A 248,506-nucleotide genomic window follows, 5' to 3' on the forward strand; every position below is an offset into this window, starting at 1 on the left:
CCCCATTTGGCTCAATGGATAGAGCGTCGGCCTGTGGACTGAAAGGTCCCGGGTTCGATTCCAGTCAAGGGCATGTACCTTGGTTGCGGGCACATCTCCAGTAGGGGCTGTGCAAGAGGCAGCTGATCGATGATTCTCTTTCATTGATGTTTCTAACTCTCTATCCCTCTCTCTTCCTCTCTGTAAAAAATCAATAAAAAAATATATTATAAAAAAAAAAAAAGAGTGACACATGATTGGTTTCTGGCCAATAAAACAGGTGGGAAGGTCTGCTGAGAGGCTGCATAGAAGGGGTTCTTGACTCCCCAGAGAGACAGACACTAGAAGAAATAGCCCCTTTCTGCCTCTGGATATTGTCTAGTTGCATTGTGATTCCCAGAACTTGTACAGCGACTTGTGACCATGAGGGAAACTGGCCTGAGCACAATGACAGGTCATTGGTCACACCTAAACCATTGGTCACACCATGCCGGATACCCACCCTGCCTCTGGACTTCTTTCCCTGGAAGATAATGAATATTCGTATTTGTTAAGCCAATTAGAGTTGGGGTTTTGTTATTTGAAGTTGAATGTATTCTACATAATCTTCTCCCCAGACCTCACTTGCATCACTCCCCATCACCAGTCAGCAGAACCCCCACTCATATGCCCAACCCTGGGCTGTGTTCTTAGGACCCCAAGATTACCCAGGCACTGTATCTGTCCTGGGAAACCTCATAGTTTTGAAGGAAGGGACTGGCAGGTAATTAGACGGCTACGAGCTTGTGAATGGAGCCTGAGGGTGTCTGGGGAAGGACACACTAACTGTCCTGGGCGATTTGAGAAGGGTTCTGGGAGTTGGCATTTGTGGTAGGAATCTTATAGGCAGACAAAAAGAATGTGTTTCAGGCAGAGCTATCAGGGTAAATGAAAATGTGCAGTTTGCTTAAAGGACATTTAGGCCCATTGGGGAGGAGGAGAGTGGTGAGCAACAAGGTACATTTTAGATCAGAAGAAGCTAAATGTTCAGGAGAGAAGTGACAAGGATCTCACCTGCGTAGGGCCAGTAGTGAGAACTAGTGACAGAGGCATTGTAGAAGCCCAATACTAGGCCTCAGAGACCGAGGGAGACAGTGAGCATGAAGGGCTTAGGGTAGAAGAAGCAACAGAAGAGAGACTAGATGAATCTCTGCTTTGGCTCCCTAGAGATGTTATAGGAAAGAAGTGAGCCATGGTGGGGCTGCTGTCAGCTCACTGGAAAGTCAGAGAAAAGGGACCTTAAAGTCAGGTTTAGGGGGTTAGTCCAGGATGAGCTGCTGCTGCCCACTGCTCTCATGGTTACAAATTTCATGGGGACCCTTAGAGTTTAAGAGAGAAAAACAAAGATGCAAGCCTGACAGGGAAGAAAAATGTGGACTTGCTCCAGAGAGAGCCTCTGTTGACATCCTTTGTTTTTATTTTTTATTTTTTACTTTATTTATCATTTATTTATTTATTTATTTTATTAAATTATTATCTGTGTACATATCTTACCATCCCCCTCCCCATACATATCCTCCCTCCCCAGAGTTTTGTGTCCATTGGTTGTACTTATATGCATGTATACCAGTCCTTCGGTTGATCTATTATCTCCCCCAGATCTCCCTACCCTCCCCGCTATAATTTGACAGTCTGCTTGTTGCTTTACTGTCTCTATATCTATCTTTTAGTTCATCAGTTTATAATTTTCTTTATTATCCATAAATGAGTGAGGTCATGTGGTGTTTCTCTTTCATTGTCTGGCTTATTTCACTCAGCATGATGTTCTCCAATTCCATCCAGGTTGCTGCAAATGATGAGAATTCCTTCTTTTTTATGGCAGCATAGTATTCCATTGTGTAGATGTACCATAGTTTTTGGATTCAATCATCTGCTGACAGGCACCTAGGCTGTTTCCAAATTCTAGCTATTGTAAATTGTGCTGCTATGAACATAGGGGTGCATATATCCTTTCTGATTGGTGTTTCTAGTTTCTTGGGATATATTCCTAGGAGTGGGATTACTGGGTCAAATGGGAGTTCCATTTTCAGTTTTTTGAGGAAACTCCATACTGTTCTCCACAGTGACTGTATCAGTCTGCATTCCCACCAGCAGTGCATGAGGGTTCCTTTTTCTCTGCAACCTCGCCAACACTTGTCGTTTGTTGATTTGTTGATATTGGCCATTCTGACAGGTGTGAGATGGTACCACATTGTTGTTTTGATTTGCATCTCTTGGGTAATTAGTGACTTTAAACATGTTTTCATTTGCCTTTTGGCCTTCATTCTGTCTTCTTTTTAAAATATTCTATTTAAGTCCATTGCCCATTTTTTAATTGGATCATTCATCTTCCTTTTATTTATTTTTAAAAAATATATTTTATTGATTTTTTACAGAGAGGAAGAGAGAGAGAGAGAGAGTGAGAGAGAGAGAGAGAGAGTTAGAAACATCGATGAGAGAGAAACATCGATCAGCTGCCTCTTGCACACTCCCTACTGAATATGTGCCCTCAACCAAGGTACATGCCCTTGATCGGAATCAAACCCGGGACCTTTCAGTCCACAGGCCAATGCTCTATCTACTGAGCCAAACCGGTCGGCTCATCTTTCTTTTATTTAGTTGTATAAGCTATCTGTAGATGTTGGAGATTAAACCTTTATCAGGCCAACACCGGTTTGGCTCAGTAGATAGAGCATTGGTCTGCGGACTGAAAGGTCCCAGGTTCGATTCCGGTCAAGGGCATGTACATTGGTTGCGGGCACATCCCCGGTAGGGAGTATGCAAGAGGCTGCTGGTCGATGTTTCTCTCTCATCAACGTTTCTAGCTCTCTATCCCTCTCTCCTCCTCTCTGTAAAAAATCAATAAAATATATTTAAAAAAATAAAAAATAAACCTTTATCAGTGATAACATTTGCAAATATGTTCTCCCATACAGTGGGCTTTCTTGTTGTTTTGTTGATGGTTTCTTTTGCTGTAAAAAAGCTTTTTATTTTGATGTAGTCCCATTTGTTTATTTTCTCTTTAACTTCCATTGCCCTAGGGGCAGTATCAGTGAAGAAGTTCTTTTGGCATATGTCTGAGATTTTGCTACCTGTGGATGCCTCTAGTATTTTTATGATTTCCTGTCTTATGTTTAAGTCCTGTATCCATTTTGAGTTTATTTTTGTGTATGGTGTAAGTTGATGATCTAGTTTCATTCTTTTGCATATATCTGTCCAATTTTCCCAACACCATATACTGAGGAGACTGTCTTGACTCCATTGTATATTCATGCCTCCTTTGTCAAATATTAATTGAGCATAGTAATTTGGGTTGATATCTGGGTTCTCGATTCGATTCCATTGATCTATATGTCTGTTCTTGTGCCAGTACCAGGCTGTTTTGAGAACAGTGGCTTTGTAATACAGCATGAAGTCTGGTATTGAGATCCCTCCTATTACTTTACTCTTCTTTCTCAGGATTGCTGTGGCTATTCCGGGGTCTTCTGTTGTTCTGTTTTGATTTTTTTATCTCTCTTCTTCAGGGGCTGGAATCTTAGGGCAGGGTTTCAGCTGAATGTTCATCAGTTTCCCAGGTGTGTTTTATTTATTTGTTTCATTTTGTTATTAAGGTATTATATGTGTACATATCTTACCATTGCCCCTCCCCCCCCCCCCCCCCCCCCTATCCCCGCAAAGTGTTTTTTTTTTTTTTTAATATGCTGATGGATCAAAATGAGGGCATAGGGGAGTTTGGGATCATTCTCTGGTCAGTTTCACTGCTTTACTTTTATCTTGGGTCTGCTTTGTGGCTGTAATTGTTTTTTGTGTTTTTAGTTCCCCTGACTTTACCTGTCCTAGGATTTGGCTGATACAAATGGCACTAATTGGGGCTCTGTTATCTATCAATATTTGCCTGACAAGGTGATTTAAGCTATTTATTCTCTCGTTAGGGAGGAGAGGTATAAACCATTTGCTCTCAAGTGTCCTTGGTTAGGGAAGATAAGGTCTTGCGATTCACTAGCTTAGCAATTTTCAATCTTTTTGATCTCTTAGCATACATCAACTAACTACTAAAATTCTGTGGCACACCAAAAAATATACTTTTTGTGAATCTAACAAAAAAAAAGGTATAATGTTGATTCATTCACACCAGATGGCTATTGTTGTGTTCACTGTTGTCATTTTTTTTGTTTGACCAACTAAGGCAAAAGAGGTCAGTGCCCCTGACTAAATATTATAGTCAGGTATCGCATGTTTTAAAAATTCTTGCAGCACACCAGTTGAAAATCACTGCATTAGCTATCTGTGAATTAAATTGTTTGGCCTTATTTAATTCTTATTCTTGGGGGAGGGGTAGAGAGAAAGAGGAAGGGAGAAAGAGAAACATCAATTTGTTGTTCCAACTATTTATGCATTCATTGGTTGCTTTTTGTAGGGTGAGACCCAGATATGATTTGGGACATGCTTATACTGACGAGGGATCGAATGTGCAACCTTGGCATATCGGGACAATGCTCTTCCTAAAACAGCTGTTTGGCCAGGGCCAGTTTAATTACTTTGTCTTAGGTTTCCCATTTCACTTGCCAAGAAATTGCCTTTCTTCTCACTATCCTGCCCCACGCCCACAAATTGTGTTCCCAGCTGATCATGACACTTCATCACACTGTTGTAATAAAATGGACCCTGGCTGTACCCCTTCAGCCTGGCACAGTGGTCAAAGCCAGAGCTGGGGTGTTCTGCCACCTGGCTTCAATCCTCGCTAAATCATATCACCTTCGATAATAGATTTTGCTTCTCTGTTTTGCTCTATAAATATGCCAATGATAGTAGTTCCTACTTCACAGGATTGTTGCAATGACTAAATGAGTCATTTACCCAGCAAATAGTTATTGAGTGCCTGCTATGTGCCAGAACAGGGAGAACCAGAACTGTTCTAGACACTGGGATTAAAGCTCTGATCTTATGGGACTCCAATTCGGTCAAAGTATACTGATGGCCTGCTGAGTGCCAGAAGCCAGACATCTGGTGACATCTGGCCATGGTCTACAGCCTTTGGATGCCACCAGCCAACAAAGGGGTGCATTTGGAGCAAGACAGGTGGGCCAAAGTGAAGTCTGGGTCTTTCCTACATGCCTCAGTGACTCTTTCATCAACGCTCATCTGCCAGGGAGAACAAAGCCAGATCTCACCCCTCCTTTTCTCAGGCTTTCCTAGCTCTGGACCTTGCCTTTTAGGACTGGCAAAGAGGACAGGCCAGGCTTCCTAAGGCTGGGGAGCTTGAACTGTTACCTAATGCCACTGGGCTCCTCCCAGGGCCAGCAGCAACCTGAGCTCCAGCCGCTTTCTCCCTTTGTCCCCCACCGCCTTCCTGCAACCTGACTCCAGCCAGACCTCAGTTCTCAGGAAAGCAGAACCTTTCCCAGGTACAGAAGGCACCAGGAAGGCCTGAATCCTTGGAAAGGGAGGGCCCAGGGCCTGCAGGGAGGCCCAGGCGTCTCCCATCACCACTAGCATTGACTCCAGAGACAAATTCAGCCTAAACATTCCAGGGGGCTTGTGGGACACCGAGAGGGACTGAGCCACATTGGCTGGAGAGGTGGGGGTGGAGGCCAACACAGGCAGGGCAGGCCAGAGCAGCCTGCACCCCAGCAAAAAAGTCTCTGGGGGAATGGGATGCTGCTGGTGTGTGGGATTTGCCTTCACTCCCTGTGCAGCCTCAGGAAAGGCTTCTTTCCCTTCACAGGGCCTTTCCAGCACATTCATTAGTGACTCTAGGCCAAACCAGCTTGTGAAGGTCTTTTCCACGAGAAAAACTTCCAATATGCAGTCCCTGAAACATGCTGTCTGCTTCTTCAAGCTTATCCACCTGCTCTCATGTAAAACCCACACACAGCGATGCATCCACCGCAACCTCCCCAGGCTGCTACTCTCGTATACACTCTCAAAACTCCTTCATCCAATCCAGGGCTACTGCAGGGAGGAAGACTGGTGGGGATGCTGTTATTGGAACCTCCTGCCCTCTCCCCCAGGTCCCAGGAGAGGTTCTGCTCCTCCTCCCCTCCCTCTTTGCATTTCAGGTAAGGAGAAGGGAAACCAAATTAGCAGGATTTGGCACCCGCAGTTCAGGCCAGCTGTCTTCTCTTATAGCTCGGGGAGGGACATGGGCTCACTGCTGTCCCGGTACCCTGGCCAAGGTGGCAGGGAGCTTTCCTTCCCCTGATAGAGCCCTCGGAAGTCAGGGCTGAGACAGCCTTCTTCTCTCTCTCTATCTGCCTGCTTCCTCAGACAGCAGAAAGGGGAAGAGTGTGGAGCAGGTGAGATCTGGGAGAGTAGGATATCTGAGCTCTATCCTTCCATCTGGGGAAATGGTCTACGCCCTAGCTTACCTCTAATGCCAGGTAACTTTTCCATGCACCTGGAGCCCTGAGAGTAATAGAAGAGGAACCACACATGGGAATGTAGAACAACAAAAACAACAGAGGGCTCAGGGCTTTAGATTCACTTCCTGCCAACTCAGGAATGCCCCTGGCCGAAAGCCCGTGGCCATAAGCCAGTCCATCGCATGACATTCCTGGAGACCTGCGGAGAGCCAGTTCACCCTGTGGTAGAGATTTCAGGCCCCAGAAGGGCCAGCTCTGCTTGTCCCTAATCATCCAACCTCCTTGAGACCCTTGAGCCCTGGGCTCACAGGAGCAGCTCCAGGAGAGAGCTCAGTTTCAGCCTGGCTCTGTCACTAGGCATTTGTGTGGCTCCCTTCAGACCTCCGCACCAAACAAGCAGGAACTTCGGTCTCTGCCGCCCACAGGATCAAGACCAAGTTCCTTAGGCTTGGGACCTCCACCATGGCGCCTGTGGCCTCTCCACGTTCATGTCTTTGCCGGCCCTGTGGACCCTCCCACACCTAAGTTCCTGGCTAGACAGACAGAACACATTTGTCCTGAAATAAGCTGTTCTTTCCTTCTCTACATTCCACTCCGCGAGGGCTGCTCAGCGCTCCAGGCCAGGTTCAGGGATCAACTCCTCTGGGACACCATCCCTGGGCCCCGAAGGGCTGACTGCTCCCTCTTCTGTGCTCTGCAGTGGGGAGCAGATGTCTCTTCTGGATCTGGTAATCCTTTGGGTTTCATCTGCCTCACCATATGGCACTGGGACCAGGCTTTGTTCGTTTGTATGTCCCCAGGCCCTGGAATGAAGCCCAGGATGCAGCAGGCGCTCAGTGATTATTTGATGAGAAGTGAATTAATGAATAAATTAGTAAGTAAAAGGGTGAGGGTGGACATTGTCAGGGGTTAGGCTCCCAGGATCTATGTATGGCCCTTGCCTCTGTGTTCCCTGTGGGCCAGGTGGATAGGTCACTGGGCTTAGAGCACTGAACTGAGCATGAGTATGCTCTCCCTCCCACACCCAAGTTGCCCAATGCAGTTTCCCAGGGTGATAAGTACTGATTGAGCAACTACGGTGTGCAACACCACGTGCCATCTATCTCCCACCCTCCAACTATTCTGTCCTGTCCCTTGAGCCTGCCCAGCCCATTCCCACTGGGCCCTCTACTCTTATTCCTCTGTCTTCATGGAGTGCTCTTTGTTCTGATCCTCTCATGGCTGCTCCTTGGATTCTTTCAGGTCTCAGCAAAAAAACTCATCTCCTCAGGGAGGCCTTCCCTGATCTCAAGTTGCTGCTCTCTGTTCTCATTAGCCTGTTTAATTAGTATGTTCAGTGAATGCGCTGTTCCATGCTAACTCATATTTTTCTTGTTTATTTGTTTGTCTGTTTACCAATTGTCTTTCCCTCCCCCACTCCTCCCACAACACATTGTTAAGAAGGTGGCATTTGGCCATCCTGTTCACTGCTGCATCCCAGCACTGGAATAGCTCCTGGCACACAATAGCTGCTCAGTAGATGTTTAGTGGATGTTCAGTGAATGAGTACAAGTGAATGCCAGGCTTCTTGGAAAAGGGTCCAAGCCAGACAGTCTAGTCCTCAAGGACTTCACGGTGCAGCAGTCAGACAGGTACCCAGAAAAGGCTAAAGGAAATTAATACAATTTGCCACCATTGATAAAATCTTTCACTACCCACAGAAGCCGCATTGATTGCACATCACGCCAGGTGCTTCTGTTCTTTAATGTTCACAACCTCCCTAAAGGTAGGAATTACTATTTCCACTTGCCGGTGAGGGAGCAAAAGCTTGGGAGATATGCCTGCCTCCAGGTCAAATAAGAGAAAGAAGCATGGTTTTAAGCCCTCCCCTCTTTAACATACACTGAGTGGCCAGATTATATTATGACCACCCCATTAGTATTTCGTTGGGCCACCTTTTGCCTTCAATGCTGCGGCGATTCTTCTAGGCATTGACTCCATGAGATGTTGAAAGGTGATGTGAGGAACCTGACACCATGCCTGATGAATAGCACTGTCCAGTTCTGTGAGATTCGATGGTTGTGGAACCAGCTGCCTGATGGCTCTTTTAACTTCGTCCCACAAATGCCCAATTGGATTGCGATCTAGTGATGTTAGGGCTACCTAAGCAAGGTAAAGCCTCCCTTATGTTCTTGAAACCACTCCTGCACAATACGAGCACCATGGCATGGCGCATTGTCTTGTTGGAAGAAGCCATCTCCATTGGGATACGCCATCAACATGATAGGATGAACTTGATCAACAATGATACTTAGATATGTTGTGCTATTCAGACGTTGTTCCACATGAATTAAAGGGCCCAAATCATGCCAGGAAAACATGCCCCAAACCATAACACTGCCCCCACCAGCTTGAAAGGTTGTACTCATGCATGTAGGGTGCATGCTTTCATGCTGTTTCCGCCAAATTCTCACTCTGCCATCTGCATGATGCAACAGGAAATGTAATTTATCGGACCACATGACTTTTTTCCAGTGCTCGGCTGTCCAATCCTTGTGTTCCTGTGCGAATTGGAGACGTTTTATCTTGGTAACTGCAGACAGCAAAGGTGTTCCAACAGGCCTTTGGCTTCCATATCCCATATGATGCAGTGTACGGCTAATTTGCCTAAAAACATCAGGTGTTCATAATAATCTAGCCACTCAGTGAGTGTGTCTGTGTGGGGATGGATTGCAGGAAGGGTAGAGGTCTAACCCATCCAGCCTGGGGTAGGGGACTCCTTTCTGCTCTCCTCTGCCCAGGGAGATCCCAGGGTGCAGATGGGGTTGGTTCTGTGTGTCCTGCCTACAGAGCCTGATGGGAAAGGTCTCACCTGCTCTTACCCAAGCTCCCGGTCTCTCTTCCAGAGTTCCCAGCCATCCTGGAAATGTTTGGAGTGCTCCCACATGCCAACCCCCCGCCCCCGGACCCCCACAGAAGAGTCTGTTAGCAGAGGGCCTCAGGATAACTCCTGAACACTGGGACCCAGTGTCTATACCTGACCTCCTGGAGTCAGCACCCCCAAGTGAGCTCAGCTGGCTCACATGAGAGTCCCTACCTGCTTGCAATCTTAGCTGTTCATCAGCTCACTCCTCCATCTAATGACCAGAGCGGTGGAGGGAGCAAAAACAAGTCAGGAGACCTGAGTTCTCTGCTGGCTCTGTTACAGATTCACTGTGCGTCCTTAGCCAATAACTTCCTCTCTCTGGGCCTCCCTATCCTGAATGCAGTGTGAGGGCTGGACTCAGGATCTTTTACAGAGTTCCCTCAATGTTTGATGAGCCTAATTCATAGCAATGGCTCCTGATGATGCAATTCCAGGAAGGGTATGATGGGCAAATGGAATGGGAGGTTTAGAGGACTTTCCAGTTGTCCTGCTCATTATGGGCCACAAATGGTCACACCTGCTCGTGAAGTGAGCCTTTCCAGAGGTGTCCTGTCAGCTGTCTGGTTATCTCACACAGTGCCTGTAGCATGGTGTGTTTGGGGAAAGACAGGAAGGTGGTGGGGACAAGATTGGGGAGGTAGACTAAAATCATGCTGGACAAGGTGGAGGGAGAGGGAGTGCTTGCTTTGCTCTGTGAAGTAACATGTATACATGCATGCAGGTACAGCGTGTACTTGTGCACAGATCAACTTATGCATGATTTTGTGCATGGATAGGTATGAATACGTGTAGGTATGTGCCTTAACCACATACATGTGCATTTTTGTGGGTGCATATCTACCTGTTTGAACTTAATATATGGATGAGGCCCCAGATTTGTGAGCTCAAAATGTGTGTTTATGCCTGTGTAGGGTGTGTGTCAGCGTCAGCGGGGGGGGGGGGGGGGGGGGGGTTTGGGGGGCCTGGGGACTGCATGGTTCCAACTGCCTTGGACATTGGGAAGGCCCGAGCTGTCCAGAGCCACCTCAGTGGGCAGCCTGCCTGGCCATTGGTGCCTGGGGGCTGCAGCTAGGCCCCCAGGAGGAGGAGTTCCATTAAGCTGGCAGCTTTAGGATGTGAGTTGGTCATGGCTCAGGGGCACAGTTGGGCAGGCAACTCTTTGGAGATTTTTCTGGGGGAGCAGATCTAGGTACAAACCGGAACCATGGAGCAGGGTTCCAGACGACTTGTGATCTGAAGATGGCCCCAAGCTTCAGGTCCAGATTAGGGTGCTGCTCTTACAGCTAACAACTGTCTAGGCATGGAGGTTAGAGCCCAGGAAGCAACCTGGGATAGAGGTTGGGGTGGTCCCCCTGTGAGATTCAGGAGCCCAAGGGTCCAGCACCTACTCTGATGGTCAGCTCCCCTTCTCTTCCCTCCCCCATTCTGTGCTTGGGGAAACTTCATCTTACTGGATTGTCCTACTTCCAACCCTACTCTGGATGCTACACACACACACACACACACACACACACACACACACACACCGTGAACAAGCAGGCACCTTCAGGCAGGACAGGAGCACTGAACTTCAAGTGGGAACGCTATGTGTATGTACACTGGTACACTCTCAGCTTGGCCACACTCTCCTTGTGGCTCCAGAAAGTCATTTGTGCTCTATCTAGGCTTTGTTTCTGTCTATCCAACCCCACTGGCCAGGGCCTCAGGCCAGGTTCTCCTCATTTCCATCTTGGGCTACTGCAACCGTCAATTTCCTGTCGGCCCCTCAGCCTCTGTGCTCCAGTTCTCTGCCTCACCTACTGGACCGCACCTTCCTGTCTTTGCTCACAGGGTCACCCTCTGTCCTCCTGGTCCCTCCCTTGCCTGGTTAACTCTCCTCCTCCCAGAAGTCTCTTCTCTGACTCTCCCAGGTAGGCTCCTCTCAGATTAACTCCCCACAGCATGTCTCCCTTAATGAACTAGGAGTGCATGGAAGGCAAGGCTGAATCTTTTCCATCTTTATGTTCCCAAAGCTCAAGACAGGCCTGGAACTCGGTAGTTGCTCACAAAGTATGTGTTAAAAGAAAAAAGATAGAGGGGAGAAAGGAAGGAACCCTTGCAGAATGCTCATTACGTGCCCTTTCACTGTCCTAGGAGCCAGCTGTTTTCCTCCCTTACCTCCAGGGCTGAGGAGCATAGCAGGCCCCAGGGGAGGTTCATGGAGGGCTGTCATAGTGCAATCCCGCTTCTCTGCTGCCTCCTGCTGCTGAAGAAAAGAAACTGCTACAAGTTTCTCTGGCTGCGGTGTCCTGCCCTGCCTTGGGGATAGGAAAGACATTTTTCGGAGTGCAGGGAATAATGGCTCTCCTTTATGCTGAATGTGCTGTATTCTTCATTCTCCTAACAACAGCCAGAGGACATGGTTGGTGCTGTCCTTCCCTCCCTCCAAAGCCCACTCTCCATGGAAGGGTGTGAGCTGCAAATCTGATTCCCAGCTTTCCAGGCTGGTCAGGGGGCCTTCTGAGCATCTGGAAAGTATGGCTGGATTACAATTCTTTGTTTATCCATTCCCTGTCCCTCCCCTCACACCTGGCCTGAGTTACCCCCAAAGGCAGGGATCACCTGTTCATTTGTTCAACAAATATTTATTGAGCATCAGCCTCGTGTTGGGGGTTCTATGATCTCTGACCTGGGTGGATTTGGACTTTCATCTCAATCTTTAGCTCTGACTTGAGGATTGGCAGACACTCTGTTTTCAGACATGGGACACACTGGAAAATGGGGAGGGGCTTTGGATCCCCTCTGAGTCCTCTAAAATGTATGTTGAGGGGAGAAATGGCCCCTCTGACCTCGGTCCAGGCTTCCTGCTGTTAGCTGTGGCCAGACCAATGGAAGCCCAGAGGAACAGACTAAGAACCAGTCTCACAGCAGTGTGGCAGGGGCCCAAGTCAGGGGCTGCTGCTGGCTGCACTGCCAGCACCAGCCTGCCTCCTTGGAACTCCACTAGTAAAACCAGGGCAGAGGAGACGGTTGGACTCTAGGACCTCTGAGGACCCTCACAAGTCTGTTACTTGGGGACCTGTGAGAAGGCCCCAGCCAGACCAGGAAATGGAATTAACCACTGGTGATCCCAAGGCCCATGGCTTCCGCAGTTCCACAGCACAGTCCACACAGGAAGGCAGACACGAGGGATGCCACCCTGCCGCACTGGGAGCAGGTGCCCTCTCATCTACTTCTGGGTCCAGGCCTGGGACTGGGGTGGAGGGAGAATGTTTAAGGAACACATAGCAGCCTGTGTTCACTGAATGACACCATGGGAAAGGTGCCAGATCCGGTTGGAGACAGGTCCCAGCCAGGCCCTGCCAGACCTGCTCTGTGACTGCAGACAAATCCCAGCTGTAGTCTGGGCACCCAATTTCTCGGCTAGCGTCCCTACTTCACAATCCCCCTGGGGAGTCATCCTCTGCGCTTCATCCCCCACCCCCTTGTCTAGAGTAGGTGCCTGTCACTGTCTGCTCTCATCTGGACTGGGTGGATCTATAGGTGTCTTATTGCCTCTAATACCAAGAATGTGTCAAGGAGCCAGCCCAGAGTAGGCCATCTGGCTCCTGGAATTAACAAGTCATGTGTTAGGATATTCGTGAAAACACCTGCAACTTGGCATGCGTTCTCAATGTGAGCCCGCTGCGAGGAGCTCCGGCTGATGGCTTATAGAAGCCATGCGCTCCCCTCAGGCTCACAACCTGTCCTGTTCTGCTTCAAAGGAGCCCCTCCACCCAAAACTACATTTCCTGGGCTCACTTGCCAAAAGGTTCCTGGTTAATTTGGCCCATGGGAGACCCTGATGCTAGAGGACAGGTGGAGAAGTGAGGGCTCTTGCTTCAGATGCCATCACTGCCAGTGCCCGTATCACCCACTCCTTAGTATAAGGTCTTGCCAGGGAGTCCTTCTTGTGGTCCCACTTCTGGCTCTGGTAACACCCTCTCCTCCCTTAGAGTAATGGCTTCCTGCTGTCGCCAATCTCAAGGTTGCCAAACCTTCCTGTCTGCCCTTTTAGTTCTCCAAGCACCTTTGCAGCTCATTTCCCATATCAGATCCCCATCGGGTGGGAGGCCATTTGCCTGACTTGACCTCTGCTAGATCTTTCCACTTCACTGTCACACCCCACCATCATCCCTGCCCAAATCCTGCTCTCCATATTCCCCAGCCAGATCACACAGACCACAAACCAGGTTAGAGGCTGTTTATTTACACAAAGGTAATCCACACTACGTATCCACCAGCATGCTGCTGCGGTTCACACTGGTCCTTCTCACCACTTCTAGGGCAGAAGTCTTAAGGAGCGGGGAGTGAGCAGTCACTGCAGGGGAAAAACACTACATATGCCTGCGGATTGCCGAGCACACCAGCTGGGAGGTCCCAAAGGACAAACACAGACACTATACAGTCAAGAGTACTATACACAGTGACAAGAAGGAATTGCAAAATTGGAACTGACCACTGGTGGCTACTGACAACCAAGGAGCCCAGTTGTGCCACTACAGAGCTAGGTGTCGTCATGTAATCAGTCTTGCTTCTGCAGCTACAAAATGGGGACAATAAACTATGCTTCACAAAGTTGTCATGAAAATGAAATAAGGGCCTAACTTGTTTGGTTCAGTGGATAGAGCATTGGCCTGCGGACTGAAGGGTCCCAGGCTCAATTTTAGTCAAGGGCACATGCCTGGGTTGTGGGTTTGATCCCCAGAAGGGGGTGTGCAGGAGGCAGCCAATCAATGATTCTCTCTCATCATTGATGTTTCTCTCTCTCTTTCTCCCCCCCCCCCCCGTCACCCTTCTTCTCTGAAATAAATAAAAATATATTTAAAAAAATGAAATAAGGACATATAGCAAAGTACTCACAACACAGAGCCTGGCACAGAGGTGCTTAATAAATATTTTTTTTTTTGTCAAGAAAACCTTAGTTCAGGAGGATCTTCTTCAGAAGATCAGATGTAAGATAATTTCCCTAAAATTTCCCATCAAGCAATCAGAACCCTTGAGCATTCCTTGGACTTTGTAGGCTCTGGAGTGGGCAGGGCCCTGGGATATTTAGTGGCAGGGCAGTTGAGGGGAATGAGGGGCTGGACCCCTAAGGAGACTGCTACAGAACCTGGGTAGACACAGGAGTTAGGGGCTGTGCCAAAATGGTTCTGCACGTAACACAGGCCGGAGGCAGGCTGGTAGGGAGGCAGCCTGGGTATGTGCCCACGAGCACAGGCTGGCCAGGAAGCTAGTTTCTGGCCATTGGCACGCTGCAAATGGGCAACAAGGGGGACTGGGAACATGTGAGGGCAGCTTCTTTGTGTTGGGTAGGAGCCGGGCACAGGGTTCAGCCTGGAATGGAACAAGAGAAAAAATGGTCATTCAGCTAGAAATGCCAAGGCACACAGCATCCTCAGCTGTCACTCCACAAGAGAAAAGCTTGGGGTCACTGTGCTACTTCATATTACAATGTGCTTTGGACACTGCTGTAACGGATTCTTAAGTACTAACCAGGGAGAAAGATTAAACTCAACCAAACAGAAAACAGATGCCCAGAGAGGGAAGGTCCCACTCATGGTCCTGCAGCAAGCCAGCAGGAGGAAGGGCTATTGGGCTCATGAGTGAGACCACCCGAGTGTAACCTACTTGCAACAATTTGCAAACTGGGTGGAGATGGGGACCAGATCACAGTAATCAGCGGCTGGCTCAGCAATTCTACCCAAAGAGAAAGGATCCATTCCTGTGGGAAGAAGGGTAGAAGGCTCTAATGGGGTAACAAAGGGCTTGGGCGCAGGCCTGGTCTGCTGTGAGATTTTCTACCTGCGATTTCAGGAACACTCACTCACTCACAGCTCAGTACTGGCTGGCTGAAACCAAAGCGACAGGTGTGGGGAGCTTATCTGTGCTGAGGCTTAAGACCCCAAAATAAACACTGTGGCTGAGCCTGCGAATGGAGGCACAGCCTAAGTTTTATCCTCTGAACTTTTGTGTGAAGTTCCAAATATGGAGAACGAATGCCAATACCATTGATGTCTGTTAGGTAATGGGACTAAACCTGTGTAGATTGTAATTAAAACCTGACCTTACAAATCAAACCTACAAGTACTTAATAGGACTTCCAGGACATTTTAAAATGTAGAGGTTTTGGCCTACCAGAAAAGAGCCTCTAGGGAGGCAAAGCTGTCTAGACAGCCATGTCAACTGTCCAAACACATAGTGTAATATTGCCCGTGTGCCTTATCAGACCATCTCACACTGTGTCCTGTTCTGGGTACCTATAGCAGGCCAGGATAATGAGGGACCAAACATGGAAGGAACTGAAAAAGTTACCATGTCCCCACCCAGATCTGAATGTCACGGTGAAGCAGGATCACAACTGGCACAGTGAGTTACAGTTATAGAGAGGTGACTGCAATTCAACATGAAGAACTTTCTCATCAGGGGCTGCCTTGGAGTGAGCTCCCAGCCACTAGGGGGTGTGCGTTAAGATTGGGTGACCTTGACCACAGCCAGCTGTTTCAGAGGGGACTCTTTCACAGAGTGGGAAATTGTATTCCAGGACCCTTAAGTCCTCTCTAGACTCCATGAGAACAATTAAAAGTCCAAAAGCCACAATTCACCTCATTTTATATTAAGCAGTCTCCCACACAGTTCGGCCTCAGGAATTACTTGTCTGGAGCAAAGTCGGTGAATGCGCAGTTTTTATTTTTGCAATTATCCACCTCCCCAAATATGTGCTTTTGAAAAAATGGCCAAAGGGCTCTGAGCCTGTGAAGGCTGAGAATGTCCACCTCCTGAAATAAAAGCAGCCTCCCATTTATCCCAAACCCCATATCCAGGCAGTCACAGAGGACAAAATCTACCTCACAGATGGCCGAAGGCAAAAAGGGGCCACTGGCATCCTGACTTCACAGTGGGCACTTACTTTTGGAGGAACCATGTCATCTGAGGATGGACAGGAACCCGAGGAGGACAAGAGGCTGACAGAGTGGCACAGCGGAAAGGGAGTAAGGAAGACCTGGAAGCAGGGGACCCTAGCTCTAGACTGAGCTCTCCTGCCTGTTACATGGAGAAAGACTCTCCCTCTTCGGGCCTCCTCTCTAAAAGGGAGCAATGAGGCTACGAGAGCTCTGCCGGTTCGCTTCCACCATTCACTGAGTTAATGAGTCTGGACTAGAAAGAGTAAACTTCACCTTCTCTTGCTGGGTGGCCAAGAATACCTGATCTCTCATGTCTTGGGGGGTGCTACCTACTAAGCCCCCAAGTGAGCTGTGTGGCCTGTCTGTGCTTCTTACCAGTATGCCATGCTAGAGCCCAATCCAATCTGTAGAGTGCTTGTCAGTGCTGAGGGCTGGTAATAACACTGTGTAGGACCACTCCCTCAAGCTGGCTGTCACTCACTCACAAGTGCTTCGAATGCCTTCCCCCTTCCCATTCCTGCTCACTTCCTACTTCAGATGCAGATGGCCAGAATCAAGAGTGCTCAGAAGACATCTGTGCATAGATTTTCTGGGCCCAGGGCGACTCACATCCTGTTCCTTTTTTCCTGTGACACTGAACTAGTCACACCATCTACAGGCCCTGGAATTGCTTTAATAAGATTTAAGAATTCTGTAACTTACTTCCGGTTCTGGGCTGCCCTTCTTTCGGCCGACGAACTTGAGATGTATTTGAATGTCGTAATTTTCCTCATAAGGTAGAAAGGGAACTCCTTGTCAAGCTTCAATGCCTTTCTCTCTGAGATGTCAACGGGACAGCAGTATGTGAGGCTATCTGATGTTGGCATATTAAGGAAAATTGGAGGCAGCTAAAGAGAGGAGTGCCGAACATTCCCCAGAGAAGAATACAGATTCCCACATTTAATATACAGGGGCATTAGTCCACCATAAACTCTGATTGGTTTTTCAAGCTCAGGGGAAAACAAAATTTAAGTTTCCATCCCCTATACCTCAGAGGGAACAAGGTCCAGCAAAAGGAGAGGGCAGAGCCCTGGCCGGTGTGGGTCAGTTTGTTGGGCATCATCCTAGGCATGGAGGGGTTGCAGGTTCAATTCCCAGTCAAGGCACATGCCCAGGATGCGGACTCAATCCCCAGTGGAAATTGTGCAGGAGGTAGTCAATCAATGTTTTGCTCTCACATTGATGTTTCTATCTCTCTCTTCTTCTCTAAAATCAATAAAAATGTATTAAAAAATAAAAATAAAAAATAAAAGCAAGGATTGGAGAAGCAATATATGCTATCCACAGGAAACAAGCTTTGCATATAAAAACATTAAAAATATAAGGACGAGCCCTAACTGGCTTGGCTCAGTGGATAGAACATCAGCCTGCACACTGAAAGGTCCCATGCTCAATTCTGGTCAAGGGCATGTACCTTGGTTACAGGCACATTCCCAGAAGGAAGCGTGCAGAGGCAGCTAATTGATGTTTCTCTCTTATTGATGTTTCTAACTCTCTATCCCTCTCTGTAAAAATCAATAAAATATATTAAATATGTGTGTGTATATATATACTTCTGGTCAAGCTTCAATGCAAATTGATTTGCTTCATGTAAATCCCAATTTTAAGAAAGTAGAAAGTTGGAATAATGATTAGTATCAGACAACGAAGATTTTAGGGCAAGGATATTTTTTCAATTGATTTTTTAGGGAGAGTGGAAGGGAAGGAGAGAAAGGGAGAGTGAAACATCAATGAGAGAGACACATTGATTAGTTGCCTCCTGCACTTGGCCACAACCAGAGCGGAACTGAACCTGCAACTTAGGTACGTGCCCTTGACCGAACTCAAACCCAAGACCCTTTGGTACATGGGCCAATGTTCTAACCATGGAGCCACACCGGCCAGGGCTAAATCAATATTTTACTAACTGGAAACACTAAGCTGGCATGAAAAGAGAGCTATATTGATATTTTCCAGAGGAAATTCCAGCTTAGAAGAGGGAAGCAACAGATCTACCCAAGACCGTGAGGTTTTCAAAGCTGAAAGCTTTAACCCAGGTTACCTATATCTGACGCCATGGCTCTACCTACATGACCCTTCTAGACTCTTCAACTTGGTTTACTGTTTGGGATGTCAACGTTCTATCATTCCCTTCTAGGAAGGATACATGCTAGCCCAACTGCAAGTCCACAGACGTTAATGAGAAAAGAGGTCTGAGGAATGAGCCAGGAGGCACACACCAGGAGCCATGGCACCAGTATTGAGGGTACAACCACGCCGAATACCAGGGCCCTCCTCAGCCGGGAGTGGACAACACTGACTCCCAGCATGGCAAAGGCCACTGGGGTGAAACCTCTGGCAGGCTCCAATTCCCCCAACCTCAACAGCGATGACATGGTCTCAAATGACAAGTAGATCATAGCAGAGATGAAGGCGAAGAGCACGGTGAAGAAGCAGTGGCGGACGGTGCCCACGGTTCTCTCAAAGTTGCCAGCAAAGCGCCAGATGATGACAGCACCACAGAGCAGGGAAACTGGATTCTCATAGACAAAGATGTAGGTCACCAGCCTGTAAACTGTAGAGGGAGTTGAGTTAGAGGCCTGACAATGGGTTGCTCCAAGGTGGGAAAGACAGGTTACAACCCACCTAGAAAAGGGGGAATAGCTCCTAAAATAGAGCACCGAGAACCAGTGAAAATCCGCCAGGAGCCAAGATAAGCAATAGGAAGCAACAATGATCAGAACCCAAAATAGAGGCATAAATGTCTAAATCCCTGTTCTTTCCCACAACTGGAATAAGTCTTATCAGTGACTGATTTCCATGTGGGAAAAAAAAACAAAAACACTTTTAGCACAAAATGGTCTTTGAATTTGTAATTTGCTTTATGCCCCTTTTTAGGTTTTAATACTGACCTATCTCACCAGGCAGTTTGAGGGTTAATTAATTGTAACAGCTTCAGGGTGGATTGAGTGGGTGTCCCTTAACACTCTGTATGCCAGTCTCCTCGGCTGTAATCCTGACCTCTCCTTCCATAGTGGCTGTTCAGAGGAAGAAAAAAGGGACCATGAATTATTTTGTATCTATAAAGATCACTATAATCATATATAGTAAAAGGCTAATATGCAAATTAACCATCACTCTGTCACAAAGATGGCAGCGCCCATAGTGGCTGGTGGTGTTGCCCGGACCATGAGCCCCAGCATCCTGTGTACCCTGGCCCACAGAAGGAGGGTGGGCGGGCCTCTGGTGAGGCCAGCCGGGGTGTGGGATGCTGGCATCATTGCAGGCCGGGCTGAGGGACCTCCCCTCCCCACCCCCGTTCATGAATTTTGTGCACTGGGCCTCTAGTCTAAATATAAAATTATCACTAATAATATAGGTGTAAAACTGAGAAGTCTTGCTTACCCAATCCTACAGGTAGAGTGATACTTTATGTGCAATAAGACAACAAATTATTTAACTTTTCTAAAAGCAGACATGTCTTACGTACTTTTATCCTTGTAGGCCAAAACATTAAACTGAAGAAGGGGGACTGGTGAAGTGACAGTACTACTGGCCTTGGAGCCTAAAGACCTGGAGTGGAATCTTGGTTCTATTATGTAAGGGAAGGCTGAACTTAGTCAAGTCCCTGGGCCTCCCTCTTGGCTTATTTCCTCATTGTGAAGTAACAGATTATACTTGAGGCCTTCAGAGGTCTTTTATGTGTCTAATACTCATATACCCACGAACTCCACACTCAGGGAAGCTGTAAATTAAAGAAAAAGGGGAGCTCAGTCTAGGCTGACATTTTGCATCTGTCTATGACCTCTCTGTATCCCAGCAGTAGGGGAAAGCTTTAGATTTGAACAGGGAGGCAGGTTGTAATCCTCAGCCAGGCCATCTCTTTGTTGGGCTTCATTATCTGAAGGGTACATTATTATTTGTCAAATACTTCCACAGCTAAAACTTCAAGTATAATGTGAAGCTTCTAGAAGCAACTCTATATGATTTGGGGATTATATACCCCAAAGCTCCATTTCCAAAACATCACACGATGAAAAGAAAAACCTGGGTTCAACTGACTTATCATTCTGTTTCTCTGCATTAGGCCTCAGTCTCATCTAAAGAGCAATAATAAAGCCTAAATAATGGGATAATTGAGAGGATTAAATCATGTGAAATTGCTTTGCAAAACAGCAAGTCATATACATTCCCCACCTTCTACCCAGAAAAGAATAAAATTTTTACGAGCAAATGTTTATACGCCATTGCTCTGGAAATTTCTCTCCCCCAAAGAAATCTAGCCCCTCCCCCCATGAGCTGGGAATCGTGAGTCAGGATTTAGATACAAACGCAGAATCAGAAGAAATTCCAACCTCAACAGGCCAGTTCGCTTATACAGGGGTAGCCACAGATAAAGATGTAATGTCTTGATGAAGACATGAGGAGAAAAAAGACATTCCAGTGGGAGGGAGGTAGGCCCTAAAGCAGACCTGAGTGTGTGTGCGTATGACAAGGGAGGGGGTGGGGAAAAATCCTCGGATCGTGCGCATGGGTGAAGGAAACCTGCTTCCTAGCGAATGAATGGTGGGGGCCTCCGTCAGTCCAGCGGAGACAGGGAAGGGAACACATGAAAATAGGGAAAGATTGCAATGACGGTGGAGGGGGGCTCCGGAGAGACAAAGGCGTGGAATGTGGGAATGGTCCTCCGGGTGGAAAAGATGATGATGATGCGGATGGAGTGCTGGAGGGAAGGCCTGATGGCGCGGGTGCGGGGAGGCCAAAGCCCAGGGCCTTGCGAGGGCGGAGGAAAAGGGCTGACACCAGGCTCTCGAGCCCGCCCCCGCTCACCTTGCCAGCCGTGCAGGTAATCGGACCGCAGAGCCAGGCCGGAGGGCGGCAGGGTCGGCTGCTCCAGGAGCAGGAGCATGCGGGGCCCGGACACCAGGAACGAGATCAGCACCGTGAAGAAGGTGGCGGACGGCATCTCCATGCGCAAGCACCAGCTTCGACGTCCGGCTTCCGAGGCCGCCATGGCCACCGCGGCTCCCGCGTCTGCAGTGCGCCACCGCTGGCTCTTTCCGCCCCCGGTGGCTGTCACCCCGGCAACCGCGGGGCAGGCGGCCGGAAGCTCCGCCTCCCCCAGGCCCCGCCCGCTTCGAGCTGCCCAATCCGGTTACGTGGACCAGCCTCCCACACGCATACGCAGTGGGGAGTCCTGCCTGCACCTTCTTCCTCCGAATGGTGATTTGTGTTTCATCTCCGCTCTAGGTACCAAATGACTATTGTCCCTGGTGCTTTACAGAACACTTCTCTCCCTCCCCCCTCTCCCTCTTTCCCTTCCTCCCTCCCTCCCACTTCTCCCTCATTCCCTTCCTTCCTCCCTCCTCTCCCTCTTTCCTTTCCTCCCTCCCTCCCTCCGTCCGCCCTCTCCCTCTTTCCCTTCCTCCCTCCCTCCCCTTCTCCCTCTTTCCCTTCCTACCTTCCTTCCCCCCTTTCCCTTCCTCCCTTCCTCCTTTCCTCCTTCCCTCCATCTCTCTCTCTCTCTCTCTCTCTCTCTCTCTCTCTCTCTCTCTCTCTCTCTCTCTCCCCCCCCTCCTCCCTCCCTCCTTTCCTCCTTCCCTCCATCTCTCTCTCTCTCTCTCTCTCTCTCTCTCTCTCTCTCTCTCTCTCTCTCTCTCTCTCTCTCTCTCCCCCCCCCCCCCCTCTCCATACACCCCCTTACATGTGTTTATCCCGGTTATAGGGATGAGGAAACTGAGGTCTGGGGAGGTCCTGGGTCATTCAGTTAAATGGCAAAGACGGGATTAGAACTCAGGTCCTCCCACTGCTAAGGAGCAGGTTGGGGACCGGAACACCTATGCTATGGCCCGGATTTGGCCAAATGTACAGCTGGGGTAGCCTTCCGTGGCTGGTTGGCTGGTATGAGAGGCAGGAACGGGAAACTAAAGAGGGGTTCTATGAAGGCACTGAAGTGTTAGGAATGTAATATGCCACCTTAATAATCAAGCACTTGAAATTAGAAACGCAAATTTGCCACAGAACAGCTGTTTTTAAGGTAGAACACTGGAATATTGTTTCCCTGATTACAGATGCTCTAGAAGTTGAGGCAACTTGCCCAAGATCCCAAGTGGGACATGGTAGTACTGGGATTTGAACCGGGCTTGCTAGGCTCTCAAGTTCTGCCCTTTTCCCTCTATTCCCTCTCATGTCCTGCCTCCGACTGTAAATTTGACTTGAGGCCACACAGACTACTGAAAAAAAATAAATGCTTCGCAGTCTGTGCTGGATATTCAGATTCATTCTCAGGCCCTACTCTGCCCCTTCTCTATAGCTTTATCAGTGTCTGTGTTCCTTAAACATCAGAAAGAGAACCAGAGAGTCTTTTGTGTTTAGTACTAAAATATAAGCATAATTTTCCAAACATAAATATAAAGCAGTGGGGCATATTTAAATGAATACTATGTACATGTAAACTGATGCTGCTCATGACATGGGCATAAAAATTAAGGTTTTACGCAACAGGATGCAAGATATAAATCAGGATTGTGGTGGAGCAGCTAAAAAATAGTGTGCGGGAACTGAGGCTTCTGGAACTGAAGTCTGAGCCTTAGAAAGAGTAAGGAGGTGGTGGTCCCATTCCTCTGTGCCAGTCAGGCCATTCCAGGAGTTCTGGGTCTACTTCTAGACCCACATTCTGAAAAAAGACGTGGGAAAACTATAGCGTGTCCAACAAACAGTGACCAGGATTGGGGGGAGGGGGGTTGGGGGGAGGGGAGAAAAAGGGAACAAAGAGACTCCTTTCAGAATGGGCTTTGCTAGAGAAGAGGGAATAGATTGACTCTGTGTTTCTCTGGAGTGGAGCCCTGAGGCAGAATGGTGGAAATGGCACAATGGAACACACGCTTAGGAAAGAACTGTCTGACAGTTTGGGTTGGCCATCCATGGAATGAGGTGCTTTGATTCATACTGGTCTTCCCTGGATGTGCAAGCAGAGGCCCTCCGGTGATTTTGAAGAGTGGTTAAAGGTGGAACTATATGCCTTTTAAAATCTTTTTGGATCTTCAGTTCTAAGACTGTTAAACAAACACAGATGCATATGGAGGGGTGATACACTTACCAGAGGGTTGAGGATAATCTCATTTGGTTTGGCAGAATGTGTTGTGATGACTACACATATCCCACAGCCAAAGGCTGTGAAGTCGAATGCAGAGGTCTCCTGTCTCTGATTTTGTCTTCTCTTTGATTCTGCCTTCCTCTCCTCATTTTTTTCCAGTTATGCCTCTAGAAAACTCAAAGACCTTCCTTAGACTCTTAGGGATGAAGAACTGGAATGAAAAAACAGAAGCTCCTTCAGCAGGAGGGCCTGGGGATGGGCACCACGGGACTATGAGGTCATTTTTATCCTATCTGCTTTGCCCTTGGTCCACAAAGAGACTTCCAGCCTCAAAGGAGCCACCCAGAGACACCTCTGTTTACAGTCCTGCTGAGCATCCTCCTCCTGTGTGGAGAGTGCCTGGTTCTCCACATGCCAGACTTTGAGGCTGGGGTGCAGGTGACTTCTCGGGGAGCGCGCACACCAGTGTGGACATTTCTAGCTCAAATCTGTCAGCAAATGCTGTCATCTCTACCTGCAACCTGTTCCTCACCCAGCAGCTGGATACTTTATTAAAAAGTAAATTAGATTCCGGTTGGCGTGGCTCAGTGGTTGAGTGCCGACCTGTGAGCCAGGAGGTCATGGCTAGATTCCTGATCAGGATTCCTGCGTTGTGAGCTTGATTCCCAGTGTGGGGCATGCAGGAGGCAGCCTATTAATTATTCTCTGTCATCATTGATATTTCTCTCCCTCTCTAGAAACAATAAAATATATATTTTAAAGGATGCTTATTTTATAAAAGTAAATTAGAAGGTACTCTTGTTTTACAATTTAGAATTAATAGGAAACCCCAAATGTCCAATTCCTTGCTAACCTTCTTCAGCTCATCTTCCACCACTCTACACACCCTATGGGAGACGAAATAATCACACACACACACACACACACACACACACTCACCCCGTACTCCCAAAGATGTCCATGTCCTAATCCCCAGAACCTCAATGTAGCAAAAAGGGTCTTTGCAGATGTGATTAACTTAGAAATCTTGAAATGGGAAGATTATCCTGGATTATTTGAGTGGGCCCAATGGAATCCTGAGTGTCTGTTGAAGGAGACAGGAGGGTCAGAGGGCCAGAAGGTGATAACGATAGAAGCAGAGGTTGGAGCTATTGGGCTATGTGCTTTGAAGATGGAGGCAGGGGCTGTGAGCCAAAGAATGAGGCAACCATGAGAATCTGGAAAAGGTTTCAAGGAACCTGATGTAGCAGGGGTGGGGAACCTTTTTTTTGCTAAGGGCCATTTGGATATTTCTAGCATCATTTGTTGGCCATACAAAATTATCAATTTAAAAATTAGCCTGCTATATTTGGTCAAACAATTAACTCGTCCCTAATGCCTTTGCAGGGCCGGGCCAGATAATTTTGTGGACCTTATACAGCCCAAGGGCCGGGCGCTCCCACCCCTGCCCTGCCCTAGAGCTCCAGAAGGAACAGGTCTGCTGACACCTACATTTTAGCTCGTTCTGGACTTCTGACCCCAGAACCGAAAGATTATAAAGTTGTTTTTTTTCCTCCAGTCCTTTTTATTATAGTAAAATACATATAACATTTACCACCTTAACCATTTTAAATGTGCAGTTAAGTGCTGTTAATTACATTAATTTTGTGCAACTGTCGCCACCACCCATTTCTGTAACTTTTCATCTTATAAAACTGGAACTCTATGCCCATTAAACAATAACTTCCAGTTCCACACTCCCCAGCCCTTGGAAACCGCCGTTCTACTTTCTGTCCATAGACTTTGACTAGGTGCCTCACATAAGAAGAATCATGCAACCTTTGTCTTTTTGTGACTGGCTTATTTCACGTAGCATAATGTCCTCAGGGCTCATCTATGTTGTAGCATGTCTCTTCCTTTTTAAGGCTGTGTAGTTCTTCATCATATGGATATATTACATTTTGTTTATCCATGCATCTGCCGATGGATACTTGGGCTGCTTCTACCCCTTAGCTATTGTGCATAATGCTGCTGAGAACATAGGGGCACAAATATCCCTTTAAGACTTAGTTTTCAATTCTTTTGGGTATATATCCAGAAGTGAAGTTGCTATATCATATGATATTTTATTTATTTATTTATTTATTTATTTTAATTTTTAAAAAATCAACATATTTTATTGATTTTTTACAGAGAGGAAGAGAGAGGGATAGAGAGTTAGAAACATTGATGAGAGAGAATCATCCATCAGCTGCCTCTTGCACACCCCCCACCGGGGATGTGCCTGCACAACCAAGGTACTTGCCCTTGATTGGAATCGAACCAGGGACCTTTCAGTCTGTAGGCTGATGCTCTATCCATGGAGCCAAACTGGTTTCAGCGTATGATATTTTTATTTTTAATATTTTGAGCAGCTGTATCATTTTACATTCTCACCAACAATGCACAATTCCAATTTAACTAGATCCTTTTAAAATATATATATATATATATATATATATATATATATATATATATATATATATATATTTTATTGATTGTTTTACAGAGGAAGTGAAAGGGATAGAGAGTTAGAAACATCAATGAGAAAGAATCATCAATCAGCTGCCTCCTGCACACCCCCCACTGGGGATGTGCCCGCAACCAAGGTACATGCCCTTGATCGGAATCGAACCTGGGACCCTTCAGTCCACAGGCCGACGCTCTATCCACTGAGCCAAACCGGTTTCGGCCAATTTCACTATATCCTTATCAACACTTTTTTTTTTTCATAGTAGACATCCTAATGGGTGTGAAGTGGTAATTTGTGGGGTTTTAAAAAAATATGTTTTTATTGATTTCAGAGAGAAAATGAGAGGGAGAGGGAGAAAGAGAGAGAGAGAGACATCAGTGATGAGAGAGAATCATTGATCTGCTGCCTCCTGCAAGCCCCCTGCTGGGGATCGAGCCTGCAACCTGGGCATGTGCCCTTGACTAGAATTGAACCCAGGACCTTTCAATCTGTAGGCTGACGCTCTGTCCACAGAGCCAAACCAGCTAGGGCAACTTGTCTTGTTTTAAGCCACTAAATTTGTAGTAATGTGTTACTGTAGCAATAGGAAGTGAATATATTCCCTCACTACACTGGTGTCCTTTCTGTTTTCAAAACAGCCAAAATCTTTCTCACTTCAGGGCCTTCGAATGTGCTCTTCCTTCTGTTGAAACGTTCTTCTGGATCTTAGTGTGATGGCCTCCTTCTTAGCCATCAGGTCTCCAGCTCAGACGCTGCTTCCTCAGAAGGGCCTTCCCAGATCGCCCTCCTGTTATTTCTTCTTTCAGTGCCACTTGCCGTACTTCCATATCATCTCGACTCGTGTCTCTGCTTATCTGTCTGTCACTATTACTAAACTGAGCTCCCGAACGGCAGAGCCCTGCTGTATCCTTCTCCAGCACCTAGACCAGAACCTGGCACATAGTCAGTGCTCAGAAATATTTGTGAGCCCCTCCTCTGCCGAGCTGGCATCTGGAGGGCAGAAGAAAAGGCCGCAGTGGGTCAGAGAGCTTGCGGAGGTGATGAGCACCAAATGTCTCACTTTGCATCGCCAAGACAGCTCTTGGATCAGTGCCACCCTGGACAGCGAGGGTGTCCCTAGATTTACACCCCCAAACTCCCACCTGCACCCCAGGACGAGTCTGGGGAAGGAATTGAATGCCCTGGAGGGGCGGGGGTAGGGTGAGGACTGCAGTGTGGCTCCCTGTAGCTCTTCCCTCTTTGTTTTTCCTGTCCTGTGAGGATGGCAGTGGTGCAAAATTACTTTTGTTATCAGTTTCCTACTCAAGCTTTCTTTAGCGGCACTCAAACATCAGAACCATGTCCTCACTGCCCCCTGGTGGACAGTTAGGTGCAGGGCTCCTTGAATCTGGTGGAGAAATGGTACCCTCTCAAGGCAAATGCTGCCCCCTCCTGGTTGTCTTGGGAGGCTGCTAGCAGTTACATGGAAGGCTTTAATTTGGGGACAGCTGAACTTTAGATCCAAAATCCTGATAGCAAACCCTCAAGGTAATGTGACTGCAACCTTATGTGGCATTCATTTGCCAAGCCATCTTTTTCCAGTTCTCTTTTTCCACACTCACAGGATGGAGTACAGAGCAGTAAGCCTTCTGCCTAAGCACATTATCCCCCCTTTCCCCTATGGAAGCAATGCCAGTTCCTCCCACCTCTTCTGGTTGGCATCTGGTTTCTACAGTGATCCTTTTGGGTTGTTCAAAAATTATCTCTATACCTGGCTGGGTGGCTAAGTTGGGGTGTTGTCCCAATGCACCAAGATTGTGGGTTCGATCTCCATATAAAAGCAACCAATGAATGCGTAAATAAGTGGGACAACAAATCTCTCTCTTTCTCAAATCAATTTTAAAAAACAAAAATTATCTTCACTGTTAGTAAAATGGTTGTGTGTTTACAGTGTAGTATGATATAGCTACATTCAATATTGTGCTGCAATTTAAAATTATATTTATCAACCCAAGAGAAGTGAAAAGGTATTTCCACACAAAAACTTGTTGTTCCCAAGTGTCATCAACCCCAAAGACTACCAGGGAGCCGAATCTGATGCAATTGCAGAAAGCCTGTATTTATTTCGGACTAGTCCGAGCCCAGTCTCACCTACACCAACGAGGGCATGGGCGAGAAAGAGGAAGAACTTAACATATCAATGGGTTTTATAGGGAGGGTGGTGCCGCTACCTTGGCTGACCTGATTGGTTGGGTTAGGCCTAGGGTCCAGTTACCTGGAGCTGGACCCGCCCCACCCTGCCCTCTCACCCCACCTGCCCTCTCGCCCCGCCTGCTCTCTTACCCCGCCCTGCCCTCTTAAACTTGCACCAGAGCATTTATAGCAGCGTTATTCATAATAGTTCCAAAGTCAAAACAATGTCCATCAACTTGTGAACAGATAAAGGTGGTGTATACATATGAGAATGAAATGCTGAACATGCTATAATATGGATGAACTTGGAAATATGCTAAGTGAAACAAATCCGAAAGGAGCACATATTGTATGATTCCATTTATATGAAATGTCTACAGTAGGCAAATCCATAGAGACAGAACATATATTAGTGGTTTCTACAGGCTGGAGGAAAAGGGGAATAGGGAATGAGTGCTAACAGGTATGGTATCTTTTTATTGGGGTGATAAAAATGTTTTATAGTAGTAGTGAGGGTTGCATATACTGAAGATACTGAAAACTTAAAATAGTGAATTTTTTGGTATGTGAATTATATCTCAATAAAAATATTGCAAAACCCCACAAATTTAAAAAACTAAGTACCTGGTAGAAATGTGTACCAAAAAAGAATGAACTTTATTGTGCATTAGTTTAAAAATAAATTTTAAATATGAGGAAATTTCAAGTATCTTGAGGGTGACCCTACACCTGAATCAAATTTGTACCTCCCAGAAGTCTAGTACATTGCCTTATGCAGTGATATATTAAAGTCAATGATAATGAAATCAAATTATTTCCTTCGGGCAAGCATTAGCACCTTTACGGTAATTACTCCTCCATTTCCATGGCTCAGTGCTGACAAGAGGATGCTATTTCTTGGTGACTGACAAGCCTTCCGTTACAGTGAGTGCACACTGACCTGGAAAGTCACTTTCTGTGGTGTTGCCAGCTGCCAACCTAGGCCTTCCAGAACAAAAAGACACCTCAGTCTGACTGGACAGACTGCCTTCCACCCATAATTTCTCTTCTGCACATCCTGACACTTCTTCCTCTGCCTCCTCCCTGGAGTTTGTAAACATGTGTGTATACACACACACACATACTGGATTATGACATGAGCAAAAAATAACTTTTCATTGGGTTAAGCCTCTGACATTTGCAGCAAGGCCCTGGAGCAAACAGATGGCATACACACTCAAAATGGGGCCCTTGAGGGGAACTTAATTAAAGGGACTATTTATAAAGGTGTGGGTGAGGTAGGGATGGTGCAGTACCTCAGGGCTGGGAATGGCTGAAGTCATTACGGCTCCTAGGCCTGAAGAGGAAAGGAGAGGGCATTGTTCCTGAGCCTGATGAGAGCATCTGTATCAATAGAGGGATGAGTCACCTTCCTGTACCTTCCATTGGCCAACTTCCCCTGAAGCTAAGAGCTGGGGAGCTCCAGGTGGGGAAAGGTCAGCATCCTCTGCAAAGAAGAATGTAGAAGGATGGAGAGTGTCTGAAGGATGTAAAACATCCTGTCCACCCTATTAGAGCTGCCACTGCTATTACCCTAAATTATACTGCAACTGAGAGTCAAACCTCCTTTACAGGAATTTATTCTCTACAATTTGTGGGTGGGGTGGGGCAGGGATAGTGAGGAGGGGCTAGAGGGAAGGGATACATCAGCTTTGAGTCAGAATGTCTGAATTTAAAGGGATAATAAGATTTACTTCCCAGCCCTGACCGGTTTGGCTCGGTGGATAGATCATCGGCCTACAGACTGAAGGGTCTCGGGTTTGATTTTGGTCAAGGGCATGTACCTTGGTTGTAAGCACATCCCCAGTAGGAAGTGTGCAGGAGGCAGCTGATTGATGTTTCTAACTCTCCCTCTCCCTTCCTTAAAAAATATATATTTTAAAAAAGACTTACTTCCCAAACCTGTGAAAAGGGACAAATAAGTTAATATGTGTGGAAGTTTTATAAAGTACTATACTATACAAAAATAAGTTTCTGTAATACACCCCACTAGGAACCCTCTCCGGGATCACAGGCTAACCCAGACTCTCCATTCCTGAAGACTTACAGCTGCCCCACACAAGGGATTAATTTACAAGTATTGAATTTTCCACTCTGATTTCATGAAACTATTTTTTCAAATTTTACCCTAAACCTCTGATACCAGTGTCTTTATTATCACCAAACCCTCCTGAACACACACACACACACACACCCCTTTCTGTTATGGAACATTTATATTTTTATTGATTTCAGAGATAATGCCAGTGGTCTTGATCTGGCATCCAGAAGGGTTTAGGAATCTGTGTGTAAATTCGAGTTCAGAGACATAATTTTGAAAGGCATTATGGGGAGTCAGAGAAGACTTAGCTAAAAGGAACTAAGTTCTTTTTATCTCAAGACCCCTTGCTTTTTATTAACACAATTTGTCCTTAGGCAAGGTGGAGATATACACTTCAAAGACCAGGGTTTCCTATACAAATCCATTGTCAGATTGGCTGTTCAGGTGTTTAGCCAGGAGGAGGCAATAACATGTAGATTAAGGTGCTCTGAGCTGTCTGGCAGCAAGCAGTCATCCTTTTCAGGTTTGGGGAAATGCCTTTCAGCCTCCCAGATGATTCAGGATGACATGCTGGAATTGGCATCTGGCACAAAGAGGGAGAGGGAAAGAGACATAGAAACCAATGATGAGAGAAAATCCTGGATTGGCTGCCTCCTGCATGCCCCACACTGGGATCAAGTCCACACCCGGACATGTGCCCTGACCAGGAATCAAACCGTGGCCTCCTTCCTGTTCACAGTTTCAAGCTCAACCACTGAGCCATTCCAGCCGGGCTGTTAAGGAACATTTTAAACAGATATGCAAGTCAAGAAAAGAGAATAGTGAAACCCAAGTACCCATCACCAGCTTTAATAATTACTATTTTTAAAAAATATGTTTTCATTTATTTCAGAGAGCAGAAGGAAGAGGGAGAGAAGAATAGAAACATTACTGATGAGAGAGAATAATTGATCTACTGCCTTCTTTATGTTCCCTACTGAGGATCGAACCCACAACCCCAGCATGTGCCCCCACTGGGAATTAAACCATGACCTGATTTATGGGTCCACTTTAAGCCACTGAGCAATGGCTTTAATAATTATTAATGCCTGGCCAATCCTGTTTCCTCTACACCTCACCCACTTCTATATTACTATTTTTTTTTAATTTTTTAAAAACATATTTTATTGATTTTCCACAGAGAGGAAGGAAGAGGGATAGAGAGCTTAGAAACTTCGATGAGAGAGAAACATTGACCAGCTATCTCCTGCACACCCCCTGCTGGGGATGTGCCCGCAATCAATGTACATGCCCTTGACCGGAATCAAACCTCGTACCCTTCAGTCCGCAGACTGACGCTCTATCCACTGAGCCAAACCGGTTTTGGCTACTATTTTCTTTTTTAAACAAATTGAGGTAATAGTCACATAACATAAAATTAAGCATTTTAAAGCATACAATTCAGCAACATTTAGTACATTCACAATGTTGTACAACCACCACCTCTGTCTAGTTTCAAAACATTTCCATCTCCCCAAAGTAAAACTGTACACACATTAACAGTCACTCCCATCCCCAGCCCCTGGCAACCACTAATCTGCTTGCTGTCTCTATGGATTTTGTTTTCTGGGTATTTCATAGGTGTGTCATTTTGAGTCTGCTTTCACTTGGCACAATGTTTTCAAGGTTCAGCCATGTCATTGCTTCATATAATTCATTTTGCCAATATATTGTAATTTTTCTATCTAGACTTTTGCCATCAACAGATTGTTTTGGATTGTTTACACATTTTTTGCTATTGTAAATAGTTCTGCTATGAACATGAATGTATGTGGATTAGTTTAAGTGCCTGCTCTCAATTCTTTGTGGTATATTCCTAGAATTGCTGGGTGTTTTAAAGGTATCCAGAATTTGTTATAATCAGGCATGCAGACGTGAAAACCCCTGTTATGAAGGAAGACGTTTATAATCATAAATCCCTAGAAACGGGGTACAGCACGTTATACAGGGCCACATGAGGAAGCACCAGAGTTGGTCAGGAGGCACAGGGATTTGAGGAAAGTGTGGGCCAGAGCCTTTATTAGGCTTTCTGTGGAATAGGAAAGGCAGCATATTCGGTGTTAGAATTGGCAAGGTTGTCCTAGTTGGGTGGCATCTGGCCATGGGGTGATTAGGGCAGCGGAATAGTGGCTTGGAATTGAGAGCCCATAATGGAGGTGGTTGTTATGTGGGTCCTGGGTTGATTTGTTTGCATGTGAAAGGCCCAGTGAGTTGTTATTTTTAGGAATTAGCTAACCCTGGGGCGCGGGTGAGGGGGGTGGGGTGAGGAGGTCTCACAAATGTCAGCAAGGTCCCAGTGTTAAATCATCAAAATACAAAAAATAAAAAGACGTGCTTAATTGGAGAAAGATAAATACCACATGTTCTCACTCATTTGTGGAATATAGTGAACAACATAAAAATAGATCCAGAGGCAGAGAAGCATTGAACTGACAAACCTCAGAGGGAAGGCTGGGGAGAGTGGGGTAGTGGGGGTGGGGAATAAAAGATCGACCAAAGGACTTGTATACATGCATGTAAGCATTACCAATGAAGACAGTCACTAGGGGGTGAAGGCATGTGCTGGGGGTGGGGAGTGGGGGGAGTGACCAGAGAGGTCAATGGAGGGAAAAACATAATATTGTAGTAGCTATGTATGGGCCAGGGGGGTCCTTGAAATATTAGGGGGACCACTCTGTAAAGCAAGCATGTCAAACTTGTGGCCCAATGAATATTTTTGCGGCCCAGCCAATACAATGGTATATAAGAAACGTTTTAATAAAAATTTTATAACTTAATTTTTACAATATCCTGTTATACATAATTATTACAACGTTCAGTAATAACTGATTACTATAATTGTATTGCATTCATTTCCCTTATGCACCTTACACACAGGTGCACCATTTCTCCCCACTAATACACTAGCAGTGAATATTTTAGTTGCTAAAATTTGTCCAGGCCTGCAGGGAAGGGCAGTTAGGATGACCAGGCCTGCAAGACAGGGCAGTTGGGGGTGATCAGACCTGCAGGGGAGGGCAGTTAGGAGTGACCAGGCTGGTAAAGGAGGGAAGTTAGGGGCAACTGGGCCAGCAGGGCAGGGCAGTTGGGGGTGACTAGGGCTGCAGGGGAGGGAAGTTAGGGGCAGTTGGACCCACAGGGGAGGGCAGTTGGGGGCAACTAGGCCAACAGGGGAGGACGGTTAGAGGCAATCAGGCTGGGGAGATCAGGCTGGCAGGGGAGGGCAGTTAGGAGTGACCAGGCCAGCAGGAGAGGGAAGTTAGGGGCAATCAGGCTGGCAGGGGAGCAGTTAGGCACCAATCAGGCTGGCAAGGGAATGGTTAGGGGCTGATCAGGCTGGCAGGCAGAAGCGATTAGGAGCAATCAGGCAGGTAGGCAGGCAGGCAGTTGGGAGCCAGCATTCCTGGACATTTAGGCTGTCAGACATCCCTCGAGGGGTCCCAAATTGGAGAGGGTGCAGGCTGGGCTGAGGGACACCTTTTTCGCCCCCTGCACAAATTTGGTGCACTGGGCCTGAATTATAGTTCACATTCAGAATAATACTGAATGTGAACTATAATGGGGGGAAAAGATGGAAAATTATATGTTATATGTTTTTCATCATCATAATCATAAAAAAATTAAAAAGTAAAAAAAAAAGGAGACATGCTTAACTGGACCATATAGTAATTCTATGCTTAACATTTTGAGGAACTGTCAAACTGTTTTCTATAGCAGCTGCATCATTTGCCCTTTCAATTCTCTTTTCAGTGAGGGCCTTAGCCACCAGACTTTGTGGATCAGCAGAATCTGATCCTTCCTTGGCTTTCAAGCAGGAACTATTTCTATAAGGAGAAGAACGGAACCTAGCTACAGGCAATCAGGAAAACCAGCTGGTTAGGGCTTCTTGTCCCCTTCTGCTCTGGGACTTCTTGCTTTCTTAGGGCTCAGCGCCTCAGCTATGGCCCATTAGAAGGACTCTTGTCCACATGCTCAGAGGCCTTCCCTCCTCCTGCACCCACCTGCTTTTCAGGTTAGTAAATATCTTCGAACCTCCCTCTCAACACCACTGTGTTCCCTTCTTGTGTCTCCCAAAACTTACGGACCTAGAGACCCCTATTTTTTTCACCCAGGGGTTTGCCAAAACTGGCTTGCACTGACCTAGGAGGACATCTCTCCCCAACTCCACTTTCAGTAACATCAGGCCATAAGCTTGAAATTGGCCATGTTAGGAGTATTTACACCACAGGAATTAGCAAACCCTACGAATCAGAGCTTTCTCCACAGAACCAGTTGTTAAACATTTACCAGCACATCACTGGTCCCATCTTACCTGTCTGTCAACCAAGACCTACTAAAGTGTTTGCTGATAACTGGTGGTTGGTATCAGCTGTTTTTATGTAGAGTTCCTGAGTCCCCTCCCCAGCAGGTCAGCCTGGCCCCAGGGGGGCAAAGCCAGCCAGGTGGTAGCAGATATAAGCTAGGCCATCATGGCCTGAATTGTTAAGGACAAGGGGATATGGGCAGAGCATAGTCAATTTCTGCTACACACACATACACACACACACACACACGCTCCTGGTTTCATTTAATACTAGTGAGTTTATTTCAGTGTACATTGGAAAAATACAGCCAGTACACTAAAGCTATGATTTCATGGATATTTTTGGGTAAAGTCAATTTAAAAAGATTAAGTGTATAATTGGGTGAAGAGCAGAAAGATAAAAATTACAGAGATGATAGGAGAATGAGGTTTGATTATTGGTGATGGGGTCCTAGTGAAGACTTTTAGGCAAGGGGGTGACCTGGACTGGATTGCACTGTAAGACAAGCTTTCTTGTATTTGTGTGCAGAAAAATTGGAAGGAGATAAGTTGGGAGGCAGTGTAATGGAGTTGAGAAGGAACAGACAGATCCAGGAGATGTTAAATAGGGAGAATCAACAAAAGTAGAGATATTATTAGATATGGAGAAGGGTACAGTGGTGCCTTCTCTGAACAGTAAGGTACAAACATACTCTCCACCTCCTCTCATCATTTTCTGGAATTCAGCCACATTCTGCTGCTCACCAGACTCATGTTCTCCCCCTTGGCCAGGAATGCTCTTGACCCTTGATCCCCTTGGAGCTTTCGCCTGTCCTCTGATGCTTCCCTGATCTCTCACACAGAGTCTTCCCTTCCACTTCCAGAGCCCTTTGCACCTGCCAGTTGCCTGGCACCAGCAATGAGTCCCCCTCTTAACATTTATTTTAGGCCATTCACTGTGCACGGAACTTAATGTACACAGTTCACTTTCCCCATGAAACACCACTGGGAAGCAGAGGGTTTCACTCCACTTCACAAGTGACAAAACTGAGGCTGATACAGTTGGACCTGAACCCAGGCCTAAGCCTCTAAAGGCCATGATCTTAATCACTGTGATCCCGATGCCTTATTGTCCTATATTGAAATCATTTGTTTATGTTTGTCTTTCCAGTGGACTCTGAGCCCTAATGGCCTTGAGTCTGAAATGGGCCCTTCCCTAGATTCCTGAATCTCAGGGCTGGCTAGGACTTCTTTATTTGAAGCTTGAATTTCCTACTCGGAGCTCCGCCAACAAGTGCTTACATGCCCCTGCTTGATAGGGATCTAACTATCATCTAAATGGTCAGACCTATCTCTGGATGGCTTCACCCACCGTGAATGTCTTCCTCCTTTGAGCTTTACCTCTTGACCTCTGTTTCTGCTTCATTTGGAGCTCCTTCTCTCCCCTGGACCACACTCCTCTCAGGACAATGCTTACGGGGTGTGGTAAAGTTTATCTTGACAATAGACTTACTGTGCTCTCCCACAGAGGACAGCTGCCACCCCTGCATCTGCATCTGTCAAGGTCTGCCAATTGCCGTGAAGCCAACTTCTCAGAAGTCTTTATGAACCTCTGGCTCCTGAATTTCCAAGCCAAACAAAGTGAAGCCAACTTCTCAGAAGTCTTTATGAACCTCTGGCTCCTGAATTTCCAAGCCAAACAAAGATGAGATGTATGGGAGGCCCCCTCCTCTGCCTGGGAGCCCCCTCCCACTCTTCCTGCCACCTAGATCTGGTAAGTGAAGGGAAACATTTCTGCACTTGGTGTTGGGGCTGCCCCTTTGGAACCACCAGGGAAATGGTTCCCAGGACCATCTCCTGTTCCCAGTCTTCTGGGACTGTGTGTTGTATGTGTTTGATAGCAAAGAGGGACAGTACCATGGATAGCAGAGATACCCTCAGCCTGCTCTCCTGAGTCCTCTAAGCTCCCATCCCAGTGCCTACCCATATTTATGGTGCCCTCCTGCCGTCCTCCCTGCTTTAAATCCCAGATACTACATCTCCAGCCACCTTTACTTAGGAGGCGGGGGCAGGAATCCTGGAGGGCGCTAATGGAGCCTGAGTAAAGGTGGCAGTGAGGGTCAACAGGAAGGGGTGGACTTGAGAACTATTGAGGAAGGCCTCCAATATGCTGGAATTGACACTACACAACAGAGTAGGCCTGCCTGGTGTCATGGCAAGGGTACAAATTCTTTACCAGGAAGATGCTGGACCAGCCATCTTGCATTGTGGCTTTGAGGTCTTGGACAAGTCATTTAATGTCTCTGATTCCCAGTTTCATCACCTGTGAAGTAGGGATAATAAGAAGATCAAATAAGAGTTTAGAGGGGCCAAATGGGGCTTTAAGGGAATAGCTGGAGGGATACAGGTCTGATCTGGTGATGATTTGTCAGTTCATTAAAGGCAGGTCTTGAATGGAGTCCTCATTGAAGATCAAGACCCCCCTCCCACACAAACACACACCGTCCTGGGATTGGCCTTTCACACCCGCATCTTACAGCAAGTGGGCTGGGATTCAGAGAAGCTAAACACCTGGCCTGTCTCCATCAAGTGAACAAATAGAGGCAGAGCTCAAACTCTGGACAGTCTTTAGGGGTTTTGTTCTAACATTTGGATCCTCAGAACTTTCTCTACAGACCTGTCTGCTACATACTAGAAAGCTCTGTAAGAATCCCCCCCTATTCTGAATTCAACAGTCCCAAATAGCTTTCACCCAGACCTGCTTTCCCTAGTGGATTTTTCTCTTCTTTGAATGGTCCCACCTGCACATACACAACCAAGTTTGAAACCTGAGTGTGATCCTGGTCACCTCCCGCAGCTTCCTCGGCCAACAAGGCATTAACTCTTGGCAAATTCACTTCCTGAGTAGTTCTCAAATCATCCTCTCTTTCCAATTCTTACTCCCTCCACTTCTTCTTCCTAGAATCCTATCACAGCCTTCACACAGTCCCTCCACCCTGGTTATCCACAGCCAGAATGACTTCTGTAAAATTCCAGAGCTGACCCAAGTTATTCCCAAAGCTCCACTTGGCCCCTTGAATTCATACTGTGGCTTTCAGAACCTGGAACATGCTTCTCTATGAGGTCTCCATTCCTACCCCTCAGACCTCCCTACCTCCATCAATCTTGCTCAGCTCAGGAGTCACCTCTTCCAAGAAGTTTTCACTGGCTTATTCAGCTCTCCAGTGTGACACCTAAGCTGTATCATAATTGCCTAACCTGTGTCCTAACAGCTCAATGTGAGTTCCCAAAGGCAGGAGTGATATAAGTAATAGTACTTCTCCCTGGGCACCTGATGGGAGTGGGCAGGGAGATGAGCCTCCAGGATTTACTAAGGAGTGAAGTCAGGAGGAGCTGGCCCTGTGATACTGAAGAAATCATCTCAACTTCCTCACCCATAAAACTAGGAAGAAAATTCAGAATCAACAATCATTTATTGAGCACCAAATGTATAGTAGGTACCATTGAGGGCATACAGCATGGGCAAAAGTAGGTATTCAGTTGTTTATATGGAAAATACAAAAATCCTATATAATAAAGGCCCAATATGCTAAGTGTCCATTCATCCAGTCAGACGTTCCACCAATCAAAGTGTAAGCCTATCCAATAAAAGAATAACATGCAAATTGACCATACCTCTGCTACACACACCAGCCAATAGGAGCAAGTATGCAAATTAACCCAACCAAGATAGCTGTGGCTATGGAGCAAGCAGGAGGCTTGGATTTCCCTGGCAATGAAGAAAGCCAAGCTTCCTCACACACTCTGGTGGGCCCTGGACTCCACTTAAGGCTACAAAGTTTCAATTATAGAAGATAAATAAATCCCAACAAATATGGCTGTGAACAGGAGGCTTGGGTTTCCCTAGTGATGGAGGAAACCAAGCTTTCTGCACACTCTGGCCGGCCAAAGCCTCTGCTCAAGGCTACAAAGTTTCAATTATAGAAGATAAATAAATCCCAACAAAAATGGCTGTGGCCATGGAGTGAGCAGAAGGCTTGGGTTTCTCCAGTGATGGAGGAAGCCAAGTTCCTGGCCTTCCCTGGTCTCTGCTGAAGGCTACAAAGTTTCAACTATAGAAGATAAATAAATCCCAGATACCAGGCCTCCACTTGGGTTTCTGGAGGGCATAGTCAGCCTGCAAACCACCACAGGCCCCTCTCCCAGGCTGTCCCATGCCCCAAGGGAACTCCAACCTGGTTCAGGACACCCTTCAAGGCAAACCAGCTGGTCCCCTCCTGTGCACCAGGCCTCTGTTCTATCTAATAAAAGAGTAATATGCAAATTGACTGTAACTCCAACACACAAGATGACTGCCCCCGTGTGTTCAAAGATGGCTGCCACAAGATGACCAGCAGGGGAGGGCAGTTGGGAAGGACTAGGCCTACAAGGGAGGGCAGTTGGGGGCAATCAAGTCTGCAGGGGAGGGTAGTTAGGGGTGACCAGGCCAGCAGAGGAGGGAAGTTGGGGGCAATCGGGCCTGTAGGGAAGGGCAGTTGTGGGGGACCCAGGCCTGCAGGGGAGAGCAGTTAGAGGCAATCAGATTGGCAGGGGAGCAGCTAGTCATCAATCAGGCTGGCAGGGGAGTGGTTAGGGGGTAATCAGGCTGGCAGGCAGAAGCGGTTAGGGGCAATCAGAAAGACAGGCAGGTGAGCTGTTGGGAGCTAGCACTACTGGATTGTGAGAGGGATGTCTGACTGCCCGTTTAGGCCCTATCCTACTGGTATCGAGCAGTCAGACATCCCTCAAGGGACCCCAGATTGGAGAGGGTGCAGTCTGGGCTGCGGGACACCCCTCCCATGCACGAATTTTGTGCACCAGGCCTCTAGTATGCTAATGATAAGCTAAGGTTGCTCAACTGCCTGCTCTGACATGCACTGACCACAAGGGGGCAGACAATTGATCGGTCGACCAGCCACTATGACATGCACTGACCAGTAGGTTAGCTTGCTGCTGGGGTCTGGCCAATTGGGACTGAGCGAGAAGGGTCAGACATGCCCTGGAGCCTTCCTGTGGTCCTTCCCTAGCCCCGATCGTACACTGGTGAGATCCCTAGGCTTGGCTTGTGCCCTCTCGAAATCTGGGACCCCTTGTGGGATATCAGAGAGCTGGTTTTGGCCAGATCCCACAGGCCAGGCCAAAGGACCCCACTCGTGCACAAATTCATGCACCTGGCCTCTAGTAAATCTATATAAATAAAAATGTATGTGTTCGTTTGTTCAAAATCTTAAATCTCTGAAAGTTCTTCACCGATTGCTTTGAAATTTTGACACAACGTTGCATTCAAATATGCATGTGTTTTTATATCCCTTATACCTACTATTATATAGATGTCACACCTGAGACAGGTAAAAACATGCTTTTTTTTTTTAAAACAGCGCCATCAGTTGGACATAAAAGCAACATACGCTATACTAAATATTTTATGATTCCATTTCAATGTTGATAATGATTGAAGATTTGTGCTTAGAAATCTCGAACAAAGTTCTCAATCAATTGGGAATGCCATCACTGAATCGATTTGCTGCTGCTTCGTTCGATGTAGAATTGTGTCGTGAACAAAATTACAACACGGGTGATCTTTTGTCGTATGTGCAATCAAATATTCTTGAGCAAAAAGGCATTTACAATCAAATAATAATGCAAATAATAATATAAACTGTCAATAAAGGGATTGGAGAAATCTTCTTCTTTGATGTGCCAGGAGGAACTGGTAAAATGTTCCTAATTAGATTGATTCTGGCAGCAATTGGATCCCAAAATGACAGAGCCTTAGCTCTTGCATCGTCTGCAATAGCTGCGTCATTGCTACCAGGTGGAAGAACTGCTCATTCCTCTTTCAAATGGCCATTGAACATGCAATTCATTGAAACTCCCCCATGCAACATTTCCACAGCATCCAGCATGGCAAAAATATTGCAGAAATGCAAACTTATTGTTTGGGATGAATGCACAATGGCGCACAAAAAATCGCTTGAGGCTCTTGATTGATCATTGCAAGATTTGTGTAGAAACATCAGACCATTTGGGAATGCATTAATATTGCTTGCAGGAGATTTCAGGTAAACATTATCTGTAATTTCTTGATCGACACCAGCGGACGAAATAAATGCTTACCTGAAATACTCTACTTTGTGGCGACACATAAAGACGTTAAAATTAAAGACGTCCAGCTGCAAAATGATCGATCAGCTGAGGTATTCTCACATCAATTGCTGGAAATTGGGAATGGAAAGGTGCCAATTGATCTGACCTCAGAATGAATTTCATTGCCTCATAACTTCTGCAATTTAGTGACATCAAAAGAAGAATTGGTTGAAAAAGTATTTCCTAATATTCAAACCAATTATAAGATTCATGATTGACTGAGTGAATGAGCTATTCTTACAGCCAAGAACAAAGACGTCTACGAACTTAACAATATTATTCAGTCTAACATTCAAAGTGAGGCAGTCACATACAAGTCTGTCGACACTGTTGTGGAAGCAGATGAAGTGGTTACTTACCCAATAGAATTTTTGAATTCACTCCATCTGCCAGGAATGCCACCACATGTACTGCAATTGAAAATTGGCGTGCAGCCGAAGCCTGTTTGGCTCAGTGGTAGAGCGTCGGTCTGCAGACTGAAGGGTCCCAGGTTTGATTCCGATCAAGGGCATGTACATTGGTTGCGGGCACATCCCCAGTGGGGGTGTGCAGGAGGCGGCTGGTCGATGTTTCTCTCTCATTGGCGTTTCTAGCTCTCTCCCTTCCTCTCTGTAAAAAAATCAATAAAATATATATTAAAAAAAGAAAAGAAAATTGGTGTGCAAATTATCATGTTGTGAAATATCAAGCAGCCAAAGCTTTGTAAGGCACACTGCTTGCAGTAAAAAAATTAATGAGCAACAGTCTTCACAGGACCTTTCAAAGATGAAGATGTCCTCATTCCTCACATTCCTATGATTCCAACGGATATGCCATTTCAGTTAAAGAGATTGCAATTCCCAATTCAACTGGAGTTTGCAATCACCATCAACAAAGCTCAGGGCCAGTCTCTAGAATTGTGTGGTTTAGATCTATATATGGATTGCTTCTCACATGGACAGTTATATGTTGCGTGTTCTAGAGTTGGCAAACTAGATAATCTCTATATCTGCACAGACAATGGAACATCAAAAAATATTGTATACCCACAAGCATTGTGAAATTAAACATATGTGCGCTTTCTCTTTTCTTTCTTTCCCATTTAACCAGACTGAGCCACAGCAATGCATGGCCGGGTACAGCTAGTAATAATATAAGAATAAACTCTGTGTTTCTTGTACTCACAACTATAAACCTATTTTTTGTCCCATCCTAGATAGTAATGATATCTTAACTAACCCTCTGGACTATTGTATGAGGCAGATAGAATTATCTCCATTTTACAGTGGACAACTAAGGTTCAGAATGCTGACCTAGGACTCCAGATACTTCCTTCATAGCTGCCTCTCACACAAGGCAGGAAATGTGAACTCACTGTATAAACAGTGGCATGCCGTAGAAATGTGACATTCGTGATAAAATATAAAAACAGGAGGATCCAAGATGGCTGCTCAGGTAAACACCTAACTGCAGCCGTGCACAACAATTTCAATGGAATACAACTAAAATATAAAATGGGCATTGCCCAGAGCTACAGTTGGTCGACTGAAAATTATACAACAAGAAGGAAAGAGAAAACCAGAAGGAAAATCAGAGGAGCTGAAAAAGCCTAAGGTACAGAGACATGCTGCGCGCACGCACGCATGCACGAAGAGGACGGAGCCGGAGAGGAGGGGAAGGCTGGGTGCTGCCTGGCGTTCTCTAGCAGGAAGGAAATAAAAGCCCCGGCCTGGGCTGAACCCCAGAACCGGCAGCGCTGAGCCCCAGTTATGGGCCAGACCCTGGGGACCCAGGCTCCGGCAGGGGGAGACGGGGCTGTGAGGCGGAATCCCAGGGGAGCGGCGAAAAGCAGAGCCTCCAGAGTCGAGCACATTGTGCGCAAAGGATGGAATGTTGACTCTGATGCTGGATTCCCCTGGCCGGAAGGAGAAAAAAAGCTCCAGATTGGAGGAACGCGACGAGGAGCAGGAGCCTCTGCCTGACACCGGCCAGCCAGGTGTGAAGAAATCAAGTGAGAACAAAAGACAGTAAAATTACTTAAGAAAGAATACAAAGAAGATCTTGAAAATTCGAAGACTAAGTCAGAACTCAACTCAGCAGCCAACATTACAACATAAATGCATTAAAAAAAAAAAAAGGACAGAATGTTGGAATGGCGGCGGCCAGGCCCAGAGTGGCCAGGCAAAGCAGTGGCAGCCGGGCCCAGAGCAGCAGCAGCCAGAACCAGAGCAGCAACAGCCAGGCCCGGAGCAGCCAGGCCTGGGGCAGTGGCAGCCAGGCCTGGGGCGGAGGCGGCCAAGCCCAGGGTGGCCAGGCCAGCGGCACCCAGGCCCGGAGTGGCCGGGCCCAGAGCAGCCAGGTCGGGAGCAGCCAGGCCCAGAACAGCAGCAGCCAAGCCTGGAACATCCAGGTCAGGAGCGGCCAGACCCGGAGCAGCCAGACCCAGAGCAGCCGGGTCGGGAGCAGCCAGGCCCAGAGCAGCAGCAACCAAGCCCAGAGCAGCCAGATTGGGAGTGGCCGGGCCCAGAGCAGCTGGGTCAGGAGCAGCCGGGTTGGGAGCAGCCAGGCCCGGAGCAGCAGCAGCCAGGCCGGAAGTGACAGTGGCCAGACCCCGGGCAGCTGGTTGTGGAACGGACCAGAGCAACAGAGGCCAGGCCCGAAGCAGCCAGGCCCGAAACAGCTCGCTCCTCGCCCGCCCCCGCCCCAGGGCTTCCTCTCAGACATGGCTGGAGACTTTTGGGGGAACTTGAGGGACTGCTGAATCAAGTGATGAAGGCTTAGATCTGGATGTGTTGAGTTAGTATAGTGCTGGGGTGTTGATCTGTGAGTGCCTTGTGTGGGGCCTGGATTTGGTTGGTTGATCTATTTGGAAATGTTTTTTGTGTGAAGTGTATCCTTGGGCATGTGGAGGTATTATTGATTTGAGAAAATGCTAAGTAACTGATTTACTATCTGAAAAATTTTAAGTTCTGAAAGTTAAGGTCTCTTGCCAAAAAGAGGTTTTAAAGCTAACACCTTAATTTTAATGGAGAAAGGGGAGGACAAGCCATTCCCACCCAGAACAGGTAATCCAATTCCAACCAGCAACAATCTTTAAACAATGTGTCCATTTACACTTGAATGGCTACACCTTTTGATAGCCTAAGGGCAAGTTTACATGTAAACAAGTTTGCTTCTCAATTCCCAGGGCAGAAAAAAACAAGGTTTAAAATTATTAGATTTTAAAATTTATTCTTAGAAGTGTAAAGTTTATTAATTAAACAAACAAACAAACAAAAACAACAACAACAAAAAAAAAAGGAGATTGAAAAACCTGATGAACAATATTAGCTGTTGATTGTAGTAGAGTCGGGGGAGTGGACTGACAGTTCTCGGGGAAAGGGGGAGTGGTGGATGTGGGAAGAGACTGAACATACACTGTGCACCTATGCATGAGGACAATGGGGGGTGGGGAGGGGGTGGAGGGTGGGGTGGGAACCTGGTGGAGGGGGGAAGAAATGAGGAACCTTTGTAATAATATGAACAATAAAGATTGATTAAAAAAAAAAAAAGAAAGAAATGTGACATTCATATTGTTTGGAAATTTTCCCACTGGCACTAGGCCCAGATTAATAGCCTGGCGCACCCAGCTCAGAGTTGACCTGGAAAAGGACATCTTGCTGTCCCCTCCCAATCCTGGCATCCTTATCAGCTGTACTTCCTTGTGAGTGAACTGGAGGCATCCACCTTCTTTCTTGAGGGTTTTCAATGCATTTTCTTATTCCTCCCTGTGGGTAGACATCCAGCATTAGTAAAGGTAGGACTTGGCCTTCCCTGTCTGACAGGACTGTGACTAAACATGAGTACTGAAACAGAGACATGGTAGTAACTTGCTAGGAGGCTGGACAGCAAGCTAATCCTCCAGGTGCTGCCACACCCACCTCCTCCTAAAGTGCTCCAGGCTCCTGCCAGGCCTCAGGGTGACCCATCATTCCCCCCAACCTCACCATCAAGCAGGGCCTGATGTTCTGTTTTAACCCTAAGAAGCAGTGGGTCCAGAGGTGCATGAAGAACCTGAATGCTTAGTGGAAGAAGATCTCCATTGAAGCTAAGCCAGTGGGCACCAAAGTCCCTCTTCAAGACAGCCTACCAGCAGCCCCATCTAACTACTGTCCCAGCCCCTGTCGTGAGGTTTAGTCTGGCCTTGGCTTCTTGCCAGGTGCTTAGGGCCCGGTGAGCCAATGGTGATAAGAGAAGCGCTAGTGTCCCTGTTTCTCAGCCTCATTCGCAGGGGATGTGTCTAGTGTAGTGATTTTCAACTGGTGTGCTGCAACAATTTTTACGACATGCGACGTCTAACTATTTAGTCAGGGGCACTGACCTCTTTTCCTTAAGATTGCCAAATAAAAAAATGACAGCCAACACAACAATAGCCATCTGGTTTGAATGAATCAAAATCATACTTTTTTTTTTTTTTTTTTTTTTTGTCAGATTGGCAAAAAATGTATTTTCTGGTGTGCCACAGAATTTTAGTAATTAGTTTATATGTGCCATGAGATGAAAAAAAGTTGAAAAATCATTGGTCCACTGAGTAGAAAACCAACAAAAGCAGAGGGCCCATTGGCGGTATTCACTACTAGATCCTGACCCTCCTTGCACACTTCTCATGGATATGATTAATAAGTTTTCAGGAGCTTGTTGGTTGTTTTTGTAAATTAAATTTATTGGGGGTGACATTGGATAATATGATCATACAGGTCTCAGGTGTGGGTTTCTATGTTACAAGACTTGTATATTTCAGTGTGCCCACCACCCAAAGTCAAATCTCCTGCTCTTTGGTATTTGTAATGAAGTGGGCATAGAGAATCAGGATGATTGGCCAGCATGGGTAGTTTAATTCTTTTTGTGAAGATATGGCTTCAAGGAGATGTCCATGCTTTGCCCCATGCTGCTTTCCCCAAAGATCTGCTCTGACCTGAAAGCTGGTTTCCCCCCACAAGATGGTATTGAGGTTCCAGGGGGATAAAGATCCCAGCTATTTTTTCCTATGAATAAGATACATGTGATCTATACATCAAGAGTGTGGGTATACTTGCCCTTCTCAAGTAACAATCCAAGTAAAATGTTATTTTTATTTTATTTATTTATTTTTATATTTTATTGATTTTTTACAGAGTGGAAGTGAGAGAGAGATAGAGAGCTAGAAACGTCGATGAGAGAGAAACATCGACCAGCTGCCTCCTGCACACCCCCTACCGGGGATGTGCCTGCAACCAACGCACATGCCCCGACCAGAATGGAATCTGGGACCCTTCAGTCTGCAGACTGAAGCTCCACCACTGAGCCAAACTGGTTTCGGCAAAATGTTATTTCTTTTTGAAGGTAGTTGTATCCTGGGGACAGGGTTGAGTGTGAACAGATAGTATCCTGAATTGCCCAGTGAGGCCTGAAGGGGATGAAGGCAGCCTGATTCCAGGGCATTATTCCAGGAGTGGTCTTAGCTAGTTCTTGGGAGTCCTGCTATGAACTTTAAAGAATACACATGCACAATTGGATTCAATTAATTTTTTTAAAATGTCAACATGATACATTATTGTACAAGGAGCTGTTATAGGCACGCTAGAAGGCTATAAAACTATAAAATACTAGAGGCCTGATGCACGAAATTCGTGCATGGTGGAGGTGTGGGGGGGCTGTACCTCAGCCAAGCCTGCACTCTTTTCAATCTGGGACCCCTTGAGGGATGTCCAACTGCCAGTTTAAGCCTGATCCAGTACTGCTAGCTCCCAACTGCTCGCCTACCTGCCTGCCTGATTCCCCCCAACTGCTTCTGCCTGCCAGCCTGATCACCCCGTAACCACTCCCCTGCTAGCCTGGTCAACACCTAACTGATCCCCTGCCTGCTGGATTGCCCCTAACTGCCCTCCCCTGCTGGCCTTGTCACTCCTAACTGCCCTCCCCTGCCAGCCTGGTCACCCCCAACTGCCCTCCCCTTCAGGTCTGATCACCCCCAATTGCCCTCCCCTACAGGCCTGGGTCTCCCTACTTGTCCTACTCTGCAGGCCTAGTCACCCCTAACTGCCTTTCCCTGCAGGCTTGGTCTCTCCCAGCTGCCCTCCCTTGCAGGCCTGGTCCCTCCCAACTGTCCTCCCCTCCTGGTCTGATCACCCACAACTGCCCTCCTCTGCCAGCCATCTTGTGGTGGCCATCTTTTGTGTTTGGTTGATGGTCAATTTGCATATTACTCTTTTATTAGATAGATGATCTCTGGCTTCAAATAATTAGGGAGAAAAAGAACATATTTGCAAATCAAGAGCAATGTGGGTTTAATACTTTAGTACTTTACAAGCTGCATGATTTTGAAAAATGCACTCTCTGACCCTCAGTTTCCCGAATCTGTAAAATGGGGATAATAAGATCTTTCTACTTTGTTTGCGTTTCCCCCAGAAGCAGACCCTGAAACAGATTTGAGTTCAAATATTATGCCTTGGGGAGGGACAGGAAACATTGCTTGGAGGATGGGGAGATAATACACAGCAAGGAAGGCAAATAATATGAGTTCATTTCAAGCAGAGGGGAGTTAGAATTTAGTCCACTGTGAAGTGGTGTGAGACCTACCCAATACACCAGTCACTGCCAGGTGTGGGGAGGGGTGTCTTTCGCAGGTGGGGACAGAGCAACTTCTGTGGTTTGAAACAAGCCTTCAGGTGCAGAGTTTGCAGAGCACAGAAAGGTCTTGCAGTACACAGTCAATATACAGCAGCTATTAAAGTTCTTTCAACTCCAATAGGAAGCAGGATAGAGTGGTGCCACACAATACAAAGGAGGAGGCATTCTTTTTTGTTGTTGTTGTTCCTTTTTTTTTTAAAATCAATCTTTATTGTTCATATTATTACAAAGGTTCCTCATTTCTTCCCCCTTCCACCAGGTTCCCACCCCACCCTCCGCCCCCTCCCCACCCCCCATTGTCCTCATCCGTAGGTGCACAGTTTATGTTCAGTCTCTTCTTCCCTCCCTCCCACCCCCCCCAGAACAGTCAGTCCACTCCCCGCCCATATCACCGACTCTACTACAATGAACCGCTATTATTGTTCATCAGGTTTTTCAATCTCCTTTTGCTGTTGTTGTTGTTGTTGTTTTTAATTAATAAACTTTTACACTTCTAAGAATACATTTTAAAATCTAATAATTTTAAACCTTGTTTTTTTTCTGCCCTGGGAATTGAGAAGCAAACTTGTTTACATGTAAACTTGCCCTTAGCTATCAAAAGGTGTAGCCATTCAAGTGTAAATGGACACATTGTTTAAAGATAGCTGCTGGCTGGAATTGGATTACCTGTTCTGGGTGGGAATGGCTTGTCCTCCCCTTTCTCCATTAAAATTAAGGTGTTAGCTTTAAAACCTCTTTTTGGCAAGAGACCTTAGACTTTCAGAACTTAAAATTTTCAGATAGTAAATCAGTTACTTAGCATTTTCTCAAATCAATAATACCTCCACATGCCCAAGGATACACTTCACACAAAAGACATCTCCAAATATTATAGATCAACCAACCGCATCCAGGCCCCACACAAGGCACTCACAGATCAACACCCCAGCGCTATACTAACTCAACACATCCAGATCTAAGCCTTCATCACTTGATTCAGCAGACCCTCAAGTTCCCCCAAAAGTTTCCAGCCATGTCTGAGAGGCAGTCTTGGGGCGGAGGCAGGTGAGGAGCGAGCTGTTTCGGGCCTGGCTGCTCCGGGCCTGGCCTCTGTTGCTCTGGTCCATTCCACAACCAGATGCTCTGGGTCTGGCCACTGCCGCTCCCAACCTGGCTGCTCTGGGCGTGGCTGCTGCTGCTCCGGGCCTGGCCGCAACCGACCCGGCTGCTCTGGACCCGGCTGCTCTGGGCCTGGCTGCTCCAGGCCCGGCCGCTCTGGGCCTGGCAGCTCCCGACCTGGCTGCTCCAAGCATGGTTGCTGCTGCTCTGTGCCTGGCTGCTCCCAACCCGGCTGCTCTGGGCCTGGCTGCCCCAGGCCCGGCCACTCCGAGCCTGGCCGCTCCTGGCCTGGATGCTCAAGGCTTGGCTGCTGATGTTCTGGGTCTGGCTGCTCCCAACCCGGCTGCTCTGGGCCCGGCTTCTCTGGGCCCGGCCACTCCAGGCCTGGGTGTTCCTGGACTGGCCACCCTGGGCTTGGCCACCTCCGCCTAAGGCCTGGCTGCCACTGCCCCAGGTCTGGCTGCTCCAGGCCTGGCTGTTGCTGCTCTGGTTCTGACTGCTGCTGCTCTGGGGCCTGGCTGCTGCTGCTCCGGGCCCGGCTGCCACTGCCTTGTGCCTGGCCACTCTAGGCCTGGCCACCGCCGTTCCAACATTCTGTCCTTTTTTTTTTTAAACGCATTTATGTTGGCTGCTGAGTTGAGTTCTAACTTAGTCTTCGATTTTTCAAGATCTTCTTTATATTCTTTCTTAAGTAATTTTACTATCTTTTGCTCTCACTTGATTTCTTCACATTGAAAACTTCTTCGATTTCTTCCTCCTTGTCCTGGAAGCTCAGCAGGTTGGCCTGTGGCGCCCCTTTGTTCTCCATGGGCTCCTGTGCTGCTTCAGCCTATTGCAGGGGTCGGCGCCGCCCAGGAAGCAGCCCCCAGCCTCGGCTCCGTGGCCCGTGCTCAGCGGTCGAAGGCCCAGGGGCACCCCCCCCCGCTGGGGGCCCAGTTGCCCGGCTGGCCGGTGTCTGGCAGGGGCTCCTGCTCCTCGTCGCGTTCCTCCCAGTCTGGAGCTTTTTTTCTCCTTCCCGCTAGGGGAGTCTAGCATCAGAGTCAACAGACTGTCCTCTGCGCGCAATGTGCGCGACTCTGGGGGCTCGCTTTTCGCCGCTCCCCAAGGACTCCACCTCACAGCTCTGTCTCCCTCTGCTTGAGCCTGGGTCCCCAGGGATTGGCCTAGAACTGGGGTTCAGAGCAGTCAGGAGTGGGGCTCAGTACCGCCGGAGGGTTTTTTTATTTTATTTTATTGATTTTTTACAGAGAGGAAGGGAGAGGGATAGAGAGCTAGAAACGTCGATGAGAGAGAAACATCAACCAGCTGCCTCTGCACACCCCCTACTGGGGATGTGCTCGCAACCAATGTACATGCCCCTGACCGGAATCGAACCTGAGACCTTTCAGTCTGCAGACTGATGCTCTACCACTGAGCCAAACTGGTTTCGGCACCGCCGGAGGTTTTGTTTCTTCCCGCCAGGGCTATCCAGCATCAGGGTCAACATTCCATCCTCTGCGAGCAATGTACGCGACTCTGGGGGCTCTGCTTTTCGCCGCTCCCCTGGGATTCCGCCTCACAGCCCCGTCTCCCCCTGCCTGTGCCTGGATCCCCAGGGTCTGGCCTAGAACTGGGGTTCAGAGCAGTCGAAATTGGTGCACAGTACGGCCTGAGCTCCTGTTTCCTTCCCTTCAGGGCAATCCCGCATCAGAGTCAACATTCCTTCCCTTGCTCACAAAGTGCGCCACTCCGGGGGCTCGGCCTTTCGCCGCTCTCCCAGGACTTCACCTCACAGCCCCGTCTCCCTCTGCTTGAGCCTGAGTCCCCAGGGATTGGCCTAGAACTGGGGTTCAGAGCAGTCGGCACTGGGGCTCAGCACCGCCGGAGGTTTTGTTTCTTCCCGCCAGGGGAATCCAGCATCAGAGTCAACATTCCGTCCTCTGCGCACAATGTGCACGACTCCGGGGGCTCTGCTTTTCACCACTCCCCTGGGATTCTGCCTCACAGCCCCGTCTCCCCCTGCCCGAGCCTGTGTCCCCAGGGTCTGGCCCATAACTGGGGCTCAGCGCTGCCGGTTCGGGGGTTCAGCCCAGGCTGGAGGTTTTATTTCCTTTCTGCTAGAGAACGCCAGGCAGCACCCAGCCTTCTCTTCCTCTCCGGCCGCGTCCTCTCCGCACATGTGTGCGTGTGAGTGTGCAGCATGTCTCTGTACCTTAGGATTTTTCAGCTCCTCTGATTTTCCTTCTGGTTTTCTCTTTCCTTCTTGTTGTAGAATTTTCAGTCAGTCGATTACCTGTAGCTCTGGGCGATGTCCACTTTACATTTTAGTTGTATTCCATTGAAATTGTTGTGTGCTGCTGCGGTTAGGTGTCTACCTGAGCAGCCATCTTGGATCCTCTCTCAGGAGGGGGCATTCTGATGGAGGGTGGGGGGAAGAGGGAGCCTGCAGAAATCCTCAGCAGACTTGACATCTGAATGGTGACCGAGGCTTCTCTCTGGAAAGAAGAGTGTGTTTCTGGGTATAAAAAACAAGCTGGAGTGTTCAGGCATGAAGAGACCCAACTATAATGGTTGGACCAGTTTTCGGCAAACTCATTAGTCAACTGAGCCAAATATCAACAGTGCAACTACTGAAATTTCTTTTGAGAGCCAAATTTTTTAAACTTAAACTTCTTCTAACGCCACTTCTTCAAAATAGACTCGCCCGGGCCGTGATAGTTTGTGGAAGAGCCACACTCGAGGGGCCAAAGAGCCACATGTGGCTCGCGAGCCCAGTTGGCTGACCACGGGGCTAGACCATCCACGACAACAGAACTCTGACCTACAGCCTCGGAAACAACCAGGCAGAACCAGCACAACTTGGTCAGCGACTGCCAGCTTCCTATTGAACCCCCGTTTTCCAGCTCAGAACCAACCAAAGTAAGCCAAACACACTCCCAAATCAGTCACGTAAGATGTTTGTGCTCATTAACTCACCTCCAGCTTCTTTGTGCCAACTACCTCCAATCACAGCTGGCCTGGGCCTTCCCTGTGGACCACTCCGAGGTTCTCCCACCCCACCTGCCTGTGAGTCTCTGTCAAACGCTAGTGATCGTGGCTGAGAGAGGCTGCCAGCAGGCTTGTTCAGGGGAGGAAGATGTTTTCCTGTCAGGACTGCTGACATCCTATTCTAACTCCAGGTCTCAACACCGACGCCCCTTTCTCAGGAGAGGGAGAACAGGGGACAGGACCCTAAGACACTCCCCTCCCGTCTCAACCCTGGCGAAGCTGTCTGTTCCAAAGAATTCCACGGCTTTGTTTGTACAGGTTGAACCTTATTATTTAAAAGGTTCTCTAATTCTCCAGAATTACAGGACTGTCAATTTCTAGGAAACCTCTTCAGAACAAACAAAGCTTTGTTTCCACCTCACGAAGCTGTGGTCTTTTAATCCAGCGTTTCCTCTGAGACATAGGCAGCTTCTATGTCTGTTATTATTCTGTTGTTGACCACACATGGGGAAGGGAAGACACGTAGGACAGAGAGGGAACCCCAGGCACTCTCCTCACACCCCAAATTCCCTTCCCACCTTAACTCCTGCGCAACCCAACATTCAGTCTTTCTGCTTTTTTGCCAATGGTAATTACCACTTTTATTTATTTATTTATTTATTTATTTATTTATTTATTTAATATGTTTTATTGATTTTTTTTACAGAGAGGAAGGAAGAGAGATAGAGAGCTAGAAATGTCGATGAGAGAGAAACATCTACCAGTTGCCTCTTGCACACCTCCTACCGGGGATGTGCCCGCAATCAAGGTACATGCCCTTGACCAGAATCGAACCTGGGACCTTTCAGTCCGTAGACCGACGCTCTACCACTGAGCCAAACCGGTTTCGGTGATAATTACCACTTTTAGATAAGGTGTTGGCTTCTATTGAATACATTTTCTGATTTCAGGGAACAATATTCTGTGACTGGCTTTCCTTGGAACTATCACATTCTCCTCCTGACTTTCTAATTTCCAGGCAATGATAAGCCCAATGGAATGTACACTTCTGGCAGGATGCGGCAGGGTGTGACCCGGGCACAGTGACCCTTTGAGACTCACTTGGACTTCTCTGGGAACTCAGAATTGGGAAGAGCTGTAACTTCTCCCAGGCAACCAGCTATTTGTTCCATGTTCTGGATGCTGTGAGTCATGGGACGAATAGCATTTCTCTTTTTGTTTCGGCTCATTGAAAGTTTACAGCCTCTGCCATCTCTACAAGTATGGCACCTTACTACTTTGATCCTCACTTAAGTACAGAGTAGTTTTTGCTACTGGGGCAAGCAAACATTGAGGCCCCTTTCTCAGGATAAGGAGAACAGGGGACAGGACCCTGAGACACTCACCTCACCTCACCTCACTCTCTGAGCCTCAGTTTCCTTGGATAGAAGTGGGGATAATGGAGTAACTGATTACAAACAAAAGGGATTTACCTTTTTCTAATTCCAGGAAACATGTTTTTCTTTTCTAGGTTCTACCCTGCTTCTATTAGACCTGTAGACCTTAACAAACAAAAAGAGCCAGTTAGTTTACCAGCAAAACGTATTTATTTGGGAATAGCAAAAGAATTGCAATTCGGGATAAAGCAAACTGTTATGGGCAGGTTGGGAGAACAGAGGGGAGGGGTTTTTATTTTATTTTTTAGAGATGTGTTTTTATTTATTTCAGAGAGAGGAAGGGAGAAGAAAAGAGACAGAAACACCAGTGAGAAGAGAATCATCTGTAGGCAGCTTCCTGCCCTCCACACTGGGGGTCAAGCCTGCACTCCTGGTTCACAGGTCAACGCTTAACACCAGCCCATGTCAGCCGGGCCAGAAATTCATTTTTACACAGTTCCCGAGCTGAAAGTTCAAGATCCAGGTGCCCATGGCTGGTTTCTCCTGAGGCCTCTCTCCTGGCCTTGCAGACGGCCCCCTTCTTGCTGTGTCCTCACATGGCCTTTTCTCTGTTTGTGTGGATCCTGGTATCTCTTCTTCTGCTTTTTGTTGTTGTTGTTGTTGTTACTCCTCACCCGAGGATATTTTTTCCATTAATTATTAAGAGAGTAAAAGGAAAGGAGGGAAGCAGGGAGGGAAGGAGGAGAGAAATATCAACGTGAGAGAGACACATCAATTGGTTGCCTCCCACACCACTCTGACCAGTGCTGGGGACCAAACCTGCAACCTGTGCCCTAGGATGGGAATGGAACCCGAGAGCCTAAAGCTTAGGCTGTGCTTCCTCTAAAGGCCCTCAGGAGGAATCCTCCCTTCTTCTTTTTACCTTCTGGTGGCTCCCAGCCATCCCTGACGCTCCTTAGCTTATGTAAATGCATCACTCCCACCTCTGCCTCTGCCCTTGCTTGGACTTCTTCCCTGAGTCTCTGTCTCTTCAAATGAACTTCTTATAAGGATACTCTTCTGTGGTTTTTTTTCTGTCTACTCACTACAATGCTACTCTCAATACTTCACTTCTAACCCCAGATGTGGGAGGGGTTTTCTCACACCCACCAATTCTCACACACCAGATGAGTATCCTACAATTTAACTCAATTCTGACACTGTCTGCCTGAAGATAATATCAGATGCTATGGACTAAGGGCTGGGTCCCACAAGGCTGCCCCAACTTCAGATGCCAATTAGGTCAGAGGTTCCCAGGGTCAATAATTTTCTACAGTGACTCACAGGATTCGGGAAAACAGAATTATTTACTAGACACCAGTTTCTTATAAGGTCTATAACTCAGGAACAGACAGGTGAAAAACATGCACAGGATAAAGGCTGGGAAAGGGGCATACCACCCTCCTAGGACTTCCATATGTTCACCAAACCAAGAAGATCTTTGAATTCTGTTCTTTAGGGATTTTTATGGAGGCTTCATATGTAGGCAAGATTGATTAAATCATAGGCCACTAGAGATTAATTCAACCTCCAGCCCTTCTCCCCTCTCTGGAGATTGGGGGGTGGGCTGGAAAATGTCAACTTTCTAATCACAAGATTGGTTTCCCTGGCAACCACTCCTCATCCTGTGGTCACCTGGGTCTTTCCAAAGCTTAGATGATTAATACTATAGACGGGTGTGGTTGAAAGGGGTTTGTTACAAAAAAGAAGACACCCCTCTTGCCTTTATCACTTTGGTGCTATTTCAAGACTGAGGTTAAAAGACCAAATAGTATCACAAAAGATGCTCCCCATTCAGAAAATTACGAGGGTTTAGGAGCTGTGTGCCATGGAAATGCAGACCAAACATATATTTATTACAAATTGCAGTATCTCAAGAGCCCACCCTAATCCAATATAGCCTCCTCAACTAATTATAGCAAGTTCCAATTTTCCAAATAAGTTCATATCTGAAGTTCTGGGTATTTGGGAATTTGGGGGGTAGGGAGGTTGGGGATGGGGGAACACACGATTCAACCCAGTACATACGAATTGCAAAAATCTTCCAACCTGCAGATTACCTTTCATTCTTATTTAAAATTATCACCTGAGGATATTTTTTCCATTTATACTGAAAGAGAGAGTGGAGCGAGGGAAGCAAGGGGAGGGAGGGGGGGAGAGAAAGAGAAACATTGATGTGAGAGAGCCACATGAAATGGTTGCCTCCTGCATGCCACGTGCCCCAATTGGGGCCAGGGATCAAACCTGCAACCGAGGTACATGCCCTTGACAGGGAATTGAACCTGGGAGCCTTTGGCCTGCAGGCAGATGCTCTAACCCCTGAGCAACCAGCCAGGGCACCTTTTACTCTTATTGGTGTCTTCTAAGGGATTAAAGTTCCAAATTATATATAGTCCAATTTATCAACTACTGTCAGCCCTTTATACATAGTGTTTATGTATCCCATTTATGAAACACTAGGGTTCCCAGCACACTATACCTGTTCATTAAAGTTGAAACTGGTGTGCAAAGGTGACCAGTAGGATGGTTGCAGATAAATCGAAGGCATTAAGGGAGTTTAGCCTAAAGAAGAGAATATTCAGGGGCAAACAGGAAAATGGTTGTAGCAGTTGTTGCTATCCCACCCATATCCCCTCATCATTCCCAAAGACTGCTCATTGAGGACCCCCTGGACTCAGCATAAAAGACATTTTCCTAATCACAGATCAGTCTGCTCAGAGGACAAGGAATATGGGACACAGCCTTCAATCAATGCCAACCAGAGAGCTGGGGGTGAATATCTCTGTTACCTCAGCCAACTATTGAGCTGACTCAGATTCTGACCCTCTTCCAGCCCCCCATGCGGAACTGAGCCTGAGCTAGCTGCTGCCCGCTGCATAACACACCTCATGTTGGCACTGGCTCTTCCCACCGTGGCATTCCCCTCCTCTAATGGCGTCTTCAGGAATCACCTCCCTCTGAATGACTTACACCGGAATCCTTGTCTCAGGGCCTGTTCTAGGGGAACTCAAACTAAAACAACCATCTTCAAATCTGCTGAAATCTCAATTTCCTCATCTTCCACAAGAAGAAAAGAGAAATTAGGCATTTTTGTATAGAGTTAGACCAATACGTAGAAGCAATGGGAATATAGATTTCAGCTAAATTTATTTTTAAAAATATATTTGTTTATTGATTTTAGAGGAGCTGTTCGCCACCCCCCTCCCTCCTTATTGGGGATGCAGCCCAAAACCTAGGCATGTGCAGTGACCTCTTGGTACATGGGTCAGCCACTGGACCACACCAGCTTGGTCAAATTTTGAAAAGAATGTAAGAAAACTTTTTGACACACCTTCAGATCTGTCCTAGGTTGAGCTGAGTTCAAAGGTGAATTCTCTGTCACTCAGAATAGTTAAAACTGTCTGGGATGTGTTTGAAAAATGCCAGGTAGCCTGGAAAAAGTCTATGGTTCAAAATTGCCGGGAGCCAATTCCAACATGTCATAATTACAAGAGTTTTATCAGAAGGTTGATGAAACTTGGGGGCTCAATAAGGTCTGAGCCACATATGTAATTACCTATTGGCGTGTCTAAAGGACACTTCCTCCAAACCTGAATAGGATGGTTGTCTGCTGCCAGACAGCTCAGGGCATCTTAATCTACATGTTATTGCCTCCTGTTGGCCAAACACCTGAATAGCTGTAGGATAGTCCCCAATTTGTCAATGCTTCTGTAACCTACCCTTTGAAGTGTATTATCTACACCTTGCCTTAGGAAAAATTGTGTGAATAAAAAACAAGGGTTCTGAGTCAAGGGGAATCTTTAGCTCCTTTAGCTGAAGTTCCTCTGACCCCCAATGCCTTTCAAAACTATTATTTCTGGACTCCTATGTATTATAATCTATGCAGATTTCTCCAGATTGCTGAACCTCTTCTTAATGCTGGGACAAGAATAAGATGAGTAGCGAGTGGCCTTTTTTTTTTCCCCCCTTTTTTCTTTTTCCTCTTCTTTTTTTAAATCTCAATTTCAGAATTTTAAAGCCTTGGATCATATCAGGACTTAAAATAATTGAGCATAGATAATCATAAAACACGGATCTGAAAACCCCATCAACCCCTCCCTAAGACTTTTTTGGCAAAAGTCCCTTCCCCTTTTGAGAATTCATTTTCTCTGTGTCAGCCACCTCTGGCTAAAGTATAGATTCCTGGTCCCTGCCCATTCACAGTCTCCATCAAGAGCCTGACTCATCTCATTTGTTTTTAGAGGAGAAAATGGTGACATAAAACTGGGTCAAGCTCTCACTTGCATGCCGGCTCCTCCCATGATATTGTCTCACTTTTCAATCTTCTCAAGGATATCAGATTACTCGTTTTATCTGGAATTATCTTTAGGGACCACTGGGCCGCATAAAAGGGCACCTGTTAGGACAGGAGGCATTGGGAGAAGGCTGTGAAGGGCTTGCAGCACCATGAAGAGCTTCCCCACGGCTCCCCCTGTTCTCCTCCTTTTCATCCTGAGTGTCTGTATTGGAGCTGCCCCACGTATGTAGCTGCCCCACTCCCTTTCTGGGATGACTGGGAGTAGAAGCAAAGGGGTGTCTCCAACCTCCTTCCTTTCGCTGCTTTTTTAGGTGGCAGTGATGTGGCCAAAATCTGCTGCTTACAATTCAGCCAAAGGACCCTTCCCTGGAACTTGGTGCAAAGCTATGAATTCACTAGGAGCAGCTGCACCCAGAAGGCTGTGATGTGAGTATTTCTCCTCTGGGTGTTAGGTTCCCTGACAGCCGTGTAATTGGGTAGGTGCAAGGCAGGCCCCTGCAGTGCCAGGATAGGAACCTGGGAACTTGGATTGTTATCCTTCCTCTGCCACTAACAAGTGTGACTCTGAGCATTGGTTTCCTAACTTCCACATCCTGTGCCAGGCATGTACCAGTCACTGTGCTAAGTGCTGAGTATTAAAGAGCAAACAAGACAGCCCTCATAGACTTTACATACAGCCCTCATAGGAAAATGACTACCTCCCAAAAGTGGCAAAACTTAAATGCATTTATACTAAAATAAAGAGAGGCAATTGTGGAAAAGTAACCAAAATGTATGGGTAGGCCGTAAAGGATGATAAGAGTTATCTTAACAAGCTCTGTTTCTACAGAATTCTCTTGGCCTTGACTCCCTATTTCTGGTAACAAAAATGTTTACTTCCTCCTGGTACTGGGAAGACATTTTTTACAGAGGGGTTTTTATCTCCTGCTTCCAGGAAGAAAGGAGGAGGTCAGAGAGCGCTTCTTGTACCAGGTTTATTTTTAAGTGCCTTTAGCTCAAAATAATCTTTATGCCAAAGTGGCATATTTGCCGCAGCCTATTCTGCCACTCTGTAGCATAGTCACAGGAGGACCTCACTCAATGTCAGGAGATCCCCCCTGAGGAAGGGACATTTACACTGAGACCGTCAGGAACAGTGGGCGTGGCCTAGGTAAAGGGGGCAGGAAGGAGCGTGGGTGTACCAGGCAGAGGGAACAGCAGGCAAGTGGAAGGAGGATGAACATGTTACTGACCAGGCAGACAGGTATATAGGAGCCAGGTCATGCCGGGCTCATTGGTAGCGGGAGTGATGGCACACATCTCACAGGCTCCCTGGCAGGACTAAATGAGCTACTATATGCAAAGTGTTTACTGCTGTGTCTACACACCGTGAATGTTCAACTAATGTTGAGTAAGTGGCAGAGTTTGGGCACATCACTGCCACTTGCAGAGGTAGGGTGACCACCCAAGTTACCAAGATTCAACAAAAACTTCTCAGGTCACTGCTCCCCTTGGCATGAGAGAATGGTGCCGAGGGGAAGAAGGGGCTCTGGAGGCCAACCTGAATGCCAGCATTTTGAGACAGTTAAAGAGGGGAAAGAGACACTCACGCCTAGATATGGACAGGGGCTCTGTGTGGCTCAGGATGCCCTGGGCCCCTCATTTGTGTCTCAATTGGCTTTCTGGTGCTTTAGAGCAACACTTAACCAGCAGCTGGCAAAGAGCCCTGAGCTGGACTCAAAGCAATGGCTCTGCCACTTACAAGTTGTGTGACCTTGGGCAAGTCAGGTTTCCTGTAAAAGGAAGGGGAGAGGTTCCTATCAGTTATCTATGGCTGCATAACAAATGACCCCAAAACTTAGGGGCTTAATGCAACAGCGACCAGTTTCTCATCTCTCATGGTTTTTGTGGGTCCAAAATTCCAGAGGGATTGGCTGGGTGTTTGTGGTCCGATGGGGCTGGAGCTGGAACAGCTGGGGCTCATGGCATCTCTCTCTTCAGGGCCTCTCTGTGTGGTCTCTTTGTTGGGCTAGTTCAGGCTCCCTCACAGTACGGTGATCTGGGGTAGTATAAAAAAACCACGCAAGGTGGTTCAAGGCTCCAGCACGGGTGATCCAGTAAACCAGGCAGAAGCTCCAGCATCTCTTCTGACTTAACCTACGAAGCCACACAGTGTCACCTCTGGTGTGTTAATTATACTTTGTTGATTGACGAGCCACTAAGGCTGGCCTAAATTCAAGCGGTGAGAACATAGACCTCCATCTTTCAATAGGAGCAATGGCATGCTCTCAGATGTCCAGAAAGTCCTTCCTCTCTCTTCTTTTCCATTCTCTTGGCTTTTCTCCCCTGTGTGTTCTGGGGCCCTCCTGAGAGCCCTGGAAACACTGCTGGGTGCTGCAAGGTGCTCCAGGCTAGAGCGACCCGATCTGTGCTCTCCTGTGTCTGACTCTCGGGGTGCATGAGGCTGGAGGAGATTCAGGGACATTAACCACAACCCCCTTCTTAGTGAGATCCCAGTGGAAATCAGGAATCATATATAAGGAATGCAGGAATCAGGGCAAACAACCCATGATAATGTGGTTATGAATTAAGTGGCATAATGTGTATAAGGTTTCTTTTTGGGGGATGATGCAAATGTTCTAAAATTGATAGTGGTGATGGCTGTACCATTTATGGATATACTAAAGACCATTGAGTGATAATTATATACTTTAAACTAGAGGCCCGGTTCATGAATTTGTGCAATGGGGTCCCTCAGCCTGGCTGCGGGATTGGGCCGAAACTGGCTCTCTGACATCCCCCGACGGGGCCCATATTGTGAGAGGGCAAAGGCCAGGCCAAGGGACCCCACCAGTGCACAATCGGGGCCAGGGAGGGGCGTGGGAGGTTGGCCAGCCGGGGAGGGACTGTGGGAGGGCTCCAGGGTGTGTCTGGCCTATCTTGCTCAGTCACGATTGTCTGGGCCCCAGCAGCAAGCTAACATACCAGTTGGGAGCATCTGCCCCCTGATGGTCAGTGCACGTCATAGCAAGTGGTTGAGTGGCCTTAGCATATCATTAGTATATTATACTTTTTTTGTTTGTTTTTAGTATATTACACTTTGATTGGTTGAACAGCTGGCTGATGACCAGACACTTAGCATACTAGGCTTTTATTATATAGGATGAGTGTGTGAATTATATCTCAGTAAAGCTGTTCGAGTAAAACAAAAGAGTTAAGAGGCAGGGTACAAGTTACGTTCTTTGGATTAGAGTGGGTGGAAAATGTTTCCTGAGGGAGGTGGGCCTGGGAGCGTGATTTCCAGTGGGAAGTGATATATCTGACAGGAGGGAAGGCAAGGGCCAGAAAAGGGCGCGGGGATCGTGTGACGGGGGGTGTGGGAAGGCTGGAATGTGAGTCAGGCGGCTGCCCCTCCATCCCTTTCCAGGAGGCTAGCCTCAGTATTGACGGTCAGCATCTCTTTCCCACAGATTCACTACCAAAAAAGGCCGGAAAGTCTGTGCACAACCAAAGGAAAACTGGGTGCGAAGATATATTTTGTTACTGAAAGCTCAACAAAATCAGACACTGCTGAATTTTCAGTCCAAGGACACCTGAACCCTCTCTCGAGCCTGTTGTCCTTGGCAGAGCATGGAGAATTTCTTCAAAAGAAGGCTCCGTGGGCCTGGTGGGGAGGAAAGGTATCTTCTACCAGAGTTTTCTTTGACGAAGGTTTTTTTTGTAAAGATCTGACTTGCTCATAAACATTCTTATTCAATAAACCTGAGTTGTTGTTTTCAAAGAAAAGAAACAGTCAATATTTTTTAAAATATGTTTTTATTGATTTTTAGAAAGAGAGGAAGGGAAGGGGATAGAGAGATGGAAACATCAGCAGAAACATGCTTGACTAGATCAACTGCCTCTTGCACGCCCCGCACTGGGGATGGATCCTTAGTGGGCAAAACTGAGCCAACATTTACAGCTGACTTCCTGGTAGGTCCCCAACCCCTGAACTGACCCTGGTGTTGAATTCTACCTTTATGTTTTTGTGTCAAATAATCATGGACAAGTATAATACCTTTTGGCAAAATGCCCATTAAATGTTTTAATGTCATTTGGACAGGTAAGTTTGTTACTTGGAAAGTTTTGTGTAACCCTTGCAGCCTGATGGTGCTGGGTAAGTGAATTGCCTCCATATTTGGTAGTGTTTTCTCATAAGGTATTATTAATAAACATGAGTTTATCTACCTACCAACCCTAAAGTGCCTGTGTCTATATAGCCTAAAGAAAAATTTAAAACATAATTATAGATTCACAAGAAGTTTCAAAAATAGTACAGATAATTTGGGTGTATCTTTTACCCAGTTTCCCCTAAGAGTTACATTTTATATAATTATAACTAGAGATCCGTTGCAGGAAGATTCCTGCAAGAATAGGGCTTCCTGTGGCCTGAGCGAAGCAGAGAAGGGAGCGAAGCCTGCTGAGGTGGGCTTCCCTCCCGCCTCCGCCTCCACCCTGCTTTCCCCTTTCCCTCCCTCTTCCTTCTATGCTCTCTTCAGTCTTTGCTCCGAGCCTGCATATGCAAATTAACCTCCATCTTTGTTGGGTTAATTTGCATATTCACTATGATTGGCTGATGGGCGTAGTGGAGTGATGGTCAATTTGCATGTTTCTCTTTTATTAGTGTAGATATCAGACCCAGGAAATTGATATTGGTATAGTGTTTGTGTAGTTCTATCATTTTATCCATGTGTAGATTTGTGTAATTACTGTTACAACCAAGATACAGAAGTATTCCATCACAGAGATCTCCCAAATAGTGTCCCTTTATAGTCACTCCTCACCTCATCACCATCATTAACCTCTGGTAATCACTACTCTGTTCTCCTCTATAATTGTGTCATTTCAAGAAGGTTATATAAATGGAATCCTATACTAGTAATATCTGACCTTTTATTGTATCCAAGTTGTGTGTCAGTAGTTCATTGGTTTTCACTAATGAGTAGTGCAGTGCCAATTTACATTCCAACCAACAATGTATGATCTGGCTTCTGGGCATTCTTGCTAGCATTTGGTATTGTCATCATTTTTTATTTTACCTGTTCTAATAGGTGAGTAGTGATAAATCATTGTGGTCATAATTTCCACTTCCCTTTTGGCTAGTGATATGGAACTTCTTCTCATATATTGGTATCCATATATCCTCCTTGGTGAAATGTCTCTTGTGTTTTTGTCCATTTTCTAATTAGACTGCTTGTTTTCACTGTTGAGTTTTGATACGAGTCCTTTATCAATATCTGGTTTGCAAATACTTTTGCCCAGTTTCTAGTTTAACCTTTCATCTTCTTAATGGGGTCCTTCACAGATCACTAGACTGAAATTTGATGAAGTCTAATTTATTTATTTTTCTCCTTTTATGAATCGTGTGTGTGTGTGTGTGTGTGTGTGTGTGTGTGTGTATAAATGAGAGAGAAATATCGATCAGCTGCCTCTTGCGTATCCCCTACTGGGGAAGTGCCCGCAACCAAGGTACATACTCTTGACTGAAATCGAACCCGGGACCCTTCAGTTTGCAAGCCGATTCTCTATCCACTGAGCCAAACTAGTCAGGTTTGAATCATGTTTTTAGTGTCATCCCCACGAACTCTCCACCAAGCTGTAGTTCCTAAACATTTTTTCTATGTTTTTCCTAAAAGTTTTATAGTTTTCCATTTACATTTAAATCTATTGTGCATTTTGGGTTAATTTAAATATATATATTGTCGATTTCTTACAGAGAGGAATAGAGAGTTAGAAACATCGATGCTCTATCGACTGAGCCAAACCACTCAGGGATTAAGTATGAGGTTTAAGTCAATGTTGGTTGGTTGGTTTATTCGCCTATGGATAATCAATTGCACCAGCACTATTTATTAAAATGACTATTCTTTCTCCATTGAATAATTTTTGCACTTCTGTCCTCGTGTGGGGCTATTTCTATCCCATTTGCTCCATAATATAATCAATTTTAAAATTTTATTTTTCTTGAAAAATAATTGCCACATCATAAAATTAACCATTTAAAAATGTACAATTCAGCCAAAACCTGTTTAGCTAAGTGGATAGAGCGTCGGCTTGGGGACTGAAGGGTCCCGGGCTCGATTCCGGTCAAGGGCATGTACCTTGGTTGTGAGCATATCCCCAGTAGGGGATGTGCAAGAGGCAGCTGATTGATGACTCTCTCTCATTGATGTTTCTAACTCTCTATCTTTCTCCCTTCCTTTCTGTACAAAATCAATAAAATAATTAAAACAAACAAACAAACAAACAAATAAATAAATAAAAATGTACAATTCTGTGACTTTTTGTATATTCACAAGGTTGTGCAACCATCATCACTATTAATATTCCAGAATATTTTCACATACACCCCCTCCCTCCCAAAGAAACCACATATCCCTTAGGATTCACTCACTATTCTCTCCTCTCTTCAACCTTGGAAAATATTAATCAACTTCTGTCTCTATGAATTTTTCCTGTTCTGGACATTTCATATAAATGGTTTTATATAACATGTGGCTTTTGCATCTGGCTTCTTTCACTTGGCATAATATTTGCAAAGTTCATGTTGTAGCACATAACAGTTCTTCATTCATTCATTTTTTTTTTTTTTTTTTTTGTAAATATATTTTATTGATTTTGTACAGAGAGGAAGGGAGAGAGAGATAGAGAGTTAGAAACATCGATGAGAGAGAGTCATCGATAAGCTGCCTCCTGCACACCCCCTACTGGAGATATGCCCGCAACCAAGGTACATGCCCTTGACTGGAATCGAACCCGGGACCCTTCAGTCCCCAAGCCGACGCTCTATCCATTGAGCCAAACCGGTCTTGGCAATTCATTCATTTTTATGGCTAGATAATACTAATTTTTGTTTATTCATTTGTTGAAGGATATTTGGTTCTTCTATTTTTTGTCTATTATGAATAATGCTGTACATTGGTATACAAGTTTTTGTATGAACATATGTTTTCATTGTCTTTTTTTTAATATATATTTTATTGAGTTTTTACAGAGAGGAAGAGAGAGGGATAGAAAGCTAGAAACATCGATGAAAGAGAAACATCAATCAGCTGCCTCTTGCACACCCCCTACTGGGAATGTGCCCGCAACCAGGGTACATGCCCTTAACCAGAATAGAACCGGGACCTTTCAGTCCGCAGACTAACGCTCTATCCACTGAGCCAAACCGATTTTGGCTATTGTCATTGTCTCAACAATGAAATGCTCTCAACAATGTCGCAGACAAACACTCGAAACTGGATTGGCAAGGCAAATTTACTTCTGTGAAGAAGGGTGCTCCTGCCAGCTGGAAACCATGGGCAAAAGCACACCAGACAGGAAGTCCAATCGGGTTTTATTTCCTGACTCAGGGTCTGCCCTGATTGGTCAGGGTTCAGAGTTTGGATTCCCATTATTGTGCAGTTGGCTAATTCAGAGGAAGGGGAAGGTAAGGCAGAACCTAAGATGGTGCCCTTGGAGCCTGAAGTTCATACCAAGATCTCAGAACCCAAGATGGTGGCCTCCTGAAAGAATCTGAAGGTCATATCAAAATGGCAGGACCTAAGATGGCAGTGAGCTCCTTTCTTTGACAGAAAAGATTGCTGTTCCACTCTTACAAATATATATGTATGGGCAAAATTGTTGGGTGTGTGGTAATTCTATGTTCAACTTTTTGAGAAACTCCCCCAAACTTTTCCACAACAGCTGTATCACTTTACATTTCTACCAACACTGTATGAGAATTCCAGTTTCTCCATATTCCTGTCACATTATTGTTTGTCTTTTTTTTATGATGGTCATTGTACCCTGTTTCCCAGAAAATAAGACAGTGTCTTATATTAATTTTTGCTCCCAAAGATGCACTAGGTCTTATTTTCAGGGATGTCTTATTTTTCCATGAAGAAGAATACGGTACACATTTATTGTTAAATGAAAATAAAGGAAATTTATTACCTGTATACAGTACAGTAGTACGGTAGTTGTCAACACAAACCAGACAAACTGAATCCTACAGTATCAAGAATTTACTCATTTATTCAATGACAATCATGTCATCATCTTCTGGAACATCATCATAACAATCCAATTCCTAAATTCCTGATGAATTTCTTGTGACTCCATTTCTTTCAGAATCAGTGGACCAAATCTCTCATGTTTAGCCTAGGGGGGCCTTATTTTCGGGGGGATCCCTTATATTTCACTCAGAAGGAAACCTGTAAGTAGGTCTTATTTTCGGAGGATGTCTTATTTTTGGGGAAACACGATAGTAAGAGGTGAAGTGGTATCTCACTGTACTTTTTTTTTTTTAATATATTTTTTATTGATTTTTTACAGAGAGGAGGGGAGAGGGATAGAGAGCTAGAAACGTCGATGAGAGAGAAACATCAACCAGCTGCCTCTTGCACACCCCCTACCGGGGATGTGCCCACAACCAATGTACATGCCCTTGACCGGAATCAAACCTGGGACTTTTCAGTCCACAGACCAACACTCTACCACTGAGCCAAACTGGTTTTGGCATGTACTTTGGATTTGTATGTCCCTTATCCTATTTAATAAAGAGGGAATATGCTAATTGACTCTTATGAGTGGCAAAGATAGCGGTACCCATAGCCAATAAGGTGGAAATATGCTAATTGACCACCCCACCCTCAAAGATGGCAGTGTCCACAGCCAGTAAGGATGGAATATGCTAATTGACTGTCACGCCCTCAAAGATGGTGGCACCCACAGCCACAAGATGGCTGGCAGGGGAGGGCATTTGAGGGGGGACCAGGCAGGGGAGGGTAGTCAGGGGCTACTGGGCTGGCAGGGGAGGACAGTTGGGGGTAATTGGGCCAGCAGGGAAGCAGTTAGGCATTGGTCAGGCAGGCAGGCAGGTGAGCAGTTGGGAGCAACAGCCCCAGATTGTGAGAGGGATGTCCAACTACCAGTTTAGGCCTGATCCCACAGAGATCAGGCCTAAACAGGCAGTTGGACATCCCCCAAGGAGTCCCAGATTGGAGAAGGTGCAGGCTTGGCTGAGGTACATCCCCCCCCCCCCCGGTGTATGAATTTTGTGCACCGGGCCTCTAGTGACTAATAATATTGAGCATCTTTTCATGTACTTACAGTCATTTGGATATCTTCTTTGGAGAACTGTCTACTCAAATTTTTTTACCTTTGTCTTTTCATTGGTGAGCTCTAAGAGGTCTTTATATATTCTGGATATTAGGCCCTTATTAAATATATTACTTACAAATATTTTCTCCCATCCTGTGGGTTGTCTTTTTACTTTCCTGATAGTACCCATTTAATGAACAAATTTGTTAATTTTTATGAAGTCCAATTTATCTATTTTTTTTCTTTGGTTGCTTGTGCTTTTAGTATCATTGTTATGTCTAATCAAATAATTGAATCCACACCCCCACCCTTGGGAACTGACATCTAGACCACTTCACAACTGACATTCCCTTTTTTTTTTTTTTTCTTTTTATATATTTTATTGATTTTGTACAGAGAGAAAGGGAGAGAGATAGAGAGTTAGAAACATTGATGAGAGAGAGTCATCGATCAGCTGCCTCTTGCACACCCCCTACTGGGGATACGCCTGCAACCAATGTACATGCCCTTGACTGGAATCAAACCCGGGACCCTTCAGTCCCCAAGCCGATGCTTTATCCATTGAGCCAAACTGGTTTCGGCTGACATTCCCTTTTGCTTAGGCTCTATTCCACTTGCTAAACCACATTCCACTTGCTAAGACCAATATTTATCCCCTCAGGACCTGCCCAGAGAATTCTCCACCCAGAAAAAGCCCACTTAGAGTTCTTTAAATTTCTGACTCCCTGTCCCTGGGAGCTGATGACATTATGGGGCTCAGCCCATCTGGTTTTCCAGATGACCTAATAAATTCATAATTCTTTACCACTTTTGGCCTTGTGTATTTCACCTTCAGTGACCCTAACAGTCATATCCAAGAAACCACTGCCTAATCCAAGACCTGAAGATTTACATTTATACCGTATTTTCCGGCGTATAAGATGACCCCCTAATTTTACAGTTAAAACATAGGTCTAGACCTATATTCGCTGTATAAGACTACCCCCCACTTCCGAGGCAACACCAGTTCTTTTTTTAATAGACCGCCTCTCTGACTCTGGCCAATCTGAGCAGGCTTTTTACTAGAACACAGTGTAGCTTCGGGTACAGAACATGTATAATTTGCATGCATAAAAAGCCTGCTTGGATTGGCTGAGTTAGAGAGGCGGTCTGAGCAGCCTTGCAGTGATTGGTGCGGGATCGAGTTGGAAAATTTGTTTAGTGGCATAGCGAGACGTTTTTCGGGATATACTCCGCGTATAAGACAACCCCCGATTTTTGGTTGACTTTTTTTCATTTCAAAAGTTGTCTTATACGCCGGAAAATACGGTAGTTTCCTCTAAGAGGTCTATAGTTTTAGTTTTACATTTAGGCATTTGATTCCTTTTAAGTTAGTATTTGTATACTAGAGGCTGGTGCACGAATCCATGCACCTGGCTGGTTTCAGTCCGATCCCCGCAGGCCAGGCATCTAGTATGCATATATTAATAAGATCTTTGGTTAGTCTCTTCCTGCCCTTTCCCTTCTCCCCTTCACTCTGAGATTCATCAGTCTGTTTCCATGCCTGTGCGTTGAGCATCTGCCCCCTGGTGGTCATTGCATGTCATAGCTATAGGACAGTTGATTGGTCAGCTGGTCACTTAGATTTTATTTGTATACTAGAGGCCCGATGCACAAAGATTTGTGCAAGAATAGGCCTTCCTGGCTGAAACCAGTTTGGCTCAGTGGATAGAGCATCAGCCTGTGGACTAAAGGGTCCTAGGTTCAATTCTGGTCAAGGGCATGTACCTTGTTTGTGGGCACATCCCCAATAGGGGGTGTGCAAAAAGCAGCTGATCGATGATTCTCTTTCATCGATGTTTCTAATTTTCTATCCCTCTCTCTTACTCTCTGTAAAAAATCAATAAAATATATATATATATATATATAAAAAAAAAGAAAATAAAGAAAGAAAGAAAAGAATAGGCCTTCCTTCCCCTGGCTGCCGGCAAAAGCTTTCCTCTGGCACCCAGGACCCAGGCCTTTGCTCTGGCCGCTGCCTTCCATCTTCGCTCCGGCCCTGCTGCCCTCCTATGGCTCCCTTCACCCCCTGTACCTCCCCCGTCATAGCAGGAATCCCGCCCCACACCGGCCACTCTGTGCCTGTGTGCCTGTGTAAGCTGAACACCTGCATCATTGCCATGGCGACGATGTAAGCATCCCATCCCGGCTGTTGCCATCTTTGTCACATCAATTTGCATATTGGCTGTGGGTGCTGCCATCTTTGTCACACAGTGATGGTCAATTTGCATATTCCGTCTTTATTAGGATGTTGTGAAGTGGGTGCAATGGATTTTTGTATGTTGATCTTGTTTTCTGAGACCTTGTTTAACTCACTGCTTAGTTCTAGGAATTCTTTGGTAGATTCCTTGAAATTTTATAAGCACATAATTGTGTCAACTACTTATAGGGGCAGTTTTATTTCTTATTTTTTTATTTTATTCTTTTTATTTTTTTTTCCCCCCCCCCCCCCCTTCTTGTACTGGCTAGGATTTCAAGTATGATGTTGAATAACTGTTGAGTGTGGACATTCTTGCTTGTTCCTAATCTCAGGGAGAAAGCAGCCTTTCATTACTAAGTATGATGTTAGTTGTAGTTTTGGTGTTTTTGTTTTAACTTTGAAAAAAATGGGTTGAGGAAATTCCCTCTATTCCTATTTTAGAGAGTTCTTATCATGAATGGGTGTTAATTTTGTCAAAAGCTTTATGCATCAATTTAATTACATAATTTTTCTCTTTACATATTGCTGAATTCAATTTCAAGATTTTGTTAAGGATTTCTGTGTCTTTGTTCATGGGAGATACTGGTCTGTAGTTCTTCATTTCTCTCTACTTACTGTCTAAATAAAATTAATTAATTGGGAAGTGCTCCCTCAATTTCTATTGTACTTTTTGTAAGTGATTGTGTAGAACTGGTATTAATTCCTTTTCATTTTTTATTATATTTTTTGTACACTCCAGTGACCAGACATTACATAACTTAATATGTGATCATCCCAATAAATCCCACACCCACCCAGCACTATGCCTAGTTATTAGAACACTAGAGGCCCGGTGCACAAATCTGTTTGCCTCATCACCCCTAACCACTTGCCTGTCTGCCTCATTGCCCCTAACTACTCACCTGCCTGTCTAATCACCCCTAATGGCTCACCTGCCTGCCTGATCACCCCTAACCGCTTCTGCTTTGGCCCCTGCCACTGTGGCTTCATCCAGAATGATATCCGAAAGTTTGTTCTGCTGTCTGGTCTAATTAGCATATTATGCTTTTTATTATTATAGATTATTGACTATATTCCTACACTGTACTTTACATCCCTGTGACTATTCTGTAACAACTAATTTGTATTTCTTAATCCTTTCACCTTTCCTTCCCATCTGGCAACGAACAAAAAGTTCTCTATATCTATGAGTCTGTTTCTGTTCTGCTTGTAGATTCAGTTGTTAATAGATATGTATTTATTGCCATTTTATTGTTCATATTTTTATCTTCTCCTCTTCCTCTTCCTCCTCCTCCTCCTCTTCTTCTTCAGAAATCAGGCTAGACTGCCGGGCTGCTGCGGGAGTTAAGCCAGACCAGCACCACGGACAGCTGGGACCTGCGCCTGACTGGTGCCATGGGTGGCCGAGACTCGTGCCTGACTTCTGCTCCAAGACCCCTGCCCCCATGCCTGTGTTCACTTCAGGGCCGCTGTGCCAGCTCGGGCAGGTCCCCATCTCTGTCTCCACTCTGGGCCTCACCTGCGCATGCAGCCTCCTCCTGTCTGGTCATCGCTCAGATGATTGGTGACTTTGAGCATGTTCTCATATGCCTCTTGGCCTTCCTTCTGTCTTCTTTTGAAAAGTATCTATTTAGGTCTGTTGCCCATTTTTTGATTGGGTTGTTTATCTTCCTTTTGTTAAGTTGTATGAGTTCCCTGTAAATGTTGGAGATTAAACCCTTATTGGTGATAACATTGGCAAATATGTTCTCCCATTCAGTGGGCCTTCTTGGTTTTTTTTTTTAAGCATTTACAAAAATTCTCACCCAAGGATATATTTTTATTGATTTTTAGGGAGAGAGGAAAGAGGAGAGGAAGAGAGAGAAGCATTGATGTGGGAGGGAAACGTTGATCTGTTGTCTCCCATTTGCACCCTGACCTGGAATTAAACCTGCAACTTGTGCATGTTCCCTGATGAGGAATTGAACCCACCACCTTTTTGGTGTACCGGATGATATTTCAATCAGCTGAGCTACCTAGCCAACAAAACTCCAATCCTATCTAATAAAAGAGTAATATACAAATTGGCCATCCCTCCAACACACAAGATGGCTGCTCCCATGTGGTCAAATATGGCTTCCCCCATGTGGACACAAGATGGCCACCACAAGATGGCCAGCAGGGGAGGACAGTTAGGGGTGACCAGGTTGGCAGAGGAGGGAAGTTGGGGGCAACCAGGAATGTTTTAAGGAATTCAGCTGCAAGGAAGGGCAGTTGGAGGGGTCCCAGGTCTGCAGGGAAAGAAGTTGGAGGGGGACGAGGCCTGCAGGTGAGGGCAGTTAGGGGTGATCAGGCCAGCAGGGGAGGGAAGTTAGGGGCGATCAGGCTGTCAGGGGAGCAGTTAGGCACTAATAAAGCTGTCAGGGGAGTGGTTAAGGGGTGATCAGGCTGGCAGGCAGAAGTGGTTAGGGGCAATCAGGAAGGCAGGCAGGTGAGTAGTTGGGAGTCAGCAGTCCTGGATTGTGAGAGGGATATCCAACTGCTCGTTTAGGCTCAATCCTACCGGGATAGGGCTAAACGGTCAGTCGGACATCCGTTGAGAGGTCCCAGATTAGAGAGGGTGCAGTCTGGGCTGAGGGAATCCCCCTCCGTGCATGAATTTTGTGCACACATGCCTCTAGTGTTTTAATAATTCTTAAATAATTTGTAAATTAATATAGTTAGAAACATAATTATATCCGAAAGGCAGCTGCATTCCTTAAAACATGCATTCTATAAAATATGCTAACATTAAAATTGAACTGAACATAATATAACTTTTTCCTCATGATTCAGAAGTCACTCCAGGTTATTGTGAGGATTATTATAGAACACACAGAACAGTTAATGGAAAATTCCAGGAAATAAACATCTAATAATGGAATTTGTTTACATAACTTTTTAATAAAGAAATAGCTCAGTTATACCATTTTTAATAATTGCTAAGTATAATAATATTATTTTGAGGGGGAGGGGTTTGGAGACAATGTTTAGAATAAATAGCCTGAAAGCTATTTAACTTCTGTGACTTTTAATTTTTTTTAATTTTGTTTTTTAAAAATATATTTTATTGATTTTTTACAGAGAGGAAGGGGGAGAGATAGAGAGTTAGAAACATCAATGAGAGAGAAACATCGATCAGCTGCCTCCTGCACACTCCCCACCGGGAATGTGCCCGCAACTAAGGTACACGCCCTTGACCTGAATCGAACCTGAGACCCTTCAGTCCGCAGGCTGATGTTCTATCCATTGAGCCAAATCGGTCTTGGCCTTCTTTGACTTTTTAAATTAATAGTTCCTCTGTAGAAACATTCACATGCAAAGTTTGACCTCATGTGGAAGCTATTCGAACAAACCAATTTAGGGTACGCAGAATGAGTCAGGATTTGTGTTACAGCAGTGGTTCTCAAACGCAGTCCCCAGAGCAGCATGAACGAGAGCTGGAACGTGACAGAAATGGAAGTTCTCAGGACCCGTCCACACCTACTCAATTAGAAACTCTGGGAGTAGGGCCCAGTGATCTGTTTTCACAAGCCCTCTAGGTATTTCTCTAGTTCCTCTTTAAACATCTGGGCCTGGAGATTTCCTTTCGGGGAATTTTAAATTACAAATTAAATTTCTTACTAGTTTTAAAGCTATTCAAATTACTTTTTTTTTTTTAAATAAAAAATGAGCGAGTTGTGATAATTTGTGTTTTTTAGAGACTTGGCCTTTTCTATGAGTTGAACTCATGGTGGAGATGGGCTTTATTATTCTTTAGAAGTCCGTGGTGTCTATCGTGTTTCCTCTGCTTCATCCTGATTTTTGTAGTTTGTATCTTCTTTTTCTCTTTGTCATTCTTGCTAAAGGTTTGTCAATTGTATCGATCTTTTCAAAGACTCAGCTTTTAGTTTCATGATTTTCTCTATTGTTTTTGTGTTTTCCCAAGTTTCGCTGATTTCTGATCCCTATAATTACTTCCCTTTTGTTTGCTTTGGGTTTATTCTTCATTTACTTTCTGAATATCTTCTTTTTATGTGTATATTTCTTTATTGATTTCAGAGAGGAAGAAAGAGGGAGAGAGAGATAGAAACATCAATGATGAGAATCACTGATTGGCTGCCTCTCGTATGCTCCCCACTGGGGATCGAGCCCAAAACCTGGGCATGTGCCCTTGGCCAGAATCAAACCCGGAACCCTTCAGTCCACAGGCCAACACTCTATCCACTGAGCCAAATTGGCTAGGACTATTTTCTGACTATCTTAAGGTAGAAGCTTAGATTATTGATTTGAGATGTTTCCTTTTTTCTAATGTAAGTATATAACACTAGAAGGATCCTCTTAGCACTGTTTTAGCTGTGTCTCTCATTTTAAGATGATATAGTTACATTTTCATTCAATTCAGTGTGTTTTTAAAATTTCCCTTGAGCCTTCTATGACCCATGGATTATTTTAGTTTCCAAGTATTTGAAGATTTGACTGTTATCTCTCTGTTGTTGATTTCTAGTTTTATTCTGTGTAGTCAAAGGACACACTCTGTATGATTTCAATTCTTTTATATATATATATATATACACACACACACACACACACACACACACACACATATATAATTTATTTTTTACAGAGAGAAAGGGAGAAGGATAGAAAGCTAGAAACATTGATGAGAGAGATACATCGACCAGCTGCCTCCTGCACACCCCCTACTGGGGATGTGCCTGCAACCAATGTACATGCCCCTGACCGGAATCGAACCTGGGACCCTTGAGTCCACAGACTGAGGCTCTATCCACTGAGTCAAACCGGTTTTGGCGATTTCAATTCTTTTTAATTTGAGGTTTGGTCTTATGGCCCAGAATGCATGGTGCTCCTTGGTATATGCTCCTTGGGCACTTGAAAAGAATGTGTGTTTTGCTGTTACTGGATAGAGTGTTCTATCTACTCAATCCTGTTGGTTGATGATGTTCTGAGTTCTTCCATCTCTGCTGATTTTCTGAACCAGTTGTTGAGAGAAGGATGTTGAGATCTTTAAGTAAAATTGTGGGTTTGTCCATTTCTTCTTTTGTTTTCTCTCTTTCTCCCTTCCTTCCTCCCTTCCTTCCTTCCTTCCTTCCTTCCTTCCTTCCTTCCTTCCTTCTTTCTTTCTTTTTCTTTTTCTTTTTTCTTCTTCACATGTTTTGCAGCTCTGCTACTTGGTGCAAACACAGTTAGGATTGCTACATCTTCTTGGTGGATTGACTCCCTTATCTTTATATAATCTTCCTCTCTCTGTGTTCCTGGTAATTTTCTTTGCTCTGAAGTCTGATTTATCTGATAACAATATATTCTCTCCTGCTTTCTTTTGATTAATACTATATTTCTTCCATCCTTTTAAACCTACCTATCCTATGTAATAAAAGAGTAATATGCAAATTAACCATCACTCTGCTACACCCACCAGCCACACTCACCAGCCCATCAGAGCAAGTATGCAAATTAACCCCAACCAAGATGGCTGTGGCCACAGAGAGCAGGAGGGAGACTTGGGTTTCCCTGGCAATGGGGGAAGCCAAGCTTTCTGCACACCCTGGTTGGGTCAGGCCTTCACTCCAGGCTAAAAAATTTCAATTATAGAAGATACATAAATTCCAACAGAAATGGCTGCTGCCATGGAGCTAGCAGGAGGCTTGGCTCCACTCCAGGCTACAAAGTTTTAATTGTAGAAGATAAATAAATTCCAGATACCAGCACCTCCGCTTGGGTCACCAGGGTTTGTGGCTGGCCTGAAAACCATCATAGGCCCCTGGCCCAGGCTGCCCCACACCCCAAGGGAACCCGCACCCTGATCCGGGACACCCTTCAGGGCAAATCCGCTGGCCCCCACCTGTGCATCAGGCCTCTATCCTATCTAATAAAAGAGTAAAATGCAGATTGACCATCACTCCAACACACAAGATGGCTGCCCCCATGTGGACACAAGATGGCCACCACAAGATGGTGAGCAGGGGAGGGCAGTTGGGGGCAAACAGGCTGGCAGGGGAGCAGTTAGACATCAATCAGGCTGGCATGGGAGTGGTTAGGGGGTGATCAGGCTGGCAGGCAGAAATGGTTAGGGGCAATCAGGAAGGCAGGCAGGCAAGCAGTTGGGAGCCAGCAGTCCTGGATTGTGAGAGGGATGTCTGACTGCTCATTTAGGCCCGATCTGGGAAGTCGGACATTCCTTGAGAGGTCCCAGATTGGAGAGGATGCAGGCTGGGCTGAGGGACACCTCACCCCCCCCTCCTCTGCACGAATTTTGTGCACTGGGCCTCTAGTGTAGTTATATTTTAAATGAGTTTCTTATTGGAAGATAGATATAATTTAGTCATTTCAAAAATCTATTCTGCCAATCTCTGTCTTTTAGCTGGTATATTTAATTCATTTGCAATAGAGAGAGATACCTTATTACTGCTGAGTAAGGGATGAAAGTCCTTGTTCCCTGACTTAAAAGAATGGCTAAAGAAACAAAAGGAAAATATAAAAGAAGAAATCTTGAAAAATTGTTGACCAATAGTAGATGAAAAAATGCATCATTTCCCTTGGCTATGCTGAAATTCGGGTACAAGTATTACTGTGTCATTTCATAGCAATATAACTCAGCTAACTGGCCACAAGATGTGGAGAGGGTGGTAGTTTAGAAGAACTACTTGAAAATAGTGGCTATTATGATTTGACATTCACTTAGCATCCCAGGTCTTCCCTTATGTTTTAAACTGTGTTTCTCTTGAAACAGGCCTTGAGATAAGAATTTGAGTATATAATATATGTTGTAAATTATCTCTGGAGACACCAGTAGGAAATGGGGAAGTGAGACAGGGAAGGGCAGGCAGTCTATAAGGGTGGAACCTCTGGGAAATAATAGTCAAACATACATCTAAGCATTAATATAACTCAAAGGGGAAGAGAACGAAGGTATTTATATACGAATTCCAGTCGGTCATGAGAGATGGCTGCTGGAGTAAGCTAGAGGCGCACTTTCTGCCTGCTGTGTATATGAGCAGGGTGGGTCACCAAAGAGAGAGCCCTCAAAGAGTTGCAGATGCTGGCAGGCTGAGATATAGAATAAGTCCTAAGGGCGTATCAGTGGGGCACGATAACACATACTTGTATTTCACTGAACTGGGTCCAGCCTACTTTTCCAGCTTATCACCCACCACACACCCAACCAAACACTCTGGGCCATTCTTTGCTTTCCTAAATAATATGAGACAACCCCTAGCTCACTTCGGGCCTTCAAGCATTAATGTCCTTCTATCTCCTGAATGTGTTTCCTCTGCTGGAACATCCCCTCTCTACTGCCAGTCTCTCCCTGCCAAAATTCTACTTGCCCAACTAAACCACACTGGCAGAATGCTTCTTCCCTTTGATGAGAATGTCAAGATCATATTTTCCATGGGGTCTCAGTGATCTCCACACTCCCAAACAGCAGCAGCAGCCCTGGATCTCGGATGAACTCTGGCATATTTTCTCGTCCCCTCCTTGGTACTTGTTTACAATCCTATATAATAAAAGGCTAATATGCAAAAAGACTAAATGGCAGAACAACAGAACAACCAGTCACTATGATGTCCACTGACCACTAGGGGGCATGTATGGAACATGGCAGGTGTCCGCAGTAGGCAGCAGGGACGTGGGACATGGAGGGCATTGGCTGAGGCGGGATGGTGGAGCAGGTGAGCAGAGGCGCCAGGCTAAGGTGGGGCACCGGTCACTGTCATCGGGGCAGGCCTCTGGTGGTTACTGAAAATTCTTTGCTCTCACTTGCCATGGTCCCACTCAGCACTCACACCTGCTGCTGGCACCGGCCCTGCTCACACTCGCTGCTGGTGTCCAGCGCTGGCCCCAATTATTTGGTGCAGTCAGCAGGTGTGAGCAATGCCTGCTGGCCCAGATTGTCTCTCAGGACTTCTCCACCTCCCCCTGCTCCTGAGGGGCAATTGGGGAAGCAACCGCTGCTCACACCCGCTGCTCACACTGGGCCCAATCACTCTGCACTGTCAGCAGGTGCGAACAGGGACTGTGCTGTCAGCTCATCGGAGCGGGCCTGCTGGCAGACAGGGTACTGGGGCTTCAGTGGGAGATGCTGGGCGGAGGCACAGAGGATGGGCCAAGACTTGCCCCTGGGCCCACAGTTTCTTTCAAGGTGCATGAATTCATGCACTGGGCCCCTAGTTGTAATATATTTATTGATGCTCATAGCTCTCTACCGAACTTCAAGCTCCTTAAGGTCAGGGCTAAGTCTGTCTTTGCACAAATAAGGGGCTCAGAAAACTTGTGGCCTGTGCTACCAGAGACAGATATTGCCAGACACCCTTTGCTCTGGCTCTGCTCCGAGTCAGAGTGGTTTACAGGAAGAGGGCAAGGCAGGCAAGCCTGCATATTCAAACCCTGTCTACCAGCAAGATGGACTTTTGTCTGTAGTTCCACAAATTCACCAGTAGATGGCAACAGTTTCCTAACTTTTTTTTTTAAGGGCCTCCTATCATCTCTCCTAACAGTCCAATTTACAGTGAAGTCCATTCTATGAGTCTTTAATGAGGATCTGCCTGAGATCCAGAGTTGCCTGCAGGCACTGGGAGAGGGAGGTATGGGAGAGATATGAGTACAGGAGATGCTATACAGTCCACAAGAGAAACGCCCAGGGCCCAGAGGCAGGACAGGAGGGTGGGGAAAGATGAACTCCTGAGTCACCCAGGGCTCAAATCCAGAGGCTGCTGTTCCAGAGCTTATATGCTTTCCCTTTAATTCTAAAATTATCTGCTTCCATTATGCTACCCCTATGAATTATTGAACACATCTTTGCAATGGCAAACATCTGATGCATAGTAAATTCTTAATACCAATGTATTGGATGAAGGATGGAAGAAAACATAAAAAACAGAAATGCACATCATTGGTTCTCAGTGGACACAGGGGAGAGGGAGTGGCCTCTTAGAATCACTGGGAAGCTTTTTCTCAATAAGCTTGCTCTGGCCCTTCAGTGACTCCTGTCTGACCCCCCACGCCCACATTTCAATATGCTCTGAGGTGGCTGAAAGTTGGGGGATACGGAAACCAGGTGAGGCAGATTCCAGGCAGGAGAAGAACCCAGATATATAGAGAGACTTGGGGCTCAGTAGACACCAGAACCCTAGAAGAGAGAAGAAGGAAACTGGGGAAACAGAAATCAAGGATTGGGTCAGAATAGGGTGGGATCCTCAGACACCAGTCACTCTTTTTTTCCCCTCTACCTCCCTGCTCTGGTTGTTAATGACCTTGCCTTCTCCATTATTCATCCGCTGTTTCAACTGAAGCTGTGGCTCCAGGGGTCCATTAAGACTCTCCTGGGCAGTTAGGCTTCCGCGGAGTGCCTCAGAGCAGGCGCGGAGGGGGGTAACCGGGGCCAGCTCTGCTCAGCCACACGGCTGCCTGTCAATACCATCATGAAGTGAGGGAGGGTGGCCGGGGGGGGGGGGGGGGGGGGGGGGGGGGGAAGGGATGTCAGCAAATGGCACAGGCAGAGTGTTGGCGGTGTAGCTGATGATGCAGAGTGAAGGCTGAGGGTTTGAAGGAAGGAGACAGGAAAACATGTGGAAGCCCCTGGGAGACTGTGACTTGCGCCCTCTTTTCAGGAGAGTGAGTGCCTGGCCGCCCTGCAGGGTATTGTTCCCTGCTCTCTGAAGGCTGGAGGTGTTCTCTTCTAAGTGCATGTAAAGCATTTTCAAAACCATTGCCTCAGTGGTGTTTAAACTTTTTTTTTTTTTTTAAATCAGGGAAAACTTCTTTCAAAATAAAATCTTGTATGGAACCACAATACAAAATACAAAATTGAGGTTTATCTTATAATTTCAAATGTATAAGTGCAATTTATAAGTTAATTTGGTATTAAATCAATCAAGGATCTCATATATGTCAAAATACATTTTGGAGACACATTGTTTTTGGCCACTGCTTTATAAAAGGTTAAAAAGTTATTTAAATGAAATTCAAATAACATGTCTGTAGAATTCCTGGGGCTTCCAAAGGAGACTGAATTGAGAAAATAATGCCTCCTCTGGGAAATAAACCAGAGAGGATAGGAGAGAAGAGGGAAGGGGAAGGGAGGCGGGGAAGGGACAGGATAGTCAGGGGAGCAGAGAGGAGAGGAGAGGAGAGGGAAGGGGAGGGGAAGGAGGCGGGGAAGGGACAGGATAGTCAGGGAGCAGAGAGGAGAGGAGAAAGAGAAGGAAAGAAGAAGAAAGGTACTTTATTTGGTTATTAGTCTTAGAGAACTCTCATATTTTAAAACTATGCATTACAACTTCGATAAAAGTAAACAATTTTTAAAGAAGAAAAAGAACGATAACTACAGCATTATTTCTCTGGACCCAACACTTTACTAAGGTAAGAATTAACTAAACCCCCACTTTACAGATGAGGAAGTTGAGGGTCAAAGAGGGTAAGTGATTAGTACATAGTTAGCAGGTAAGTCTGGCTCCCGCTGATTCCAAAGCCTATGCTGAGGAAGAAATGGCCAGAGTGCAGGGAAGGTTCCAGATCCTTTGTCTTTCTTGTCTGCTACTGAGGCCTGAAACTCCTTAAGAGCGGGCAGACTCTCCCACCTGACAGGCATAGTTAAGGCAAGTAGCTCCATCTGACACTCATTGGCCACTTTTATTGCCAATAGAGGGAGTTCCTCTTTCATGTGTGTGAAGAATCTGCTTTCACGCCTGGCTGGAGTGGCTCCATTGGTGGAGAGTAGTCCTGTGCACCCAAAGGTTGCTGGTTTGATTCCTGGTTAGGGCACACATGGAAGGCAACCATTTCTCACTCATGAAACAGGGGTAAGAGGCCCCTCTCTCTTCTTCCTCTCTCTCTTCCTCCTCTCTCTAAACATGTCCTCGGGTGAGGATTAAAAAAGAAAAGAATTTAAGTTCCCTAAGTAGAAGTGGCAGACATATGTACCAGGGTCCTTTTCTCTTCCTAACAGCACCCCTCTCCCAGGAGGGACAGCCTTGGCGGGAAGGTACACCCATGTGCTGGCCATTAAGACAAAACTGCAGAGGCCCACCATCCTTCCTTTCACTGTCCCGCTGATCCTGATCTCAGCTCAAATAGTCTCTCCCGAGATTTTGGATCCTGAGCAAGTGCACGAAGGCTGAAGGAGGAATAGATGGACCCACCAATCTCGTGTGGCTCCGGCTTCCATGCTGTATTGGTTATCTACCGCTACTACCATAAACACTTATTACCTCTCCATCAGGAGTTTGGGAGTAGCTTAGCCAGGTGTTTCCAGCTCAGGGATTTTCGTGTGGTCGCATTCAGTGTGCCAGCAGGAGATGGCAGTCATCTGATAGCCTGAGTGTGGGTCCAGGATCAGCTTCCAATTGACATTCACATGCCCCGCTGTTGGCAGGAGTGGTTAGTTGCTTGCCTCGGGGCCTCTCCCCGGCTGTTTGAGTGTCCTCACGCCATGGCAGCTAACGTCCCCTCTGTGAGCTGCTGTGCCTTGGTCACCTCGTCCCTGAAGTTATGCCTTGTCACTGCTTTATTCCATCCATCGCTATGTTCAGCCTCATTCAGGAGGATAAGTAGGCTCCACGCATTTAATGAGGAGCATTAGAGATTTTGTGAGCATGTTTTGAAATCACTATATGAGTCCTTTGGAGCTGCCATGGTTCCCCCATTTACCAGCCTTATTCTGCTGCCTGCCCCGCCCCAACAGCAGGGCTGGCCTGTCTTCCTGGGCGTAGAACCTGTGTGTGGAGTGTGGAAGGGTCCCAGGCTTGGTTTAATTCTTTGCTCTTTTTGTCTTGAAATTCTTAATGTTTTTTGAACAAGGGACCCTGTGTTTTCATTTTGTGCTGCCCTCTCCAAGCTATGTAACGAGTCCTGCCAGTCTATACATTCCCTTATATTTGAATTCTCCAGAATTCTTTTGTTTTCTTTCTTTCTTTCCCCTCCTCCTCCTCCTCCTTGCTACCAAAGTTCTATGACAGTAGTCTTTTCCCATTCATATTTGTATGCACTGCAGACCAGCATATAGCAGGCACTCAGCCAGATTTCTCAATTAATGGAAATTGGACACAATTGTAAATTATACACCACATCCTAAGAACAGCTCCTAACTATTCATAAGGGCAAGGATTATATTTTCTGTGGTCCTTATGTGCCCTATATCTCTGGACATAGATAGCAATTGGTCATTAAACTTTGATACAAAAAAAAAAAGAAAAAGAAAAAAGCAGGCAAGGAAAGATTAGAGCTAATTCCCAAATCCATGCTCTTTCCATACCATTCTGTTTCATCAAGTGATTTCATATTATTTTTTAATTTGTGCTATCTGTATGTGTATGGCTCTGTATTATTATCAATATTTTCTTTTTCTAAATATTTTTATTGATTTAAGAGAGAGGAAGAGATAGAAACATTAATGGTGAGAAAGAATCATTACTGGCCCTGTGCCCTGACCAGGAATTGAACCATGACCTCTTGGGTCATGGGTAGCGATGCTCAATCACTGAGCTACACCGGCCAGGTTATGGCCCCGTATTATTTATCAGGTTTTCACCAAAATTACATTTAATTTTCATAATAAAGACATAATGATATTATCAAACAAAGTTGTTTTTTTAATTGCAGGTACAGAGGGTTGATAAAGGGTATACACACACACACACACACACACCTACAGTTAACATCATACTTTCTTTTTTCATTCCTTAAAAATTATATTTAAAGTCTATAGTTTACTCTAATGTACATTTTATGGTTTGGACAAATATATAATTACATGTATCCACCATGAAGTACCATACAGAGCAGTCTCACTGAGCTAAAAAGCCTCTGTGCTTCACCTGTTCATCCCTTCATCTCCCCCTAAATCCATGGTAACCACTTACCCTTTTTCTGTCTCCATACTTAAGCTTTTTCGAGAATGTTGATATAATACAATAAGTAACGCTTTCAGACTGGCTTCATTCATGTAGTACTGTGCATTTAAGTTTTGTTCATGCCTTTTATTGGCTTGATAGCTCATTTCTTTTAATCACAGAAGCATATTTCATGGACATAGCACAAGTTACCCATTGTGCTGTTGAAGGATATCTCGGCTGCTTTCAGGGGCACGATCACTGAAGCGTATGGGGAGAATACGTTGAGTTTTCTAACAAACCGCCAAACTGTCTTCCAAAGTGGAGCTCCATGTTGTATCGATATTTCTGCCAGCAATGAATGCAAGTTCCTATTGCTGCACATCCTCGCCCATGCTGCCAGTGTTTTGAATGGTAGCTATCTTAATAGGCGTGTACTGTTGTACCTAATTGCTGTTTTAATTTGCTATTCCCTAAAGACATAAAATGTTGAGCCTCATCTTCTCATCTGTTTACTTGTCATTCGTGTTATCTTCTCCGGGGAGGGATCTGCATTCTTTCCATAATACGGAGAAGAGCGGGCAGAACGCTTCTGTGACAGTTCAGAGTCTCAGACCACTGTAACGTCCTACTTAATGGTCAGAGACGGAAGGCTGTTCCCCTTGGATCAGACCAAGGCAAGAATGGGCAGTCTCACGCTTTTATTCACCACAGGACTGAAAGTCTTTGCCATGTGTCGTCGGAGATTGGTCAGACTCGAGCTTTATTCCTCTGGGATGCCCTGGGCTTTGTCTTTTTCCTGATACCAGTTTTGTCTTCAGGCTGCCCTCCACTGTAGTGGCAAATGTCTGCCAACAGCAGCCAGGGCTGTATGTTTCAGGGTTTGTGGCACCAGCACCAGGATTAGACACCTGGTGAATGTGTGGACACCATCCTTCCTCCCTCCGTTTGCAGCAGGGCCAGGGTGGGGTGAAGCTGGCAGCTGGGATGGGGGTGCAGGAAGGGGCATGGGGATGTTTTGCCACCAGACTGCAGTCTTCATGCGGGCAAAGACCATGTCTATTCCTTTTGATGGTGTAGCCTTTGTGAGTGGCATAAAATTAGCTATGGACATGAACTGAATGAATTGTGTTTTAAAAAATATATATTTTATTGATTTTTATTTATTTATTTATTTATTTATTTATTTATTTATTATTTTTATTTTTTTACAGAGAGGAAGGGAGAGGGATAGAGAGTTAGAAACATCGATCTGCTGCCTCATGCACACCCCCTACTGGGGATGTGCCCGAAACCTAGATACATGCCCTTGACCAGAATTGAACCTGGGACCCTTCAGTCTGCAGGCTGATGCTCTATCCACTGAGCCAAACCAGTTAGGGCCTGAATGAATTGTTGATCAGATTGTAGCCTCAGGAAAAGTGGCAAGAGGGAAACACAAGCAGAGGTCTGCTCTCCTGTATTTCTCAACTGAACATATTTGTACAGGTGTGTAAGACCCTGGAAGAGGAGATGAAATGCTGCCTTAGAGAGAGGATTAAGGTTATAGATGAGGTGGGAGGAGGGATTAGTCTGCTGGGGCTGCCATAGCAAAGTGCCACAGACCAGATGGCTTAAATAACAGAAATTTATTTTCTCACTATTCTGGGGGCCAGAAAGCAGGGATCAAGGTGTCAGCAGGATTGGTTCCTTCTGAGGCTTTGTCCTTGGTCGGCAGATAGCTGTTTCTCCCTGTGGCTTCACATGGTCTTCTCTCTGTCGTGTATCTGTATCCTACTCTCTTCCTATTAAAGCAGCTGTCATATTGGATTAGGGCCCACCCTACTAACCTCATTTTAACTTAATTACCCCGTGGAAGACCCTGTCTCCAAATACGGTTTTATTCTAAAGAATGAGGGCTGGATACTTCAACATGTGACTTTTGACAGACACATTTCAGCCCATTGCTGTTAAATGCTGATTGGTGGGGGGGCGAGGGGGGAGCAAAAGGCTGGAAAACGGGCCCCATCATATACTGAGAAACACACAAATGCGATCCTGAGAAGGACAAGAAAGTCTTTCTGGGAAATGGTGTTTCTTTTAGGGGACCTTGTTTTTTCACAACGAAATTGAGCACTCGGGATTGCTTTTGGCCCTCTTTTCCATCACCCACTGTGGGTTGGTCCTATGCTGTCCACAGAAGCCCCCCACCCAGCCCATGGACCCTCCACCGGCTCTTGCTCACTGCTGTTGGAGTCTGGCTGGCCCCTACCATCTCTCCTGAAAATGATCTCAGCAGCCCTGCAGACAAAAAGTATTACTCAGGAAAGGCTGTTTGCCCAGCTGGCATGGCTCAGTTTTGGAGCGTTGACCTATGAACTAGGAAGTTAAGGTTAGATTCCCGGTCAGGGCACAAGCCCAGGTTGTGGGCTCAATCCCCAATGCAGGGGTGTGCTGCAGGAGGCAGCCAATTGATGATTCTCTCTCATCATTGATGCTTTTATCTCTCTCTCCCTCTCCCTTTCTCTCTTAAATGAATTAAAAAATATTTTCTTTTTAAAAAAATGTAAGGTTGTTTCTCCATAATCAAGAAAACTGATAGGTCATCGAAAAAATGGAACCCTAGGCAAATAGTGATGGAAGTTTGGTCCAAACATTGTAGCAGAAAGACATCTTTCTCTGGTCTGAACGTCTTTATTTTCCAGATTGAAACGTTCACAGTCTTAGCTGAGTAAGTAATGTACTTTTGTTTTTCCGTAACTGAACTGGAGCTCCCTTTGAGTTACTGGTGTTCCAGAGGGCAGAACTCATAGCCAGCAGTTCAGGGTCTCATGGCCCCTTTCTCCAAAGGGCTCTGACCATGCTGAGGAATTGGGGGTTGGGCATTGGTTCCTGGTTGTCATCAGCCATCCACACTGACACCCCAAGATATCCTTGTGCCCTCCATGGCCCCGAGCCTGATCCCTACAGGCCACTACCATCTCTACCTTTTGGATCTGCTGACTCTCTGGCATGGCCCATGGCTCTTGGGTTCATGGGAAATGTCCTGCTGGCCTGGTCTCCTTATGGCTCCGCTGGGGCCCTCCAGGAAAAGGAGAGTGTGCATTCCCTCTGCCCCAGATTCTCCAGAGCTCTCTGTGGTTTGTGTCAGGGTCCCCTTTATCCCCAGGACTCAGCCCCAAGAGCCAGGGTAAAGAACCCATTTGTAAGAAACAGACTGATATCTAAGCATTCTGCATCCTGTCTCTCTCCAAACCTCTGACAGGCGGACCAGGTCTGGCATGGGGTAGCCTGATTCCTTCTCTATTCTCCCCAATCCATTGTTTATGACATAATTGTGTCTTCCAAGCTTTTGAAACTCAAACCCTAGGCTTCTGTAACACAAAGCATTTCTTTCTGCTTTATTTGTTCTCTCCTGAGGCAGTAAATGCCACTGGGTAAGGGTAATAGGGAAAAGAAATGAGGGAGGGAAGGGAGAGGGAAGGGAGAGTGAGGTATCTAAAATATTACCCAGCCACACAAATATTACCCAGATACTCACAAGTTTCTCCCTGGAACATTGCTCCTAAGTTTGCTCTGGGAAATCCCATATCCAGTTTGTATAACCCGCCAATTCTTCCCATCCAGTTCCCTGCCTCATTTACAGGAACGAACACCCATCCCACTTCAGACTCTCACTGCCAGATGGGGGCGCCTCAGCTTCGCTGCAGAATTCCTCTCCCAAACTCACCCCTTGCTGGGCTCAGTCTAACATTTTCCCACCCCACCTTCTCTCTCATGGCCCTGGACTCCGGCCTGTGCTTTCCTTTGCAACCTGCAACCCTCAGCCTCTCCTTATCTTTCCATGCCTCTGCCCTCCCCGTTTTTCCATGGAGACTTTTACCTTCTTTTTTCCTGACACATGTTTTTGGAGTAGTGCCATCGTGTCTACTTCCCCTGCTCATATTTAATTCATTTCTCAACTCGTTGCAGCTTAGCATCTGTATAGTAAAGAAATGACCTTATCCAAAGAGAGAGCTGGCTTTGCCTTCAGCTCTGATGAGGTGATCTCAAAGCCTTTGCATTGTCTTAAGAAAAGTGTCCTTACTGCCCTGGCTGGTTTGGCTCAGTGGATAGAGTGTCGGCATGTGGGCTCAAGGGTCCTGGGTTCGGTTCCGGTCAGGGGCATGTGCCTTGGTTGCAGGCTTATCCCCAGTAGGAGGTGTGCAGGAGGCAGCTGATCGATGATTCTCTCTCATTGATGTTTCTAACTCTATCCATCTCCCTTCCTCTCTGTGAAGAATCAATAAAATAAATATATTTTTTAAAGTGTCCTTGTTTACCTGCAGGCTTTGGGCCATACGGTATTGCTTGACCTTTGGAGGCACTGGAGACTAAAGGTCAGCCACACAGGTGACCACCATGTCTATGTGATGGAGCCACAACAAAATGCTGCACACAAGGCTTGGGTGAGCTTCCTTGGTTGGTGACACTCCAAGCATGTAGTTACACATCATTATTTGCAGAAGCCGGAGCTGTCCAGGACTTCATTAGAAACCCCACGTCTAGAACCCGGTTGGACTCATCCCCAGGGCAGATTTTAATATGTTCCCTTTCTCTATAGTAAACTGTAACCTGAGTATAACAGCTTCCAGTCAGTGCAGTGTCCTTCTAGTGCCGTGGTCGGCAAACTGCAGCTCGCAAGCCACATGCGGCTCTTTGGCCCCTTGAGTGTGGCTCTTCCACAAAATACCACGTGCTGGCGCACACGTACAATACGATTAAAACTTCGTGGCCCATACGCAGAAGTCGGTTTTCAGCTCTCAAAAGAAATTTCAATCGTTACTGATGATATTTGGCTCTGCTGACTAATGAGTTTGCCGACCACTGTCCTAGTGGATTATCAAACCTTGGAGACCCTTAAACTTTGTGGCATCCATACATTTACTCAAGCTGCTCTCTCAGAGGCACGAATTTCCACTTTCTAGGTCCCCCGCTCAGTCATCCTCCCCTGACCTCTTTTATCAGCTCCCTTTTTTCTTGTAGTGCTCTCCTGCCTGGGCTCTGATGACATTGCAATCTGCTGGCCTCCCTTCTAATTTTCAGTCTTCCTTGTTTTCAGTCTCCTTTTGCTGCTTTTCCTCAGCCATTTCTTGTGGGTGCTTGCCACTTTCCTACATGATGACTAAACATGATAGAGCTGAGGCTCAGAGCCAGAGCCCTGTCATTGTAGATCCCCTACTCTGTCCTCTTGTTCCTTATTCATCCTGGCCTGTGTGAATAATTTACAACTAGATAAACTTTAAAAATGCATACTTGGTATAGACACATGTCCTTTGTTGGGTAAATGTTTTCTCCCAGTGTGTGGCTTGCTCCAAGTTTCTGTCTGGATCCCCCTTTCTTTTCTCCCCCAGGCATAGAGCTACCCTGACCATCTCTATGAGAGTGACACTCAGCTTACCTCAACAGTTCTGACAGTCCTTCATATGTTCCAATAGCCTGATGGCTATCTCTGCAGGGCACTTGAACCTTGATGTGCCCACAAATGAACTTGCTATCTTTCCCTCAAAGTATTCCTCATCTTGAGCAATGGCATTATTTAGTGAGCACAGGGTGAGATCAGCTTTCCCTGCAGACACCTGACCCTCATCCATCGCCAGGGTCAGTCCAGTGCTGTCTGCCCCTCCCTGGCTTGCAGGCTGCCTGTCTGGCTTTGGCTTGGATTGTCATTTTGGCTTTGTTCCTATCTCCTTGGCTTCTGACTTGACACGGCCCCTGGCTCTGGTTTCACTCTCTGCCTTAGCTCCCGATTCAACCAGGAGAGGTGCCCCATTCCAGCTTACCTGCCCTGGTCAGGTATGGGGCACCCCTGATCACTTCTGCCTGGTCTCCACTGCCCCTTCCTGGTCACCATTCTTCTCCCCAATCTACTCTGATACCCCTATACATACAATAAATGCTTTGTGTACTGGCATGGACTTTTCAAGATCTGGCAAAGGCGTTAGGTAATAAAGTATAAGTCACCCTTTGCAACCAAAGGAAGCTTTCCATTTTGGAGCTCTACCTGTGCACCCGCTAGTCATAAACTGAGAGTCTGTTTTAATAAACATAAAAAGCACTACTTGGGGTATATTTTTATCAACTATTTTATTTACATTTCTTAATTTTATTTTTTAAACTAGAGGCCCAGTGCATGAAATTATGTGCAGGTAGGGTCCCGAGGCCTAGCCTGTGATCAGGCCCATTTTCTGCCCACTTGCCAGTCCCCAGACCCACCTTGCTGCCTCCGCCAGCCAGCTGGTTCCCCCTCGATGGCCCCAGGTCCCGCCCTGCCTCTGCCACCAGCCATCCGATTCCCCTCACCAGCCCCCCACCTTATAGTGACTGGTCAAGTGGTTGTTCCTGTTGTTACGTTTATGGTCGCTGGCCTTTTACTATATAGGAATAAAAGATACATAAAAGTGCCTAGGCTGTGTGGCTCAGTGGTTGAGCATCAACTTATGAACCAGAAGGTCATGGTTTGATTACTGGTCAGAGAACATGCCCCAGTTGTGGGCTCAATCTTCAGTGTGGGGTGTGCAGGCCTGGCATTTTATTTTGTTTGTTTGTTTGTTTTTGGCATTTGGTTATCCAATTATTCTAGAACCATTTATTGAAGAGCTTATTTTGCTTTGCCTTGCACCTTTGTGGAAAATCAATTGACCATATATGTGTGGTCCTATTTCTGGACTCTCTAATCTGTTATGTTGATCAACACATCTACCTTTTCACCAATACCACACTGTTTTGGTTACTGAAGCCTTATAATAAGTTTTGATCCTGTAATGTAAGTACATAAAATGTGTTTTTTTTCAAATTTGTTTGGAATATTCTAGGTCCTTTCCCTTTCTCTTCAAATCTTAGAATCATCTTAACAGTTTTTACAAAATAGCTTGCTGTAAATTTGATCAGAATATATCAAATCTATAGGTCAATTTGGGAAGAATTGACATATTAACAAAATTGAGTCTCAGCCCAGCTGGAGTGGCTGTTTGTTGAGCATCATCCTGTGCACTAAAGGAATGCAGGTTCGGTTCCCAGTCAGGGCACATGCCTGGGTTTTGGGTTTGGTCCCCAGTCTGGGAGCATGTGGAAGACAACTGATGTTCGTTCTCTCTCTCTCTCTCTCTCTCTCTCTCTCTCTCTCTCTCTCTCTCTCTCTCTCTCCATGTCCTTAGGTGAGGATTTAAAAGATAATAAATAAATAAATAAATAGAATTAGAAAGCCTGATATATGTCTCCAAACTTCTTTTAAAAAATTGAATCTCAGATCCACAAACATGATGCATCCCTGCATTGTCTTCCTTTCAGCAATGCTCTATTGTTTCAGTGTACATGTCTTCCATGTCTTATGTCAAATTTGTTCCTAAGTACTTAATAATTTTGATACTATGATACATGGTATCCGTTTTACATTCAATTTCTGATTGTTAATTGCTGCTGTATAGAAATAAAATTGAGTTTTGTGTAGTGACTCTGATTCCTGCAGCCTTGCTCAACACACTATGAGTTTCATAAGAAGACAAACAACCCAATTAAGAGATAGGCCAGAAACATTGAAGAGAAACAGTATATTTGCACAGCCTCAAAGCATCTTCCACAAATTTTTATTCATTTTAAAAAATGGTAACTTTACAGTGGAGAAAAATAATAAACACCACCTTCACCAAGTGATTGAGTTTATCAACAGTAATAAGACATATGGACAGTATGCACCCCCAATAAGTGTGTGAAGAGGGGGACATCACCTCTGTGCTATTTTTACCAGAAATTTATAACATCAATCTAATCATAAGAAAATACCAGGAACAGCCTACAAAATATCTGGTCAGTACTATTCAAAAGTGTCACTTTCAAAAACACAAGGAAAGTCTGAGGAACTGTCACAGATTGGAGGAGACTAAGAAAACATGGCCACTAAAGACAGTGTGCAGTTTTAGGTTGGATCCTGGAGCAGACAAGGACATTAGTAGATGTTGAAATCCAAATAGTGTTTACCCTGGCCAGTGTGGCTTAGAGGTTCAGCACTGACCCATGAACCAGGAGGTCATGTTCAATTCCAGGTCAGGGTACCTGCCCAGGTTGTGGGATCAATCCCCAGAGGGAGGTGTGCAGGAAGCAGCCAATCAATTATTCTCTCTTATCATTCATGTTTCTATTTCTATCCCTTTCCCTTTCACTCTCAGAAATCAATAAAAATAAAGTCTTTAGTTAATAGTATTGAACCAATGTTAATTTCCTAATTTTAATAATTGTACTATGGTTGTGTCAGATGTTAACGTTAGGTTGTATAAGAAGGTAGATGAAGGGTATGTGGAAACTCTGTAGTATCTTGCAATCCTATATAATAAAACCCTAATATGCAAATTGACTGAACAGTGGAACGTCCAGCAGAATGACTGGTCCCTGTGATGTGCATTGACCACTAAAGAGGCCACCAATGTAAGCAGTGATGGGGGAGGGGCTGGAGGTGCGGGGGGGGGGGTCACTATCTAAGGCTGGTACTAGTGGGGGGAGTGGGGGAGGTCACCCCACCCACCAGTTATCCTACAGATCGGCCCTGATCGCTGGCCAGGCCTAGGGACTCTACCCTGTATATTGGGAACAGTCTCTTAGATTAAAAAATTAAAACCTGGCAAGGCTACTCTAACGCTGAAAAAACAGGATGATGCAGCAATGACATGCATGGACTCTGGCTTGCACATTTTGTGGTTAGTCCTGATTCTGACACTTATAACTGTGTGACAAAGCCAATTACTCTTCTCTGCTTCAGTCTTTCCACCCAAATGATGGGGAAAATGGTACTACTGCCCCAGAAGGATAATGTTATGTACTACTTTTTATAATTAGGGCAAAAAAAATGTAGCTGCCCATACAACAGCAAGATGCCTTTTACTTGTATGAAAAGTATGGTCACTGGTGCATGCAGCATCCTGGATTGTGAGAGGATGTCCTACTGCCAGTTTATTCTAAACCTGCAGTTGGACATCCCCTGAGGGCACAGGCCAGGCTGAGGGACACCTTCCCCCCACACACACATGAATTTCATGCACTGGGCCTCTAGTTTTCTATAAGTCTATCATTATTTCAACATGAAAATTTTTTAAATGTACAAAAGATTTAAATAAATACTTTATTAAAGAGAATATACAGGTGTCAGGTAAGCATCTGTAAAGACAATAACATCATTAGTGATTGCAGAAATGTAAATTTAAATACCAATGAGATACCATCATACACTCACTTGAATGATTAAAATAAAAAGACCGAGCATACCAAATGTTAGCAAGGATGTGAAGCAACTGGAACTCACACACTGATTGTGGGAATATAAAATGATACAACCATTTTGGAAAGCAATTTTAAAAAGTTAATCATACATCTACCATACAAGGTGTTTACCCAAGAGAAATAAAAGCATATGTTCACACAAAGCTTTTTTTTGGTAATAGTTAAAAACTGGAAAGAATCCAAATGTCCATCAGCAGGTTAATGGATAAATTGTGGACTGTCCATATATGGAATACTATTCAGCAATTAAAGGAACAAACTATTGGTACAAGTGACAACATATATAATATTTGAAAATAACCATTCTTAGTGGAAAAAGCCAAATGAAAAAAGAACACATCCTATATGATTCCACTCATATAAAATTCTAGAAAATGCAACTAATGTATGGGGGCAGAAAGTAGATCAGTAGCTGCCTAGGTACAAGGGTTTGGGAGGAGGTAAGAAGGCATTACAAAAGGGCATGAGGGAAAAAAAAATACACACAAAAAGCCCACAAAAGGGCATGAGGAAACTTTTGGGGGTGATGAATCATTACCTTGATAGTGGTGATGGTTTTATGGGTATACATATCTGTCAAAACTCATCATATTGTATATTTTAAATTATACAGTTTAATGTATATTAATGACATCTCATTCAAACTATTAAAACATGTACACTGAGTGGCCAGATTATTATGATCTCTGAACGCATAATAATCTGTCCACTCAGTATATATCCTATATAATAAAAGGCTAATATGCAAATTGTCCCCTCAACCAGGAGTTTAACCAGCAGGCAGGCGGGTCAACTGCCCATGTCCCCTCCCCCTGGCCGGGCTGGCCAGACACCACCCATGCACGAATTCATGCATTGGGCTTCTAATATATTATGCATTCAGAGTTCATAATAATATGTCCACTCAGTGTATACTTGGGCTCAAGGAACATGTAGTCATAGTGTGGTGAGCTTATATATCCTCATACCAGATACTAAATCAGATCCAAACTTGGTCTGGGGTGGGACAGATCTCACTAGTTACAGAGAGCCAGATGTCACACTTATTCCCCTAAGGGTTTCCCAGATACTAGGATTGCATGTCCAAAAGCCAGCATCCCTACAAGGTTTAAAACAAGTGGTCCCCATATAGCTGGGAGAGACAGTAAGAGCTAAAGGAAACTCATAGAGTCCTGTATTTTGTATATCATGAGAGTTGTTTCCCTCAAACCTTAACAAAGGATTTTGCTGCTGCAATAGGTGGAAAATCCTTATTTTTAACTCATTCTGAGTTTCACAGAGGAAGGTAACTTGATTGAATCTTTCCCATAGAATGCTCCAAACTGCAAATTCCTAATTCCTATTCTGGTTTATTTTAATAAGAATTAGACTGATCCCTTAATCCCTGTTTAAAGGGCCCTTGCTTATTGAAGACATAAACTTTGGGCAAAGGGTCATAAATCACTCTCTAGCTGGGTCCAGACATGGGGTGGGTGCAGGATTAAGAATTGGCACACAGCCGGGACCGGTTTGGCTCAGTGGATAGAGCGTCGGCCTGCGAACTGAAGGGTCCCGGGTTCGATTCTGGTCAAGGGCATGTACTGTGGTTGCGGGCACATCCCCGGTGGGGGGTGTGCAAGAGGCAGCTGATCGATGATTCTCTCTCATCGATGTTTCTAACTCTCTATCCCTCTCTCTTCCTCTCTGTGAAAAATCAATAAAAATATATTAAAAAAAAAAAAAAAAAGAATTGGCACACAGCCGAAACTGGTTTGGCTCAGTGATAGAGCGTCGGTCTGCGGACTGAAAGGTCCCGGGTTCGATTCCGGTCAGAGGCATGTACATTGGTTGCGGGCACATCCCCGGTAGGGGGTGTGCAAGAGGCAGCTGGTCGATGTTTCTCTCTCATCGACGTTTCTAGCTCTCTAGCTCTCTCCCTTCCTCTCTGTAAAAATCAATAATATATATATATATTTTTAAAAAAGAATTGGCACACAAAGGTAATATTATGAATCTTGTCTATTTTCTTTGTAGGTATATTCCTCTGAGCCTCTTGTGCTGGGAACTACCTCCCCTCCTCCCCTGCACTTCCCCGTCTAGTTTCTGCTCGCCTCCATATCTGAGAAGATATGGAGAAGAGTGGAAGGCATCACCCTTGCCTTGGGCTGCCAGCTGGGTTTGGCCAGTAGGAGACACAATTAGGAAATCAAAGATGGAAGAGATAGTAGGATCTCCCAGCCATAGCTCTTGTCAGGCGCCTCCTTTCCTGTGACTAGAGCTCCCAACTGGTTCCAGTATAGCCCCCCTGCCTTGTCCTTGCAGGTGCACACTGGTTACAGCTTCCCATTGTTAGTGTTTCATCGTCCTTGGCCGATCCCTTATCCTATGTCACACCTTTGTACAAGTTCCTTCTTCAGCTCTCAGTCAGCTCTCCCAGGGTGCAATCCACTTCCTTCTGCAGCTCTGACTGATACATCCTCATGACCTCCAAACACCCCCCTACAGGACCCTCATCTATTGTCTTCATCTCCCAACAGGGCACAGTTTACTGATAGCACCACCTAGAGTCCAACCTTCTTGGTTTAAGTGCTCCTATTTCTTCAATTCTTTCTCCCCAGGTGCCTCTGTTTCTACCCACCATTTGCTTACTGGCCAAGCCTATGTTGGCCTTGCTCTGCCTAGAATTACAGTCATCTCCTCTTCACCAACCAGCATCCCTACCTCCCTCCTCTACTCCGTGTCCTCTCCACGTGCCCAGGCACAAGGCCTCAAACACTAGGTGACAGTGAACCTCTTCCCAGAGGAACCCAAGGGGAGCCACTCCCAAGTCTCCCATGTAGACACAATTTAAGAAAAGATGAGCCCTAGTCAGTTTGGCTCAGTGGATAGAGTTCTATTCCAGGCAAGGGCATATGCCTGGGTTTTGGGCTCTATCCCCAGTGCAGGGCGTGCAGGAGGCAGCTGATCAGTGATTCTCATCATTGATGTTTTTCTCTCTCCCTTCCTCTCTGGAATCAATAAAAAATATATTTAAAAGAAAGAAAGGAAAGGTAAAACCAGTGTGCTTGCTATGCAAGGCAATTCCCCTCCATCACATAGCCACCCTTAAATCCTTCCTCTACAGAAATTCTGTTCCCACCATGATCTGCCTCCTCTCTCCCAGAATTCCTTTCGTCCAAGCCTATTTACTAACCTCTACAGGACAGAACTTTCTTCTCTCCATTCTAGTGCATGCCTTCATGGCTATCTCTCACCTATTGCTGGAGTCTCCCCATTGGTTCCCTCCCTCCCCTCTCCACCAAGATCCCATCCACACAATGCAAAGCACAGGCCTGAGCAAGAGCCTGCCTACAAAAGGCCCACCCACTGTTTCACTTCTTTACCGAATATGTGAATTTTTATCCAAGGCCATTAAATTTTTTTTCTGTTTTTTTTGTTGTTGTTGTTGAAATATATATATATATATATATATATATATATATATATATATATATATATATATATATATATATCTGGTTAAAAATTGTAATGTCTTTCTTTTTTAAGTTTAATCCTCACCAGAGGATAATGTTTCCATTGATTTTTAGGAAGAGGAAAACATCGATATGAGAAAGAATATTGATCTGTTGCCTCCCATTCGCGCCTAGGAGCCAGCCCTCCTGGGGCCAAACCCCAGACCCCAGGAATGTGCTCTAGGCGGGAGTTAAACCCCCAGCCACCTTTTGGTGTAAGAGAGGACACTTCAACCAACTGAGCGGCTCCGCCAGGGCTTAATACCTTTCCTTACTTTGAGTTTCAGACGACTCCTCCTCCCTACACCAAAATTGACGATCTCTTTCTTCAGCATCTCATTTAAGCATCACATTTCCCTCCGCCTGTCGGTACTTTGGCTGACGTCTGAGCAGGACGGGAGGGGTGGCCCAGAGACAAGGAACGCGTCCACAGGGGTTCTTTCTACCAACAGCACGTTCAGCCCAGGTCCAGGTGGGGAGAGGTTTGGAAAGAAGGTGCGGGAGGTTCCTCCTGGCCCAGCCCCGCGCTCCTGGGGCCGCTGCGATCACTACAAAGGGGATCAGCAGGGGTTCAGAGCAGGATCGGATCAGGGAGGACGCCGAGGAAGCTGAGTGGGAATTGCCACCCACTGGCAGATGCTGACCCAACCTGCAGGAGCCGGGCCTGGGGACGGCGCTTCCTGGGGCTCCAGCCGCTAACTCGGTCCAGCCCGCGATCGCAGGTCCCCGGACCGAAGGAAGTAAACAGGGAATCCCCAGGCGGGAGGCCCGACTCCCGGCCGGGGCACCTCCGCCAGCCACGCGGGGACCTCGCAGCGCCCCGGGGCCGGGGAGAGAGCGGCTCACGAAGGGTCCGGGACTGGGGCGCAGGGCGGGAGTCGCGGAGAGCCGTGCAAAGGCAGGGGGAGGCGGCCCGGGCAGGTCAGGGCCTTCCCCAGGCCCCGCCCCGCCCGCCCCGCCCCGCCGGGGGCCGTGGGACCCAGTGATGGACGGATCTCCGGGCCGGTCACCGCGCGCCTCGCGGTCCCGGGGCTCGGCCGGGCCGGGGCGGCGGGGCTGTGGAAAGGCCGGGGCGGGCGGGGAAGCCTCCGGGGGGCGGGGCCTCGGAGAGGAGCAGCGCTCCCAGCCAATGAGGGGCGGGAGCCGTCCCGTTAGCGCCGGATCCCAGCGGGGCGGGCGGGGCGGACGGCGCCGTGGGGATCCCGGGGCGATCGAGGGCCCTGGACTCGGTCCGGGGAGGCACCATGGACCGGATGGCCAGCTCCATGAAGCAGGTGCCCAACCCGCTGCCCAAAGTGCTGAGCCGGCGCGGGGTCGGCGCGGGGATGGAGGCGGCGGAGCGGGAGAGTTTCGAGCGGACTCAGGTGAGGACTGGGGGGTGGGGGTATCCCGGGGCGTGAGCGGCTGGGGCACCCCGAGGGATGCGGTGAGCCTCGGGGGCTTTGAAGGAAGGAGCGATCTTCCAGGCCAAGGGGAGGCCGGGGGCCGGAGAAGAGGGGGGCATCTCCGGTCCAGGCGGCCGGGGAAAGTTGGGGACCGGGCATCCCAGCTAGTCCGGTGGAGAGGGGCTCCGCGGAGGGAGCGGGGTCCATGCGGTGCTGAGAGGGCAGGTCCGGCGGGGCTGTGGCGGGGCTGTGCCTGGGTCACGGGGGCGGCGGCCTGGAAGGAGTGTCCCTAAGGCAGGGGAATGCCTCGAGGAGCCACTTGAGACGCAAATGTGGCGGCAAAGAGTGGGTGCAGGGTTGGGGATGTGAAGGGTCGGGAGCCTTTTCGTCCCTCTCCATCGCTTCTCAGTTGCATTGACATTAACCACCCCCACCCGCTCCAGGACTCCCCGCCTCGTGCCTCCTGCTTAGCTCTCACCACCCCCGGCTGGCGGCCCCCCGGAGGCCGGGCCGGAGGGGTCTGGGCGGAGGGGAGGAATGTGGGAAATGCCTAGTGTGGCCGAGCCTGGAAAATGCCTGGGGGCTGGAGGAGGAGGCGGCCAGGGGCAGGGATGGAGGTGCTGGTAAGGATGAGCCTGCTAGCCAGCGGTGCCCAGGGACCCGACTTGGGGTTTTGATTTTTATCCCCCAAGATGTGCCTGACTGCCCTATTTGTCCAGCCCAACCAGGGCTGGGGGCCAACATTCCTCTATCATCAACAAAAAGCCACAATCCATTTTTTTTTCTTTTTACCTCCGAGCTTTAATGCCTGGTGTATTGATTTGACTGAATCAAGCTGACGTGTTTATAGTGTGCATCAGGTCGTGTGTGTGCAAACTGTTTCAAAGGGTGGAGCGCTTCTTTTAATCCCAGTGCCAAAGCTGTATGGGCGGATGGATGGGTGCTCCCTCCTCTCCGAGGGGAACCTTTGAAGATCCAGCTGGTCCTCCCCTGCCAGAGGCTGCGCCCCTGCTCTGTTCTGCTTTTCCCTCCAAACTTTTAGACAGAAAAGACGGTGAGGACCCAGCTGTGTGTTCTGTACGTGGACTCTTGCAAAGACTCCAAGCTTTCAGGGACTCCACCTCTCCCCTTTGCAGCCACCGCTGGCCCCTGAAGGTGTGTCTGGGGATGTAGAGTAGGGAGTGTCCCCTCCCTGGTCATCCTGCCCCAGGCAGAATGGGGGGGATGGCCATTCGCTCCTGCCCCCCAGGGTCCCGCTGGGTTTGTGGCTCATCCTCTAGCTTTGTGCACCGGACTGCTGAAAAGAAGGCAGCTTCCTGTGCCCATTTGTGCCAGGTGTGTCTGCCTCAACTGGCTGCCTGGTCACATGAGGCTTCTTGCCCCAGGAAGCGGTGGAGGTCCTCCTCCTCCTCCTCCTCCTCCTCCTCCTCCTCTTCTTCTTCTTTTAGATGGAAAAGGAAAATAAATCAGTGTTATTTTGTGATAACCCATTTCTTCTAGAGACTCAAATAAGTAACACCTGGAGCAATAGAGAAATCGAATTTTGACCCATTATCTAAAGTGATGAAAATTAGGTTTGTGAAAGTTTCTACCCATGACTGGCATGTCTCCTTGCTATCCAGGGGCAGCCCAACAAAGAGAGTCTAGATTATTCTGCGGAACACTTGTAAATGGCTAAATTTGTCCTAGTGTTGGGGGCATAGTGTGGGAGTGAGGAGGTAGTCTGGAGCCATAAAAGGGGGGGTTTTCTATTAGGGGGTTGAAAAATGAAAGAGAGAGAGAGAGAGAGAGAGAGAGAGAGAGAGAGAGAGAGAACAATCCTAAAACTTAGCATTAGTCAACCTGCAAAAATTTATTTTGTTTAATGACTACCTATTAAATGTATTATGAGATATGAAAATAAATTGGAAAAAATTCTTTAATGAGTTAAGAGACCATGAGAATCAGCCAGGATAAAGTGATAATTGTGACTAATTAGTGTCTGGCACTGTTCTGATTACTTTATTGTATTACCTTCTTTAATCTCTACAAGAACCTATTAGGTGGGTATCAGCCACATTTCCCAGGGGGAAACTGAGGCCCAGAGAGGTTAAGTAACCTGCCCAAAGTCACACAGCTGGAAAGTGGTTCCAGCCTTTAAGCACTGCCTTGTGTTGCCTCTGAATACTGGCGAGAAGTTTGAGTTTTATGGCTGGGCATTTGAATAGGCAAGTTGTCTAACCTTTCTAAGCCCCGTTTCTTTATTGTAAAACAAAGGCAATACTTTATTGTGGGGATTAATTTAAATAGTATGTGTGAGGGCATTTTGTAAACTGCAGAGCACTATTTCAGTGATTATTACTATACATCTGACTGTGGAGATAAGACATAAGAAAGCACAGTATAAGTAATCGTGCAGGTCGTGGTTAACTCTTCAGTAGAGGGACAGAAGTGTTACTAAGTAATGTGATCATTACCAAGAGCATGTGCATCAAGTACAGACTGTGGGGTTGGAAGACTGAACCCCTTTCAGCATGAGTTGGCACTTGCTGAGTTGAGAGGTTGGGATGGGGATGGGGCATTCTAGGAATGGGGGAGGGGGTGGCATCAAGAAACATCTGGAGGTGAGTGTGGACGACGGGAATTGGCTGAGGTGGAGATATGAACAGAACTGGCCACTCCTACCTGCTGCCTCATACTGTCACCATTTCTATGTTGCCCTCAGTAAACTATGAGTTTCTTGAGGCAGGACTGTGCCTTGTTCTTGCCTGTGTCCTCAGATGCCTGAGGCTTGTGTTAGTGGCAAACTGGCTGTATTCAAGGGTAGAAAATGACTGGTTGGTTCCGGTAGGTAAGCCCTGGCCTGAGTGGGTTACTCAGCTCTGGGTTACAGGGACAGATGTAGTTACTTGATGTTTTTCCCTCCACCATTTCCTCCTGGTACAGCCTTGCCTCCTACACTCTGAGTCAGGAGCCTCCCCATGCCCATCAGAGAACTCTGATTTCTTTGCCTGCCTTCCAGTCAGGCCCATATCCTGGCTGTGCCCTCAGACCATCCTTGTTTGCTCACTTCTGTTAGCCTCTTCCGAGAAGTCTTCCCTCCTCAACTCTCATGGTCACTGGCCCTGCCAGTGCAGGACCTCAGACCCACCTGCTACAGCTCCCATTTCCAACTAGACCCCTGGTGTGTGTTCTCCATCCAGTCCATCACAAGCAACCTCGGGCTCTTGTCCTCAAAATAGCTGCTGTAATAATAATCCCTTGCCTGGAGCATTTTGCCGTTTAAAAAGCATGTTTTAGCTATCGTTGGGCTACAAGATGGTTAGGTTATTATCTCCCTCACTTTGTGGATGAGAGCTTGGTGACTTACCCAGGGCCACCGGTTGGTGAATGAAAGGGTCGAAAAAATTCAAACCCAAATTCCAGGTTCCAGGTTCCGGGCCCCTTTTCCCACATTGTCCTCACATTGCCATTTCCAGGGGACGATTTTGGAATGAACCGGGAGGGCTGCAGCTCACAGACAAAGCAAGATTCCCTGCTTGTATTAGCCAGAAAGTAGTTTTTTCTATGGCTGTTTCGTTTTCTCCATGGTTGTTTAGGTTTGTTTTTTTCAACATCCATTTAGAGCACTTACCGTGGAGGGACACAGAGATGAGTAAGATAAAGAGACCTGCCCCAGAGGTGCTGGTGAGTCAGCAGGGAGGTGGAGCGGTCACTGCGGGCTCCTCTGCATGGAGGACACAGGACCTGCAGCGCCAGCCTCCCCCGAGTCCTTCCCGCCCGCGAGGACCTGCTGAATCAGAGGCTGCATTTCAGCCAGTGCCCGCTGGTCCTGTGCACCCTGGGATGTGAGCAGCTTTGCTCTGTGGCAGGTGAATGCTGGGATCAGAGGAGAGAGGTGGGGGCCCTGGAAACACAGAGGGGTCTTTAGAGAGTAGCAGTGTCTTCAGGTGGAGACAACCATGGAGTACACGGCGGTGTTCCCCAAACTTCTCTCGTGATGAGAATCACCTGGTGGAGTTGTTACTCTACAGACTCCTGAATCCCAACTAAGAAGTGCTAAACTAGAATTTTTGGGAACATATAGGTAAAATTGTAGACTTAACTAGTGCTCTAAGCTTCGAAGACTTATAGACTTAACTAGTGCTCTCAACTTAGAGCACTAGTTAAGTCTACAATTTTACCTATATGTTCCCAAAAATTCTAGTTTAGCACTTCTTAGTTGGGATTCAGGAGTCTGTATATTAACAATTCCACCAGGTGATTCTCATCACCAGAGAAGTTTGGGAAACACTGGAGTACAGGATCCTAATGAATCACGTGCTTGGAAGAGCAGGAGATTTGGGTTCTAGAGAAGAAGAGAGAGACACAAATACTTATTTTTTTAAAAATATATTTTATTGATTTTTTACAGAGAGGAAGGGAGATAGAGAGCTAGAAACGTCGATGAGAGAGAAACATCGACCAGCTGCCTCCTGCACACCCCACACCGGGGATGTGCCCGCAACCAACGTACATGCCCCTGACAGGAATCGAACCTGGAACCTTTCAGTCTGCAGACCGACGCTCTACCATAGGGGTGTCGAACTCAATCAGAGAAGGGGCCAAAATCTAAAATCCAGCCTAAATCGCGGGCCGAATGGTTTACTGAACAGTCATAAACTGTCATTGTGATGGAAACGCAGCGGAGTGCAGTGATGACAGCGCGGTGCGGGCCACATTGCAAGGCCTGGCGGGACGGATTTGGCCCGCGGGGCCTTGTGTTTGACACATGTGCGTCTACCACTAAGCCAAACCGGTTTCGGCACAAATACTTATTGAGGGCCTACTGGGTACTAGGAACATGTCAGGTGATTTCTATCCATTATCCTATTTAATATTATAACTTAGGCTGAGAGAGGCCAAGGGACTTATCCAAGGTCACACAGTGAGGAAAGAGCGAAGCCAGGGCTTTAGAATTAGACAGCCAGGTCCTCTTCTCCACGTGTAAGTCCGGTGTTTCTGCTCCTTGCTCATGATCATCAGCACACAATCAACCTCTGATTCTAGTTGGTATTGAGAACGTGGACAGGACACTGACAGCTTTCTTTGTGCCCATGGTTTGTGCTCTTGGTTTCCTCCTACTCAGACTGCTGATAACAGCCAACGTCCACCGCACTTACTGTGTGCAGTTGGTCAAGGCCTTACACAAGCCGACCCCTTTTAATTCTTGCAACAAATTTACGAATTCTAACCCCTATTTTTAAAGATGAGGAAATTGAGGTTTAAGAGGGTTCAGACCCAACTCAAGGTTCTGAGTAAGTGACAAAGCTGGGACTCAGACCCAGGAAAACCGGTCCCAGAGCCTGGCCTTACACAGTTCCCATCCCTGTGTCACTGCCTGGCTCCCTCTGGCTGCCTTCCTCCTTCCTCCTTCTTCCTTTCCCCCTTCCCCCTTTAATGCTTGGGGTCCTCAAGGTGCTGCCCTCACCCTCACCCCACTTCCTCTGCCCTCACCACCATCTGGTGGTTTCTGTCTGTTCTCATCTCCATGACGCCAGCTTCCCACATCTCCCTCCTGACTGCCTACCCTGAGTGACCATTCCCCATTGGACATTCCCCCAGATAAACTACACATGCCCCAAACACATGCTTTGAATGCCCGTGTCTGGTTCCCCTTGTTTCCTTGGCATCAGTTCGTTCTGCGATTTCCTTCCCTCTTGCCCTCACAGTCACATTCTGTTCCGTGACATTTCTCTGGTGCCTTTGCTTCTCACAGTTCCTGCCCTTATTACTTGTTGTCTACATTGTTGTAATCCCATCCTCCCTGCCCTCTCCCCCAAAGAGCCTGAGGGATTGTCGCTAAAGCCCAACACGCTGTCACTTCCTGTTTTCAAGTACCTTGTTCTCATCCATCAGAGTCGGTAGTCCCTCTCAGGCCTTAACTTACACTGCCTCCTTCCACCAGGCAGCCCCTGTGTCCAGTTCCTGTTAGATCATGCATTCAAGTGATCAGGGGCCCTTAGCTACTGTGTGTCTCCCATTCATCCAAGCAAGCCCACATCTTGGCTTCCCTATTAGACTGTCGGCTCTCAGGGACAGGGTCTAGGTCTCAGGGCCTTGCACGAGGCAGGCAATTGGCTTGTTTGCCAAATGTGTGAACCAAAAACATTGGAGGATCTACAGGGAGCTGGGTACTGAGGCAGGCGGGCCCCCTCTGCAGAGCACTTTTTCTTTGCACATTTTGGAGATTCTTCCTCTGTCTCCTTTGATTTCTTCAGCTGTTAATTCTTACTACGTTTCTGCCCTGTGTGTGCCATGCCTGTGCTCCCAGGGTGCCATGGAAGCCCCTGCCCAGCTCCTGAGAGTTCGGCTGGAGGACCCATTTAAGAGAAAGTGCAGAGTCTAGAAACAGAATTTGGGTTGAAGGCCATTTATTTGAATTTCTATAAAGTTTGGAATACTTTTTAAATAAATTTTGTAGATTTCAGAGGAGAAGGGAGAGGGAGAGAGAGATAGAAACATCAGTGATGAGAGAGAGTCATTAATTGGCTGCTTTCTGCATGCCCCACACTGGGTATCAAGTCTGAAACCTGGGCATGTACCCTGACCGGGAATCGAACTGTGACCTCCTGGTTCATAGGTGCACACGCAACCCCTGAGCCACTCTGGGCTGGAATACTTTATGAGCGTTCCTCCAAACATGGTCTTGGCCTTCTCAGGGCTTCTTTCTGCTTCAGGTGGGACCTTGCTGAGCTAGAACGTATTACCAGGCAGGGAGAGTGCACCAGGCAACTGGATGTGGCTGATGGCCGTGGCATGTACAAGCGCTGGAGTCTGCATCGGGGCCTGGGAGATGTTACGATAAGTGCAGAGGAGTATGAGAGCCCTCCCCGGGAGAATATCTGGCTCTGCTACTGAACTTCTCATTTCAGAATTCAGGAGGCAGGAAAAGATTTCTGAAGGTTCTTCCAGCTATCAAATATTTTCTCTTATAAAACTCCTGTCAATAGGCTTTCATCCTGTGGAATAAGGTTTTGCATTTCTTCTGAGCTGTAGCTGCCGGCTTGAAAAGTTTCCACATGCCCCCTGTGTGTGGGATAGGAACCAGCACTAGTGATGTGGGGGTCAGGGGAGGGTGCTGCTGCACCCCAGGGAGGGAGAGGCGTGGTTGTGGGGCTCAGGAGAGCAGACCCCTGGTGCCACTTGGCTCCTGCAAGGGTCCCTTGTCTGGGAAGCACTGATGAGCGCCTGTTTGCATTCCCATCCGTTGGCGCGCTTACTCCACCTCCTTGGGACAAAGTGCTGAAGAAACCTGGGCACGGGGCAGGGAGCAGCCTGTTGCAGCAGGCAGCGGGTTGGGGGCCAGTGCTTTGCCTGCATCCAGAGGGCTGATGGCCTGGATAGATGCCCACCTCAGAAGGGAACTTGTCAGCCCCACCTCTTGGCAGGGTGGGGGCTGCTTCCTGTTTTCCTGCCCAGACAGGCAGGGAGGAGCCCTGTTCCCAGCTGTGGGCAGTACCATTCAGGGAGCGGATAGGGAATGAAGGTGTCCTCCATCAGAAGAGACACTGGGATCTGAAAGGCTGCTGCTGTTGCCTCTGTTGTTAGTGCCGTGGGACAACTCAAGGAGCTGGTCTGGAGGGTCCAGGAAGCTGGTGTGGCTGATGGCTTCTGATTTAACAACTAACACTCTTTGTAGCTTATAAAGAACAACTACACAATCTTTTTTTAACCACTGAACAGCCATGCAGTAGGTGATCGTGGTCAGTTTCTAAGTGTGGACACTGAGGCCCAGAGAGCTTAAATGACTTGCCTTAATGTCACTAAGGAAGTGGCTGATCTGAGGTTTGAACCTGGTGAATCTAGTCTCAAACTGTTTACTTTCCTTTTCACATCTCCCTTTAAAGCTGCAGTGTGGTCTGGAGCTGCTGAGTTAGAAAAGATACAGAGATTGTTTTTCCCTGGGTCTTTCCCAATGGACTTACCGGGACACTTGACGTTCCTCATAGAAGATTTTTGCAACAAACATAACCATCAAAGGGCCTGTATCCAGAATATGTAAAAAAACTTAATAAGAATAAAGAAAAAAGAAAAAGACAACCTAATAGAAAAATAAGCAGGAGGAACTTCACAAAAGAGGATTAACAATGACAAATAAACACATGAAAAGTTATTAGTAATCAGGGAAATGCAAATTAAAATTACAACATGATTCACTATATGCCCATCAGAGTGGTTGAAATAAAAGTGAAAAACAACAACAACAACAAACCCAAAACCTGACAGTGTCAAGCGTTGGCAAAGCTGTGAAGCATGAAGATGCTCATGCACTATTGATGGGGTTCTACAGTGGAGCAGCTCTTTGGAAAACAGTCTGATATTAGACTAAAATTAAAGATATGCACACTCAATAACCAGCAATTCCACTGTAGCTAAATACTCAACAGAAATGCATACATATGCACCAAGAAGAATATTCATAATCATATTTTGTAATAGCTCCAAACTGGAAACAATCTAAAAGTCCATTGACAATAGACGGATAAATAAGTTGTGATATAGTCTCTCACTGGGATGCTATACAACAACGAAAATGAATAAGCTATAGTTACATTCAACAACACGCATGAGTCTTACAAAAAAGGCAGGCCCGAAAGAACACCTTCTGTATGCTTCTCTTTACATCAACTTTAAAAAGCAACAAAGCTCCAACATGGTTAACTCCAGGGGGTCACTCTTCCTGGAGCTCTGATCAGGTGGCATCAAGGGGCATAAGGCTGTGCCCCATGATGTACAGTCCCTTGCCACAACACTGGAGGGAAAGCTGGGTCTTGAGTCTGTGCCTGCACATTCATACAGCTTCTCAGAGTCCGGTGGGCAATGCCAGAGGAGACAAACCATGCAGGAAACATATTGTAGAAGAAGAAAAAGAAAGAAAGGGAAAAAGAAAAAAAAAGGAAAAAAATTAAAAATAGGCAAAGCTAAACCAGTATTAAGGTGTGCTGCTTAAAACTGTAAGGAATAGCCCTAATAGCCCTAGCTGGTTTGGCTGAGTGGATGGAACGTCAGCTGTGGATTGAAGGGTCCTGGGTTTGATTCCAGTCAGGGGCACATTCATGGGTTGCGGGCTTGATCCCCAATAGGAGGTGTGCAGGAGGCAGCCGATCAATGATTCTCTCTCATCATTGATGTTTCTCTTTCTCCCTTTACCTTCCTTTCTGAAATCAATAAGAATATAAAATAAAAATTAAAAAACCTATAATGAATACAGAGAATGATTACCATAAAAGTCCAAATAAAAGATTATCCTTGGGTGCAGGGGGAGGTTAGTGATTGGGAGGGTGTGCAAAGGGAGCTTCTGAGCACTATTGATGGGGTTCTGTCATCAGTCTGTTTATTGGCCTGGGTGGTGGTTTATGATCATTTATTACTGTACATTTTTGTTTTGTGTAGTTATCTCTACTTATGTTTCAAAATACACAAGATTAAAACAAAAACAAAAACAAACACCTCCTCCTAGCAAATAGAAAGCAATGTCTTGAGGAGGCTAAGATCCTGCCACTAACATATGTGAGGTCTCTCTCAAATACAGCCTTCACTGTGAAAGCACTTCTGCTGCTGCCCTACAACTGGAAAGCTTTTGATTTATGAATCATGCATATACAAGCATCTTCCGAGCACTGCTGTAACATGTAGCTGGGAAGTTGAGACCTATCATTAACCCACACTTAGCATGTTGCCCTTGGCTTCCGTTCATTTGTTTTATGTCTCCTTTCCTTCGTGGCAGGTGGGCTCTCCGTCTCTCACCCAGGTTTTAGCCAGTGCCCCAGCATCCAGTGGAGGGCTTTACACCTGCCGAGGCTCCGGATGTCCATGAAACACAAAGTAAATTGGGTGGTGAAAGGTTCCTGAATGGGAGAGGGAAGTGTGTCTCCAAGGCTCAAAAGAAGCACATTTGAATAAAATCAAAGAACTGGGTGGTGGACTTTTGGAAGACAGCTTCAAGTTTAGCTCATGTTGCAAAGATTTCAATTAAATCATGCACAATGGAGCGATTATGAGCCATTATGAGAATGCAGGAACTTGGGAAATGTCACCTGTGAACATGGCAGAAATGCTATAAATATATATTTTATTGATTTTTTACAGAGAGGAAGAGAGGGATAGAATTAGAAACATTGATGAGAGAGAATCATTGATCAGCTGCCTCTTGCACACCCTCTACTGGGGATGTGCCCACAACCAAGGTACGTACCCTAGACCAGAATTGAACTCGGGACCCTTCAGTCCGCAGACTGACGCTCTATCCACTGAGCCAAACTGGTTTCGGCAGAAATGCTAATCTTCTAACAGTAGTTCTGTGAGGTATTTGGCTGTGTGGTCCATGGGGCCAGCCCATGATGCCGTTGTTCTCTGTGTTATTATGTCTTACTCCCCTGCCATATGTCCCCTCTCCCCTTTGGGGCTGGAAGCAAATGCCTTCTCTGTTTGGTTTTCTCTGGATGTATCTTCACTGACTCTATTTCTTTCCTCTCATTTTCCATACTCCTTCAGAAACACAGGCATAAGCTGTGTGGTTTCTTCTCTGAGCAATATCCAGGGCAACTTCCCCTAGAGCAGTGGTCAGCAAACTTATTAGTCAACAGAGCCAAATATCAACAGTACAACGATTGGAATTTCTTTTGAGAGCCACATTTTTTAAACTTAAACTTCTTCTAATGCCACTTCTTCAAAATAGACTCACCCAGGCCATGGTATTTTGTGGAAGAGCTACATTCAAGGGGCCAAAGAGCCGCATGTGGCTCGTGAGCCACAGTTTGCCGACATGGCCCTAGAGTAACAGGTCAGCCCAGGGGCTCCACCTGTCTGGGCTTGGCACTTGGTAGACATTAAAAAAATCTGTGTTGAGAGCCTTCTTCATCTTATAACCTCAGGTTCCTGGTACAGTGTCTAGCTCTGGGCAACTCTTGATAAGGGTATGTGGAATGAAGGATAAAGTATTTTGAATAAAGAACTGAATGAGCATCAGCCATTTTGGGTCCCAGTTCTGAACTGTGAGCCCTGATGGAGCTGTGAATGTGGGTTCTCCTGAGCACATCTGGAGCCACCAGAAAGAACCCCGAAGAGACCAGCTTTCTGACGCAGCTGTGGGTGGGTCTCTGCGGACCTCCTATTGAATGTCTTACTCTCCTGTCCTGTGTCCCCTCTCCCAGGCTCATGCTGGAAGTGGCTTAAGATCTTCTGTTTCCTTTGAGATCCTTATTCGCAGTTAAAGTCTGGGCTCATTACCGTTAATAAGAAAAACCCAACACACCTAACCTTAATCTCTGTTTCCTGCCTCAAGCTTAATGATTCTCCTTTGTTCTCAGATTTTGAGAATTTCTGTTTATAAGCCACCCCTGGCCATTCCAGCTGAAATTTTCCCAGTCACCCTTGACACCTGTCTAGTCTGCAGAGCCCTGGTGCTGATGTCTCCTTGATTGTTCTCCATCTCACTCCCGTCCCACCGCCACTACTTCTGCCTTATTTTAGCCTTTCATCTCTAGTCTGAGCTGTTTATTACATGGCTCAGCTGGCCTTCCTGCCCTCCACCCTTTTGAGATCTACCCTTTCCTTGGCTGTCTGAGTTCTATTTTGTTTTTGTTTTTTTAATCATCACCCAAGGAGTGAGGCTATTTTTTCCATTGGCTTTTAGAGAGAGTGAAAGGCCGGGGGGAGAGAAATATATCAATTGGTTGCCTCCCACATAACTTTTGACGAGGGCCAGGGATTGAACCGAAACTGAGGTATGTATTCTTGACCAGAAATCGAACCTGAAACCCTTCTCTCTGAGGGCTGATGTTCTTACCACTTAGCAAAACTGGCCAGCACTGACTGGGTTCTATTTTAAAGGCACAATTGGCCCTAGCTGGTTTGGCTCAGTGGATAGAGCCTTGGCCTGTGGACTGAAGGGTCCCGGGTTTGATTCTGGTCAAGGGCACATGCCTGGGTTGTGGGCTCCATCCCTAGGGGGGAGCCTGGAGGAGGCAGCCGATCAATGATACTTTCTCATCTCTCCCTTCCTCTCTGAAATCAATAAAAATATTTTAAAAAGCAAAAGGCACAATTGCTTGCATGACTTCATGTTTAAAAAACCTCTGTTTGTTATGCATTACTCTAAGCTAAAAACCAAGCTTGTTGGCATGACACAGAGCCAAACTTTGTCAGCGTCAATGCCCTGCCACTCCCCTCCCCGCAGCCCAGCCTTACCAAGGCCTTGGCGTTTCACTCCTCTGCTTTCCCAGCAGTCCTTTTCTGCTTAGAATGCCTCTCCCACTTTATTCACCGTTAAGTCCCACCTCTGATGGCCCTTCCTCCGGGAGGTTTGCCCTTACTCCTCCTGGCCGATTTATTGGGTGGTGTTTTTGTGGGTTTCTGTGTTAATGTTTCTCGGGTTGTCTGTCCCACACTGGACTCTGAGCTTCCCTGTAGCTTGGCCTCCCCGCACTAAGCACAGTGTTCAGCACCCAGTAGGGCCTCCGTAAATGTTTGTGGAATGAGCTAACAGCACATACTAAGGATGCATGTGGTTGTTACTCTAACAGAAAATGGAATAGGCCCCATCCCTGCTCCAAGGCATGTGAGTCTATTTGATCTGTGTCCCATTGGACTGAAAGCCACATTTTGGCAACCCTGGTAGGACAAAGGTGAGTGTGCTTTAGGAGCGGAGGATTCCGTGGGAGGGACTTGTTTACAGAGAAAGACTTCCGCCTCCAGCCCGGTACACCCAGAGCCCCTGGCCTGAGAGACAGTGTTTCTGGTCTGTGTCCACAGGTGGGCTCATGAGTGTTCCTCTGTGGCTCAGAAGTGTGACATGGGATATGGTGGGCGGAATAATGTGCCACCAGCCCTGCCCCATCAACATATCCACCTTTTGAAGCTGTGATACTACAAGGGACTTTGCAAATGTAATTAAGGATCTTCACACGTTAAGCACCAAGCCTGTTTTGTCTTCCTTTCCGTTTCAGTCATGGGTGACTGACATGGCAGCTTAACATGTTAAGAAAGGGAGAGTAGCCTGAATTGGCTAGATGGGCCCAATCGAATCACATAGGCCCTTTTTTTAAATTTTATTTTAATTTTATTATTTTTAAATATTTATTGATTTATTTATTTTTTATTTTTTTACAGAGAGGAAGAGAGAGGGATAGAGAGATAGAAACATCGATGAGAGAGAATCACCTACCAGCTGCCTCTTGCACACCTCTACTAGGGATGTGCCCGCAACCAAGGTACATGCCCTTGACCGGAATCGAACCTGGGACCTTTTAGTCCACAGGCTGATTCTCTATCCATTGAGCCAAACCGGTTTCGGCAATCACATAGGCCCTTTAAAGCAGAGAACCTTCCTGGCTGGAGCTGAGAGAGTGCACGTGTGAGGAGTCGACATGCTGCTGCCCGCTCTGAGATGCAGGTGCCCTCCTGCAAGGACTGAGGAGAGACCTCTAGGAGCTAAAGGTGGCCTCTGGCTGACAACGAGGGTACAGGACCTGGGATCTCTACATACAAGGAATCAGATTATACTAGTAACTGGAATGACCACAAAAGGGGATTTTCCTTAGCACTTCCAATGGGGAGCGCAGCCCTACTGACACCGTGGTTTTAGCCAGTGAGACCCCGTTGGCCTTCTGACTTCCAGAACTGTGAGATGGTACATGGGTGTAGTTTTAAGCTGCTGAATTTGCAGCAATTGTTACGGCAGCCATGAAACCTACTGCAGGTGACTGACGCTCCGGGGCAAGAGGCCTCCGGAGCCAGTGCCTCGCTGCGCGGACAGGCCACGCCACTGAACCTGGAGGGACAGTCACTGCTGCACGTGTGCTCCTTGTGGTCCTAGACGAAACGCTGGATTTCCACACTTGGCACGTGTTCACAGAGGCTTTATCCGGGAAAAACAATTCAGCGGCCTATTCAAAACATTCTTTCCTGCCGGGCCATGGAGGTTCTTGGTGCCGTTCCAAGTTGGAGGATCACAGATATAATTTACTTAACCTTAAACAAGTTTTTATTTTTTATTTTTATGAAGCACTGCGCTGTCTGTGTTAAAAAGGGAGCGGGAAATCCCCGCAGTGCTATAGGATCATGGTGGTGTCTCTGCCAGAAAGACGTCGGACTTAACGTCAGGAAGCAGAGGTGGGTATAATGATTGGCTTTCCCTCAGGGGGCCGGCTGTGTCCTGGCACTTAGGCCCATGGGGGTGGAGGTCTGAATGCCCCGTGTTCCCGGGCTTCACTGCCAGGCAGCCGGCAGCTCCTGCAGCGCTGGAGGAAGCCTTGTGCCTGGCAGTGGCTTTTTCCTTTGGCCGTGCCCCCTCCCCTCTGTAGGTCTTCAGTCAGGGTCTGTGCAATGAGGGAGCCTGGACAAGATTGCCCCAAGGGCTTAGAATTGGTGGTTCTGTGACAGCGCAGTGGCTGAGGAAGCACTGCTAGGGTTGGCTGTCTTTCGATCACCCCTGGCCCCCGTTATTCCAGCGTCACTGTGCTGATTCTCCGCTTCCACACAAGATTCTGCTTGTCTTTCCCACCCCTAAGAGACCTTTCCTCCTGGCTGCACTTACTTTTTATGGGTGTTGGTCAGGTGGACCCCCGTCCCCTAAAGAACTGGCCTCTCAAGTTCCCTCACTCAGAAGACTTACAGTACGGTTAGCCAGTCACTTCTGCCCTGGCACCATTCTCTGCCTTGTGCTTAGGACTGCCAGGTTCATCTGCACAGGCTGTGCCCTGCACATCTGTGGGAGTGTCTTCTCATCTGTGGTAGCCTTCCTGGTGTTAGCCTGTTCGGCTCAGGTTGTAGCATATAAAAAAGATAATGCCCAGAAAAGTTCTTTGACCCTAAGTCAGAGGACACACGGACTGTCTAAAATGATGCCATAGCTGAAACCGGTTTGGCTCAGTGGATAGAGCGTCGGCCTGCGGACTGAAAGGCCCCGGGTTCTATTCCGGTCAAGGGCATGTACCTTGATTGTGGGCATATCCCTAGTGGGGGGTGTGCAGGAGGCAGCTGATGGATGTTTCTCTCTCATCGATGTTTCTAACTCTCTATCCCTCTCTCCTTCTCTCTGTAAAAAATCAATAAAATATATTTTTTTAAAAATAAAAATAAAATGATGCCATAATAGCAAACTTGTGGCTTGACCTATCAAAATCTATTTGACTTGGAGACTGTTGAGCTGGAAAGAATATGAGAGATTCAAGCTGGCAGCTACAGATGTGTGTATTTGTTTTTTGGTTTTTTTTTGTTTTGTTTGTTTTTTACATTTTTTTTTGTACAGAGAAGAAGGGAGAGAGATAGAGAGTTAGAAACATCGATGAGAGAGAGTCATCGATCAGCTGCCTCCTGCACACCCTCTATTGGGGATGTGCCCGCAACCAAGGTACATGCCCTTGACTGGAATCGAACCCGGGACCTTTCAGTCCCCAAGCCGACGCTCTATCCATTGAGCCAAACTGGTTTCGGCTGTTTTTTACATTTTTTTAAATTAAATTATTATCTGTGTACATATTTTAACATTGCCCCCCCCTATGTATTTGTTATTATTATTACTATTTTTAAAAATAAACTGAAACCTATAACCAGGGCATAAACACTTCCGTCTTCTGCCAGCCAGCTTCTTGCATGGACCTTACCTCCCTGGTTTCTGTCGTTACCTGAGGTGTGACCTTTGATTCAATCTAGTTTCCTAGAGGAAAGTGAGGCTTGGAGAAGGAACATAACTTGCCCAGGCTCCATGCTGCAAGTCACTGCCCAGCTCTGAGGCAGACCCAGGCTCAGGTCTGGGCCCACGTTGTGCTCCAAGATTCTGTGGAGGCGATGAGCATGGGCTTCAGAGCCAGATAGCTCACCTGCCATGGGTCCCAGGCAAACTGCTTTCCAGAGGCTGCATATGTTACTCTGAGCCAGTGAAGTGGAGAGCTGTTGAAAGAGCATCTAAGTACACAAACAGGCAAAAAACACCTACCTCATAGGGTTGCTGAGAGGATTAAGTGACATCATACATGAAAAATGCTCATGCATTGCCTTCCATGTAGCAAGCACTCAGAAATATCAGCTCTTATTACTACCGTGTTTCCCCAAAAATAAGACATCCTCCAAAAATAAGACCTAGTGCATGGAAAGATAAGACATCCCCTGAAAAATAAGACCTAGCGCAACTCTGGGAGAAGAAATTAATATAAGACACTGTCTTATTTTCGGGGAAACAGGGTAGTTCTTCGTAATATCCGTTTGGGGCTGGTGCACCAGTTGGCACAGAATAGGTCTCCTGGTTCGTCTGCTCCCGGTGAGGCCCAAGTTGTGCTTTAATGAAGTGCCCACCCCCTCCAGTGAGTGTGTCTAGACAAGGACTCGCACTGGGCTTCGGGGGGGGGGAGGGGGGGAAGCAGAACCACAGGCAGCATTACCGGGAGATCTCAGGATGTGTTTTCCTGAGCCATGACCTGAACACAATGGCCTGCCTTTGCACAGGGCCCAGGCTAGACTATGTGCTTGGAGGAATCTGCATTTCAATTCTGAGGCCCCAGGAAAGACACCGTGGCACAGGCGGGATCAGAGATGACGGCTGAGACGGCAGAGAGCATGCAGAGAGAATTGTCTAGGCCAGTGGTCGGCAAACTCATTAGTCAGCAGAGCCAAATATCAACAGTACAACGATTGAAGTTTCTTTGGAGAGCCACATTTTTTAAACTTAAACTTCTTCTAACGCTACTTCTTCAAAATAGACTCACCCAGGTCGTGGTATTTTGTGGAAGAGCCACACACTCAAGGGGCCAAAGAGCTGCATGTGGCTCTCGAGCCGCAGTTTGCCGACCCCGGGTATAGGCTAAAGCAAGGGTGCAAGGGAGAGAAAGGACACTGGCTCCAGGTCAGAACATTTGGGTTTGTGGCTCCGCCCAGGACTAGTTGTATGATTTTCTTTCTTTTTAAAAAAAATATATTTTATTGATTTTTTTTACAGAGAGGAAGGGAAAGGAATAGAGAGTTAGAAGCATCAATGAGAGAAAAACATCGATTCAGCTGCCTCCTGCATGCTGTCCACTGGGGATGTGCCTGAAACTAAGGTACATGCCCTTGACCAGAATTGAACCTGGGACCCTTCAGTCTGCAGGCCGACGCTCTGTCCACTGAGCCAAACTGGTTAGGGCTGATTTTATTTTCACTAACAGTATACCTGTACATAGTTGCAGGGGTCAGATGGTTACACAGGCCTGTTAGCCAAAACCAGCCTGCTGCTGGCCCAGCTCTTCCTCCTTCCCCGACCATTTCCTGCTCCCCAGAAACATCAGTTTCATTTCTTTAAACTGCTTTCATTATAGCCTCTATTATGAACCTGCCATTATGGAAGATAAAGATCTAGCTTTCATTCGCACGTGTGCTCTTCCCACCCACATGGCTTACACTCACACTGTCCTGTTCCTAGAATTCTAACTCTGTAGCCAGTGTCAGCCTGTAAGTGCTAGGGGCAGGTGAGTCCCTAGTGTACTCTGATAGCTTTTTCTTCCCAGCATAAATTTTTGTTAGTCCTGGAGTAATTAATTATCCTTGTTTGCTTGGGTTTCTAGGTACCTACCATGTTTCCTCGAAAATAAGACAGTGTCTTATATTATTTTTTTTCTCCCAAAGTTGAGCTAGGTCTTATTTTCAGGGGATGTCTTATCTTTCCATGCGCTAGGTCTTATTTTCGGAGGATGTCTTATTTTCGGGGAAACACGGTATTACATATTAGAGGCCAGGTGCACAAAATTTGTGCATGGAGTGGCGGGGGGGGGGGGGGTGGAGATGTCCCTCAGCCCAGCCTGCACCCTCTCCAACCTGGGACCCCTCAAGGGTTGTCCAACTGCCTGTTTACACGGACATCCCTCTGGTGGGATCGGGCCTATACAGGCAGTTGGACATCCCTCTCACAATCCAGGACTTCTGGCTCCCAACGGCTCGCCTGCCTGCCTTATTGATTGGCCCTAACTGCTTCTGCCTGCCAGCCTGATCACCCCCTAACCACTCCCATACCAGCCTGATGGATATCTAACTGCTCCCTTGCCAGCCTGTTTTTCCCCAACTTCCCTCCTCTGCCAGTCTGGTCACCCCTAACTGCCCTCCCCTACAGGGTTGATCGCCTCCAACTGCACTCACTTGCAGGCCTGGTCCCTCCCAACTGCCCTCCCCTGCTGGTCATCTTGTGGTGGGCATCTTGTGTCCACATGGGGGCAGCTATCTTTGACCACATGAGGGTAGCCATATTGTGTGTTGGAGTGATGGTCAATCTGCATATTATTCTTTTATTAGATAGAATAGAGGCCTGGTGTATGGGTGGGGCCGGCCGGTTTGGCCTGAAGGATGTCCCAGATCAGGGTGGGGGTTCCTTTGGGGCATGGGGCAGCCTGGGCGAGGGGCCTGTGGTAGTTTGCAGGCCAGCCACTCCCCCTGGCGACCCAAGAGGAGGCCCTGGTATTGGAATTTATTTATCTTCTACAATTGAAACTTTGTAGTCTGGAGTGAAGCCAAGCCTCCTGCTTGCTCTGTGGTGGCAGCCATTTCTGTTGGAATTTATTTATCTTCTATAATTGAAACTTTGTAGCCTGGAGTGGAGGCCTGGGCCGGCCAGGATGTGCATAAAACTTGGCTTCCTCCATTGCTGGGGGCAACCCTAGCCTCCTGCTCTTTCCAGCTCCTTGGCTGCCACCATTTCTGTTTGGATTTGTTTACCTTCTATAATTGAAACTTTGTAGCCTGAGTGGAGGTTTAGGCCAGCCAGGGTGTGTGGAAAGCTTGGCTTCCTCCATTGCCAGAGAAACCCAAGCCTCCCTCCTTCTCTGTGGCGGCAGCCATCTTGGTTGGGGTTAATTTGCATACTAGCTCTGATTGGCTTGTGGGTGTGGCTTGTGGGTATGGCTTGTGGGTGTAGCTTGTGGGTGTAATGGAGTGCTGTTTAATTTGCATATTACTCTTTTATTAGGTAGGATTATTTATCCACAACTCTACATAATAGTACTGGTCCACAATGCCTAATCTGCTGTTCTGAATTCCCAATGCTCTGGAAACCTGAAGTTCTTTTCAGAATTTGATACCACATCTGGACTTGTCTGGGCCTGCATATTTGCAGTTTTTGTTATAGGCCCACCCTAGAATGAATGGTTGGTCATATGATATGCTACAAAGATATTATTGTGTTTGAAAAGAGGGTATTTCCTAGACCCCAAAATTCTAATCTCAAACACACTTGCCTCAAGAGTTTGGAACAAAGGATTGTATGGCAGAGTATGTACTCCATTGTGTTGTTGGGAGAATTTGAATAAGATACCTTATGTATACAAGATGAAGCACTATGCCAGACAAATAGTAGACGCTCAATAAATGTTAGTTGTTATTCTTATTGTTCATTCATTGATTTTAGAATTATACTAGTAGGACTAGGAATAATTAGATTAAATATTCAAGTCCAACCTCCCATATTTAGTTAAAGTCATATGAAGTATTTTAAATTAGAATTGAAGTAACAGTTTGGTGTGGAATAGAGGAATCCAAAGACACAACTGGGTTTAAATCCTATCATGCTACTTACCACCTCTGTGTCCTTGGGCAAATGCCTCAATTTTCTGCCTCAGCTTTCCTATCTGAATAACGGGAAATAACAAAACCATCTTGTGGATTGCCCTGAGGATCCAGAGAAACTCAAGAAGGTAGTGTATCAAAATAAATGACCCCTGCCAAGATACACTGAGCCGGGCACATCACATATGTGGTTTTCTTGCCAAAATTGCATAACCTCAACTAATCACAACAAAACACACAAACCCAAATTGAGGGATGTTCTACAAAATAATTGGCCAGTGCCCTTCAAAAATGTCAAGGTGAAGAAAGACCAGGAAAGACTGTGGAGCTGTCACAGACTGGGGAGACTAAGGAAATGGGATAATTAATACAAGGTGGGGATCTTGGGCTGGATTCTGGAACAGACAGCGAACGGTAGTGGAAAAACTGTAGTACTGTTAATAGTATCGTACCAAGGTTAATGTCTTCATTTTGTGACTTTTCCTACCGTTACGTAAGACGTTAGTTAATATAAATGGAGGTTGGGCAAAGATGTACGGGAACTCTGTACTATTTTTGCAATTCTTCTGAAAGTCTAAAATTATCTTCAATTAGAATGCTAAAAAAAAGAATGGCATGTTGCTTGGCAAGCCTTAGTCACGACTAAGTAAACGTGCATTCCCTTGCTCCCTTGGGTCATCCTGGGGACACTGGCGGACCACACGCAGTGGGACAGGACCGCGGTTCTGAGAAGGGAAAGTATGACTAGTCCAGGCTGCACCAGAGGAAGCAGAAGGTCTGGTGGCTGTCTCAAAGAGGAGCTGCTTCGTGTGGCCAGTCTTGGAGGCAGAAACAGAGCAGGGCCTTTGTACGCAGTCTAGCAGACACACTCTTGTCAGCCTCCACCCGTTGCCGTGGGCCTGGGACTCAGAGTTCAGCCCTTTGTAGCCAGAGAGTCTTAGCTCCCGCTGCACTTTTTTTTTTTTTTTAAAGATGTGTTTTTATTGATTTTAGAGAGGAGGGGAGAGGAAGAGAGAGAGAGGAACATGGATGAGAGAGAAACAATGATAGGCTGCCGCCTGCATGCTCTCTACTGGAGATTGAGCCCGTAACTCAGGCATGTGCCCTGACCAGGAATTGAACTGTTGACCTCCTGGTTCATAGGTTGATGCTCAACCACTGAGCCACACTTGCCAGGCTCCACTTTTGTTGTTTATTATCTTGTGGGGGCTTTGGGAAAGTTACTCCTCTGGAGTATGGGACAGTGTCCTGGCATCTGGGCTCAGGGAGTGGGTTGAATGAGAGGGTCCAGAGCAGAAGCCAGAGCTGACTGTTATTTCCTCTCCGCCCAGAGCCTTCCAGTGCCCACCATCCGCCAGCTTCCCCACAGCATTCACTCTGTGTCCCTCCAAAGGTCCTGTCTAGGGAAGGCCTTCCAGTCCCAGGGTTTGTGGTTTGTTTGTTTGTTTTTATTTTTATATATTTTATTGATTTTTTACAGAGAGAAAGAGAGAGGGATAGAGAGTTAGAAACATCGATAAGAGAGAATCATCGATCAGCTGTCTCCTGCAAACCCCCCACTGGGGATGTCCCCGCAACCAAGGTACATGCCCTTGACCAGAATCTAACCCGGGACCCTTCAGTCTGCAGGCCGACGCTCTAACCACTGAGCCTAACCGGTTTCAGCAAGGGTTTGTGTTTTTTTGTTTGCCCATGACCTAGAGCTCTTATAGACCAGAGAGGTTTGCCTAGAGGGAAATGTGCAGATGTGGTGAGTGAATGAATGAGTGAGTGAATGGAGAATGGAGTGTGTGAGTGGATGAGTGAGTGAATGAATGAGTGAGTAACTGGTGGCTTCTCGTGCCACATACCTACCACATGGGATTTTTGGTTCAAATAGTTACTTCATGTCAGTCTGTTCTCCAGGCTGACTTTGGAAGCCTCCAGGCCAGACATACCCTTCTATTTTTGATTTTTCTCCCCTTCTCGAGTGCTAGTTCCTTATCCAGAAAAAACAAGCTAACTCCTTTTCTTACCATGTTTGAACATCTCAAGCTTTAAAGCTGTTTGTCAGTGCTTCAGAATTCTCTGGGCCTCTTTCCTAGTTGCTGAGAACTTTTTGCCACAGGAAATCAGGCTCATTTTAAGGGCCAAATAGTCACTAAATATAGCTCCCTGCAGAGATATTTAAAGAGCTGTGTTGATGATGTTATGTCTGAACAGAGAGGCAGGGGAAGAAAGGACTTTTTAAAAAATTTATTTTATTTTTTGTAAAAAGAGTGAAGTTGCACCAGATTTTCTGTGGGTCCGCAGGGAGCAGAGCAACGGTGTGATGTCAGTGTCTTCATTATGGAATCACCAGATTGGGGCTTGGGTTTCGTTTTTGTTTGTTTGTTTGTTTTTGTTTTTTTTTATACAAAGAAGAAGGGAGAGGGATAGAGAATTAGAAACATTGATGAGAGAGAAACATCGATCAGCTGCCTCCTGCACACCCTTTACTGGGGATGTGCCTGCAACTAAGGTACATGCCCTTGACCAGAATCGAACCTGGGACCCCTCAGTCCGCAGGCCGACGCTCTCTCCACTGAGGCTAACCGATTAGGGCTAGGAAGTCATTTCTTGGTAATTCCTTCTCATCTCTATTTAAACATGCTTCCTGCCCTGGAGAGTGACCTTGACCAGTGTGCCCTCCCCAAGCAGGCCGGGGGAGCCATGCTCAGGAACACATCAGTGAGAGCTGCATGTCCCCCAGCCTAAGGACCGGCAGCAGCCAAGTGGAGAGCAACACCATTTCCTCTCAGGTGCTGGTGGACAAGCAGCAGGCGATACAGATGGGAAGGAGTGGGTGGGGCCCTTGGATCCTTACTGGTGTAAAGTGACATGGGTTCCAGAGGCCAGGAAACAGTTCAGACGTCAGAGGGAGGTCTAGACTGAAATTCCACTCACCCTGGTCACAACGGCATGGGTTGAGGGTTAGGGGCTTTCTATCTGCTCTCACCTCTGGCTTCCACTTTGGGCTCACTTAGCGGTGAAAATGCCAAGAGAGTATAAAACTTTGGGAATGATGTTTTTGTTTCTCAAATGTTTCTTTTAGAACCAGCGGTCGCCAACTTTTGGTCCTTGGGCCACTGGTGGTCTGTGAGGTCTGAAAGGTCAGCGGCCGCTGTTCTGGAATATAAGTGGGACTCTTCTAGGAAATTGGAACTTCCTTTGGGGCTGAACTGGCATCTCTTTAGGAGGAGAACTTTGTCGCTCTTTCTGTCAGAAGCTCTGTGCAGTGAACTCTCTTAGTCTAAGTATTCTTGAAGGTGTCTACATTTCACCATCTTTTTTTCCCCTTTTGTAACCAAGATTTTATATTTTACTCTTTTTGTCCTCAGCACACAAACATATTTGACTATGCTAGTATTTAAAACTCTATAAAGCGTAGCTGCAATATTTTGCAAAAGTGTTTCTCAGTGGCTGTTCCAGCAAAATATTTGGAAACAATTTATCCACAAGCAGACACCGGAGCTCAGACTTTTCCAATTTTGCCAACTCTTAAGCCTTCGGTGAGGAATGTCCTGATAACACAGGATGTGATATCGTACACATTATATCCACAGCACATTAACAGGTTTGGGGAAATCCCGGACCTTCCCTTGCAGGATATTCCCACAGATAGTTTGCGATTCTGATAAGGATCATATAGAAGACTCAGAGACAATAATCATAGGGAAAAACACAAATATGAAAGATGGGCCATTTTATTTTTATTTTTTTTTAAATATATTTTATTGATTTTTTTATAGAGAGGAAGAGAGATAGAGAGCTAGAAATGTCGATGAGAGAGAAACATCGACCAGCTGCCTCTTGCACACCCCCTACTGGGGATGTGCCCGCAACCAAGGCACATGCCCTTGACTGGAATCGAACCTGGGACCCTTCAGTCTGCAGACCAACGCTCTACCACTGAGCTAAACTGGTTTCGGCAGATGGGCCATTTTAAATGACTCTGCCATTTGGGCTGTGTGTGTTTTAGAGGGTGGTTTTTTTTGTATTATGCCCTTCACAGTCTATGGAATGTTATGTTTACATAAAACAAAACCTAATTTCTGTTTTTACTGAAATTAATCAGCACACGATTTTACCTCTTCAAAAAGCATTTGTACTTATTTAAAAATGTATTCAAGTATAGGATAAAGTGGTTTCCATGCATCTTAAAAATGTTTCTGGAACTAGAGAAAGTTGGCATTCCTAAAATAGTTGATGAAGCTGCTTCTAAGAATTGTAGGAGAAAGGTATGTAAGAAGCATCACTCAGACTGGCCTAAGATAGCTTCCCACTGCATTGGAGCTGAAATATCCTCGTTTTTAAATTCTGGTTCTGTTGTTAAGTCATCTTTAATCTACTTGATGGTCCTTCTCTGATCATTTTCTTTTGCTTCCTTTTTCCCTTTTGTCAAGACTTTTTTGAAATGAAGATTTATCCTGTCCTGTTGCCTTAAATTTTTTTATTTTTTATTTTTTGCCTAAGATTCCATTTTTTTTCAAGGTTATGCTAAATGACTATTTGTTGATCTTTTGGGTTTTTCCCTTAATGCCTGCCCATTCAATAGAATTGACTTTCCCTGTTGTCATCTTGGTGCAAGCAGTGACTGTGGAAGAAGTGGGGTCAGGGGACATGGCCTGGTGAGAACCTTCCCAAAGCCAGCCACCTGGACCCACTCCCCCTTCTGCTACCTGAGCTGCTGAGCTATATATAGAGGGAGATAGAATAGCAGGTAGAACAAGATTAGGACCCAGCTGCCTTCTTGATACATAGTTCTTTTCCCCAATTATATGAAGCTATTATTATGTTGTTTTCAGGCATTTGACTAGTTTAATTGTTAGTCCCTTATGGATAATCTACCTTTTCTCTCTAATGGTTTTCAATATTCTCTGCTTTTAATATGGTACATTATGTGCACCAGGTGTTTTAGTTTATTATTCTTGGGACTTGATTTTGTTTTTATTGTAATTCTGGAAAATTCTCAGACATTATTTCTTTGATGATTACTCTTTTTTTTTCTTTCACTATTCTCCTTTTTGCAAATCCTATAAAGTGTATGATGGAACTTATCATTTTATTCAATTTCTCTATATTTCCTGTCTATTTTTCTTTCTTTGTTTTCATGCTAGGTGATTTCCTCAGATTTATCTTCCCATTCACTAATTTTCTCTTTTGTTGCATCTAAATCTACGTAAAAACAGTTCCTATTCACCAAAAGCAGCAAGATCATAATATTCCTTTATAAAAATCTATGAAATCTCCAATCATTCACTCAAAACATTACTGTCCAGCGGCGGTGGCTCAGTGATTGAACATCAATCTATGAACCTAATTGCGGTTTGATTCCCGGTCAGAGCACGTGCCCGGGTTGTGGGCTCAGTTCCCAGGGAAGGGCATGCAGGAGGCAGCCAATCAATGATTCTCTCGTGTTTCTCTCTCTCTCTCTCCCTCTTTAAAATCAATAAAATATCTTTTTAAAATTTGCTTAATTTTTGACTAAGTAAATACACGGTTAAAAAAGAAAAGGAAAGAAAAGTCTCTCTCCCACTCCTGTCCTCTGCTGCCTGGTTCCTCCCTCACTCCAAGAGCGTTACTCGTTTACTCACTTCTTGTTATGCCTTCCAAATGTTATATTTTTATCTATTGTATAAGTAGACATGAATATATTGGGTAATGCCCTCTTCCCCACTTTTTATACAAATGACAGTTCAGAATCTTGCCTTTTCACTTCACCAATAGCAATTTTTAAAGTAGCAGAATGTAAAAGGCTTCCTCGTTCCTTTTTACAGCTGACTGGTAAAAATACTGATTGTAGATAGAACCATGGGCTCCAGAGTAAAACTGCCTGGATTTGAAGCCTGGTGCTTCTGCCGTGACTTGGAACAATTTGTCTGTGCCTCAGCTTTTTCACGTGTAAGTAGAAATAAGAGGTTGCAAGAATTTACTAAGATGTTTATAAAACGACTTAGGATAGTATCTGGCACCTAGTGATCCCTCTAAATATTAACTGCTTTTCTTATTCCTATTAAAATAATGAATATTATAAATGTAAAGTATGGTAAAGGATATGACTCATGGGGTGAGGCATTTTAGACAGAAGGGTCCTGATCAAAATTATAAAGCTCTACTGAGAGATAAAGAAGATGAATTAATGGAGAGGTGTACTTTGTTTCTAGTGGAAACTATGAAATTTGTAGAGATTGTCAGCTTTTCCTTCTGTAATTTATACTTTTCCCCATTTCATATAACCAAAACCTCAGTATGGTTTATTTTGGAACTTACGTCCTTCTAAAATTTACTGGGAAGAATAAATGAGTGAGAGTAACTTTAAAATTTTGAAAAAGATGGCAGTGAGGAGAATCTTGCCGTACTAAATATCAAAAACACTTTTAATGTTTAAAACAGTATTTTAATTATTGGCTTAAGAATAAACAGATCAGCATTAATCGGTTTGGCTAAGTGGATAGAGCATTGGCCTGCAGACTGAAAGGTCCCTGGTTCGATTCCGGTCAAGGGCATGTACTTTGATTGCATGCACATCTCCAGTAGAAGGTGTGCAGGAGGCAGCCGATAAATGTTTCTAACTCTCTATCCCTCTCCCTTCCTCTCTGTAAAAAGTCAATAAAATATATTTTTTAAAAAGAATTAACAGATGAGTAGAATAAATAGCCGAGAAATGTACCTTTACACACATATATTGTAAATTAATTATGTGATGGATGGAGGTGACTTCATAAGTCAGGAGGATTGGAAAGATCATTTGATAAATTAGTCAAGGGTCAGTCATTGGTTAGCTGTTTGTGAGAAGAGGATGTTTTAGATTCCCACCTCAGGCTGTATGCCTTGATAAATTCCAGAAGGATTAAAAAGTTAAATTTGGGGAAAGAGGAATTAAATTACTTAAAAAAACAAACAAAACAAAACAAAAAACAACCTTGACGAAGATAGAAGAAAGTATTTTGGGAAGGGGAAGAATAAATTAGTGAGAATAACTTCAAAGTTCTAAAGCAGTTATTATCTATTAAAAATATCACAGTGAGGAAAACATTGACTTATTGATCACAAAAGTTAAGGGCTCTGAATTAGTTTCCTAGGACTGCTTTAATCAAATACCATAAACTGGGTAGCTTAAAACCACAGGAATTTATCCGCTCACTCTTTGGGAGGCGAGAAGTCCAAAGTAGGGCCATGCTCCCTCTGAAACCCACAGGAAAGACTCCTTCCTTGCCTCTCCTAGCTTCTGGTGCTTGCTGGCAGTCCTTGTGTCCTTGGCTTGTGGGTACATCACTCCAACCTCTGTCTTCACCTTCCCACGGGGTTCTTCTTGTGTGTCTCAGTGTCTCTCTTCTTATACGTCATATTGGATTAAGGGTCTGCCCTACTCCAATGTGACTTCATCTCAGTTTAATTAATAATTACATCTGCAACAACCTTATTTCCAAAGGTCACATTCTAAGGTACTGGGATTTGGGACTTACATGTCTTTTTGGCCCTAGCTGGTTTTGCTCAATGGATAGAGCATCAGCCTACAGAGTAAAGGGTCCTGGATTCGATTCCAGTCAAGGGCATATGCCCAGATTGTGGGCTCAATCCCCAGTAGATGGCGTGCAGGAGGCAGACAATTAATGATTCTCTCTCATCATTGATGTTTCTCTCTCTCTCTCTCTCCCTCTTCCTCTTTATATTTAAACAAACAAACAAACAACCAACCACACAAACATGTCTTGCTGGGGAACAGAATTCAACCCTTTACAGGCTTCATATATCAAAGCACAAAAAAGGAGTTCAGCTAAAGTAGCAAATTGTCTCCACACCTTTATTTCCTAGATTTGCTACAATAGTAAAGAAATAAGAATGATAAAGTCCCACAAGGATAAGGAATTGGAGAGGAATCATTATCAAAGGAGGTATTTCAAAACATTTGGAAAGAATTCAAGAAATGCTGGCATGCCCTAGCTGGTTTGGCTCAGTGGATAGAGCTCAGTGGATAGAGTGGACTGAAGGGTCCTGGATTCGATTCTAGTTAAGGGCACATCGGTTACAGGCTTCTCCCCTGCTGGGACCCTGGTTGGGGCCCATGTAGGAGGCAACCAATGTGTTTCTCTCGCATCAATATTTCTATCTTTCCCTTTCTCTTCTTCTCTTTCTAAAAATCAATGGAAAAATGTCCTCAGATGAGGATAAAAAAATAAATAAAAAAAAAAGACCATATAGAGATGCTGACAGGAGGAGAATAAATATGTCCTGCTGGGCCGAGGTGGGTTTGAGCTTGGAGGCATGTTGGTGGGGGTGGGAATAGAGTAGGCAGGACTAAAGTCAGATGGAGAGGTATCAGTATGTAAGAACTGGACCCCCCCCCCCCCCGCCCCTCCACATTCCAGCAGCCAGATATTTATCCTGCAGCTATTGGCCAGATTGGAGAAACTGACCTGGCTTAGCTTCCTAATTCAGAATTCTATGTGGAAGAGGGTAGGGTACTGCATTACTGAAAACAAGAGAGTGAGTCTAGAACCTTCATGCCATCCAGATGAGCCAAGTACATTTACCTCCCAGGCGGGTGATTAGAACATGCTTCTCTGGAGAAACCCAAGGCCTCAGAGCAGAACCCTCCACAGTCTGACTGGGAGGCCCAGTGAGAGAGAGGTGGCTTCCCTCCCCGTGACCACGCACCCCCCCACCCCTCTTCCTGTGCTAAAATAAAATTTGCCATTTGATGAGTTCCACCTCTGGAACTTACACACAGAAGCTCCAATTAACTTTTCAGGGCTTTTATCATTAATATAAACAGCTAACCAAGGAGGAGCTGACTTATAAGGAAAGGCAAGCCTCTGCATGAACAAAAGAACTCAAATAAACTATCAGGAAAAAGCAGTGTGTAAGAAACAAAGACAATGTAAGTTCAGAAGAAAACTTCAGAAACTTCCATATAGTATTCTCGTAGAGTTCAAGAGGGCAGTGAACTCAAAATTTCATTGGAAAATAAAGTCAGAGAAGATAAAGTCAAGAAAATATCTTACAAAGTAGCAAAAAGGACGAGTCAAAAAAGTACAGAGAACTGATAAGAGACCTGGACAATCAATTCAGAAGGTTCAACATCAGAATGTTTAGAGTTCTAGAAAGAAATAGAGACACCAGAATGGAGGGAATCAAAAGAAGTTGTACAGGGAGCACATCTCCAGATCACCAGTGCCCACTACAGTAAATGGCAAAAGACACCCCATGGCACAGCATTGTGAAATGTTGGGACACCAGGGTAAATGAGGGGATTCTACAAGCTTCCGGAGAGGATGGTATTGAACTTTTCAAGAGTTAATACTGGTTGCTAGTTGTGCATGCCTTCAGTATTCCAGGGGAAAATGATTTTCAAACTATTATTTCTTACCCAGCCGAATGACAAAGTGTGAAGGCATAACAAAAGTGATTTTCAGATAATCTAAGATGCAAACAACAATTATCTCTGTGAATCCTTTTTACTGGAGGATGCACTTCAGCAAGACAAGAGGAAGAGGAGAGCATGAGATTTGGGAAAACCGGAGCGAGGTGTTGCCTTCTGAAAACAAGACACCCCTCAGAATATCTGACATGGTAGAGCATGTGGGAAAAATTCAGAACCTGTATATAGAATAACAAAGGAATTATTAACTCCAAAAAGAGAATAAAAAATTGAACAAGAATGGAAAATGTAATCATAATGTTCCACTTGGCTATGTGCTGAATGACATTTATATAGTTACTAGAAAATTCATGCACTGGAGGGGGTGTCCCTCTGATGTGACTTCCTTAGCTGCTGCCCAATTGTCCAACCTGTCTCAGCTAGGGCAGTTTTCCCAGGACTTCATCACCTGGTGGGAAGGATGATCTGAAAGTGTAGGGGACATTTTCTGCTGGGCTCTCTCACTCCCCGCATCAGATTATTTTTTTTAAATATGTTTTATTGATTTTTTTACAGAGAGGAAGGGAGAGGGATAGCGAGCTAGAAACATAGATGAGAGAGAAACATTGATCAGCTGCTTCCTACACATTCCCTACTGGATATGTGCCTGCAGCTAAGGTACATACATACCCTTGACCAGAATCGAACCTGGGACCCTTAAGTCCACAGGCTGATGCTCTATCCACTGAGCCAAACTGGTTAGGGCCCCCATCAGATTATTTAGTAAAGGTTTCTCCCCTTTTTAGGCTGAGACATCTGACTCTTTGCTGAGCATGCTGAGAAATGTAAAATATATGAAATTTATCCTCAAGCACTTAAACATCCATTTTGCACCAGGCAAAGTTCAAGGACACAAAGTTCAAAAGACCCCCTCACCCTAGAGAGTTCCCATCTAAGGTCACATGAAATGCGCCGTGGCTCCAGACCATTCTCGGGGTGTATATAGCGAAGGATGATGCCATATTTACGTTTTTTGGTGGTGCTTCCCATATACCTATCACGACCACTCATTTGACATCTCTCTGCTGATAGCCAAGCCTCAGATACCTGAGGGCTCATTGTGTTGACAATCCTCATGGTTTGTGTCAAGGCTCCTTGTGGAAATACAGATGAAGTCACAGATTTTACTCCAGGGAAACTGACTTCTCTAATGGGCCAGGTCACAGCCAAAAATTTTATTTATGTTGTACAGTCATATAGGTATATGTATGCATGTATTTATATATACCTGCTTATATACATTTTATACGTGTGTGTGTGTGTGTGTGTGTGTGTGTGTGTGTGTGTGTATACAATGAGTTGGTATCGCCATTATGTGGCAAAAATAAAAGTGTGCTTTGTGTATCTCTTTCGTCATTCACTCTGCTTGTTTGGTTTACTGTCTTGCTGCCTGGTTTGCCTGCAGGCGGCCCAGAAGGCTCTACAGAGAGAGGACAAGGGTTCTGGGTATGGCTAGTGTGGAGCTGAATCGGGCGCTCAGGAGGATGGAGGGATTCTGGAAGAAGGCCCCTGGCCAACTGGTCAGCTAGAGGCACTAGTCCTTTGCTTGTGACTCAAATCAGGGACACACAGATGCCATGGGGCCACTCTCTGCTGCCGGCTTTTGGAGAGATTCCAGCGATTTGAAGGTTGCTATTAGGAACCAGAGTCGGGAGGCCTGTAATGAACCACTTTCCACCCGCTGGGGTGGTGCAGCTGTCCCCAGGAGGGGACCAAAGGCAGCTAAGTGAAGGAGGATGGCAGCTGCTGGTGGCGACGGGCACAGGGCCAGGCCTGGGAGAACCATGCGGAGGATTTGAGTGGAAGGCCTGACAGGTGGAGCTTTGTGCCCTGAGTGCTGTCATTTATATACAGTTTGAAAACATGAAGACATTGCACATTGGTTTGGATATGCACATAGGAGTACATGTTATAAAAATCATGCAGGAGAATGACAAAGACCAAATTCCGAAGAGTAGGAACACTGGGAATGAGGAAACAAAATGGAATCGGAGAAGGATGAGCAAGGAGCTTCAACTCTGCCAAAGTTAAGATTCGATCATGCTGGGTAACTGGTGCGTTGGTGTCATAATTTTCTTTACTTTTCTACGTGATTGAAATTAAAGGAAAAGAGAAAGAAAAATGGGCTTAGAGCAAAGAGAAGAGGTGATCGGTGGGAATGAAGATTTGAGGGGTGACCAGTAGACAGGGCCAAGAGCATGTGTCTGGGGGAGCAACATTTTGAAGGGTGTGTGGTTGCAAAGGGGTTCATGCTGACGCTGGGGGGATGGAGAAGAACTGAGGCAGATGGGGTGTGGAAGAGCAGAGCTTGCGGGGAAGGGCCCAATCCTGAGAGGAGATCTTGGAACTGACCAATGAGTAACTTGAGCAGGTAGAGCAGGCAGCAAGCAGACACAGGGTTCAGAGCAGATTGTAGTGGAAACTTGTAGGAGAAAGCATGCTTCCAGGGAAGAAGAGCAGCAGCCTGGAAGGAGCAGGGCTAAGGGAAGCTGGGGTTTGCAACTCCAAGTGCAGAACCTGAAAGCACAGAGCCAGCCGGCTCAGCTCTCTGCCCGCCAGGCCCAATTCAGAGGCCCTTTAACTCTGCCCTGCCCTCAAGTACCCATAGGTCTCTGGAGCCCTTGAGCAGTATGTCGTGGTGGTGTCTGGAAGGAGCAGCGTGGTGGCACACAGCTGTGAGACCCCTGGTGAATCACTTACCCGCTCTGCACCTGAGCTTCCTCAAGTGGAATACGGGGACAATTCCTATTTGCAAAGATATTACAAAAGCTAAGTAATAATAATCAGCAATTGTATAGAGGGCAACCTCGTGTCAGACATTGTGCTGTACTTAACCACCTTGAATCGCCAGCCCATGAGCCAGTTAGAAGCAATCTCTAATCCTAACTGAGGGATGTGTAAACGGAAGCTCAGAGAAGTATGCAATTTGTTTAAATTCACATAATGGGTTGGCTGCAGAACCGGAATTTGACCCAGCTACACTGCCTCCATTATTGAATAATATACATGAAAGTGTTTTATAAATTGTCAAGTACCATACAGATGTTTATTTCTTTTCATTTCCTCCTTTACAAACGTCAGAGGCCAGAACAGACCCTTTAAAAATAGGAGCCGGTATTATTTTTTCCCCACAACACTAGGAGGTAAGGATGGGACAGAGGATGGTGCTCAGATGCCCATGACCTTTGGACCTCCACAAGCTGCACTTCCAGGGGCTTAGACCCTCAAGATGCCTCTCCTTCATCCTAGAAACATAGAGGCCCCTAGCGGTGTCATTTCTTCCTCCAGCCTGGTTTTCCCCCTCCCCCTCCAGCTTCCCTGAGGTACATCTGCACATGCACACGTGCATAGGCACACACTCGGCTGTCCTATCCATCTGTCCCCCAAACCTGAGAGGAAGCCAGCGTGGTCACAGCTATCAGAGTCATCTTCCATGCTTTTTCCCCAGAGAAGCCCCTGCCCAGGAACTGCACAGGCACCACCTTTGGGGGCCAGAGGACACCTTTACAGCTCATTTGGTCAAACAACCCCATTTGGTTCATGCTTGGATCCTCTGCAGTGCCCCAGGCTAGGGCCTCAGCACCTCCAGGTCCTTCATAAATCTCAAGTGAATGATGAATATTAATGTTTGCCTCTTGGAGCTATCCTCTGTCTCACTCCTTACGTCCTTGAAGAGAATGCCCTGTGCCATCATACCATGCCCTTGGCTGACCAGCAGAGCGAGAATGGATTAATAGTAAAATCTCTCCAGGGCAGCTATTTGGGAAACATTATCAGGGGAGAAGGTGGGAACATGTCAGAATAGTGGGCTCCTGTTTATGAATTTCCTAGCAGGTGTATTTTGGAGTATGTATGTGTCTCTATTAAGGCCTCCTTAAGCATTCCAAGGTCAAAATCCTGCATAAACAGCTAACACTCTGGTCTCCTGGGAAATAGGAATATTCCTCTGGGCTACAGTTGTTGTTTTTTATTTGTTTGTTTTGGTGTTTTTGTCTGTAAAACGAGGGTGGTGGCTAGATAAATCACTTTCAAGCCTTTTAAACTTATTTATGTGGTAGGTATTTATTAATCTCTCACCATGAGAAGAGCTTGTGCCAGCATTGCTGGCATATATGGTGGGTGGACAAGATGGGACCAGGTGCCAACTTCATGAGTCCGGTGGGTGGATGGATGTCCAACATTTGATGATAGGCATGCTGTGGCCATAAAAAAAGAACAGGTGCTGTGGCATGAATAATAGGAGAAACACCCTGGTCAAGGGACAGCAGGAAGAGAGGTTCAAGCCAAGATCTTAAGGAAGACCAGGAATTGGCTGGAAGAGGAGGTCGAGAAGAACATCCCAGGCAGAGGTTGCAAAGATCAGAAGCTGGATGCTGCTCATTCCAGGAACGGTGTGGAGTGCCTCTGCAGCAGACAAGGAGGGAATAAGTGTCTTGATGTGATGCTGAAGAGACAGGGCAGGTGTACAGGGCTTTGAGACTTTGTTGATAGTGTTATGTTTTATCCTAAGGACGATGGAAAACTTTCAAAGGATTTGAAGCAGAGGAATGTTATGATTGTATATGTACTTTTTAAAGATCCTTCTGGCATATAGTTGTGACCCCATAAATATTTGAATGAGGTGGTAGGATGGATTAAAGGGAGATTTCATTGTGAAGTATAGGATGGGGCGGGGTGGAGGGGAGAAGTCAGTGAGGAAAATGAGGATGGTGACCACAGAGACAGGAAAGAAGTGGATGAGGAATTTAAAAAACCGAGTTGCCAGGACTTGGTCATTGGTTAGAGGGTGAAAGAGCATAGTCAAGGAGTATTCTCAGGGTTCTGGCTTTGGCCACAACCAAAAGCACGGTGGTGTTATTGATCAGGTTTGCAGGAATGGTCAGGGGTGGATTTGGACATGTGAAGTCTGAGGTCACTGTAAATATTGCTAAACCTCTGGAGGTCAGAGAGTTGGGAGTTTTGTTGACATCCCGATGAAACTGCTGCCCTGGAGGCATGGGGAAGGAGGAGACTGAAGGAGAGAGTGCAGAGGACCAAGGGGGTCTTCACCTGTCCTGAGTTCCCCAACATCTACCACACAGGTTGAAAAGAAGCTAGCCAAGGAAGCAAAAATGAAAAGAAAAAGGAAGACAAGGAATGCTTGGTGCCATGGAGAACAAGGAAAGAGTTTCATACATATCAGAGTATGAGCTGTGGAAAACATAACCCAAAACACAAGCTCTAGCCCTAGTTAGTTTGGCTCAGTGGATAGAGTGTCAGCCTGAAGACCAAAGAGACCCGGGTTCAATTCTGGTCAAGGGCACGTACCTCGAACCTCCATTGCAGGCTCCTCCTCGGCCCATGTCCTGGTTGGGGCATGTGCAGGAGACACCCAATCAATGTGTTTCTCTCACATTTATATTTCTCTCTGAAAATCAATATCCTTGGGTAAAAACAAACAAGCAAAAACAAAATACAAGCTCTTATTAGATGGGATCTCTGGGGGGGGGGGTGTTCTTTGGATTTTGCAAATGGAGATTGTTATTGGGATTGTAAAATGAAGATCGTCTACAAAGACATGTCTTTCAAAACTGTCTACAAATCTACAGTAATTAAGATAATGTGGTATGGCATAAGGATTGAAATATAGATCTGGAATAGGATTGAGTGTCCAGAAAGAAACCCATATATCTATGATCAGTTCATTTTCAACAAGGGCACCCAGACCATTTAAATGGGGAAAGAATAGTCTTTTTAATAAATGGTGCCGGGACAATTGGATATCCATATGCAAAAGATGAAGTTGGAGCCCTCCCTCATACGTACAAAACATGAACTCCAGAGGGATCAAAGACTTAAACACCATCATCCCCTTGGGCCTAACAGTCCCATCAAGGAAATCAAAACTCTCATACTTTGCTGATGGGAATGTAAAATGGTAAATTCTGTGGTATATGAATTATATATCAACTATTAAAAAATATTTTTTAATTGATTTCAGAGAGGAAGGGAGAGGGAGATAGAAATATCAATGACGAAAGACAAACATCCATCGGCTGCCTCCTGCACACCCCCTACTGGGGATCAAGTCCAAAACCCAGGCATGTGCCCTGACTGGGAATCAAACCATGACCTCCAGGCTCATAGGTTGATAGAGCCAGGCCGGCTGAGCTTTATCTCAACTTAAAATTAAAAAAAAAAAAAAGATTATTCTGGCTGCATATAGGGATGGAGTAGGTGGGCAAGAGTGGAGACTGGGAGGTTGTTTCAGTCTCATCTAGGGATGAACTGATTCTAGGGCACAAGGGAATGATGCCTTTAAAAGGCGAGAAGGCCCAGGACAGGAATCCATCGAAGAGGCTGGCCTCAGCAAGAAGAGGGCACCTCTGCAGTGAGGCAGGAGGGAAGAAGGTATGTGGGTTATAAGAGGAGGCATTTTAGAAAATTAGGTCTGTCTTTTGGCTTCATATGGAAAGAATCATGTATCATTGTGAGCAGAGGAGGCTGGAAGCCTCACACAGCTGTGGGCAAGCGGAGATCATGGCCTTGGCTTCTAGAAAGACCTTGGAACCCTGGGTCTGGGCATGAGGGCTTCTGATCAGGGAAGCAGTCTTCTTGAATTGCACACAACAATGATTTTTGAGTTGGAATATGAGGCAACTTGAGATAGTCATTCTATTATTATGGCTCAATAATTTAAGCCATAGCCTGATTTTAATGAATGTTTGTCTTATGAAACCAAAGTCGCTAATTAATTAAGAATTGGCATTGGATTTTCAATCACAATTTAATTTTGAATCGAGTTATCTGCCAGTGCATTCATAAAAGAGAAGAGGGTAGAATTAATAATGATATTAAACTTACATGGTTTAATTGGCAGGTATTTTTTTTAATCTTTATTGGCTCACTTGGTCTGTATAGTAACCGTGTGAAACAAGTTTTATTATTATCACATTCATTTTATATAAGGACATGGAGGCTTACAGGGTTAACACTTTTCTAAGTAGCCTGAAGCAGGTCTTCTAAATCTCACGTTCTTTCCACTATTACTCTATGAATCAAGCAGAATACTTTTTTTGTTTATTCGAATTCTTAGAGTATGTTGCCAATGTATCTTTTTCCAAAAAGTCTATTTTTATAAAATGTCTTTGATGCTTGCCCATTCCAGTGACTATTTTAAATAACCTTTTTTATGTTAATATAAGTGGTAATTGTAGAAAATCTAGAAAAAACATTTTAAAAATCCCACTCAGATAACTACTGCTAACATTTTAGTGTATATCTTACTGATCTCTTCCTAAAAACATACTGCCTATAAATATATACACACACATATGTATATACACACATATATTTTTTAGAATCTGTACAAACTGTGCTCATACTATAAACAGAGTTGTGTCCTACTTTTCCACTTAGCATGCCTTTGTGAGAAGTGGCATCGCATACTGGTGAAGGTTAATGAGGCCCTAGAACCGAAGGCAACATCCTGTGTGCCCTTGTGAATGCCACTTAACCTTTTTGTACCTTAATACAGGAGAGGTTCATTCAAACGTTCATGCAAAATATGCCCTATCGTATGTACTATGTACTCTCCTCTGATCCCGGGCGATCTCTTTTCTTGGGATCAGGACTTGCTCTATGAAACATGGCTGCTCCCTCTCCCATGGCCCGTGGTGTCCTTGCCTTGAGTCCATCTTACTCAGATCCTCTCCTCCCTTGCCTATGGCTTCCATAACACCCACTCTAACCACTGAGCTCCCCAGAGGCAGCTCCTTGTATAATCTTCCTGACCAGTCTGTGTGTCTGAAGCATATAGTCGACGTGGACTTGCTGTCCTATTTCGCTTAATATATATCTTAGATATTGTTTATATTAGCACACATGGCCCTGCCTTGTTTTGTTGTTTTTGTTTTAAACTGCCATGTACAGGAAAGCTTTTTAAAGCATGCCATAAAGCTATAAAAGGAAAGTTGATAGCTTTGATTACATAAAAATTGAAAGCTTTAGTATACGAAAAGATACTAAAAATCAAGACAAAACAGCTTCCACATTCACCTGGGCCTCCATCATCGCTCGGTGAACCTCTTTTGTGCTCTCACACCCTTTCTCAACAGTGACTACTTCAGACCTTCCTGCTCCTCACAGCTCCAACTCCATCCCTCCTTGCTTGCTTATCTTCCCCTTCACACAGAAAACCAGAATCACCAGGTACAAATGCTCTCATCTTCCTATCACAGAACCTTAAATGTATTTGAACTCAAGCCCATCCATTCCCTCTCCCACCTGTTAACATGGAAGGTGTCTCTCCTGTGTGAAGCCAACACATCCCGTCTTGCCTTGGTAGGACCGTTGATTACCTGAGTCAGAAAACTAGAAGTCACCTTGGCCCACCAGTGCTGCACTCTCACCCCGTTTATTACCACATCCTGCTGGGTTCTACCTCCTAGATATATCCTCACTCTGTTCTCCCCTCTCCTTCCGTCCTTGACTGCTCAGGGTCAGCCTCATCACTTCATGCCGGGACTTCACTGATCCCTGTTTTCAACTTGACCTTGGAGGGCCCTCCGCCTAGCTGCCAGTGGTGCCTCTAAAACACAAACCTGCTCATGTCTCCTGCCAAACACCTTTCACTGACCACCTGCCTCTTCCCTTGTATCGTCCACTGCAGTAAGCAGTGTGTAAGGACCCCCTGGTTGGTGAGGGAATTACACCTGTAATTTGGAAAAGCTTTCCTAGTCCATTTGAGTCACAGACTTTCAGGATAGTCTTGTAATGCTAGGCTCTTTCCTCCATGACCCTTGATTGCCCAGCTCTCCAGACCCACCTGCCAGCATTCCTCACCTTGGACTTTATGTCACACAACTACCCCACTTCTTCCACACACTTACCACCCTACTTCTTTGGACCTCTTATTGCTCACCTTCCAAAACTCAGCTCAGCATCATTGCCCCGGAGGCCTAGGCTGGGTAAGTGGCCCCCACTCTGGGTAGTCCTAGCGTTCTGCACGACCTAAGTGCTTTGCCGAGCAGCCTGGTGGTCTGGCTGCCTCTTAGGAAGCCACCTGACTCTGGAATGGGGAGCACATATCCCTACGTGGGCCCCACCCTTAGGTCCGACGAGCGAATTCTGGGGTAGTGGGGAACATCCCACTTCCTTCCTTCAGAGCACTTCCCACAATATTAAAGTGATTTATTGTGTTTGCACCCCCACGGCACTAGAAGCGTGTTGACAGCAAGGACTGCGTCTTGTTCTTCACACAGCCTAGCACATACCTTCGGTGCAACTGAACCGAAAGGGAACTTGGCAAACAACAGCCGGAGTTTAATGTTTTCTTGGTCTTTGTACCAGAACAGATGGTCATAAAGACAGTTTTATGAAATGTAATCAGGGCAAGTGGAAGTGCCTGTAGCTGCATTACAAAAACAACAGGCATGCAGGTATCAGGTGGGCAAGGATGACTGTGGTCGTTCATGGGAGAAAAGTTGGGGATTTGCACTGACTGGGTTGCGGGTGTGGTCAGGCTGCAGGACGCTGTGGGAAGCTTGGCCTTCCATACTGGTGTCTCTGTTATTGTCCCTATTCTCTCTCGTGTCTTCAGTAATTTCCAGTCCCACCCATCCTCTCATCCTGTAAATATGTGCATGTGTCCCTCCTGCCAACCTTTAAAACCTTCTGTCCCACCTGCCTTTTCCTCAGGTGCTTCCCTCTGTTCTTTCCTTTTTTTATTTTTTAAATGTGTCTTTATTCTTGTATAGTTGCCCCCTTTTCCTCTCTGCTTTGATGTTCTTTCCTTTTTTTTTTTTTAATATATTTTATTGATTTTTCACAGAGAGGAAGAGAGAGGGATAGAGAGTTAGAAACATCGATGAGAGAGAATCATCGATCAGCTGCCTCCTGCACACCCCCTACTGGGGATGTGCCCGCAACCAAGGTACATGCCCTTGACCGGAATCGAACCCGGGACTCCTCAGTCCGCAGGCCGACGCTCTATCCACTGAGCCAAACCGGTCCCGGCTGATGTTCTTTCCTTTTATGCTCTTGAAAAAAAGAGTCTATGCTCATTGTTGCCCCTTCTCACCATTCATCCCTTACTATCTGAAAACCCACCTTAGCTTCCACAATGCTACTTTCTCTTGGTTCATCCTCTCTCCTTCTCTCCTCTCTGGAGATAACTTTATTGAGAAGCTGGAGACCCTCTAAAGTGATTCAGCTCTCCATGTCCTATTTCATACACCATAACGTCATTGAATATAGTCTCCCTCCTCTTCCCTACCCACAGGCTCCCCTGAGCCCATCTGCTCCTCAGAGACCTCACTCAGTCATCCATGTCTCTTCTGTTGTAGTTCCTACCCATTCCATCCCTCTGCCTACGAGCATGTGCAAATTTTTCCATCCTTACTGCCTCCTTTGGATTTTTCCATCCCTTAAGAACTTCCTGTGATGCTCTGCCCTTCACCACCAGCCTTTTCCAAAGAGAAGTCCACCTCCCTGCCTCCCTCTTGCCACCTCTCACCAGTCACTCAGTGACTTAGGCCTGAGTCACTCTGTGACAGCTGCTCCCCAAGTGGCATTAGAAACCTAACCAGCAATTTTAGTGCCTTTTCTTCTCTTCCCCCCAAGTCCTCATCCTCAGGGATCTCCCTACAGGATTTGGCCAACTCCTCTCCTTTTAGGGCAGCCCCAGTCCTTCTCTTCTCTTCCCTTGTTGTCTCTTTGTGCTTTCTTGGGTTCCAGCTTTGTCTGCTTCTCCCATCCTAGATGGAGGGTTTCCTGATTCTCTGTTCTTGGTCTTTTTCTTGACACTTTCCACATTACCTGTAATAACAAGGAGATGGAGAGAAGGTGCTAAAAAGACTATGAGGATAGGGGAGTTCTTTGTGTTGGTTTGGTGATATTGGTTTATTATTGTTGTAGTTGTTTTATAATGGTTTGAGGGATTCCTAAGGACACAAAGGAGAGAGTTCAAGAACAACAACAAACCACATGTTGGTTCTGCTATTTTCTGGACATATCCCAAACATTCTTTTTTCTTTTTTTAATTGATGAAAGAGGAGAGAGAGGGAGAGGGAGAGGGAGAGGGAGAGGGAGAGGGAGAGGGAGAGGAGAGGGAGAGGGAGAGGGAGAGGGAGAGGGAGAGGGAGAGGGAGAAGGGAGGGAGGGAGGGAGGGAGAGAGAGAGAGAAAGAAACTGATTAGCTTTTCCACCTATTTATGAATTCATTGGTTGCCACTTGTAAGTGCCCTGACTGGGGATGGAACCTGCAACCTTGGCATATTAGGACAACACTCCAACCAACTGAGCTACCCAGCCAGGGCATCCTCAAACATTCTTTGTCTTGGTCTTTCTTTACCTGTTGTGTCCTCTCCTTGCTCATGACCGCTGTAGCATTCTAGTAACTCCCCTCTTACACATCAGCTATGACATGGTAGTCCTTTCACCATGTGCTGTAGCTTTTATTCTTCTCCAGAACACAGGCTATCTTGAGGTCAGGATTTGGCTTATTTTATATCCCTTGGAACACTTAACAGATTTTTGCATAGAGTGTTTAATCTATAAGAGCTTCCGCAGCTGAATCAGCTAATGGGAAGAACATGACTTTTAGACATACACAGACCTAGATTCTGATGCTGAACCTGGGTAGTTGGGTGACCTTGGGCACATTGCTTACCTTTCTAATTACAGTAATGTGAGGATGAAATAGGACAACGGGTGCTCAGAAGATGCAGGTCCCTTCCCCTTCCTGAGATGGGAAGGAGTGGAGTGAGGTGGGCACCAACCTGGGGGACACTAGGACACTCAGTGAAACCAAAGCCGAACATTTGTGCAGACTTCGGGATTTGTGGGGAAGCCATTTGCAAGCCTGCCCTACTTTGACATATTATAACACAGGATCCTCCATGAATGATCTACAGCACATGTGTCAAACACAAGGCCCGCGGGCCAAATCCGTCCCGCCAGGCCTTGCAATGTGGCCCGCACCGCGCTGTCATCACTGCACTCCGCTGCGTTTCCATCACAATGACAGTTTATGACTGTTCAGTAAACCATTCGGCCCGCGATTTAGGCTGGATTTTAGATTTTGGCCCCTTCTCTGATTGAGTTCGACACCCCTAATCTACAGTTTCAGCCCTGGGACCGCCCAGAAGTAGGAGGAGACAAAGTGACCTAAATTGCTGAAAGCTGCAGGACATATTGATATACTTGATGCATCTCTGCCCGTAAATGACTGGCCAGTGGTTGGAATTTTATTGCACTTTGGTATGGCCCCTTTAACCTTCACACAGCCCTGCCTTAGCTTCCTTTTTGCTCTTTTTATATTTTTCCCCTAACTCCTTCCCTCCCTTGACCCCTACTGCATACACAAATACCAGTACACCAACTTAGCTGCCTCTTTCTGACTTTCTCTACCCCAGAGTTAAGCTGCTGGGGGAGGACATTCCAAACCCTTCTCTCAAGTCTAGCAGCTCTTCAAATGGCATCACACAACGTAGCTGTTATGGAGTTGAGCAGATGTGTATTTCACCTGCAGAATCCTTTGAAAACGAGGAAGAGGCCCAAACCAGTTTGGCTCAGTGGATAGAGTGTCAGCCTGCTGACTGAAGGGTCCTAGGTTCGATTCTGGTCAAGGGCATGTACCTTGGCTGCGGGCACATCCCCAGTGGGGGGTGTGCAAGAGGCAGCTGATAGATGATTCTCTCTCATGTTTTTGGCTCTCTGTCCTTCACCTTTCCTCTCTGTAGGAAATCAATAAAATTAAAGAAAATGAGGAAGAGGCTGGTAAGCTGGCCACCAAAGCCATTTAGAGTGATCCAGGAAGTTATTCCTTAGAATTAAAGTTTAGCTTGATTCAAATTTCTTCAATATTTCAGTTGCCCTTGCTTTTTCCTTAGGAACAATGCTCAGGGAATGCCCTCACATACAGCTTGTGCGTTTCTCTAAGCTGGAGATGCCCAGGGGTGAGAGGAGATGTGTATTTAAAAATTGATTACAGCTGAAACCGGTTTGGCTCAGCCATAAAGCATCAGTCTGCGGACTGAAAGGTCCCAGGTTCGATTCCGGTCAAGGGCATGTACTTTGGTTGCGGGCATATCCCCGGTAGGGGGTGTGCAAGAGGCAGCTGGTCAATGTTTCTCTCTCATCGACGTTTCTAGCTCTCTATCTCTCTCCCTTCCTCTCTGTAAAAAAAATAAAAAAATAAAAAAATAAAAATAAAAAAATAAAAACTGATTACATCCTGCCAGACTGTTCAGTTCAAAGACTGCTGCCACAGGGGGGGGAAAATTATGGTGCCATTTTATACCTTGCTCAAAAAGCTCTTCTCATTGCTAAAGTTATAAACTGATTTTTCTGTATTTATAATGTTTGGCCTTTTGCTTTTTTACATTTGAATTCCTTCACTCCCTATGAGAACTTTTTCCATTGTATAAGTACCACCTGAACACTCTACTTTGCTTTGAGGCTTGCTGTTCTGTTTCACTGATCCATATGTCTACTCTTACACTATTGCTGTCATATTTTGTGATTTTTAAAAATTTGTGGAAAAATAAATAACATATGAATTTCCATTTTAACTATTTTGAAGTATACAATTCAGTGACATTAATCACCTTCATCGTGTTGTGCAGTAATCACCACCGTTTCTAGAACTTTTCGTCAGCTCAAACAGAAACTCAGTCCTCCTTAAGCAATAGCTTTCTATCCCCATCTCATCCGTCCCCTGGTAGTCTACTCTCTGTCTCTGTGAATTTACATGTTCTAGATGTTTCATATAAGTGGAACTATACAACATTTGTCCTTTTTGTAAATGGTTTATTTTACTTGGCTTAATGTTTTCAAGGTTCATGCAGTTTGAATCATGTATTAGAACTTCATTGCTTTTTATAGCCAAATAATATTCTGTTGTATATATACCACGTTTTGCTTATTCATCCATCATCTGTTCATAGACACTTGGGTTGTTTCTACCTTTTGCTTATTTCCACCTTTTGTTTATGCTGCTATGAACATATATGTACAAGCATCTGTTTGAGTCCCTGTTTTCAGTTCTCTTGGGTATCTAAGAGTGCAATACCTGGGTCATATGGTAATTCTATGTTTTAATTAAAAAAAATATATATATACACATATATATATATATATATATTATTGATTTTTTACAGAGAGGAAGGGAGAGGGACAGAGAATCAGAAACATCGATGAGAGAGAAACATCGATCAGCTGCCCCCTACAAACACCCCCCCTCCCCCCCACTGGGGATGTGCCCACAACCAAGGCACATGCCCCTGACCGAAATTGAACCCGGGATCCCTCAGTTCACAGGCTGACACTCTATCCACTGAGCCAAACCGGTTTCAGCTGTATGGTTAACTTTTTGTGGCGCGCCAAACTCTTTCCACAGTGGCCACAGAGGAGATGCTTGATCCCCTTCATTGTTGTAGAAAGAGCAGTCCCTGAGGCCTGTTTTGCATTCTCCTGCCCACACTTCCCTTTCCTGCTAGAGCCAAGCACAGAACCTGGCACATGGTGGTACCAACTGCAGGTTTGCCTGGTGGGTGGGTAAATGGGCAGATGAACTTCAGACCACTGGACTGTTGAGCAGAAAGCAGTGTGCTGCTGTGAAGAGTGCCTGGAACCATATTAATGGTGAATGAGTGTGACAAGAGACATGAGTTCTATTTCGTAGATGAGCCCTTAGTTTCTGTCTCATTTAGCTAATCTGTAAAAGGTGATTGCACTCCTGCTCTACAGGGTGTTGAGACATAAGACCTGGGTACAAAAGCCGAAGACACCCACCAATGTTAGGTATTGCCGAGTCCCACGTGTGCCCCAGCACTCAGACTAAGACGCATCGGTTAAGTGATTTCTTGTGTGCCTTCATTCATACATTCAACCACTATTAATTGAGTGCTTGCTCTGTGCCAGACACTGTTCTGGAGTCTGGGATTCGGCTGTGACTAAGAGAGAGAAAAGAGGCCCTGGCCTCATCAATCACTCAGTGGTCCAAGAACAAGTCCCAAGAGGCAACTCCCTTCCTATTCTTTTGGCACCAACTCTAGACTTTCTACAAGCACAGCAAGAAATGCTGGTGAAGAGCGTGTTTTTTAAGGAGGTGTTTCCACCTTAAAGGAGAAAAATGGATTTTAAAATGCAGAACAAAGAATAGGCCAAGTGCTTTATAAGCCAAGCAGCTTGAAACTCCATGAGGGGAAACTTCATGCGCTTTCTGAGTGAAAGGAAAGAGAAAAGTTTCCAGATACTCCCCCCCACTGGCCCTCCCTAGGAAAAATGAGAGGTGTGTCCTCCATACCTCTCCTTGCTAGAGTCAGGGCTGGGTGGGAGGACTGTCTCCAGGCTCTCTGTAACACCAGACCTAACTAGGACTGGTGTCTTGGGCCCCGCTGGGAGATGGAAGTCTGTTTATCTGGTTTGGTCACTGAGCCCTGCCCCCCAGGACCCCTCAAAGATGGCCCAAGACCTCATGGCTGCTGAGCATGGATCTCATGCACTGGCTGTCAATCATCCCATTTAATCTTCACAACCCTTGATTGTCTGCAGTGTTTCCCAAAGTGTGGTACGCATACCCCCAGGGGTACGGGAAGAGTTTGATGGGGGTACGCGTTGCACCGGAGTTTGGTGGGGATATGCACTGCACTATGCTTAGCTGCGCCTAATTCTACGTTCTCATGAGTACGAGGGGTACTCAGCGTTACAGAAATTATAGAAGGGATACACATATGTCAAAAGTTTGGGAAACAACTGGTCTACAGAAAACAGGCTCAGGGAGGGTAAGAGCCTCAGTCTAGGTCATGCATCGATTCACAGGAGAGCTAAAATCCTGTTCTTACCAGGACACTCGTTGATCTTAGGAGCCAAGCAAAGATTGATGGAGCAAGAATTAGCAAGAAACTCTGTGTAATAAAACCTGTTATACTGACAAGAACGAATTTTATTATTTATTAATAAACTTAGCAGTAAAGGGACCCTTTTGAAGCTCAGAAAATTTTATGAGCACTAATAGTTTCCTAAATACTTTCCCTTGTTATGTTATACCTTATCCTCAGAATATAACCTCTTGTAAAAGCAATTTTTTTTACACCCATTTTACAGACAGAGAAACTGTGGCTCACAGAAAGTAAGATGCCTCTAATTGCATGTTGAGTAGTGTGTGAGGCTTGATGTGAGTGGTGGGCCTAACAATGTGGGCACCAGCTTTGTCACGTATTTCCTCCCAGGGGGGCGCTCAGGGCAGAGGTGACCTCACCCTGGATCCAAAGGGTGGGAATTCCTCTACTTAATGCAGTCACAGTTTGTTTTTTTCTCCCAAACCGTTATTATTCAGTTTAAGTATTGTAGTGAATGCTACTGACTTATATGTGTCATTTGCCAGTCTTTTCTCTAGAATGTGAAATAAACGTTATCTCCGTAGGATTGCCAAATGTTAAAAGGATTAGCACCTCCAGTGATGCCTGTATATTTAGAAATGGTGGGATTTCTCCTGGCACATAGGCTTCCAGAGCCTCACCTGAAGTTTGCCCTGGGCTGGGCTTAGAATAAGACCAGGTCTATGCCCTCAGAGCATCATCTGGCCCAAGTAATGGCATCAGCTACACATGTGCAGAAAGTCTGCCCAGGAAGACTTCACAGGGTGATAGGCATGTGTGTGTTGTCCTGCCAGGCAGAGAAACCCTCACAGACACACCCAGAACTGTTTAGCCAAATATCTGGGCACCCTGTGACCTAGTCCAGTGGACAAAATTACCCACGACACCAGGATGGGGTAATTTCAGAATCAACAGCAGGATGAACGCCTCCTGTAAGCCCGCTTCCATTTTCACGAACTTCTCTAACACCCCAAGAGTGGGTATCGCCCATTTATAGGAGAGAAACTGTCTCGACAGTCACACCAAAATGGAGGCAAAGGCTCCTTCCACTCACTCTCGGCAGGCGTTGGGTAGTGAATACAATATTCTGTAAACAGCCCCTCCCCCCCCTTTTTTTTCCCACCTCAGGCCTTCTGTGGTTTCCTACTCTATTCTTCTCCAATATACTGTTTTAAACTATTATTATGGACAGTAATAATTAACATATGCATGGTACTATAATAGAAACGATAGCTAACTTATGGAATATTAAGTACACTAGGCAATTTTCTAGTGTTTTGCATACGTTTACTAGCCTTGTTTTGTAGATGGGGAAACTGAGGCACAGAGAGATTGAATGACTTGCCCAAAGCCACAGGGTTCTATCCCAGGGTCTCATCTGGTTTTCCTGGTGAATTGCCCAAAGTCACACACCAAGAGAAAGCTGGAGGTAGGACTTGACCTTGTGGATTCTGATTTAAAAGCCTCTCTTCATTCAGCCTCCCTCCCCTGCCTTTGGAATCCTGGCATGTTTTTACTGCTTGAAGGGTCCTTGAAGACCCTCTCACTCTCCTTCCTTCTCATGCAGGCCCAGGGCTCACAGGTGCCCCCGCCCTCTTCTGCCTGTGTTAGCAGCTGCCTCCTGCTAAGTGGTGTTTGAACAGAACCTACATGTTGTGGCTCTTCAAAAGAAACGTGTGGGATGAATAAGCACCTAAAAATAGCTCAGGATCAATTTGGGGGGGAGTGGAGGGGGAAGACTGTGTTTTCCTTTCTTTTCCCTCTTCTCCCTCCCTCTGCCCCGAAGGCCCATAAATTGCTGCTGGTTGACAGCTGGGCCAGGCTGGCTTCCTGTAAGGCTGTAATAACATGGAATTAGCCTGGCTGCCGCCCTCTCCAGGACGCAAATGCTGACCCTTGGCCACCACAGACATCGGAGTCGATGCCTCTTGCCCTGGTCCATGCCCCCGGGACAGGTCTTTGCTTATTAGAAACTGGGCACAGACAGATTCCTGGACTGGTCTACCTGGGGAGGAGCAATGGAAAAACCTCTCCAAAGGAGAGGCTGGCAGCTTCTGGGCTTGGCCATTGAGGGTGCCCCAAATTCCTGCCGCCGGGGAGGAACCGGGCGGGCAGAGGCAGGGAGTTCTGGCAGCCTGGGCCCCTGAGCCGAGGTTTCCAGCTGTCTGCTGACTCAGGGACTTGGCTGAGTGGTTTCTATCTGTCTCGGTGCCTCTGACAGGCCCCTTTACCCCACCACCCACCCACAGACTGTCTGGAGAGGCTTCAGAAATCCATTAGATCTTTGTTTCCCAGAACCTTCCAGCTAAAAAGTAGCAACCAGGCCACATTTCTTCCTCAGCCTGGTTGACCCTGCAGAATGGAGATGGGTTCTGGTGGTATGCTGGGTGTTTCCATGAAGCTCAGCCATACCTGGGGTCTCTCTTTCCCCTGTGATGTCCAATGTATGGAAAGGGCCCATCGATACCTGTGTTTAATATGGGGGTGGGGGTGGCCGTGTAAAGAGGGAAAAGAAATCACCAGGCGCAAAGAGGTCTCCACTTACGCTGAGTCTTTGGCCAAGAGATGGAAAATTCCAGGTGGAAGCTTGGAAATTCCCAGGCGGGAGAAGTGGCAAGGGAAGTGCCACACTTCCTGTCTCTCGCACCCCTCAGCCTCCGCCGGGACTGGAGCCAGGGTTCCTGAGCCCTAACGATGGTATCAGTAGTTCCCAGTCTTGGCTACACATCAGCTTACCATGTGGATCCGCAGGCTGACCCTGGGCATCAGCACCCCTGGGGAGGGCCCAGGTTGCCCAGGTGACTGCCGTGTGCAGCTGGAGTGCAGAGCCATCCTGGCAATGACGGCCCCCATTTTCCGCCACCCTCTGCCTCTCTCTTTAACTTCTGGTTTCTCAAATTCGGAGGTAGGCATTGCCACACCTGACACTATGTCCTGTCTAACAGGAATGTTCAGGGCTTCTGTGATGATGATGATAATGATGATGATGATGATGATGATGATGATGATGATGATGTGATGATGATGATTTAAGTCATACTCCAAGGGCTAGAAGATTTCAAAAAGTGCTTTTCTCTGACTTCACTAAAAGTGTCCCTTATAAATATTGAAGGGAAAGAAAGGATCATTTTGAAAGTTGTACTTAACCTCCAAAAGAGGTTAAAAACAAAAGTTCCCCTTAGTTCATAGACAGCAAAGTGACCCATCTTTTGAGAGTTCTGCTGCCTTCTCTTGGCCCTGGCCTGAGCTGAGTTCTCGTCCTTAGGATCAAGTGAGCCTCCCAGGCTCTCTTGCTCCCCTGACTCACAGATGATTCCCGAATCTGCACGTCTGGGCCCCCTCTGGCCAAGTTACAGCGCATCTGCCTTGGCACATGGTTAGCCAGCAGTGCAGACAATGCCGTGAAGGCCACATTCCTCCTCCCATAGCCCTGAAAGCAGGACTCTTGTCCTGGTTCCTCCTAATCACCACTTCTCCTAGTGCCCAGGGTCAGACCTCCCTCTGCTCCTCTATCCTGCAGCTGGTTTCATTTTCCCCTTGCTCCCTTCTTAAAGCCCGGGCCCCAATTTGGGTTCTTGTCCTCCTGACTCACCCTGACTGCCTGTAGCTGCCAGTCTGGCTCCTCTTCGAAGCCTCCCAGGTACCATTCCCAGCAACTGGCCTCAAACATAAGAGGACTTGGGAGTCTGCAGGCCAGAGGGACCGCAGGAGCCATCACTGAACTCACCCTCCACTCAGTCCTCGTCAGGCGCTCCATTGGCCTCAGCCTGAGCTCGGGAAGTGGAGAGGCACTCTATCCTGCCTCGCCTCTTGAATCTGTATTTGCTTTTCCTACATGGCAGAACCTAAGTGTTCTAGCTGTTACTCCCCAGGAATATGCTCAGTGGGGCACAGACGCACTTGGTCACACTGCCCATTGTGGCCAGCTCTGCTGCCAGGTCTTCCTGCACCTGCTGATCTTCCTCCCCACCAGCCTCCATTTTCAGCTCCGTCCACACTCTGCTATCCTAGAACCCTCGGGAGTACAGTGGCCTGTGCAGGTGGCCATGGCACCTCCCTAAATGGAGTCTGGGGCAGTCCCTGTCCATGCAGATGAGCCAACAGGGGCCTTCCCATCTGATCTTCCTGAATTGCCTGAGAGCTCTGGCCATACTTCTGGTTTTCTCTATTTGAAACTGTTGCCTGCCCTTTCTATATACCCATTCCTCTTAAGGGAAGGACAAGAACATTTCTGGGGTCACTTAGCAGCTGCAGGAACCACCGCTAAGCAAGACTGGAAACATAATTCTAGATTTTCAGGTTCACAGGTAATAAAGCCAGGGCTAAGGCATACAGGCTCATGTACACTTAGTGCCAGAGTGAGAGGGGCACCCGAGACCCTGCCCTTTCTCTTAGGAGACTCCTGGCCCTTTAGCTGATCAGGAGGGTACCTTTCTAGACACCTATAGTGGCCTGCACTCCTTAATATGTCCTTCGAACACCTGTAGTCCTGCAGGAGCCTGATGATAGCAGAGCACTTGACCTTTCCCGGGTCTACGTGGCACTTCAGACCTCATCTCATTATTCATTTATGTTATAGCTCCTTAGGGTCTCCAAAGACAGCTCTGATACCGCCAGCTGGTGCCCCTGGAGCAGACATGTCCCAGCTGATGGCAAGGCTCCCATGGCCTCCCTATGAGAAGGCCGGCAGATTGTCAGTAGAAGTGATCTGAGCCGCTGGCGTGCCCAAGTTCATCCCGGGAAGGTGGGCCATGGATACACGGGGAAAACAAGGAATCCACAGGTGGATGACCGGTAGTACTCATTATCTGTGGAATCTTGGGAAGAACCTAGCCCCTCTATAACTCAGCATTCACATCCATAGAGCAAGTGCCCTGAGCTGGAAGGATTGGACAGGACAAGGTAGGCAGAGCATCCAGTCTGGTACCTGACACGTTGTAGGTGCGTTCGTTGCTGCTGTAAACCCTGTGATGGGCAAAGCGCTGCCCAGATGTTCGTTAGGTTTAATGCAGGCTTAACAATGCAGTCACTGTGATCACACGTCAGTAACTAAGTCTTTATTGAGCGGGTGCTCAGAGGCTCGAGCCTGTGGGGGGAGCCCTGTGCCCGCTTAGTGCTCGTAATGGAGATTGCCACCCATGTGGAGATTGCAACTCCTGTTCGGGTTGTCTTGTTAATATCAGCACAGATGTGGCTGGTCTAGATGAGAAGGAGGGCTGGTGGCCCATCAACAGGGGAGCACAGATTCCTGTAGGCACCTGGCTATGGCATGAGCCCAGGACTCTGGTCTGATGACTTAAGCTGCTAACAACCTGGCCCTTCAGAACCACAAAGGATGAGGTTTCTGGGGGCAGTTGTGGCAACTGAGACACAGATCTTGGGCTCAGTAAAAACATCTGGGTGACACTAACTGCCCCTGCCAGCATGGGACTTCCCAAGAGGGTTGCTCACCGTTTATTGTGGCCCAGTCACTTGTACCTGGATACTGCTGAGAGTTTCCTATAAAATTAATTTTGGGTATAGAAAGCAAAAAACTAGGATTCCCTATAAAATTAGAGGTATGTTTCAAGAGGTCAAGAGAAAGACTTCCCAGTGGTTCCATCTGAAGAGTTTGGGTGAGAAAACGTTGAGATGGAAACTGAACCTGTTTGTAACCTACTTCATCCCTGGAGGTGGTGGGAAATGTAGTCCCTATCTAGCAGTTCACTCTCTGTTCTAGCCACTAAACTAAACTCTAGGGTCTGCCATATGTATTCTCTGCTTGTCTTTTACTTCACTTCATTCCCCTCTGGCTATGGGAATGTCTCGGTCATGTCCTAGTATCTTGTCATAGCTGATAGCTTCCTGCCTACACTGCCATCATTTCATCATTTCCTTTCTACCTGGTGTTTAATATGCCTCCGGGATATTGGGGGGTTGGGCCCTGGCCACCACAATAAAACAAGTATTGCAATAAAGTGAGTTGTAATCTTTTTTGCTGGTGGAGGGTCTTGCCTTCAATTTGTAAAAAAAAAAAAAAAAAAAAAAAAAAAAAAGGTAACATCTGGGAAGCACATTAAAAACAGGTTTGCCTGTATCTATTTTAACTTCAGTTTCATAATTTGGGATACCTGGGACAATGCCAGATATCCCTAAAATATATGCCTCTTCGGGTGCTCTTGATGAAAACCGGGCTCAGGGGAAGTGTGTAAACTACTTAAGGAATCATTTCTTCGGGTCTGTTCCTGCACACCCACAGCAGATAAGCCTATATACCACACTCCTGCTGCAGGGGGAGGAGTGGGATTGGCAGTGCCAGGTGCGAGGGACAGTGTATAGTGTGGCTCAGTGTAAACCCACTGTAGGGCTGTGAGTGATACACTGTCGGCCTTTTAGCTGAGGGGCCTGGGAAAGTCATTGAACCCTTCTGGGTCTTGGTTCCTTATCTGTAAAATAAGGATGATACAGGGTGGCTGTGAGGACTAAAAACTAATACTTAACAAAGTGCTTGTTATAGTGCCTGGCATGTGGGAAGAACTCAATAAACACTACTAGTTATTACTATTTATGGCATGAATAACATGTCCTCTCTCCCTTCAACAGCACCCACCTCCTGACTTGCCACGCAGTACTGTGCCCTTCAGGTACTGAAATACACTTGATGTCTAGAACCTATTGTGTTTCTTCAGGGTGCTTTCTTTTTCAACTTTTAAGTGTATTCATGCCCCACAGGGAGACCACAGGAGGCCTTTCCCATTGGATTCAAAGTGACTCCTTGAAAAGGCCACATTCTCTCCAGTGGAAATACTGGAAAGCCCGTGGGCACACTCGGTGATGGAGCCACTAGGCTCACAGGCCATGCTGGGATCTCACTCACCTGCCAAGTTTACAGGAGCCTCCCCGGGAAGATTAGGGGTCACTCAGCTAGGGACTGTCCTCGGCTGCCCAGCTGGGTCAATGGCTTTGCTTACTCACTTTTTCTCCCTATAAAACTACTTATTTACTGTCATTTTAATCAGAAGGACTACTGTGGTCCTTGGCTTTTCATCCTATTTTCTTATGATATAAGCTTTTATTTTTTTATTTTTTTAAACCATTTTTTAAATATATTTTATTGATTTTGTACAGAGAGGAAGGGAGAGGGATAGAGAGTTAGAAACATCGATGAGAGAGAGTCATTGATCAGCTGCCTCTTGCACACCCCCTACTGGGGATATGCCCGCAACCAAGGTACATGCCCTTGACCTGAATCGAACCCTGGACCTTTCAGTCCCCAAGCCGACGCTCTATCCATTGAGCTAAATCGGTTTTGGCTGATATAAGCTTTTAAAAAAATTATCCAGAACTTCTCAAGGACCAAGCAAGTGGAGAGTGTGCTTTTGATACATTGGTTTCCTTAATTCTCACATCAACCCTGGGAGGTATTCTATTTATTAGCCTTACTTTTCAGGTAAGAAAACTAATTCAGAGAGGTAAAGATACCCATATCAAAATAGTAACGGAGCAAGAATTTAACTGGAGGTTTATCTGACCCCAGAGCCTACACTTTCTTCTTTAATATTCATCGTTATTATGCAAGTAATATTTCACCACATTTTCCTTATAAAATATTAAAACACTATAGGCAAAGCTCAGAAACTGTTGGACCTCCCCTCCCCGCCTCAGTGCCTTCTCTGGATTTCAGTTGTCCACTCTTTCCTCTACAGCTCCTCACCTGTAAAATAGTGTGTGATAATATACCCATTCTATTTGCCTTACCCAATTTTTTAAGGATCAGATGAGATAATGGACAAAGGAGCATTTCATATGCTTACTGTTAGTGGTAGCATAGAAACATGCATTACATAAGGCCCTTTGTTGGGAGTATTATTTAGTTTAAACCATTTTTCCTGGAAATCAATGGAATCTCACACTTCTGAAGTACTCTATAAGGCCCAGCCCTGAGCCTGTCAGCTGTGGTATTTATAGCAGTAGGCTACAGAATCAACAGTTCTCCAGTAGGCGTCACCCTCTACCAGATCACGTCCACTAAACCTTCATACAGGCCTCCTGAGTCCTTTCCACACGTTTAGGTTAATGTTAAGAGTAGCGCAGTAATGCAGTGACGTGGTTATGGAATTGGAACGGGAGAGAGCCCTAAGGCAGGTATGTAAGTAAAGGGCAGGACACAGGATGCAAGGCCAGTGAGGCCCAGCTTCCACCTGCGGAAGCTCACAGGACCATCCCTTACCAGGGTATTACAGGCTGCACCCAGGAGCTCTCCGTTGTAAGAGGGACTCCCAGAAGACCAGCTGTGTCTGGAGGGGTCAGGGATGGCCTCGCAGAGAAGATGGCCCTGCAGGGTGAGGAAGAATCTCCCAGGCTGAGGAAATGGGAAAGGCATCCCAGGAGCATCCTGAGTACGCACGAGCAGTTTGAGGGCCAGAATCTCACTGATGGGGTAGAGGAGGATGAGTGGGAGAAGGTGGACTAGAATAGAGGGAGATGTGGCCAGATTAGTAAGGAGCTTGAGGATTGGCTGGTTGGTTTCCCCTTCGGGGTGGGCCAGTAGAGACTCACAAGTAGATGTGTGGAATTATTTAGGAAGAGACTGGAGGCCAGGAGTCTAGGAGGCAGTTGAAAATCTTAGCCACCGCAGGAACAGAATGGAAGCTGTTTCCCAGAATTGAATGATCGGGGGCCTGATTAAATGGGGGGGGGGGGGGGGGGAGTCGGGGTTGTCAGTGGAAGAATTTAAGCTGACTTTGCAGTGTCCAGCTTGAGCAACTAGTAGAAGTGGAACCATTAGTTGGGATAGAAAGCATAGGAGACCAGATTGTGAAAACAGAGTGAAAAGAAAATGTGTCTTTAGACTCCTTGAGTATGAGGAGCCTGGGAGACTGAGACCCCTGCCCCATCCCGCGGGTGGAGACATCCAGCAGGCTGTTGGATACAGCTTTTGGAACCGCTGAAGGAAGGACAGCATAGCAGTGGGAGGGCCACAGCGTTCTCATTTTTGGACCCAGTTTCTCTTTCTCTTTCTGACCCAATTTATTCAAAAGAGGCTCCCCCAGTGTAAACCATTGGCCCACAGCCTGATGGAGATCACACATGTTTCAAGTTGCTTCTCTCCCCACCTGCAGGGCTAGGAATGTCTTTCCTTAATGTCCTGAGACCACAGGACACCTTGTGGCACAACCACTATAGAATGGGGAATGCTCAGGCAGGCAGGCCCCTCATTACCGCATTTCTAAGTCTGAACCTCTCTGCCTAAAAGGAATAGTAGGAATGGCAGGCTCCAAAGATGTTTATGTGCTAAGTGGGCCTATCTGGTACTAGGGTAGCCCAAGCAGAGAAGCCCAAGCTCTTAAGAAAAGCTAGTGTGTGTGTGTAGGGGGAGAGTGGGAAAGCTGTTTGCCCTTCCCTGTGTGTGTATATGTGTGCATATGTGAACCCATGCACATACATGCTTACATGTATTTGCCAGGGCGCAATCCCTAAATGGAACAGGAGGGCAGGCCTGCTTCTGGCCTTTTGCCATCACCTGAGCAGCTCCAAGGAAGTCTACAGAGAAGCCCCCGAAGCAGGGGCCTGGCTGGAGCCATGACACCATGCCTTCCTGACCTCTAGACAATGTATTTACTTCCTGTGGCTGCTGTAACAAATTACCATACGTTTTATGCCTGAACAGCAGAAATGTATTCTTTTATAGAGGCCAGAAGCCTATAATCAGTATCACTGGGCCCACATCAAGGTGGTGACAGGACCATACCCCTTCAGAGGCTCTAGAGAGAATCCGTTTCTTGCCTGTTTGAGCTTCTGGTGGCTGCCAGCATGTCCTACCTTGCGGTGCATCATTGTATCAGTCTGCCTCTGTGGCACACTTCCTCACCGCGTCTCTGTGTTAAATGTCCCTTCTAGGGAGACATGTGACTGCATCTAGGGCCTACCCAGGTAATCCAGGATCACCTTCCCATCTCAGAATCTTTCATACCTTCAGTCTTTGCCATATAAGATGAGGACCTATGGTCTTTGGGGGCCATTATTCAGTGGACTGCAGGTAAGGTGTAGGAAAGGTCTTTCATTTGTCTCTCACCACTTGCTGGTGAAATGGTGTCACTACGTCCACATTAGCAATGAGAAATGGGTTCTGCCAGCCAAGGTGCCAGTGTCTATGGAGAAACCTTGGCCTATGGATGAACCCCAGGCCTAAGAGTTCATAATATTTTTTAAACATATAAAGTCTATCTTTTTTTTTTTTTTTTTTTTTTAAGATGGTGGTACATTTAATCATGTTTGTAGATAATCCAAACTTCATTTCTGCAATGGGTGACTTCTGCTGCTTCACCTGGCCCTGATCTTGTTTGAGTGTCACCTCCATGGGAACCCAGTATTCCAGCCCAGTATACCAGTATCCTGGCAGCCCTCCTGACTTCCCTGCCCCGGGCACGGCACGGAAAGAGCTGTGCTTACAGGGGAAGCCCTGCAAAGGGGTGGGAGAGTCAGTCTGCAGTCCACTCTTGAGATTAGGCAGAGATCTGAAGCTGAGGGACCCTTGACTGGGATCCTGAGCCCAGAAATGAAAATAACCTCCACAATGAAAGCCCTTACCTCCCTGTATTTCTGCTTTTATGTCTTTTATATCATGATATTTCACATCTCCCTAGGAGGCAGACCTATTTCGTAGATTGCGAACTCAGAAGTAAAGGAGCAGGGGCTGTCCTAGTTAGCCCAGCTGGCCCTGGGTCAGCATGGGGGCTTAGCCAGTGCTGCCTTCCTGCCCTTGGTGTCACCGGCCAGAGGACCCGGGTGGTGGATGGGTTCTATCACCAGTTCGTTGGAAAGGATTTTAGAAGCTGGGAAGCTCTTACTGGCTTGGGCTGCACCCTCCTCATTGAGGTTTCTCCCGCCCCCATGCCCTGCCAGGTGGATGGCCTGGGGCAAACCATTACCCTTCTCTGGGCCTCAATATCCTCACCTGAGGTGTAACACAAAGTTGGTGTAAGTGGTCTCAGGTCTCTGCTGACCTGGCTTTGCCCAAAACTTTCCTCCTCATCTGAGGATTTTGTGAACGTAAAAGCATTCAAACCGGTAAAGAATATTTGTGAGTTTATTTGAGCCAAACTGTCAACAATTGCAAAATCTCAACAGATTGGGATAATGCTCTAGAGTAGGGGTGTCGAACTCAATCAGAGAAGGGGCCAAAATCTAAAATCCAGCCTAAATCGCGGGCCGAATGGTTTACTGAACAGTCATAAACTGTCATTGTGATGGAAATGCAGCGGAGTGCAGTGATGACAGCGCGGTGCGGGCCACATTGCAAGGCCTGGCGGGACGGATTTGGCCCGCGGGCCTTGTGTTTGACACATGTGCCCTAAGGGGTCTGGAAAAAGGGAAGTTACAAGTTTCCCGGGCATTTCAAGGATATGTTATCATAGATGCAAAAAGAAAGATAAGCTCAGTTGAGGCAGAAGTCAGTGAAGATGCCGCCCTATGGTGGGTAACTACCCATAACTGCTTTTAGTTAACGTTTGATTTCAGACCATCCTTTGTGGTGACTCTAGGTCTCTCAGTTTGCAAGACCGCCATGCAGGCCCTCCCTGAGCTTGTCAGGTCAGCACGCAGCCCACGATCTGAAGCAGCCTGTGGATTTGAAACCAGAGAAGCTTGTGCCTCCAGCCTTTTTCCGGTGTCTGCCCCCAAAGAACATTTGTCAGGAGTCCTTTCCCAACGCCAGCTGCACCTCCTGCAGAGAGGAATGTCTGCCTCCTATTTCTCCGAGGGCAGGCGAGGCTTTGAATACGAATGGGGGAGGCTGGGGATTCTCGTTTGAGAAAAAGCAGCTCTGCGCTCAGGGCCAACGTCACTTGGAAGCCGGTTTCCCTTTACTCCAGAACAGGCTGGCTCTGGCTTATTTTCGGGAACCCCGGGGGCCTTTCGGGGGGGGGGGGGGAGGGAGGGAGATACCTGTTCCACTTCCTTAATTCGCCCATCCGTGGGCAGACCCCCAGCCTCATCTGGGCGTCCCCTCCGGATGAGCCTCAGGAGGCAAGCAGCTGGCTCTGAATCCGCCTTTGTCCGGGGAAGCCGAGTGAGGAGGGGCCTAGCGGACCCCCTGCCCCCACTGGAATGTGGCTTGTGGCGCCCCCCAGCTCTCCCTCCTTTCCAGCCGCCTTTTCTCCGCTCACTTCCTGAGTCCCACTGATCCCACCACCAAACACACACACACACTCTTACACACACTTACACACACACTCTCACACTTACACTCTCTCATACACACACTCACACGCACGCGCGCACACACACACACACTCACACTCACACACACACTCACACTCACGCACACTCACACACACACACACACTCACGCACACTCACACACACACACACTCACGCACACTCACACACACACACACACATCACGCTTCCTGGAGGACCCCGCTAGGGCTGGTGCTCCCCGCCCTGGGCTGGGGGGTGGGGGGCGAAGGGGCCTTTTGTTATTCAAATCACATCCTCACCGCACACCGGGCAGCGGGCTCCGGCCCTGAGAATCGGTCCATTGGTTCTCCCCGCCACCGACCGCCCCCCCCCCCGGGGGCTCCCCGCCACCCCCATCGGGGCTCCCCAGCTGGTTTCGGGATTTCCCCTGCTCCCGGGGGCTCGCCGCGAGGGTCTGCCCGCCCCGCAGCGCCTCCCCCGCCCCCGGTGCGCGCTGCGGCTCCGCGCCGCCCCCTCCCTCCCTCCCTCCCTCCCTCCCCTCCCCTCCCCTCCCCTCCCTTCCTTTCTCCGGTCCAGCCCCGGTCCTGCCGCCGCCGCCGCCTGCCCCGGTCCCTGCCGGTGCCCGCCCTGCAGCATGGCACCCACGGGGCTGGATTAGCTGGGAGCAGCGTTTGGGGGAAGCGGGACCTCCAGGGGTGAGGGGTGCCCTGCAGCCTCAGTCATGGATGTGAGCAAGATGGTAAGTGAAGAACAGGGCTCTGCCCTGGAGCCTCTACCCCCCACCCCACCCCCAACTTCCCTCTCTCTTCCCCACTCCCAGCCGGCTTCATCCATTGAAAGTTTCTGGATTGTTGATCCTGCCTGTTGGCCCCAACTCCAGGCGTTGTGGAGGAGGGAGCCGGCCGGGATTCTGGAGGCGGCCGGCGGGCAGGGATGGGGCTCCCTGTTTCCCGCCGCGCCGCCGCCAGAGCTGCCCGGGAGAGCCCGCTGTGCTCCGGGGAGAGTCGGGGAGGGTTGTGGAGCTCCCCCCGACCCCCCAAATTGGGAAGCCATCTGAGGAGGGGGTGGGGGAGACATGGCTGCGGGAAGGGAACTCCTCCTCTCTCCTTCCCTCTCCTCCAGAGCCCCTATTTGAGATTTATGGGAAGATTTTTGGACTGAGCCCTTGGGCAGGAGGGCACAGGTGTGTGGCCTGGGACAGCGGTGTGGAGGAGCTAAGGCGTTAGCCATGCTAGGAGATGAGTGGGCAGAAATGGAATCTTGTCATAGATGGGGAATATCCTAGATTTACCACTTGTGGACGCCAGCTAACTGGGCCCGAGGGACAGCAAACACCTTTGCCTCTTAAGCATCTGACTCCCTGGAGTGGGCCGATCCCCCACTTCAGGGCAACCCTCCACCCCCTGGAACACGGTGGGAGCTGAATACACTGTTTGTTGGTTGGGGGTAGCAGGGTGTGATTTAAGGGACTTTGAAGGAGGGAGATCTCTGGGACCACTTGTAGTGTGGGGCAGGGCTTTTCAGGGGTCCCAGTTGGCTGCTACTCAGAATGGAGATTTAAAAGTGCACTTGAGATCACTACCACCCCGACATTGGCTGTAGACCAGGATAACACCCCCACCGCCAATCTTGCAAACTTTGAGGGCTTGTCAGGCCAGAGAGGTACCTATGATGGGCTGTGCTTCAGGGGAAAGGAGCTGGGTCTGGGGGAGGGGGTCTGGGTCTGCCTGTACCTGAGGGATAGGAAGGTACTGAAATATGAGTTCCTCTTGTACAGAATTGGGCTAGTTTTCCAAGAGTGCCCCTTTGAAGCAAATATCTCTATGGAAAGGGCAGGTAGGTTCCTGGCCCCGCCAGGCCTTTGGGATTCTGTCTTGGGTGGGGAATGGAAGGAAGAGGAGCAAATGATAGGTTACAGTCATTTTTCCCCCCATGGCTGGAGACCAGTCTCAAACTGAGTGCCACCCCTGGGCTCGGAGTGAGGGGCTTTGGCTCCATCTTCGTATGAGGATGCATACCTGTTCACGTTTGGACAATGCCAAGAGGCTGGACCACCATTCCCTACGTCTGAACCATGAAAGCTCACTTGCTTTGGGTGACTATTAGAAATACTTTCTTTGGGTGATTGTTAGAACTACCCCTCAGAAAAAATACTCTGTGCAGCTGTGGGGGCGGGGAGGTGGAAAGCTGCCCAGCAGCCATTTCCTAGAGGTGTCTTAGCAAGACCAAAGCGCCACCTATTCGGGCTATAGGGGGAGGCACGGAGGACCTGCAGCCCTAGTCCAGTGGCTGCCAAAAAGTTTTCAATGCAGACCCTAATCAGAAGGCCACTGCGCCAGGGGCTGAGTAGGTCTGAGGAGGGACTGGGCTGCAGACTTCAAATAGGGGGCCAGGCCCTAGGCTGGCTCTTCAAGGCTGGGTGGTGCTGGCTCTGCTGGGAGCAGCAAGGGGCATCACCTGTATGGAGAGTCACCGGAAGAGGAACGAGCAGGGCCCATTGGGTAAAGCTGAGGACCTCTGGCTGGCCCAGGTTTGAGATTAGGAAATGTTGAGATCAGTGGTTGGGGCCCAACCAGCAAGGCCTTGAAAACCAGCCAAGGTGTTCCAACTTTGGCTGCAGGTACTGGGTAAGTCCTGGAGAATTCTGGGCACAGGAGAGGCACATGCATTGCCTCTTTTAGCTTGGGGTCCAACAAAAGTGATATTGGATGCTCATTAATTATTGAGCAGCTAAATGCGCAGCTCAGAGACGATTGTCCTCGGCTCTTTGTAAAGAGCACAGACCTGGGACTGTGCGGCGAGGAAAACCTTACCCACCCCGGGGAATTGGCGCCTGCTTCCCATTCCTGCAGAAGGCCCACGTTACTATTTGTTCTGACCAGGAAAGCCCATCTCCCATGTGAAGTCCTCACTGTGGGGGCCCTTGGCTCCAGGGTCGACCTCAAATCTAGCGTTTTCACCGTATATTTGGCAGAGCCCAGAGTCAGCCTTGAGGGTTTCTTTACTTTTTGCTGAATGGGAAACATAAATTATAGTTCACCCAACTCCCTGCATGCTTTTGAGCAAGATTCTTAACCTCTTAGCCTCATCTGTAAAGTGAGAACAGGCAATACCTCATTCTACTGCGATTCATAGATCTTGCTCTTTTTTTGCCCCCCCCCCTTTTTTTTTAATAAATTGAAGGTTTGTGGCAAGTCTGTTGATACTTTTCAGACAGGCTCAGAAAATGGAAAATATTTTTTAGCAATAAAGTATTTTTAAATTAAAGTATGTACATTTTTTTTTTTTAACTACACTTGATCTTAGCCAAAAGGCCAAGAAAGTGATTGTACATTTTTTTTTTTAGACATAATGCTATTGCACACTTGGTAGACTATAGTATAAACATGACTTTTATATGCACTGGGAAGCCAAAACATCTGTGCAGTTCACTTTGTGATTCACTTTATTGTGGTCACTTGGAACCAAATCCTCACTCTCTCCAAGGTATGCCTGTGCCTGCCTGGACAATCTCACGAAGGCTGGGAAGAACTATAAGGCATGGGACCTGGCCTAGCGAGTCCTCCATACATGGTGGCTATGATGATGGTGGTCTTCAAAGTCTCATCTAAGATGACTCTGATCCCTGCCCCTCTCAGGCACACACACCCATTATGTTCTGGATTGGCTGAGTGTAGGGTGTATTTCAGTTGCCTGCTCCGGGGACCAATCCTCCCATGTCTATTTTCTGAATGAAGGTACCAATGACTGGGGAGAGCGGGTTCGCCAGCTGCTGTGACTGATGAATTTTTTATGGCATCAGGTAGGAGAACTGGTCTAACCTGGCACCTGGGGGGCTAAAGTGCGGGTGCCTTTCCCCCCAAAAGTTAGTGATGGAGTCTGTGCCTTTACTGAACACAAGAATGCAGAGCCCTAATTTGGGGAGTAGAGTCAACACCGTCAGGTCTTACAAAAGAATATATAGATTATATAATTTGTATTTGCATAGTGCTAAGCAGTTTATAAAGCATTTTCACATCTCTTCATGTTTATAACAGTCCTGTGAGGAAGGCAGGGCAGGAACTGTAAGCCATGTATTATAGATAAGAAAACTGAGGTTCAGCAAAGTGAAACCCCGGATTCCATAAGTGGTGGAACGAAGATCTTGTACCCAGTTCTCCTGACCACCAAAATGTACGCTCTGGCCGAAATCGGTTTGGCTCAGTGGTAGAGCGTCGGTCTGCGGACTGAAAGGTCACAGGTTCGATTCCGGTCAGGGGCATGTATGTTGGTTGCGGGCACATCCCCGGTAGGGGGTGTGCAAGAGGCGGCTGGTCGGTGTTTCTCTCTCATCGACGTTTCTAGCTCTCTATCTCTCTCCCTTCCTCTCTGTAAAAAATCAATAAAATATATTTTAAAAAATGTACGCTCTGATGACAAGTAAATAAAGGGTACGAAAAAAGATTCAGTGACCAGATTCTAGGCTGGACGTAAGCTAATGTAGAAAGATGAGAGGCCTGTGGGTTCATGGCTGAGGTCCAGTATGGCCGGCCTCGTGTGAAGGGCAGCTCATTTGAACACTGGGGAGCGGTTCCAGAGAAACAAGTTGACGTATCCTGGCTTTTTACATCACCCACCACAGTTTCTAAAACTCGGAGCATCACGATGAGCCGCCTTCTCCATGTAGCCTGGGGTAAGGTCAGAAATTACAGATGACGATGTGGGCCTCAGCCAAGTGCCAGTGGGGAGGGAAATCTGTAAGTTGCCTCCTCTAAAAATGCTTAGAGAGGTTTTGATTTACCATATAACTGCTATCACCTATTGTCACCGACCACTATGATTTTATCCCAGTGATTATAACCAAGATGAGATGTTCAGTTCAGTCAGGCACATTGAACATCCACTTTTTGCCCAGGTATGGTGTTGGGGATCTAGAGCTGCGGATGGCCGAGCTATTCGTGGGAAGACTTAAGAGTCAAGGTTCCCTCCAGATGCATTGAGTGAGATGACACAGAGACATTTGTATTTGACAGAACACTCTCACCTGGATTATTTTCCCCTTCAACACAGCCTTGAGAAGCAAGAATTAGTGCCCAAAGAGGCAAGTCCAAGTGATCCTGCTAGTCAGGGTCTAAGTTCAGAGACTAAGGTAGGTGTTAGGATATTCCAGCACACAGATGACCCTTCCTTCCTGCTGATTTCCCCCCTAAGCTTCTCCCCAACACACACACACACACAAACGGCTGGGTGACTTTCTTGAAGAGCATGTCCAGGGGCTGTTTCCGTTCCACCTTTGTCTCCTTTCTTGCCTGAGAGGTCCCAGTCCAAAGCCAGACAGTCATGTGACCTGGCAGCTGTCCCTGAGCCAGAGAATTCCAGCATTTGTCATGCTGTCTGGGGCCCAAAGAAGTGAAAGATACAGATCTTCTAAGAAAAAAGAGATTCCTGTCTCCTTTAGGTTCCCTGCTGTCCTAATGTGTCTTTGATCTGGAGGTGGTTCCAGTGGTTGGGACTAGAGGGGAGGAGACTATTTGTACATGTGAGCGGGAACCACCTGGAGTCCACAGCATCCTCCCTGCACATGGAGGATCAGGGAGCATCTTCTGTGTCCAGAGACCACTAGATGCTGACCAGGGGCTTTGGAGTCACCTAGGCCAGAGGCTAAATCCTGATGCCACCACTTGCTACTCTAGGACTGTGGACAGTTAGTTGACCTCACTCTCTCCAGCTTCCTCATTTCTCAGAGGGATTGGTGTCTACAGACGTGGGGGGGGGGGGGGGGGGGGATTGAGATGGCCTATTTAAAGTTCTTGGCAAATGGGAGGGACTTACTAAGCCACTGCTACAATTAGTAATATTTTTGCTCGTTCATTTAGGCAACAAATAAAATTTTAAAACTTCAGATAATGGGGTAGAATGTGCCTTCTTTCAGAATGATCCGTCTGCTGGGTGAACTCGGTCGGTTAGGGCAATCAGACAAGTTATAAGTAATTACAGTACATATGGTAAGATGCACAGAGTACATCTGAGGGGTGTGCTAGTGTGGGAAAGGGTGAGATGAATGACCTGGCACTAGAGAAAGGGCCTCGCTGAGAAAGCTGGAGAATGGGGAGGGGCGTCCCCCCCCCCCCCCGGGGGTAAGGAAAGGAAGGGCATTCCAGGCAGAGGGAATCACACATGCGAAAGCACACGCTCATGAGTCCACCAGTGTGTTCAGGAACTCCCTGTGGTTTACGCTAGGTGAGTAGGTACAGTCCCTGCCTCCGAGGAACTAGCACAGTAGCCAGGATAAGGGATCCTAGTCTTTTTATGCCTCCATACTTCCTGAAGAGGCGTTTAAGCTGGGTTTTGATGAAGAGGAGCAGTGATTTTATTGATGAAAACACCTGACACATACTAGGTGCTCAATGAATGGTTGAAGTGATGAAAGACAACATGCCAGTAGAGTGTGCTGTGTGCAGGCAGATGCATGTTGAGTAGGTTTGTTAGGAGCAGGGCCAGAGGAATGAGAGGAGGGATGAGTGGGAGCAGGTGTGAGGCCCAAGTTAAAAATAATCAGCAGGTGTCCAGCAGAACCAGTAATCGAGGCCACCCCCACTGGACAGTCAGGCTTGGGTGTACAATTCTGGCCAATGGGCTGGCACCTTCTTCTGGTCCCAGAATGAGTGTGGGAGCTGCAAACCGTGGATTGGGGCAAAGTTTGTTTTGTTTTGTTTTGTTTTTTAATTAACATTTTTTAAAACTTTCTACTGTGACCTCTCTTGGGTGCACTCAGTTCAGCCTCATTTTCTGGGACCTGAAATCGCCTCTTTCTGGAGTTCTGTCAGGCTGGATTTCTTGGAAAGAAGTCTTACCCAATCATTGCCTCCGAGCCCCACCAGCTCAGAGGTCAGAATCAGCAATCTGGACCAGGGTTGTGGAGATCATGCTTTTTGTGTGTACACATGTTTTTTATTATCTCCCGAGTCAGCAAACACTGAGGCCCTATGCCAGGCACCGAGAACATCAAAGGAAATTGTGTCATCTGAAGACTCCCACCTTCAGGGAGGTGGTAAGCGCCATATTAGAGATTTAAGGAAAGTCCTATAGAAACTCAGGTAGGAATAACTAATTCTGCCAAGAGGTAGAGGAGGTGGATTGGGGAAGGTGACATTGCAGGCCATTCATTCATTCATTTATTCAGAAAGGATTAATGGAGTACCCTTCATGCACCAGGTGCTGTTTAAAGCACTTAGGTGAATCAAACAAATCCTTGTTTTATGGAGCTGCGTGTGTGTGTGTGTGTGTGTGTGTGTGTGTGTGTGTGTGTAGAATTGCCCTAAGGATACTTGGATAGGAATTATTAAAGTGCCCTGGCCAGGTAGCTCGGTTGCAGTGTCCTCCCATACACCATGTGTGTTCAATTTCTGGTCAGGGCACATACCTAGGTTGTGGGTTCAATCCCCAGTCAGGGCATGTTGTAGGAAGCAACCAATCCATGTTTCTCTGTCTCTCTCTTTCTGACTCTCTCCCTCCCTCTCTCCTTCCCTCCCTCCCTTCTTTCTCTTCTCTCTCTCTGTGTCTTTTTTGTGTGTGTGTGACCTGGGTATGGCTGAGAGGGCCTCCTAAAGTGTTTTCTCTTTCTCTCTTTCTCTCTCTCTCCTTCTTCCTCCCCCCCGCCCCCCACTTCTCTCCCCTCTCTCCCTCCTTCCCTCCTTCTAAGATTAAAAGAAAAAAGTATAGGGGGAAAAAGAGAATTGTTAAGGGGATAGGCCCGTCCTTCCTAGCTGGTATCCTTGACCACCAGCGGACCCTGGGACCCCCATTCCTGGTCTATTACTGGCTTATGTTCTGGCTGAAACTGCCCTGGCTCATTGCTGAGAGTTGTCTGAATCTGGACCTCCGGGAACCTGCCTTGTGACCCAGCTGCCCTGTGCTATCTTTCTGCAGTGCATTCAACTTTGGGTGTAATGCAAGCTTATCACTTCCTCTCAGATTTCATAGAAGCTGGAGGAAAGATGCTGCCTCTTATTTCCAATGACTCTCCATTAAAGGAGCTGAGTGCCAACTGAGCAGTTCTCTGGGCGTGGTCCTGGGGGGACTTGGTGTCAACACTTTAGAAGGCCCTCTCAGCCATATCCAGGTCACCTCAGCCAGAATGAGGGTGGGACAACAGAGAACTTTTGTTCATAGAGTATGCAGAATTAGGCTTAATCCAATTATCAGAAAAGTGTGATTCCTTCTCTCATGTTCCAGGTGAAGAGTCTGAGGCTCAGAGAGGTTAACAGCTGGCAGAACTCACCACTTTAAATGCTAGGCTCTTCTTATGGCAGCTTTTGACAGCATTGGGCTTCTCCGCTCCTGCGGGGAGACAGCCAGGAGTGCTCTGGCCTCTGATGCTGTAGCTCAGGGACACTGGGGCTCCTGCACTTGGGTTATAACTGAATATCTTGTAGCTGTGGTGATTGGCAGCTGTGATGAGGAAACAGATAATCCCATGCTATTTTTCCCCCCCAGAAAATATGAAAAATTGTAAAGAAATAAAGATCAGGCATATTCTCACCATCCCAAACTACCGCTAACTATTTGGTATAGATCCTTATGGACTTTTCTGCTGGGTTGAACGGCAGGTGCTGTTTTTATAAGTCAAAAATGAATACATTATTCTCATTTGATTCAACCAAATACAAGCATACATACAATACATAGACAAATACACACATATTTAAACAAAATATAGCCGTACCAAATTATAGTTTATAGGTGTCTATTTTAGTTTCTAATGTGCCGTAGGTCTAGAAACAGTGGTGAACGGGCTGCATTCTGGGGCTCACATTCTATCTCCACCACTTACCTGGACAAGTTCCTGAAGCTCTCCCTGTGGGTTTTCTCCCTTGTATAGTGGGGGAGTCACCATACCTTCTGCTTAGGATTGTTGTGGGGTACAGGAGTTAGTATGTATGTCAAGTGCATAGACCCGTGCCTAGCCCATGGCCAGCATTCAGTAACTGTTAAGCAATTAACTACCATATATCCAAGTGAGTTGAAATGTATCATTTCATTGCAATCACACCCTATCAATAGACTTTAGCTGTATCTATTTTCTTTTAAATATGTTTTTATTGATTTTTTTTAGAGAGAGTGGAAGAGAGAGGGATAATATAGATGGAAGCCTGGAGGAAAGAGAAACAACAATCTGCAGGGCCTCCACTGGGGATCAAGCCCACAACCCCGTCATGTGCCCAGCCGGGAATCAGACCGGGGACCTCGTGGTTCCTGGGTCGATGCTCAACCACCACGCCACACCAGCCAGGCTGTGTCCTTTCTCCACTGTTGAAGTGATGTCCTTGTATACACATCTAAGAGCATCTACCCAGTCACTGCTTTGTCCCCTGGCCAAGTAGCTCGGTTAGTTAGAGTGATGTCCTGATGCGCCAAGTTTGTGGGTTCTATCCCCAGACAGGGCACATTCAAGAATCAACCAGTGAATGCATAAATAAGTGGAACAACAAATCAATGTCTTTCTCTCTCTCTCAAAATTAATCAAATTTTTAAAAAGGATTCTTTTTATTGGTGTGTTTTGAGAGGAGCGGTGCATGATGCAAGGGGAGGTTGCTTGGATGGTTCTCTCTTCTGTCGCTCAAAACTGTAAACTGGGCTCTCTGGTTCCTGCCTCCTTTTTGCCTTTTCACACTCCAGCAGCACGAATAGCTGGCCAGACCCCACATTGTGCTCTGGCCCCACTTCTGTCCCTTGGTGAGGCCCCTCCAGGCCCCTTCTCCAAGCCAGCTCATCGAGTTGGATGCCTTGCCTCCAGGAAAGGGCAGCCATACATGACCCTTCAGCCTTGGTTAGATGCCTGTGTCCAGGCTCCCTGCACCCTGTACCCACCAGTGCCTCTCCTCTCACTATCAGTGTTCACAGTGTCATCTTTCCCCCCTCTAGACTGTCCTCCTTAAAACCAGGACTTCGGTCTTGCTTCCCTGTGAGTTGACTTGGCGATGCACTTGACACATACAATACTCAATACGTGTTTGGTGGGTGCATTTAGTGAATGAATAAAATCATGGCTGGCTAATTAATGGCAGGACTTACATAAATGGAGATGGATTGAGGAGGAGGATTAATCTGGGTTAGAAGGGTGGAATGAAGCCCCGGTGTGGGTGAACCCTTGGACATGTCTGATGTGACTGGAGCTGTGCTTTAGAAACAGAAATCTGGCCACGTGTGGCCAACAGGAGCTGGTAGCCCAGGGACCAGGGAAATATCAGGCCTGGATGGTCAGGGGGGTTCATTCTGCCTGGGGCACTTTGGGTGACTGTGCACACCCCAACACTTCTCCTGAATCTCATGGCTCTTCCGCTAAGGAAAGGCTCTCCTTCACCCCCCGAGAAGCGGAAGTGAGAGTTCCTGGCTGCTCTGCTTTCTGAGGAAGTCCATCACAGCCGCAGCTGATGATGAAATCCACCTCTGGAATTAGCAACCACCCTTCTCTCACCGTAGAAAACTGCTAGGCATATCCTTCTTCGCTCGTTATTACTTCCTGTGCCTCAGAGCTCCCGCCTGCCAGCTGGGGCATTCCTTGGCCTCCTGAGTGTGACCAGACCTGCATCACTCATCCACTCTCTTCTCTTGGGCCCTGATCTGGGATCAGTGAGGCCTGTGCTTCTGTTGTGTGTTAATGAGGACTTCAGTGGCTGGACCCCCGGGCTTGATGTTGGCCTGAGTGTGTTCTCTCAGTGGAAGTGAGCCTGAATTACCTCAAACCTGGAAGGATAAATGAGACTGATGGGCCTGAACCTGGAGTGAGATCTTGGTTGAAATCCTGGCTCTGCTACTTACTAGCTGAGTCACCTAGCTAGCCAAGCATCCCAAGTAGGTGGGCGAGTCACTTAACCCTTCCAAGTCTGTTTCCCCATCTTGTCAGCGGGTTAGCAACTCCCAGCATTACTGCAAGGGTTAAATGAAATAATGTGCGCAAATGAATCTGGGATCTATTACAGTCCAGGAGAAGTCAATTGAATTAGAGAATGAGAGCCTGGGCACAGCGAGGTGAAGACTATTCAGTCTGTTTTAGATAAGGAAATTAAGACCCAAAAAGAAGGGGGATGGTGGGGTGGGGATGGCGGTGGGGAATGAAGTTGAGAGAAGAACCGAGAGGGAGTCTGGATATTTTGCCTAATACTTCCTCTGCTTCCCCCAACACACACACACACACACACACACACACACACACACACACACAGCTCTTGCCAAGCTCCTGGGCCTGTCTTCCCAGAGGAAGCACCATCCGTTCCAGCGCTCCTTCCTGAAAAGCCTCATTGAAGAAGGACACCAAAGTGACCAAGTGTATCCGAGTATTGATTCCATCGAGACCCAATCAGTTGTAAAGCTGGAAAGGCAATGAGAAGAGAAGGGCTGGTGTGAGGAAAAGCAAAAGGGAGGAGGAGAATTGTCCTGGAGGAGGAGGCAGAGGGCTGGCTTCATTTCTGTCTTCAGGTTGCCGTGGGATGGGCCTTAGCGCTGCTCCCTGGCAGGCCTGTGCATCCCCCGGTCTGTGCAGCCCTAGCCGATACTTTGTGCTTCCTCCTCCCTGTCTTCACCCTCAGCCCATGACCTTTCCCTGTGAAATGAGATGAGAGCAACCCCGAGAAAGCTCGCACACCCTCCTGCACCTGGGTCCACACTCGGTGACCTGGCCTGTTATTCCAGCAGGGTGGCTGCCTCCTGTTGTGCAATAGATCCCTTCCCCATTCCAGCAATTCTCCTCCCTCTCCCCACACATAATTGCACACAAGTTACAATTTTTCCTTGTTTTAAAATTTAAAAATCCTGGACCTCGCCTCCTGCTTTCCCTGCCTCCTTACTGCCTTGTTGCCTCCGGGGCCCCTCCTTCCCTTTCTCTCATGAATTCCCCAGCAGGCCCTCCCGCCTCTCTACCAGAAAGCCCTGGTAAAGGTCACCTCGACGTTCAGTCTGACGATCAGTTCCCAGCTCTCGTCCTGCTTGATCTGTTGGCAGCATGTAACGCAATCGATCACTTCAAGTGAAATTCATTTCTTCATGTGCCACACTCTCCTGGTTTCCTCCTGCCTCGTAGGCTGTTTCTTTCCTGTTTCCACTGCTCGTTATTTCTCTTTCATGGATGCTGGGTGTCCTTGTGCTGCTTCCAGATTCCCATCCACACTTACTCCTTGGTGAACTTACCCTTCTTCAACCCCATCTCTATATCCTGGTGGCTGCCATACTGCTCGGTCCAGCTCAAACCTTCCTTCGAATTCCAAGCTTGCACACCCCACTGCTCTTCCATGGCTCCATTTGGATATCTCCCAGGCATCGCACATTGGACATGTCTGAAAACAAGCTCCTGTCTGCCCCGCCCCGCACCTACTCCTTCCATGGTTCTCTCCACCTCGTTAATGGCAACTCAGTCCCTCTCATTGCTCTGGCACATGACCATGTGTCATCATTGACTCTTCCCTCACACTCCAAATCCCTATCGGCAGCAAGTCCTGTGAGCTCTACCTTCAAAATATACCCACCACATCTTGGCACCCCCACGGCGACTAGCCTGAGCTACCAGCATCTCTGGCCTGAATTAATGCAGCAGCATTTCATTGTCTCCCTGCTTCCACGCCGGTCCCTGCAGTCTCTTCTCAGCACAGCTGCCAGAGGGACCCTCTTTAAAAAATGAGTCAGGTTGTGTCACCCCTTTGCTCAAAATCTTCTGGTGGTTCCTGTCTCACTCATAATGAAGACTGGCCTTCACAGTGGGCCACAAGCCCTTTGTGATCCGGCCCCTCTCACCTCAGACCCCCGGGCTCCAGCCACACTTAGCTTCTAGCTGTTCCTGTGCCTGCCAGGTGGACTATTCCTGGAACTCCCGTCTGCCAGCTTGCTTCCTCCTCACTTTCAAATGTGTTCCTTTGCTACCTTCCCCGATGAGCCTGGATTGGGTTATACCGCCAGCTCAGTAAGCCTCAGCCCCATCGTGGGCCTTATTTGTCTTCCATAGCACCTATTGCCATCTTACCAACTGTCCATATAGGGTTGGGCTTTAGTTAGGTTTACAGTCCTGAGTATGCAAAACACAGTTTATTATTGTTTATTAATTATTGTGTTATTTTCCATATGAAAATATTTTGCCCTGCCCTGTATTTTACTCATGTGTTTACTTACTCTCTCCCCCTAGAATAAAAGATCTATGGTGCCAGAGGCATTGTTTTTTGTTTACAGCTCTATTTTTTTTAATATATTTTATTGATATTTTACAGAGAGGAAGGGAGAGGGATAGAGAGCTAGAATCGTCGATGAGAGAGAAACATCGACCGGCTGCCTCTTGCACACCCCCTACCGGGGATGTGCCCGCAACCAATGTACATGCCCTTGATCGGAATCAAACCTGGGACCTTTCAGTCCGCAGACTGATGCTCTACCACTGAGCCAAACCAGTTTCGGCTACAGCTCTATTCTTAGAGTAGTGTCCAGCACATGATAGGTCTTCAACAAATACATGTTGAATGAATAAATGACTATGAAAAGAACTCAAAGCAGTTTTCCCCAAGTTTAGGGAAGACCAAAACAGATCTGAGTGGCCCTTAAGAATACATTAAGTCCTAGATGGTTTGGCTCAGTGGATACAGCATTGCCCAGCTGCTTTGGCTGGCCCCCGGCCCTTGCAGTCCCAGCTTCGTCCAGAAGGTCATCTGGACTGTCGTTCTGCTGTTCCATCTAATTAGCATATTAGCTCTTTATTGTATATGAATCTATTAAACATAGAAATAGGTGACAGGGAGCAGGGCTGGGTATCTTTAGATTACCATCTATCTATACTGGACCAGTTCTATAATTAGCCAGGAGGAGAACTATTTTTCTGAGCTGGTATAACAGATGTGGTTTTGTATAAACCCACACTTCTATAAACGGAATCCCATTTTAGATGTACTAGTGGAGGTTGCTATTTAAAGGAATATGGTGCCAAATTCTTTTATAAAATGAGTAGCAATCTCCTAATTTGGCCTAAGTGCCAACTCCTACCACTTCACCCCAAGTTTATATTTATTTACTTATATCAAGGTCTGCTGGTCCAAGCTGAGAAAATCTCTTCACTTTCCATTTATCTACTGTTTTATTCCATTTCTCTCATTCGTTCCCCTCCATTCCTGCTTTTCCTATAGCTGAGTTTTTTTCTTAGACTCTGACGTAGAGTGTTCTGTAACACTGCCTGATTCAGAGTGCAGTGAGCAGTGGCTCCTTTCCAGACCAAATGAATCCAATCTGGAGGTGGGCACAGGAGTGTGTGAATGCTACTGCGGTACAGGGTTAGGTGCTCAGGTGATATTCATGCATAACCCGGTCTGAGAACCACTGGCCAATGACGCAACCATGTCCTATTCACCCTTCCCACATCCGAGCCCACACTTGGAGCATCCCTTTGGGGCTTTGCAGGTGGCTGATGTGAATGTGCCCACAGACTGATACAGAGCTGGATGATTTGTCTGGGGGTTTGAGTTCTGGGCTCAGGCTCCTCTCTGAGTGACATCACCCACGCTGCTCATTTCTTAAATGAGAGCAAGATCCTGTGGCCACTACCTCAGGAGTTTGTTCAGGTGCTCTCCAGAGTGTGCCGGTAATGAACTTGGGCTTCCCAGTCCTATCACACAATTTGTTTTCCTTCAAACTGGAATGGGCCCCTCAAGAGAACACAGCTGCGATTAAGGGTTCAGTGGAACGCATGCGAGTAACTAAGACCAGATCCTGCTTCTTGACAGCAATAGAAGGCTGACTATGGTTAGAGGTTGTTTGGCCTGAGGCTGGGTCTCACTTAGGTACCCACTCTAGATTTTCTGAAAAACATTCTCCTTTTTGGTTCTCACTGGACGGAAAGATTGTATGTAGCATCTGCTAGTGGGGCCGGTTGGACATTTTAGGAGGCTCAGAGAAACCTGCCTTTAAGACAACCAATGTGTGGAGGTCAGGGAAGAGGTTTGGGAAACAAGTTGGTTTTGGCTGAGAGTCCAGGTGTAGCCATCTAAATAGAAGGATGTAGAATGTATGCCCGACCGAGAAAGGCAGGCCCCAGCCTCTGCGTGTCTGACTACGCTGAGCCCACTTGTTTCAAGTGTGCCCTGCCTCCCTCACAAGGTTTTCTCAGCATCAGCAAGACAGTACCTATGAAAGCTCTTCGAAGATTGCGAAGGGCTAACCAAAATGAGAAATGCTGTTGTCCTTATTATTTAAATCTGGTATTTACACATTTGTATGAGCCCAACCGTATTTTTGGGAATGTTTACATTACAGAACTATCCGCTAGAGTCAAATAAGATATCTTCACAGCCACCCACCCCCTTGTGTAAAAAGGGATGCTATCTATAAACTGCATTCCATGAAAATGGGATCACAGTTGTGTGAAGACCACCATCTGCAGCGAGAAGAGCAGCTGAAGCGTTGGGAGGGGTGGCGCTGAAGCTATATTGGAGAGTTTGGAATGCACAGGGTCAGGAGCCACTAGATTTCTCTGCTGGGAGAACTCATGAGGAAAGTTATTCTTGCTGCTTTATTTGGGGTCAGTTGTGGTGACAAGAGATAAAGGGCCAGTTACATATAGTAATAGGGGTGTAAGATGAGGGTATTTGCTGTACAAATAGAACAGAAAGAGATCTGAAGGATGTTTGGGAGGGAGTGGCAGGCCTTGGTGTTATGTGGATATGACAAGTGCCTCCTGACTCATTCATTTGACAGATGGAGACACTCTCAGGGGCAGGGCTCTGGGAGAGGCACAGAGCCTGAGAATGGGTGTTTCCTGTGCTTAGGGACCACCAGTCTTTCAGTCAGGCAGAGAAGAGACAAAACACTTCATCTCTCAAATCCGGGAGGTGGAGAGTGGTGAGGACATGGTAGAGGGAGGAGAGGAAGTGAAGCAATGCTGGTGTTGCGGGCAAAGACAGCACGGGGTTTCACTCTTGGAGGCCAGCTGTGTATCTGATAGGCAAGGGCATTTCGAAAGGCCTGACTTTCTAGACAGGATGACTTGCCACAAAGCAACCCTAAAGACTTCTCAGTGCAAGACCTGTGAACTTGGCATTGCATTTCCGGTTCCTAGGGAAGCAGAACTGAGCTTTCCTCTGTGAAAAGAGAAGCAGAACTGTAGGGGAGGGGGTTCCTTTCTGAAGCCATGGCCCCCTGCAGGTGGGAGAGAAGGGAGAGGGGCTGGCCTCTCCTTTTCCCTGAGAAGATACTCTGTGTCTAAGTATCTCTAGGCCTAAGTACCCATAGGCCCTTCTGAAGGCCTCCATGGGCCCCTGAGGGATCATTTTCAGAGACCGAAAGATATTTATCTCTGGCAAAAGAGAGAGCCCTCTGCTCCCAATCTGGAAAGATCCTGTGCCCGTCTGTACTCCTTGTCCGTCTGACCCTGTCTGGGGAAGGAGAACCAGCATGGAGCTGCGATTCTAAGTGGGGACACTGGTGGGGGGTCCTGGAGGGAAGGAGAGAGATGTGGAGCTGACCATGGCCCTAGGAGCCCCACACTGAGCCCCAGGCCTGGGAGGGAAGGGACGTCCATTCAGGCTAGACTGTCTCCCACTCCTCTCCTCCCTTCTCTCTTACCCCTCCCCACACAGCCTTTGCCTCCACCATCATTCCCCTGGAGCAGCTCTTGCCCAGGTCACCAATGACGTCCTTGCCATATGCAGTGGGTAGTTCTCAGTCCTCATCTCTCCTGCTCCCTCAGCAGGAATTTACATAGTTGACAGCTCCTTCCAAACTGAAACACTTTCTCCCCTGAGAGAAGTAACCTGCACATTCTCTTCCTAACACAGGACCGGACACTTTGCCGATTGCAGAAGTGATGGACATTTTTTAAATCTCAGTTTTCTTACTCCATCTTCTCTACCGGATTATCAGACTGCAGAATAGTGCCTTTCTTTTTGCTAAACCCTTTGAAATATGTGTGAACCAGGCCGTTTGGTTAATAACCACTATCCAGAAGCCAGAGAATGGTTGATGGCTTTGGGGTGAGAGGAAAGGGGAAGATGTGATCCTGATTTCAGTAGTCCCCAGCTTCTGAAGGAGAAAGTACACACAAAATACGAATAATAGAATACCGTACCATAGGCTGGTATTTATTTCTCACACTTGTGAGGCCTGAGAAGTCCAAGATCAAGGAGCTGGCCAATTCAGATCCCCACTGAGGGCGGGAGCTGTTTATGACTTTTAGATGGGAGGGGGGAGATAAGACAGCAAGCCCCCCTCTTTCTATAAGGGCCCAAATGTTGTCATGAGGGCCCCGTCATTGCCTCATCTAATCCTAAACCTAACCCCTCCCCAAAGCCCCATCTCCAAATACCATCATGTTGGGGATGGGACTTCAACATACGAGTTGGGGACACACAGTTTAGTCCATGACAAATGCCTTTTATGAAAACATGTAAATGAGTCATAGTATTTAATTATATGGAGCCTATAAGTATAAAAAAGTATAGGAAAGAATAGCTGGATGTCGTCAGTTAGTGTAGCTTACACTTAACTATCGGTAAGATTTTCAGTTGGAAAGAGAAAGAAATGAGACTTGAGGAAAGACAGGACCGGCAGGAGGGCGGGACAGACAAGGTATTAGGTGCTGATGAGGAAGTCTGCGTGGAGAGGACTGAGCAGAGCAGGCAGGCCCTTCGTTCTTCCTGTCCATTGGGCGCCAGGCCCGGGGTGTGAGCACGGGGGGACAGCAGGGACCGTGCTCCCTGCCCTCACAGAGCTCACTGTCCAGTGGGAGACCAGCGAATGAACACACCAGGGAATTCCAGGTTGCGATAAGGGCCTCTGCAGGAGGTAGCCAGGTGGTTGTGAGCTGTGATAAAGAGCACTGGGCCCGGGCGGAGGGATTAGAGACAGCCTAGGGGCCGGTATTTGAACAGCTTGAAGAAGGAGGAGAGAATGGCGGGAAAAACTATTCCAGGCCAAAGGAGCATCAGAGAGGGAAAGAATAAAACGTATTTGCAGAACAAAGAGGCAGCCAGTGTGGTTGGGCATAAGGGGTAGGAGGGAGAACGGGAGTTGATGCCCGTGCATGGACGGCCTCACGGGATGCAGGCTTCTTTCCGCGTGTGGTGGCGGGCTCTGAGCAGGGGGTGTGACCTCAGAGTGGCTTATAAAGCTCGTGCTGACTTGTGGGCGGAGAGCCGCTGGGGGTGGGCCAGTCCATGTGGGAGGCTGTTTCCGTGGTCCGGTGGGGACAGAGTAGTGGTTTGGACTTGAGAGGAGGCAGAGGAGAGGAGTAGAAGCAGAGGGGCTTTGGGGCAGAAAGGACTGCTTTACCGATGAGTTGGATGGGAGCACGGAGGCAAAGGCAGCAGTCAAGGATGACTTGTAGGGAGAGTGGGAGAGGAATTCTTGGATAGGTGGGCGTGCTGGCCAAAGTTAAGCTTTCAAGCCATGGGCCTGGTTGTGATCACTAAAGCATGAATATAAATAGATAGAGATCTGGGGCCCAGCCTCATGGGGTAGAAGGTGAGGCAGTGATGGTGTTGACTAGGGTGTTGGACCACTGGCAGCTCGGTTGGGGACAGGGACCTGGGTTTGAATCCTGGCTCTACCTGCTGCTGCCTGTGCTACTTTGGGCAACTTGACTCAGAGAATCGGGGGTCAGTCCCTGCCCTCCTGGGGTAGATCAGAAGCAAATGCCTGAGTGCAGTGGCTTGTAGGAGGCAGAGGCTGTGCTGCTGCTGTTACCACTAATCCGTTTACAACAACTACACCTTATTTCTGATCAAGAGATATTATTGGGGGGGAGGGGGGAGGTGTTAAGAGATCAACCAAAGGACTTGTATACACACATATAAACATAACCCATGGACATAGACAGAGGGGGTGGGCGCAGTGAGAGCATGTGCTGGGAGGTAGGAATGGCTGGGGAGAGGTCAATGGGAGGGGGGGAGGAGACATATAATACTTTTAAATTATATATATATATATATATATATATATATATTTTTTTTTTTTTTTTTTTTTTTTTTTTTTTTTTAAGAGAGAGATACTAGCCTCTAAGTATTACAGCCAAGACCAGAGAAGTCTCACTCAATGCGGAAGGCACCCTGGCTATTCTTTCCCTGAGACTCACGTGACCTCGACTTGCTTCGGAGCTCTCTCAGCCTCACCCGGGCGTGGGGTCCCAGCTGTGAAGTTAAGTTTGTCCCCACCTTTACTGTGATATGCCACATCAGCCTTTTGTACTCTTCTCTCCGGGAATCTTACCCTCCCCTCCCTCTCTGCCATTCTTGTTCCTCCCAGACAGAGCTGATGGCCCAAGGCTCCCTTCCTGCCCTCTCTCAGGATTAGGTACTTGGGGGGAGGGGGGGCATGATTCTTTCAACCCTTTGTTGGCTGAGCTCTTCTCATGGACTCTGGAAGCCTTTGGGGGAATGCAGGCTGGGGAGGGAGAAGGAGCCTAGACTAAATGGCAGGAATTAAAGGGGACCACCTCCCTTACCTGTTTACCTCAAGCTCCCAAACCGGAGGAGGTGAGGAATGCTGTGAGCGCTCAGCCCCGTGGGGGCAGTCATCACCATGGCCAGGCGTTGGTGGTGGCCGCCATGCCTTTGCCGAGAAAAGCCTCCTTCACCCCTACTCTCTTCACTTCTCTCTGCCTCCCTCCTACCTTACTTTCCCCTTTCCCCTCTGCCCTTTCTGGTGTCAGGTACTCCTTTGCTTGGTCTGGGCCGTGAGCCTTTCCGTCCCTTGCTTTAAAACCTGCCACCCCCACCTGGGCACCTCCTTTATGCCTGCCCCTGGCATGGAACCTTTGCCCATGGGACCTTCCCGAGCCAGCTCGGCCTTGGCAGCCCGGGTGCTGGGCCCCTGCCAGGAGCTGTGTGTGTGACCTGACAGTGCCCAGCTGGACCCCACAGGCCACGCCCAGGCTCTGCTCCCCAAAGAAGCAAGGCCCATGGGTTTTCCATCAGCTGCAGCCTGGCAGAGGGTATGGGGTGGGGGCAGGGGCCTGGGAGAAAGCCGCCCTTCCTGTGGTGCCTGCTGATAATTGGCCCTCCGGAACCCGCTCGGGACGCGGGGCCAGCTGGGTCAGGAAGTGGCGCACAATGCGGCTCTTTCAGGGGGCGCTCTGCACGGCCGCGGGGCCCCGTGACCCCAGGGACATCTGGAACACAGACTGTTCTCAGAGGATGTTCCCTAACCTCGACCGGAGGTGAGGGCTGAGCCCTGAGCCTCCCACCCTCTGCCCTGGCAGGGCCCCCGGCCGATGCCCAGCTCAGAACCCAATTCTTTCTTTCAGAGCGAGCCTGGGGAGGGGAGGAAAAGGAAGCAGACTTTCTCAGGAGACCATGAATCACATACCTGGTGGCCTATAGAGGGGAGCAGGTCGTCCTTAGTGATTTATTGAGACTGTTAGCCCTTCCTTAGCCACTGTGGGCCCTTGAGGGATCTTTGCCCTGGGGTTTTTAATCTGGGTGGGGAGGTAAGATAATATACTAAGTGTGGATCTCATGAAGAGAAGTAGGAATTTTAAAAAAGAAGAAGAAAAAACGGAGAAGTTATTGGTCAGAGTGGCTCGGTAAGTCCGAAGGAAGGTAAAATTTGGTCTGTGCCGGGAAGACGGGGAAGGGTTTGGGATGAAGAAGAAGGTGGAGGAGTGTGTTACACAGGGTGGAGTGCCAGGCACCAAGGATAACGTAAGAATAGGAAACTTGCCATCGCTGAGAACTTCGGCCCTGGAAACACCCCTGTATCTGACGTTCCGAGGGCCCCGGCAGGCCCACAGCTTGCTTTTACCAGCCCAGGATGCTGAGACTCAGGCCTGCCTCGGAGCCCAGAAGGCCTTGCCATAGAAACCTCGGGCTGGACTGCCTCTCGGGAGCTCCCCGGGGGAAGTAGTGGCTGGAGGACTTCAGGCACGTTGGCTGCCGTACGTGGGTGGTCCTGTGAGCCTGCCAGAGCTGCGAGAGAAAGGTCTGGGGCAGTCCTGACAAGGGCAGGCAAGACTTGCAGGTGTCTTATAAGTTGTTCCATAGTGCAATGCCAGGCTAGGCCAGTGGTCGGCAAACCGTGGCTCCCGAGCCCACATGTGGCTCTTTGTCCCCTTGAGTGTGGCTCTTCCACAAAATAGCACGGCCCGGGCAAGTCTATTTTGAAGAAGTGGCGTCAGAAGGAGTTTAAGTTTAAAAAATTTGGCTCTCGAAAGAAATGTCAGTCGTTGTACTGTTGATATTTGGCTCTGTGGACGAATGAGTTTGCCGACCACCGGGCTAGGCTCTTGCCAGTGTGCTAACCTCGTGCGGGGGACTGTGACTCTGAGTGTCCGCCTGGAAAGTTGTCCCACACTTTCTTCCATCGGGGCACTAAGCAGCTCCTCCTGAAACTCAGGAGGATGAAGGGGCATTTGCATTAGGACCCTCCCCTGCTCAAGGGCCTTCTGTGGCTCCCTAGTATCTATCAGCTCACAATTTCCCATCCTGATAGCCAAAGCCCTCCATCATCTGAGGGCCCTTACAGAGTCTAAATACTGGAGGGGACCCACACGTCTAATCTAGCCAGAGCCAATCAGTCTGTTTTGCAGTAACCCTGAGGAGAGGTGGCCTCGCTTCTGCCGGTGTGTGTCTGATAATGGGGAAGTCTGTCTCTCATGAGATGCTTTAGGCTTATCCAGAAATGGCCTGCCTGTAGCTGTCCCCGTTGGCCTAGGATTGCTCCTCTGGAGTTATTCCTCTCCCACGTGACCACCCTTCAGGATACTGATTATCCTCTACGTTTTCCTCGGGTCCCACATCCATCCCAGTTCCGGGCGCTCTGTTTTTAGAGGTGGTCTAGTTTGTCAGCTCCCCTCTGTGAAGCCTAAAACTGCCTCGTGTGTTTAACTTCTACGTGTGAACTGCTCTGCATAGTGAATTGGGCGCGTCCCCTCATTCTGAACCCTGTATCGTCCTTTTCATGCATCCGTCTCCGACTTGCATTCAGGCCAGCCATACCAAGGTATTGCTTCTATCAAGCTGATAGCCAAACAAAACACCGAAATTGTTCTCACAATTGCTGCTTTGGGGCATTTCTTCCCTGTGCCGGTGAGGTTAGATGTCACTATAGGAAATTTCCTTTATATCTACTGGATTGCGTCTTGTGAGGTTTAACCCGTTTTTCCAATGTGTGGACATCGTTGGGATTCTGGTCCTGTTTCTGTGAGATGGGGGACTGTGTCTCGTGAGGGGGTCCTGACCCAGGGCTTGAGCCATTGGCCACCTGGCTGGGGGAGTGGCCGTGGGCAATTTGTTTCGCTTCTCTAAGCCTACCTAGCAGCAATGCTAAGTAGCATTAGTTAAGATGCAGCTAACGAGCAGTAATGCTCACCTGCTTATAGGATGCAGGTATGACTTTAATGAGACAATTCGTACAAAATGCTTATTAGCACAGGGCCTGGTTGGTAAGCATGCATGCGCTGCATAATCTTGATAGCTATAACCATTGCTACTGGCTAGTTCACTTCCTCATTCTTTTTAAAATGGCCATGTCTCACCCCAAATCCTCCTGGCCTCATTGCCTCCTCAGCCTGAGTTACCTGCTTCTATTCCCTCCCTTGTGTAGTTTCAAAACCTCTGCGGCAACTTGGATGCTTCCCCTGCTGTGTCCCTATAAATAGGAGCTCCCACTGGCCAATCCTATTGAAATTCATTTTATAGTCCACGTAGTGTACGGTTCTTAACATTTTCACTTCTATCATGTTGGTTGAGGTCTTTATTCTTTTGCTTCTGTCTGCTATTAAGAACTCCCTCCTTCAGCTCTACCTCCAGGCCCCGTCCTCCTCTCCTCCAGCTCTCACTGCTGCTGGCCAGTCTTCCTCCAGCTGCTCTGGCCTCCGCATTCAGCAGCGCCTCTCTTTCTGGCGCCATCCCTCTTCTTCCCCTCCAGCTGCACCTGCCTGCCTGCTCCAGGCCTGTTCCCTCTGCACCTTTCCTCGTGCCCTGCCCGGAGGCCTGACCTCCTCTTCCCTGACCTCCATGGCTCAGGAGGGGCTTGCAGATCTAGTCAACCACACGGTTAGAAGCGAATAGTATGACCTTGGGCAAGTCGCTTAGCCTTTCTGTGCAGCAGGCATAAGGGCTCCTGAGTTTACAATGCAGTGAAGATAAAAGAAGTAGGTAAATTGCGGGGGGTGGCACCTGGGAAAAGTTACTCCTCTCTTCTTCTAAGAAGACCTTCCTGAGCAGCATCACCATTTCAAGGGATTTCTCTCTCCTTAAACACTTAGAGCACAGAACACTTCCAATTCTCTCTCTCTCTCTCTCTCTCTCTCTCTCTCTCTCTCTCTCTCTCTCTCTCTTTCTCTCTCTCTCTCTCTCTCACACACACACACACACACACACACACACGTCTATAGATATAAACTCATGGTATTTTATGTTGCTTAAAGGAATTTTGAGGACTTTTTCTTTTCTTTTCTTTTTTTGCAAGCAAGGATTATAATGACCATAGGCTTGGACACCTGATCAGTATCTATACTAATAAAAGAGTAATACACAAATTGGTCAGGATGCCCTCACCATAATGACGGAACAGCAGGCTGCGTGGGGCAACCAGGCCAGCAGGGAGGGCAGTTGGCAGCAACCAGGCCATGGGGGGAGGGGGGCTGTGAGGGGTGACCAGGTAGGCAGGGAGGGGGAGTTGGGGGTGACCAGGCTGGCAGGGGGTGGCAGTTGGGGGTGACCAGGCAGTTAGAGGTGACCAGGTCGGCCACGGGGAGGGCAGTTAGGGGTGATGAGACCAGCAGACAGAGGCGGTTAGAGGTGACCAGTCTGGCAAGGGGCAGTTAGGGGAGATCAGGCAGGCAGGCAGGTGAGCTGTTAGGAGCCAGCAGTCCCAGATTGTGAGAAGGATGTCCAACTGTCAGTTTAGATCTGATCCCTGGGTTCAGGCCTAAACTGGCCATCAGACATCCCCCGAGGTGTCATAGATTGGAAACCCCCCTCCCCCATGCATGAATTTCTATAGTCCTATATAATTAAAGCCTAATATGCTCAGTGTCCAGTTGTCCATTCAACCAATCAAAGCATAATATGCTAATGATATGCTAAGGCTGCTCAACTGCTTGCTATGACATGCACTGACCACTAAGGGCAGACGTTCTGACCAGTAGGTTAGCTTGCTGCTGGGGTCTGACCTATCTGGACTGAGCAAGATGAACCAGACATGCCCTGGAGCCCTCCTATGGTCCCTCTCCAGCTGGCCCACCTCCCGAGTCCCTCCCTGGCCTTGATCATGCACCTTTGGGGTCCTTTGGCCTGGCCTGTGCCCTCTCGCAATCCAGGACCCCTTGGGGGATGTCGGAGAGCCAGTTTCAGCCAGTTTCAGCCCAATGGCAGAACAATCAGTCACTATAACACACACTGACCACCAGGGGCAGACGCTCAACGCAGGAGCTGCCCCCTGGTGGTCAGTGCGCTCCCACAGGGGAGTGCTGCTCAGCCAGAAGCCTGGTTCATGGCTGGTGAGCACAGTGGTGGTGGCAGGAGCCTCTCCCACCTCCACAGCAGTGCTAACCCATCAGGTAGACATCCCCGAGGGCTCCCGGACTGTGAGAGGGCGCAGGCCAGGCTGAGGGGACCCACCGCCAGTGCACGAATTTTGTGCACCAGGCCTCTAGTAAACAAACATATGTGTAGTAATTCTAAATCCCACGCATCGCAGGTCCTCCCTCAAGGCCCTGACGTGGTTCCTAGCATTTCCCGCCAACATGGGTTTGCTCTTCCTTCTCTCAGCCTGTATTACTGATTCTACCAACCACCCTGGAACTTGACCACATCCAGTCCAGCACCTCGCTGGATTTAGGTCTCTTGTTGCCATTTTACATGTTTATGGCCCTTCTAATTTTTTATGGAATGCAGGCAATCTTTAAACACTCAACAAAGGTGGTGACTTTGCCCAGAGCTCTATCTTCAGCCAGGCCCCCCCTCCTTGTTCTGGGCCAGGGGAGGAACATAGCTTAAACCTCTGTAAGTCACCCAAGGAAATCTGAAGGAAAGTGAATGGCCTGGCTTGAAGCAGAAGCTGAGAAAGGTCCAAGTAGAGATTTGTTAAAAGGAAGCTGGAAGCACTTTGCCTCACGAACTGCCTCACTGGGAGGTATTTGGGGAATAAATGTTTTTACTTCTCTCGTGCAACATCTCACATGAGATTCCTTCTCAGTAGAGCCCCGCATCAGGTGCTGCAGGGAAGAGGACAGGAAGCACCGCACTCTCCTTGTCCTCGGGAGGACCCCTGTGGCAGGGAAAGGACCCTGTGTTCGTCTCCTGGGCTGTTGCAACAAGTGGCCACGAATAGGGTGGTTGAAAACAACAAAAAAATGTATTCGCTGACTGTTCTGGTGGCTAGAAGTTCAAAACCAAGGTATCAGCAGGGCCGTGCTCCCTCTGCAGGCTCCAAGGAAGATCCCTCTGGTGCCTTTCCTGGTTTTGGTGACTGCAGTCATCCCTGGTGCCCCTTGGCCTATAAACACGGCACTTTGGTTGGTCTTCTTCATATGGTCTTCTCCCTGTGTGTCTCTGTGTCCCTGAGACTTCATGTAGCCTTTAGAAATTATTACTTTATTTTCCAATTACAGTTTGCATTCAATATGATTTTATATTCACATGCCCTGCCTATGAGGACACTGGTCATATTGGATTTGGGCCCCACCTAACACAGTATGACCTCATCTTAACTAATTACATCTGCAAAGACCCTATTTCCAAATGAAATCGTGTTCATAGGTACTGGGGGATTTGGACTTAAACACATCTTTTTGGGGTGGGGGGATCAGGGGGGGAACACAGTTAAACCCACAACAGAGCTTATGCTGTTAAAGAGATAATTCTGGTAGGGAGAAAAGACATGTGGAATAGTGGACTTAACACGTCCAAACATTATATAAACCAGACATAAAAGAACATATCTTGGTAAAGCCTAGAAATAACCTATTTTATATAACATAAACACATATATGTACATGTACATATGTATGTACTTTTTTTTTTTTCAGATAAAGACTCAAATGCAAAAAAACAAACAATAAAACACTTAGAAGAAAATGTAAGAGTCTGCCCGGGGTGGAAAAAGCCTTAAATGAATAGAGAAGTGATAAAAGATAAGATGGACATAATTAACTATGTAAGGCAATCAGCAATCATGACATATAAGTCCAGGAAATACAAATTAAAAGTAGAGATGAAATGTCACTACACCCGTCAGACTAGCAAAACGACAAGAAGCAATTACCCCCGTTGTAGCTGGGGTGCTTTTGTGCATGCTCAGTGGAAAGTGGGTTGTTAGAGCTTTTTTAGAAAGCAGTTTGGATCCTGATTAGAATGACTGCAGCAAAGCTTTTTTGTTTTGATATAGTAGGGAAATGTGAACAAACCTAACCACTTGATAATATGAAGGATTAAGGTATGATCATAATGTTATGGTTATTTTTTAGAGGTTTGTTTTGTTTTTGTTTTTGTTTTTTTCCTTAAAGGGCCATATTGTATATTTACTATTAAAATGATAGAATTCCTAGGAGTTTACTTCAGATAATCCAGGGAGCAAGGGGATCAATGGCTGATGGTATAAAGTCAGGGTGAACACACTATAGCACAGCCAAATCCAGACCACCACCTGGCTTTTAAATAAAGTTTTATTGAAATGCAGTCACACTCGTTTAGTTACATTTTGTTGGTATCACTGAGGCTGCTTTTGTGCTGCAGCAGCAGAGTTGAACAGGAGACCATGTGGCTTGCAAAGCCCAAAATATTCACGTACCAACCTTTAGAAAGGTTGTTTTCTACAGAAAACCTTTGCCATCCCTCACCCATAAAGAAGTGTGTTTGGCTAAAAGTTTGTCATGGTTGATGCTGGGACTGGTGATATGAGGGCTTGTTAGACTAGTCTTCATACTTATCTGTGCTTGGACTTTTCTTTAAAAACTAAAGAAACACACACAGTAATCTCATCCCTAGAAATCTGACCCTTGGAAATAAAAGCATCAATTAGTAAGGAAATGTGTGAAAGAATGTTACTACAATGGTTTATAGTGTAAAAACAAAAAACTGGAAATAAATTGCCTTCCAACATGGGAATGCTTGTATAAATCGCATCCACCCACACCATGGACTATGATGTTGTCTTTTTAAAGAATGAAGTAAAGTGTTGCCATTCCACTTGGTGAATTTTTCATGAGATATTTTCCAGTGAGAAAAGCAAAATATTGGAAAATCTGTATGAGACAGTCTGATTTTTGTGGAACAGGGGCAAAATTAACCTCTTCTGGTATGTGGGCATGAATGTGTGTATGTGTGTGATATGCATAACAGATCGTTAACATAGGTTGGGTAGAATGACATCTGTGGAAGGGGAGCAAAGCAAAACAGAAAAAAGGAAAAATCTATACTTAAAAAACAGCCTACATGATATGATTGTATGTGTTTCTTTCTTTCTCTCTTTTTTTTTTAATATAGCTTATTGATTTTTTACAGAGAGGAAGGAAGAAGGTTTCCTTTCCTTCCTCTCTGTAAAAAATAAACCTCTTCTGGTATGCAGGCATGAGGGATAGAGAGTTAAAAACATCGATGAGAGGGAAACATCGATCAGCTGCCTCCTGAACACCCTCTACTGGGGATGTGCCTGCAACCAAGGTACATGTCCTTGACCGGAATCGAACCTGGGACCCTTCAGTCCGCAGGCCGACGCTCTATCCACTGAGCCAAACTGGTTAGGGCTATATGTGTTTCTTACGTTATATTCACATGTATATGTGCTTTGCTCAATTAAGAGTTATAAATTTTTTTTTTTAAACTGGAAAGTTGTATGTATGTTAATGTCCTCTGATGTGAGGAAATAAAAGGGAATTTGGTTACAAGTTGGAAATTACCCAAGAGTGGAAAAGAGTGACCTGGGCCAGCCAGGGGAGGCTCTTGTGGAAGGTTCTAGTGGTGCGAGAGGGGCGGGTGGGTGCTTTTGAGCCACAGTCGCTCCCTGATCTCAGCGCCTCTTCCTCCTGCTCCCAGAGAAATAATGTTTCCCTGGGGGATGAGAAAGCATCCCTTTGTGCGGGCTTTAATTGCCATTCTGCTGTGCCAAGCGAATGAGTGGCAGGCAGGCGCAGCAGCTGGGCACAGCCAATGCCAGGCAGCAAAGCCCGCTGCCTTAGGACACCCCGGGCCAGCTGGCCTGGGAGCACTGCCCACCTCTGCCCTCCACTCCCAACCCCCACCAGGGGCCCTGCGCTGGGACAGTGGGGCAGAAGGGTCTGAGGAAAGGAGAGAAGAGTCATTAGAGGGAGAGAAAGGGGTGGCCCCTGGGAGGGTCTCAGCCACTCTCAGAAGCTCATTCATCTCTTCCTCCCCTTTCCTTCCCCTCCCTCTTGTTTTTCAGACTGTCAGCATCAATAAGGCCATTAATACGCAGGAAGTGGCTGTAAAGGAAAAACACGCCAGAAATATCCTTTTGGATGCTGCTTGGAAGACCGGCCCTGAGAGCAGGGCTGAATTGTGGGTGCTGAGGTCAGGGTGAGGAGTCCTTGCTCAGCTGTGGGAGAGGGAACCCCCACACAGGTCAGTTCCCTGCAGGGTTTGAGCAGCTTGGGAGGAGCAGCAGCTGGCCCCAGAGACCAAGGCTCGTCAGGGTGCAAGGCACCAACGTGGCATCTAGGCCAGTCCTCAGGCTTACCAAGATCCCGCCCCCCTCCCGGACTCCAGCTTTCCAGAACTGCCAAGTCCTTTGAAGTTGCTTTCTTCATCAGGGCACCGTCAAAGCACTCCAGGTCCTGCCCTCTGCCTGTAGGGCCACACTGACCACCCCTTTGGGGACATGATCATCTCCCCTTTTCTGACCTCAACAGCCAAACAAAGGTCCTCACTACAGTGGTTGGCCTTAAGCCAACGCAGGGGTCCACCCTAAGGCAGAAGGGGGAAAGACGGGGACCTCGAGGTGGTGAGGGAACCAGTGACGGCGGTTTCACCACGCCGAGCTAGCAGAGGCCCTGGGACACCACCGTCGTGGGTCGGTGGCTTTGGAGGGAAGTGCAGGCAGCACTCTGGGTCCCTGGGGATCTGCCTTTGACGTGCAGAGTCCAGGAGCTGAAGACCCGAGTCCTCAGAGGCCGAAGGAGGGGCTGCCCATGGGGCTGAGCCTCTGAGTGTGTCAGGGGCAGAGCAGGGCACTAGGCAGAGCAAGTGCAGGCTTGGCCTCTGTCTGGGACGGCAGCTCCTCTCTGCCTGGGCTCGTTGTGGTGGCTGCACCTCAGCCCCTGGGGGAGACTCTAGCTTAGATGCCAGCGCTGGCAGGCCCCCAGGAACGGTTGCTAACAGCGTGTACTGCTCTTCAGCGAGAAGATACTTTGGTTGGCATCAGGGCTTTGCTCTGTGGTGGGGGCTATAGCACGTCTCCCGGGTACCCCCGGAGCCTGCCTGACAGTGAGCCAGCTGGATCTTATCCTCTTAGCCCCAGAAGGGCATAGACCCCTTGCTTTAAATGAGTCGTGAAAACCAAACCAAGAAAAGCCCAATTGATTTTCTCAGAATTATCTAGTCCTGACTCGTACCGGTCAAGGATTTGTGATCGGTCTGATGCAAGATTGAAGTCAGACAGAGAGACAGTTGTCATAGGCTGGCGTACTCCTCTGGATGGGGAATTGGCACAGAGAGGACTGTGCCACACCCCTCCAGGGAGGTCACGGGGTGAAGAAGGAATGCTGGAGGAAGGGTCCAGGATCCCGCCTCTAGCTTGCTCTGGACCCTGTGGGGCCTCCTCATCTGTCATTGAAAGAGTTGGTTGAAGAAGATTTCAAAGCTCTCATGTTCCAGCTCTATGCATCTCTTGGATTCTCAGTTTCTGAGTGGTGGATAAATAAAGAGCAGCAGCCACCTGATGCTTCTACTTCAGAAATGCTGGTCAGACATCTGTTTATCCAGGTGCCTCACTGGCAAAACAGGCCACTCCCCTTCCCTCCACCACCTTGGGAGGGCTGGGGACTGATTCTTATTTTTCTTTATATACCTGAGTGCCTTTTACAGTTCCTGACACACAATGGGTCACACATTAAAATGCTTATAAAGTCAAAGAAGGACACAAAGGTCTTCTTGCTTCTTTCAAAGTAAGAGCATCCAGCTAGCTCCACTCCTGCCTCTGCCTCAGCAAACTGCTCTCAGGTCAAGCACCACAGTCAGGGAGAGGCAGGGGTCGGCAAACTCATTAATCAACAGAGCTAAATAACAACAGTACAACGAATGAAATTCCTTTTGAGAGCCGAACACCGACTTCTGCGCATGGGCCACGAAGTTTCAATCGCACTGTACGTGCACACCCGCACCTGGTATTTGGTGGAAGAGCCACACTCAAGGGGCCAAAGAGCCGCATGTGGCTCGAGAGCTGCAGTTTGCCAACCACTGGTGTGAGGAGTCATCGCAGGAGAGGGAGGGGTGCTGCCCATCTCTCCTCTTACCCCCTTGTAGCCTGAGGGGCTGTTTTAGGTGAAAATATAAGTCATTTCAGAAATCCCTCCAAGACAAATATCTGATTTCAGCTTCCAGACCCAAAAGTTATGTGTTCAAGTCCACCCCCCTCAAAACGCAGGTTTCCGTGTAGGGAAGGAACTTAATGATCCCGTCTAGCTCAGAAGCAAAACCACATGTGTCTGGGTGAATCATACAGTTGGTGACCCGAGGCAAGTCGTTCTGTCCTAAATGGCGCCATGCTTCTTACCTGAGCCTTGATGAAGAACTTGAAGTTCAGAGGGAAGAGCTGTCCTTGAGTTTGATGGTGCCCATTTATTGGATGTGTGCGGCCTGTTTAGACAATCACAAGAGAAATGTGGGCATCCTTTACTCACCCCCAAATGGGCTCACTGATTGCAGAGTCTGGAGTGCTAACTTAAACGCATGTGAACCCATTTAGACGCGCATTTATTACACTCATCTCGTGTCAGGTGGTCGCTGGGTAGTGGGTTCTGTTGGGAACTGGATCTTGGGAGGGAGTGGCGGGCTCTAGGATTTGACATACAGGGAGTTGAAGGTGTTAAGAGATGAAGGCACCCCTGAACAGGCCAGGAATGTTTACAGAGGAGTTGGGATGTCAGAGTCATTTTAAGTTTAGAGAAAAGACATTTGAACGAAGACTGCTGCTTTCAGGGCCAGAGCAGAGAACCAGGTAGGGAGGGGTCAGGTGCTGCTGGAGGAGGAGCCAACCGAATTATCTTCCCGCTGAAGGCAAACTGCAACCACTGCTGGCCCAGAGAGCACGTGTGCAAATTAGAAAGACACCCCTCCCCAAAGACATTGCCATCTCTGAAGGAATTGTCTGATAAAGTGGATTTTATTAGAATGGGACACTTTCTTGGCATCTGTCAAAAAACTGCACAGGACTCTGGTGTGTTCGTTGTATTAATAGGGAGTGTCCCCTCCTAGGGAGTGCCACTGTGCCCCGGACAGCTGCACAGGCCTCTGTTGCAGGCTCCACCCCAAAGATGGGCTGGCTGCCTGAGGCAGGGACCGCGCTTTGTTTTCCATGACCCTCCTCACCGTGCATCCTGGGCACCCACCATGAGAAAGGGGCACAGACCTTTTGGTCTGTCGTCAACCGGCTGCCCCTCTCCAGCAACGCTGTGCTCTGCTGGAAGTTCTGCCACGTGTTCCACAAGCTCCTCCGAGATGGACACCCACACGTGAGTTCCTGGGGCTGCAAGGGATGGGCCATGGGGCCAGGGACCGTGCGGGGGAAGTGATTGCCTGGGCCGCTGTCCACTCCTGCACTGAGGGTGGCAGCTGCCCCTTTCTTCTGGTCTTCTGCTTACTGGCCATCAGAGAGGTGGGGTTGTCTCTCTCTGATCAGCCTCTCCATCCCTGAGAACCATCTTTTACCAGCCTCTACCTCCTCTCTTCTCATAAGCTGTTCTCTTTCCTCCCCAGGTCCTGAAGGACTCTCTGAGATACAAAAACGAATTGAGTGACATGAGCAGAATGTGGGTGAGTTTGGAGATTTGTACAAGGAGTACTTGTGCCTCATTCTCCTTCCCCAGAGACCACAGAACAAGGACTGTGGAACTGAACAAACTCATCTCTTTCAACTTCTTTTAAGATCTCTCTCATGTGCATCACCGAGGGGTCAAGGGTACCCCCAAATAGTACCATGATACCCACAGTGATCTCTGGAAGCTGTAGAGGTCTGGGAGCTTTTTCTGCCAGTGGAACCTTATGTCACAATGTTCTCCAGGCATTGGGATCCCCCATTACCACAGTTCCCACCTCTTTTTTTTTTTGCTGGTCCTTTTGGGGTCACAATACATTGAGGACTAGTATTTTCACTTCTTAATGCCAGTGCCTTCATATATATATATATATATATATATATATATATATATATATATATATATATGTATATATATATATATGTGTGTGTATATATATATATATGTGTGTGTGTGTGTGTGTGTGTGTATATATATATATATATATATATATATATATATATATATATTTCAGAGAGGAAGAGAGAGATAGAAACATCAGTGATAAGAGGGGATCATTGATTTGCTGCCTCCTGCTCCTTGGACTAAGCCTGTAACCCAGGCATGTGCCCTTGACCAGAATCAAACCTGGGATCTTTGGGTCCATTGGCTGACGCTTTATCCACTGAGCCAAACCAGCTAGTGCAATGCCAGTGCCTTTTCTTTTCTGCCTAGGGATTCTCAGAGTGAGGGAGGAGGTAGCTGACAATAGCAGTCAATTGAAAAGTGTTTTTATGCCGAAACCGGTTTGGCTCAGTGGAAGAGCGTCAGTCTGCGGACTGAAAGGTTCCAGGTTCGATTCCGGTCAAGGGCATGTACCTTGGTTGCGGGCACATCCCCAGTAGGGGGTGTGCAAGAGGCAGCTGGTCGATGTTTCTCTCTCATTGATGTTTCTAGCTCTCTGTATCTATTCCTTTCTCTCTGTAAAAAATCAATAAAATATATTTTTTAAAGTGTTTTTATGCATGCACTAGATTCTTTAAAAATATATATATATATATTAATATATTTTTTTCTTTATTCATTTTTAAAAATAGATTCTTATAATCAAAGAGTATGTGTATGGATAGGAGGCAATCTGCATTTTGAAGAATCTCCCAGGTTGATCCTGAGAGATTTGTTCCTTTGCCCCCATTGGTTGAGAACTACTACTGTAGCTCTCCCCTTTAAATTCTTCTGTCTGCACTCATAAAATGTTAGCAATTGTGTAGTCCAGTCTTCCCATTACAGATGAGTGGCTACAGGCCCAGACAGGAAAGCTGCTTTTCTTAGTCATAAAGCTAGTTCAACTGAACAAAGCTGAGAGTCATCCCCCAGACTTCTAGCTGGATGCTAGAGAGCTTTCCGTTGTATCCCTCAACATGTAGGGCTTTTTTGTTAGAAATTGCCTGGTATGTCCTTTTCTATCCTTTTACTTTTGACTTTTCTACATTCTTATGTTTTAAAAATATATCACTTGGAAATAGCAATTAGTTGGATTTCGTTGTTGATTTATTAAAGATGGCAGTCTTTGTCTTTTAACTGTGCAGTTGTTCCATTTACATTTATTATAATGCGTGATATGTTTAGATTTACATTTCAGTCTTATTCTGTGCTCTTTGTTCCATCTGGTCTGTTTCTATTTCTCCCATCTTGTCTTCAGTTGGGTTGATTATTTTTTCTCATTCCATTTTTCCCTAATTGCTAGTTGGGAGATTAAAAATCATCTGTTTTTAATGTGTTGTTTTTTGGTATGTTATCTAATACTTATAAAATGCATGTTTATTTTATCAAAGTCTAAAATTCATATCTTTATCTGTTTCCTGTATAGTACAATAACCTCGGAATATTTAATTCCATTCACACCTCAACTTGTATGTTATTGTCATGTATTTTCATCTTGTTTCTTTTTAAACCTTATCAGGTATTTTATTTTGTTTTATTTTGTATTCCTAATTTCTTCTTAAATCTTTTATCTGAGATCACTTTTTTTTTCTGTCTAAATTATTTCCTTTAGAACTTCCTTTAGTGAAAGTTTGCTTTTGGCCAACAACCATTTTTGCTTGTTTGAAAATGTCTTTATTTCACCCTCATTCATGGAACATATTTTCTCTGGGTTTAGAATTTTTGTATGACAGTTATTTTATATCACCACATGGAAGATATTATTCAGGATATCCTTCCACTGACTTCTGGCTTTCATCATTTTCATGAAGTCTGCTGTCAGACTCATCGTTGTCTTTTCAAAGCTAATCTGTCTTTTTTATCTGGCCATTTTAAAGATATTAGTACATGTCTATGTGTGATTCTTTGGACTTCTTAAAGCTATCAGTCAGTATCTTTCATCAGTTATGAAAAATTTTCATTGTCTCTTCAAATATTGCCTCTGCTGTACATTCTGTCTTTTCCTCTGAGGCTTTGGTTAGAGTATGTTAGACTTTTTTTCACTTTATCATCCATCTCACTTTAAACCACTATTTTATTTAAACCACTATTTCTACCTCTTTGTCTCTATGCTTCATTCTGGATAATTTCATTAAATCTGGCTTTCAGTTTACTTGTTCTCTCTTCAGCTGGCTCTAATCTGATTGGCTCTGCATATATTTTGAAACAGTCTTTTATTTATTTAGACATATTAAACAGTGATTTCATAAATCATTTTTAATATTTTCATTATCTAAAGCCCTTATGAGACCTGTTTCTGGCATCTGTTGTTTTTTGTGAATTTTGCTCATAGCATGTAGTTTCTTTCTGTGTTTAGTTATTTCTTACTGTGAGTTTCTCATTTTCCTTGGTATTTTATTTGTGGGAAGTCTTTGGAGTATGTAGGTTCCTCTAGAGAGAATTGGCATTAGTTTCTGTTGACTGTTCTTTAGTTCTCAGCTTAAGGTTTTGTGACTTCTAGGCAGAGCCTCTTGAGTACGAGCTCATGAGTCCAGTTCTCAGCAGCAGTTTTTCCTCCTTCTGATCACAATAGTGGTCTGAGGCAGCCGATTTTCTTTGTAGACCACATGGGGGACTCCTTCAGGGCAGGAGTTTGGAAATGTGTTATTTACGATTTATCCTTGGTTTCCCTGAACAAAGGAGGCAGCCTTTTGGCTCTTCAGTAGACTCTTCAGCTTGGGCAGAGCCCTGCCTTCTGTTTACCACGTGGCCCTTGAGGCCCAGAAAATCAAAGCTCAAGTTCACCTGCTCTGGCAAAGTCCTCTCTCCCCAACTCTATTAATCCAGTAATCCATTTACTCTCCAAGAATCTGTGTTTACTCAGTCATCGGCCTAGGGATTCCTTACTCTTGTTAATTCATTAATATCTTCAAAAAATTTTTTAAAATATATTTTATTGATTTTTTACAGAGAGGAAGGGAGAGAGATAGAGAGCTAGAAACGTCGATGAGAGAGAAACATCAACCAGCTGCCTCTTGCACACCCCCTACCGGGGATGTGCGCGCAACCAATGTACATGCCCTTGACCAGAATCGAATCTGGGGACCTTTGAGTCCGCAGACTGACACTCTACCACTGAGCCAAACCGGCTTAGGCTTCAAAAAATTTTTAATGTTTTCCCAGTATTGTCAGTTTTCAGTGGGAAGGTCAACCCAGGTAGCTAGCCTGCCTTGTTATCCAAAATAGAATTCCTTTAGGTCTTTTTCCCCATGTAGTCTATTTCTCTCATTTGCCTAAGAGTTTCTGAAATTAGAAACCTCTTTTACTTTTTTTTTTTTTTTTTTAGTTAAGACTTCTTTTACAGCAGTTTTAGGTTCACAGCAAAATTGACAAGAAAATACAAAGATTTCCCATATACGCCTTGCCACCCCAGCACACATGGCCTCTCCTATATCAAAATCCCCCACAATGAGTAGTGCATTGGTTACAATCGAAGAACCTACGTTGACACATCGTAATCACCCAAAGCTCACAGTTTACATTATAGTTCACTCGTGGTGTTGTATATTCTTTGTGTTTGGACAAATGTGTAATGTCATATATCCATCATTATGGTATCATACAGAATATTTTCACTGACTTAAAAATCTATATTCCACCTATTCATCCCTCCCTGCCTCCCTGCCCCCAACCCCTGCAACCACTGATCTTTTTACTGTCTCACTGCTTTTTCTTGAATGTCATACACTTGGAACCATATTGTATCCATATGTAGCCTTTTCAGATTGGCTTTTTTCACTTGACAATTTAGGTTTAAGTTTCTTCCATGTCTTTTCATGGCATGTTAGCTCATTTCTTTCTAACCCTTAATAATATTCCATTGTCAGGAAACATGAAAATTGATTTATCCTTTCATCTACTGATAGTAGTCCTTTATCAGGTGTGTCTTTTGGTTGCTTCCAATTTGGGGCAATTAAGAATAAAGCTGCTATAACCACCTGTATGTAGGTTTTGAGTGGAAATAAGTTTTCAGCTCCTTTGGGTAAAAACCAAGGATCACCACTACTGGTAAGAGTATCCTTAGTTCTGTTAGAAACTGCCCAACTGTCTTCCAAAGTGTCTGTACCGTTTTGCATCCCACCAGCGATTCAGGAGAGTTCTTATTGCTCCACATCCTTCCCAGCGTTTGGTGTTGCCAATGTTCTGGATTTTGGCCATGCTAGCAGGTGTGTAGTGTGTCTCGTTTTAATTTGCATTTCCCTGGTGACATGATGTGGAGCATCTTTTTGGATGCTTGTTTGCCATCTGTTTGGGGGTTTTTTTGTTTGTTTTTTTGCCCATTTCTTATTTGGCTGTTTGATGTCTTATTGAGTTATAAGAGGGATTTTCTTTTTAATATTTTGGACAGTAGTCCTTTATCAGGTGTGTCTTTTATAAATATTTCTCCCCAGTCTGTGACTTATCTGTTCATTCCCTTAATGTCCTTTGCAGAGCAAAATTTTTTAATTTTAATGAAATCCAGCTTGTAAATTAATTTTTTAATAGGTTATATCTTTGGTGTTGTATCTAAGATGTCATCACCATACTCAAGGTCACCTAGGTTTTTCTTCTATGTTATCTTTTAGGAGTTTTATAGTTTTGTGTTTTATATTAACTCTGTGATCCATTCATTCATCTTTTACTTTTTGATCCTATGTGTTTTCATGTAAAAGATAGTTGTCTTTGATGGTGAGAATATTTCTGCTTCTTTTCAGTACTTTCCAATCCTATCTAATAAAAGAGTAATATGCAAATTGACCATCACTCCAACACACAATATGGCTGTCCCCATGGGGACACAAGATGGCCGCCACAAGATGGCCAGCAGGGAAAGGCAGTTGGGAGGGACCAGGCCTAAAGGGGAGAGAAGTTATGGGTGATCAGGCCAGCAGGGGAGGGCAGTTGGGAGGGTCCAGGCCTACAAGGGAGGGCAGTTGGGGGTGACCAGGCCTACAGGAGAGGGCAGTTAGGAGTGACCAGGCCTGCAGGAGAGGGCAATTAAGGGTGACCAGGCCTGCAGGGGAAGGCAGTTAGGCATTAATCAGGCTGGCAGGGGAGTGCTTAGGGTGTGATCAAGCTTGCAGGCAGAAGCAGTTAGGAGCAATCAGGAAGACAGATAAGAGTTAGGAGCCAGCAGTCCTAGATTGTGAGAGGGATGTCCAACTGCCCCATTTAGGCCCGATCCTACTGGGATCAGGCGTAAACAGGCAGTCGGACATTCCCTCGAGGGTCCCAGATTGGAGAGGGTGCAGGCTGGGCTGAGGGACACACACCCCCGTGCACAAATTTCGTGCACCTGGCCTCTAGTCTTTTTATAATAAATAAGTACAATGTAAAAATTAATCAGGTGAATTTTCATAGAAAATTATGAAACACTCATCTCTAGCACTTGACATTTTTAACCTCTGATTATTCAATTCCCTTTGGTGCTCTTTGAGGCCTGTTTCAACAGGGTTTCTTTTCTCTAGAGTCTAGGATATAGATGCAATTAAAAGAAAACAAAAGTCAAAAGCTATTCAGTTGAAGGGTTCTTTGTGAATACGTGGGCATTTTGTATATAACTAGGAGTTCCCAGCATTACTCTGCAAATCCTAGCTTCCTCCCACCCACCCAGAATATGACTGCATGGGAGGCTCTATGGCACATGTGTCAAACACAAGGCCCGTGGGCCAAATCTGTCCCGCCAAGCCTTGCAATGTGGCCCGCACCGCGCTGTCATCACTGCACTCCGCTGCGTTTCCATCACAATGACAGTTTATGACTGTTCAGTAAACCATTTGGCCCGCGATTTAGGCTGGATTTTAGATTTTGGCCCCTTCTCTGATTGAGTTCGACACCCCTACTCTATGGGAATGCTTGTTCTTCACCTGCTAGAATTGGTTTCATTTAAAATCCCACCCCACGTCTAATTCTGTAGATGACCTTACGCCGTTGGAGTCCCTCTGGAGGAGGTGTTGCCTCTCCTGTGCTTAGAGAGACAAGGAAAGACATAGCCCATAGCCAGGCTGTGATTACTAAGACTAAAAGACTTAAAATTCTTAAATAAGCAGCCTTGTATAGAATTTACCCAGAAAAGTCCTCATGTTTGTACACAAGATTATACTGTAAGAGTGAACCGTAGGGGGTTGGTTTGATAAATTATAGTACATTTTTATAATGTACTGGGCAGTCACTAAAAATAATGATACAGAAAAAAATTTAAGGAGATAGAAAAAAATTGCAGTATATTAAAAAGGCAAATTGATTTTATTTTATATTTTAAAATAAAGTGGAGCACAGGATTTTTAGGGCTGTAAAACTACTCTGTTTGATATTATAATGGAAATACATGTCATTATACATTTGTCAAAACCCATAGGATGTACAATATCAAGAGTGAACCCTATGGAGTTTCCTCAAAAAACTAAAAATGGAACTCGCATTTGACCCAGTGATCCCACTTCTAGGAATATATCCCAAGAAACTAGAAACACCAATCAGAAAGGATATATGCATCCCTATGTTCATAGCAGCACAATTTACAATAGCTAAGATTTGAAAACAGCCTAAGTGCCCATCAGCAGATGAGTGAATTAAAAATACAAACAATGAAATACTACACTGCTGTAAAAAGGAAGGAACTCCTGCCATTTGCCACAGCATGGATGGACCTGGAGAGCATTATGCTAAGCAAAATCAGTCAGTCAGATAAATATGATCTCACTCATTTGTGGAATACAATGAACAACATAAACTGATGGACAAAAACAGGTCTAGAGACAGAGAAGCATCGATCAGACTGTCAAACCTCAGAGGGAAGGTGGGGAGGGTGGGGGTAAGGGGGAGAGATCAACTAAAGGACTTGTATGCATGCATATAAGCCTAACCAATGGACACCGACACCAGGGGAGTGAGGGCATGAGCAGGGGAGTTGGGGGCATAAGAATACATATGTAATACTTTAATTAATAAAGGGGGGAAAAAGAGTGAACCCTAATGCCAAATTTATTTTTGAAGATAATGATGTGTTAGTGTAAGTTCATCAGTTGTAACAAATGCCCCACTCTGGTGGGGATGTTGACAGTTGGGGAAGTTGTGTATGTGCAAGGGGTATATAGGGAATCTTTATACTTTCTGTTTAATTTGCTGTGAAGCTAAAACTACTTTGAAAACAAAGTCTATTCGAATTGGAAAAAGGAAAATAAATAACATTTTGTACCCCAAAGTGTTAGCCATGATTATATCTGTTCACATATGTACTTCCCTATATTTTCCAAATTGTTAACAATGGACATTTGTTATTTTCATAATCAGAAATATATATACATATTTTTTAAAATGAAGTCCCAGCTGTAGGTCTTTCAACTCTACTGTTCTCAGTGTTAACACCCTGCTGTCTCTCGTCTTCCTGAAAGGGCCACCTGAGTGAGGGGTATGGACAGCTTTGCAGCATCTACCTCAAACTGCTGAGAACGAAGATGGAATACCACACCAAAGTGAGTCTTTGCTGACAATTCTGCTCTCTTTCCCCTCCCCAAGTCTCCTCAGCGCCTCGATGACCTTGTCAAGTCTTCCAGGTAGTAAGACAGCCTGGCTCAGGGAGTCTTCATACCACCTCCCAGCTGTGTGAGAGGAAACATGCTATAGGACGGCCATGGTCAGGCCCTGGGATATGGCCCGTGTCTTCTGTACCATTTTGGAAATAGGAGGAGGAACCCTACCCAGTAGGTTGCTTATGAAAATATTGTAAAAGCACTGACTTTACTGTTAACAAAAAATAATTCCTTCCATTTATATAGCGAGTTTTCACACAGAACCTTCTATAACTTTAGCCAGTATTTCTTATGTACCTAATGCATATAAAACTGTGTGCTTCTTACCAAGTGGCATGTAAGAATAGGTAAAAAAGGGTGCTCATTAGCATTTGCAGATTCTCTGGGGAGAGGCTTATGTACTGAAGCAGCTGTGTGTGTCTGTGCACATGGAAAAATGCAGAGATGTTTTGAAATGCCTGAGGATTACGGTGTTTGAAAGGGCACAGTGAAGGAAGGGGGGCCTGATGTGGACCTTGGAGGATGGGTGTGGTGCATGTAGGTGGTGGATGGCGTGCCAGGTGGGAGGAAAAAAAACATCTGAATTAGGGACAAATGGAGAAGGAAAGACAATTAAGAAGAAATAATATATTTAGTGTCTTTTAATTCCATTATCTTTTATTAACTTAAAGAGTAGTTTTGATTCATGGAATCCATCCTAGTCTATTAAACCTTTTCTGTACATGACCTAATCCTCACAACAACCCTACAAAGTAGCTATTGTTATATCCTAGGAAAGTGAAACTCAGAGAGTGGTTGTCCCTTGCCTGAGTCACGTAGCTTCTCAGTAGGGAGGTGGAGATTTGAACCCAGGCCCATATGGTACTATAGCCTGTGTGGGTCAGGGGCCGCCCTTACCTCTCCTCCTGTCTCACTGAGTGCCTGCCAAGGGCCAGAGCTAGTAGGCTCTGAAGAGAGAAAGGTGAATAGACTTTGGCCCTGCTTCTGGGAGTCGTAGTGTGGTTGGGAGGGAAGTGACAGAGGGAGAGAAGATAGTCTGCAGTGAGGATGAGAACTGAGAGGAGCAGGAGGGGGTACAAAAGCACATACATGGCTATCTGGTGTAGGCTGAACCAGGTAGGCTTCTCGGGAGGCAGAGTGACACCTGAGCTTAGGCGTAGGGTGTTACAGTTGTCTACGCTGCACAGCACAACTCCCCAAGCTTACTGTCTTGCACCAACAGCAGTCCTTTACTATCTCACACTTTCTGTTGGTCAGGAGTTCTGGAAGAGCATGTTCTAGCCAACGGTCTCATGTAGTTGCGGTCAGATGCTGGTTGGAATACAACAGTGGAGGGTGGCCTGCTAGCTCTCTTCCTGGAGGCTCAGAGTTAGTCAGGGCTTCTTCACAGCCTGGTGAAGTTTCCCAAAAGAATAAGGTGGAAAAATACTTTATTTTATCCTCACTGGAGGATATTTTTTCCATTGATTTTTATTTTTTAGAGAGAGTGGAAGGATGGGCAGGAGGGAGTGGGAAGAGAGATAGAGACAGACAGATAGACATTGATGTGAGAGAGATACATTAATTGGTTGCAAGCACCTTAACTGGGCTGGGAATCGAACCCGTGACCTTTCACTGTACGAGTCAACACTCTAACCACCGAAAAACACCGGCTAAGGCTATGTAGAGAGCTTCTGAGGTGTCATCTTCTATCTTCCTTTCTCTCTTTCCCTTCCAGAATCCCAGGTTCCCAGGCAACCTTCAGATGAGTGACCGCCAGCTGGACGAGGCTGGGGAGAGTGATGTTAACAACTTGTAAGTGGCTGTCCTCGTGCTCTGGACCCACTGGGGAAGAGAGCTTTTGTGGAATCTCTCACTTCCCATTAGGCTTTCAGAGGCCCTTATGGTAGAGGCTGGGGCTGGGGTGGGGCGAAAGGTCTTCGGGCCACTTACTGCTGATGCCTCATCCAGAACCCTTCCAGGTTGTCTCACACTTCAGCTCTATCCTCTGGTCCCCTCCACCCTCACAACCCAGTGTGGTGCCTGCCCTCTCCCTTTGCCACTGTCACTATTGAATTCACCCTGCTTGTTCTTCAGATGGCCTCAGTACCCACTTAGGTGGGAGTTAAGAACTGGAGCCGGGGCCTGTGTGTGTGAGCACGCGCGTGCGCACCTGTGTATGCACATTGGGGTTGGAAGCAGCAGCACAGAGTGTGGGGGGAGGGACAGGTTAAGTGCTTGATTTGGGAGCATCAGCTCTCTTTCTTCTTGGGTCTAGTTTCCAGCTAACAGTGGAGATGTTCGACTACCTGGAGTGCGAACTTAACCTCTTCCAAACTGGTGAGTCTCTCCCTCCCATCAGCCCAGGCTTCCATGGGCATCGCCTCATTCCCAGCCTGTTCGCTACTTGGACCAGCCATGCCTCTCCCTACACGCTGCAAAGCACTGGGTCAGGAACATGGAGACTGCAGGCTCTCCGACCCTCGTTCAGAGGGGCCTGAAGCTCTGGAGCATTTGCAGAGTCAGTGATTTCATGTCTGAGCAGAAGGACCACACTCCCCAGCTTACTGGCTTCACCCCTGAGGTCCAGGCCTCCAAGAGCCCAAAGTCAGCCCATGGACAATGGCCCTAGCATGGCTGGTCCTTGGCCAGCCCCGTCTGCTACTCAGCCAGGCTGGCACTGGGGCTCAATTTCTGTCAGAAGGGCTGCTGTCTGCTGCTTGGGCGGCAGCCAGGTTGAGTTGGGTGTTACCAAAGTCCACATGGGAAGTCCTAATCCCCTGGTGGGGGAGCACCGGGACTCCCTCCTACTGCGAGTTCTGGCGCCTCTAGACTGACAGCCCTGACACTTCCTGACAAGACCTGAGAGGGAAGAAACCGGTTCCCTTGCCTCCTGTGTCCTCGCATCCCTACACTTCCCAGCATGGCCCTCCCCTCTATCGCTGGGGAATGGTAGCGCCAGTTTTCTGAGACCCAGGATGTCCTGTGATGAGTGTCCAGCTCTGTGAAAGCACATTCCAAACCTGGGGGTCACGGTTTGATTCCAGTACATGCCCGAGTTGCAGGCTCGATCTCCAGTGTGGGGCATGCAGGAGGCAGCGATCAATGATTCCCTCTCATCATTGATGTTTCTCTCTCTCCCTCTCTCTTCCTCTCTGAAATAAATGAAAAAATAAATAAATAAATAAATAAATAAATATATATATATATATGTATTTTAAATCAGGTCCTCAGTTGCTCTAGGCATATTTCAGGCACTCGGTAGCCACACGTGATTAGCATACTGAACTGCTAATCGTGTTCCAAATGAAGTATTTGGAACACTTCCATCATCACAGAATTCAACTGGCCAGTGTCATTGGGTGATTCTGATGCTTGCTACAGTTTGAGAACCACTGAACTAGGAAATACAGCCTTTAACTGGCTGCATAGTAGAACCACCTGGGGAGCTTTTGAAACCTACTGATGCCCGGTCCTACTCCAGACCGATAAAACAGAAGGAGGGTGTGAGGGAGTTGCAGGCAGACATCAGTAGTTTTTAAATTTCCCCAGATGATTCTAATCTCAAAGCCAACGTTTAGAACCACTGCCCAGCACTACACGCTTTCCACAACATTTTCACTTAATTCTTACAAGACCTCTGTGAAGTGTGTGCTATTAGAACCATGTGCATTTTATTTATTTTTTTATTTTTATTTTAATATATTTTATTGATATTTTTTTTGCCCCCCTCCCTCCCTCCCACACATCCCCTCCCTCCCCAGAGTTTTGTGTCCATTGAGAACCATGTGCATTTTATAGAATATCATCTGTTGGCACGGGAGGTTGAGTAACGTGTCCATGGTCACATTGCGACTCTAGATGTTCCCGGATGCCAAAGGGCATTCCTAGAAAGCAGCGTTAGGCCTGGAAATGGAGCAGTCTGCAATTCCCTGCCAGAGTGGAGCCTAGGCAAGCCAGGAGAGTGGAGGATGGCCGCCTTGCAGTGACAGCTGCTTTTAGTTTGTGTCGAGAAAAGCTGCCTTTTAATTAGAACCGTTTGGGGGTGTTTTTTTCCAGCTGCCAGACGAAGCCAGTTAACAGGGATTAGTACAGTGAGGCAGGCCAGGCACAGCAGCTCTGGGTTTTCCTCCGGGCAGCCCCGCTCACTGAGGGACTGCAGAGAAGGTCTTTCCTTGCCAGCCTTGTGTGTAGTTCTGAAGGTGATGGGCAGCCAGGACATGGGCCCAGGCCACTGGTCTGTGCTGAGGGTTGACAACCAGGCATCTAGTTTGCTTGGTGTAGGAGCAAGTGGAGGGGTCTTGGGAGCAAGACACTGAGGGAGCAACCTGCTCTCTGGAGGTTGGAGGGCAATACTTCTGTTGACCTGCTCCGAAGACCTCACCAGCTTTTGCTCCTGATGGTCATCCTCCTCCCAGTGCCTGGCCTTGGTTTTTGCAGGCTCTCCAATCATCACCCAAGACTCTGGCACATTTCTCCTTTCTCCCTCCACCCCCCCTTTTTGCTGCCCCAACAACCCTGTGGCAAGCCACCAGGAATCCCAGGCTGACTCATTCCCTTCCTTGTGTTCTGATCAATGTGTGATACGTTCCCCACGTGTTAACTAACTATTGCCACCACCAGACTGTCTGCTTCTCAGGGTCAGGGTTACCATCAGCCCGTGTTCATTCATGAGAGAGAGGGCTGGATTGGCTATCTGAGCAGCCCCTGAAATTCTGATGTCCCATAGAGCTGCAGCTTTCCATCTCCTCATTACCATTAAATCAGAAACTGGAAAATGGTGTGTCAGTCTCTCTGATCAGCCTGCGCCTGAGGCCACGAGGCTCCTCTAGGGGGATCCCCCTCATCGAGGTGCTCCACCAGGCTGTGGGTAAATCCTTCCCTTCCCGGCTTCCTCAGGGCTGTGGGTAAATCCTTCCCTTCCCGGCTTCCTCAGGGCTGTGGGTAAATCCTTCCCTTCCCGGCTTCCTCAGGGCTGTGGGTAAATCCTTCCCTTCCCGGCTTCCTCAGGGCTGTGGGTAAATCCTTCCCTTCCCGGCTTCCTCAGGGCTGTGGGTAAATCCTTCCCTTCCCGGCTTCCTCAGGGCTGTGGGTAAATCCTTTCCTTCCCGGCTTCCTCAGGGCTGTGGGTAAATCCTTCCCTTCCCGGCTTCCTCAGGGCTGTGGGTAAATCCTTCCCTTCCCGGCTTCCTCAGGGCTGTGGGTAAATCCTTCCCTTCCCGGCTTCCTCAGGGCTGTGGGTAAATCCTTCCCTTCCCGGCTTCCTCAGGGCTGTGGGTAAATCCTTCCCTTCCCGGCTTCCTCAGGGCTGTGGGTAAATCCTTCCCTTCCCGGCTTCCACAGGGCTGTGGGTAAATCCTTCCCTTCCCAGCTTCCTCAGGTCTGTGCACAGAAGAGCCGAGTTCACCTGTTCATGACACGAGCGCCTCAGCTTATGGGAGCATAAGCTTCTGGTCTGGCCATTGCTGGCCACACAGGCGCTGTCTTTTAACTCACCATCTTTCAGCAAAACCAGTTTGTTTGTTTTGTGGTTTGTTTGTTTTGTGTGTTTTTTTCTAAAATCAGTTCTTGACTTTGTGACCACTTTCAAGTCACTTACTGTCAGTTCCCTCATCTTGTGAGCCAGGGTACTTTGAATTATCTTGTAGGAACCGTGTAAGGTTTAGTGCATTAAATTCAATAGTGAATGCCCAGAATAGGTCCTCGGTGTATGTGAGACCCCGCCTTTTGCCCCTTTGAGAAAGTCACCTACAGTTTCCTAGCTCCGCCGCCTCTCCCCTCTTTTATTTTCTAGTGTTCAACTCCCTGGACATGTCCCGCTCTGTGTCAGTGACGACCGCTGGGCAGTGCCGCCTCGCCCCGCTGATCCAGGTCATATTGGACTGCAGTCACCTCTACGATTACACGGTCAAGCTTCTCTTCAAACTCCACTCCTGTGAGTACACCGGCCAGATCTCCTCGGAGCTTCTGGCTGGAAGGAGGAGCTTCGCCTGAGGCTGTCCCTGCAGAAACGCAGCTCCTCCGGGGCCCAAGCTTTCAGCATCCATTCCAAACAGCCCTGAGGCTCCCAGGCAGCCTGAGAGGAGCAGGGTGCAAGCTGTGGTGTGCCCAGGGAAGCACCTGGCTTGCCACAGTCGTGTCCCGAGATGGCCCTCTCCCTCCATTCCTGGCTTTACCTCGTCTCCATCCATACGTGTCATGTATTCTGTGAACCACACAAATGATGACAAGACCTGGCCTAGACCCACAGCAGCAAAGGCAGTGCTTTTCAAAGTGTTCTTCAACACAGTCCCTTGGTACAAATGGGATTTTAGAGAGACATATAAAATATAAAACAGCTGCTCAAGTAGATGGAGTGCTGACCTTGACCTAGCCACAGATCCTTGGGATGCTTTTGCAGAATCTGTTTTTGAGATTACTGGTCCTGCAGAAGTTCTTATACTTTCATGTGCTTTTGCTTTAAAATGATGAATCTGATGTGGGTGTAGCTTGAGCCACACACCAAGTGGCCACTGTGAAGGGTATACACATGCAGAAGGTGTGGGCGATGGAAACCAAGAAAAAAATCAAGACATAAATGGTACTAGCAAGGAGTATTTTAGAATTCTCGGACAAGGGGCACTCTGGAACGGTGGTCACTGACAAGGAATGGGTCTGGTTACTTAGGACAAGGCAGCCAGCATTACTCTGATGAATCCAGAAGGTTTTGGTGGAAGGGAGGTTGGAATTCGATGTTCAGGGATTAGAAGGGCTTTGGAGCAGATGGGCATGTCTGAAGAGAGCCGAGATTGGACTAGATTCCAGGAGAAGGCAGGCCGTATCTTAGAAGCTCGGAATATAAATGAACTTGTAATTGTTTTTGAGATGCTATGGGACCCACTTTCCCACTAGAACAGCAGTGGCCAACCTTTCGGACCTCACGGGCCACAAGTTGGCAACCACTGCACTAAACATCCCCACTTTCTTATAAAGGGATGGGTTATGAGAAGAGACAGGTAATTAAGTATTTCCGTTTAAAGGCCTTTTTAAAGTAAAACAATACACAAGACCCTCCCGATGGCCTCCGCGCAGGAGAACTCAGTAACATGGGGAATGAGTGTGGGAGACACTCTGTATAGTATATACTTTTCTAAAAATAAAATTTTATTTTAGAATAGTTTAGATCTACAGGAAAGTTGCAGGTAGTTCAGAGTTCCATATGCCCCCAACCCAGTTTTCTCTACTGTCAACATCTTAGATTAGTATGATATTATATTTGTCACACTAATGAACTGACCTTGATACATTTTTTTTTGATACATTATTATTAACTGAAGTCCATACTTCCTTCAGGTTTCCATAGTTTTTACCTAATGTCCTTTTTCTGCCCATGGTCCCATTCAGTCATGGCTCCTCCTCAGTCCATTTTCTTAGACTTTCCTTGTGTTTGATGACATTGACAGTTTTGAGGAGTCCTAGTCAGATATCCTGTAGCATGTCCCTCGATTTGAGTCTGTCCAACACTTTTCTCATAACTGGACTGGGGTTCTGGGAGTCAGATCATCGAGGTAAAGTGCTGCTGCCACCCACTCTATACTGCTTCCATTTTGGATTACCAGACCTTATACTGGTACTACCTCTTTATACCAAATGAATAGATCGCCTAGTCAATAAGATTCAAATTTTAAAAATAAAAGGCTCTCTGAGTTGTGCTCTATCACTGAAATACCCAGAACCACACATCCTGTGAGGTGAAGGGACCGTAGAGAAAACCCACTCAGGAGGAGGCTGCTGCTTGTCCCACACCACAGTTATCAGGGACCACATGGGCACTGGGCCCAATCTTCATGAGTCTCAGTCCATGGTCTCTCCTCTGACAGGCATCCTCTCCGGCAGGCTCTATGGTTTCTACTGGATTAATGTCTGCATGGGGCCTCGTCCAGTGCACCCAGTGCAAACACTTCTAGGAAGAACCCTCATCCCCCTCTCTCTGGGGCCAGCTGTGGTCATTCTGCTCCTTGGCCAGGTCACCACTTGCTGCTTTCATGGTCAGGGATATATTGTAGCTTCCAGCCACTGTGTCCAGCATGGCTTGCACTTTAGGAGTGAACAGAAGGAAAGCTTTAGAGCACATGTGTCAAACACAAGGCCCGCGGGCCAAATCCGTCCCGCCAGGCCTTGCAATGTGGCCCGCACCGCGCTGTCATCACTGCACTCCGCTGCGTTTCCATCACAATGACAGTTTATGACTGTTCAGTAAACCATTCGGCCCGCGATTTAGGCTGGATTTTAGATTTTGGCCCCTTCTCTGATTGAGTTCGACACCCCTACTTTAGAGGATAAGCGCCCAGACTCCCTGTTGGTCCTGTTGAGCCTCCTTGTGTATCAGTCCTGAGGCAGCTCTAGGCCAGGAATGCCACTGGCAAGGTTGGCCATAAGCCCCAGGAGGAATGGTTCCCTGTGGCTTGACCTACCTGCTGGTCCTCCTCATCCTTCTCACTCTTATACAATTTCTCCCAGGTCTCCCGGCTGACACCCTGCAAGGCCACCGGGACCGTTTCATGGAGCAGTTCACAAAGTAAGTGATGGAAATGAAGGCGAATCAAAAGAGTGCCATAAAGTCAATCCATACAAGAGCATTTGCTTTAAATGTCTGAGTTGTGCTCTATAACTGAAATACACAGAACCACACATCCTGTGAGTTAAAGGGACCATAAAAGCGCACTTATTATTTCTCTAATAAGTCCTGTAAAAGCGCACTAAAGAGGCTATTTCATCACCTGCTTCATGCCCAGGGCTTCATCCTCTTCACTTTTTCTTCTCCCTTGTGGCCTTTACCTTGTACATGCTCACAATTCCCAAATCTGTATTGCTAGCAGAGCCTTACCTCTGCATTCCAGCCTCACACGCCTCATTGTCTATGTGACATCTATACATTAAACTTGAATTTCAAACCGAACTCTAGGTTTTCCTCCAAGAACCATTTTCTCCCGGTCTTTTCTGTCTCATTAAATACTGCCGTCGTTCATTTAGGCCAGAGATTTAGAACTCACCATTCATTTATTTATTTATTTACTTATTTTTATTGATTTCAGAGGGGGGGTGATAGGGAGCGATAGATAGAAACATCGATGATGAGAGAATCCACTGACCAGCCACCTCTTGCACAACCCCCCACTGGGAATCAAACTCACAACCCAGGAATCGAACTGTGACCTCCTGGTTCACAGGTGCACGCTCAACCACTGAGCCACACCTGCAGGGCAGAACTCGCCATTTTCCTCACCCCCCATATCCAATACATTCACAGATTCGGTTGATAACTCTTCAAATATATTTTGGCTCCGGTCAAATCTCCTCCCATCTCTTCAGCTACCTTTGCTCTGGACTCCCACTCTGCCCACCTGCAATACTATCCTTACCAAGCAGTTAGAGCATCCTTGTAAAAATGTAAATCCCTTGCTCAAAACCTTCCAATGGCTTCTGATTGCATTGAGAATAAAAACTCTGCTTTACAAGACCCCTGCATAATCGGATACCTGCCTGCCATCTCTGATCCTGTCTCCAGAGCTCAGCCTGTTTCAGCCACACAGGGTGGTCCTCCCGTTCCTGGAACAGATTCAGGCAATGCTCCCTCGGGGGCTTCATACTGCTGTTCCCTCTCCTGGGGATTCTCTTTCCCCAGCCTGACCAGCTTCAGGTCATCTTTGGTCACCTGCTCTCAGGCAGTTTTTGGTCCCCTTATTTGAGCTGGGTATTCTCCCCCTCCTGATCCTCCAACCTCATCCCTCCCACCCCCCATATTCTCTCTCACAGCACCCTGTTTACTTCCTTCTTCGTTCTTATCACAGCTTTATTCTTGTCTGACTGTCTTGTCTAGTACCTGGTACAAAGCAATTAAGCATATTGTGTTTAATAAATATTTGCATGAATTTAGTGAGCTAATAAGTCCACTATCTTGTCTAGAAGAAGAAGAGCTTGTCTGATTGAGAGGCTAATTATTCTGGTGTGTTTAGAAAATTGGTAGCTAGATAAAAAGTAAAACTCACCTCTCAGATAAGTGTGTCCAGGAAGAGGGGAAGGAATGGAGTGGGAGATAAAAGATCTGAGGAAGGGAATCAGCTTAGCAGGATTTATTCTGACACTTGTTTTTCCTGTTAACGTCTTCAGCCTTGACAACAGGAAAAGCATACCCCCCCAAATCCCAAGCTTAGGCTTCTCCTGCTGTTGGTTCCCAGACTGCAATCAGAGGACAAGTTCAGGGTTGTACTGACCTCTTGCTTTCCTTGTTCCATTTGAAAAGCCTCATCTGTTTATTCTATAACAAATGGCTTACTAAACCCGAGGAGACGGGCCCTAGGGCTGATTTCCTGGAATGTTAAATTCCAGTAGCTTTTGAAAGCAGTAGAGCCTATTACTGTTGGCTCCATCCCAGAAAGGAGACGTGTAATCAGGTGATTTTATTTCCTTTAATTTTTTTTCTAGCTTATGAAAACATCTCCCATGAATATCCACCTCACTTTCTCTTCTAACAGGCACTGCGGTTCTCTGAGGAGTAACTATCCTCTAATTCTGGGAAAGCAGCAATGACGTCCCAGGGACAGTCCTAACCGTGGGGTCTGAAGGGCTGTCATGAGACCCCAGGGATTTAGTTTATTGGGCTAAGCTGAAGAAACTTCTGTGTTGCAGAGAGCAGGTGCTGAGATCCATGACCTCTTCCATCACAGAAAATATATCTGGTACGCTCAGCTCTCTTGTCCTTCAGTGTTTAGGTTCAAAATAGAGACTTGAGGATGAGGGGGGGAAAATTGATTTCTTTTTCCCTATTCATCCAAGATGAGGACACAGTGTTTTTCCAATGAATACTTCTTAAATAATTCCTCTACGCCTGGTTCTGTGGTAAACCTAGATCAGCAGGGCCAGTCTCTGCTCTCTGGAACCCAATAGTTTAATTGGGAAAATAACAAATAGCTCTAACACATGGTGATTCAATTAAAAAGAGATCTACCTTACCCTGGCTGGTGTGGCTCACTTGGTTGGACATCATCCTGGTCACCAAAAGGCTGCTGGTTGAATTTCCAGTCAGGGCACATTCCCAAGTATCAAGCTCAATCCATGGTAGGGAGCGTGCAAGAGGCAGCCGATTGACGTTACACTCTTACATCAGTGTCTCTCTCTCTCTCTCTCTCTCTCTCTCTCTCTCTCTCTCTCTCTCTCTCTCTCTCTTTCTCTTTCTCTCCCTTCCTCTTTCTCAAAATCAATATAAACTATTCTACAGCGGTGCAGAAATTAGTTTATGGGTTATCTACTCTTGTAAAGGATTTTGTAGTTTTAGTTACTCTTTCCTCACCGCAAGGTAAGTAAGGACTGGCTATAAATACTTTTTCTCTATAGCATCATAATTGAATCCTTGCACCATGGAGGCTATCTCCTTGACAGCCTGTGCCTTTGGCCTGGGCAGGCCCAGGAGGAAAGCTGGGTGGTTGCACTGTCCCCTCCTCTCCAGGGCTGGTGAAGACCCCAGCCCCCTCGGGCCCTCCTCCATCCCTAGGTTGAAAGATCTGTTCTACCGCTCCAGCAACCTTCAGTATTTCAAGCGGCTCATTCAGATCCCTCAGCTGCCGGAGGTAAGTGTACCCGGCCACACCCTGGGAGCCGCTGAGTCTAGGGCACTCTTTTCGAGGCAGATCTAACGAATGACAAAGTTTGAGGAGGTGTCTTCCCTCTTCAGAACCCACCCAACTTCCTACGAGCCTCCGCGCTGTCAGAGCACATCAGCCCCGTGGTGGTAATCCCAGCCGAGGCCTCGTCCCCGGACAGCGAGCCCGTCCTGGAGAAGGATGACCTCATGGACATGGATGCCTCCCAGCAGGTGAGGACCATTTGGGAGAGAAACGTGGCTCTTCCTGTTGACCCCAAGTGCTGGGGAAAGGACAGGAAAGGCTCTGGTCACTGCCTTCTAACCCAGGCTCTAACCTACACCGAGCACCCTGCCCTATGGTCCCTAAGAGGGAACATAAGTAGATTTAAACCAAATTAAGATAGGGCCTATTCTTAGGCGTCACTCATTTGACCCCCACCCAGAATTCTCTGGATCTCTAACCTTGTTCTCAATCCTCTTTGGCCTTTGCAGAATTTATTTGACAACAAGTTTGATGACATCTTTGGCAGCTCGTTCAGCAGTGATCCCTTCAATTTCAACAGTCAGAACGGTGTGAACAAGGATGAGAAGTGAGTCCAAGCTGGGTTAATGTAGATGACACTGAAGCTACGTTAAGCCATGATCTGACTCGCCACACCTAACCAAAGAGGAATTCTTTATATTTTTTAATATGTTTTTATTGATTTTAGAGAGAAGGAGAGAGAAATATTGACGTAAGAGAGGAACATTGATTGGTTGTCTCCTGTACCCACCCCAACTGGTGCATAGGACGACTCTTATATCAGCCAGGGCCAAAGAGGAATTCTTAATGATGCTTGGGCTTCTTAGAGAAAGGTCTTGATCTTCAAATATTGGCCCCTTTAGTTCAGAGGGAAATCAAATGATGCTGAAATAACAGGGGATCCATGGGTGTTAGATTAGTATCTGGTAATACTAACAGTCTTAGAGTAAAATTTATGGAATTTCAAAGTATTGTCCTCAGATTAACACTAGCTTTTTTTTTTTTTTTTTTTTTTAATCCTCACCCAAGGAGAATATTTTTTTCCATTGATTTCAGAGAGAGTAGAAATGAAGGGGGATGAAGAGGGGAGAGAAACATTGATGTGATACAGACATATCAATTGGTTGCCTCCTGTATTCACCCCAACTGGGAGGGGGGGATCAGACCTGCAATCCAGGTACATGCCCTTGAGGGGGACTTGAACTGGCAACTCTCCAGTATGCAGGCCAGTGCTCTAACCACTGAGCTGCTGGCCAGGGCAACACCAGCTTTTCACTTCCTCCTCTGATCTCCCAGCTTGCATTTCAAAGGGAAAGGAGTAGGAGCACAGCAGAAGCAAACTTGCTCTCCTTCTGTTCACAGGGGCCACTTAATTGACCAGTTGTACCAAGAGATCGGTGTGCTGAAGTCACAGCTGGAAAACATGAGGACTGAGGTATGAGTGGGTTCTGATCTGCTTCTGGGCTTCACCAGAGCAGGACAGATTTCAATATTAAATTTTCTTCACACCGATACTATGAGACCACATCTTAAAGGGAATTCATTAGTGGAAATGTCAAAGCCAGAGGACCTGGACTTCCCATGGTATCAGTTATAATGCATTTCTGTTGTACTGGCTTTGAGAATGGCATGGAAGCCAAGCTCCCGTGTCCCTCGGAGATAACCATGATCACCAAATGGCTGTGAAGGAGTGTGGTGAGAAAGACCTGCTCTCAAATGGCGATAAGAAGGCTTCATTCCCAACTCTGATGGCTGTTTGCAGGGAATGATGCTATAAATATGCCTGCTCCTCAGACCCAGAGCTGGTCAGAGGCTTCATTCACTGGGACAGGTGAACATTCTCTCCTTCCTGATTCCAGCTCATTCATTGCTGCTCCCAAGGCCCTCCAATAGGGCCAGAATACCCACCACTGCTGTCCCCTGTTGTGGCTGATGGGATGGCGTATAATAACCTCCAGGCTCAGCTCTCATGAGGCTGTGGGAGTGGGCTTGTGAGGAAAACCTGTTGTTTGATCGGTGTTGGAAATATGGTAGGACCTGCTTCTCCGCCCAGCACACGTGACCCACAGCAGTGTGGCGACCAGGTAGGTGACCCAAGTCCCTCCCACAGAGCCAGCGTGCTGTCCTGCAGCTGAAGGGCCGCATCAGCGAGTTGGAGGCCGAGCTGGCAGAGCAGAAGCATCTGCGGCAGCAGGCAGCCGATGAAAGCGATTTCCTGCGGGCAGAGCTGGATGAACTCAAGAAGAAGCGAGAAGACACAGAGAAGGCGCAGCGGAGCCTGACAGAGATAGAAAGTGAGGAGCTGGTGGGGGTGGGAGTGAGGGTGTAGGTCAGGGAAACAGGATGGAGGAGGAGGCAGGGAGGCAGAGGGCCACCCAGCTTTGCATCTGTCCAGAGGAAGGCCAGCTCTTGCCACCAGTCAAAGGTCAGCCGGGAGTCCAGCAGGTGGAGCACCTGTGTGAGGCACTACTGAGAACACAGCTATGGGGACTCAGAAGGTGACGGGGTTGCTTACCCCAGGAGCGTGGATCTCCATAGGAGAGAAAGCCCAAGAAATAACTTGACTTAAAACCAAAAGCACTAATTAAGTAAATGCCTGTGTGTAAATATAATACTCAGAAGGCATGAATTGGTGATTTGAGTCAGGAGAATTCTTTTTTACAAAAGACTTCCCCCAGGAGTTTAAGTAGGAGTTTTGAGGGAGAAGAGATGTATGCATTTGTGAAGAGAAATGAGGGTCTTCTGGGGACTCTGGCTTCCTGGAGGGCCGGTGAAGGCTCCTAGCTTGGTAGCGTCCTCACCTGGGTCCTTTCCCACACAGGGAAAGCCCAGGCCAATGAGCAGCGGTACAGCAAGCTGAAGGAGAAGTACAGTGAGCTGGTGCAGAACCACGCTGACCTGCTGCGGAAGGTGGGACCCTCGACCTCCCTCTCGCCACGCACAGGCCCCGCAGCACAGGGGAAGGAACAGCTCGGGCCTCGTAGCTTCTCGGGGTCCAGTGCCCCAACTTGTCCCCAGTGGGTCACCACCATTTCTTGGGAACCTCAGCTTCCAGGCTCCCTTGCCTCCCCTATCTTGAGCTCCACCTTAGATGCTAGCCCCACTTGCATGATCCCCCATTTTTACTATTTCTTTAAATACAATAGTTAAGTGTTGATATCTGCAGGTGACAGCTTTCTTCTGGCTTCCCTCTAGGTAGGTCAGTGATTTCTGTGTCCAACTCCAGGCTACTCACCGTCTGAATGCTGCCATTTGTTCTAGAAGGACGATGTCCTTTAAGCCCGTGATGAGCCACTTCAAGACAATGTTCTCCCCTTACAGAATGCAGAGGTGACCAAACAGGTGTCTGTGGCCAGACAAGCCCAGGTGGATTCGGAACGAGAGAAAAAAGAGATAGAGGATTCCTTCCAGCGCGTGAGCGAGCAGGCCCAGCGGAAAGTGAGTGGGAGGGAGACGAACGTGGGAAATGATGGAGGGGCCGTCCGAGTTGGAGGCAGGCCTTGATCAAAAGACCTTGTCGTCATCTGCTCCGCCGGTAGCTAGCTCTGTGGGTTGGAGCCCCCTGAGGATGCTAGGAGAGGCGGTATAATCTAGTCGTAGGGGTGTCGAACTCAATCAGAGAAGGGGCCAAAATCTAAAATCCAGCCTAAATCGCGGGCCAAATGGTTTACTGAACAGTCATAAACTGTCATTGTGATGGAAACACAGCGGGAGTGCAGTGATGACAGCGCGGTGCGGGCCACACTGCAAGGCCTGGCGGGACGGATTTGGCCCGCGGGCCTTGTGTTTGGCACATGTGGACTAGATCGTGGTTACCGAGGCACAAGGGTTAGAAGTGATGCATGGGCGAGCTGGCTGAGGTTCATCAGCAAAGGCCTTCTGGGGAGAGTCCTAAGGAGAATTGAGTAAAAGCGCATGGATATCGGAGAGAGGAACAAGTGTTTACAAGGAGTTGCATGCAGCCAGGCGAACATCCATGGGTCGAGGTGGGGTTGACACGCAGGTCCATTGGGAGGGATTTCACACTTCCTGTAACCCAGAGTAAAAAAATACATCTATCTAATCGAAACCAAAGTTTCAAAAGCAATACTTACCCTTACTATGTGATTGCACTTGGATATTTTGTTCTGCTGTTTCTTTTTTCTTTTGTTTCTTTTTTTAATGTTAGCTGTGAATTTTGCTAATAGGGTCACAACCCATTCTTTGAAAAAACACCACTTAGAAATCAAAGAAGGAGCATTATTTTTAGATAGCAAGATTCCGCAATATATCAGTGTTTAAATGCCTGAATTAAAGATCCACTTCTACTTTAATGAGTATTATAGGCTTGAGCATGGCACTCAGTGTCCTTAAAATCCCCTTCCCCACCCTTGACATTCCACTTGCTCTGAAGAAAAAATTTTGGTATACTCTGAATTCACACCTCCCCACTCCCCCTTTTTCCTGAGGTAATTTTGCATACAAAAAAGTACACAAATCTCAGGGATTTTTTTACACGAGTTTAGCCTTTACAATCACCACCAGTCGGGGTGCTCCTGATTTTCTTCTTTCAGACTCAAGAACAGACAGAAGTACTAGAGAACTTGAAGCTAGAACTTGCCACCAGCAAAGAGGAACTCCGGGTTGTCCAAAGCAGCCTGGAAATAGCTGCCCAGGTGAGCACCACTTTTATTCCCCTTCCTTGCTCCTTCCCCTCTGGCTTTCATGGGGCTGTCACCGAGCCCCTGTCACCATGCAGCATATGGCCAACCTGGTCCCATCTGTGACCAGTGTGTACTCGGGGAAATGAAACTGGCAGGTTAAGAGATATCACCTTCTGTTCCTTGTGACCTAGTGGTGGGTTTGGACTTCTCGGGGAGGGACAGTTTTAATTCCTCCCAGAAGCTCCCTCTTCCCACTCGGTCGCCATTGCAGTCAGAAGAAAAATGGGTGACCCAGATTGCTGAACTGGAGAAGGAGCGGGGCAGTTTGGTGAATGCCATGGCTCGTCGAGAAGAGGAATTCTCTGCTCTTCAGGAACAGCTGGAAAACACCCAGCTCAAACTGTCCAGCACACAGGCAAGTAGCAGACACCCTTGGCTGACTATGTTCGACTTCACTCCTGGGCCTCAGCAGCATATCATGGAGGCTGGGGGCTTGGGGCTGGGGGCTGTGTAAGGGGTTTGAGGTCTCCAGCCTGATTCTGAAGACATCTGTGGGAGTAGCCCCTGATGCCGGCATGCCCTGAGTCACCCACAGAGCAGATGAGGGAAGCAAAGCTCTCCTTTGTTGTATGAAAAAGGGATGCGCTTAGCACTCTCTCCCCACGATCGGAGAAGGAGTTGCAGTGGCCCATCGCCTTCTGAGCTCAGTGACACACACTTTGGACAAAGAAAGCGACAACTTGAGTTAAGACACCAGCAATCCCAGCTGTGCCACAGATGGATGCTGCTTGGAGGCTCTTATGGGGTCTGTGGCAGACTCTCACCTCCCTGGACCATTTCTAGGAATCTATGTGCCAGCTCGCAAAGGACCAGCGAAAAGTGCTTCTGGCGGAATCGAGGAAGGCGGCAGAGCAGGTGATACAAGAGGCCCTGAGGCAGCTTGAGGAGCCCACGCTCATCAGCTGTGCCGGATCTGCAGGTACTCTTCTCAGCCTGCGGGTGTTGAATCCTGTTGGCATTAAATCCCACGTGACACTGAACTCGGGTTCTCAGCAGGGCTGCACGTCAGAATTGCCTGGGGGTGCCTGGACCCCAATGCCAAGATCGGTTCAGGAGTAAGCTCTTTGGCATAGGGCCCGGGCAGCAGTACTGTCCAAAGCCCCAGCTGTGATAACTACTGCTTTAGTCACAAATCTCACCAATGCAGCATCTACTGGGAGCTGAGCCTCGGTAACAGTTCTAAAGGCCGGTAAGAGAAGGAGCAGCCAGCCCTGTGTCCCTCTAGGGAGAAAATGTGCTCTGAATTACGGGGGTTTGGTTGCTCATGAGCTTCAAGTCGAGACAGGGAGGCTCCAAAGCGTGGAGAGACAGAGACAATAAAAATCTCACATAGTCTTAGGTGTGAACAGGGGCCTACTTGGCATGTACCACATCCTAAGGGCTTGTGAGTAGAGCAGCCATCTGAGCTAGAGAAGCCCTCTGGGTGAGAGGAGAGAGCCTTTGTGCATAGTAGGAGAGCATCCAAGCCCATTGGGACTTGAAGTCATAGTGATGAGCAGATCTCATTGCAGCTCATTCTCAAGCAGAAAAGACATTGGCAAAGCAATGGGAGCTTCCATTGAAGCAGGAGGCAGATGGGAAGGAACATAGAAAGGTCTTGGTGTGGTGAAGTATACAGCACGGACTATTATATCTTATTCAACAGGGAATCCATCTGTAAGGAAACATAACGATACAAATGAAGAAGCACATCGAGTACCTAATGTAATGAGGGAATGCCAGGAAGTAGGGCCGATGTGGGCAGATTCGGAGATGTTATGAGCTAGCTTTTGAAAGAAGAGGAGAGACATGAACCACAGAGAAGAGAAATGGGGAATAATAATAAAAACAGCTACATTTCCCGAGTGCTTTCTATGTGCCTTGCACTGTTCTAAGCGCTTTATGTGCCTTAGCCCAGCGAATCCTCAGAGTAACAGCAGAGGTGATGCTATCAGTTTTCCGTTTTCGGATGAGGAAGCACAGCCAGCATGAGATCACAGCCTAGGGATTGAGCCAGGAGTCACACCTAGGCCGTGTGGCCAAAGAGTCCGTGCTGTAACTCCTGTGATAGTCTCCACACACCTGTGCACAGAGGCATGGCAGTGGGAATGGCAGTTGTGTGTGGAGCTCACACACAGATCACCTTAGTCGGAGCCACGGATCTGGGCTCAGGGTTAATGAGAGTCCAAGGGCCTTGAGAGACTTGACAGAAAAGCCTGGATTTGATACAATGGGCAATCATGAGAAATGAGATGCAGAATCTAGGCTGGCAATGTGGTTGCCCTGGTTCTTGGCTAAAGACCAGGTAGACTCAGAAACACAGCTTTTGAAGCTGCAATAAGAGATTCACGTACCAGAGTAACCAACAAGCTTTTTTCTCTTCCCTCTTCTCAGGGCAGCTCCCGTAGGGCTGGGGCCACTCACAGGATAGGCTTATCCATCAAGTGACTTAACAAGGATGAATGAAGCAAGCTAGGACAACTTTCACTTTCATTTTGCCCTGTCTTGCCTCTCACAGATCACCTTCTCTCCACGGTCAACTCCGTTGCCAGCTGTATTGAACAACTGGAAAAATGCTGGAGCCAGTATCTTGCCTGTCCAGAAGGTAACAAAGGCAAAGGATAGGGTCTGTCGCCAGAGATGGCAAGGCAGGGCTCAAAATGCTCCTATGCACCAAGCAAGGAGTATGTACAACTTATAAAGTGGGGAGGGAGGAAAAACGAAAGTTGCTAAGTGGTTAGAGCATTAGCTCATGCACTAAAGGGTCTTGGGTTCAATTCCCGTTTAAGGTCACATATCTGGGTTGCAGGTTCAAAACCCAGCCCCAGTTGGGATTCGTGCAGGAGGCAACTGGTCGATGTCTGTCTGTCTCCCTCTTCTTCCTCCTCCCTCCCTCCCTCCTTTCAATGGGAAAAAATATCCCCAGGTGAGGATTAACAACAGAAAAAGGAAGAAAGTGGGACTGAGAAACTTTTCCTTTAAATTCCTGGCAGATATCAGCTGGATTCTGCACTCAGTAACTCTCCTTGCCCACTTGACCAGTGACACCATTATTCACGGCAGCAGCACCTGCCTCAGAGCCCTACCGGAGCCTGCTGATGGTGAGTACGAGGGGAGGGGCCATTCAGAAGAGCAGGGGGAGCCGAGGGCCTTTACAAATCTCTGTTGTCCTGACCTCCAGCACTGACCGAAGCCTGCAAGCAGTATGGCAAGGAAACGCTCCTCTATCTGGCTTTCCTGGAGGAGGAAACAACCCCGGAGAATCTCAATAGCACCGCCATGAGGAGCTGCCTCAGCAAGATCAGGGCTATCGGCGAGGTATGATCAGCGTTATCTTTTGGGGAAAGTTATTGTTCTTGGGTGTGAGTGCTGGTGATTTGCCAGGAAGTCCGTGAGGCAGCTCTAAGCCAGTTCTTTCTGCACTTTAAACTTGATTCTAGAAAGTAAGAGTGCTGAAAAATGTGACCTCCCTGAATGACATTCCAGTTACATTTAATTCACTGGCTATTAATTAAGATCTCTGTGGTCATCATTAGGAAGTATCAAAGAAGAATAAGCATGGTTTCTCTGTTTTCAAGGAATTTTATGTGGTTGGACAGGTAATACCTAAAATAGAGATAATGATATATTTATTCATTCAATAAAGATATAGTAAATATGTTCTTATACTACTACTGGGAGTTGTGCTAGGTGTAGTTATATAGGAACAAATAAGACATGATCCCTAGAGGAAGGGAAAATAAAGCAGCAATTTCTATACGGTGCAATGAGAAGTACTATACTCTCAGAGCTCTATTTTGAGAGTATAGTACAAGGCAGCATTTGATTAATTTCTAAAATGTGTGGTGATAAGTTCAGGAAAGAAAGATCAGAGCCAGAGTTCAGATCCTCCTTATCTCTCATTTGAGAGCTTTAAACAACTTTTTTTTTTTTTTAATTACTTTCTCTGCCTCGGGCCTCTTTTTTCTCTGCTCTCTTCCAAAAACAGAAATCTGATCATGATTCCTCTAGTTTGGAACCAAAAATTATATTATGGAATTAACATACTGGGACCTCCAGAGTCTGGGCTGTATCTACCTTTGTGGGCCCCTCTTGCACTCTCCCTTCACCTTACAGTTGGTGGCCAGCACTGTGATGTGCCTGCTTACCTATTTCCCCCAATGAGTTCTCAGAAGTTGTGGGGAGCCGGCATAGCCATGGCATACTCAGCCCTAGTGCGCCTTATGTGCCGAGCCAGCTCAGCCAAGGGGGAACCCGGGTGGGGGCGATGAAGGATTAGAAAAGATAGACAAGAGAAGGAAAGCTGGGACTCGGTGGGACGCTGCTTCCCTGATGGGGACCCAGCAGTGCGATGCCCACAGGTCGTGTCTTTATTTTATAGCAGATGCTACGAGGCAAAGTAAGGCCGTGGTCAAGATGTTTACAACATTCTGGTGCCTACTCAACTACATGCACCTGATCAAGCTTTGTTTACTTGCAGCCTATATCACTTATGCACATGGGGCCACGTGTTCGGGCCATAGGTTCAAGCTTACAACTATAGCTGTTGGCTGTCATTGTGCTGGGAGGGCTCTGCATTCCAGGCTGGGACTTGCACGTGGCCACGAGTGTACTGTGCCAAGGCTTGAACCTATCCATGTAGCCACACCCCACAAGAAGTAGAGCCTAACCTTCTTCATAATGTATCCCTGATCCTTGGCATAATATCTGGCAGGTGTTAATTAAACCCCACAAGTGTTTAATTAATTGAATATGCACACAGAGAGAGAGAAAGAGAGCAAACCAGATAAAAAGATGGATCGGATGGGGGAGGAATGTTCATACTGGGGAGAAATAGGCAATGAGGTGGAGACCCTTGTATGTCTGGATAAAGGAAGACTATGGACAATGGTGAATTGCTAACCTCTATTTCAATAGGGTGACATGATAATGATGATATTTGGTATTATTAAGTTGGTATGGCAGCCTAAGCAACATTTACCTTTTGTTAAAGATAGAGCATCTTACCCTGGATAGTGCAGAATTGAGAAGTCAATATATGGGGCAAAGTATGTAGGACACCATGAAGAGATAAAAATTACATTACTGAAAGCAAAGCAAAGTGTGATAGAAAGATCATGGGCAGTTTTCTTCCTGGCACTAGGGCTTACCAGATGTAGAGAATCTTCCCAGACTAGGACATGGAAAATGCTGAATAAAATTGGGGGGGGGGGGGGGAATAATTTTGCAATAACTATGTTTATTGGGACATGTTAAAGAACCTTTTTAAAATATTTTTTTGATTGACTTCAGAGAGGAAGGGAAGGGGGGGCGAGAGAGAGAGAGAGAGAGAGAGAGAGAGAGAGAGAGAGAGAGGGAGAGAGAGAGAGAGAGAGAGAGAGAAAGAGAGAGAGAGAGAAAAATATCAATGATGAGAGAGAATCATTGATTGGCTGCCTCCTGTATGCCCCACACTGGGGATCGAGCCCACAACCTGTTCATGTACCCTTGACTGGAATCGAACCTGGGACTCTTCAGTTGAGCCAAACCAGCTAGGGTTAAAGAACCTTTTAAGTTATTAAAAGCAAGACAAAGGAATAAGATAGTTTCAAATGTAACCAGATATATTTTAAAAAGAACCACAGAACTTCTAGAAATGAAAAATATAATAATTGAAAGTAATAATTTTAAAATATATAGATTCAACAGCAAGTTAAAGCAAAGCTGAAGAAAGAATTAGTGAACTAGAGGAATTATCTAAATATGGCACAGATTTTATAAATTGGAATGAAATGGTGTTATAGAATATTTAATCAGTGTTCCAGAAGATAATAGAAAGACTATGTTCTCCCCACCCCCAGCAACATATTGTTAATTTTATGCTTTTCCCAACATTCTTGTGTGTGAGGTTATATTTTCACTCCCCCATTGTGCTCCATTAGGTGCATATTGCTTAATTCTATTATATCTGTTCTCTTGTTGATGCACAACAGGGTTATTTCTAGTTTGGGGCTATTATGAATGGGTCACTGTGATTATTCCTATACACATCTCCTGATGAATGAGTGCAAGAATTTCTCTAGAGTTTATATACGTAGGAATCGAATTACTAGTTTATAGGATGAATTTCACACACAGCAATAACTGCCTCGTATGATTGCTGTGGGAGTAAAGTTAAATAAGGGGCAGGCTGTCTGGTTGGAAGACATTATCTACATTTGAAGAAGTTTTTAAAACACATCCCAGGCAGCAAACACGATCAGCTGTGCAGCTGTGAAGTTAGGGTTCAAGCAGCTGCAACTAAATGGCCTTTGGGGTTAAGCAGGGTTGGCCTTCTGGAAGAAGATGGGTTCTGAGTGAAGGTAGAGGGGGTGGAACATGAGGTTCCAGAGTTCACATGGCAGAGAGTTCCAAGCAAGGCCTATTAGGGATACCCCTCCAAGGCTTGCAGAAGTGTGTTATGTGGTGGGGCCCTCATGTGAGGATTACAGGTCTGCCACCAGAGAAAGAAGAGGTTAAAGGGTTATGTTTCAGCCCTTGTGATGTGTTCACAGGATCTCCTGCCCAGAGGCCTGGACATCAAACAGGAGGAGCTAGGAGATCTGGTGGACAAGGAGATGGCTGCCACTTCAGCTGCCATTGAAACTGCTACAGCCAGAATACAGGTATGGAGCCCTGGCCGGTGTTCTCAGTGGATAGAGCATCAGCCTGCACAACAAAGGGTTGCAGGTTTGATTCTTGGTCAAGGGCATGCACCTGGGTTGCAGATTCAATCCTGGCCCTGGTCAGGGTGTGTGCAGGAGGCAACCAATTGATGTGTCTCTCTCTCATCAATGTTTCTCTCTCCTCTTCTTTCCCTGCTTCTCCCCCCTCTTCTCCCCTCCTCCTCCCTCTTCTCTTTCCCTCTTCCCTCCCTTCCATTCTCTAAAAATCAATGGGAAGCCCTAGCTGGTTTGGCTCAGTGGATATAGCGTCAGCCTGGGAACTGAAAAGTCCCAGGTTTGATTCTGATCAAGGGCACATGCCCAGGTTGTGGGCTTAATTCCCAATGGGGGACTTGCAGGAGGCATCCAATCAATGATTCTTTCTCATCATTGATGTTTCTCTCTCCCTATCCTATCCCTTCCTCTCTGATGTCAATAAAAATATATTTAAAAATAAAATAAAAATAAAAAATGAATGGGAAAATATCCTTAGATGAGGATTAACAGAAGAAAAACAAAAAAGAATAGAGGCATAGAAGTGTCTCAAGATCTAAAGTGATGCTCTTGCAGCTTTCCTTTGGCCACATTTCCTATTGGATATATCTTAGTTGTTCGTTAAGGCTTCAGAGGCTCCCTATAAAAATAAACCAAAACCAGACTATATACCAAAATCTCTTCAGGGTAGAAAATAAGAAAGTACTCACCACTGGAAGGTGAGCAGTTTCCTCAAGATCAACATACTTTGGTATCAGGCTATCTTGCATTCAAGTTCCAGATTGATTGACCACTTAACTAACTGTATGACTTCCACTAAGTTACATTAACCTTGCTAAGATTCTGATTTCAAAACCAATGACAATGCTTGTCTCAGAAAAGCTGAGTGGGCCCCGTAGGAAAGGTCACACGTTGCTCCTTTGGTGAAAGACTCAGGCTGCCACCTTGGAGGGAGAACCTGCTTAAAGGACCTGGTAGCAGCTGCCCTCACCAGCCTGGGTTCCAGAGTGTCAAGACACTGACAGAGACAGCCTGCTGTAGCTGCCCCCACTGAGTAGATCGGAAGTTTACTAGTAGATTCTTTTCCTGATTCTCACTAGGATATGGATTGGTTCTTCTAGATTTGAATGTTGGACCCAAAGTGTCCAGTACCTGTGTGTTTAAAAAACAAAAACAAACAAACAAACAAAAACCCACTTCTCTTTAACAGGAGATGCTCAGCAAATCCCGAGAAGGAGACACAGGAGTCAAATTAGAAGTGAACGAAAGGTCAGTCTGAACAGCATGGTGGCACGTAGGTGATCAGGGTCCGTCTTGCCTGCACTGGTTTATACTGATTAGAACACTAGCAGCCACAGGGAAAGGTTCAGTCTATAGTATGTAATTATCAATAACAGTATTAACGATGGAGATAGTATCACTGTCGCCTTAGAGGGGAAAGAAACCCCCAGGAATCCTCACTTAGCTATTTCTTATGAAGAAGATCCACGATCCAGTCTCCTCACTCACCTGCCTTTCCTTTGGGGCTTCCACCAGAGAGCATACCCTGCCTTATTTCCCATTCCAAGTATGCCTGTGTTCAGGAATGAAAAGGAGAACAGCTTTCTTCATTGGTATTAGTCTCAGTTCTGTATCCTCACTTTATTTATTTTTCCCCTCCAGGATTCTTGGTTCATGTACCAGCCTAATGCAAGCTATTCAGGTCCTAATTGTGGCCTCGAAGGACCTCCAGAGAGAGATAGTGGAAAGCGGCCGGGTAAGCGTGGGTGAGGGCCCGGGAACAGGGAGAACAGACATTAGTTACATATTCCCAGCTCACTGAGAGGCCAAGTCTACATGAAACACTCATCCACATTCAGTGAAATCTGTGTATGTTGCCTTCGCGCCCTGTGTGTCCAACTGAGGGCGCAGCTGCTGTCACTGGGGATGTCAGCAGATGTCATGGGAAGAAGCTGGAACACTGCCAAGTCCCCAGATTGCAGCCAGGCACAGCTTCCTGCTACGGGCTCATTAACCCAGGCGACATCATTGGAGCTGCTGTGGAAACCAAGTGTGCATTGCAAGTCTGGGCCCTTGGAGGAGGAAGTGAGAGGTTTTGAAAACTAGGCAAATGAGAAGAATGGACCTGCTGCTGACTTTCACAGTGGCTCTGCCATGTCTCTTTCCAACAGCAGTCAACTTGCAGTGCTTCACAGACTCGCCCTCAGTCTTGTCTTAACATTGTCACTTGGATTTCCTCACTCCTTTGCTGGCATTATTGCCATCTTGTTTTTCCCCCACATCCCTGAAGCAGCTGCAACTCAAGAGACAAAGGTCCAGGGAGGGTTTATGAGCCTGAAAGCAATCATATAAGGAACAAAGCCATATCTGTTTTGGTGGTGCTTTTTATCAGTCTGAGAGATATTGTTTTTGGTCCCCAAAATTAGAAAGAGGGACTGAGCAAGGAGTATCTATAGATTCTCGGGCTATCATGTACTTTCAAAGCATAAATACATTTTTTAAATCCAAGTAGAAATAGTTTTTAAAAATTATTCACTGTATACTCTTCTTTTGGCAAATCATGGAGAGCAGCTAGACTCCTGAAATTGTTATTCATAAACTAGAGGCCTGAAATTCGTGCACTGGGTGTAGGGGTGTCCCTCAGCCCAGCTGCACACTTTCCAATATGGGACTCCTCAGGGGATGTCCCTGTGAGATCGAACCTAAACCAGCAGTCAGACAGCCCTCTCACAATCCAGGAATCCAGGACTGCTGACTCCCAACTGCCTGCCTGCCTGATTGTCCCAACCAAGTCTGCCCCTAACCACTTATGCCTGCCAGCCTGATCACCCCCTAACCACTCCCCTGCCAGCCTGATCTACGCCTAACTGCTCCCCTGCCAGCCCGATTGCCCCCAGCTGCCCTCCCTTCCCTACAGGTCCAGTCACACCCAACTGCCTTCCCCTACAGGCCTGGTCGCCCCCAACTGCCCTCCCCTGCTGGCCATCTTGTGATTACATGGGGATGGCCATCTCGTGCAAGGGTGTGATGGTCAATTTGCATATTGCCTCTTTATTTTATATAGGGTTATGTGTTATATAGGATTGTGTGTGTGTGTGTGTGTGTGCACGCACGCAAACTATTTGGAAATATAATAGAAATGCTATTATATTTCTATTTTTGGGTTTTGGAGTCAGAAGAGCCTAGGATTTACTTTATTTCCTGCATGACCTTGGGAAAAGTATTTTTGCCTCTCAAAACTTTATTTTCCTTTTCTGTAAAATGGGAATAATAATGCTTGCCTCTCAGAGTGACTGTGAAAATTTATATGAGGTAACATATATATAAAAGCACCTGGCACACAGTAAGCACTCAATAAAAGGTAGCTATTATTTCTCACTTTCCTAGGGCACAGCATCTCCTAAAGAGTTTTATGCCAAGAATTCTCGATGGACAGAAGGACTCATCTCAGCCTCCAAAGCTGTGGGCTGGGGTGCCACTGTCATGGTGTAAGTGTCTTTGGGCCTCAAGGCTCCTCACCCCACCCCCATTCCATTGATCACCCCGGAGAATAAGTGGGGGGAGATACACTGTTGATAAGGAAGTCAGTAAGACTAAAGTTTAAAAGGGAGACTGGGTCTCCTGTGCTCCCTGCCTGACAGGGTGAGGGGCTGGTCTAGAGGTGGGATCATAAGGGTTGCAGCTGTGACTGCCACAGTAACATAATCCATGTTGTCCTTTCCTGACTGTCAGTGATGCAGCCGATCTGGTGGTGCAAGGCAAAGGGAAGTTCGAGGAGCTAATGGTGTGTTCCCATGAAATAGCTGCTAGCACAGCCCAGCTTGTGGCTGCATCCAAGGTAGGACCTGTGTAGGACTCCCTGGGACACTATAAGGCCTGGCTCAGTTAGAGATACTTGGACTCCGAAGCTGGATTCAAGAGCAGATGATTCCTCCAGGGTCCAGGAGGGTTGGGTCCCAAATTTAAATTCTGACTCTCAAGGTCCCCTACCTCTCCCTCTAAAAGCCTTTCATCTGTCAGCAAGGAGCCCTCCCAACCAGCTCACCACACGTGCTCCTCTTGGCATCCTTCACCTTTGTTACAAGTGGCCTTTGAGGGTCCCAACTGTGCCGACCTCTGATAAGCAACTATAGCATTCCAGGAGCATTCAAATAAGGAATGAGTCAGAGCAGTCAGATGCTTGTCCAGCGTGGCACAGAGCTTCCACAATCAGTGTCTGCCTCTCCTCAAGACTCCAAATTTGAACCATTGCCCCAGCTAGTCCTAATGCAAAGCTTGTCACCAGTATCCTTCTGTGATTTCTATAGTACCCCGGGGAGTGTTTTTTAATCATCCTTATTTATTGCTATCCCAAATTGATTTTCACAAATGGAGCATTTCATTAAAATACATGATAAAGCTCGAGTTTGAGACCACCAAGCAAATAAGCCAGGAAGTACCTTTTACATTAAAGATATGCCAGGAGTTGACTCCACAGGCAATGATTTTTGAGAAGCTGGTTGGTAACTGTAGTGGATCAGATATATTCATCAAGAACCATCAATCCAACTTCTGACTCAGTCCTTGCCACCACTCTGTTATGTGAACCTAAATATGCTTGGTTCCGGCAGGTGAAAGCTGGCAAGGATAGCCCAAACCTGGCCCAGCTGCAGCAAGCCTCTCGCGGGGTGAACCAGGCCACCGCCGCGGTCGTGGCCTCAACCATTTCTGGCAAATCACAGATTGAGGAAACAGGTAGCCTTTCAGAAGCAATGCTTTTTTTATCCATCTGACATATTGATAGCTGTTCTTTACAGTCTTCTCCATGATCCCAATTTCTCACAGTTCTGTTTCTAAATTCTCTCTTACTTTTCATCTTTTACATCAATACTTATTTTCTCATAAGAGGGGACACCACATGAGCATCCTATTTATTTCCCTATAGTGACACACCTTTAGGTAGATTTTCCACTTAGTCATTTCTCTGATTTCAAAGAAATGCCTCTATACGCCTAGTTGTCCAGGGGGTGGAGTTCTGGTTACCCTGTCACTGTCTCCATCCCTTACAATGTGCACATGTGTGTTGATAAAAGGCAAACCAAACATTTCAGCAGAACATTGGCATTGGCCACCTCCCAGACAAGGGTCAGCCAGGGGTCTTATTTGACAAGAACTTCTCATTTCCATCCTTGCAGACAACATGGACTTCTCAGGCATGACATTGACTCAGATCAAACGCCAGGAGATGGATTCCCAGGTAGGAACTTCATCTCTAAGGTTAGGCAGTCTCTACTGCATATGGTGTCAACCCCAAATATTCCCATGGTGAGAAGCCAGTGAGCGAGAGACTTGGGAGGGAATGAACTCGGGTGTACCATTTAGCCCAAGAATTAATGTAAATGATGCTGAAAGAAAGAGTGTGGGTCTCCAGCACCTATAACTGAGCCTGGGTTACATATGGGTGCTCAGAAAATCCCTCTTAAATTAATAACTAGAATTAATGAGCGGAAGAAGAGCCAGAGCCAACCTCTCCTTTAGTGAGAGTGTGCCTGTACAATAATAACTCTAAGTTGTACCAACCTCTCCAAGATGCCAGAACTATCATTATTAGTTCCTGCCTGAACTTCCAAGGAACTAGAATTGAAGGGTTATGATTAGATTGGAACACAATACAGATATGCCAGACATTAGTTGTTTTGAGCTAGCGATTTATCAGAGGAACTTGATAGTCCTACTCCCATTCAGGCATTTGTGCTATAAAGCACCATCCATTTCTAGTAGAGGGTCCCGGGGAAAAGATAGATGGAATAGATGGATGAATGAGAGGATGGGGAAATGAGAACAGAGACGAGGTTGGAATTGAGAACTGGGTAAGCTATAGAATAATATGGAAGAAAACTGGAAGATGGAGAAAAGGGCTTAAGTCAAAATAAGTCAATTTTTAGGTCACTGCTCAAAAGAAAATTCCACTTTCCCCACAGGTTAGGGTGCTAGAGCTGGAAAATGAACTGCAGAAGGAGCGTCAAAAACTGGGGGAGCTTCGAAAAAAGCACTACGATCTTGCTGGTGTTGCTGAGGGCTGGGAAGAAGGTAAGCTGCTGAGGACCGGCATTAGCCTGCAGTGAAGGGGGAGCTGTGTGAGAAGGGCTTTCCCCTGGACTCTGACAGAATGAGGAGCCCATTGGTCAGTGACTTCCTCCTTCTCTATCCTCACAGAGCATGTTTTCAGTTGTAAACAATCTAAAAGCCCAAAACATAAATCGTGAATTGAAAGCTTTTGTTGTCACCTTTTTTTTTTTAAATATATTTTATTGATTTATTACAGAGAGGAAGGGAGAGGGATAGAGAACTAGAAACATCAATGAGAGAGAAACATCGACCAGCTGCCTCCTGCACATCCACCTCTGGGGATGTGCCCGCAACCAAGGCACATGCCCTTGACTGGAATCGAACCCAGGATCCTTCAGTCCTCAGGCCGACGCTCTATCCACTGAGTCAAACCTGTTTCGGCTGTTGTCACCTTTTAAGACCTTAACGTTGACTAGTGGAGTGGTCACTCACCACCATTTCCTTCCAGGAATTAGCCTGGTTTATGCCCCAGGAGTCCAGTCTCTGGCCAGCCTAGAGTTGAATAGTGATCAGTGAAGATCCAGCAGACAGGGCAAATGAATTACCAGGTCCTGATTGCCTAGAGCAGCGGTTCTCAACCTTCCTAATGCCGCGACCTTTTAATACAGTTCATGTTGTGGTGACCCCCAGCCATAAAATTATTTTCGTTGCTACTTCATAACTGTAATTTTGCTACTGTTTTATGAATTGTAATGTAAATATCTGTGTTTTCTGATGGTCTTAGGCAACCCTGCTAGCAGTTCTCAATCTGATACTGTACTTTAGAGTCCAACATGGTGGCAGTTTTGGTTAACAGAACAGGTGCATGAAGGGCTGTGAAACATGACTGGCTGTTCCTGTCTTTTAGAAACGGAAGCATCTCCACCTGCACTGCAAGAAGTAACCGAGAAAGAATAGAGCCGCCCTGGTGCCCCACACGTCACAGTGTAAATCTTTGTTGCCTGTTTATGTGTGCATGTTATTCCCCAGCCACAGACTAAACCCTCAGAGTCACAGTGGCAGCCACACCGCTCCCATTGTCCAGGGCTGAGGACCTGCATGGCCTTCCAAAGACTCCTCCACAGTGACCCCCTTTGTGCTGGAACCCGTGATCCGTGTTCTTCCCCGCCTCCCTGGTGTCCAGAGAGGACGGGGAACAGGGCCACCCCCACAGAGAGGACCTCCCTCCCAGTCCTGCCTGCTATTTTAGCCCCAAACAATCAGTGTCCTTGTCCCAGAGGCTGTGGTTGTTAATGGCTGAGAGCCTGGAGAGGGAAGATCTTATGCTTTTTCTCTTCTGTTTTCTTTCTCAGTCTTTTCCGTTTCATCACTTGCACAAACTTGTGAGCATCAGAGGGCTGCTGGATTCCAAACCAGGACACTACCCTGAGTCTGTGCACAGAGTCGGAAGAACAGCAGGAGTGTCCTGGCTGAGAATGCCAAGGCAGTGCTTGCCCCTCTGTTGGCAGTTCCGTGGATTCCCACTGCTTCTTATGGTGGTTGGTTGGGTTTGGGGGTTTCTTTTTTCAAGTTTCACTCACATAGCCAACTCTCCCAAAGGGAATCGCTCTGAAGCTCTGAGCTCCTCGGAGCCCCTGACCACTGCAGTCAACAGCGATGGTGCTGCTCAGGCTTTACCTTGGTGCTCCCCATCAGCCTCCACGCTTGTGTCCTGCTGAGGGTGGGACTCAAGGCCACTTCCCAGGGTCGGGCGGAGCTGCTGAGCCACAGCTTTCCTCCAAAGGCAGAAGTGGAGGGAGTGCCTTTCCCTCCTAACGCTGGAGCCCAGTTGAAAGCCTCTGCCACCTTCCTAAGTGAGAGGGCCCCAGAGAGAGAGGAGGGGTGCACCCGGCCCAGGTCTTCAGGAGACATCTTCCTTGGGAATTCCTTGTGACCGGGCTGGAAAACCTTATCGCATGCTCGGATGGAACTGGTGAGAAAGCCACACCTCTTTTTGCGAGAATGAATGTTCCTTGGCGCCTCCCTTCAGATCCAGGCAGGGCCCTGAGAGGGAGCTTGGGAGAGGTTTTCAATTCTGTTCTCCAAATGTCTGCCTGCCTTGGTATCCTCTTGAATCTGAAAAAGATAGTTCCATGTTCTACCTAATTGACAGACCCAGAAAATCAGGCAAACTTGCTCCCGGTAGGAAAGAACCCTGTGCTTGGTTTGGTACCTTTAATATTTATTACTAACCTCCGTTAAGCAGCAGCAGCAGCCAACAGAAAGACACTTGGAGCAATCAGGATTTCGGGTGTGACTATGGCAAGGCTTGTATTTCTGCCCTAAACATCAGTCTTGAAGAACTGGAAGCAAGACCGGGATGCCATCCCCATCTGTAACCAGCTTGGATCACAAAGCGAGCAAGGTTCCACAGAGCATCCAGGGCAGGGAAAACAAAAAGGGGAACACTGGCTCTGACCCCTTCCCAACACACGTCCCAGGCCCTCGATGCCCTGTGGACACGATGAGGGCACATTAACAGCCTCGTGGAGATGGGCAGTCAGACAGCACTTCCCCACCTCCAGCCGGGCCCCAGCATTTAAGTGACCTTCTGATCTTGGACTGTGTCTTCCTTTTCCATAGCAACTCCTAGGTAGTAGCCAACAAGCACTTCCCAGAACCTGTCCCAAAGGAACATTGTAAGTGTGGCTACGTGACAGGTTGTGAGACTCCTGTTTGATCACTGTGAACCAACCTCCTTCCTTCCTGTACACCCCCCTGACTCCGTCTCTGTGCATTTCTGAGTAGGGCATTCAAAATTCTGTCTCCCTTGAACTCAAATTATGAGATGCAGATGTGTAATCTCCACACTGGGCTAAAAAGAGGGTTCAGCAGTAGAAATCGCGTGCTTGTGTTTAATGCTTCTTTGTGCTCAGTGCTTTTCCGCCCAAGGCTCAGAAGGAGTGGTGTGTGGCATCCCTAGCCCACTTAATTGCCAATTAAGCCAATCAGTGTGTTCTCAAGGTGGGTCAATATTTCCAAAGGTGCCTGGTCTTCATTTCCAGAGTTTCAGCCAAACGTTTGTGCTCCAAATTACCAGTGGAGGGGAAAATCTAGTGCATTGGAGCAGATTAGGACTGAAAAACACTCCCTCTAAAAAGAAGCCACAGTAATTTGTTGTTGTTAATCCTCATCTGAGGATATATTCATTGATTTTAGAGAGAAACACTGGCCACCTCTTGTATACACCCTGAACAGGAATCAAACCCACCACCTTTCAGTGTATGAGACAGTGCTCCAACCAACAGCCACATTGGTCAGGACACCGCAGTAATTTTTTAAAATTTCATGGGCTTAACCAGTAATAAAACCATTAAGAAAGCACTTAAACAGGAGCACAGGCTCAGTCAGTTTCACAGGAGGCGATACCTGTCAGATAATTACTTCATCATTGCTCAAATTAGAAGCTAGTCCATTCTCTAGCCAAAATCAAATTGGCCCATCTCGTTACTTCTAAAAATGAGTGTGTGGTACTTGGTGTGAAGTACCTGATGAAAACCATATCCTAAGGCTAAAAATGAACCTCACAGCCTTTTAAATTAGTCACTGAGCATCCTTTAGTGACTGAAGTCTCATGGGTCAGTGTAAATGGGTCATGACAAGAGAGGACAACAGCAAAATAATGGCTTGGGACTGACAAGAGGTTAAAATGTGGCCGAATCTGTTATGCAGTCTTGTAATACGGTGCTCTAATACTATTTACCATTAGAATAAGGGTGAGTATATAAATAAGGAAAAAGTAAAACTGTTTGTGGGGTTACTAGTATTTATATCTGAACAAGAAGTTTAAATTGGACTATAATTGAGATTGATCCTTAGGATCCCACCTAAATATGAGACCTCAGCCCTGCGGCTGGAAGAACCAAACACTGTCCAGGGCATCCTTTCTTGGAAGTGTTTGAGCTGCTGAATCAGACACCAGGTCCCAGGGAGTCACAAGTGCAAGTTGTTTATTCGGTTTGGCCTCATTAAGAGGAGCTGGTTCTGAGTTTGTACCCAGGACATACTCACTTCTTAGTCGAAAGCAGCGATTTTGAACCAATGTGCATAATTTTAAAACATGCAGTACCTGACTATTTAGTCAGGGGCACTGACCTCTTTCCCTTAGGTTGTCAAATAAATGAAAATAGCCGTCCAGTGTGAATGTCCCATCTTGAACCATAAATATGTAAGTCATATAACAGAGTTGCATCTTATTGGTCACATTGCATAATAAGGTTGCATCCGATTGGTTAATTCTTGGTACCAGAAATCCTTATATACAAGTAAGTATAAATACCTGATTTTTTTTTTTTTTTAAGTCACTTTGGAGCAAAAAGGGTAGGTAATTACTATTCCTTTTTTAGTAAATCAAAATTATACCTTTTTTTTGTTGTCAGATCAGCAACAATTGTCTTTTTGGTGTGCTGTAGAATTTTAGTGGTTTATGTATGCCATGAGATGAAAAGGTTGAAAATCGCTGCTCCAGTGGGGTCCTCTGGCTCCACTTACCCTGGTTTTTGGTCTTTAATAACTAAAGTTCTTGCTACATTCTATCACCTTTCAAAGTCTCTGGAAATCTTTCCTGCCAACAAAAGCCTTTAATCCTGCCACTGGCCTTCCAATCAAATCGGCTTTGCCCTCTCTCTGCCATTCTCCATCCTCCGGAGACTGCACTGCCTGTAGCATAGACCACCACCACAGGCCTGCCAGCCGCCAACACAGCAAACTGGTGAGCTCTCCGCTGTTCAAGTCCTTCGTCTCCCAGGTTCAGACCGAATAGGGATCAACAGCTAACAGTGGTGGCCCAGCCTTTCTACCCCAGGAGCCAAAGCAGCATGAAACAATTGCTTAGATGCTATTTGGTCCAATTCTGAGAGTAGATAATTTTCAGACATGTCTTTCGGGTGACCCTCAACTACCTCTGGTTTGAAGGCCCTAAATTAAGCTAGTATTTCATAGGGACAAACCGAGGGGGTTCAGGTAAATCTTGGTGATAACACAGTTGTCTCGAACTTATAACTCTTTCACACTTAGGTTTGCAGGGATGGAGTTGGGATTGTTTTTCTTTTCTGTTTTTAACCTTTTCCCCAGTTTTCCACTAGAATAGTTACTATAAATGAATTTCATTTTTCACTGAGTGCCTACCTTCCCAGGGCAGGTAGCCATTGGCTTTTGTTCCCTTCCAATAATACTTTTATTATGGTATTAAGACCTTTCTTTGTATAATACATTGCATCTGTGTTTCCAATTTTTCAAATAAATATTTCAACCTGGCAATGAAAAGTAGTTTTGATAACTTACCAAAGTGGTTTTGAGGTCTGGGGTTCCAGTTAAAGGCCTACATTTATATCCTGGGGTTCGTTTAATCCACTTAAGCTCCAGGAATATGTCCCCATTTTCTGAAGCATGGAACTGCATTTCCTTTGTTGTAGAGAAACTCTAGTTTGTACACATTAGACATCGGTCCTCTCTGTACATTCCTGTCCCTGAAAATGGTCAAACTGGTCATAGTATAATCTATCTAGAAGACTAGGTCTTTGCCTTAAAAATGGAGGTGTACCCATAGCCTCAGACCCCTATGGGTACACCTCCATTTTTAAGATGCATAAGTAAACTGCTGCCTTAACATTGGATGAGACGAATTTTGCTCAGGGACCAGCCAGCCAGCTAGTTACCAGAGGATTTTCAGAGGGACCTGATAGAATGCGGCTGGTTGCATGGTGACTTTCCCTGGCAGGATTGTCTGCTACCTCATGCTTGCCAAGGGGATCTACAGGGAGGGAGATGGGGAAGGCCTGGGGTTGGTAGGCAGGATAATTGCCCAAATAACACAGTAAGCAGAGAATGAAGCAAGTAATCAGAAGCTATTAAGTAGGTCATAGAACCTAGAAAAGGAAGGAAAATAGTGTTGAAACTATCCATTGGGGAAGGTGACCTGGAGAGAGACTCAGAAGATGGGGAACACTTCCCTATCATTGGACTCTTCTCCCTGCAGGAGGATGCAAAGGTGAGCTTGCTCCATTTGATGCACCACTGATAGACTGGGCACTTGGTAACAGCTCTTGCAGATCAAGTGTGAGTTTTACTGTACACGAGAGACTATAGGAAAGAAAAACAACCCAGGTATGGTCCCTTTAAGGATATTCCAAGCTTGGAAGGAAGAATAGACACACATGAAAGGAATAAAATACTATTTTAAGAAATTAAGCAGTATTCAAAGGAAAGAAATCAGGCAATAATTTTAGAAAGCAATGGTTATCAAAGGAGGTGTTTTTAAGGATAAAGATGTAAGAAGAATGCTTTGAGGTTGCCCAGCTGGCATGGCTTCAGTGGTTGAGCATTGACCAGGAGGTCATGGTTCAATTCCCAGTCCAGGCACAAGCCTGGGTTGTGGGCTCAATCCTCAGTGTGGGGTGTTCAGGAGGCAGCTGACAAATAATTCTCATCCTTGATGTTTCTATCTCTCCCTTTCCTTTCAGAAATTATATTTATATATATAATATATATATATATATAATATATACTACACACACACACACACACACACACACACTTTTTTAGAATGCTTTGAGGCTAAAAAGAAGTCAGAGGATAGGAACTGAACTATGACACAAATGAGAGGTATACTGAAGCAAATTCCTTGAGTTGTGAATTCAATCATTCTTCCCACAAATTTTTATTCACTGTCTACTGAGTTTAAGCACAAGGGATACAATGCCAGGGACACATTCATCCACCCTTTCAGAACATGCAATCTGGTGGGGCAACTGGCACTGAATAAGTATAAGGCATGACCCAAAGATTGCAGGCAAAGGAGGACATGGCAAGGGAACTAGTACATTCAAGGAGGGCAGGGAAGCTTCCATGAGGAATGATGCTTATGCTGAACTGAAGATTAAGTAAAAGTTGGAGGGGAGAAGGGGAGGTGATGAATATACTCTAGGCAAAGCTAACAGCAGTGAAAGAGTTTGGCACATTGAAGGATGACAGAGCCCCTATCAGTATGGGTGACTGATGTAAGAACCAAATTGTAGGAGACCTTGAATGCCACTTGAAGGATTTGGGGCTTGATGCTCGGGATTTTAAGCAGGGGTGTGATATAACATCAGCTATCACCTCTCATCTAAACAGCCTCAGTGGCCACCTAAATCATTTTTTTGTTTTTTTGTTTTTGTTTTGTTTTGATCCTCATCTGACTACATGTTCACTGAATTTTGGATAGTACAGAAAGAATAGAGAAAACCATCAACATGAGAGAAGCATTGACCAGTTGCCTCCCACACGTGCCCCAACATGGGATTGAACCTGCAACCTGGGTATGTGCCCTGACCAGGAATCAAACCCAGACGTTTAGTGTACAGGACGATACTCCAACTGAGCCACACAGGCTAGGGTGCCTCCTAAATCTTATACCTAACCCAGCTCTGCCCTCTGCCAAGCCATTCTCATTTTGCATCTAGAATAATCATTCCCAAGGTTATATCTGATCTTGTCACCCTCCCTCTCTTCCTTAAAACCTTTCTCTTTTTAAAAAAATATTTTTATTGATTTTTAAAAAATATATTTTATTGATTTTTTACAGAGAAGAAGGGAGAGGGATAGAGAGCTAGAAACAGGGATGATAATCATCGACCAGCTGCCTCCTGCACATCCCCCACTGGGAATGCGCCCACAACCAATGTACATGCCCTTGACTAGAATCGAACCTGGGACCTTTCAGTCCGCAGACCGATGCTCTATCCATTGAGCCAAACCGGTTTCGGCTTTATTGATTTTTTACAGAGAGGAAGAGAGAGGGATAGAGAGTTAGAAGGGGATGTGCCCGCAACCAAGGTACATGCCCTTGACTGGAATCGAACCTGGGACCTTTCAGTCCACAGGCCGATACTCTATCCACTAAGCCAAACCGGTTTCGGCCCTTAAAACCTTTCAATGACTAGAAAGATATGTTTCAATGGATAATCATAGTACAACATTGTGGATATTAAGTTCTAGGCCTTTTCATTGTCTTTAAAGTTTTATTTACCTATAAACTGGACTGGAACCTGAATTCTAGTTTTCTCCAATATCTGGCTACAACTCTCCGAAGTAACATTTCCAATTTTTTTCTCCCACTCTTCTGACTTGAAACCACTAAAAACATAAAATAGCCCTTTTCCCAAAGTACTTCACATTGAAGCTGGGTGTCTTGACATAAACTTCAGAGAAATCATCTTAATAGCTCATGTATGGACACCCTTCCTGCCTTTCTGAGTGGGTCAGTCAGAAAGTTTACCAAAATACCTGCTGACATCAACAGAGACATTCACACTAAAAACTAGGAAAATCTGTCAAATTGCCACTGCCTCATGCCATCTAACATCTAGAAATCTTCTCAACTTACCCTCTGAACTAAAAAACTGAATAGTTTGTTCTAATCATTAGCCTTTGTTTTTTTCTTTTGTTTCCATAGAAATGCTTTTTTTTTAATGCTTCTTATTAAATGCCTGATTGCTCATATACAATAGGTGGCCCACCTGTAACACTGCCTCTTGAAATGAGATGCAGCGGTTTTATTGGACTGACCTAGTCCCAGGCCTGAGAGACTGGGTCGATGATGGGTTATGGAACAATCTACCAACTCAGTTTCTGGACTATGAAACTTGGGGATACAGGGTTCAGGACATGCTACCTAACATATTGATACTCTAGCATATTGAATATTTTAAACTGAAGGAATCTGAGAAGCAACATGTACTGGAAGGACTTTCAGTAAATGGACTTTCAGTAAAAGGACTTTCAGGTCATAAAACCCTCATGTAAGAAGTATACTCCCTGGAGAAAAGGAACATCTTTATCTCCTAGTAGGAGGGATGCTGAGAAGAATCTGAACAAATGGGCATTCCTTGCTGTTCCCCCAATTTATTACTCTCAGCTCACACCCTTTTTTGTACTGTCATTTTTTTCAACAACTCTCCACTTTTCATCTAACCTAGCAAAAAAATCTACTCAGGTTTAACTGCTCCTTTGGGTCATTCCCTTATGAAAGCTCCCATGTCACATAAAACATTAAATTTGTATGCTTTTCCCTTGTTAATGTTTATTTGTTTTTTGGTTATAAGGTCCCTAGTTGAGAACTTAGAAGGAATGAGGAAAATACTTTTTTTTTCTTCTATACTTTTTTCATTTAAAAATATTTGGGGGGAAAGTTTGAAAGATATGACAATATTTGTTTATTCTGAGTGGTGGATTATTTGATACCTATGTTATTTTCAAATATATTTCAGATTTTTACTTAAAAGATGCAAAGTATATGTAGGTGAGATCATTTACTAAAAGTAGACCAGAATTGAGTCTGGAAGACATGTTGTAATTTGACAGCAAGATCACAGGAATGGGTAAAAGAACTTCCAGTCTGCAATAGGAGCTCCATGGGTTTGTGGAGGAGTGATAGCATGGTTCTTTGCTTTTCACAAATGCTTGGAATTTCTGCAACCAGACTGGAGAAAACACACTGCCTGTTTTAGCAAAACATGGACAGTGGCAAAAAGGGCAAAGTTAAAAATCACTGAGGTGAGAATTGAAATGACTGGTCATAATATCCAAGCAATTTGGGTACCGAAGTGAAGCCCAGAGAGCTTTTGGTTAGAGTTAAAGGATGAGCTGAAACCGGTTTGGCTCAGTGGAAAGAGCATCGGCCTGCAAACTGAAAGGTCCCGGGTTCGATTCCGGTCAAGGGCATGTACGTTGGTTGCGGGCACATCCCCAGTAGGGGATGTGCAGGAGGCAGCTGATCGATGACTCTCTCTCATCGATGTTTCTAACTCTCTATTCCTCTCCCTTCCTCTCTGTAAAAGATCAATAAAATATATTTTTTTTAAAAAAGAGTTAAAGGATGAAAAGTGTACTCGAAACAGAACTGGAAGAAATGTAAACTGTTTCCAATAAATGAAGGAGGAATAGATATGACAGAATCAGCTTGTAGTAGAAGAGAGGAATTTCAGAGTTTGAAATCCACAAAAAAAGGTTTTTCTTTCATGCTCAGACTAGAACAGGTGTTAGCTCTTCAGTTTGAGCCAGGCCTTGTGACAGAATGATGATGAAAGGGAGAAACCCCTTAGCAACGGAGTGGTGGGGGAGGAGTGCCCGTTGGGTTTGGATTGTCCAAATGTTCCGTTTTCCATGCAGTCTCTACTATGATCAGAGTAACTTACAAAGGAGGAAACAAAAAAACAAAACAGTCAACCGGGAGATCTCTAGCGGTGTTTCGTTGAGGAGGTGGTGGTGTCCCAGGAAAAAACCTTGCACTTGCAAGGGGCAGAGCTAGGTGGGATTTGGGCTCTCAGAGAGCCAGAGCCTGGAGGAACTCACTCCCCTAGGGAGCATGGGTGCAGGGATTGAGCAAACGCCACCCGCCCCCTCCTATGGAGAGGAGCCATGGAGCTGGATCATCCAGGTGAAGGTCTTTGAGGCGAAGGAGGAGGGCCGGAGCCTCACCATGAGTTCCTCCCACCCTGGATCAGACTCCGGGTCCCACCCGCAACGGGGAGCAGCCTCGCCTCGTTGCCCAGCAACCAGCTCCCTGTGCGTCTCTCGCAGGATCACCCACAGTGACGCTAGATGCGCGAGGTGCACATCATCAGAGCCACGCGGTTTCCACCTGCTCCGGGCGGGCGGGCTGGCCAGGGAGGGCCGGCCTAGCGGGCTGGGCCGGCTCACATTGGGGCCTTGCGGGCCGCAGCCGCTGAAACTGCCTGGTTGCTGGGCCGTGGCCAGGCCACAGTCTGGAGATACGGAGTCGCAGTCCGGTAAGCCCTTTCCACGCCCTTAGGCCGCCTAGGCCTCGCACATCACCCAGTCACTTCTGGACTGGTGACCAGCTTCTTCCAACTCAGATAAAGTGATGAACGCAGTTCCCCACATAGTGGTGCGCAGTATTTGTTGCTTAGCTTAGCTCCAATAGTTCATTCTTCGCCTTCCTTGGTTCCTGTGCTCTTGTATGCGTGGGTCCCACGATGCCACTCCTTCTATGACATCCAACCCCTCCTCTCTGCCTGCTGCTCCTTTCCTGGTTTCTACTCCTCAGCTCAGCACACACCCCTGTTTGGGTTTTGTTCTTCCCATTTCTAACAGATGTTGGTCTACTACACCATCTGCTCAATTATCAAGGTTGTTTAGATGGCTCCTAATTGCTCTCCTCTAACAGGACTTATAAGCTCTAGGACTGTGCAGGGCAGCATTATGTGTTTTTTTGTGTGTGCGTTTTTTCCCCTCTGACTCTGTCTAAATCTGAAGTCATAATATACGCTTCCTCTCTCAGTCTCTCGCCTTCTGTGTGCTCACTAAATTTACCAGAATCACTAAAACATGAAACTGTCAGATTTGACTCTTAACCACCTCTTCTGCCCCAACATTCTATGAGGTCCTATAAAGCTGTCTATCATTCTGTCCTTTGCCTTCTTACTGCCTTTCTACAGGTCCTTCGGCCTCTGTTGCATTTACTTTCTGTTGTCACTTTTTCTTTTAGAAAGAGAGAAATATTGATTTGTTGTTCCGCTTACTTATGCATTCTTTTGCTGATTCTTGTATGTACCCTAAGGAGGAAATGGAACCCACAACGTTGGCATATCCAGACAGTGCTCTAACAGGGCTCTCTGTTCCATTTCTTCATTTTGTTTCCTTTCTGCTCCTCAGACTGGATAATTGCAAAGGACCTGTCATCAAGTTTGCTGATCTTTCCTTTTACTTCTCAAATCTGCTGTTGAACCCCTCCAGTGAATTTTTCATACATGCCCTTCCCCCCAGAGCTTTTTGTTCATTGGTTTTGCTTATATGCAGTCTGTTTGTTGCTTTACTGTCTCTGTATCTTTTGTTCATCAGTTTATTATTTTTAAATAACAGGTATTTAATATAAAAGAATATAACCAGCCTTGTAATATAGAACTTATTGCATAAAACAACCATTCTATTTTATAATTTATCAAAAAAATGGTAAGAACACTTCATGAAAGCTTTTAAGGTTGCTTTTTTCTTTAAATAGGACAAATGCAGTATTTAAATAAATAATAACAAAAAGAAAAATAACATATGATTATTCCATTTCAGGAAACTGGTAGAACAAGAATAGAACACTGTAGTAACAGACATAAACTATTTGAGAAAGATGATATCTATAGTTGTATTTTTAAATTCTCTTCTAAAGAAAACTTCTCATGGATTTATTAGAGAACTTGTCAATCCCTGATACTTTCTCTTTGGGATTTAGCTGTTTTGGTTGTACATATAAATATTAACCGAAAGCAAAGGTGTTTCTCTGTTTCTTCCATGAAGTATATTTGTAAACTATACAATGAAAACAACAAAAAAAAAAGGCTGCCAATTTGAATATGCTAATGTTAACATGTGAAATAGTTTCTAAAGAAGTAGACTGGACTGTGATGTAGTTCTGCAATTCTAGATATAACATTATCTATAACACAAACATTTCTAAAGACAGCAAAGTGATTTTACAACAAAATGGCATTGTTCTCCCCAGAATTAAATCCAATCTAAATCTACACAAATGTTTCCCTAACCAGTTTGATTCCAGTCAAGGGCACATGCCTTTGTTGTGGGCTTGATCCCATTAGGGGGTGTGCAGGAGGCAGCTGATCAATGATTCCCTCTCATCAATAATGTTTCTATCTCCCTCTCCCTTCCTCTCTGAAATCAATAAAAATATATTTAAAAAATAAATCTACACAAATATTTTTCAAATGTCAACGTATTTTTCTCCTTTAAGCTTTTTGATGTAGTGGCATAACTTCAGATTTGTCCCAGGCTTAAGCCCATATACTTCATCACTAATGGCCTGATGCATGAAATTCATTCACATTAAAAGGGAATTAGAGGAAATATTTTAATATTGCTATTTGCAAAAAGAAAAAAAAATATTGCTATTTTCCCTTTCTCTATAATAGAAGTGTCCGGCCAGCCCCACCCCCATTGGGTAACACCAAGACCCAGCTGGCCCACCCCCATCAAACCAGGGACTCTGCCTCCTGTCCTGGCGCTGGGGCAAGGGGCACGGCCTCAGGTCCCCCTGCCCTAGCCCGGGCCATGTAGCCTCACCCAGACCCGCGGTGCCTCGAGACCCCAGTCCTGCAGCACAGCGGAACCCGTCAATGCACCTCCTGGTGACCAGTCGTTTGGTCATTACAGATGAAAATAAAGTCATGCATTTAAGCATGCACATTCATTGTCAATGCCTGATTTGTCTACATTCTCTAAAATTGCAAAATAAATAAGATCTTCAGCCAGATAGCATCATAATGCCAAGTTCTTTGTATAATGACACATACCATTCTCTCCACTCATTGTGCTCCATTTGAATGGATTAAATGTATGTGACTCATATGAAAGGCACTGCTGCTTGCTCTTAATAGAGGAAGCATTAGCTCATTACCTAATGCCATAAAGTGGTTTAAATGGCATATACTGGCCTGAATAACCACACACACACACAAAAATGTTCAGGCTGTGGACAGCAGAATCCTCTCTCTTTTCTTTTTTCTTCCTTCCTTCCTTCCTTCCTTTCTTTCTTCCTTTCTTTCTTTCTTTCTTTCTTTCTTTCTTTCTTTCTTTCTTTCTTTTTTTTTTTCCTGCTTTTCCCATGAACCTATTTGTGTTCTGCCTCAAAATCAACACCAAAGACAAAATCAGATGCTGTAATGTGCATTTTATGGTGCCAGTTCAAAGAGGTGTTTTCTATCTTTGCCTTTTTTATTTTTAATGCATGCAGCTCAAACTTGCTCCCAACATTCCAGGAGCCAGGCCAGCATGGCTGTGCGGACACACCTTTGCTAGGTGCTATCAGGCTTCAGGGCTGGGGCAGAGGACACACCAGGTGTTGCTGGAAATGAATCAGCTCTCATCTCTACAAAGCAGGAGTCTTTTCATTATAAAATGCAAAGCAGCAATTCTCCATTACCCCCATACCCATCCCTCCTCACCCAGGGGCGTAGAAAGGGATTGGAGGATATTTACTCTCGGCTCTTTCATTTCTCTTATTTAACTGAGCTCAGTGACAGCTGGTTCTCTGAGTGAAACGCCAGCCAGCTCAGGGCTAGCCACGCTGGAAGGCAAGTGGCAGAACTGACCAGGGACTTTGAGCAAGCCCAAGCGTGCAGGTCACAGCAACCTTGGCAGGTGGGCTACTCCCAAAGACTCTAGGCCCCTCCCAGCTCTGCACCCCAGCTCCTTGCTCTCCCCTTTCACCCACAGTTGCCACTGGTGTGGTATGCCCCAAGGCTTGGTGTGCAGACAGTAGGGTTGCAGGTTCAAGATGCTCTGCCTCCTCCTGGCACTTTGAGCCATAAGCGCCGGCAGGGATCTTTCCACTCAGTCTTGGTCTTTGGTCACTGCTGAGGTTTTATGGTCTCTCTAGGCCAGGGACAGCCAGGACCTTTGACTCTGACCAACACTGTACCTGCAGCCTGCCTGGGGTACCCTCAGCCCTGGGAAAGCATGGGGGTGTGGCCAGCCTGGGTGAGGGGCTGTGGGGGTAGGAGAGGCTGATCAGGGGTGGGGCCAGAGGAGGGGCTAGGCAGGGCAGCCATCTTGTGATGGCATTATGGCGTGAGGGTCAATTTGCATATTACCTCTTTATTATATAGGATAATGTCATTCTTTTCTTAAGTAGTGGCAGAGCTTTCCCATCAAATGTCATGTTGCCTGAAGAGGTCCATGAGGGGGATTAAGTGTCTGAGGATCTATGTTTCAGAAATAGGATCACTTCCTCTACAGATCAAGTTGATGAGTCATCAGAGAAGTTTTGTTTTAGTAAACCTGGGTCAGTACCAACTGACAAACTTATAGTAAAGCCAGCCATGATGAGATCATATGGCTGGGGTTCTTCTTTTCCAGCAAAGTTGGGTAAGCCATCATCTCAGGGTTGTGTGCTACACTGGCTCTGTCTTGGCCCAGTATGGCTGTAGGTGCCAATGTGGAAGCTCAGGCAACTGAGAAGATACCGTTGCTGCCAGCGCCTGGGCTGGCAAAGCAAGGCATGGAAGAGGAGCCCTGCACTGGATCATTATCATATTACAGATAATATGACTGATATGAGTGTGAAAATGGAACGAATCATTGGACTCTGGTTGAGGCAAGGCTCTGCTCCTGGTAGAGTAACTCCTGATCCTGTCCTGGGAATCCTCTGATTGGTAAGATGTTTCCAGAGGGTTGCTCTGGGAATCATTTTCTGGCCTTTCTACTGGCACAGTTGGGCTCTCATTTTCAGGGTAAGACAATGAAGAAGGAAGAGGCTCCCTCTTCACTTTCTGCAATTTGATCTTTCTAGAAAGCAGGTAATTATAATTTTTTGTACGCATATCCAAGTGGGTGGTTTTGCCACATTGATTTAGCGCACAAAAAAAGTATATTTTTGATACCTTTTCATTAATAACATCAAACTTCTTTTTTTTCTATTTTTTAAAAAATATTTCTACCTTTCTCTTCTCTTATTTTGACCATGATGGAGCTATGCCAGCCAGATACTTCTCATTGAGCTGTAGGGTACTTTTTTTTTGTTTTTTAATATATTTTATTGATTTTGTACAGAGAGGAAGGGAGAGAGATAGAGTTAGAAACATCGATGAGAGTCATCGATCAGCTGCCTCTTGCACATCCCCCACTGGGGATATGCCCGCAACCAAGGTACATGCCCTTGACCGGAATCGAACCCGGGTCCCTTCAGTCCCCAAGCCGACGCTCTATCCATTGAGCCAAACCGGTTTCGGCAACATCAAACTTCTTATCCAGGTTTTGACTAGCTTTGTGGATGATCTGGCAGTTAACTCAGGACATTCAGAGTTGTTTTCTGTTGTTCTTCATTATAGGATGTGTCAGACAGGATACTTTCCTGCACGTGGATTTCATTTCTAGACATCTTTGTGCAACAGGAGCAATTCCACTTCCTCTGAGTTGGGCCGAATTATTTTTAAACTTGCTAGAGGGTTTATGTGTGAAACTGCTTGGTGATCTAGAACTGGTAAACCTGTTCCTTTTCTGGTGACAGATTCTGCATTAGGATACAGGAATCAGCTAGTGGTGGCCCATCTCCCGTAATGGCAGTGGCAAAGTATATTCCTTGTTTTTGTGAAGTCACCGATTGATTTCTCATCAGGAAGCCGATGCTGATGAGAGGATCAAGTGCAAGGCAAGCAACTATGCTAATCCTCAAGGATCCTTAAGACTGACCAAAATATGTAACCCCAAATTTTGGAGGATAGGGTTTCTATGACATTGGTCATAGAATGACATCAGTCAGCTCCTTTAGGAATGCAGGTTGCTATTCATACAAGTGCAACATGTCTAAGAAATGGGGGATAGATATTGTCTGATTGTGAATGCTGCTTGTGAAAGAGCAACAATCTCGCCCTTCAGTCTTTATTTTTTGTTTTGTTTTGTTAATACTCACCTGAGGATATTTTCTCCCTATTGATTTTGAGAGACAGTGGAAGGTGGGGAGGAAGAGGGGGAGGAGGAGGGGGAGGGGAAGGGGATGTGGAGGGGAGAAAAAAAACAGAAACATTGATATGAGAGACACATTGATTGGGTGTCTCCCACATCTCCCACATGTGCCTCCACAGGGGCCAGGGATCAAACCTGCAACCCAGGTACAAGTCCTTTACAAGAAATCAAACCCAAAACCCTTTGGTGCATAGGCCAACACTCTAACCACTTAGCAACACTGACCAGGGCTCCCTTCACTCTTATAAGGAGTCCTCTGATTGTTAAAAATTTCTGGCCATGTTCCAAAGTACTTTATTTCAATTATTTTCCCTGCTCAGTGATTGCTTTGATGATGGGACCAACTCCTACATTTTCCTACTCTGCCAGTTTGTGTGACATCTGATCATGTTTTTAAAAAAATGTATTATGACAATGTCTGTTTTTTAATTGGCGTGTATAATTTACATTTAATATAGTTTAAGTATTTTAATATTTTTATTTATTTTTAAAATCTTTATTGTTGAGAATATTACAGATGTCCCTCTTTTTTCCCCCATTGCCTCCCTCCACCTAGAACCTACCACACCCCAGGCCTTCACCACTCTCTTGTCTGTGTCCACAGGTAATGCATATATGCATATAAGACCTTTGGTTAGTCTCTTACTGCCCTCCCCTCTCTTTCCCTCTGAGATTTGTCAGTCTATTCCATGTTCACATGCCTCTGATTCTATTGTATTCATCAGTTTATTTTGTTCATTAGATTTTCATTCATTTTGATTTCTAGTTTCAATCGTTTATATGTATTTATTGACATTTTATTGTTCATGTTTTTTATATTTCTTCTCCTCCCCCGCCTCCTCCTTCCTCATCTTAAAGAATATCCTTCAACATTTCACATAATATTGGTTTGATAGTAATTAACTCCTTTAGCTTTTTCTTATCTGCCAAACTCTTTATCTGACCTTCAATTCTAAAAAATAGCTTTGCTAGGTAGAGTAATCTTGGTTGTAGGTCCTTGTTACTCATCACTTTGAATATTTCTTGCCACTTCCTTCTGGCATGCAAAGTTTCTGTTGACAAATCATCTGACAGTCCTATGGGTGCTCCCTTGTTGGTAACTAAGTGCTTTTCTCTTGCTGCTCTTAAGATTTTCCCTTTTCTTTAATTCTTGGCATTTTAATTATGATGTGTTTTGGTGTGGGCCTCTTTAGGTTACTCTTGCTTAGGACTTTCTGTACTTCCTAGACTTATAAATCTATTTCTTTCCCCAGTAGAAGTTTTCTGTCATTATTTTTTCAAATAGGTTTTCAATATCTTGCTCTCTCTCTCTCCTCCTTCTAGTATTCCCATAATGTGAATGTTGGTATGCTTGAAGTTGTCCCAGAGGCTCTTTACACTATCTTCATATTTTGGGATTATTTTTTCTCTTTGCTCTTCTAATTGTTTTCTGCTTCCTTATATTCCAAATAATTATTTGATTCTTGGAATCCTCCTCTCTACTGTTGAATCCTGTAAATTATTCTTTATTTCAGTTAGTATATGCTTAATTTCTAACTAGTCCTTTTTCATGTCTTTTGATATTATCACTAAGATCCTTGAAAGTTTCACTAAGTCCCTTGGTGCTCTCATTAATTCCCTTGAAGCTCTCATTAAGTCCCTTAAATCTCTCATTAAGTTCCTCAAGTAATCTTATAACCATTGTTTTGAACTCAGTAGTTTGCTTACTTCTTTTTCTTTCACTTGTGACATGTTTGTCTCCACATTTTGGCTACTTCCCTGTGTTTGTTTGTCTCTGTAGAGCTGCTATTTTCTGGAATTGGTAATGACTTTGTGTAGTAGGTGTCCTGTAGGGCCCAGTGGCTGATACTCCCCAGTCACTGAGCTGGACACTCTAGGTGCACCCTTGTGTGGGTGCATGCATAGTCTTGTTGTAGTTGAGCCTTGCTTGCTGTTGGTGTCACAGAAGGAATTGACCTCCAGGCCAATTGGCTGTAAGGACCAGCTGTGTCTACAATGGAAGAACAGCTGTGAAAGAGACACCCCTAAGAAGTAGGACTTGCTTCAGTGGGGCTTTGGTGTTCACTGAGTCTGCCTCTTGAGTGTGTCACTTGCGGATGGGTAGAGTTGTAATTGTAATCTGGTATGGTCTGAAGCTGTGCACTGGCTCTGGAGTCTCCAGGGAGTTGCAAATTCAGCCACTGCCAGGGGCCACCCAGCAGGAACTTCAGATGGCTGCTACTTGTATTGAGCTAAGAAGTACCCAGGCGAGCAAGGCCTAGCTGTGTATCAAGGCAGGCTGGTGCTAGTGCTATGTTTTGGGCCTTTTATTGATAGGTTTGAGGTATGCTGACTCCAGCTACTTGTTTAAAATATTTTAGCAAAGTTTGAAGCCTGAGCCAGCTCAGGCCATTCATATGGAAAACCAGCTACAAGCTACTTAGGTGGGGCTACAAATTGGAAGGGGTGGGGGCTCAGGGAATGAGGTGGAGCCAACCTTGTGGGCCATGCTGATGGACAAGCAGATATGGCTGCCAGTCAGCTCTGTGATGGGGCAGGCCCCAGCACAGGAACAATGACCCCTGGTGTATCCCTGTCTGGGAGAAAGCCAACCCTGAGTTTCTGCCCCATGCCAGGCAGTACAGTTCTTTCCTATATGTCCCTGAATTCCCCCAAAGCCACTGCCCAGCACTGGAGCTCAAATAGAGACCGTGTAAGTTCATGCACGGGCCCTTTAAGAGGAACACCTGGTAATTCAGCAGCCTCCATGTCAGCCACAACCCCTGTTGGTTTTTACAGCCCAAAGTTATAGGGACTTCCCTTCCCAGCTCTGGAACCCTGGGCTGGGGGGGAGGGGAGCACTGATATATGGCTGGGACCCCTTGCTTTTTATGGAAGGACTTAGAAATATCCCTCCTGATTAAAAAAATAAAATAAAGTCCTACCTGGTCTGGCTCAGTGGATAGAGCATTGGCCTGCAGATTGACGGGTCCTGGGTTTGATTCCAGTCAAGGACACATGCCCTGTTTGTGGGCTTGATCCCCAGTAGAGGGGGTGCAAAAGGTAGCCAATCAATGCTGCTTTTTCATCATCTATGTTTCTCTCTCTCTCTCTCTCTGAAATCAATAAAAAAAATATTTAAAACAAACAAACAGCCAGGACCAGTTTGGCTCAATGGATAGAGCGTCGGCCTGATGACTGAAGGGTCCCGGGTTCGATTCTGGTCAAGGGCATGTACCTTGGTTGCGAGCATATCCCCAGTAGGGGGTGTGCAAGAGGCAACTGATCGATGACTCTCTCTCATCGATGTTTCTGGCTATCTCTCTCCCTTCCTCTCTGTACAAAATCAATAAAATATATAAAATAAAAAAATAAAACAAACAACACATGCATGCCAAACCAGCCCATTCTGCACTTCCACCCCTCCTACCAGTCTCAATGTGTTTTCTTCTTTACTTCTCTAGTTGTACAACTTCCATTCAGTCAGATTTCAAGCCTTTCCGAATGATGGTTGTTCTGAATTTTAGTTGTAATTTTGATATGATTGTGGGAGATGGTGAATATAGGCAATTACCTACACCACCATCTTGGTTCTCCTAATATAGAATCCCTGAGAATATGTTTTATGCCACTACACTTGGTTTCTTATGCTATTAGTGACTGAAACAGTCTTTACTACTCCAGTACTTTTAGCATGTTTCTATTTGTTTAATATTTGGCTTCTTTGGTAAACTGTATGCTCCTTAAGAGCTAGTACAGTGTTGGTAGTGTTCATTTCTATATCCTGTGTGGCACAAAGTAGGTAGTGGATGCACAATAAATATGAATTAATAAATAGAAGATATGTATTTCTTTTCTTCTTTTAATAAGGTAGACACCCAATTAGGTATCTGTGTGTTTTTGCTTCTCAGTTTGCTCCTGGCCTACAGTTCTGCTTCCCAGGTTGCGCCCTCCATCCTCAGGAACTACCTCTCTCTCCTCACCCTGACTGATCTATTGATTAGAGATTCACCTGCCTGTTTCTCCCAAATGTTTTGCTTACAGGTGTAAATAAATGTATCACTCCACCTTTGCAGGGAAAAGGGTAGAAAAGGTGAAGAAATAGGAAGCTAGGGGTTCCAAAGACAAACTTGACCCATTTTATAATTTTGTTAACAATCCTGAAAGAATAAATACAAACCTTAGGTAGTTTGGTATTTTGTCCTTCACGACAGTTCTTTCCTGATAATATTATTACTATGCCATTATGAGCAAGCTTCAGGCTGCCCTCTAGTGGGAAGCGGCACAATAAAGTCCTACTATATTATACCCTGAGGCAACCTGGATCCCAGGGACAAAGAATATTAAAGTAGTGGGCACGGCTCTGTCTGTCCTCTTTCTTTATTTCTTTCATCCAACTAAGATATTTTTTTCTTAATTCTCACCCAAGGATATTTTTCCATTGATTTTTAGACAGAGTGGAAAAGAGGGGGAGACAGAAAGAGACAGAGAAGCATCAATGTGAGAGAGACACATAGATTGGTTGCCTCCCAACCAGGGTTGAGGATCAAGCATGTGTGTCCTTGACCAAAACTGAACCTGACACCCTCTTCAGTCCTCGATCTACACTCTATCCACTGAGCCAAACTGGCTAGGGCCCAGCTCTGTCTTCTTGATTATATATAATCAGTACCTACATTACCTGGCATTTAGTAGGTGTGGGATCCCTTAACACGACCCGAGTGGTTCAGGGCCCACTCAGTCCGGTTTCTGGAGAAGGCCGCAAACTAAAATGAAGAGAGAGACTGGAAAAGAGTTAATTTGGGACAAATGGGGGGCTAGGTGGGAGTCAACCTCTAGTGGGAAGACTACCACTAGGCTCTGGCCTTGCTATCCCTTTTATTGAGGCAATGGGATACACCCATTACCCTTAAGCAGGTTTGGGAGACACCAATAGCCCTTAGGCAGGTAATAAGTAGATTATCATATCAGTGAGGATTTACATGATTACAAGATGGGGAAGTTGCCTCAGTTACTTTTGTCTCAATTAGATAGGGAGTGGTTGGCTCTGACCTTTCAGAGCTTCAAGGTTGACCAGCCTTTATTAGTAAGACAATGATTGGTTTCCAGCAAGTAGGTACTCAATTAATATTTATTAAACAAAATAACCAACACGCACTGTTTATGAGCACTTAGCACATTTCTTTTTATATATATATATATATATTTTATTGATTTTTTACAGAGAGGAAGAAAGAGGGATAGAGAGTTAGAAACATCGATGGGAGAGAATCATCCATCAGCTGCCTCTTACACACCCCCTACTGCAGATGTGCCTACAACCAAGATACATGCCCTTGACCAGAATCGAACCTGGGACCTTGCAGTCCGCAAGGCCAACGCTCTATCCACTGAGCCAAACTGGTTTCGGCTTAGCACATTTCTTGAAAGCTCTCTCTGTTTAAGACATTAAGCCAAATACCATAGATTATATAAATCAGGGATAAGTAGAAAATATTTTCAGCTTACCGCGTTTCCGAAAATAAGACATCCTCCGAAAATAAGACCTACTTACAGGCTTCCTTCTGAGTGAAATATAAGGCATCCCCCTGAAAATAAGGCCCCCCTAGGCTAAACATGAGAGATTTGTTCAACTGATTCTGAAAGAAATGGAGTCACAAAAAATTCACCAGGAAATTCAGGAATTGGATTGTTATGATGATGTTCCAGAAGATGATGACATGATTGTCATTGAATAAATGAGTAAATTCTTGATACTGTAGGATTCAGTTTGTCTGGTTTGTGTTGACAACTACCGTACTACCGTACTTTATACAGGTAATAAATTTCCTTTATTTTCATTTAACAATAAATGTGTACCGTATTCTTCTTCATGGAAAAATAAGACATCCCCTGAAAATAAGACCTAGCGCATCTTTGGGAGCAAAAATTAATATAAGACACTTTGTTATTTTTGGGGAAATAGGGTAGAATCCATATGGCCTCTATCAAAACTAGTGACTGCTATTGTAGTAGGAAAGCAGTCAGGAACCATACATAACCTAATATGTGTGTGTTCCAGTGAAATATTATACACAGAAACAGGCAACCTGCTTGCAGGTCATAGTTTGCTGACCCCATTCCTTTAAAAATGTTTTTTTTTTAAATATATTTTAATGATTCTTTACAGAGAGGAAGAGAGAGGGATAGAGAGTCAGAAACATCGATGAGAAAGAATCATTAATCAGCTGCCTCTTGCACAACCCCTACTGGGGATGTGCCCGCAACCAAGGTACATGCCCTTGACCGGACTTGAACCCAGGACCTTTCAGTCCACAGGCCGAAGCTCTATCCACTGAGCCAAACCGGTTTCGGCGACCATTAACTTTTTCTTTTCTTTTAAATAAATTTTTATTGTTCATATTATTACAAATGTTCCTTCCCTCCCCGCCTCCATTGCTCTCCTCCACCAGGTTCCCACCCCACCCTCTGCCCTTTCCCCACCCCCAATTGTACTCATCCATAGGTGCACAGTGTATGTTCAGTCTCTTCCCACATCCCCTTCTCCCCTTTTCCCCAAGAATTGTCCGCGTTTCCTTCTGGTTTTCTCCTTGCTTCTTGTTGTAGAATTTCCAGTCAGTCGACTTTCCTGTAGTTCTGGGTAATGTCCATTTTATATTTTAGTTGTATTTTATTGAAATTGTTGTGTGCGGCTGCGGCTAGGTGTTTACCTGGGCAGCCATCTTGGATGTCTCTCGACCATTAACTTTTTAAAAAATATATTTTATTTATTTTTTACAGAGAGGAAGGAAGAGAGATAGTTAGAAACATTGATCAGCTGCCTCCTGCACACCCCCTACTGGGGATGTGCCCTCAACCTTGTGCCTTGACCGGAATCAAACCCGGGACCCTTCAGTCCACAGGCCGATGCTCTATCCACTAAGCCAAACCGGTTTTGGCAAGACCATTAACTTAAAAAAAAAATTTAATAAGCCAAAACCGGTTTGGCTCAGTGGATAGAGCATCGGCCTGCAGACTGAAAGGTCCCAGGTTAGATTCCGGTCAAGGGCATGTACCTTGGTTGCGGGCACATCCCCAGTAGGGGGTGTGCAAGAGGCAGCTGATCGATGTTTCTCTCTCATCAATGTTTCTAACTCTCTATCCCTCTCTCTTCCTCTCTGTAAAAAAAAAATCAATAAAATATATATTTTTTAAAAATTTAATAAATCTTTATTGTTCAAATTATTACAATTATTTCTCCCCCCCCATAGCTCCCTTCCACCCAGTACTCACCACACCCTCTACTGTTACCTCCCCCCCCATCCACATCCATAGGTGTATGATTTTTGTCCAGTCTCTTCCCATACCCCCTCCCCCTAGACATCCCTTCTCCCTGAGAATTATCAATCCACTCCCATTCTATGCCCCTAATTCTATTATATTCACCAGTTTATTCTGTTCCTCAGATTTTTAATTCACTTAACTTTTAGATTCACTTGTTGATATGTATTTGTTGTTCATAATTTTTATCTTTACTTTTTTCTTTTTTCTCTTTTTAAAGAATACCTTTCAGCCGAAACCAGTTTGGCTCAGTGGAATGAAAGGTCTGTGGAATGAAAGGTCCCAGGTTTGATTCCGGTCAAGGGCATGTACATTGGTTGGGGACACATCCCTAGTAGGGTTGTGCAGGAGGCAGCGGTTGATGTTTCTCTCTCATCAATGTTTCTAGCTCTCTCTCTCCCTTCCTCTCTGTAAAAAATCAATAAAAATAAAAAAATAAAAAAATAATACCTTTCAGCATTTCATATAATACTGGTTTGGTGGTGATGAACTCCTTTAGCTTTTTCTTATCTGTGAAGCTCTTTATCTGACCTTCAATTCTGAATAACTTTGCTGGGCAGATCTTGTAGTTTCTTGCTATTCATCACTTTGAATATTTCTTGCCACTCCCATCTAGCCTGCAATTTGTTGAGAAATCAGCTGATAATCGTAAGGTAACTATTTTTCTCTTGCTGTTTTTAATATTCTCTTTGTTTTTTGCCCTTGGCATTTTAATTCTGATGTGTCTTGGTATGGTCCTCTTTGGATTCCTTTTGTTTGGATATTGAGTACCTTTTCATGTTTGTTGGGAAAAAGTCAAGTCCTTTGTCTGTTTTTTGATGGACATATTTTTAATTGGAAATCTTTTCAAATTCTTGCTTTCCATTTTTTGGGAGTGAAAATTTATGGGTCATATAGTAATTCTATGTTTAATTTTTGGGGAACTGCCAAACTATCTTCTACATAGTACTATTATATGAGGGTTTCAATTTCTCCACATCTTCAACACTTATTTCCTTTTTCTTTAATTATAGCCATTCTAGTGGGTGTGAAATGCACCTCATGTGGTTTTAATTTGCATTTCCCTAGTGACTAATGATATTGAGCATCTTTTCATGTGTTTGTTGGCCATTTATCTTTGGAGAAATGTCTGAGTCCTCTGCCCATTTTTTAATTGGACTCTCTTTTTGTTGTTGTTGGAAGTTTGCTATAATATTCTAGATATTAAACATTTATCAGATTTACAATCTGCAAATATTTTCTCCCATTCTGTGGACTGTTTTTGCACTTTTTTTAAAAATATATATTTTATTGATTTTTTACAGAGAGGGAGAGAAATAGAGAGCTAGAAACGTTGATGAGAGAGAAACATCGACCAGCTGCCTCATGCACACCCCCTACTGGGGATGTGTCCGCAACCAATGTACATGCCCTTGACCAAAATTGAACGCGGGACCTTTCAGTCCGCAGACGGACCGACGCTCTACCACTGAGCCAAACCGGTTTTGGCTGTTTTTGCACTTTCTTTATAATGTCCTTTGATGCACAGTTTTAAATTTTGTTGAGGCCAGATTTATTTTTTCTTTTGTTGTTAATGCTTTTGGTGTGAAATCCAAGGTCATGAAGAATTTTACGTGTTCTCTTCCAGAAGTTTTGTGATCTTAGCCCTTATATTTAGGTTACTGATCCACTTTGAGTCAACTTTTACATGTGGTATGAAGCAAAGTTTCACTTCATTCTTTTTCATGTGGAAATACGTTGTCCCAGCACCATTTGTTGAAGAGACTTTTTTTTTTCTATTGAATGGATCTGGCACCCTCGTCAAAACTTAATTGGGCATAATTATACTGGGACTCTGTTTGTTTCCTCTGATCTATGTATCTGCTTGTATCCCAAAAACAACAGTTTTATTTACTGTAGCTTTGTATAACTTTTAAAATTGGGAAGCATGAGTCCTCCAACTTCGTTCTTTTTCAGTATTGTTCTGGCTATTTGGGGCCCAAATTGCCCCTCACAATTCCATGTGAATTTGAGGATTTGACTTTTCCATTTCTGCAAAAAAGGCTGTAGAAACTTTAACGGATAATCCATTGAATCTTTAGATTGAGTGTGAGTGGTATTGCCATCTTAGCAATATTAAGTCTTCCAATAAATATGGTATGTCTTTTCATTTGTTTAGGTCTTCTTCGATTTCAGCAACATTTTGTAGTTTTCAGTGTACAAATCTTTCACCTCTTTTGTTAAATTTATTCCTGGGTATTTTATACTTATTTTACATTTTATTATAAATGGAACTGCTTTCTGAATTTCCTTTTTAGATTATTTATTGCTAGTGTTTACAAACATGACTGATTTTTGTGAATTGATCTTATACCTTACAATTTTGTTGACTATGATTATTATCTGTTATGACTTTCTTGTGAATTCTTTGGGATTTCTTTTATACATAGGATCATGTCATCTACAGAAACAAATAGTGTTACTTCTTCCTTTGGAATTTGGATGCCTTTTATTTCTTATTTAATTATTTATTTCTTATTTAATTAACATCTCTGACTAGAATTTCTAGTGTAGGGTTGAATTGCAGTAGTTAAAGCATGCATCTTTGTCTTGTTCTTGATCTCATAGGTACACTTTCCCTTGCTCTCCCTGAAATGGTTTCCAGCCATTTCAGTTTTCCCAAAGTCTGCACTCTGCCTCCTCAGCCCAATGGAAATCACTCTGCTCAAACTTTTTTTTTTTTTTTTTCTGCTCAAACTTTTGTCCTCTGTACTACAGTTAGGAAATTGTCCCCAAGGAGAGGATCTAAGTGATATTGGGGCTCACCTCATGAGTTTTCTCTCAGTGAGCAGTCTTGTGCTTCCTGTTGACTTCTGCCTGAAAGTAGTTGCCTCAAATATTTTGTTCACTTTTACAGTTGTTTATGGTAGGAGGACTAGTTTGATGTCTCCCTTTAAAAATAATTATATATATATATATATATATATATATATATATATATATATATATATATATATATATATAATTGATTTTTTACAGAGAGGAAGAGAGAGGGATAGAGAGTTTGAAACATCGATGAGAGAGAATCATCCATCAGCTGCCTCTTGCACACCCCTTACTGGGGATGTGCCTGCAATCAAAGTACATACCCTTGACCGGAATCGAACCTGGGACCCTTTAGTCCACAGGCCGACACACTATCCACCGAGCCAAACCGGTCAGGACATGGTTGGTCTTTTCACTGTTTCTGTTGAAGTAAGCCCTCTTAATCTGTTTATACTTTGACAGAAAATAGGGTCATTGGAAAAAGCTCACACCCTCTGGTAGCAATTGTGAAAATCAGTGCCTGATAATCTCTTCTGGAGAGTTCAGCCCCCACGAAGATACCACGGATTAGGAATTACACGAACAGTCGCTGTCTGGAGCTTTTATTTTTTAACCCGATCCTTCACA

The 248,506-nt window shown here is 46.2% G+C and overlaps 3 protein-coding genes, 1 long non-coding RNA gene, 1 other non-coding gene and 1 pseudogene across 7 annotated transcripts; 4 read left to right on the forward strand and 2 right to left on the reverse strand.

Moving 5' to 3' along the window:
• Positions 1-14,097: 14,097 nt before the first annotated feature.
• On the reverse strand, positions 14,098-21,287 carry RHBDD2 (rhomboid domain containing 2). The gene is made up of 4 exons (XM_036410337.2): positions 21,036-21,287; positions 18,373-18,780; positions 16,890-17,040; positions 14,098-14,619 (listed from the first exon to the last, which is right to left on the reverse strand). The coding sequence occupies exons 1-4, from the start codon at positions 21,217-21,219 to the stop codon at positions 14,265-14,267; spliced, it is 1,098 nt and encodes a 365-aa protein (XP_036266230.1). The 5' UTR covers positions 21,220-21,287; the 3' UTR covers positions 14,098-14,264.
• A 65-nt stretch (positions 21,288-21,352) lies between these two features.
• LOC118703411 (C-C motif chemokine 26) lies at positions 21,353-60,719 on the forward strand. Of its 2 annotated transcripts, XM_045571177.1 has the most exons (4): positions 21,353-21,455; positions 35,894-36,139; positions 57,267-57,381; positions 60,405-60,719. In XM_045571177.1, the coding sequence occupies exons 2-4, from the start codon at positions 36,076-36,078 to the stop codon at positions 60,529-60,531; spliced, it is 306 nt and encodes a 101-aa protein (XP_045427133.1). In that variant the 5' UTR covers positions 21,353-21,455; positions 35,894-36,075; the 3' UTR covers positions 60,532-60,719. The 2 variants fall into 2 exon arrangements, with proteins under 2 accessions (XP_045427133.1, XP_036266231.1); XM_036410338.2 differs by lacking the exons at positions 21,353-21,455; positions 35,894-36,139 and adding an exon at positions 56,931-57,177 and having other exon boundaries at positions 60,405-60,716.
• Positions 60,720-95,075: 34,356 nt separating this feature from the next.
• Positions 95,076-225,433, forward strand: HIP1 (huntingtin interacting protein 1). 2 transcript variants are annotated; one of them, XM_036409676.2, is made up of 32 exons: positions 95,076-95,284; positions 180,677-180,740; positions 183,820-183,962; positions 184,207-184,263; positions 192,101-192,181; positions 193,956-194,032; positions 194,496-194,557; positions 198,012-198,152; positions 200,717-200,774; positions 203,748-203,823; positions 203,928-204,068; positions 204,330-204,427; positions 205,222-205,294; positions 205,970-206,153; positions 206,681-206,769; positions 207,181-207,297; positions 208,413-208,514; positions 208,774-208,917; positions 209,346-209,481; positions 211,060-211,146; positions 211,535-211,642; positions 211,723-211,859; positions 215,075-215,185; positions 216,429-216,487; positions 216,881-216,974; positions 218,606-218,706; positions 218,951-219,056; positions 219,829-219,952; positions 220,393-220,454; positions 221,179-221,287; positions 222,174-222,252; positions 222,619-225,433. In XM_036409676.2, the coding sequence occupies exons 1-31, from the start codon at positions 95,165-95,167 to the stop codon at positions 222,221-222,223; spliced, it is 3,111 nt and encodes a 1,036-aa protein (XP_036265569.1). In that variant the 5' UTR covers positions 95,076-95,164; the 3' UTR covers positions 222,224-222,252; positions 222,619-225,433. The 2 variants fall into 2 exon arrangements, with proteins under 2 accessions (XP_036265569.1, XP_036265570.1); XM_036409677.2 differs by lacking the exon at positions 95,076-95,284 and adding an exon at positions 152,891-153,074.
• Positions 103,975-104,180, forward strand: LOC118703987. Its single transcript, XR_004983226.1, has one exon. It is a non-coding gene; the product is annotated as a small nucleolar RNA SNORA73 family (small nucleolar RNA).
• Positions 132,390-133,689, forward strand: LOC123651155. Its single transcript, XR_006739658.1, has 2 exons — positions 132,390-132,482; positions 132,771-133,689. It is a non-coding gene; the product is annotated as an uncharacterized LOC123651155 (long non-coding RNA).
• Positions 155,515-155,662, reverse strand: LOC118704063 (annotated as a pseudogene).
• Positions 225,434-248,506: the final 23,073 nt, after the last annotated feature.

This window comes from Pipistrellus kuhlii, unplaced genomic scaffold (genome assembly GCF_014108245.1).
Source record: "Pipistrellus kuhlii isolate mPipKuh1 unplaced genomic scaffold, mPipKuh1.p scaffold_m20_p_4, whole genome shotgun sequence".
Taxonomy (NCBI): Eukaryota; Metazoa; Chordata; class Mammalia; order Chiroptera; family Vespertilionidae; genus Pipistrellus; species Pipistrellus kuhlii.

Coding starts and splice junctions, on each gene's coding strand:
- RHBDD2 (XM_036410337.2), bottom strand. CDS start 21,219: ATGGCGGCCTCGGAAGCCGGACGTCGAAGCTGGTGCTTGCGCATGGAG. Junction 18,781..21,035: donor TTACCTGCACGGCTGGCAAG/GTGAGCGGGGGC, acceptor CTCCCTCTACAG/TTTACAGGCTGGTGACCTAC. Junction 14,620..16,889: donor AGGGCAGCCCAGAACCGGAA/GTAAGTTACAGA, acceptor GTTCCATTCCAG/GCTGAACCCTGTGCCCGGCT.
- LOC118703411 (XM_036410338.2), top strand. CDS start 57,105: ATGAAGAGCTTCCCCACGGCTCCCCCTGTTCTCCTCCTTTTCATCCTG. Junction 57,178..57,266: donor CTGTATTGGAGCTGCCCCAC/GTATGTAGCTGC, acceptor CTGCTTTTTTAG/GTGGCAGTGATGTGGCCAAA. Junction 57,382..60,404: donor TGCACCCAGAAGGCTGTGAT/GTGAGTATTTCT, acceptor TCTTTCCCACAG/ATTCACTACCAAAAAAGGCC.
- HIP1 (XM_036409676.2), top strand. CDS start 95,165: ATGGACCGGATGGCCAGCTCCATGAAGCAGGTGCCCAACCCGCTGCCC. Junction 206,770..207,180: donor ACGCTGACCTGCTGCGGAAG/GTGGGACCCTCG, acceptor CTCCCCTTACAG/AATGCAGAGGTGACCAAACA. Junction 218,707..218,950: donor TGGGGTGCCACTGTCATGGT/GTAAGTGTCTTT, acceptor CCTGACTGTCAG/TGATGCAGCCGATCTGGTGG.